At 51.7% G+C, this 287,013-nt stretch overlaps 2 protein-coding genes across 3 annotated transcripts; both read right to left on the reverse strand.

The window, feature by feature from the left end:
• Window positions 1-22,911: 22,911 nt before the first annotated feature.
• Window positions 22,912-218,200, reverse strand: LOC142818438 (protein FAM222A-like). Of its 2 annotated transcripts, none has more exons than XM_075897850.1 (3): window positions 217,317-218,200; window positions 108,153-108,284; window positions 22,912-30,437 (listed from the first exon to the last, which is right to left on the reverse strand). In XM_075897850.1, the coding sequence occupies exons 2-3, from the start codon at window positions 108,232-108,234 to the stop codon at window positions 29,194-29,196; spliced, it is 1,326 nt and encodes a 441-aa protein (XP_075753965.1). In that variant the 5' UTR covers window positions 108,235-108,284; window positions 217,317-218,200; the 3' UTR covers window positions 22,912-29,193. The 2 variants fall into 2 exon arrangements, with proteins under 2 accessions (XP_075753965.1, XP_075753966.1); XM_075897851.1 differs by lacking the exon at window positions 217,317-218,200 and adding an exon at window positions 109,001-109,402.
• LOC142818437 (uncharacterized) lies at window positions 146,827-169,068 on the reverse strand. The gene is made up of 2 exons (XM_075897849.1): window positions 153,246-169,068; window positions 146,827-152,932 (listed from the first exon to the last, which is right to left on the reverse strand). Exon 1 carries the CDS (start codon window positions 156,761-156,763, stop codon window positions 153,638-153,640), a length of 3,126 nt encoding a protein of 1,041 aa, XP_075753964.1. The 5' UTR covers window positions 156,764-169,068; the 3' UTR covers window positions 146,827-152,932; window positions 153,246-153,637.
• Window positions 218,201-287,013: the final 68,813 nt, after the last annotated feature.

Genomic DNA, 287,013 nt, shown 5'->3' on the forward strand with positions numbered 1-287,013 from the left:
AGGAGAGGCAGCAGGGGCTGCCCTCTTCCTTCTCCCCCCCGCTGATTCCTGCTCCTGCACCAGCCGGAGCTGGCCCCACCACCGCCAGCCCCCCTGGTAGTCTGGCCTCCGCGGCCGCCCCTCCTCCAACCGACGGCCCTGCTCGGGAGCCGGAGGCGCCCCCTCCGACGTGCCCGAGCGGGCAGGCGGGCCCCGCCTCTACACGATCTGTCTCTGCGGGGCCCGAGGAGGAGAGGGTGGCGCGGCTGCCGCCGGGCAAGGGAGAGGGCCCTCCCCAGGTGGAGGTATCCCCCTCCTTCCCTCCTTTGCCACAACGCCCTCCCCGAAAATCAAACGTGCCCCCCGGCCTTGCCCCTGCTGACCAGCCCTCCACCTCCACCTTGGAGGACTGGACGCTCGTCCGGGGGAAGCGCAAAGCCCGCCGTCCGCGGGCTTCCTCTCCCCCCTCCGATACGGAGGGCGGGAAGGCCCCCCGAAAGATCCCGAGGGGGGCCAGCGCTGTCATGATCCCCCCCGGCGAGCGTCAGCAGGAGGCGCCGGCCGAGGAAGCCGTGGCAGCGAGGGGGGACGATGGAGTCCCCCCTGAGGAGCCTATTCACGAGGAGGCCTCTGATGGAGCCCCCCCGGCCCTGGGTTCAACTGAGACCCCCTCCGTCCCCGCCGAGGTAATTGGTGCCTTGGCGGCCGGAGGGGAAGGCTCCGGGGCCGAGGGGATGGAGCTTAGCTCCATCTTCGAGGAGATCGAGGCCCTGGGTCTGACCCTGCTCACCCAGGGGGAGGACGACCCTCCGCCAGCGGGCCTCGGTCTGGGCGGCGACTCTATGGCGCCGCCCCCTCCTCTCCCCGATCCCATGTCCCAGGTGGCTGACCCCGTCCTCACGCTCGGGGCGCCCCGATATTACCCACTGGCCCGGCCGACTCGAGCGCCGGAACGGATGCCGCCGAGCGGCCGGGTCCCGGGGTTGGGGGTGCCCCCTCTCCAGCTACCGAGGCGGGGCAGTCATCCCCCTTTCCCGTTGGGGGCCCAGCAGAAAATGCCATCCAGGCCGACGCCGAGGCATTAACACCTGCCTCTCCACTTGAGCCCGGCGTCGGCGCGGGCCCCCTTCCTGTTCCCGACCCCCAACTTCCCATTCGGGAGGCGCCGCAGCCCGGTGGGATTGCCACAGGGGACCCTTTCCCAGACCCCGTCCAGGATCCCAATTCCCTCCCACGTCCCGATCCTCCCCCTACTCCCGCTTCCGCCCTTTACGAACCCATCTCCAGCCCCGAGTCCTCCCCTGTTCCCGATCCCTTCCCTACCCCTACCTCTGCCCCATTCCCTGTCCCCGACCCACTGTCCGGCCCTGAACCTACCCCTCCCCCCGGCTCTGCCGTGGAGGTAACCCCTCCCTTGCCGTCCCCCCCCTTCTTTTCCCATCCTGGTCCCCGTCATGTTGCCCCCCCAAACATCCGCCAGTGCCACCCCCGCGAGGGCCGTCTCGTTCCCGCTAGCTGCGGGCGGCCCTTCAGGGGTCGTTTTTGTATCCCCGGTCCCCAACCCGTTGGGGGCTGCCTTGTTCCCTCCGCCGCCTCCTTCCCTGCCGGGGTCGGGGGCGGGAAGCGCGGCGCCAGCAGCAACGGCGCCGCGTCGGGGATCGGATCCCTGTTTGTCCGTCTCCGTGGCCCATGAGCTTCATCCGGGGGCCCGGACGGAGGAGAATCCTGGTTCCCCCTCGGTGCTGAAGGGCGAGCTGCGCCAATTCCTCGCGGATAACCGCGGGGCGAAAGGAAAGGTGCAGCTCGCCCTCCAGCGCTGGGGGGACTTCCACTCCATCCTCCAGGCCACTAGAGCCTTGTTGCAGGAGGGGAGAGGGACCAGTAGGCAGGACGACGCGGCCCACCGTCAGACCCGCAAGTTTCGGGACGCTCTCCTGACCTTCGGGTCGGGGAGCGGTCTGCTGCGGGGCCTGCGTGAGGCCGCCGACTCGCCTGTCCGCGAGGATCTACCCCAGCCCTCACTATGAATTGTACCATCTTTGCAACATTGAATGCTCGGGGCTGTAGGGCGGGTCTCCGCAGGAGCCGGGTGCTCTCCTTCCTTCGGGAGGGGGGGTACTCGGTGGTTTTCCTGCAGGAGACCCACACGACTCCAGCCGTCGAGGCTGGCTGGCGGCTGGAGTGGGGGGACGGGGTGTATTTTAGCCACCTCGGCGCCCACTCAGCCGGGGTGGCCACCCTGTTCTCCCCTGCCCTACGGCCCGAGGTGCTGGGGACCGCCGAGGCTGTCCCGGGCCGCCTGCTGCACGTCCGGGCCCGCGTGGAGGGGCGGACGTTGAACCTGGTCAACGTCTATGCCCCGAACGCGGGCCCGGACCAGGTCATCTTTTATCGGCAGGCGGCCACCTTCCTCGGCACTCTGGATCCTCGCGAGGGCCTGGTCCTGGGCGGGGACTTCAACACCATCCTCGATGACCGGGACTGTGTAGGACTCGCAAACTGCCAGGCCGAGGCGGACGTCCTCAGGGAGATCGTGGAACATCACTCCCTGGTGGACGTCTGGCGAGACCACCACCCGGACGACAGTACCACCTTCACTTACGTCCGGGTGGGGAAAACACGGTCGAGCCACTCCCGGTTGGATCGCATTTACCTATCACGATTCCATCTGGCACGAGCCCACTCCTCCAGCATCCGGCCGGCCCCGTTCACGGACCACCATTTGGTGTCCGTGAAGGCCTCTCTGACTTCGGAGAGGCTGGGGCCGGCCTATTGGCATTTTAACAATAGCTTGCTGGAGGACGTGGGCTTCGTGGCATCCTTCCGGGAGTTCTGGCAGGCCTGGCGGGGGCAGCGGCCCGCCTTTCCCTCGGCGCGGCGATGGTGGGACGTGGGGAAGGTGCGCGCCCGGCTCTTCTGCCGTGACTACTCCCGGGGCGCCAGCCGGCGGAGGGATGCGGCGATGGAGCAGTTGGAACGGGAGGTGTTGAAGCTGGAGGGGCGCCTGGCGTCCGCCCCCGAGGATCCACTCCTCTGCGAGGCGTGCCGGGAGAAGCGGGAGGAGCTCCGGGCCCTGGAAGATCACAGGGCCCGGGGCGCTTTTGTTCGATCTCGCATCCACCTCCTTCGGGAGATGGATCGCGGCTCCCGCTTCTTCTACGCCCTGGAGAAAAGGAGGGGGGCAAAAAAGTATGTCACCTGCCTTTTGGCGGAGGACGGCACCCCCCTCACGGATCCGGCGGAGATGCGTGGAAGGGCCAGGGCCTTCTACGCCAGTTTTTTCTCCCCGGATCCGACCGAAGCCGACGCCTGCAGGGCGCTCTGGACCGAGCTCCCGACGGTCAGCGCGGGCGACCGAGACCGGCTGGAGCTGCCTCTCACTCTGGCCGAGTTCTCGGAAGCCCTCCGTCTCATGCCCAACAACAAAACCCCGGGCATGGACGGGCTGACCGTGGAGTTCTACCGCGTGTTCTGGGACGTCCTCGGCCCGGACCTCGTCACCGTCTGGGCCGAGTCCCTGGAGAGCGGGGTCCTCCCTCTGTCGTGCAGGCGAGCGGTGCTTGCCTTACTGCCGAAGAAGGGGGACCTCCGCGACCTACGGAATTGGCGTCCCGTCTCGCTCCTCAGCACGGACTACAAGATCGTAGCGAAAACCATCGCGCTGCGACTGCGGTCCGTGCTGGCGGACGTGATCCATCCCGACCAGACCTACACCGTCCCGGGCCGTAGTATATTTGATAACTTGTATTTGGTCCGGGATCTCTTAGAGCTCGGGTGTAGGGACGGCTTGTCGCTCGCCCTCCTGTCCCTGGACCAGGAGAAGGCGTGCGACAGGATGGACCACGGGTATCTCCTGGGCACCCTGCAGGCCTTCGGCTTCGGGCCCCGGTTTGTGGGTTTTCTCCGGGTGCTGTACGCCCTCGCGGAGTGTTTGGTCAGGCTCAACTGGACCCTCACCGAGCCGGTCAGCTTCGGGAGGGGGGTACGTCAGGGGTGTCCGCTGTCGGGCCAGCTGTACGCTCTGGCGATCGAGCCCTTCCTCTGTCTCCTCCGTAGGAGGTTGACGGGGTTGGTGCTTCGGGAGCCGGAGCTGCGGCTGGTCCTGTCGGCGTACGCCGATGACGTGCTCCTCGTGGTCCAGGACCCGGGCGACCTGGCGCGGGTGGAGGCTTGCCGAGCCGTCTACTCGGCAGCCTCCTCCGCCCGGGTCAACTGGGTCAAGAGCTCTGGCCTGGTGGTCGGGGACGGGTGGCGGGCCGGCTCCCTCCCACCCGCGCTTCAGGCCATCAGGTGGAGCGCGGGTCCGCTGCTCTATCTGGGCGTTTATTTATCCGCCACGCATCCCTCTCCGCCGGAAAACTGGCAAGGTTTGGAGGCCAGGGTGGGTGAGCGGCTGCGGAGATGGACGGGACTGCTCCGGTGTCTCTCCCTTCGCGGGAGAGCGCTGGTACTCAATCAGCTGGTCCTGTCCATGCTCTGGCACCGGCTCAACACCCTGCGCCCGGCCCCGGAGGTCCTGGCCAAGCTCCAGAGGGCAGCTTTGGGGTTCTTTTGGCCAGGACTGCACTGGGTCTCTGCAGGGGTCCTGTCCCTCCCCCTGGAGGAGGGGGGTCAGGGCCTGGTCTGCATACGCAGCCAGGTCCGGACCTTCCGCCTCCAGGCCCTGCAGAGACTCCTCTTCAGTGCAGGTAGTCTGGCATGGGGCACCTTGGCGCGCGCTTTCCTCCGCCGCCTCCGAGGGCTCCGATACGACCGGCAGCTCTTTTTCATCCACCCGAGGGGTCTTCCGCGAGACCTCTCAGAGCTGCCGGAATTCTACCAGGACCTCCTCCAGACCTGGAAGCTGTTCTCGGCGACCAGGTCCGTTGTGGCCTCCGAGGGGGCAGACCTCCTCGCGGAGCCCCTGCTCCACAATCCAGCCTTGTGCGTGCAGGTGGCGGAGTCTCCCTCGGTGCGCCGGAGGCTGATCCTGGCAGAAACCACCACGGTCGGAGACCTCCTGGACTACGACAGGGGGGACTGGGTGGATCCCTGAGCGCTCGCTCGGTGCATGGGGCTCTCCACCCCCCGAACTCCCCTGCGCCTACTCCAGGAGGTGAAGGCGGCTTTGCCGCGGCCCGCTCTCGACTTCCTGCAGCGGTCCTTGCGAGAAGGTACACCCCGCCCCTCCCCTCCTGCAAAGCCTCCGTCCCTTATTATTGGGCCCCTGTTCCACGGGCCCCCCCGGCCTCCCCACCCCTGGACCCCCAGCCGGCTGCAAAATCTGCAGCCGGTCTGTTTCCAAGCCGCGCCAAGACAACATCTGTACACGCTCGTGCTCCACACCCTGCATTTCCCCACCCTCGTGTCCCGCCCTGATACCAAATGGCGGGACTATCTAAGACCCGTAGAGGGTGGGGAACCCCGATGGGCCAGCGTCTATTCCGATCTAATTCCGCGGCCCATCGGGGACATCAGTTGGCGGCTCCTTCATGGAGCCGTGAGCAGGGGCGTGTACTTGGCGCGGTTTACCCTCATTCCAGACACCTGCCCCTTCTGCGGCGTGAGGGAGAACCTGGCGCACGCCTACCTCGAATGCGCCAGGTTGCAGCCCCTATTCCGGCTCCTCCAGAACCTCTTATTGAGGTTCTGGCTGCACTTTTCCCCCCACCTATTCATCTACGCACACCCTATCCGTGGCCCCACAAAGTCGCGAGACCTCCTCGTCAACCTCCTCCTGGCCCTAGCTAAGAGCACCATCTACAATACCAGGAGGAGGATGCTAGACGAGGGGGTTCTCTGCGACTGTGGGGCCTACTTCCGCTCCTCCCTTGTGTCACGAATCCGAGCAGAGTTCCTCTGGGCGGCGTCCACTGGCTCCATCGACAGCTTTGAGGAGCAGTGGGCGCTGTCCGGGGTTCTCTGCTTGGTGTCCCCATCCGGCTCCCTTATTTTGAACCTCTAACCCGCACTCCTTGATCCTTTATTCATTATTTGTCCCAAGCAATTAGTTGGACATGGGTCCAGTGTCCCTCCCATAAGGCTGGGGAGGGGCTTTTAGAAAGTGGGCGGGCTTTGCCCCCCCCCCACTCTCCCGTGCTTCAAATAGGCCCCACTACACAGCAACCAATACATTTGTATCACCTTTTTGCAGTGATTTGCTGACAGCATTAATTCTTTGAAGTAAATGGCTCCACAAAATAGTAAAAACAGCAATAGCATACTTTTCAAACTTTTCTGCTACGGATTTTGCTTCAGTTATCGTACATGGTTTTTCAGAATTTGATGTCGCTATGTCTAACTAAGGTTATCTTTGAAAATGAGCTATGATGTTATAATACCAAAACAGCATCTGCACGAGCAGGCCACCTGGTGTCACAAATTCTTTTCACTGTCAAATGTTTTCCATGTGCCTGCTCCAACTACGATTGTAGCATACTCCACCGCTGTGCAGAAACCAAAAAAAGGCATGCGTGTTTTGAACAAAGTAAAAAAAAGTGTAGCTCCTTCACAAGATGCACCTACAACGTTGCAGATTAAATTTAAGGAATGGCTGCACCGTGATATGACTAAAACAGAGGGATTTGCATTGTTCAGTCTTGCCTGTGGACCTGAATATTTTCCTGCCATATCTGCGGCATTACCAAAGCTCTGCCCACGACAGTTTTTGATGTCCAAACCTAAATTTACAACGATTTCCAAACTGCTGTCTCTAGACATTCAGATGTGCGGGATTTTACTGGGACAAAACAACGAAATCGCTCTACAACTTCACCATTGCTGGTCACATATCTTAAAATGAATGTTAATTGGTCTGCGTGCCTCACATCTGGTGTTGAATCGACTATTATGGAATAGTACTTGGCACCCTTTACTTCATCAGTGAATTGGTTTCTGAGCTGCTCTTCCCTTATAGTAATGAATTCATTGTAGGTTTGGGGCGTTAAAACGTTGGTCTTCCTTGACCCACAATACTGATAATTTTTCAAATGTTCATTGAGAAAATTGTCAAATTCACTGAGATATTCAAGGCCAATTAAAAAATGACCTTTTCCATTTGTCACTGGTGACTCCACATGTCCTCTTGAGGTGTGTCTAGACTACAGGGTTTTGTCGACAAAAGAACTAGGCAGTTTTGTCGACGGCGGTAAACCTCATTCTACGAGGAATAACGCCTTTTGTCAACAGAGTTCTGTCGACAAAGCGTTATTGCATCGACACTGTCCTTTGTGTCTACACTCTCATGTCGACAAAGCGCCTTGCTTTGTCGACAGAACTGGATGCAGTCTAGATGCTCTTTGTCGACGGAAGCTTTGTCGACAGTATATGTTGACAAAGCCTCTGTCGACAAAAGCCTGTCGTCTAGACGTACCCTTGGAGTTAGTCCCAAAGGAGACAGCAGTTTCACCGTGGCAACAACACGTCTCGGCACTTTCCTCCAATAAGAACACTCCTTCTCAAACTGAGACAATAACGCAGAATCAATTCTTCCGGATAATTTACATCTTTGAGCAAACTTGCACATAGTATCAATATGAGCTTTGCAAGTTTCATGATTAGCAATATCTCTTGCAACATTTCTCCACTTAGGGTGTGTCTAAACTACATGGCTCCGTCGATGGAGCCATGTAGATTAGGCTGATTGGCAGAGGGAAATGAAGCGGCGATTTAAATAATCGCGGCTTCATTTAAATTTAAATGGCTGCCGCGCTGAGCTGACAAACAGCTGATCAGCTGTTTGTTGGCTCAGCACGCTAGTCTGCACGCTCCCGCGCCGACCTGAAAGCCCTTTATCGACCTCCCCGTTATACCTCGTAGGATGAGGTTTACCGGGGTGGTCAATAAAGGGCTCTCATGTCGACAGGGGAGCATCTAGACTGCCCCGATCTGCCGACAAACAGCTGATCGGCAGAGTGGGGCAGCCATTTAAATTTAAATGAAGCCGTGATTATTTAAATCGCAGCTTCATTTCCCTTTGCCGAACAAACAAATCTACATGGCTCTGTCAACGGAGCCATGTAGTCTAGACGTACCCTTAGAGTGCCCGTCAACAAATGTTTGTTGTCCTTTACGGTGGTTGGGGAATAATTTGCAAACATAACAGTAGACTGCCTTGGAGGTTTCTGAAAAAATCAATCAATTTCTCACTTCTGTGGTCTTCATGCTCAGACAATGGGACTCATGAACACCTCTAAATTGCTTTTGTCCTCCAACCTGGTACTCTTTTCTCAAATTTTCCATATTACCTATGGTTTTTGGTTTATTTACTAAAAAATATTCTACCCTATCCAATTAAATAGATTCTGGCCATAATGCAATGCCTTCAGGGTAGGTTTCTGTTAGAGAAGAAACAGGCGACCCAGGAACGGATGAGGTAAACGGAACTGCTTTATGGCCTACACATGTTAACCTTGGATCCCCAACACATCGTTCTGAGTGGCACCTATTTGGCACCAATTATGCCCTTTAATCTATTTTAGCATGTTAACTCATATGTCTATAACTACTTTCCCTAAAACCTTATTTAGTAATGTTAACTCCCATACAAATGAATATTAATAAGCAGGTGATGAATACAATTATACCCACCCCTGTTCGTTGTTTACTGGTTTTTAGTTGAATCAGCAGCTTATAGGGAGGGGGAAAGTACTTTGACCCTGACAATGTTTTTACAGACAAGTGTAAAGACAAAACAAGACACTGTTCAGTGCAACCATCTTTCAAGTGTGCCAGGACAAAGGGGAAAAACATGTTTAAAGGGCAATGTCAATTTGAACTCCTTAACCACTAATGTAGAGTCATCCCAGAGCCCTATTCATTTTACATATCCCAACACTCCCCCACTCTCTTTCAAGGAAGGGCCCAGGCGCCCCCCTCCTTCCCGCACACTGGACCGCAGGGTACCCGGGCTAGAGGCCCTGGCTCTAATTGCCCAGTACCTTGTACCACCCATCATGCTACGGGGAAGATAGGAAAGGCAGGTCACACATGCGGTTGGTTACTGGACTACAGGTATGGCCTCTGGGGAGCAGCCAGGGCAGTGTACAGCCTTAAACCTGCCATCAGCAAAATGAACAATACAATCAGTAGGAGCTCAGTACAATTAACAGTACAATCAGTAGGAGCAAAGTTTCAACAGTATAAACAATTTGACTGAGGAGTGAATGAGTGTCTGTTAGGCCTGTCCCAAGGCACAGGCTCTACCAGTTCAAGCACAATCTGCAGGCGGTTCAGTTGCCAATTGGAATGCATTAGTCCCTTGGGTGGCCTGGGCTTCCAGGACTTGAGCTTGATGTCAGTCAACCTGGAGCTGCTTTACCAGGTGTATCAAAGTGTCCCAGTTTATCCAGGTAGGCTGAGGTACTGCTTTAGTCCAATTAGTTGGCACCATTAGGTGTCCGGTCAGGTTAAGTTGTTGCACAGCTGGTATAAAAATCCGGTAGGTGGAGTGTCCAAATTGCAGGGACATTAAATTTATTTCAGGGTTAAACAGTAACATTAGCATGTACAAGTGGATGCTTATCAGGCCTTTTATTAGACAATTTATCTTTGAGGCCAGTGTGTTCAATACCTTCCTGAAATCTTTGAACACTTTTTTCATTGTATCCCTTTGGTATACAGGCAGTCCCCGGGTTACGTACAAGATAGGGACTGTAGGTTTGTTCTTAAGTTGAATCTGTATGTAAGTCGGAACTGGCCAGTTCTGACTTACATACAGAATCAACTTAAGAACCCCAGGCGTCCCCAAGTCAGCTGCTGCTGAAACTGATCAGCAGCTGATTCCAGGAAGCCCGGGGCAGAGCAACTCTGCCTGGGGCTTCCTGTAGTCAGCGCTGGTCAGTTTCAGCAGAAGCTGACTTGGGGACGCCTGGGGCAGAGCAGCTGGGGTGCTACTGGACCAACCCAGCAGCACCCCATCTGCTCTGCCCCAGACGTCCTGATTCAGCCGCTGCTGAAACTGACCAGCAGCGGCTGAATCAGGACCTGGGGCAGAGCAGCTGGGGTGCTGCCGGGTTGGTCCAGTAGTGCCCACGGGTGCTGCAGGACCAATCGGCAGCGCCCCAGCTGCTCTGCCCCAGAGTCCAAAACAAAAGCCTGGTCTGCTGGGGGGGGGAGCACACTAGCTGCGCCCCCTCCCCCCAGCAGACCAGGGACATGGGGAGCAGAGCCGCAGCGGCAGCGGGGTGCCGCGCCTCTGAGGCTTTGCTCTGGCAAAGCCTCTGAGGCGCGGGACCCCCCGCGGCTGCGACTTCAGTCAGGGTGCCTGTGGTCTGCTGGGGACCGTCCCCAGCAGACCACAGGCACCGGGACCCAAGCGGCAGCAGCGGGCGGGTTCCTGCGCTTCTGAGGCTTTGCCAGAGCAAAGCCTCAGAAGCGCGGGAACCCCCGCTGCTGCCGCATGAGACCCGGTGCCTGTGGTCTGCTGGGGACGGTCCCCAGCAGACCACAGGCACCCTGACTGAAGCCGCAGCCGTGGGGGGTCCCGCGCCTCAGAGGCTTTAGATATCTATACAAGCGAATATAGATATAGTTAGATATCTATACAAGCGAATTCATCACTGGAGCCAACAACATAAGCTACCAAATCAAAGGATCATTCAACTGCACATCCACTAATTTGGTCCATGCCATCAAATGCCAACAATGCCTCACTGCTATATATAGTGGACAAACTGGACAGTCCCTACGAGAAGGAATCAATGGACACAAATCAGATATACATAAAGGGAACATACAGAAACCTGTTGGACAGCACTTCAATCTACCTAATCACTCTTTAAAAGATCTCCAGGTGGCTGGAGTATTTGACTTGTAGAATTGATTTGTGACAAGACAGACACCTGGAGATCTTTTAAAGAGTGATTAGGTATAGTAATTTGATCTCCAGTAAAGATCTCCAGGTGGCTGTCTTGTCACAAACCAATTCTACAAGTCAAATACACAGAGAGGTGTTGGAATTACAATTCATCTGCAAGTTCAATTCTCACACTGATGACCTCCTCAATCGAGATAACGGATGGCCGGCACATTATCAACCTAACATTCAATGAAGGTGCCAACAGCTCTTTGTCTGTAGGTTCTTGCGTTAGTACCCTTCCTATCTAATTGCTATCCTATGATCCTTATCTGCTTCTTTTAACTATCCAATCTTTAGGTGCTTATAGGTTACCAGTTCTGCCTACTTGTTTTTCCCTTTGATATTTTCATATCCCCTGCTCCTTGTTTCCCGCCCCCTTCCCTCCTCTTCCTTCTCCCCTATTTATTTTGGGTCTGCACATCCTAAACTCAAAACTCTGGTCATCTGAAGAAGTGAGCTGTGCCCACGAAAGCTCATGATACCATCTATGTGTTTTGTTAGTCTATAAAGTGCTACCAGACCATTTGTTGGTTTTTAAGTTTGTACTGAGTTGGACAGACAAGACACTTTGCCTCCCCTTCCTGCACAGCGATGCCCCCACATGATCTGCAGCTGGTCCGTTGGCGCCAACTGGAGACATGGGATTTGTCTTTCCTGGACACCCAGTACTGGCTGCCCTGCAGGTCTAATTGGATAGCTCTGGGGTTTAAATTGCAGGTGGGGGGTGGGGGGCAGGGGAGTTGAAAACAGTTTCATAAACTTGAACTGCTTTAGCCAAGCCCTAAATTTCAGGGAAACTCCATGAGGCTCACCCTGCCTGTGCTATTGTTAATACTGTTTGGGCCAAAAGTCAGAGGGCCTCAGGCAAGTTTTCCTCCGGCCAACTGGAAGCTGTTTCCCTTTGATTTCACTGCGAGTCTGCTCCCTTCAGATGCTGGACAGCCCTTATGCAGACAAAGCTCCTAACTGAAACCCATGGAGACTTTGTATTGTTTGTTGGTGCAAGCTGGGCCGGCCTAGACTTTGGCTCCAAACTGGAGGAAGTCAGTGCATGGATTTTCCCCTTCGCTAGGCTGCCGCTGGGCCAGAGACATGTGTTTGAAGAATGCAGGACTCTGGTTGAGGTGGTAGGAAGGAGAGAGTCCTACAGGACTGCCCTTGAGACTCTAAGGTGGGATTGCTTAGCACACTTGCTGTTGTCAGGCAAGCACTAATTATGTTTCTAGAGAACAAGTGAGGTGAAAGGCAGGTGCCTACAGCTACTCCTTAGCGTCCAGGGAGCTGCGGTTTGTAGTTCTTTGCTCCCGCTATGATTCCTTTGCATCTGGTGTGTGTGGTCTCTCTTCCCTTTGAGATGGATCATTGCGCACTGTGCAAACCCAAACACTTTAGTAATAGAGAGGTAGCCATGTTAGTCTGATCTTGCTAAAACAAAAGGAAAAACTGTGTAGCACTTTAAAGACTAACAAGATGGTTTATTAGGTGATGAGCTTTCGTGGGCCAGTCCCACGTCCTCAGATCAAATTCTGGAAGAGAATTGGCATGGCCATATATACCAAAGGGATACAATGAAAAAAGTGAACACACTATTAAACTTATTAATGGATGGATGCCAGGAGGGTGGGTTTGTGTGTATGAACCCAAACAAATTTCCGGTTTAACTGTGTGGGTTTCCCTCCCAAAGAACCCGGCCCTCAGTTTCACAATGGCGTCAGACCACCAGCTGCCAGCCTCCAAGCAACAGCAAGCCAGCCCGAAGGTCAGTGTGTGCTTCTCTGCACAGCTGTGCAGTGGCTGGGTTTGCCCAGCGACAAGGTCCCAAGAAGCCTACACGCATGGAGGCATGTGTGTGTATCCACTGCCCCACTTCAGTGCAGCCAAGAGCTGCTCTCCTCCTGGGAGGCAGGAGGCAGGAATATGAATGGCTGAGCTGCTGAGAACCTCCCCTCCCCGAATCAGCAGCAGTTTGCCCTAAACCCTCCTCTGCTTTTCATTCAGCAGCTCGGACTGTTGGAGGCTAGACAGTGGTCTCGGCGCGCCAGTGCCAGCCCCAAAGCAGCTGCTTAGTGTGCACAACAGCATCAAATGCCATTGCGCCCGCCCCATCCCGAGACTCGCCTCCAGGGTGCAGGGATGCAGGGTCTGTGGGACAAAAGGAAGAGGCTTCCCCACACCGGCAGCTCTCCAAGCCTCCCCGCATGGTTGAGGTCTCATAGGAAAGCCGGAGAGCAAGTGGCATATTTAACAGCCATTCATCAGGGGGGCCCACAAGGGACACTAGATAAATCCTGCCAATTGCCCTAGAATCAGCCAAAGCTGCAGCATGGGCAGCAGTGCTGTGCAAAAAGTCTTCCCTGAACCCACCCATGCGTAATGCAATGAGGCAGCAGCCCAGCATTCTCTCTCAAGTTGCTGAGCCACTTGCGGGCCAGCCATTTCCTTTGGCCTCAGCCCTGATGCATCGGACACATCAGCCCCGGGAGAAACCCCAGCAGTAATTGGTGTTGATCTTTAAGGCCCCAGCTCCTGGACCCTGGGGTCCCACCAGGCAGGGGCCTAGAGACCGGGTGCCTGCCTGAGACAAATGTCTTTGCACCCATTATACAGCTCCTTAGCCCGGGTCAGCTGGCACTGGCCAGCCACCAGTGTCACTGCAGAGTGGCTAGACTCTGCTGGATGTGGGTGGGGGAAAACCCTCATCACGCATCACCCTCATCTTGGGACCACCTTTGGGAACTCTGACTTTGGGGTGACAATCCTGTTCAACAAATAGTCTAGCAGCACTTTATACGGTAACAAAACACATAGATGGTATCATGAGCTTTCGTGGGCACAGCCCACTTCTTCAGATGACTGGAGTATTGGATGTCCAGAGCCAAAATAAATGAGGGAGAAAGGGGGGGGGGAGGAAAAAATGGGACGGGGGGGATAGAAAGAAGTCAGGGTTGCCTTCCTCCCATGGGGGGCCTGATCCACCCCCCACAGAAGTGGCTGGAAAGTCTGCCAGTTTGACTTCAGTGGTGCTGGCTCAGCCCAGCCCTCCTGTTTTGTGTGCAGGGACAACAGATTTTCCTCTCTCAGCTCCACTGCCCCACAAACCCACCAGAACCTGGCTTGCTGGATGATGTGTTAATACGTAACACCCGTCCCGAAGACTGTATGTTTAGCCGGGGCTCAAATTGCACTGGGAAGAAAAGGTCACTGCACTTGGAGTGACCTAGATCTGGGACTGGAAAGCAAATTGCTGAGGCAGCTGGGCCAAGTGTTAAAACCCCACTATGATCGATAACATCATTGTGAAATGCCGGCTTGGCACTAGGCACCTAAGTGCAGGGACAACATGGGTGAGCGGGGAATTCAGAGAAGAGCTACAAATGACTGAGGTCCCTGGTTAAATGCGCTAAGTGATGTCTGCTCTGGGTTCGCTAAAGATAGCAGGGTTACATCAGGGCTGACTTTGGCCCAACTTTTACAGTTTGGGGTAAATAATGACCAAGGAGACATAAAACACTCTGCAGGATGTGGAGACTTTCTTGGGTGGAAAGACGCTCAATACATTCTGAGACAATTAAGACCGAAGAGAGGGTTCTTTGGGGTAGTTTGTAACTCAGAGAAATGGAAGAAACCAAAGTAGAGCATGGGTAGCCAGAGACCTCCCCCAGGGCCATGCCAGGAGTCACTTAGGACTTCTAAAGCACCCTGAGCAAAACACTTGAATACACCAGAAAGAATGGCTGAGGGAGGAGGGCTGAAAATGGACTGGTGTTAATACTGCTTTTCCAGCTCTACGCTCCACCATTCTGGGACTTAAAAAACAACATATAGTCTGGTAGCACTTTATACTTCTTGGTACAAGTGCTGAAGGATCTGACCAGGGGCCGTGCGCAGCTTGACCACCTGCTCACAAACAGGGAGGAACTAATAGGGGAAGTAGAGGCGGGTGACAGCCTGGGAAGCAGTGATCATGAGATGGTAGATTTCAGGATCCTGACCAAAGGAAGAAAGGAGAGTAGCAAACTACACACCCTGGACTTCAGAAGAGCAGACTTTGACTCCCTCAGAGAACTGATGGGCAGGGTTCCCTGGGATGCTCACATGAAGGGGAAAGGAGTCCAGGACAGCTGGCAGCATTTTAAAGAAGCCTTATTGAAGGCACAGGAAGAAACCATCCCGACGCGCAGTAAGAAAAGCAAATATGGTAGGAGACCAGATTGGCTTACCGGGGACATCCTTGGTGAGCTTAAACACAAAAAGGAAGCTGACAAGAAGTGGAAACTTGGACAGATGACGAGGGAGGAGTATAAATATATTGCTCGAGAATGCAAGGGAGTTATCAGGAAGGCGAAAGCGCAACTGGAAGTGCAGCTGGCAAGGGATGTGAAGGGTAACAAGAAAGGTTTCTACAGGCATGTTAGCAAGAAGAGGGTGATCAGAGAGGGTGTGCGGCCCCTACCGGATGAGGGCGGTACCCTAGTGACAGATGATGTGGGAAAAGCTGACGTACTCAATGCGTTCTTTGCCTCTGTCTTCACGGACAAGGTCAGCTCCCAGACTAGTGCACTAGGCAACGCAGCGTGGGAAGGAGGTGGGCAGCCCTTGGTGGGGAAAGAACAAGTTAGGAACTATTAAGTAAAGCTAAACATAGGCCCAGATTTAACGCATCCGAGGGTATTGAGGGAGTTGGCAAATGTCATTGCGGAGCCTTTGGCCATTATCTTTGAAAACTCGTGGAGATCAGGACAGATCCCGGACGACTGGAAAAAGGCAAATGTAGTGCCCATCTTTAAAAAAGGGAACTAGGACGATCCAGGGAACTACAGACCAGTCAGCCTTACCTCAGTCCCCAGAAAAATCATGGAGGGGAGCCTCAAGGAATCCATTTTGAAGCACTTGGAAGAGGAGAAAGTGATCAGGAATAGTCAACATGGAGTCACGAAGGGCAAGTCGTGCCTGACCAATCTGATTAGCTTCTATGATGAGGTAACTGGCTCTGTGGACACGGGGAAGTCAGTGGATGTGATAGACCTGGACTTTAGCAAGGCTTTTGATACGGTCTCCCACAATATTCTTGCCAGCAAGTTAAGGGGGTATGGATTGGATAAATGGATGGTAAGATGGATAGAAAGATGGCTAGACTGTCAGGCCCAACAGGTAGTGATCAACGGCTCCATGTCAGGTTGGCGGTCGCTTTCTAGCGGAGTGCCCTAAGGATCAGTTCTAGGACTGGTTTTGTTCAACATCTTTGATACAAAAGGAGCACTGAAAGACAATAAAGTCATTGCGGGGAAATTAAATGAATTCTTTGCTTCAGTCTTCACAGCTGAGGATGTTGGGGAATTTCCCAAACCTGACCCGTCCTTTGTAGGTGACAAATCTGAGGACTTGTCACAGATTGAAGTGTCATTAGAGCAGGTTTTGGAATTAATTGATGAACTTAACAGTAACAAGTCCCTGGGACCAGATGGCATTCACCCAAGAGTTCTGAAAGGACTCAAATGGGAAATTGCGGAACTATTAACTATGGTTTCTAACCTAGCCTTTAAAAAGTAAGGGGTAAACAGTGAGGTGGCAAAGTTTGAGTTCTTCCTTGTCCTATTCAACTTATTCATAAATCATCTGGAGAAAGGGGTAAACAGTGAGGTGGCAAAGTTTGCAGACGACAGCTGTCTCCTCCACTGCCATTCCTCCAGTCCTCACCCCAAATCCGAAGGGGCCAAACAGCCCAGGCATGCAGCTGGGGAAGCCAAAGCCCGTGTCAGCCAAAACTTGCACACAGATGTGAAAGTAAGCACAATCGTGCACAGCTGCAGCAAGAGCTCACTGAGCTACGGCAAAAGCCAGCAGGGAGCTATTTGAAGAGCGGGGAGGGACCCAGATTGCAATAGGACAATACCCGTAAGAAATGTTAAGTTACTTTCATCGCTGCTTGCGCATGAAATTCAAGCCTCCAGGAGAGCGCTTTACTTTTGATGGAGCATAGCCCCAGGCCATGCCCACTTCCTCCCTCCTGCATAGCTTGGGATGTGAAGCGCAGGCCCCCTTCCACATGTCCCCCATTAAGCTGGTCTCAGAGCACACCCTGTTTCAACCTCTTGCTAAGGGCACATGCTTGCTGAGAGCCAGAAGTCTGGCAGCAAGCGCTGGTAAAAGCATTAGGTGCAATATACATTCATGGGTGTGCGTGTGTCACTTGGTTTTGTTTAATGGGCTGGTTTGAGTGAGAGACAGATGCTGGAGCCAGGGCTGGATTAATGGCTATCAAGCATTAGAAGTTAATTTCAGATGCTCAAATGCTCTGAAAATTGGAGCGACTGACATGGAAGAGACCGGCTGGCCTCACACCCACGAAAGGACACAATGTAGTGCTCCTGTCTGTGGGCACAGACCAGAAAGAGCTCAGAACCTCTCTAGTCTGGCACACTCTGGTCTGGCAACATCGGTGGTCCAGCAGGATTTCAGGGTATGTCTACACTGCAGCATTTTCCCGGAAAAACAATACTTGCGTCCACACTGCAACAGCATTATTTCGACAAAAAGTCGAAAGAACGGAGGGGTTTTTCCAACAGCAGTAAACTTCATTCTACGGGGAATAACACTTTTTCTGAAAAAGGTTTTTTGGAAGAGGGGGTGTGTGGACGTGGAAGAGGGAGTTCTGTCGAATAAAGAGGCCTCCAGTAAATAACACAGATGCCCTGCTGGCCACTCCATCCACACTCATCACAACTCTATAGTTCCTGTCTCCTGCCAGCTCTTAAAGCCGCAGCCACCTGGGACAAGGCTTGTGGCAGGAAGCCGGCCCTGGGAGCTGCACCCCACCATGCAGCTGCCAGTGCCTGACATGTGGGCACCAATGTCCCCCAGCCACAAGCCCTGCAAGAGCCCACTGGCCCTCCCAAGAAGCATGCAGAGGGCTTCCAAGAGCCTGACAGGGGCAGGAAAAGATGTGAGCCATCCTGGTCTGGGGCGGAGATCCCGGCCCTCCTGGAGGTATGGGGCGAGGAGGAGACCCTCCAGGATCTTGGCTCCAGACGCAGAAACGCCAACATATATGGCCAGATGGCTGAGACCCTGGCCATGAGGGGCCACCACCACAGGACTCTGGAGCAAGTGAGGAGCAAAGTGAAGGAGCTGTAGCAGGGGTACTCCAGGGCCAGGGAGCACAGCTCGCGCTCCGGGGCAGGACCCCACTTCTGCCCCTACTACACAGAGCTCCACTGCATCCTGGAGGGTGGTTCAGCCCCTTCCCCACACCTGGTCGTTGACTCAGAGCTGGAGACACCTGTCATCGCCCACCCGGTGCTCACAGGCCAGGAGAAGGAGGATGACAAACTGGCGGAGGAAGAAGAGATGGCCAGCACAGTGACCATCACCCTGGAGCCAGTACCCCAGGGCCTGGATGTCTCCCAAGCATCCTCCGAGGCAGGGGAGGGATTACCAGGTGAGTGCTCTTAGTTTTTCACACACAGGGTGGGGGAGGCAGGTGCTGAGGGTCTGGAATGTGATCGTCGCTCGGCCTGGCCCTCGCACTGCGGTCCATGCACGTGGATGCACATGCAGTGCCAGACTGTGCCAGGCAGCCCCAGACCCCGCCAGGCTCCTGCTCACAGGCTCTGGGGAGGCTGGCCACAATTCTGAGCCCCAGTGGCAGGACGCGGGGACGCCCTCCCACCACCAGCCACCACTGGAAGGAGGCTGTGGATAAGGGCACACGCAGGCCCACACACAGACTCTGGAGTGCCACACACGGCCAGGCGCAGGTGTGTGCGCGGTCCTGATGGAAGGCCAGGCTGCTCCAGACGTCTCTCCTGCCCATGGGATCCCAGTGTGGCCGGACACTTCCCTTGCCTGCTTGTCTGCGGGATGTGGGGGGAGGGGTGGGAAGCATCTTCTCCTGGGTACCTCTGGGCCCCTGTGAGGCAGGGCCCGCTGTCCAGGCCACACGTGGCCTTGCTCCCAGGACATCACCATCCTCTGGCCCGATGACTGTTGCTTGCAGCTCACAGAGGAGGGCACAGCCTCAGGGACAGTGTCTTCAGGGATGACTAACCCCTCGCCCTCTTTATTCTCCCCAGCCGGACCAGCCATGACTGTGGGGCGATCACCACCAGGCGAACCAGCTGCCCGACCCCAGGGGAGACGCAGGCGTTGGAGGGTCCACAAGGACCTCATGAGGGAGCATGTGGCCGTCCTTAGGGACACGCAGCAGACCCTGGCCCAGAAGGTCCGGGATGACGATCAATGGCGGGCCCAGATGTGACCCAGATGGGTCACATCTGGGTTTCCTGTCGTCGGAGGGCAGGGGTGAGCTAGGCAACAGCTCCATGAAGGTGGCCTTCCTCATGTGGAAGTTGTGGAGCCACTGCTGGTCGTCCCACTGCTCCATGGCCAGCCAGTCCCACCAGTTGGAACTGGTGTCCGGCCTCCAGAAGCGTTGCTCCACTGTGGGGTGCAGTTGCAAGGGCCTCACTCCCGCACACAGGGAGAGGGTCTCAATGATGAGCTTGGGGTCGAGCTCATGCAGGACCATGAAGGCAGCCTGCACAAAGTGCTGCGCAAGCTGCAGCATGGCCGTGTGGGGCCATCGCATGCCCAGGGGCAGCTCCGGCTCCATGTCAAGGAGTGTGCTGTGGTGTCCAAAAGCTGGGCAACCAGAGCATACACTGCAAATACTTTGCTGTCCCTCGCAGAGGTAGCAAGCAGAGAACTGTCTGTCCAGGGGGGTCTCTTTAAGCACGTGTCTCAGATAGCCTTAGGCAACAGCACCAGGAAGCAACTGGTGACCTAATGCCCTTCCTGAACTGGTTCCGGGTGGCCTTAAATGTGAGAGAGAGAGCGTCTACACGAATTGGAGACTTTCAAAATAAGCTTTTCTGGAAGATCTCTTCTGGAAAATCTTATTCCAAAAAAAGCCTGCAGTCTAGACGTAGCTTCAATTAGCCAGATAGGTGCGGCCAAGTTTCCTGCAGTCCCATAAAGTTTGTTTACAGCCACCAGTCCTGGCTTTCAGTGTTCTGTGCTGTTATTTAGCTCTAATTTACCCCTCAATGTCCTCTAACAGCACAGCAAGCCGTGGCAGTGTTGGTGATGCTGCTAGACAACACTGACCTCCCATGGTCCAGCAAATTCTCTGTTCGACACCGATCCGGTCCCAAGGGTGCCTGCCTAGAGAGGTTCAACCTCTATAGTCAAAGGACAAGCAGCCATGGACACTATTCTGAGGCAGCTGAGTCTGCTCCTGATGCCTGGGCAACTTGGCAGGACCAAGGACAAACTCTCTTAACCCAGCCACCAGCCCATTCCACTCCTCCAGCTACACCTGCAACCACTCGGTGGAGATGCAGGTGGCTAATAGCTGGCCAAGGCATGGCACTATTTATCCTGGCACCCCCTAGCTCCTTTGCTTTTCTTTTCTTCGACTTTTCTTCTCAAAGCTGTAGCACTCCACACCACCCTCTTGGCTCTGGGCTTACATCTGGGTTCCAGGGGTTTTCCTAGGGCGAGTTGTCATGATTGATAGTGACCCAGGTGGCACCATATCTAATTTGGCATCCTGCAAGGGGGTGGTGGGTATGAGCAAGATACATCATGATCTGAAAATTCCAATAAAGCAAAGCAAGAGTGCTCGCCTGCTCTGCTTACTGCTGGGGGAGCAGGCAGCGGCAGCTGAGGCCTTATGCATTTCAGGGGCACAGACATGCCCAGAGGGAGGCATCACCTCTGCTGACCCAATGGGAGAAGTGACATGAATGGGGTGTGAATTAAGGACATCTGTCTGAAGACTTGTTTGCCTAGTGGCTCAGTGGTACTGACAAGGCCCCGGAGGGAATATGGGAACGGGCCCAGGAGCTACGTTCCAGCCAGGTGTCCTAACTTTGGAAAGATCCAGGGTTAGCATGACTCCCTTAGGTATGTGGAACCAGTTAGGACACGGTAATTAGACCCAATGTAATTGCATGGCCAAGGCTGCTGGGGCTGGTAAAAAGCTAGTTTCTCACTGCCCACAACCAGTGTCCTTCTAAGGTGCGGGGCAGCCCAGCTTCACAGGTGATTACTCAGCCCCGCCTAGAGAGAACACTGCCCAGGACCCACCTTTGATGCTGGGAATTACCTGCTGCGCTAGAAGTGCTAGTACTTGGGTTGCAGACTGTGATCATGCCCACTCCCTGCACCCCCGAATCAGGAAATCACTTCTCTTACTTGCCGGGAGTGCCAAAGTCCTGAGATAGAAATGTAGCCGTGTTAGTCTGGTGTAGCTGAAACAAAATACAGGACTATGTAGCACTTTAAAGACTAACAAGATGGTTTATTAGGTGATGAGCTTTCGTGGGCCAGACCCACTTCCTCAGATCAAATAGTGGAAGAAAATTGGCATGACCATATATACCAAAGGATACAACTTAAAAAAAATGAACACACATGAAAAGGACAAATCACATTTCAGAACAGAAGGGGGATGGGGGGGTAAATGTCTGTGAGCTAATGATATTAGAGGTGATAATTGGGGAAGCTATCTTTGTAATGGGTAAGATAATTAGAGTCTTTATTCAAACTTAGGTGTAAAGTGTCGAATTTAAGCATGAATGATAGTTCAGAGGATTCTCTTTCAAGTGTAGTCTTAAAAGGCCTTTGAAGTGGTTGAGACAATGTCCTTTCTGGTTCAAATGGAAAGCAACTGTTTTTTCTTTGTGATCTTGTCTGATATCTGTTTTGTGGGCATTGATCCTTTGGCAAAGTGTCTGAGACGTTTGTCCAACATACATAGCAGACGGACACTTTCGGCACATGATAGCATAGATTATATTTCTGGATGCGCAGGAATATGTGTTCTTGATCTTATAACTCACTTGGTTAGGTCCAATAATGGTATCAGCAGAGTGAATATGTGGACAAAGCTGGCAACGGGGTTTGTTGCAAGGGAAGGTACCAGGGTTGGTATTAGTGTGGTATGTCCTGTGGCTGTTGGTAAGAATCATCTTGAGGTTAGGTGGTTGTCTATAGGAGACTATGGGTCTGTCTCCCAGAGCCTCTCGGAGTTTAGTATCCTGTCCAGTATAGGCTGTAGTTTATTGATAATGTGTTGGACAGGTTTAAGTTGGGGGCTGTAGGTGATGACAAGTGGTGTTCTATTGTTGGTTTTCTTGGGTCTGTCTTGAAGTAGATGGTTTCTAGGTATTTGTCTGGCTCTTTCAATTTGCTTTTTTATTTCTCCGGGTGGGTAGTTGAGGTTTATAAATGCTTGGTAGAGATCCTGAAGTTTCTGGTCTCTGTCAGTGGGATTAGAGCAGATGCGGTTGTATCGAAGGGCTTGGCTATAGACGATGGATCGTGTGGTGTGTGCTGGATGGGAGCTGGAAGCATGTAGGTAACTGTATGAGTCAGTGGGTTTTCTGTAGAGTGGTGTCTAATTTTCCCTTGTTGATTTGTACTGTGGTGTCCAGGAAGTGGATCTCTCGTGTAGAATGGTCCAGGCTGAGGTTGATGGTGGGGTGCAGGTTGTTGAAATCTCTGTGGAATATCTCCAGTGTTTCTTGGTCATGCGTCCAGATCAGAAAGATGTCATTGATGTAGCATAAGTAGAGAAGGGGTAAAAGGGGACGGGAGTTGAGGAAACGTTGTTCTAGGTCAGCCATAAAGATATTAGCATACTGTGGGGCCATGCGTGTACCCATGGCTGTGCCGCTGATCTGGAGGTATAAGTTGTTCTCAAACTGGAAATAATTGTGGGTGAGAACAAAGTTACATAGGTCTGCTATCAGATTGGCAGTGGTGTCCTCTGGGATAGTGTTTCTAATAGCTTGTAATCTGTCTTCATGTACACCACAGTACACATTTTCTTCCACTATTTGATCTGAGGAAGTGGGTCTGGCCCACGAAAGCTCATCCCCTAATAAACCATCTTGTTAGTCTTTAAAGTGCTACATAGTCCTGTTTTTTGTTTCAGAAAGTCCTGAGAGTGCAGCCTGTGTTTAGCCCAGTGGGACAGGGCCTCGGGAACCTTTTCCAACGCTCCCCACCATTCCTGTCCCCCATCCCTGCACAAGGGCTGAAATGATCCAGGAGAGGCTGTGGCCAGCAAACAAAATCCAGAGCACACAGACGATGACATCCTGATTTTACTTTGGGAAAACAACATTCGGAGACAGCTTGTGGGTTTTGTTTTTGGGTTTTTTTCCCCCCGTTTTCTCTCATTTTTAAAACAATATAGTGCAGAGAGCACTTCTCACAGTAGAATATAATGGTCAATTTTAGTATAAAAAAAAATTCTCAGAGCTTTGTAAATGCACTTAGTGCTTGAACAGGCCTTTAAGGGTACAGTACCTCTTTTCCGAGCACAATCACGTTGGGTTTTGTTGGGTTATTTTCCTTTCAACATCAAAAAACTTTGTATTTTTCTGTAATGTAGAACCGCTTTTTAAATGAATAGATCTATTAAACACATAATTACATATACTGAATAACAGACTGTAATGGACATTTCTGAATGGTTTAAAAAAAGAAAATGAAGTATGCAAATTACAACCTGGTACAAAGGCTAGATGCATTACATGTGATTCTACTTCTCTTCACCTGCAAGTTGCCTCTACAACAGAACAAAGGTATAATTGACAGTAAAAAAAATCTTGGAAATCTTAGAATTCATTATGTTCCTGTGATGAGACCTAAGTACACGGTGGGATGAGGAGTGGGGGTGACAGACCACTCCCCTGAGCAGGCTTTCCAGAGCCTGGAGACACCATAATGGCTCCCTATTCATCTGGTAATAAATTCCTTGCCGGGTGCTCAGCTAGATTTACATTTGTGCACAGCTGGATCAGCGAATGATCAGTTGGTTTGAGCATGATGGAGGGAGATCACAAGCCCTTTAATTTGGAATGGGGCTGCAGGGGGGCTGTTAAATGGGTGTGGATTCTTTTACAAAACAGAACAGAGGCCCTGTCATTTTGCTTCTGCTCTCTTAGACTCTCTGCCGTGGGGGCAGGGGAAACGCTTGGAAAACTGCAATGAGAAGGGTAAAATATCCTTAACCTTTGTGCCCTTTTTGCTCACACAGGTCCCTGGCTCTTTAGCTTAATGTTGCTCTCCCCCCAGCCTGAGGATAACTGAGCAATGAAACCTTTTCACAGAGAAAAAAGCATAAAAACTGTGTGATATAATTAAAGTAATGCACTAGGCACAAGCAATGGGGGCAGGCAGGGGAGGGAATGAAGGAGGGGACACTGTAGCAGCCAATACATAAATGTATATTTAACTAAAAAAAAAAATCTGTTTAAGAAAAAGAAAAACACTTGAAAACTTGAATAGCCTCCAGACTGTCCCCAATTATTAGCTTTACTCAAAGCAGTGCAAGTGCAAGACTGTAATTGGATGCAGACTGACTAACCTAGTGAGGAGGCTTTAAACTAGGTTCGATGGGGGCAGGTGAGCAAAGCCCACAGGTAAGTGGAGAACATGGAGACCTGGGAGACAGGTCAGAAATGGGAGGGAGCATGGGCTATAATGGCAGAGAAACATGAGGGACAAGGCAGAATTGGGAGGCAAGAGCAAATCAGTATCTTAGATGCCTATACACAAATACAAGAAGTATGTGAAATAAGCAGGAAGAACTTGAAGTGCTAATAAATAAACACAACTATGACGTAGTTGGTATCACAGAGTCTTGGTGGGTAATACACACAATTTGAATATTGGTATAGAAGGGTACAGCTTGCTCAGGAAGGATAGGCAAGGTAAACAGGGAGGAGGTGTTGTCATATATATTAAAAATGTACACACTTGGACTGAGGTGGGGATGGATGTAGGAGACAGACATGTTGAGAGTCTCTGGGTTAAGCTAAAAGGGGTAAAAAACAAGAGTGATGTCATGCTAGAGGTCTACTACAGACCACATACCCAGGCAGAAGAGGTGGATGAGGATTTTTTTAAACAACTAACAAAATCATTCAACACACTGGATTTGGTGCTGATGGGGGATTTCAACTATCCAGACATATGTTGGGAAACTAACACAGCAGGGCACAAACTATCCAATAAGTTCTTGGACTGCATTGGAGACAACTTTTTATTTCAGAAGGTTGAAAAAGCTACTAGGGGGAAGCTGGTCTCGCGGAAGACCTCTCAAATAAAGGAGCTGCCGGTCATATCGGAGCCCTCGGAAGCGGCGAAGGAAAACGTGCGCCAGCGTGCTCCACACGGCACTACCTACATCATATAGGAGCCTCTGCAGGGCCTGGAGGTGGAGGACACGAACCCGTGTGCGCAAATATGTCAGGCCCTGCCCTCCCTCTTCCAGGGGCAGATGGAGAACCCCTGCAGAGACTCCAGAGCTGCTGGATCTGATCCAGGAAACCCGGGGTCGGGATCAGGGTGTTGAGATGGTGCCAGAGCATGGACAGGACCAGTTGGTTCAGCACCAGGGCCCTCCCAAGTAGGCAGAGGCACCGGAGCAGTCCTGTCCATCTCCACAACCACTCAGCCACCCTGGACTCTAAACCTTACCAGTTCTCCGGCGGAGAGGGATGCATAGCAGAGAGAAAAACGCCGAGATAGAGCAGCGGACCCACGCTCGACCTGATGGCCTGAAGCGCGGGTGGGAGGGAGCCGGCCCGCCACCCATCCCCGACCACCAGGCCAGAGCTCTTGACCCAGTTGATCCGCCCGCGCCAGGTCTCCCGGGTCCTGGACCACGAGGAGCACGTCGTCGGCATACGACGACAGGACCAGCCGCAGCTCCGGCTCATGGAGCACCAACCCCGTTAACCTCTTGCGAAGGAGACGGAGGAAGGGCTCGATGGCCAGAGTATAGAGCTGGCCCGACAGCGGACACCCGACGTACCCCCTGCCCGAAGCGGATCGGTGCAGTCAGGGTCCAGTTGAGCCTGACCAAACACTCCGGGGAAGCGTACAGCACCTGGAGAAAACCCACAAACCGGGGCCCGAAGCCGAAGGCCTGCAGGGTGCCCAGGAGATACCCGTGGTCCATCCTGTCGAACGCCTTCTCCTGATCCAAGGACAGGAGGGCGAATGACAGACCATCCCTACACCCGAGCTCTAAGAGATCCCGGACCAAATAAAGGTTGTCAAAGATGGTACGGCCCGGGATGGTGTAGGTCTGGTCTGGATGGACCACGTCCGCCAGTACGGACTTGAGTCTCAAGGAGATGGCTTTGGCGATGATTTTATAGTCCGTGCTGAGGAGCGAGACGGGACGCCAGTTCCTCAGATCGCAGAGGTCCCCCTTCTTCGGCAGTAGGGTGAGCACCGTTCGCCTGCACGATAAAGGAAGGACCCCGCTCTCCAAGGACTCGGCCCAGATGCTGGCAAGGTCCAGGCTAAGAACGTCTCAGAACACGCGGTAGAACTCCACGGTCAGCCCGTCCATGCCCGGGGATTTGTTCGTGGGCATGAGACGGAGGGCTTCCAAGAACTCAGCCAGAGAGAGAGGCAGCTCTAGCCGGTCCCAGTTGCCTGCGCTGACTGTCGGGAGTTCGTTCCAGAGAACTCTGCGGGCGTCGGCGTCGGTTGGATCCGGCGAGAAAAGGGAGGCGTAGAAGGCACGAGCCCTCTCGCGCATCTCCACCGGATCCGTGAGGGGGGTGCCATCCTCCGCCAGAAGGCAGACAATGGGCTTTTTCACCCCCCTCTTTTTCTCCAGGGCGTAAAAGAAGCGGGAACCGCGATCCATCTCCCTGAGGAGGTGGATGTGGGAACGAACAAAGGCACCCTGGGCCTGAAGGTCGTTGAGGGCCTGAAGTTCCTCCCGTTTCTCCTGGTACGTTCCGCAGAGGGGTGGATCTCTGGGGCCAGTGGCCAGCCGCCTCTCTAGCTCTAAAACCTCCCGTTCCAACTGCTCTATCACTGCATCCCTCCGCTGGCTGGCCCTCCGGGTGTAGTCGCAGCAGAAGAGCTGCGTATGCACCTTCCCCACATCCCACCACTGCCGCGCCTAGGGAAAGGTGCGCTGCCGCCCACGCCAGGCCAGCCAGAACTCCCGGAAGGATGCTACAAAGCCCACGTCCTCCAGCAGGCTGTTGTTAAAATGCCAAGTGGTGGTCCGAGAACGGGGCTGGCTGAATGCTGGAGGAGTGGGCTCGAAAGAGATGATGACGTGAGAGATAAATGCGGTCCAATCGGGAGCAAAACGACCGTTGACCCTCCACCCGGACGAAGGTAAACGCTGCATCCTCACCCGGGTGGAGGTCATGCCAGTTGTCCACCAGGGAGTGTGGGTCTATTATCTCCCTGAGGACGTCCGTGGCGGCCGGGCACCGCTCGGTCGCCGTGCAGTCTCGTTCCTCGAGGGTGTAACTGAAATCCCCGCCCAGGATGAGGCACTCGCGAGGATCCAAAGAGCCGAGGAAGGCGGACACCCACTGGTAGAAGCGGAGCCTCTCTGGGCCATATGTCGGGGCGTAGCTGTTAATGAGATTTAATGTTAGCCCCTCTACCTGGACCCGGAGGTGCAGCAGGCGGCCTTGCACGACCTCGGCAGTCTCCAGCACCTAAGGCTGCAGGTTCAGAGAGAACAGGGTCACCACCCCGGCTCGATTGGCCGACAGGTGGCTGAAGTAGACCCTGTCTCCCCGCTCCAGCTGCCAGCTCGCTTCGGCGGCCGACACGTTATGGGTCTCCTGTAGGAAGATGACAGAGTACGCCCCCCCTCCCAAAGGAAGGAGAGTACCCTACACCTGCAGAGTCCCGACCCACAGCCCCGGGTGTTCAGAATGGCAATAACTCTAGGGGCCCAGATGGCAAGAGGCCCCTCACAAACACTCACCCCCGCAAACTTGTGGAGGGGAATTAAGAACCCCAGGAGTTGCTGTAAAGCAGCCCCCTTACCTCCTCCACTCCAGAGGGAGTAGCAGTCACTGGAATGGCGAGATCCAGGCCTGCAGCAGTGAAGAAAGGGGCCAGGCAGTCCCCAAAAAGATGGAAAATAGGGGTCCTCCCCCACCCAGGGTGAGGGCAGCAGAGACCCCCCATCCACCACCACACCCCCAGCAGCTCCTGCAGCCAGCTGAGAGGGAAGGCAGGTGTGTGGAAGGAAGCTGCCTGCAGATAGAGCAGGCAGAGAGAAAAGGGGACCTGGCCCAGAATGCAGCCTGGGCCCACCTGCCACAACCCCAGTAGCACCCCCCCCTCCCAAAAAAGGGGAGGGGAGGGGTGCAGGGGAGGAAAAAGCACAACAAGCCCAGACCAGCAGCCTGTTGTGCTTACTGGAAGAGGAGTTCCTCTCTCCTCCTCAAGGTCACGAGAGAGAGCAGGTGAAAGGGCTTGGTGGCAGGGGAGAGAGGCAGCTCTTGCAGAGAGAGTCAGCAATCCTGGCTAATTAGAGGCAGCTGAGACAGGGCAGCTGCAAATCAATTAAGGTTCAGGTGAAGCTGATTGGGGCTACCATGAGGCCTCTTTAAACACCCTCCCTGCAGGTGGAGGGGGGAGAGTTGAGAAGGAGTTTAAAGCATGGATGAGGAGTTTGGAGAGTGAAGGAGAGGTTTGGAGTGTGGTGAAAGACAACTGATAAGGAGACTGGAGGAGCCAAGTAGAGCAGTAGCAGCCCTGATAAAGGCTGCAGGGAGATGCCAAACACCAAAACAAGGTGAGTGAATCTTATACTGTGACTCCTAAACTGGGGGACAGTGGCCTGGCCAGGGACCCAGGAGTGGGATTGACTCTGCTACACTACCACCTTTGAAAAGTCATGGAAGTTGGGAGAGATTCTGGAAGACTGGAAAAGGGCAAATGTAGTGCCCATCTATAAAAAGAGGAATAAGAACAACCCAAGGGTATGTCTAGACTGCATCCCTCTGTCAGCAGAGGGATACAGGTTAGGCAGGTTGACATTGCAAATGAGGCAGGGATTTAAATATCCCATGCCTAATTTGCATATAAATGGCTGCCGCATTTTGCCAACTCAGCGCTTTCTGGTCTCAACCAAGCTGGATTGGCATGGAATTGTTGGGGCTCCTCGTTTACTTAAACCTCTCCTCAGGACTGAGCACAGGATGGAATTGGGGGGGGGGGTCTCCCACATGCAGAACGGCCTGGTACACGCGCACACATGCACAGCGAAACCTTCTCTCCCTGGATAGCAGCAACTTGTAGCAATTCCCTGTTCACATTCGTGGAAATGAAACGACTGCTTTGGAGCTCGAGAAACAAGCATCTCTTCAGCCATGGCTTCCAGGTGTATCCAGTTCAATGACTCCAATTCATTCCAGAGTCTTTGGGGGCCCCCAGCCCCTTTCATGAACCACCCTGTCCCCGTGCCCCTGCCCAGCCCTCGCTTCATTTCGCCACAGACCCTGGCGGTGCCGGAGAGGAGAATGGATGCCAGCTAAGTTCCCACCATGGCCTTTTGTTTGGAAAGCAGCATCAGGCTCTTATCTGTAGACGGGCAGGCGGATGTGGGCGTGTTGATGGTCCAAGAGTCTTGGCACAGACACAGTCTCATAGCCCTTGCCCAACATCTGCTCTTTGATGCATGGCGGATGGATGTCGTTGATGAGATACTCCAGCGACTGGAGGCTGTTGCTCAGGATGGAGGTATTGCAGAGCGTTTTGCTGGGCAGTCCATCAGGGGGGACCACACCGAGCTCACGGTGCCCGTTGGCGACCTCCTGGGGGTTGTAACAGTCGCTGTTGGGGGTGACCAAGATGCTGTTCCAAGTCGGGGCAAAGTACTGGCCCACCGAGAAGTTGCCATGCATGCCCACACCGTTCAAAGGGGAGGAGCTCACCTTCTCCACCGCCCCCGTCAGGGTGTAGGGGCGTGAGACCCCCGCACATGTCTCTGGGGACTTGCTGACGGCCCCCCCCCCGCCACTGCCCCCACTGTACATTCGCAGCTGCTGCTGTTTCTGCTGCCAGAGAAGGTAGTCCATGCTGTCCGGGTAGATGCCAGCCTTGGGAGCGACGGGCATGGCCAGGTTGGTGCTAAGGGTGAGCTCGGCCCCTTTGCGGCAGTCGGGCAGGATGGCACCGGCATAGGCCACAGCAGCGCCTGCCGTTGCCATGGTAGCGAAGCCACTGGCCGCGCCGTGCTTGGCTGGGCTGGGGTTGGTCACCACCACCCCTTGGCAGGCCTGCTGGGCGCCCTGGGCCTGGCACTGCTGATTGATCTGGTAAATGATGCTCTGGATGGAGGGCAGGTTGGACTGCGGCAGGCTCAGGTTCCGGCCCGCGAGCGGGATCACGGACGTAGCCACCATCACATTTGGGGGCACTGGAGCCTCGAGCTGCTTCTGAGAACTGTGGTAATTCAACTGCCCGGCGCACGAAGGACCTGGAGCTAAAGTGCTTGACACTGGGTAGGGGGCGACAGCCACCTGCGCTGGGGACATCTTAGTCCGCTTGCCCTCAGAGTTCTTCATGATGCTTTTGCTGGAGGCCTTCACGATGGCCAGGAGGCCCTGGTAGCTGCTGGCATGCCCGGGGTAGGGGCTGTAGCGCTGCCCGGTCGTGTCGTACCCATTGACCGTGCGGTTAAGGTGCTTGTGCTGGGGGACCCTGATGTTGGTGGGAAAGATCTTGATCGTTAGGGGGCTGTTGGCAACTTTCTGTGCATAGGCGTCCAGTTCGGCGGGGCTGGGGTAGCGTGGCGAATGCATGGAGGTCACCGTTTCACCTAGGAGACACAAACCAGGCAGGGCATTAGACCCAGCAAGGAACACCACCAGCATGCACATGACGAGAGGCACTGGCAGCAGGGGATGGTGCAATTGCTGTTTAGAAAACGGTTTGGGACATGTGGCAAAGGGAGCTAGAGAGCACGCAGAAATAGGGAATCCTTCATCTCAGCATCCTGCTGTTAAACATCCTGACACCCATGGGACTCATTCTGCCATTGGTACCTCTGGGGAAAACACCACACCAGCCTCCTGTGGGCATTGCCCTTGGCAATGAAGCCTGCCCCAACAGCAAGCTTGCCTCCTCACCACACCCAGCAAGTGTCAGCTGCTGTCACCAGGCTCAACCCTCCAGCCCCCTGCAGTTACTCCATGTCACATCAACAAGGGTGGCCACCCATCCTGTTTACCATGCTCCCAGTCCACGGGTGAGCAGCACATAATCCGTTTAATATGGCTGGCCTAGCATTGCCACCATCCATCCCCACAGAGAACATTTATGAGAAATACATCACTTGCAGTGGTGGATTTAGAGTTAGTGGGACCCTGTTCTCAGCTTAATTTTGGGGCCCCCTGGGGACCCAGCCAAGAAAAAGATCAGTCAGTCCTCCTGCTGCCCTCCCATTTTCATTCTTTTTTCTTCAGCCGCCTCCTATATTATAGCTAATAAGATGTAAATGAAAATAAAGTGAGGTACCTTAATTTGTTTTGTAGTCTGACTTCTTTTTCACAGACCACTTGAAAATTGCTGAGGGTCTCGGTGGGCCACTTAATGATCTTTCCAAATATTCAGAAGCTTCAGGGGGTAGCCAAGTTAGTCTGTACAGGCTAACGTAAAAAACAACAAATGGTCTGGTAGCACTTTAGAGACTAACAAAACATGTGGATGGTATCATGAGCTTCTGTGGGCACAGCCCACTTCCGGTCATCTGAAGAAGTGGGTTGTGCCCACGAAAGCTCATGCTACCATCCACATGTTTTGTTAGTCTGGTAGCACTTTATAGACTATTTGTTGTTTTTTACATTTTTCCAAATATTGTTTGTACCATGAGCTAACTATTGTAAAGTGCTTTGGATAAGAGCGCTTTATAAAAAAAATTATAATAACCTTTCTTCAGCCCACCTGAATGGAGTTCTCGAAGCACAGTTTGAGAACCTCTGGTCTAGATGGACGCTTGTATTTGCATTAAGCTAATGTGAAAAATGTGTAAAAACAAAATGTATTGATGACGCATGAATGGAAAAATAAAAGTTAACTTCCTCTGAAGAAACTTATTCAATTTGAAAAAAAAATGTATTCAGATTGTTTTCTTTCTACACTTTTTGTTTACAAAATCATGTGTCATTGTAAGTAATGTTTTGTAAAGAGGCACTTTCAATTGTCAATATTGCCGAACTTGTCAAATGTTCCTGACTCGTTGTATTTTGCAAATAAGTGTAACTCATTTCAATACAGAAAAAGAATGTTCACCAGAAACATTTGTGACAGGGACTGTTAAAATATTTTCAGAATGGTTTCTACATTTGGGAAGGTTGCCTGCAAACCGTCATGTACAAGTCTATAGAAAACAGGTGAGCTCGAAGCACAGACCTCATCATTTTCGATAAAATGAATTAAATGTTTCACTTCATCATCAAAAGATTTGTGTCTATGTCCTCTCGGTAAATTGTCTTAATTTCTTACTGTAGTGGTTTTTAGCATCTTCATCCATACTTCTGTTTAAAAAACATGCAAAATAAATCAACAGTTTTCTTTAGAGATTCACCTCTACTCCGCAATTGAACTATTATTGTGTCACAAATAACATTGACGGTCTCAATGATGATCTTCCCTTTTAAATTGATTTCATTGTCTCTAGTTTAATTGAAAAATAGCTTCCTGGGATTTTTATGCTTTTCGTCAGCTGTATCAGCGGAACCTATATTTTCAGCATCTGCTTCCACGGACCTATAGTCATTTCGAACTTCAGTGATAAAACCTGTAACGGCAGCTAACAATTGTGCAGCGTTCAATAAATTTGTATCAACTTCTTGCAGTGATTTTCTGATGCCATTAATTCTTTGAAGTAAATGGCTCCACAAAATAGTAAAAACAGCAATAACATACTTTTCTGCTATGGGTTTTGCTTCAGGTTTTTGCATGTGGTTTTTCAGAATTTAATGTAGCTATGTCTAATAAGATTCTCTTTAAAACATCATAGCTCATTTTCAAAGCCAAAACAGCATCTGCACAAGCAGGCCACCTGGTGTCACAAATTCTTTTCACTGTCAAATGTTTTCCATGTGCCTGCTCCAACTACGATTGTAGCATACTCCACCACTGTGCAGAAACCAAAAAAAGGCATGCGTGTTTTGAACAAAGTAAAAAAAAGTGTAGCTCCTTCACAAGATGCACCTACAACGTTGCAGATTAAATTTAAGGAATGGCTGCACCGTGATATGACTAAAACAGAGGGATTTGCATTGTTCAGTCTTGCCTGTGGACCTGAATATTTTCCTGCCATATCTGCGGCATTACCAAAGCTCTGCCCACGACAGTTTTTGATGTCCAAACCTAAATTTACAACGATTTCCAAACTGCTGTCTCTAGACATTCAGATGTGCGGGATTTTACTGGGACAAAACAACGAAATCGCTCTACAACTTCACCATTGCTGGTCACATATCTTAAAATGAATGTTAATTGGTCTGCGTGCCTCACATCTGGTGTTGAATCGACTATTGTGGAATAGTACTTGGCACCCTTTACTTCATCAGTGAATTGGTTTCTGAGCTGCTCTTCCCTTATAGTAATGAATTCATTGTAGGTTTGGGGCGTTAAAACGTTGGTCTTCCTTGACCCACAATACTGATAATTTTTCAAATGTTCATTGAGAAAATTGTCAAATTCACTGAGATATTCAAGGCCAATTAAAAAATGACCTTTTCCATTTGTCACTGGTGACTCCACATGTCCTCTTGAGGTGTGTCTAGACTACAGGGTTTTGTCGACAAAAGAACTAGGCAGTTTTGTCGACGGCGGTAAACCTCATTCTACGAGGAATAACGCCTTTTGTCAACAGAGTTCTGTCGACAAAGCGTTATTGCATCGACACTGTCCTTTGTGTCTACACTCTCATGTCGACAAAGCGCCTTGCTTTGTCGACAGAACTGGATGCAGTCTAGATGCTCTTTGTCGACGGAAGCTTTGTCGACAGTATCTGTTGACAAAGCCTCTGTCGACAAAAGCCTGTCGTCTAGACGTACCCTTGGAGTTAGTCCCAAAGGAGACAGCAGTTTCACCGTGGCAACAACACGTCTCGGCACTTTCCTCCAATAAGAACACTCCTTCTCAAACTGAGACAATAACGCAGAATCAATTCTTCCGGATAATTTACATCTTTGAGCAAACTTGCACATAGTATCAATATGAGCTTTGCAAGTTTCATGATTAGCAATATCTCTTGCAACATTTCTCCACTTAGGGTGCCCGTCAACAAATGTTTGTTTTCTTTTACGGTGGTCAGGGAGTAATTTGCAAACATAACAGTAGACTGCCTTGGAGGTTTCTGAAAAAATCAATCAATTTCTCACTTCTGTGGTCTTCATGCTCAGACAATGGGACTCATGAACACCTCTAAATTGCTTTTGTCCTCCAACCTGGTACTCTTTTCTCAAATTTTCCATATTACCTATGGTTTTTGGTTTATTTACTAAAAAATATTGTACCCTATCCAATTAAATAGATTCTGTCCATAATGCAATGCCTTCAGGGTAGGTTTCTGCCCTTACTCCAAGATCTCCATGGCCGTGGAGGACAGCTTCAAGTATTAGTATCTTAGATGCCTATATACAAATGCGAGAAGTATGGGTAATAAGCAGGAAGAACTGGAATTGCTTACCAATAAATACAACTATGATATCATTGGTATTACAGAAACCTGTTGGGATGGGATGCATGATTGGAATGTTGGTATGGAAGGGTACGGCTTGCTCAGGAAGGACAGACAGGGAAAAAAGGGAGGAGGGGTTGCCTTGTATATTAAAAATTTACACACTTGGACTGAAGTGGAGATGAACGTAGGAGATAGCTGTGTAGAGAGTCTCTGGGTTAAGCTAAAAGGTGTAAAAAATGAGGGTGATGTCATGCTAGGAGTCTACTACAGGCCACCTAGCCAGGTGGAAGAGGTGGATGAGGCCTTTTTTAAACAATTAACAAAACTATCCAAAGCCCAAGATTTGGTGGTGATGGGGGACTTCAACTATCCAGACATATGTTGGGAAACTAACACAGCGGGGCACAGACTATCCAATAAGTTTCTGGACTGCATTGGAGACAACTTTCTGTTTCAGAAGGTTGAAAAAGCTACCAGAGGAGAAGCTGTTCTGGATTTGATTTTAACAAATAGGGAGGAACTAGTTGAGAACTTGAAAGTGGAAGACAGTATGGGGGACAGTGATCATGAAATAATAGAGCTGATGATCTTAAGGAAAGGTAGAAGGGAGACCAGCACAATTGAGGTTATGGATTTCAGGAAGGCAGATTTTGATAAGCTCAGAGAACTTGTAGGTAAGGTCCCATGGGAAGCAAGACTGAAGGGAAAAACAACTGAGGAGAGTTGGAAGTATTTCAAAAGGACGTTGTTAAGGGCCCAAAAGCAAACAATTCCGCTGTGTAGGAAAGATAGAAAATATGGCAAAAGACCAGCTTGGCTTAACAAGGAGATCTTGTATGATCTCAAAATAAAAAAGGAGTCATATAAAAAATGGAAACTAGGACAACTAACAAAGGATGAATATAGGCAAGCAACACGGGAATGCAGGGGCAAGATTAGAAAGGCAAAGGCACAAAATGAGATCAAACTAGCTACAGGCATAAAGGGAAACAAGAAGACCTTTTATAAATACATTAAAAGCAAGAGGAAGACCAAGGACAGGGTCGGCCCACTGCTTAGTGAGGAGGGAGAAGCAGTAACAGGAAACTTGGAAATGGCGGAGATGCTCAATGACTTCTTTGTTTCGGTCTTCACCGAGAAGTCTGGAGGTGTGCCTAACGTAGTGAATACAAGCAGAGAGAGGGTAAGTTTAGAAGATAGGATACACAAAGAACAAGTTAAAAATCACTTAGGAAAGTTAGATGTCAGCAAGTCACCAGGTCCTGATGAAATGCATCCCAGGATACTCAAGGAGCTGATAGAGGAGGTATCTGAGCCTTTAGCTATGATCTTTGAAAAATCATGGCAGACAGGGGAGATTCCAGAAGACTGGAAAAGGGCAAATATTGTGCCCATCTATAAAAAGGGGAATAAGAACAACCCAGGAAACTACAGACCGGTCAGTTTAACGTCTGTCCCAGGGAAGATAATGGAGCAGGTAATTAAGGAAATCATATGCAAACACTTGGAAGGTAATAAAGTGATAGGGAATAGCCAGCATGGGTTTGTGAAGAACAAGTCATGCCAAACTAATCTGATAGCTTTCTTTGATAGGATAACGAGCCTTGTGGATAAGGGAGAAGCGGTGGATGTCATATACCTAGACTTTAGTAAGGCATTTGATACGGTCTCGCATGATATTCTTATTGATAAACTAGGCAAATATAACTTAGATAGGGCCACGATAAGGTGGGTGCATAATTGGCTGGATAACCGTAGTCAGAGGGTTGTTGTTAACGGTGCTAAATCCTGCTGGAAAGGGATAACAAGTGGAGTTCCGCAAGGGTCTGTTTTGGGACTCGTACTGTTCAATATCTTCATCAATGATGTAGATATTGGGATAGAGAGTACACTTATTAAGTTTGCAGATGATACCAAACTGGGTGGGGTTGCAATTTCTTTGGAGGATAGGGACATAATTCAAAATGACCTTAGCAAGTTAGAGAAATGGTCAGAGGTAAACAGGATGAGGTTTAATAAAGAGAAATGCAAAGTGCTCCACTTAGGAAGGAACAATCAGTTCCATACATACAAGATGGGAAGCGACTGTCTAGGAAGGAGCATGGCGCAAAGGGATCTAGGGGTCATAGTGGACCACAAGTTGAATATGAGTCAACAGTGTGATGCTGCTGCAAAAAAAGCAAATATGATTCTAGGTTGTATCAACAGGTGTGTTGTAAGCAAAACTCGTGAAGTCATTCTGCCGCTCTACTCTGCACTAGTTAGGCCTCAGCTGGAGTACTGTGTCCAGTTCTGGGCGCCACATTTCAAGAAAGATGTGGAGAAATTGGAAAGGGTACAGAGAAGAGCGACAAGAATGATGAAAGGTCTAGAGAACATGACCTATGAAGCCAGGCTTCATGAACTGGGCTTCTTTAGTTTGGAAAAAAGAAGATTAAGGGGGGACATGATAGCGGTTTTCAAATATCTAAAAGGGTGTCACAAGGAGGAAGGAGAAAATTTGTTCCTCTTGGTTTCTGAGGACAGGACAAGGAGTAATGGGCTTAAAGTGCAGCAGGGGAGGTTTAGATTGGACATTAGGAAAAAATTCCTAACTGTCAGGGTGGTCAAATATTGTAATCAATTGCCAAGGGAGGTGGTGGAATCTCCCTCTCTGGAGATATTTAAGAACAGGTTGGCTAGACATCTGTCAGGGATGGTGTAGATGGAGCTTGGTCCTGCCTTGAGGGCGGGGGGCTGGACTCGATGACCTCTCGAGGTCCCTTCCAGTCCTATTATTCTATGATTAAGTGGCCCTGCGCTAGCTGGACCAGAGAAGTGGGCAGAGACCCACGTGTGCTCCACCTGAAGTTGGGGGGGCACAGTTCCATCAGCCACCTGAGCACCCTCCCCACCCCTGGATCTCCATCCCCTGGCCACTTTCCCCTTCACCCGTGGACAGCAGCCCCTCCCCAGGTGGCAGCCAACAGCAGTGCAACGTTACAGGGGCTGGAGGACTCAGGAGGAGGGGGCAGTGCAGCCACACAGCCAGCTGCTGGAAAGGAAGCACTGCCTTTCCCACGTCAAAGTGCGGCTTTCTCCGGCCACCTCTGCAGCTCGTGGGCTCTCCATCCCCTGTCACGCCCCGTGCCAAGGGCAGCCACGGCCACCCCGCCCCACCCCGCCGCCGCTTTCCTGCTTCAAAGCGTCGCTTTTTTCTGGCCAGCGGGGCAGCAGCCCCGTGCTCCTCTGAATCCTTCCAGCCCGTGTTCGCACTGCTCGCCACCTCCTGCCGGCTCTCCTGAGGATGGAGCCTGCACATGAGCCTCCTTGCTCTCCTGCCTCTGCACCCAGCCCTCTCTGCAGGCCCTCTCAGAGAATGACAGAGGCCTGAGGCACTGAGTTTAGAAGCCCCCGACGTGTCTAACTTCTCATCCACAGAGTCATACTAAAACCAAAAGAATATATGACAATGAACACTTGAGACATTTATTTCTCAACAATTAAGTCATTATACCAATAACATGTATATTTAAAATGTAACTTTAATTGTGAGGTGCCACTGCAAGCAAAACTCTTCACTTGGAATGCTTGTCTGGCTTTGTTGTATGCAAACTCATCTATAATTGAGGAAAAATCTAATTTATGTGCAACTTCACTGTTAATGTTAAGCATTGCGAGCCTATTCAAATGAGCTTGTCACATTGTAGAACGATGATAGTTCTTTACTTGTTTTAGCACGTTGACTGTGCATTCACCTGAAGCCATTGATGCTGAGAGACTGACAAAAATACACAATGCAACTGTGATATTAATTGACCATTCACTATCAGTGGGAATAGGCCAATGGAGGGATGATAGGAGTTACTATAGAGAACTTTCTGGGTGTCTGGCTGGTGAGTCTTGCCCACATGCTCAGGGTTCAGCTGATCGCCATATTTGGGGTCGGGAAGGAATTTTCCTCCAGGGTAGATTGGCAGAGGCCCTGGAGGTTTTTCGCCTTCCTCTGTAGCATGGGGTACAGATCACAGCTGGAGGATTCTCTGCATCTCGGGGCCTTCAAAGTATTTGAAGGCTTCAATATCTGAGATCTAGGTGAGAGGATTATTTTAGGAGGGGTGGGTGAGATTTTGTGGCCTGCACTGTGCAGGGGGTCAGACTAGATGATCATAATGGTCCCTTCTGACCTTAAAGTCTATGATATTAAAAAACACAGCTGACAGGCCAAGATCAAATATTTCTTGAAGCAGTTCTTTTGGCTTGCAGTTCCATTTAAAGTTGGTGGGATGTATACGTTTCAGGAAGATGATCTCGTCACAGAGATCTCTTGAAATTTCATTGTACCTTTGTTGAAACTGTTCAGCTATTGAATATAGATCTTCATCACTTAGTTCTCTGAACTCCCAAAGGAATCCAAAAGGGTACAAATTTGTCTCAGTGACTCAAATCAACATGATTTGATGGACTCAATAATAACAAAAAAATTGACTCGATGGTGCCTTTCTGCATCAGATTGAGATGTTAGGCTGTGATTAGTGGAAACCTCAGATGAAATGTCAATACTCTGTGCTACTGATTTGGAGTCCGAAAGGATTGCATCCTACTGATTATGATTAGTTTCGTGGATCATTTTTAGCAGCTTCATCAATATGGATGACATTAAAATGCATTCAGATTTGGTTGTATACTTCTGAATTTACTTTGTGGGTACAAAGTTTTCATCATCAGAACTGGAAGTGTCACTGTCAGTATGGTCACCGTCTAATGGCTGAGGCGCCTTTTCTACAAGAAATGCTATTATTGGCTTTAAATGCTTAACTGCTGCTTCACACTGTTGCTTTTGCCATCTCTTACTTGCACCACTTTCAAATCTTTGCTTCATTTTTATAAAGTTATTTTATAACACAGTCACACACAATAAATTAATTCGCTAAAGGCTATTGTTATACAAAATTTTAATTGTATATACTTTACAATGAATGTTATATAATAAGGGTTTGGGGGTGTTATTTACTACGGCCCTTTTAGCCCTATTTCAAAGTATTGAAATTTCATCTGCTAACATATTCCCATTATTAAATTCCTCTAATAACTGGTGTGTTATTATGAATATGAACACAGGGCGATTGCCAGACTAGATATAAAGTTTATTAAACAACTAGAATTAAAAGTTTATCACAAAAAAAGCCTTTAGCGGTGAATCTAAAACTGGAAGAAGAGGTAGCTTACAGCTGAGCCTGATATGAGTATTGTATAAGAAAAAACAGGAATATGAAAATCTCCTATGCAAAGATAAACATCTAATTTAAAGGTTAAATGCACCCTCAGACCGAGCAAAATCACTTTACAGTAACAGAATGAATTACAACTTTCAAAACCTCTAAACTATGCAAAGACTGTAAACAGCATTTCATAACACAGAATCACTAATCACATTAGTTTCTCCAGTCTTGCAGATGAAAACTCGGCTGTGACAGAAAAATTGGCAACAGCCCGAGTTCCCACAATGATTGAAATCAATTTTTGCAGGTCTATAGAGCTTCTTTTATTGTCTGTTATAACTCCAAGGCGTACAATAAATGGAAACGACTTGGTAGAAAAATGGCCAAATTTGAGGCCCCTTTGTCTCCTGAGGCCTGGGCCAAATGGCCCTCCTGGCCTCCTCTCTGATAGAGCCTGCCTGCAAGTTTGGAGTGCCAGTGCCAGCTTCCTGCTGGGGGGTGGGGTGAAGAAAGCCCTGCGCCTCCCCACCAGATCTAGCTCATGGGCGGGGGGGGGGGGGGGGGAGGTGAAGAAAGCCCTGACCCTCCCTGCCAGATCTGGCTCTCAGGGAAGAAACAGAGCCAGAAGCAGCTCCATGTGCTGCCAGTCCCCCTCCCCTAGCTGGGGGAACAGCAGTGCAGGGACATGCTGCCTGGAGGCTTTCCTCACTGCTCCCATTGGCCAGAATACAGCCGGGGTGGGCAAGATACCTCTCGTGTGCCACCGGACCCGGCCCACGGACGCCCCTGCCGGGACCCTCAGGCACGCAGCAGCCGCTGTTTTAAACTCAGGGCTGCTCCCTGTGACTCTCTACTCCGAAGGGAGGGGGAGGCTTCAAGTGATCTCCCTGCCCCAGCCCAATCCTCAACTCCTATTGGCCGGCAACAGCCAGCCAATGGCCAGAAATAGCCAGATTGGCCTGGGGGATGGGGGTAGCGTAAGCCTCTCCCCTCTCCCAGAGCTGAGAGTCACATGGAGGGAGCAGGCTGCATTTTCAATGGTTTGGGGCTGCAGCAGACAGGGAGCCCAGCCTGCCTTGGGGGTGCTGCAGGCCGGGAGATGCTTAGGTAAGCGCCTCCCAGCCAGAGCCTGCCTCTGGCACCCCTGCCCCTCCCCCAAGTCACCTTCCAAACCCTCTGCACCCCCCCACCCCAGGTCACAACTCCCTCCCAGACCCTGCACCCCCTCCTACACCCCTCCCCCAGGCCAGAATCCTCTCCTGCACCCCAACTCCCACCCTGACCTTGCACCCCAAACCCCTGACCCAGCTCACAACCCCCTTCTTCACCCAAACTCCCTCTCAGACTTCACACTGTCTCCTGCACCCCAGTCCCCTACCCCGTGCACCCTTCTGTACCCAGCCTCCCTCCTAGACCCCGCACCCCCTCCACAGAAAAGTGCAGCTCTTGACCACTTTCCAAAATCTTGGAGTGGCCCCCCACCAAAAATTATTGCCCACCCCTGGTTTAACCACCTTGACAGGTAGGAAGTTTTTCCTAATGTCCAGCCTAAACCTCCCTTGCTGCAGTTTAAGCCCATTGCTGCTTGTCCTATCCCCAGAGGCCAAGATGAACAAGTTTTCTCCCTCCTCCTTATGCCACCCTTTTAGATACCTGAAAATGGCTCCCATGTCCCCCCTCAGTCTTCTCTTTTCTAAACTAAACAAACCCAATTCTTTCAGTCTTCCCTCATAGCTCATAGCACTGTTGACTCATATTCAGCTCGTGGGCCACTATAACCCCTAGATCCCTTTCTGCCGTACTCCTTCCCAGACAGTCGCTTCCCATTCTGTATGTATGAAACTGATTGTTCCTTCCTAAGTGGAGCACTTTGCATTTGTCTTTATTAAACTTCATCCTGTTTACCTCAGACCATTTCTCCAATTTGTCCAGGTCATTTTGAATTATGACCATGTCCTCCAACGCACTAACAACCCCTCCCAGCTTGGTATCATCTGCAAACTTAATAAGTGTACTCTCTATGCCAATATCTAAATCGTTGATGAAGATATTGAACAGAGCCGGTCCCAAAACAGACCCCTGCGGAACCCCACTTGTTATACCTTTCCAGCAGGATTGTGAACCATTAATAACTACTCTGAGTACGGTTATCCAGCTAGTTATGCACCTGCCTTATAGTAGCCTCATCTAGGCTGTATTTCCCTAGTTTATTGATAAGAAGGTTGTGTGAGACTGTATCAAATGCCTTACTAAAGTCCACCGCTTCTCCCTTATCCACAAGTCTTGATATCCTATCAAAGAAAGCTATCAGATTGGTTTGACATGATTTGTTCTTTACAAATCCATGCTGGCTGTTCCCTATCACCTTATTATCTTCCAGATGTTTGCAGATGATTTCCTTAATTACTTGCTCCATTATCTTCCCTGGCACAGAAGTTAAACTGACTGGTCTGTAGTTTCCTGGGTTGTTCTTGTTTCCCTTTTATAGATGGGCACTAGATTTGCCCTTTTCCAGTTTTCTGGAATCTCTCCTGTCTCCCATGATTTTCCAAAGATGATAGCTAAAGGCTCAGATACCTCCTCTATCAGCTCCTTGAGTATTCTAGGATGCATTTCATCAGGACCTGGTGACTTGCAGGCATCTCACTTTTCTAAGTCATTTTTAACTTGTTCTTTTTTTTAATTTTATCTTCTAAACCTACCCCATTCCCACTAGCATTCACTATGTTAGGCATTCCTTCATCAGACTTCTTGGTGAAGACCAAAACAAAGATGTCATTGAGCATTTCTACCATTTCCAAGTTTCCTGTTACTGTTTCTCTTGCTTCTAATATATTTATAGAAAGTCGTCTTGTTTCCCTTATGTCTGTAGCTAGATTGAGCTCGTTTGTGCCTTTACCTTTCTAATCTTGCCCCTGAATACCTGTATTGTTTGCTTATATTCATCCTTTATCATTTGTCCTAGTTCCCACTTTGTATATGACTCCTTTTTGATTTTTAGATCATGTAAAATCTCCTGGTTAAGCCAAGGCGGTCTTTTGCCGTACTTTCTATCTTTCCTACTGTGGCAGCCCGAGAGCCAGGGGCTGAAGAAGCCTGGTCCTATTTGAGTCCGGGGAGGTGGGCAGGCTAACACCCTCCCACATCTAAAGGACCTCCCCAGAGCCTACATGGAAGGTCCATTGAGCCTAGAAAACCAACTGATTACTTGGGACAAATAAAGAGAAAACAGGGTCAGGCGTCAGGGTCAAAGGCAGGGTGGGCAATAATTTTTTGCCAGGGGCCAGAAGGGGCGGGGCATCGAGCTGAAGGGGTGGGCCAAAATATTTCTGGGTTCACGAGGAGTAACGGTAGTTCGAACTAGGAAGCCTAGTTCGAACTACCTAGTTCGTGCCGCGTGTAGCCGCGCGGCACAGGGTTCGAACGAGCGGGGATTTAAAAATGGCGGAGCCCCGCTTATACAAATGAAGCCCGGGAAATTCAAATCCCGGGCTTCACTTGCAAGTGCGGTATGCCTACATTACTCCGCTAGTTCGAACTAGCGGGGTAGTGTAGACATACCCTTAGAGTTCTTTGAAGGGGTCAACAAACATGTGGACAAGGGGAATCCAGTGGATATAGTGTACTTAGACTGACAGAAAGCCTCACCAAAGGCTCTTAAGTAAAGTAAGTTGCACTGGGATAAGAGGGAATGTCCTGTCGTGGATTGATAACTGGTTAAAAGACAGGAAACAAAGGGTAGGAATAAATGGTAAGTTTTCCGAGTGGAGAGGGGTAACTAGTGGTGTCCCCCAAGGGTCAGTCCTAGGACCAATCCTATTGAACTTATTCATAAACGATCTGGAGAAAGCGGTAAATAGTGAGGTGGCAAAGTTTGCAGACGACACTAAACTGCTCAAGGTAGTTAAGACCAAAGCAGACTGTGCAGCACTTCAAAAAGATCTCACCAAACTAAGTGACTGGGCAACAAAATGGCAAATGAAATTTAATGTTGATAAATGTAAAGAAATGCACATTGGGAAAAATAACCCTAACTATTTATACACAATGGCTGTGTCTACACTGGCATCCCTTCCGGAAAGGGATGCCAGTGTAGACACAGCCAATATGATGGGGGCTAATTTAGCTACAACTACTCAAGAGAGAGATCTTGGAGTCTTCATGGATAGTTCTCTGAAAACATCCACTCAGGAGGCTACGTGTACATTGCAGGCTTCTTGCGCAAGAAGCTTTTTGCGGAAGAGATCTTCCATAAAAACTTCTTGCCCAAGAGCGCGTCCACCTACAAAACTGCATCACTTTTGCGCAAGACAGTGTTCACGCTGCATGGATGCTCTCGTGAAAGAAAGCTCTGATTGGTATTCACTGGCTCTTTTTGCGCAAAAACCCCGTTGCCCGTCCACACAAAACTTTTTGCGCAAGAACTCTTGCACAAAAAGGAGTTATTCCTCATAGAAAGAGAAATAGCTACACCACAAAAACCCCTCTCTCCTTTTGATTTACTGTAAATTTATTTGCGCAAAAATGCACTTGAGGTGTGGATGCTCCGCAAGTTTTTGCGCAAAACCCCTGTAGTGTAGACGCAGAGAAGCAGTCAAAAAAGCCAATAGAATGTTAGGAGTCATTAAAAAAGAGATAGAGAATAAGAGAGAAAATATTCTATTGCCTCTATATAAAACCATGGGATGCCCACTTCTTGAATACTGTGTACAGATGTGGTCGCCTCATCTCAAAAAAGATATTTTGGCATTGGAAAAGATTCAGAGAAGGGCAACAGAACTGATTAGGGGTTTGGAACGGGTCCTATATGAAGAGACGGGGACTTTTCAGCTTGGAAAAGAGGAGACTAAGGGGGGGGGGATGCGATAGAGGTCTATAAAATCATGACTGGTATGGAAAATGTGAAAAAGGAAAAGTTAGGGTCTGTCTACACTACAGCACTAATTCGAACTAACTCAATTTGAATTAGTTAATTCGAACTAAGCTAATTCAAACTAGTGCATCTAGACCTAAAAACTAGTTCGAATTAGCGTTTTGCTAATTCAAACTAGCATGTCCACATTGAGTGGACCCTGAACCGAGGTTAAGGCTGGCCGGAAGCAGTGCCGGCAGGGCATCAGGTTAGTACTTAGAGCGCGGAGCTGCTGTCTCAGGTTAGCCGAGGGCTGTGCTTAAAGGGACCCGACCCCCACCCCGGACAGACAGTTCTCAGGGGTTGCCCGCTTGCTTGTCTAACTCGATGAGGGACAGCAAAGCAGTCCTGGCTTGGAGTGCCCTGAGTGCCCGCACTCGGCACATCACAGCACTCGGCCATCAGCCCGGCTGCACTTGCCGCAGGCTGCCATCTGGGGGGGGTCAATCGGGGGGCTGTCAGGATCCAGGAGACCCTGCAGGAGAGCTTCCACCCCGAGGAGCCCGCAGAGCCACCCCAGTCCTCCCCATCGGGGGCTCGTACCCCATTCCTCCCTGTGACAGGGTGGACAGGCCCCGCACTGACGAACAGGGGATAGCCCAGGCCCAGCTGGCGGAGGAAGCCCCGCCCCTCCGACCCTGCTGGGCATGGTCCCAGCAGCGGCCGGGTATAAAGGCAGAAGGAGCCCTGCAGTCAAGGAGGCTGCAGGGTGAGGGAGGAGCCCAGGCCGGGCCAGGCCAGTGTTCCTGCAGCAGCTGGGACCAGAGTCGCCGCCCATGCCGGACCCTGACACGGAGAAAGCAGCCGCCGACCCAGGGCGGCAGGAGCGCGCCCACAACCCTGGTGGGTACGGCCTCGGAGGCGACTGGGCCCCAGGGGAACCAGGGCGTGGTAGTGATGTGTAAAAGGGAAGTCAAATCCCCCGGAGCCATTGATTCCCCTATGAGGGGCACGTACAATATACATACATTGCTAATGCTTAGATATATTTGCTATTTGTATAGGAGTAAGACATGACAAAGGTTAGGGCCTGTCACAGATAATAACTTATAATAAGGAGACGAGGGGAAGTGAAACCAGTCTTCTGTTAAGTAGAGATATGGATAGATTCCACATCCTTTAAACTTGTGACCGGCTCAAGCAGGAAAGGAAAAAGGGAAGTATGGCTCGCCCATTGTTCAGCAAAAGTGAATGACTGTAAGACAGCTGTAACTGCAAAGTCAGCAAGTAGGCACTGTATTTAACCTCATTGGGAAAATTAACCTGACCTATAGGAATGCTAAACGTCAAAAATGAAGTAACCTATCATGTTAAGGCACCTAAACCAGGAAGGATGTGAACCCTATAAAACCCCTGCATATGAGATGTTGGGGGTCGGCTCTGATTTGAACATTGAGTTCCTTAGCCTACCGTGGTTGCAACCAATAAACTTGAGTTGGACCCAGCCTGAAAGTGTGACTCTCTTCTTGGGGTAAATCAGACTAGCCTCCAAGGGGACGAAACCTTGCAATTTATGCAACAAATTGGCGACCCAGATGGGACATCCCTTGGACTACTCCGGAGTCGGACGACAAGATTCGCCGTAGGTGACCGTGAAGTGCGCACCGGACTGTTTGAGTCCGTCACGGCACCGAAAGCGTGAGTCGGGACATCCGGAAAGTTAAAGGAGTCTCTATTGAATGAGTCAACTAGGCTGTAAGGTCCGAAGAGAAGGCGCCGGGGCAGAGGCAGAGTGAGTATACCGATAATTCCCTGTGTTTTGGGTAGTGTTGGTAATTCGAGAACTGTCCTTCGAGGACAGTAGGAACTTCGAATAAACACGGTGTATCCGGTAGGAAAACACGTATAGGGTAGGCGGGTCGCACCCGAATGGTAAAAGCCTCTGTAAGCCCCAGAAGGAACACCATGAACCCGTGGGTTGCGTGGGGAAGTTATAAGGAGTTAGGAAAACTCCAGTGGATTGCTTTTGTTTTTAGTAGGAGTACTCTTGTTCTTTGTTTTAATGATTTGTTGGAAACCTAAATTGTGAAACCACAGGTTTGTGTGTAAGCATGACTGTCGCTGACCAGGTCTGAGACTTAAGCTGACTCCAGCCGCCCCAAGAATCCTGCAAGGGGAAACCCGATGACCAGGATTTCTTGATTGCAAGGGGGGTCAGCCGAACCTCGTGACCCAGCGAGTCTCTAAGCCCCCTGTTTGTCTATATTTGTTACTGTTTGATAGGCCCGTCTTAAGTGTCACGGCTCCATAAGGGCACACCGGTGTCTCTAGTGAGACAGCCAAGCGCTGGACCCTCTGAGTTCGGACGCTAAAAGCTGGTGTGGTGTCATTCCATCGACACACGGAGCCGTGGTGAAAGCTTGTTGCCTGCATGTGTGTGTATAATAAATGTATAGACATGGGTTCGGGAAGTTCCCGGATAGAAAACTCCGCAACCCCATTGGGATGCATGTTACAGAATTTTAGTAATTTTAAAAGTGACTATAGAGTAAAAATGGCAAAAGATGAGTTAATTAAATTTTGTCAACTTGAGTGGCCTACTTTTGGTGTCGGATGGCCAGATACGGGCTCCTTTGATGTAAACCTGGTATCCCTAACACATAGCGTTGTGACGCGGGACGGACAGTGGGATCACTTCCCATATATTGATTGTTGGTTATTCCACGTCCAGATCGACCAAAATGGATATTAAAATGTAGTATGGGTGTGTGTAAGGTCATGGCTGCAAAAGCAAAGACCTTGAGAGGTAAAAGCCCTGGAATACTGGCTCCCTCTAGTGATGAGGAATTTGAGCCCTATGGAAAGAAGAGGAAACCCCCTTCTTCTTCAGGAGGGTCTAGCCCTATTAGAGAGAATGAGAATTGTTCCTCTCCTGCCACTTCAGGAGGAAACAGTAACTCTGAAATCATAAGTGAACTTACATCTGAAAAGTTACCCCCCCCCTTATCAGACTCCTGCTGGTCCTGGATTCACTTCAGCCCCCCCTGCAGAGGCTGAAGTGAGGGGGGCTGAGCCAACAGGGTAGACTACTCAATTCGGGCAAAAAATACTTCTTGCGAAAAGGCCCATCAGATCTGGGATCATCATACCATCAGTACCCCCTTAGAGAAGTAATAGAGGAGGGAAGATAAGAGAGCGCAGAAGCAGATGGCAGTGCTGGCTGCAGCACTCTCCAGCAATCAGAGGCCGGACCATAAGGGGCCCCCTCAGAAAGGAAAGGGATGGGTAGCAGTTGATGGATGTGTGCACTGACGGGAAAAAGGACATTGGAAGAGAGACTGCCCAAAAATAGAAGGCAAAGGGAAAGAAAAGACAACCGGAGAACCGCCAGATGCGGGCAGAATCCTCCGGAGAAGAATCTAGTTGAAGGGGACGGGAATCTAAGGCCACTACCCTACGAGCTAAAGCTCGAAAGGATCCCATGGTAAAAATAAGGGTGGGTGGCAGGGACTATGAGGCTCTGGTGGATATTGGAGCCACGTTCTCTATGATCCCCATAAAACCCCCTTCAGCTAAAGAAAGTGGAAAGCATGTGACGATAGAAGGAATTGAGGGAAAGAGAAGCAGGCTACCCGTATGTAGACCCCTCCTCACGAAGATTAGAAAAAAATTATGTTAGAGCATGCTAGAGCATGCCTTTGTTGTTTCATCTGCATGCCCAGTTGCCCTGCTAGAGCGAGATATGCTAATTAAGCTGCAAGCTAAAATTTTCTTCCGTAGTGATCAGAATGTAGTGCAGCTGCCGGTGAAACAGGGCTCAAATTACCAGATGGCTCTCTGTGCAGCTGAAATGCTGTTAGAGACAAAAGGGACTGAGGTCTTAGAAGGAGTCAATCCATGTGTATGGGCAGATGAGACCCCTGCCCGAGCAAAGTTTGTGACTCCAGTAAGAATTCCTCTCATTGAAGGAGAAGGCTCTGTGGGTGTAAAGCCATATCCCCTGAGAGAGAAAAAAAAGCCACCTGGATAGGCTTAAAGCCATTAATCGAACAATTCAAAAGATATGGCTAGGTAGTAGAAAGTTCCTCTCCCTTCAACACCCCTATTTTAAGGATGCCAAAACTGGATAGCGTCTCTCATAGACTCGTGCAAGACTTACGGGCAATAAATAAGAAAGTTCTTGTAGACCATCCTATGGTCCCCAACCCACACACTATCTTAACACAAATTCCAGCAGACACAACAGTGTTTATGGTATTAGACTTGAAAGGTGCTTTCTTTTCTATACCTTTACACAAAGATAGTTGAAATTATTTGCTTTTGAATGGGAAGACCCGGACACCCATCACAAAACCCAGCTGTTGTGGACTGTGTTGCCCCAGGGTTTTGTGTCATCCCCCCATATTTTTGGGACGACATTGCAAAAAGACTTAGAAGACTGGAGGGGGCAGCACCCTGAGGTAGCTCTCCTCCAGTATATTGATGATTTGTTGATTACCAGTCCTGATATGCAAAAGGGAAAAAGGGCAACGGAGCCCCTGTTGAATGCCCTAGGGAAGAAGGGATATAAAGTTTCACAAGGGAAGGCCCAAATATGCACCTTCCTAAGCTATGAGATTGAAAAGGGAATGCGGGCTTTGAGCAAGGATCGAATCCAAGCAACTTCAGGAAATTCTCAAGCCCTTCTTAGCAAATAGATAATGACAGCCTCTACGGCTAGAAACGCAGGCAACCCAAAGATGTTTCACAACATATGAGTGGGGGCCACATCCAGAGGAAAAAACATAACAAACAGTTAAAACCTTTCCCTCACACGCCGTTATAATTGGCTTGAGGGCGTGGGGGAAGGTAACTTAAAAGCCACCCAAATGTCAACCAGTAGAAATTGAATGTGAAGATGTAATCACTAAAAACTAAATCTGCCCTAACAAGGAGACACATTCTGCAACATAAATCTCCTTACAGAACATGAGCAAGTGATTCACCCCAGAGCCAGCAGCATAACTCAACTGCTGCAGCCTGGATGTTATGAAAATCATATACTGAAAAGAATTAGGAAGTGTGGGGGCTAATTAGAAAGCCCACTCTCCTTACCAAATTAATGCTAGACAAATCTGTGTAATTAAGAAAAGTAATTTAGCAGGATCAAGACAGATCATAAGAGGAAAAAAAAAGAGCCCGGTCTGCAATACGAGAGGGAAACTGAACCATGCCTCTGTTGGGGAGGGCTAGCAACTCTAAGGTAATTCAAGGGAGTGGAAGGTCACGAGTACCGATGAAGCGCTCTTGTTCTCAGAAAATTGCAGCTCACTTGCACATGAAAATGGTAAGGAACTAGCTGTAACCCGGTCCCCTAACAGATCTTAGGCAGTATTTTAAGTTATAATAGGCCACCCCGATGGGGGGGGAGAAATGTTTTCTTGTCTTTCAGATCATCAGAAAGCGCTGGCGCCAGTTGAAGAAAAACAACAACAAAATGCCATGGTTCTGTGTCATGACATGTGTTTGTGTTCTGTCCAAGTTTGTCTTGTGTGTCTTAATTGTAATACGTATTGCAAATGTTGTGAATAGAAAATTGTTTAGGCTAGGAGAATGTTAACAATGTCTCCACAGGTGAACAAAAAGAACTGGAAGGAAGCAAGGAGTACATCACGTCAACAGAAGGATGGGAGACAGTACTAGCTCCTTCCCACCAGACTAGTTTTGTTTTAATGACCATTGCTAACTTGCCCTCATTTGGATATCATCAACCAGGACTTTAAGGACAAAATGGAGCCTCCCAGTTGTGCACCATGCCCTGAACAGGCCCCTGTTCCAGAACAAGGACAACTGTCACTGGTCCTTACCTTGATGATGTTCCACACTGGTACAGACCAGTTGTGTGCTAGATTGGTTAATCAAATTGGCAAATGCCTGATTAGGCAATGACAAGGCTTAGCAGATACCATCGCAGATTGGTTTGAGCCTGGTAACCCTATCAGCAACACTTATGTCATAGCCCAGAAATTGTATGAGAATCCAGACTTGTAAATGCAGTAATATCCAGTGCCCGTAAAGGCCTACACACCAGCCAAGCTAATCAATTGATCCTAAATAGTTTGAAGGATCTGTCCAGCTCTGTAGACCTAACCTGATGTTTGGACCAGAAGCTAATTGGATTGGAAGTAAAATAAAGAAATTAGAAGGCCAGTATTGAAGAATAAGGTAAGCTTTAGCCACTACCACTTAGTTCTTATGGTGGTGAGTCCCCAATCTCCCCTGTGCCTACCCATGGGAGTAGGGAAAGAGAGAATCCATGAGGACCCAAAGGCCCACCTGGACAGGGCATAGTACAACCATTTGTTTTTGGTCCCTCTGAGGATTCCTCACTCAGATCAGATCAGAATGGTAACCTCCCTGTTTGTACCAAAGCAAGGGCATATAGATAGAATAGAAGGCATTGCTTATTCTGAAGGTGTGGGAGCCTCCCTATACCCAGGGATTGTTGCACCCACTTTGATAAGGAAATTTTATGTACCTGCCCATTTAACATCATGACGAATCTGCCTAGGCTTGATGTGGTTGTCATAGAAAAACAAATGAACATCGAGCTGGTCCAAATGAACGGTACCTACTGGTGTTTGACTACCCAGACAGATCACTCCATCCTGCCCCTCTGTATATCCGTCTGTGTGCATAACAGTCCCTCATCAAGCGGCCTAACCGTCAATAGAATGTGGATATATCGCACTTTGGTAGTGGAGGTAACCACACATGAGATGCTGAGTGGCACGGCGGAAGTAAGTACCAAGAGGAGGGTTTACTGGCCCTGCAGGCAAAGATCAAGAAGTTGGTGGCCAATGCCCAAAGATATATCGGGGCTGGCCGTCTGAGGTACACACAGATAGGGAAACACCGTGGACCATGCCAAACACCTATCTCTGCAGCACTCAACCAGGCAGTAGAGGTCAAACCTATAATCATGGGCAGTGCCAGTAAGGCGACGAAATATCTTGGGGATGGATTTGAATAGTGTTTGCCAAATTATGTAGAGAGTTTACATTTTAACATTTATAATAATGATAGTGCTGTACCAGCATTTCCAGAGTAAATTAAAATCCCTTAAATTGTTGTATTTAACCTAGTAGATTAAGAAGAACCCCAAAGTCAAGAGAAAAGAACTATAGGAGTAAACTGAGGCAGTCCATGGTATCTTGCTAAGGACTAACAAACTCAAATCATTAAGTCAGCCTGAGAAGCGTATGCTACAGCAGTAACTGCGACCCTGGTTCCCCTGGCAACCACATGCCAAAAAGGCCTCACTTTGATAAGGCCGGTATCAAGCAACCACGTGGGATTGTTTTTATGGTTTGCTTTATTCCTAGGAAATAACCTTGGTTCCAAAAGAGCTAGCTGGCTTTTGGCTCAGAGAATAAAGACTCTTATGTCCATCAGCGCTGTGAAGTGCCAAGAACTGACTGTTGGCCAATGCTTCCCATTGCAAAATGATCCTACCCCGACTGCTGATAAGCCTCTCTCTTCTGGTCCTGCTTTCCCACCTGTTGGACACCAGAAGAATCGAAATATTACAGGGTGATGTGCTAGTAACCTCTCCCCTGCATGATGCTGAACCACGACTGTTTCAAAGAAAAAGAGGAAAACTCTTGTTGTGCTATGTTGGTACACATTCCTGTTTAGTTTTGTTTTGTTGTGATTAGATTATGCTTAATGCCCTGTTTTATACCTTGTATAATTGCCTCTATATGTCGCACTGTATTGACTACTGTCAACCGTGAAATGCTTGTACATTACCAAAGATTAGCTAAAGAAGAAACTGATGAGGTATAAGAAAGAGAAAGCCTCTTGAGGGGGGAATTGATGTGTAAAAGGGAAGTCAAATCCCCCGGAGCCATTGATTCCCCTATGAGGGGCACGTACAATATACATACATTGCTAATGCTTAGATATATTTGCTATTTGTATAGGAGTAAGACATGACAAAGGTTAGGGCCTGTCACAGATAATAACTTATAATAAGGAGACGAGGGGAAGTGAAACCAGTCTTCTGTTAAGTAGAGATATGGATAGATTCCACATCCTTTAAACTTGTGACCGGCTCAAGCAGGAAAGGAAAAAGGGAAGTATGGCTTGCCCATTGTTCAGCAAAAGTGAATGAATGTAAACACAGCGGTAACTGCAAAATCAGCAAGTAGGCACTGTATTTAACCTCATTGGGAAAATTAACCTGACCTATAGGAATGCTAAACGTCAAAAATGAAGTAACCTATCATGTTAAGGCACCTAAACCAGGAAGGATGTGAACCCTATAAAAACCCCTGCCTATGAGATGTTGGGGGTCGGCTCTGATTTGAACATTGAGTTCCTTAGCCGTACCTTGGTTGCAACCAATAAACTTGAGTTGGACCCAGCCTGAAAGTGTGACTCTCTTCTTGGGGTAAATCAGACTAGCCTCCAAGGGGACGAAACCAGCAATTTATGCAACAGTAGGAAGCAGCCCAGGGCAAAGGATATAAAGTTTGGCTCGGCGTGTATCGGCCGGATTCCCTGCCGAGCGGGCAGGAGCCATAGGCCCTGCCTAAAGGGCCCTGAGCTGGGACCCGGTGGAGAGGGAGGGCCTGGGTCCCCCTACCACCCATTTTCCCTTCCCTGTATAAGCAAATCCCGGGCCAGGGGAGGCTTCTCAGAGCGGCTAGGCCTCTAGTACCGTATATGCCCTGATAGAGGGGCCTGGACTTTTACGTTGGGACTTTGGTTACCATATATGCCCTGATAGAGGGGCCTGGACTTTTACGGGACTTTGGGTACTGTATAGGCCCCGTAGGAGGGGGCCGAAACCCCAGACAGGGGCGTACCCCCTGACACTCCCTCACCTCCTTCCACTTACCCCTCCCTAACCCCCCTTCCTGATGTAAAAAATAAAGGACACGTGTTCAAAAATAGAAACTCTCTTTATTTAACAAAACTGGGTGTGTGTGTGGGGGGGGGGGGAATTAACCTCTGGGGAGACTGGGAAAAGGAGGTGGGAGAGGGTGGGAGAGTGGAGGGGGAAACCTGGGAGGAGGGAGCTGGAAGGGGGAAGCCAGGGGAAGAAGGAGGAGGGGAAGTATCAAACTACGGTACGCCATATCTTCAGTACTGTGTACAGATGTGGTCTCCTCACCCCAGAAAAGATATTTTGGCCTTAGAAAGGGTTCAGAAAAGGGCAACTAAAATGATCAGGGGTTTGGAACAGGTCCCATATGAGGAGAGGCTGAAGTGACTGGGACTTTTCAGTTTGGAAAAGAGGAGACTGAGGGGGAATATGATAGAGGTCTGTACAATCACGAGTGGGGTGGAGAGGGTGCAGAAAGAAAAGTTCTTCATTAGTTCCCATAATAGAAGGACTAAAGGACACCAAATGAAATGAATGGGGAGCAGGTTTAAAACTAATAACAGAAAGTTGTTCTTCACAAAGCAAAGAGTCAACCTGTGGAACTCCTTGCCACAGAACTATAACAGAGTTTAAAGAGAAGTGAGATCAAGTCATAGAGGTTGGGTCCATGGAGTGGTATTAGCCAGGGGGTAGAAATGGTGTCCCTGGCCTCTGTTTGTGGAAGGCTGGAGAGGGATGGCAGGAGACAAATGGCTTGGTCACTGTCTTCGGTCCACCCTCTCTGGGGTAGCTGCTGTTGGCCGCTGTTGACAGACAGGCTACCGGGCTAGATGGACCTTTGGTCTGACCCAATACGACTGTTCTTATGAGAAAATCCTCGGTGTTCTGGACTGTGGCAGCAAGCGAGTTGGGGTTGTGCCAGTGTACCCATGTTTAAAATTGCTGTTGGCAGAATCTAAGTATTGCTGCAACACTATCGAATCCATGATCTCAGAGGCTGTGCCAATGCCTGGGTCGTAGCCAATGGGAGGCCCAGTCCTTGAAGCGTTGGGCCACCTCTGGGGGCCAAGCTCTGGCCAGAAAAGGTTCTGCATGGAACCGTTGTCGATACGTCTCAGGGCATACTCCAAGACGATCTAGGATGGCAGCTTTCACTGTCCCATAGTTGGCTGCGGCCCCCTCATCCCGAGTTTGGTAAGCTGCCTGGGCTTGCCCGGAGAGGACTGGGGCCAGGCCAAGTAGTTGTTTCCCAGCTGACAGTTGTGTCCACCCACTCAAAGGTGATGAAGTAGGCCTCTGGATCATCATGTGGCCCAAGATTGGCCAGCAGGATCCCAAGTCCTGAACTCACTGGATTAGAGGGAACTGGGGCTACCAGTCGCTGGTGCACGGCCTCCTGAAACTGCTGTGCCTGCTGTTGCCTCAGCTGCTGTAGCTGAAGTACCTCCAGGAGTACTGTCTGCTGCTGTTGAGCCACTTGCCAAGCCTCCTGCTGTGCTTCCAGCAGGGCCTTCTGTGCCTCAGTAGTGCTACGCTGCTGCTGAGCCAGCAGCCACACCAAGTCCTCCATTACCCCTTGTATGCAGGGGTGGCTTGTAGGACCCCACTCCTGGTACCAGTGTAACGGGATGCACCCTTTGTGCAAGTGCCCCTTGGTGGCTGAGGGGAATCTTACAGTCTCTATTTGCCTGTCTGCGGGTGAGGCAGTGTCCAGCAAGCGGCCAGAGATCAGGCCTCTTCTCTACCCCCCCCCCCGGGTGCAGTTTGCAGGGGGGTTGGGGGGGGACCCAGGCCCACCCACTCTTCTGGGTCATAGCCCAGGGACCCTACAGGTAGCAGTTACCTGCTGAGTTTCAAGTAATTAGTTGCTGTCACATCCCTGGGACACTTCCCCGGGATGCTGTTCCATCAGCCATTCTCTAGGGCCTTGTGGCTGTGCTCCCCTTGTCCGGGGTTCTGCAGGGCTGCCTTTGGCTTTTTGGCTAGCCTTCAGCCACAGGACCTGGCTCCCACCAGGTATGATGCTCAGCTCCCACTCGGAGCTGTCCAGAGTTCTGGTATTCCCCAATCAGCCCTGAGATCTGCCTGGGTCAAACTCCAGGAAGGGGCTGACAAGCCCTGGCCTAGCAGCTCCTGTTATATCTGCCTGCTGCCGTCTGATTGGCTGCAGCAGGGGCTGCCACTCTGTTCTGCTCGGAGGACCTCTCCACTGCTCCTGTTGCTGTGCAGGGTGCTGAAAGGCCTCCAGCAGGGATGTCGGGCTTTGTCCACCCCATCACACTTCCCCTTTATCCCTTCAAGTGAGGTCAGTTCGATATGCAAGATCTGCTATCTTCCTTTGTCCAAGGCAGCACCTGCTTGGAATATTTGATGCAATCCCTCCATCACTTCCTTAGCTTTCTTTGGAGTCCCTCTCCTACCACCTGCTCCTGCCATGCTGTCTGCCAACTGTGGTACCGTCTAATACCCTGACAACAGCCTCTCTCTGTAAGTGCCAAGACAGAGCCCTGGGATCAGACACACTGGTAACTGCTCCCACTGCCCTTTACTGACTGCCTGTCCTAGAGCTCCGTTGCTTCAGTTATTGCCATTACAAGTGTCATAACCATGAGAGCTGGCCAGCACCTGGGGACTAAGGGGTTAACTATGTCTCTTGTCCCTAGCCAGGTATCTGGTCAGCCAATCGTAATTCAGGTAGGGATTTCAAACTGGGACAAAGGAATTTTTATCTTTCCCCTCCTTTTTCTGAGTCAGAGCGGTTTCTTCCAAGACTGAAGGAGATGGGAGGCCCGTCTCACTGCAAGAAAAAACCTCTTACAATGTGTAAGCAGGGCAAAGTTTAGATAGTCCATCAGGGTTTATTGTTTTTCCTGGTTTGAGAATTTGGAAATGATGTCTGAGCTGTTAAAAGTGTTTTTTTTTTCTCTCTCTTTTGTAATGAAAGCTTTCTAACCCAGGGACTTTTTCCCTGAGTATCTATATCAATTGGTGGCTCTTTTTCATCTAGCCACTTTATTATGCTCGCAACTGTAGTTTTGTTCTGATAATAAAGTGTTTCTTTTTCTAATGAACTGGTATTGGTTCATTTTGGTGTCCTAGTTTTACCTTAGGGATGAGATTTCCCAAGTGATCTCTTCCCTGATTTTTTGTGGAATTACTTGGGTGGTGGCAGCGGATATTCTCCAAAATCTGGGTATTAGGACTTTGGGGGGAAGTTTTTGTACCAGAGCCTGTAGAGATAAGGTTTTGGGGTGCTCTTGCGGGCCACCACTTCTGCATTTGTCATGCCAGAGTGGGGAGCAGCCTTGACAAGGGAACTAGCTCATTGCTCTGTGAGAAGGAACCCTCCAAGGTCCACACTCTGGCTTCTCCTACCTGCACTGCTGGGTCCCAATTCTGCCTTCAGTGGCATGGTGAAATGGGTTTGAGTGCTCTGTGTGGGTCCCTGGAGAGTGTGCATGCATCAAACTAAACCAGTGCCTAGTGCAGTACAACTGAAAGTGGGGCAGGACTGGGACAGCGAGGGCTGCTGCATGGCCTTGTCTCTAGGGGTATGTCTACACTACCCTCCTAGTTCAAACTAGGAGGGTAATGTAGGCATACCGCATTTGCAAATGAAGCCTGGGATTTGAATTTCCCGGGCTTCATTTGCATAAGCGGGAAGCCACCGTTTTTAAAACCCCGCTGGTTCGAACCCCGTGCAGCGCGGCTACACGGGGCACGAACTAGGTAGTTCGAACTAGGCTTCCTAGTTCGAACTACCGTTACTCCTCATTTCACGAGGAGTAACGGTAGTTCGAACTAGGAAGCCTAGTTCAAACTACCTAGTTCGTGCCGCGTGTAGCCGCGCTGCACGGGGTTCGAACCAGCGGGGTTTTAAAAATGGCGGCGCCCCGCTTATGCAAATGAAGCCCGGGAAATTCAAATCCCAGGCTTCATTAGCAAGTGCGGTATGCCTACATTACCCCGCTAGTTCGAACTAGCGGGGTAGTGTAGACATACCCTGGGTTATCCAAGTCTTAGCCCCACCACACAGCCAAGGTACCATGACTGGGGGAGAGTGGTGCAGGGTGGGCTGTGGGTCAGCGTCAAGGGACAGCAGCAGAGCAGTAGAGGGAAGGGCAGGACCAGAACCATGCCAGCTGGAAGGTTAGGCAGAACCATCGGTCCAATGCTTTTATGGGTGCTCCATTTGCAGAGAGGGGTCGAATGAAGGAGTTAACACCTGAGAATTCAAACAAGGCTGCATAGAACCAGCATGCAGGTCTTAAAAGGGCAATGAGGTGCTGTAGAGCCCTATGAGTCTTGGAGGTGCTACCCCTACCAAAGTTCTCTGGTACCCAGGGAGAGGGTATATTGTACCCACCTTTGGAAGGGAGTAGCCTGCACACCCCCTGCCAGGCTGAAAGGTGTGTGGGGAGGAGAAGGGTGGGGCAGACAGGATTTCAGATCCCCCTAATCCCACCTCTCCCCCTTTGGGGTGGCTAGCACCCCTGGGCAATGTTCCTCCTAATTGTTTCTATCTATGTGCAGAATAATTTTTGTTCTGTGCACCAAGGCATGTGCCATGTGCACCACCAATAGAAAACATACTGCCAGCTGTGGGAGCTCTGCTAATCTCTCCTGGGTGGCTGCCCAAGTGCTCATCTTACAGGGAACACTGCCCCTTGGGGGTAACTAGCAGGGAGCAGACTCAGTGCTCCAAGAATTCTCATTGTGCCCCCATTGCACAAAGTGGCCCTGTACCTTTAACTGACTCGTGGTATTTTACTGCAAGTGGGGGCAGGGGAGGAGACTAATACTGATCTTGGACAAGGGATGTAAAATCCCGTTTAATTAGTTAACCGGTTAAACAGGGTGGGGGGAGGCACAGCATCCCTTGCCTGTGGCTGCTGGGGTAAAGCAACCCTTCCACTGTGGATCAGCACTGCTTCAGCTGGGCTGGAACACTCTCTGCCTGTGATGGGCCCCATGGAGCTGGAGCAGACCCCTGCCTGCAGTAGGTGAGGGGTTGCTCCAGCCCCCAATAGTTAACCATAACCAGTGATCTGTTAAGGGTGAGGTTAAGTGGTTAACCATTCACATCCCTCTCTGGTACTAGGCCAGAATTTCCACAGGGGCACTGAGCACCTGTCAGTGGGAGCAGGCCCATCTTCCTTTCCTACATGTTTTTATAGGACTTGGCCCAGTCCTATTTGGAACCTCTGGGCACAACAACAATATTGATCCTAATCTACAACAACCCTGGAGGTCTAGCTACGCAGTGGGATATTCCCAACGTTCCCTGGGCTCCCTTGGCACACAACAATGGCTTCCCCCTTACGGCACTGTCTGGGAGCAATCTCTCCCCCCCCCCCCCCCCCCAGCTTGTTTGTGAGTGGATGATAACACACTGGAACCAGTTCTGGATTTCTCCCCTCCTCCCCTGACCTGTTCCAATTTTCTAGGCCACTCTCAATATCAGCAAAATAATTGAGTCTGCTCAGCAGCCAAAGATTTGCTCTGAGTTTTATTGGAATTTTAAATTTAGTTTCTTCAGTATTTTATTACTGTAAATGGAAAATGCAGTGCCCACAGTAATAATCCTATGGCTTTTTATATTACTGCAAGCTTCTGCTCAAAGCATTATTGCAAAGTGAGGCAGAAATGAGAACCCATTCTAATGGGCTGCATAGGCTTATAAGATTACGCCTCCAGCTAAACAACTTTTTACTTTAGCAAACTGGCCACCAAACTCTGTCCAAGATACAGATTTAACTGTAGACCCAAGAATATTGCAACATAAAATGAATCTTAGTTTATGGATTGGGGGCTGTCATAACCATGAGGGCTGGCCAGGACCTGGGTACTAAGGGGTTAACTATGTCTCCTGTCCTTAGCCAGGTATCTGGTCAGCCAATAGTAATGCAGGTAGGAATTTCAAACTGGGACAAAGGAATTTTTAACTTTCCCTCCTTTGTCAGAGGCAGAGCAGTTTTCTTCCAGGTAACAGGGAGATGGGAGGCCGTCTCTCTCTCCAAGAAAAGTCTTCTCACAGTGTGTAAGTAGGGCAAAGTTTAGTTTGGGAATGTGGAACTGAGGTCTGTGCTGTTAAGTGTTTTTTCTTTCTTTAAACATGTTTTTTTTCCTCTCTTTTGTAATGAAGCTTTCTAACCCAGGGAATTTTCTCTGAGTATATCAGTGGGTGGCCCTTACCATCTAGCCACCTCAGCTATGCTTGCAACACTAGTTTTGCTTTGATAATAAAAGTTTTTTTTCTTATTAACCAGTATTGGTTCATCTTTGTGTCCTGGGAGGTCTGTCTGTCTAAGGAGTCAGCTACCACAGACTGCAGCTTGTTTTTCTCTTTTCTTTTCCAAGCTCTTTGGGGGAAAAGAGCTTGGGGTGCCCTGGGGTAGGTTTCAAGTGTCCACCCCTGTCTGTGGGTTCAAAAGCCACTTGATGGTGGCAGTGGGTTCCACAAAGTCTGGGTATTAGGATTTTTGGGGGAAGTTTTTGTACCAGAGCCTGTGGAGACAAGGGTTTGGAGTGCTCTTGCGGGCCCCCAACTCCTGCATTCATTGTGCCAGAGTGGAGAACAGCCTTGACAGGGGCACTTCAAGCTGATTCTGTTCTGAGCTGTGTAGTCATTTAAAAATATTTGGCTCTGATGGCAAGTAACGTTTGGTAGACAGAGGTCAGAGAGATGTGCATGTGACTGATTCTGCCCTGCAAATACTAGGGATGGAAAATCCTGGTTAACCAGTTAAATGTTAGGTTGACCTAAGTGGGATCCGGGCTGGGGACCACTCCAGCCCACGGGGCTCCTGCCCCCCATCCCTGCACTGGGACTGTCTGCTGGCTCCCAGCCCCTGCCAGAGCAGTCCCTGCCTACGGGGCACCTGGGCTCCCTGTGGACACAGGCTGCTTCGGACGAGAGCAGCCCTGTCTGCAGCGGGCCCCCTGTGGGGTTGGAGTAGCCCTCTGCCTTAGCAGGCGGGGAGCTGCTCCAGTTCCCACCTGGAACCGGTAAGCATTATCCATTTAGAGTGATGCTTAGTGGGTAACTGGTTAACCTTTCACATCCCTAGCAAATACTGAACCCAGAAATGCAATGAGGGCTATTCAGACACACTCCCCTGGAGTGTAGAGTTATCCCAGCCTCCTGCTGAAAGCTGGATCCCTACAGAGGGAGGGCACATATCTGAGGGGACAAAAGGGCCCTGAACATTGTGCAGGGAGCCCTGAGCCTCTGACTGGTCGGGGCTGAGTAATCACCTGTGAAGCTGGGCTGCCCTGCACCTTAGAAGGACACTGCAGGAGACTGTTCAGAACCCAGTTCTTTGATCCAAGACTGAAAGGCAAAAGCTTTCTTAAAAAGCCCAGATGGTTTGTAGACTGTGAAAACCACCCAAGGTTATTAAATAAAGTTTTTAAAGTTACCCATAACCACTCAGTGTTCTCCCCCAGCTCCTGCCCCTGGACAGGTTCTTGAGGTGCACTGAGCTGGTATCTGTGCAAACTGTAAAGACAAATTATACAAGCTAGTGTTGGGCACGTTCTTTTAATGCTTTGGGCTTCAGTATGCCTTCTTACACTGGCACACAGTAGTATTTCCAACCCTGAGCATTAAAAAATCATGCGGGGGGGGGCTTAAAAATCAGGAGATTTTAATAAAAACATGAGGTGGGGTGCATTATCACAGGGATGGGCAATAATTTTTGATGTAAGTGATCAAAGGCTGCACTTTTCTACGCAGGAGGTGCAGAGTCTGAGATAGAGGTTGGGTGCAGAAGAGAGCTTGGGGCAGGTGACTGGGGTGCAGGAGAGGATTCTGGCCTGGGGGAGGGGTGCAGGGTCTGGGAGGGAGATGTGATCTAGGGGAGAGTGAGTGTAGAGGGTTTGGGTGGTGACCTGGGGAGGAGGGGGGGCAGTGATGTGCCAGGTACAGGCTCTGGCCGGGAGGTGCTTACCTAGGTGGATCCTGGCCAGCAGCCCAGCAGGTCCCTCAGGCAGGGTCCCTGCCTGCCACAGCCCCAGGCTGCTCAAAATAAGTGGCTACTGGGGCCATGTGCCTTCTGAGCCACATGCTGGGGCAGGGGGAGACTTTGTGTGCTGCCCCTGCCTCCAGCACAATCATCACAGCTTGCCAAAGACACACACACAAAGTCTCTCCTCTCCCACAGCAAGGGGTGTGCAGCACCTAGAGGCATATTGCCCCAGCAGCTGGCTGCTTTGAGTGGCTTGGGGCTGTGGCAGGCAGGGAGCCTGCCTGAGGGTCCCAGCAGGCTGCAAGATGGATCCAAAGGCTTGGTGGACAGCATTCAGCCCATGGGCTGCATTTTACCTGCCCCTGCCTGCATGATCACCTTTTAGGGGAAGGGTTTTGGGGGAGCTTTTGGTTCACTAAGAAACTATATAAAGAGCATTGGGGCAACATCCCCCCCCCCCCCCTCAAATCCACACCACCACCTTCCCCTGAAAGCAAGCCCTCAAATCTGAGGGCTGATTAAATGAAAAATTAACACGCTTGTTCCACTGCCAGATTTGCCAGATTCTGGCTACAGCACTAACCCAGATGAGCCATAGCTCCTAGAGGAGAGGTGCATTTGAGGCCTACCATTCCCAGTCCTTAGCAGAGAGGTTTGTAATAATCTATTGCATGTGGGGTGGGGAGGAGCATAATGGGCTAAACAAAAACACCCCTATTGAGGGGAAGACAAACCCAGCACTGATTAGAAGCTGACAATACCTGAGCTTGTATTATGCAGGAGCCAGCCAGCCCAAACTCACAACAGTTACCAATTAAACCCGGCAGCACAGCAAACACAGTTCTGGTTACGCTCAGAGACACAATAGGCCCGGGAAGGGCCCAGCTGCCAGGCCCCTAATTAACCCTGATTTTCACTGTACACTTTGAAATGCAGGAAGGCAGTTACAAAGTGGAGAACAAGGCAGGGTTAATAACAGAGACCTAAATTGCAGGCCCACAGGGCCTAGGCCTCAATTGAAATAACAGATCTGTCCAGGCTGCTCAGCTGTCAGTCAGTCAAACAATTCAACACCCAAGTTGTTTAGTGACAGGAGAGGAACCGCAGCATCTGGGACCTGACTGTCAGTCTCTGCTCATTTCAAACAGATGCAGGATCAAGTGAGCATTTGTAATGAGGGGTAGGGTTGCCAGGTGGTTTCAACAAAAATACCGGACGCATTTGACATGACATCACAATCGACATCACAGCTGATTTAGAAAATACCCGACAGTTCTATGTTCTCAATTTGTTTCCCAAACAGAAAGCTCAAAAACTGGACTGTCCGGGTCAAAACCGGACACCTGGCAACCCTAATGAGGGGAGACAGCAGCAGACTCCCGCCTGGGATCATCTCTGCTTGCCTCCCAGAAAAGGGGAGCATGTCAAGAGGGTGTCTGACCACATGTTGGGAGGAAGATCCCCAGCATTCAGGCGAGAGCCCAGAGCTCATGTATGGCTTCACAGGTGGGACATTGTCACAAACGCTGTACACCATATGGATGCTGGGCTTTCTGGCTTTGTACATAGAAAAGATAGGCCAAGCCACAAGCCTCTGTGAGCTGGTTACCATCCTGGCTGAGTGAGATGGAAAAGATAACACAGCTCCTCTAGGGCTGAGCTGTTGGGGAGCTCAGGCAGGCACAAGTGGGTGTCGGTGCTGCAGGTGCAGAACCACTTATAGAACAAAGGGAGGTATTACCAGATGTGCACAATACTCTGGGGTAGGCTCATTTCTTAGGGTTACTCTTATGGGACTGGGGGGAGGTTAACAATTCTATCCGTGTGCTGCTTGTGCTCCCCTATGGAGCTGAATTCCCCCTCCCACTGGAGCTCTCCTGCAGGAACTAGGTTCCCCAGGACGGGGCTCTTCCCACCTTAGCAACACACCCAGACACTCACCCCCACTACCAGAGCACGTCTGAGAGGACTGGGTACTCAGCACTCCCAAGCTGCCCCCTCATATGTCCCTGGACTCAGCAGGCTGGTTTAACAGCCATGCCACACTGCACCCTCATGTGCCTTTGGACTCCGTGGGCTGGATTAAACAGCACTTTAAGCTGCCATCCTCCTATGCCCCCAGGTACAGCACCCCCATCCCCACTTTCCCACCACAGTCATTCACTGGGAAACCACACGATGCGCAAACCCCACAGGACTTTGGACACTCCAGGGATCTTTCGCTTGGGTACAAGAAGTGTTGCAGAGCGAATGGGGAAGCCAAAACAACAGCCCTTGTGAAAAAGAGAGAGAAGCAACCAGCTTAACCATGAAAGTGATTTATTTCTGGGTAGTGATAGGAAGCCAAACACACAGAACAGTTACAATATTAAATCTAAATTGAAACTGATTACAAATGCGAGGGCTAGCAAACCATCAGGGTCAGGGTCAGGAGGCTATGCTTAGAGAGAGGTAGTTGGGGAGAGAGAGAGACCTCACCACTCCGTGCAGCTTGCACTGATCGGGGTTCCCAGACGGTGATGGTAGCCGGGGGTCCGGAGGGCAGGAGACAAGCAGAGCAGAGCCCCCAGCACGATCAGACAGGAGATGAAGACGTCTCAGTGGAACTGATGCAGTTTAAATCCAGGTATCAGATCAGTTTTTCTTGGGCAAGGGGAGGAGTTTTTATAGGGACAGGACAATAGTTTGAAGAGAACACTGGAATTGTTTATGGGTAAACAGAGGCGAGACAATAGAGACTGGTCACACCTGGCTGTGGGTGATGTTCCTTGAATGAGCTCATTAGGCAGTTTCTGTATTTTGGCTGTCAATAGGATCCATTACTAGAATTGGTCTGATATAATGACTAATTTGGGTGTGAGCAGGCCTGGGTTCATTAGCATCTGGAGCAGAGATTTCCCATCAGGCAGGGCTACTCTGCTTTCGGTATCCCCTAGTTCAGTGCGGTTCCTGCTTTGGAAGAGCTGGTCTCCATTCTGTATGCTAATGGACATGTCTCTCTGTGCTATCTTTCATGCAGATGAGGTGGGGTGTTTCCTTAATTCTATCACCCTTGTCTGGAGCAGTTTAGGTGGGTCTGAGAGGGATCCTATGCTGAAGAGAGACCACTCAGCCTGATGCACTAGGCAACTGTGGCAAAAATGAGCCAAGAGCCATGGCAGGGCCCTAGGAGCCAGAGAATACAGCACTCCCCAGGCAGCACCTATGGGGGGAGGGAAAGTCAAAGGTTTTATCATTCTCTCTGAATGCTAGAGTCCAGAGTGGCCATACCCACAGGCTACCCAGGGAACATCCCTCTCAGAGCACCATTTCCCCATCACCAGGGATAAGCAGGCATGGATTTCAGTGGGACGTCAGAACACACCTGAAAATTCAGGTGCACAACAGGTAGGCATTCCAGCACTAATCTAGTGGGCTGCTGCATATGTGGGGTACACCCAACATGTACGCTCTGCTGGGGGGGGGGGGACACGACACGGGACCGAGCTTTCAGCAGCACAGCAGGGGTGTTCTGGGCAGACAAGCAACACAGCAGATACATTTTTGCTACACAGGTGTGTCCTGGTAGAATGTATCTTTTAGTATCAGTTCTAAGACTACAAGTATAATGCATAATGATTTGATGTCTAATGAATTCCTTAAGTTCTGTAGGCTTCTATATCATCCTGTTTCTAGTGACTTCTGACCTTCTTTAAAACATAACTCTTAGAATAATCTATATTCCAGAGGTTTAAAAAGAAGCCCAGTTTACACTTAAACTTATTCATTAGAAAAATGGAGACAGAAGCCCAGCAGCAGAGTGGGGGCTATCCTGTTTATTGCGTCGAGTGTAACATGTATGGTTTCCTGCCCTGTGCAACGGGTGCACACATACGCCACCCACCCAAGGAGCTCCTGACCCTCAGAGACCGAGTTCGGGCTTTGGAGGCCAGGGTGGCTGAACTGGAGGAGCTAAGGGAGGTAGAGAGCTATGTTGATGAGACTTTCCGGGACACTGTAGTACTGTCCCACCTCCAGTCTGAGAGCCCCAGTGCTCTTAAGGAGGATGAAAGTCTCAAGGGAACAGAGCATTCAATGGGAGCAGAGGGGAACCATCCCGTAATTGGGACCCTCCTCCCAGAGGATGTTGCGGTATCCTCTCGCACTGAGGATACCTCTGAGGGGGAGGGAATGCCAGTTAGGAAGAGGCAGGTGTTAGTAGTGGGTGAGTCGATCGTTAGAAACATAGATAGTTGGGTTTGTGATGACCAGGAGAACCACATGGTCACTTGCCTGCCTGGTGCGAAGGTTGCGGATCTCTCGAGGCATCTAGATAGACTTATGTGCAGTGCTGGGGAGGAGCCGGTGGTCGTGGTACATGTAGGGACCAATGACGTAGGAAAGGGTAGCAGAAACGTCCTGGAGGCCAAATTTAGGTTGCTAGGAAAGAGACTGAAATCCAGGACCTCTATGGTGGCATTCTCGGAAATGCTTCCAGTTCCACGCGCAGGGCCAGGTAGGCAGGCAGAGCTTCAGAGTCTCAATGCGTGGATGAGACGATTGTGTAGGGAAGAGGGGTTTAGATTTATTAGGAACTGGGGACACTTTTGGGGGAGGGGCAGCCTATACAGGAAGGATGGGCTCCACCTAAACCAGGGTGGAGCCAGACTGCTGGCATTAAACATTAAAAAGGCCGTAGAGCAGTTTTTAAACTAGGAGATGGGGGAAAGCCGATTGGTGCAGAGATGCACGTAAATCAGAGGGAGACTTCTCTTAGAGGAGAATCCATTGATAGAGATTCTCTAAGCTGTAGTCAGAAAGGGTACGTCTACACTACAGCGCTAATTCGAACAAACTTAGTTCGAATTAGTTAATTCAAACTAAGCTAATTCGAACTAACGTGTCTAGAACTAAAAACTAGTTCGAATTAGCATTTTGCTAATTCGAACTAGCATGTCCACATTAAGTGGACCCTGAACAGGGCTTAAGGATGGCCGGAAGCAGTGCCGGCAGGGCATCAGAGGAGGACTTAGAGCGTGGAGATGCTGTCTCAGGCTAGCCGAGGGCTGCGCTTAAAGGGTCCCGACCCCCACCCCGGACAGACAGTTCTCAGGGGTGCCCCACTTGCAAAGCAGTCCTGGCTTGGAGTGCCCGGAGTACCCACACTGGGCACATCACAGCACTCGGCCATCAGACCGGTTGCACTTGCCGCAGGCTGCCATCTGGGGAGAGGGGGCAATTGGGGGGCTGCAGGAGAGCTTCCACCCACAGAAGCCCGCAGAGCCAGCCCAGTCCTCCCCATCGGGGGCTCGTACCCCATTCCTCCCTCACCTCCTTCCACTTACCCTTCCCTAGCCCCTCTTCCTGATGTACAAAATAAAGGACAATTGTGTTCAAAAATGGAATCTGTCTTTATTGAACAAAACTGGGGGAGACTGGGAAAAGGAGGTGGGAGAGGAGAAGAGAGAGGCTGGGAGAGGGGAGGGCAACTACAATGATCAGGGGTTGGGAACAGGTCCCATATGAAGAGAGGCTAAAGAGACTGGGACTTTTCAGCTTAGAAAAGAGGAGATGGAGGGGGGATAGGATAGAGGTCTATAAAAGAATGAGTTGGGTGGAGAGGGTGCATACAGAAAAGTTCTTCATTAGTTCCCATAAAGAAGGGCCAGAGGACACCAAAGGAAAGGAATGGGTAGCAGGCTTCAAACTAGTAAGAGAAAGTTGTTCTTCACAAAGCAAAGAGTCAACCTGTGGAACTCCTTGCTGCAGGAGGCTGTGAAGGCTGGAACAGAGTTTAAAGGGAAGTGAGATCAAGTCATGGAGGTTGGGTCCATGGAGTGGTATTAGCCAGGGGGTAGGAGTGGTGTCCCTGCCCAAGGTTTGTGGAAGGCTGGAGAGGGATGGCACGAGACAAATGGCTTGGTCACTGTCTTCGGTCCATCCCCTCCAGGGTCCCTAGGGTTGGCCGCTGTCGGCAGACAGGCTACTGGGCTAGATGGACCTTTGGTCTGACCCAGGACGGCCATTGTAAGCTCAGGGCTCAGGGTCAGGGGTCTCACTGGACCCCCTTGATTTTCATGCACACCTGCTCCTGGGTGGCCAGGCTGGCAGCTCTCCTGCCCTAGCTGGCCACTTTCCTGTGCCTAGTGTGGAGATCGTGGACAAGGTCCACGATGTCCGCACTAGACCAGATGGGTGCCCGCCTCTTGCGGTCCTGGGCAAGCTCCCAGGAGCCGCCAGCCTGGTCCCGGGAAGAGGGGGAGGGCTGGGGGGCATCGGGTGGGTGGCTCGATCCGTGCCAGGTGCAGGGTCTGCTGGGTGGGTGCTGGCAGGCTTGCACCTGGCACGGACACCGTAGCCAGCCCGTGCCCCTTTAAGGGGTCCGGGGCCGGGAGGGGGCAGACGAGTTTCCCTGGTGATGGCAAGAGTGGCCACCAGGGAAACCTGGGGAGGGCTAGCCTCCCACTAGTTCGAATTAAGGGGCTACACACCCCTTAATTCGAACTAGTAAGTTCGAACTAGGCTTAATCCTTGTGGAATGAGGTTTACCTAGTTCGAACTAAGCGCTCCGTTAGTTCGAATTAAATTCAAACTAGCGGAGCGCTAGTGTAGCGCCTATGAAAGTTAGTTCGAACTAACGTCCGTTAGTTCGAACTAACATTGTAGTGTAGACATACCCAAAGAGAGGAGGGGAGAGGACAAACCATGGGCCAGAGCAGACAAACAACCGCATACAAAGGAATCCAATGCATCAGGGAAGGGCAGACAAATAACCAGTGGCAAATTTTTAAAGTGCTTGTACACAAATGCTAGAAGTCTGACTAATAAGATGGGTGAACTAGAGTACCTCGTATTAAAGGAGGACATTGACGTAATAGGCATCACTGAAACCTGGTGGAATGAGGAAAATCTGTGGGACACAATCATACCGGGCTATAAAATATATCGAAAGGATAGAGCAGGCCGGGTGGGTGGCGGAGTGGCACTGTATGTGAAAGATAATGTAGAATCAAATGAAATAAAACTCTTAAATGAATCAACATGTTCCATAGAATCGCTATGGATAGTAATTCCATGCTCCAATAATAAGAAATTAGCAGTAGGGATATATTAGCCAACGTGACACCAATATTTAAAAAGGGCTCTAGAGGCGATCCTGGCAATTATAGACCGGTAAGTCTAACTTCAGTACCGGGCAAATTAGTCGAAACAATAGTAAAGAATAAAATTGTGAAGCATGTAGAAAAACATAATTTGTTGGACAAAAGTCAACATGGTTTCTGTAAAGGGAAATCCTGTCTTACTAATCTGTTAGGGTATGTCTACACTACAGCGCTAATTCGAACTAACTGAGTTCGAATTAGTTAATTCGAACTAAGCTAATTCGAACTAACGCGTCTAGAACTAAAAACTAGTTCGAATTAGCGTTTTGCTAATTCGAACTAGCGCATCCACACTGATTGGACGCAGGGGGGCATTTAAGGGCAGCTGAAACCGGTTCTGGCAGGGCATCAGGTCAGTAGTTGCTTTGTGTGGCTGCTGTCTGAGGCTATCTGAGGCTCGAGCTTAAAGGGACCCCCCTGGACAGCCGGTTCTCAGCTTTTCCTGCTTGCTTGCCAACCTCGCCGAGGGACAGCAAAGCGTTGGTCTCTGTGCCCGTCTGTGTCGGTGCTTCCCTTCGGGGGGGCCGCCGCAGGTGGCAACATGGAGCCACAGCTCGCCCTGCACCTTCTGGTGCACGTTCTGGACTTGCTGCTGCAAGCCTGCCAGCAATGGCTCGAGGCTGCCTGGCACCACCTGGGGAACGTCAGCCCCCTGCCTCTCCGCCTGGCCGCCCTGGGGGCCGTGGAGGAGCCGCGGCGGCGCCCCGGCACCGGCGTGCCCCGCCGCGTCTGGCGTCTGGACACCAGCACCGACTGGTGGGACCGCATCGTCCTGGAGCGCTGGGAGGACCGACAGTGGACCCAGAACTTTAGGATGAGGAGGGACACCTTCCTGGAGCTCTGCGAGTGGCTCGCCCCTGCCCTGCGCAGAAGGGACACTCGCATGAGGCCCGCCATCCCCCTCCAGAAGCAGGTGGCCATTGCCCTATGGAATCTCTCCACGCCGGACAGCTACCGATCCGTCGGGAACCAGTTCGGCGTGAGGAGATCCACCGTCGGAGCGGTGCTCATGCAGGTATGGCACTCGTCGGCCACCAAGCCGGGGGGGAGGGGGGCTGCGAGGAGGGGATGGGCCGCCCCAGGGACAAAGGGGGGGCGGGAGGAGGCGAAAGCGCCCCGCACCGGAGGGGTCGGGCTGTCCCGGCCGTACTACACGCTGCCAGGGGGGGTGCTACCGGGAGTGGGGCGCGGGGCACTGCCAGGGCACGCACGCTCCCAGCCACCCGGGCGCCCCACTGATTGGCGCTTTGCTGTGTCTCTCTCCGCAGGTGGTCAAGGCCATCAACCGGGTGCTGCTACGCAGGGTGGTCCGCCTCGCCGACCCGGACGCCATCATCCGGGGATTCGGCGCCCTCAGCTTCCCCAACTGCAGGGGGGCCATCGACGGGACGCACATCCCCATCCGTGCCCCGGAACACCAGGCGTCCCGGTACGTCAACAGAAAGGGGTACTTCTCCGTCATCCTGCAGGCCGTGTGTGACCACCGGGGACAGTTCACGGACATTAATGTGGGCTGGTCCGGCAAAGCACACGACGCACGGGTGTACCGGAACTCCTCCGTGTGCCAGCGGCTGCAGGCCGGGACCTTCTTCCCCGACCGCCACATCAGGGTCGGGGACGTGGACATGCCCGTGTGCCTGGTGGGGGATGCCGCCTACCCACTGCAGCCCTGGCTCATGAAGCCCTACACGGGGCACCTCAATCCCTCCCGCCAGGCCTTCAATGCCAGGCTGACCAGGGCCCGCATCGTGGTGGAGGGGGCCTTCGGGCGACTGAAAGCCCGCTTTCGATGCCTCCTCACCCGTCTGGACCTGGCCGAGCACAACATCCCTCCCGTGGTGGCAGCATGTTGTGTGCTCCACAATTTGTGTGAGTGAAAGGGGGAGGCTTTCCTGCCAGCCTGGATGGCTGAGGCTGACCGCATGGCTGGACACTACGGTCAGCCCCGCACCGCCGCCATCCGGGAAGCCCAGCGGGGGGCCGTCCGGATCCGGGAAGCCCTGCGGGAGAGCTTCCTGGTGGAGGAGGAGGAGGACTGACCTCTCCCTGCATGCCCCACTGGGGCCTTCTTCCACCCTACCCCCCTCCTTCCCCTTTCCCCTCCCTACCTACTGTCAAATAAAGACACCTGTTTTTGAAACAAAAATGTCTGTTTATTTAACATAACTGGGTGCGGGAAGGGAGGAATGAGGGTTGGAGAGGGGAGGGGGAAACCTGGGACGAGGGAGCTGGAAGGGGAGGGGAGGGAAGGGAGGAAGGGAAAGGAAAGCTCAGGGGTGGGAGTCTGGGTGCCTCTCCCGTCTCGCCACACTGCGGGTCCGGGGGCGTCGGTGGGGAATGGTTGTGGAGGGGGGGCAGGAGGGACAGGGGGTGTGGAGGAAGCAGGAGCGGAAGCAGGAGGGGGAGCAGGAGGGGGAGCAGGAGCAGGAGGGGGAGCAGGAGGAGCACGGGGAGCAAGAGGGGGAGCAGGGGGAGGAGGAAATGGGAAGCGGTCCAGCAGGCTCTGGAGGTGGCCTCTGAGGGCACGGCCCTGCTCCTCCAGGGCCTCCAGACTCCTCTGGCGCAGCCTGAGGTCCTCCTGGGCCCAGTGGTCCTGGAGACGGAGCTGTTGATCCAGGAACCGGAGGTGCCGCCTCTGGTAGTCCTCCTGGTTCCTGGCTGTCCTGCTTGCCCGGGCGCGGGCGGCTGCTGCAGGAGGGGTGGTGCGCCCTGCAGTCCCAGGTGCTGCAGCTGTGGTGCAAGAAGACCAGCGGTCAATTTCCCCAGGGGCCCAGGTGTGTGAAACCCAGCTCCCCTCTGCAAGGCCGGGGCCCCTGCAGGAACCCCAGCTGCTGCTCCGTGGTGGGCAAGGCCCAGGCGCACGGTCCCGGGCTCCCTCTCACCCCAGCCCCCCGTACACATAAGGGGAACACGAGGGTACTCACAGGTGGACGCCTCCCCGGCCTCAGACGACGCAGGCGAGCGGCTCTGTGGGGTGCCTCGGGGGTCCCGGGCAGGCTGGCGGCAGGCTCCTGGCTCTCAGAGCCCTCTTCCTCCTCCTCCGTCTCCAGGAGCGGTCCCTCTGCCCCGGGGTCAATCACGTCCCGGGGGGCAGGGACGGCATGAGCCCCCAGGATGCGGTCCAGGGCATGGAAGTGGGGGCAGGCCTCTGGGTCGGCCCCTGGCAGGCAGGCCCGGGAGTAGGACTGCCGCAAGTCCTTAATTTTGCAGCGCACCTGCTCCCGGCTGCGCTGGTGGCCCCTGGCGGCCAGGCTGGCAGCCATGCGGCCGTAGACGGCCGCGTTCCGGTGGCTAGTGCGGAGATCGTGGACATTGGAGGCTTCCCCCAAACCTCGATGAGGTCCACGATCTTCGCACTTGACCAGGCGGGCGCCCACCTTTTGCGCCCCCGGGCAGGCTCCTGGGAGCCGCCAGGCTGGTCCTGGGGAGCAGTGGAGGGCTGGGTGTCCTCGGGTGGCTGGCTCATGGTGTGGCAGGTACAGGCTGTGCAGGCACGGGTGCTGGCAGCCTTGCAACTGGCACAAACTGTGTAGCCAGCCCGTGGCCCTTTAAGGGCTCCGGGGCCGGGAGGGGGGCAGACGAGTTTCCCTGGTGTTGGCCAGAGTGGCCACCAGGGAAACCTGGGAAGCCTTAGCCTCCCACTAGTTCGAATTAAGGGTCTACACAGCCCTTAATTCGAACTAGCTAGTTCGAACTAGGCTTAATCCTTGTAAAACGTCCGTTAGTTCGAACTAGCGGGGTAGTGTAGACATACCCTTAGAGTTCTTTGAAGGGGTTAACAAACATGCGGACAAGGGGGATCCAGTAGATATAGTATACTTGGATTTTCAGAAAGCTTTTGACAAGGTCCCTCACCAAAGGCTCTTGTGTAAATTACATGGCCATGGGATAAGAGGGAAGGTCCTTTCATGGATTGAGAACTGGTTAAAAGACAGGAAACAAAGGGTAGGAATAAATGGTAAATTTTCAGATTGGAGAGGGGTAACTAGTCGTGTACCCCAAGGGTCAGTCCTGGGACCAATCCTATTCAACATATTCATAAATGATCTAGGGAAAGGGGTAAGCAGTGAGGTAGTAAAGTTTGCAGATGATACCAAACTGTTTAGGATAGTCAAGACAGAAGCAGACTGTGAGGGACTCCAAGAAGATCTCACCAAACTGAGTGATTGGGCAACAAAATGGCAAATGAAATTTAATGTGGATAAGTGTAAAGTAATGCACATCGGAAAAAATAACCCCAACTATACGTACAGTATGATGGGGGCTAATCTGGCTACGACAAATCAGGAAAGAGATCTTGGAGTTATCGTGGACAGTTCTCGGAAAACTTCCACACAGTGTGCAGTGGTGGTCAAAAAGGCAAATAGGATGCTAGGAATTATTAGGAAAGGGATAGAAAATAAGACCCAGAATATCTTACTGCCCCTGTATAAAACTATGGTACGTCCACATCTTGAATACTGTGTACAGATGTGGTCTCCTCACCTCAAAAAAGATATTTTGGCCTTGGAAAGGGTTCAGAAAAGGGCAACTAAAATGATCAGGGGTTTGGAACGGGTCCCATATGAGGAGAGGTTAAAGCGACTGGGACTTTTCAGTTTAGAAAAGAGGAGACTGAGGGGGGATAGGATAGAGGTCTATAAAATCATGAGTGGTGTGGAGAGGGCGAATAAAGAAAAGTTATTTATTAGTTCCCATAATAGAAGAACTAGAGGACACCAAAGGAAATGAATGGGGAGCAGGTTTAAAACTAATAAAAGAAAGTTCTTCTTCACACAGCGTGTAGTCAACCTGTGGAACTCCTCGCCAGAGGAGGCTGTGAAGGCTAGGACTATAACAGAGTTTAAAGCGAAGCTAGATAATTTCATGGAGGTTAGGTCCATAAAAGGCTATTAGCCAGGGGATAAAATGGTGTCCTTGGCCTCTGTCTGTCAGAGGCTGGAGAGGGATGGCAGGAGACGAATCGCTTGATCATTGTCTTTGGTCCACCCTCTCTGGGGCACCTGGTGTTGGCCACTGTCGGCAGACAGGCTACTGGGCTAGATGGACCTTTGGTCTGACCCAGTATGGCCGTTCTTATGTAAGGCCTTGCTTCCCGTTTATTTGTAAAGCTAAGTTGTACCCCTTGTCTACATCACACACTAAGTTGTGTCTTTGTAAAGGGTCCTCAGCCAGCGGGATGGGGCACTGCTGACTCCCTAGGATGCCCACGAGTCTGAGAGGCATGCCTCGGCCTAGCCGTTGGCCGAGCGACAGCCCCCTGTGACCCAGCCCAGGATCAGGGCACCAGGCAAGGGGGAACACCAATAGCTCAAGGGTTATAGTCGTTTAAAGCTCCAGCTGGGTTTCAGCCAGGCAGGGGTCGGGTCTCCTCACTCCTGGAGAGCCGACAAGCGCAGGGGGTTTGGCCCCACAGGGGGAAACCTGCCACCCAAAGGTACGGGTGGCGGGGGGACACAAGCCCACCCACTCCACTGCGTCCCGGCCCAGGGCCCTGATAGTGGCAGCCTTGCAGCCACTAGGTCGGCGGGGATCCAGGCTGTTACGCACCGACTAGGTCGAGGGTCAGTGGGGATCCAGGCCGTAACTTGCTGTCCACCTGACCTCCATGTCCTCAGCCGCCCCGAGGTTGGCTATCCCTGGGCCACTTCCCCATTCCCCCTGCAGGCCTACCAGACTCTGGCACTGCTCCGGGGGGTCCACGGGCCACAGAGGGGCTGGCAGGGTGTCCATGGGCTCCGGCTCCTGCAGGGGTCCAGGTGGGCTGCCCCAGCCGTCTGTGCTCAGCAAGGGTCCTGGAGGGTTCAGGTGGTGGCTGGTGTCTTAGCATCCCATGGGGCCTGGGGGAGGGTTTTTTTTTACTCACCGGAGGCTGGTGGTACCCGCGGCTACGCAGGAATGGGGGGTGAGCGCTCCCCCGCCCGGAGGATAGTGGTTCCTGCTCCCCCTCCCCTTCCTGTGGCTGTGGAGGAACCAGGGGGATAATCGCTCCCCTGCCTGGAGGCTGGCGGTGAGTGACTGGCTAATCCCACTCTGTGGGTGGTGCCCGGGGAGTAAGGGTGATGGACCTGGGTGAGTAGTCTTTAAGGGCTTGAAACCTGATCCATAGGGCAGGTGGTAGCATGGTGGGGCACATGGGTCCCCTCAGGGCCCAGGTAGCTTATAACTATCTATAGCTTTGTCTTCATTAGTATATAAAGATTCACCCCAAACATTGCCATTTAATTTGTCACAAACTATTTTAGCACGTGAGATATATGAAAGTAAGATTTGTCCCATCTTCCTGCAGAGGAACAAATACATGCATTTGCAGGGGAGCATGTTTTCATAGGCCAGAAGCTAATCCCTCTGTAGCAGGCAACACACATTTTGCTTGCCTTGTGTTAACTGTTTGAATGCTGTGTGTTCCAGGTGTTATGCTTATAGGAAGCACACAGGATCTTTTTCAGGGGAAAAGACAATACACTGTATTTATTGAGAATACAGAATGAAAAGCAGTTAGCATCTGCTTATAAAGACATGCACACTCACTCTCTACATAGTTACCAGTTTGTCATGGTTCAAGTCAGTCTTGCTGGCCAGGCAAGGTTGACTGAGTGAGGAGTCAGGGTCCCTCTGAGGCTTGGCTTGCAGGACCAAACCCAGAGTCCCATGGCAAAACTTCTGTCGACAAAGAGCGTCTAGGCTACATCCAGTTCTGTCGACAAAGCAAGCCGCTTTGTCGACATGGCAGTGTAGATGCAAAGGACAGTGTAGATGCAATAACGCCTTCTGTTGACAGAACTCTGTCGACAAAAGGCGTTACTCCTTGTAGAATGAGGTTTACCGCCGTCGACAAAACTGCCGAGTTCTGTCAACGTTATGTCAACAGAACTCAGCGGCAGTGTAGACACAGGTATAGTTTTGTCGATGAAAGTCCATTTTTATCGACAAAACCCTGTAGTCTAGACACACCCATATTGTCAACAAAGCTTCTGTCAACAAAGAGTGTCTAGACTACATCCAGTCATCCAGTTCTGTCGACAAAGCAAGCCACTTTGTCGACATGATAGTGTAGACGCAAAGGACAGTGTAGATGCAATAACGCCTTCTGTCAACAGAACTCTGTCGACAAACGGCGTTATTCCTCATAGAATGAATTTTACAGCCGTTGACAAAACTGCTGAGTTCTGTTGACGTTATGTCTACTTAGGAAGGAACAATCAGTTTCACACATACAGAATGGGAAGCGACTGTCTGGGAAGGAGTCCGGCAGAAAGGGATCTAGGGGTTATAGTGGACCACAAGCTGAATATGAGTCAGCAGTGTGATGTTGTTGCAAAGAAAGCAAACATGATTCTGGGCTGCATTAACAGGTGTGTTGTGAGCAAGACACAAGGAGTCATTCTTCTGCTCTACTCTGCGCTGGTTAGGCCTCAGTTGGAGTATTGTGTCTAGTTCTGGGCACCGCATTTCAAGAAAGATGTGGAGAAATTGGAGAAGGAGCAGAGAAGAGCAATGAGAATGATGAAAGGTCTAGAGAACATGACCTATGAAGAAAGGCTGAAGGAATTGGGTTTGTTTAGTTTAGAAAAGAGAAGATTGAGGGGGAAACATGATAGCAGTGTTCAGGTATCTAAAAGGGTGTCATCAGGAGGAGGGAGAAAACTTGTTCTCCTTGGCCTGTGCAGATAGGACAAGAAGCAATGGGCTTAAACTGCAGCGAGGGAGGTTTAGGTTGGACATTAGGAAAAACTTCCTAACTGTCAGGGTGGTCAAACACTGGAATAAATTGCCCAGGGAGGTTGTGGAATCCCCATCTCTGGAGATATTTAAGAGTAGGTTAGAGAAATGTCTATCAGGGATGCTCTAGACAGTGCTGGGTCCTGCCATGAGGGCAGGGGACTGGACTCGATGATCTCTCGAGGTCCCTTCCGGTCCTAGTATTCTATGATTCTAATAGCAACCTAGCTGCCTCTCTCTACCACCAGCTCAGGCCTCCAAAGCAGCACGATAGGAGCTATGATGTGATAGAGCGAGCAGCTCCCATTGCCTGGCTACTATCTCTCTGATCTGCATCTCCACGCACGTATGATTGTGTTGCTAAGGGCATCTCAGGCAGGGAAACAGAGGACCAGCCTGGAGGTTCAGGGCCAAACCCCTAGCCTGTCCAGTCTCCAGGGCTAAGCAGCTGTGCGGCTTGGGACATTTGGATCAGATACTTACAAACCTGTAAGGAGTCCCGTGCCTGGTGAGCCTCACCAGGGACCTAGAGCTCGGAGGGTGCCCTGGATTCCCCCAGCTGGAGTCACGTCCACTGCACCCCTGGTGCGAGGTGACAGGAACGAGACTCCCTTCAGACTGAAGGGATGTTAGCATTTCTAAGTGCCTGTTACTTTTATGCATTGCTCTGTCTGTGCTTATTGATGTCACTTTGCAGTAGCTGTGTAAACATCTGGCAGTATTAACCCTGTAATAGTAGTGATGTAGTGAGATTAATAAAAGCAATTATCCCTAATTGACTCTGTTGTGAAGCGAATCCATAATCCTGTTTGGCCATGGCCCTGTGAGTTGACATCCCCCACCCCTGCCAGCCAGCCAGCACCCCTTCTACCCGCCCCCTCACCAGCCAGGGCCCCTTCTCCCTTCTACCCCCCCCCCCCGGCCCCTCCCCCCGCCAACCAGGGCCCGTTCTCCCTTCTCCTCCTGCCACCACCCAGCCAGGCCCCTTCTCCCCCGCCCACCCGCCAGCCAGCAAGGGCCCCTTCTCCCTCGTCCCTCCCCCACCAGCCAGGGCCTCTGCTCCCTTCTCCCCCCCGCCAGCCAGCCAGGGTCCTTTCTCTCTGCTTGCCCTTCCGCACCATCACAGGCCCCTTCTGCCTCCAACCCCCTGGCATGCCATGCCAGGACTCTTTCTCTACCTTCTCTCCCCCACCACAGTGTAACTCTAACCCCCGTGGTTGGGGACAGGCCACGTTGCAAGCCAGGCAGGGGCTGGGGCTGAGCTGCACTGGGCCTGGTTTTCCCCCAGCTGCTGGGGAAGGGATGGCTGGGGCCATAGGCAGCCCTAACACTCTATGTGGGCCCTGGAAAGGTGTAGGCTGGCCGTGGGTGGGGCTTGTTCTTGTGGGATTCAGAGTCATGTGATGATGTCACTCTATTGTCCCACAGGATAGTTTTTTTTATAGAGAGATATGCAATTAAACAGTTTTATCACTCATAGGAGAGTTTCCACTGGTGAGCAGCAGAGCAAATGCTGTAGCGTCCAGGAATTGAGGAGACAACACAGTCTAAGTTTCTAGGTTTTAAAGAATTTTCATGCTTTCATTACCCCTGCACAAACCCCTGGACCACTCCTGCTGACTTCTAGACTTCCTCTGTTCTATGCTCACAGAGTTCTCTGTTTTTGCCAGAAGTTACTTGTATCATGCATAGTGAATTAGGAACTGAAGCAAGATGACTGGATAATTAGTAATACAGCATTGTTCTCCTTTTCTCTGCTTTACACAGAGCCTTTTCTCTAGACAAGCAGCTTTTTACCTAGAAGCCACCACTGCCCCAGATACAACTACCTAACTCCACAACAATGCTATGCAACAGCAGAGTTATCACTGCTTCATGGTTCTATTTGATTTTTTTCTTAAGACCCCTGCTCCTAGAATCCTGTGATTATTTGAGAATTTCCACTTGCATTTCTTAAACTAACTTTTTTAGCACACAGTCATGGAGAAAAAAAATTCCAAGTTTTGAAGATTAGAAGGGATGACTGTTATTGTCTAGTTTGCCTTCCTGCACAGCACAGGCCCTAGGACTTCTCTAACTTTATCTCTGTTTCACAACCAATAGCTCTGGTGGAACTAGGGCCTCTCTTTTAGAAAACCATCCATCCTGACTTAAAAAGGTTCTGTGATGGAAAATCCACCACAATTGTTCCAACAGTGAAAAATCTGTACTGTATTTCTAGTCTGCATTTGTCTAGCTTCAATGTCCAATCATTGGATCTTGTCTGATAGCTGAAAGAGCCCTGTTCTGAATCAATTTTCTGTTCCCCGCACAGGTAAACACAGACTGTGATCATCCCCTTACCTTTCTCTAAGTAGACTGAGCTCCTTCTGTAGTTCCTCTGGCTCTCCACTGGACCCTCTCCAAGTTTTCAACACGCTTCCTGAGTTGCAGACCCCAGAACTGGATGTAGATTTCCAGCAGCAGTCAGATCAGACGACCTTCTTACTCTTACTTCAGATTCCCATTTATGCCCCTGTCATGAACTGGAGGAGTGCTGGTTAGCACCTGGTGGCTAAGGGGTTAACTCAGGTATCCAGCAAAGGTGTCAGCCATGCGGGGGGGGGGGGGGGGGTTGGGCAGTCAGCCAATAAAAATGCAGATAGGAATTTCAAACCGGGACAGAGGGGCTATGTCTATACTGGCATGATTTTCCGCAAATGCTTTTAACGGAAAAGTTTTCCGTTAAAAGCATTTTCGGAAAAGCGCGTCTGGATTGGCAGGATGCTTTTCCGCAAAAGCACTTTTTGTGGAAAAGCGTCCGTGCCAATCTAGACGCGCTTTTCCGCAAAAAAGCCCCAATCGCCATTTTCGCGATTGGGGCTTTTTTGCGGAAAACAAATCTGAGCTGTCTACACTGGCCCTTTTGCGCAAAAGTTTTTCGGAAAAATATTTTTGCCCGAACGGGAGCAGCATAGTATTTCCTCAAAAGCACTGACAATCTTACATGAGATCGTCAGTGCTTTTGCAGAAATTCAAGTGGCCAGTGTAGACACCTGGCAAGTTTTTCCGCAAAAGCAGATGATTTTGCGGAAAAACTTGCCAGTCTAGACACAGCCAGGGGTTTTTTTCTCTCTCTTCTTTGTTTGAGACCAGAGCAGTTTCTCCCAGGTATTGAGGGAGATGGGAGACGCTTCTCTCTCCAAGAACGGACTTCTTAAAATGTGTAAGCAGGGACAAGTTTAGCTAGTCTGTCAGGGTATGTCTACACTACAGCGCTAATTCGAACTAACTTAGTTCGAATTAGTTAATTCGAACTAAGCTAATTCGAACTAACGCATCTAGAACTAAAAACTAGTTCGAATTAGCGTTTTGCTAATTCGAACTAGCATGGCCACATTAAGTGGACCCTGAAGCGGGGTTAAGGATGGCTGGAAGCAGTGCCGGCAGGGCATCAGAGGAGGACTTAGAGCGTGGAGCTGCTGTCTCAGGCTAGCCGAGGGCTGCGCTTAAAGGGTCCCGACCCCCACCCCGGACAGACAGTTCTCAGGGGTGCCCCGCTTGCAAAGCAGTCCTGGCTTGGAGTGCCCTGAGTACCCACACTGGGCACATCACACCACTCGGCCATCAGCCCAGCTGCACTTGCCGCAGGCTGCCATCTGGGGAGAGGGGGCAATTGGGGGGCTGCAGGAGAGCTTCCACCCCCAGAAGCCCGCAGAGCCAGCCCAGTCCTCCCCATCGGGGGCTCGTGCCCCATTCCTCCCTCACCTCCTTCCACTTACCCTTCCCTAGCCCCTCTTCTTGATGTACAAAATAAAGGACAATTGTGTTCAAAAATGGAATCTGTCTTTATTGAACAAAACGGGGGGAGACTGGGAAAAGGAGGGGGGAGAGGGGAAGAGAGAGGCTGGGAGAGGGGAGGGCAACTACAATGATCAGGGGTTGGGAACAGGTCCCATATGAAGAGAGGCTAAAGAGACTGGGACTTCTCAGCTTAGAAAAGAGGAGACGGAGGGGGGATATGAGAGAGGTCTCTAAAAGCATGAGTGGTGTGGAGAGGGTGCATAAAGAAAAGTTCTTCATTAGTTCCCATAAAGAAGGACTAGAGGACACCAAAGGAAAGGAATGGGTAGCAGGCTTCAAACTAGTAACAGAAAGTTGTTCTTCACAAAGCAAAGAGTCAACCTGTGGAACTCCTTGCTGCAGGAGGCTGTGAAGGCTACAACTAGAACAGAGTTTAAAGGGAAGTGAGATCAAGTCATGGAGGTTGGGTCCATGGAGTGGTATTAGCCAGGGGGTAGGAGTGGTGTCCCTGCCCAAGGTTTGTGGAAGGCTGGAGAGGGATGGCACGAGACAAATGGCTTGGTCACTGTCTTCGGTCCATCCCCTCCAGGGTCCCTAGGGTTGGCCGCTGTCGGCAGACAGGCTACTGGGCTAGATGGACCTTTGGTCTGACCCAGTACGGCCATTGTAAGCTTAGGGCTCAGGGTCGGGGGTCTCAGTGGACCCCCTTGATTTTCATGCACACCTGCTCCTGGGTGGCCAGGCTGGCAGCTCTCCTGCCCAAGCCGGCCACTTTCCTGTGCCTAGTGCGGAGATCGTGGACAAGGTCCACAATGTCCGCACTAGCCCAGGTGGGTGCCCGCCTCTTGCGGTCCCGGGCAAGCTCCCGGGAGCCGCCAGCCTGGTCCCGGGAAGAGGGGGAGGGCTGGGGGGCATCGGGTGGCTGGCTCGATCTGTGCCAGGTGCAGGGTCTGCTGGCTGGGTGCTGGCAGGCTTGCACCTGGCACGGGCACCGTAGCCAGCCCGTGCCCCTTTAAGGCGTCCAGGGCCGGGAGGGGGGCATAGAGTTTCCCTGGTGTTGGCCAGAGTGGCCACCAGGCAAACCTGGGGAGGGCTAGCCTCCCACTAGTTTGAATTAAGTGGCTACACAGCCCTTAATTCGAACTAGCTAGTTCGAACTAGGCTTAATCCTCGTGGAATGAGGTTTACCTAGTTCGAACTAAGCGCTCCGCTAGTTCGAATTAAATTCGAACTAGCAGAGCGCTAGTGTAGCGCCTATTAAAATTAGTTTGAACTAACGTCCGTTAGTTCGAACTAACTTTGTAGTGTAGACATACCCTCAGGTTTTATTGTTTTCCTTGTTTGGGGATTTGGCAATCATGTCTGAGCTGGCTAATTGTTTTTGTCTTTTGTAAGTAAGGATTACAGCCCAGGGACTTTCCCTGAGTGTATATATCAAACTGTGGCTATTTTCCACCTAGCCAATTTACTATGCTTGCAACAGTAGTTTTGTTTTGATAATAACAGTTTTCTTTTTATTTTGATTAACTGGTATTGGTTGATTGTTGTGTCCTTAGGGTTACGTACCTTGTTACCTGGGCAGAGTCCCATTGTTCTCTGTGGATTCCCTCTGTTTGTTTTCCCAACTCCAAGAAAAACGGAGGTTGGGGCAGGGGGAGAGCTTTGCCTTAGGGAGGGGATTCCAAGTGGTCTCTCCCTGGAAAATGGGTTATTTTATATTTTCTTGTAATCACTTGGGTGGTGGCAGCAAGGAACCAGTCTTGTCCTCTTTGGATCTCACGGGGAATGAGATTGAATAACTTTGTCTCTGGGAATCACAGAGACAGGTTTTGCAGTGTTTATTCTGCTAGCCGGCCCCCCTCCTTCTGCATTCATAATGCCAGAGTGGGGAACAATTGTGACAGCCTCCAAGGTGGGCCCTGCCCTTTGTGGCTACAAGTATTGCAGTGGCAGCTGATTATCCATTAAACTCCCCAAGCTTTTTTCACTGCTTCCCACAATAGAGGTCCTCTTCCCCCATCCTATAAGTACGGCCTACAATCTTTGTTCCTAGACCTATATAGTTACTTTGACTGTATTAAAATACAGACTGCTTGCTTGCGCCCAAACTTACCAAGTGATGCAATTTATGCTGTATCTGTGACCTGTCCTCTGCATTACTCACCACACCCCCAATCTTTGTATCATCCACAAATATGAGCAGGGATGACTATTTTCTTTTGGAGTTGTCAGGGCTGTTCCCAACTCTTGCACTCTGAGTGCAGCAGGTGAGGGCCCGCAAAGCTAAAAAAAACCCTTTGCCTCTTGTCATGGAGTGCATGGGAGTCCCCGGGCCCTGTACTCCCATCCGCAGCCAGACGTGACTCTCAACCGGCAGGCAGAACAGAAAGTTTATTGCTTCACAGAAACACAGTGTAGCACAGACTTCTTGCTACAGGAACCAGGAGCCATCAGTAAAACCCATCTTGGGGACAGGGCGGGCCCAGAGCTCTGGGCCCCTGCCCCAGCCCAGCTAGGCTCCCTTCTCCCACAGCCAGCCAAAAACTAACTTAGCCACCGCTCACAGGCCCCAGTTAGCCCCACCTCCTGCTTTGTCCTGCGTCCAGGCCCCAGGTGTTATTTGCTGTCACCTGGTCCTCAGGACATGAGAGACTGAACATACTTCCGCAGTGAGTCCTGCCCAGCCTTCCCCTCCTCATGCAGGTAGTGCTGCAGTGCCCAGGGAAACTGAGGCACACACAGAGTCACTGCAGAGCAGCACAGGACCACATAAAGCACAACAAAGCAACCAGTGAATGTAACAACAGAATGAACATAGGATTCCAAGAGTGGACAAAATCCCCACGCCGTCACACCTCTACAGACACTGGTTATCAAAAACTTGCCCCCAGAATCACAACACACAGATTTTGGGGGATTTGCTGCCACTGTCAAGTGCTATTCATCCCTAAAACCAGGGGTGATCACTTGAAAGCACCCCCGGGGTACCCCAAGCTTGTTTGCCCCAAAAGAGCTTGAAAAAGAGAAGAGAAAAACAAGCTATAGTCTCTGGTAGCTGACCCCTCAGTCAGAGGCCTGCAGATACACACAGACAGACCCTCCAGGACACAAGAATCAAATCATCGCCTTAAAAGAAGTGATTTGTATTACAAAACAAAAGATAAACTTGAGAAAGCATACTTGGCTGCTAGATGGTACAGAGCAAATGAGGAAACCAAATTAAAACAGAGAAAAGTCTCTGTGCACAGTGCTCGATGGGAAATGAGGCATAGAATCACACAGAGCACTTCAAACCAAACCACCAAATAAAGAAAATACCCTGAATGCAACTGCATTCACTTGTCCCTTTATTTACTCACAAACCCTTCGTGGTTCAGTCCATGGGGGCATGGTAGTCCTGCCTGGGTTTAAATATATATATATATATATATATATATATATATATATATCTCTCTCTCTCTCTTTCTCACTCACTCACTCACTCACTCACACACACACACAAAGAAAGCAGGCAAGGTCCTTTATACATTTCACATTTCAGCACTGTATGCCCATTGGTTCTTCTGGCTCCCTGCCAACACCCTTGCTAGCTACCTGAGTTAACCTCTTAGTCACTGGGTGCTGGCCAGCACTCCTATCCATCACAGGAGTATTGTAGCCTATTAATCATTATTTGCCTTATTTTGGCCTATGAATTTGATATTCATTTTAGTTAAGTAATAGTTTTATGTTATTCTTATATCTTTTAGTATAGATTTGAATTATGCTGGTAACACAAGGGGCCTACAGAATCCAAATTCTGTAAGAAGGCTGATAGCAATAAGATATAAGTGGGGAACAATATGCTTTGTGCTTGTAATTTTCCATAAAGGGGCAAAGCAAGAGTCTGCAGTCAGGGCAAGTTTTATTTTTTGAGCCTTACCTGGAATTTATGGTATAAATCTGCTAACATGGCAGTTATGGGTGTTTCATCTCTTGGCGCAATCCGAACAGATGGAACCTTGTTAACCACAGCTTCCGTATAGCTGCCCGCCTTTTGTGTGTGGTATAGGGACAGCATCCAAGAAAGCCATCTGGCACCTATAATGAATATTCATTAGATACCGAGGGTATGTCTACACTACCCCGCTAGTTCGAACTAGGAGGGTAATGTATGCATACCGCACTTGCAAATGAAGCCCGGGATTTGAATTTCCCCAGCTTCATTTGCATAAGCGGGGAGCCACCATTTTTAAATCCCCGCTGGTTCGAACCCCGTGCAGCGCGGCTACACGGGGCACGAACTAGGTAGTTCGGACTAGGATTCCTATTCCGAACTACCATTACTCCTCATTCCACGAGGAGTAACGATAGTTTGAACTAGGAAGCCTAGTTCGAACTACCTAGTTCGTGCCCCGTGTAGCCACGCTGCACAGGGTTCGAACCAGCGGGGATTTAAAAATGGCGGCACCCCGCTTATGCAAATGAAGCCCGGGAAATTCAAATCCCGGGCTTCATTTGCAAGTGCGGTATGCCTACATTACCCTCCTAATTCGAATTAGGAGGGTAGTGTAGACATACCCCCAGAGATTTCTTCCAATTAAAGGTGGTACCCTCAGAAATCTTGGGGTGTTAAGCCCAGTTATGGAAAAGGGGTGGTATATCTGGTATGCTTTAGCGCCCAAAAGGGGTATTTAGGCCTAGGGATTAGAGCGATCGGGGCTGCAATCTAATGCCTCGCGGAAAGAGATCAGTCTGTCCCGGGTCACGTGAGTACAAGGTTAGAGAAACTTAGGACTTCTCTCTATTCCTCTCTTTTCTAACGGCTTCTTTTCTTTTTCTTGTTTAAGTCTGCTTTTAGGAATCTTACTAACACTTGCTCCCAGGTCTCCAGGGGAAGGGAAGCCACCCTTCTCCATCCAACCTTGGGACACTTGTGTGTGTAGGAATTATTATTATTACTATTATTATCATTACTTTCTGTATACTTAGATAAGTTTGGGATTAATTGTGTTAATGACATCTTGGGAAGGAATTCAAGTGATGTGTTCTTACTGTAGTGTTTGCTGTGGTGATCATAATCATTATTCCATTAGCAATAAAACTGTTTTCTATTTAATTCCCTGAGTTGAGGTCTTGTTGTTGTCTGTCACCTGTTGACCCTCAAGAGGAGGAGCTTTGTGCTTCCACAGAATTGTAATCTGGGATAGAGGACGAATTTAGATCTACTCTGATCAGATTGGCGAGCCTTAGCCATCCATACATTTCACAAAACTCTTTCCCAGGCTACAGTATTGACCAAAAAGTTCAACTGCACAGGGCCAAGTAGTAATCTTGCAGGATCCACTTGAAATTCAGGTTCTCGATGATAGTTTCCTGTTTACAGATACATTTTGAGACCTTACAGTCAACCAGTTTTTAACAACTTAATGGTGTGTCATGTTGACTTTGTGTGGCTCTTTCTTAATTAAAATGTACAGTACCAAGATACACGTCTTATAGAAGTTTATTACATCAATATGATTACCTTTATCAACCAAATTTCTAATCTCATAAAAAATGATATTGAGCAAGACACCTATTTTGCATAAATCCATGCTGACTGGCATTAACTAACTTTTAATTCTTTCTTAATTAAGTCCATCCTCAGCCTTTCCATTATTTTGTCTGAGTTTGATGTCAAGCTGACAGGCCTATAATTAGCTGGGATATTCCAATTCCCTTTTTAGAAATACTGGAACAACAGCATTCTTCCAGGCCTCTGGAACTTCCCTGGGCTGTGTCTACATTGGCAAGATTTTGCGCAAAAGCAATTGCTTTTGCTCAAAATCTTGCCGCCTGTCTACACTGGCCGTGAGTATTTGCACAAGAACACTGACGTTCTAATGTACAAAATCAGTGGTTCTTTTGCGCAAATATTCTGATGTTCCCGCTCAGGGATAAGCCCTCTTGTGCAAGTATTCTTGCGCAAAAGGCCAGTGCAGACAGGCAAGTTAATTTCTTGCGCAAGAAAGCCCGATGGCTAAAATGGCCAGCAGAGCTTTCTTGTGCAAGAGAGCGTCTACACTGGCATGGATGCTTTTGCGCAAAGGCAAAAGCACATGCCAGTGTAGATGCTCTCTTGCGCAAATACTTTTAACGGAAAAACTCTTCCGTTAAAAGTATTCACGCAAAATCATGCCAGTGTAGATGCAGCCCCAGTGTTCCAACACTTGTTAAAAAAAATCAGCATTAATGGTCAGCCAGTTCTTATAAAACTCCTGGTTGCAAGTTATCTGAGTCTGCTAATTTAAAGAGGTCTAACTTTAGGAGCTGCTGTTTAACATCCTCCTTATTTATGGTGGGAATAGTAACTGTTTCTTAATCATATGATTCCACTTTTCTGCAAATATAAAACAAATATGTATTGAACCTCTACTCAATACTCTACCTCTTCTGCATTATGATTGACAATTCTACCATTTACATTAAATAATGGACTAATAGATGGAGTTTAGATGCAAGGGTTCATCCTGATTATGTAGTCTGACCTCTTGCACACTGTAAGTCACAGAACTCCCCCCCCCCCCCCCCCCCCCCCATACTCCTAACCTCTGGCTGAATTACTGATGAAATCCCTTCTTATTGCCCTTAACTCTGCTAGCCAAAGAATTTTCCTTCTGTTCTTTTGCTTCCCTTATAAGATAGAAATTGTAGAAAATTGATAATTTTATATTCATCAGTGATCACCATCAACTTTTTTCCATTTTTATGCATTTTTTTCAAAAAAATCTTATACTTGCTTTCACACTCTAACTCAGGGTATTTGTTTTTTAAACCAGTGCAGCCTTTTCTCTCAATTGTGGCATTGTGGGCATCCAGTAAAATGCTCCAATGAAATTACTAATCATCTTTCACGTTTTCTGGATCTTATTTTCTCTCCTAGCTAATTTTGCTCTTAATTGTGTTCAGCTTTGTAAAATGGACTCTGAAAGCTAGAAACATGACTCCAAAGGCTCAAAAAGTAAACAAAAAAAATGGGGGTTGTATTAAGTCTCATTTTTTGGGGCTCTGAATCAGGGTTTTTGTTTGGTTGGGGATGCCAATACTGCAATAGCTTCAGAGGGGTAGCCGAGTAAGTCTAACAGGAAAAACTCAAAAAACAACAAATAGTCTATTAGCACCTTAAAGCCTAAATAGTTACAAGAAACTGATAAGAGCCATTAGTTTGCACTTGGAAAGGAAGATATACTGCAACAGTTTGGGACAGGAAGTGAAGCAGCAGCTGCATCCTACTAGTTTAATCTGCACCTTCCATTTTGACCTACACTCCCTTTCAAGGTCCTCATCCTGTACTGTGCTTGGTGGAAAGTTTAACAGAGAAACTGAGAGTCTACAGGTGGAAACCCACCTTATGCAAGAGCCTACGCACTGCTATGTATACCGTAAACTGAGAACCATGCAAGCTCTCTCGGATGGGACGCATTCCCCTATTGAATAACACTGAGCATAACCTTGGTAGAAGACAGATAGCTGCAGACAGGAGCAAAACACATCTGCCTCCTTTTGTTACTGTTTTGGGGGATTCACATGTAGCTCCCCCCCTCCAAAAAAAAAAAGCTATTTCCTGCAAATTAAAGTTAGTATCAACTCCCTTCAAAAGATCCCAAGATGCTCGTGTTAGCATTTTAATAAAGCACTCAGAGTCTTTACACCCTCCCCAGCAAACTAGCACACAGCATCCTTCATAAGGTAGTGAAATGCAAAGTCTCCCCACCCCACCGCACCGGATTAATGATGCACAGGCTAGTCTCTCAAAGGGGAGCAGGCTCAGTGGGCTGGTGTGAAATCCAATCATGCTAACACAGTGTTTACTGTAAAAAGACAAAAGCGGCGAGGAGTCCTGTGGCACCTTATAGACTAACCGAAGTGTAGGAGCATAACCTTTCGTGGGCAAAGACCCACTTCGTCAGATGCATGTAGTGGAAATTTCCAGAGGCAGGTATAAATATGCAGGCCAGGATCAGGCTGGAGATGACGAGGTGGATCCAATCAAAGAGGATGAGGCCCACTTCTAGCAGCTGATCTGAAGGTGTGAATTCCAAGGGAACAGAAGCTGCTTTTGTAGTTAGGGAGCCATTCACAGTCTTTGTTTAATCCAGAGTTGATTGTGTCAAACTTGAAGATGAACTGTAGCTCAGCACCTTTCACCCCTTCTCTACCTACGGTACATCGATGACATCTTTCTGATCTGGACGCATGGCCAAGAAACACTGGAGATATTCCACAGAGATTTCAACAACCTGCACCCCACCATCAACCTCAGCCTGGACCATTCCACATGAGAGATCCACTTCCTGGACACCACAGTACAAATCAACAATGGAAAATTAGACACCACTCTCTACAGAAAACCCACCGACTCATACAGTTACCTACATGCTTCCAGCTCCCATCCAGAACACACCATACGATCCATCATCTATAGCCAAGCCCTTCGATACAACCGCATCTGCTCTAATCCCACTGACAGAGACCAGAAACTTCAGGATCTCTACCAAGCATTTATAAACCTCAACTACCCACCTGGAGAAATAAAAAAGCAAATTGAAAGAGCCAGACAAATACCTAGAAACCATCTACTTCAAGACAGACCCAAGAAAACCAACAATAGAACACCACTTGTCATCACCTACAGCCCCCAACTTAAACCTGTCCAACACATTATCAATAAACTACAGCCTATACTGGAACAGGATACTAAACTCCAAGAGGCTCTGGGAGACAGACCCATAGTCTCCTATAGACAACCACCTAACCTCAAGATGACTCTTACCAACAACCACAGGACATACCACACTAATACCAACCCTGGTACCTTCCCTTGCAACAAACCCCGTTGCCAGCTTTGTCCACATATTCATTCTGCTGACACCATTATTGGACCTAACCAAAGGGTATGTCTACACTACCCCGCTAGTTCGAACTAGCGGGGTAATGTATGCATACCGCACTTGCTAATGAAGCCCGGGATTTGAATTTCCCGGGCTTCATTAGCATAAGCGGGGAGCCGCCATTTTTAAATCCCCGCTGCTTCGAACCCCGTGTAGCGCGGCTACACGGGGCTCGAACTAGGTAGTTCGGACTAGGGTCCTATTCCGAACTACCGGTACTCCTCGTGAAACGAGGTGTACCGGTAGTTCGGAATAGGCACCCTAGTCCGAACTACCTAGTTCGAGCCCCGTGTAGCCGCGCTACACGGGGTTCGAAGCAGCGGGGATTTAAAAATGGCGGCTCCCCGCTTATGCTAATGAAGCCCGGGAAATTCAAATCCCGGGCTTCATTAGCAAGTGCGGTATGCATACATTACCCTCCTAGTTCGAACTAGGAGGGTAGTGTAGACATACCCCAAGTGAGTTATAAGATCAAGAACACATATTCCTGCGCCTCCAGAAATATAATCTATGCTATCATATGCCGAAAGTGTCCGTCAGCTATGTACATTGGACAAACGTCTCAGACACTTCGCCAAAGGATCAATGCCCACAAAACAGATATCAGACAAGATCACAAAGAAAAAACAGTTTCTTGCCATTTTAACCAGAAAGGACACTCTCTCAATGACTTGACCACCTGCATTCTGCTACAAAGACCTTTTACATCTGCACTTGAAAGGGAATCCTCTGAACTGTCATTCATGTTAAAATTCGACACTCTCCGAGAAGGAATGAACAAACACTTGAACTATCTTACCCATTACCAAGATAGCTTCCCCAATTATCACCTCTAATACCATTAACTCACAGACATCCCACTCTCCCCACCTCTAATATCATCAATTCACAGACACTTACCTTCCTTCCTCCCCCCCCTGCATCCCCCTCCTGTTCTGAAATGTGATTTGTCCTTTTCATATTTGTTCATTTTTTTTAATTGTATCCTTTGGTATATATGGTTGTGACTACTTTCTTCCACTATTTGATCTGAGGAAGTGGGTCTGGCCCACGAAAGCTCATCACCTAATAAACCTTCTTGTTAGTCTTTAAAGTGCTACATAGTCCTGCATTTTGCTGTAGCTCAGCAGTTTCTCTTTGAAGTCTGGTCCTGAAGTTTTTTTGCTGCAGGATGGCTACCTTTAGATCTGCAATTGTGTGTCCAGGAAGATTGAAGTGTTCCCCTACAGGTTTTTGTATGTTGCCATTCCTAATATCAGATTTGTGTCCATTGATTCTTTTACGTAGGGACTGTCCTGTTTGGCCAATGTATATAGCAGTGGGGCATTGTTGGCACATGATGGCATATATAATGTTGGTAGATGTGCAGGAGAACGTACCAGTGACAGTATGGCTGATCTGGTTAGGTCCTGTGATGGTGTTGCTGGTGTATATATGTGGGCAGAGTTGGCACCGAGGTTTGTTGCAAGGATTGGTTCCTGAGTTAGAGTTATTGTGGTGCGGTGTGTAGTTGCTGGTGAGAATATGCTTCAGGTTGGCGGGTTGTCTGTGGGCAAGGACTGGCCTGCCTCCCAAGGCCTGTGAAAGCGAGGGATCATCGTCCAGGATGGGTTGTAGATCGCTGATGATGCCTTGGAGAGGTTTTAGCTGGGGAAGCCAGAAGCCTCCTGCTACGGGACAAGCCCAAGAAAGAAACCAACAGAACACCACTGGCCATCACCTACAGTCCCCAGCAGATTCAGACTAACACGGTTACCCCTCTGATACTTGTAAAAAGACAGTGTTTGATGTTAGCACGGCAAACCCCTTTGTTCCTGAGCAGGCTTTGGTAAACAAACCACACTTTTTATCTCATCTTTCTAAAAAGCACCTGGGGGCGGGGAAGTGGGGGGAGATAAAACATAGCTCAGCAAAGCACTTGATGTGCTGGGAACAGGTGGCTTTATTCCACAAACCTTTCATGCAATTTGTTGAAAGCAAGGACATGGAGCATCACACTCTGAAAACTTCTCTGCTGTGTCAATGCTTCCAGCTATGTGCTTGTTTTTGGCTTTTGCTTTGCTTGCCCTTCCTCCCCACTTTCCAAGCAGCAGCACATGCCACAGAACCTGCTAGCCATGAACCTGACAAGACTTAGCACTTATCTAGGGTTTTACAACTTCAGAGCACTTTGCACACCATTGACTAATTAACCCATATAGCACCTCTGGGAGCAGAGCTTTTATAGACTCCTTTTACAGACTGGGGGAAACCAAGGCAGCTGGTTAAACAAGTTCCCCTACCAGGACACCTGGTTTCTTTCCCCTCCAGGTGGAGGAGCTGAAAGTCCTGAGAGTGTGTTTCAAATGCAGCCGACAAGTTGCAATTGCAGCTTCAATTCAGCAGCTGCTGAGAGCAGAGAGGTCGTGTGATTAAAACCATGAGGTGAAGCTCTTTGGGCTGATAAGAAAGAATGTGAGTTCTCTCATTCAATTAAAAATACCCAAAGCTGTGAACCACTCTAACTGTTCACCATTTGGGGGAAAAAAACCTCAACTGCGTGCATCTACACTGACATGATTTTTCGCAAATGCTTTTAACGGAAAAGTTTTTCCATTAAAAGTATTTGCGGAAAAGAGCGTCTAGACTGGCACGGAGTTATTGTTATAACAATGCGCTTTTGTGCAAAAGCGCGTCTACATTGGTGGGATGCTTTTGTGCAAAAGCAGAAGCCCAGAACCATTTTGCAGAGGGCAAAAGGCCACCAGCCCTTTCCGGGGGCGGGGCTGGAGCTCCGTTCAGACACGTGCTTAAAGGGATCTCTCTGGACAGCCGTTTGTCTCCTGCTGCGTGTGTTAGGACCTCTGGCAGGGACTGACAGCCCTAGCAGTTTTGGTGGTTGCCCTGTGCCTTTTGGACACCACTGCCTTTTGCCCCCTAGTGCTTTTGCCTGGTTTTTTTTTCTTGTGCCTTGTTTTGTCGGCCATGGAGCCAGGGGTGGCCATGTGCCTGCTCTGGCCCCTGTCGGCCATTTTCGAGTGCCTGCAGCTGCTGCTCCAGGCTGGTGCCCTCGTGTTCCAGGACCTTGAGGCGCAGGTCGCTTTGGACTCCCTCACCAGGGAGGCCATGGCGTCCCTGTGGCATCCCCACCCCAGCGTGGAGAGGCCACTGTGGAGACTGGACACCAGCACCGACTGGTGGGACCGGCTGGTCCTGGGGCAATGGGACGACCAGCAATGGCTCCGGAATTTCCTCATGCGAAAGCGGACGTTCCTGGAGCTGTGTGCCTGGCTCACCCCTGCGCTCCAGAGAGCCACCACCCGACTGCGGGCACCCATCCCCGTCGACAAGAGGGTCGCCATCGCAGTCTGGAAGCTGGCCACCCCGGACAGCTACCGATCGGTGGCACAACAGATCCCACTGTCGGTGTCGTCATGATGGAGGTAAGTCCCCGAGGGGAGTGGGGTGCGGGGAGGGTGCTGCACTCCATGCCCAGGGGCAGCCAAGACTCCAGGCTGGGTCACCCAGGGGTTTGGGCCGTCCCTCCCTTGCACAGGCCTGCTGGTGGGGGGGGGGGGGGGGGGGCGAGGGGGCCCTGGTGTGTGTGCGCGTGAGGACAGAGGGAATCACGGGGGGGGGGGGGGGGCAAGGGAGCGCACACTCACCCTGCCTTATGTGATGTGTTCCCCTGTGTTTCTCTGCACCCTTCTGCAGGTCGTCCACGCCAGCAACAACATCCTGCTACCGAGAGTCATCCACCTGTGCGACGTGGACACTACGCTGGCCGGCTTTGCTGCCCTCGGGTTCCCCAACTGCGGGGGAGCCCTGGATGCAACCCACATCCCCGTTCGGGCCCCGGAGCATCGAGCAGCCCATTTCACAAACAGGAAGGGGTACTGCTCTATTGTTCTCCAGGCCCTCGTGGACCACCGGGGCCGCTTCCTGGACGTCTATGTGGGCTGGTCCGGCAGGGCACATGACGCCCGCATCCTCCGCAACTCCGGACTGTTTCCGCCAGCAGGAGTTGACTGTCGGGGATGTGCCGATGCCCATCTGCGTCATCAGGGACGCGGCCTACCCCCTGCTGCCCTGGCTAATGCAGCCCTACACGGGGCAGCCGGACCAGAACCGGGCCCGGTTCAACGACCGCCTCAACCGGGCCCGAAATCAGGTGGAGCTCACCTTCGGCTGCTTAAAAGTCTAGACGCAGCCCTCCTGTTTAACACTCTCAGACTATGTCTACACTCGCGGCTTCTTGCGCGAGTAATATGCAAATGAGGCTAAATGTGGAATATCACCGAGCCTCATTTGCATACCTAATGAGCCACCATTTTTTTCAGAAGAGGCTCTTGCGCAAGAAGGAGCGTTTACACGGCCCCTTTTTGTGCAAGAAAAACTCTCTTGCGCAACGCCGTTACACCTATTACTTTTCAGGAAGAACAGCATTGCACAAGAGGGTGTAGACGCTCCTTCTTGCGCAAGAGCCTCTTCTGAAAAAAATGGTGGCTCATTAGGTATGCAAATGAGGCTCAGTGATATTCAATGCTTAGCCTCATTTGCATATTACTTGCGCAAGAAGCTGCAAATGTAGACATAGCCTCAGCGTCAGGGCAGCCACAGGCTCAGTTCTGCTCTTGGAGGTGCATGTAGGCCCCATATTACCTGTGGGTAACAATACAGTAGGCCCTCCATGTTTGTCCCCTCTCCCCAAATCAACAGCCTAGGCTGCTTCTTTTTGCCCTCAGCATCTTATCAAGCTGCAAGCTCTGGGGTTCTGAATGCAGCTGACTTGATTGGAAACAAAACATGACCTGGCAAGGGGTCCCTCTGGTTAATCCATAATCAATAGTTTCCATGATGCAGCTTTATTTTTAGACAGCCATGAAGAAACTAAAAGTATTATCAGCCAATAAAAGGGGCAATTCAAATGGGCCCAATAATCTCTTCCCCATAGTGGCTCTCCATCTCCAATGCTATCTGGCGAGTCTTCCCCCAGGAGGCTGGTCTAAGTTGTACAATGTTCTGCATGAAACAGGCAGCACAAGAGGTGGGCGGAGGGGGAGGGCGGAAGAGCTAATAGAATGGCCGCCCCTCCCCCCCCCCCGAGCCCTTCCAATGTGTACCTAATTTGCAGTGCCCAATCTCTGCTGCCACTGAAGAAAATGACCTGACCAATGTCACTCAGACCTTCACCTCCCTACAGTAACAGTGTAAGTGGGAAATACTCACTGAGCTGTCACAGCCCCTACAAACAAGCCAACTGAGAAAAGCTCTAGTGGAACAAATCCTGGCAGAAACAGGTTCTTTGATTCCCTCCCTCGGTGTCTCTTAAGCTGGTGTTCCTGAAAACACCCACTCCACGAGCCTTGTGCCCGTTTGGAACATGTCACCCTCCCTCCCTCCCTCCCTGGAGGTTCTGCTCTTTGGGCTAACGCCAGGACAAGAGATCCAAATATCGGGGTTCTTGGCTTTGTACCATGGGCAGTCACCACAAAACCCTTCGAAGTGGCATTGAACACTGAGCTCACGACTTCCCAAGGCAGACTGAGAACCCAGGCCTGATAAGCAACTAAAACCCTCCAGTAGCTACACAAAAACAAGGGTGTGCTGTTGGAACAGTTTTATCAACACAGGCCCTATCTCTGTGCACTCTGTGCACACTTAGGGTATGTCTACACTACAGCGCTAATTCAAACTAACTTAATTCGAATTAGTTAATTCGAACTAAGCGAATTCAAACTAACGCATCTAGAACTAAAAACTAGTTTGAATTAGCATTTTGCTAATTCGAACTAGCATGGCCACATTAAGTGGACCCTGAACCAGGCTTAAGGATGGCCGGAAGCAGTGCCGGCAGGGCATCAGAGGAGGACTTAGAGCGTGGAGATGCTGTCTCAGGCTAGCCGAGGGCTGCGCTTAAAGGGACCCGACCCCCACCCCGGACAGACAGTTCTCAGGGGTGCCCCACTTGCAAAGCAGTCCTGGCTTGGAGTGCCCTGAGTGCCCACACTGGGCACATCACAGCACTCGGCCATCAGTGCAGCTGCACTTGCCGCAGGCTGCCATCTGGGGGGGGGGGGGTGTCAATCAGGGGGCTGCAGAGGAGGACGTGGGTGAAGAGCCTCTGGAGATGTTTTGTGATCAACTCAGCCCAGGCCTATTGTGATATATTCCATGAACAGCATGTGAGTGAGGGCAGGGAGATGGGGGAGGCCCCCATTTGGACTGGAGCACACAGAGCACTCTGTGCATCCAGAGCCACCGGCGCAGCACATGCATGACCCTGCAGTAGTGTCCATTGTTGAAATGTCCTGCATCACCTGTTCAGAGCCAAGGGCAGGCTCCACCCAAGAAACAAATCCACGGAGGAGTTGGGCAGAGCTCAGATCACAATGTTTGCTCTGGCAAACCAGCCGCAAACAGAGCCCAGAGGAAGGAAGCAGGTGGGCCTCTCTTTTAGGTTTATTCCTCAATCTATTTCAGCAGGGCAATGCTTCATCTCTTCTCAGCTGCACGGAGACACCAATCCTCCCTGGCCTGGCCCCTGGTGTGGTCAAGACCTTCAGTGCCCAAGGCACTCAGAGGGAGTAACTGTAGCCAGACAGGAACCCCCCTGTAACATCCATCTTTGCTTGCCTGGGAGCATACAGGGCACACAGAGCAGTGAGGGTATGTCTACACTACAAAGTTACTTCGAACTAATGGACGTTAGTTCGAATTAACTTTGACAGGCGCTACACTAGCGCTCCGCTAGTTCGAACTTAATTGGAACTAGCGGAGCGCTTAGTTCGAACTAGGTAAACCTCATTCAATGAGGATTAAGCCTAGTTCGAACTTACTAGTTCGAATTAAGGGCTGTGTAGCCCCTTAATTCGAACTAGTGGGAGGCTAACCCTTCCCAGCTTTCCCTGGTGGCCTCTCTGGGCACCACCAGGGAAACTCCTCTCCTCTCCCCCAGCCCCGGGCCCTTAAAGGGGTAGACTCTGGCCAGACAGCACTTGACACAGCCAGCCCTGCCAGCAGTCTCTGGCCCAAACCAGTGGCCCCAGGATGAGCCAGGGAGCCAGTGCCAGCGAGCCGTCCCCCGCCCAGTCCCCCAGCACCCAGGGGCCAGCCAGGGGCCGTAGATGGTGCGCACCCTCCTGGTCTAGTGCGGAGGTCATGGACCTCATTGAGGTTTGGGGGCAGGCCCCCAGCGTCCATGATCTCTGTACTAGGTGGAGGAACACGGCCGTCTATGGGCGCATAGCGGCCGCCATGGCCCGAAAGGGACACAGGCGCACCCAGGAGCAGGTGCACCTGAAAGTTAAGCAGCTGCGTCAGGCGTACGCCAGGGCCACCAGGGGCGGTGCCGCAGGAGGGGCTGCCACCTGCCCCTACTTCCCCGCCCTCGACCAACTCTTGGGGGGCAGGGCGGTCCGTGCCAGCCCGGGGGACAGCGAGCTGGGACCAGAGGGCCCTCACCTGGGCGCACCGGAGGGGCCACCACCAGCTGTTCCAGCAGGGTCGTCCAGGGAGACCGTACCGGGTAAGTAGTTTGAATTAAGTAGTTCGGGGAGGGAGGTGGGAGGGAGACCAGAGACCGCGCGCGTGGGCCATGCCTCCCACGGATCACGCAGACACCTGTGCATGTGCAAGCATGTGCCATGCCACCCTTGGGCAGGTGGCTCCAGCTGCGTGACACCCAGGGGCCATGGCCCAATAGGCACATGCGTGTGCAAAGAGACGTGACATGCTCCCGACCCCGGGGCAGGACCCAGCAGGATGATTGCCCTTCACATGTCCCCTCTACATGGAGGCAGGGGACATCTCCCCCTCCCCCCCACCGCCGCGGCCACACTATACATGGCACAGGGACATGGGTGTGGTCTTGGGGCAGCTCCCTGTCCCGGGGAGAGCCAGACATCCTGACCATGGCCTCTGTACAAGCACAGCGGCTGTGACGGTGCAGGACATGGTCACCCTCACGTTGCGGAGTGGGGGAGGGGGCTGGGCATCATCCTCTGCGTCCCCAGGGAGAACTGACCCCTTCTCTTCTTTCTCTACAGCTGCACCAGCTGCTCGTGCAGGGCGCACCCCCCCGCCCGGGACATGCTCCCGCACCCGCGGCCTGCTCCGGACCGCCAGCACGGAGCAGGAGTGCTGGGACCAGCACCTGGGGGCCCTGCGAGCCCTGCACAGCACTGTCCAGGCCTGGGTGTGGGCAGACCTGCAGCTCCGCCAGGAGCAGCTGGCTGAGGTCCGAGGGCTGAACTCAAACCTGCAGGCCCTGCTGCAGAGCATGGTGCCCCGTGCTGGTCCTGCGCCTGCTGCCCCCCCAACTGCTGTCCCTCCTCCCACTCCTGCCCCCCTCCCACCTCTCCCTCCTCAACCCCCACAACCTCTTCCTCAATGTCCACACCCCCCACCTCAACCTCCGCACCCTCCACCCCATCCCCCCGGGGACACCGAGGCCCCCTCCCTCGCCGTGCTGGGAGGCGGTTGGCCCGGCGAGACCCCCACCCCAATCCCTGAGTTTCCCCTCCCCCTCCTTTCCCTTGCTTCCCCCTTCCAGCTCCCTCCTCCCAGTTTTCCCCCTCCCCTCTCCCACCCTCTCTCCTGCCCTTTCCCGCCTCCTCTCCCCCGTCTCCCCACAGTTTTATTCCCCCCCCCCCAGTTTTGTGAAATAAAGAGAGTTTCTATTTTTGAACACGTGTCCTTTATTTTGTACATCAGGAAGGGGGGCTAGGGAAGGGTAAGTGGAAGGAGGTGAGGGAGGAATGGGGTACGAGCCCCCGATGGGGAGGACTGGGCTGGCTCTGCGGGCTCCTCGGGGTGGAAACTCTCCTGAAGCCCCTTGATTGACCCCCCCTCAGGATAGCAGCCTGCGGCAAGTGCAGCCGGTCTGATGGCTGAGTGGTGTGATGTGCCCAGTGTGGGTACTCAGGGCACTCCAAGCCAGGACTGCTTTGCAAGCGGGGCACCCCTGAGAACTGTCTGTCCGGGGTGGGGGTCGGGACCCTTTAAGCACAGCCCTCGGCTAGCCTGAGACAGCAGCTCCACGCTCTAAGTCCTCCTCTGATGCCCTGCCGGCACTGCTTCCGGCCAGCCTTAACCCCGGTTCAGGGTCCACTCAATGTGGACATGCTAGTTTGAATTAGCAAAACGCTAATTCGAACTAGTTTTGAAGTCTAGATGCGCTAGTTCGAAATTAGCTTAGTTCGAATTAACTAATTCAAATTGAGTTAGTTCGAATTAGTGCTGTAGTGTAGACATACCCTAAGATCCTTGACAGAAGGCCCAGATATGCAGGCTGTTGTGACCCTGGATGGCTGTAAACAGAGATATGCCAATTGCTGACCAAGAGGCTGCAGAGGAGTGCCCTTGACTGAAACCTATAGGCTGTGTCTAGACTGGCCACTTTTTCTGGAAAATCAGCCGCTTTTCTGGAAAAACTTGCCAGCTGTCTACACTGGCTGCTTGAATTTCCGCAAAAGCACTGACGATCTCATGTAAGATTTGTTTTCCGCAAAAAATCCCCGATCGCGAAAATTGGGGCTTTTTTGCGGAAAAGCGCGTCTAGATTGGCATGGACGCTTTTCCGCAAAAGCACTTTTTGCGGAAAAGCATCCATGCCAATCTAGACGCGCTTTTCCGAAAATGCTTTTAACGGAAAACTTTTCCGTTAAAAGCATTTCTGGAAAATCATGCCAGTCTAGACGTAGCCATATTGATATGAAAACACAGCCTTCCGCGGGGGGAGGAATCTCCCGCCCAGTAAAGAATGTCTAGTACTCACAATTTAGTTCTCTCTCTTGCAAGTGTAAATTAAGTTGAAACTCTCTTGTAAGAACTGGCGTCACAAAGACGGACCAACACAATTTGGCATCTTAGATAAGAAAGAGGATACGGGCCCCCAGGGGTATAAAGATGAGTCCAGCAGCACATTTTCTCTGAGTGTCAATCTACCATCTATCTGCTGGTCGGGTTAGGTGTTTGATCTCCCGAGGTTCCAAGGGAGGTTCCACCTCGTATTCGTCTTTCCTAGGAATTGAGGGACCGGCCCTGGCCTGACACGCTGGAGTCGAGAGGCACAGAAAGGGGTAAAAATTGTACCTGGATGTGGTCCTTTGTCGTAAGTGTACACATAGACTTAGAGCTCTTTAAAGATTAAGCTGTCACTTGGTACCATTATTTCTATTTTCTATCTTTACCTTCTTTGTAACCATTTTTAAGATCTATATTTGCTAGCAGTTAAGAAATAGAGCAATAGCCATTGTAACCATATGATTTATAAGCTTCTTTAATAAACCTGTAACTGGTTAAGTTTTTAACCTGACTCCTTCAGTTCCTGTAACAGAACCAAGCACAATTTAAAAGAACTTCAGCCGGTCATAAGGGACAGGTATAGGAGGAGCTTGGGCGTTTGCATCGTGTCGCTTCCAGAGGACAGATCTGTGGGGCATCTCTCAGTCTTCCCTAGACTGCCCGCTGCAAAGGGATCATGTATCCTAGCAGTCAAAGTCTGAGATGTAATAAGCTCTCCCTGTAAACTCTGGGGCGTCTGTTGGCCTGTTGGCTGCCTGCCGCGAAGGGATCCCGATCCTAGCGGACAAAGACACGGACGTTAAACTCCTCGGGGTGCCCGTCAGTCTCTCCTAGACTGCCCACTGTGATGGGGCCTTGTGTCCCAGCAGTTGAAAACTCGGGTGTAACACACACACACTGCCCTGACCATCAGCTGACAGAGGCAGTCATGGTAGGCAGGGGCAGCAGGTCCACACCCCTTTGCCAGTGATGGGTGGCCATTACAGATGGCAGTCTGCCCCTGGAAGCAGTGGCTAGATGAAGACTGGCAGTGGGTCGCTGAGGCAAGGTGGATGCAGGGGAACTGGGGGTCCCTGGGAGAAGGGAGGACCCTGGAGTGTGCAGTGGAGTAAACAACACCCCCCCCCCCCCGCCGCCCCGGAAGGGGGTGAAGAGAGATTGGAGTGGGCACTGCTGGAGGGCAGTGTCCTGAAGAGGACGCTGTGGTTAAAGAAGAGCACAGAGACATACCAGCTGGAGGAAGGCGTCCAATGAAACAACAAGCTAATTCCCCAAGGCGACCAGCTGAAGGCGCCGTGCTGGTGAGTCTACTCCGTGACAGGGGGATCTAGCTGGTCAGCTCTATGTTCATTGGTGACTTGGAAGTAACCCCGGACAGGCGTGCCCATTGCCAATTAATGTTAGAGGATGACAAGTGATCCCCAGCTCACCAGGCCCAGCCCCAGTGCTGATTCCCACAGCAGGGAACCTCTGAAGCCCTGTGCACACATTATCCTCAGCCTGGCCCTGGGCTCTTGACCAGTGCAGCAGAAATGGGGCTTGTTCTTAAGGCGTAGAGACCTACAACACTAGGACTGGAAGGGACCTCAAGAGGTCATCGAGTCCAGTCCCCTGCCCTCATGGCCGGACCAAATACTGTCTAGAGCATCCCTGATAGACATTTATCTAACCTGCTCTTAAATATCTCCAGAGATGGGGATTCCACAACCTCCCTGGGCAATTTATTCCAGTGTTTCACCACCCTGACAGTTAGGAACTTTTTCCTAATGTCCAACCGAAACCTCCCTTGCTGCAGTTTAAGCCCATTGCTTCTCGTCCGTCCTCAGAGGCCAGGAAGAACAAGTTTTCTCCTTCCTTCTTGTGACACCCTTTTAGATACCTGAAAACTGCTCTCATGTCCCCCCTCAATCTTCTCTTTTCTAAACTAAACAAACCCAATTCCTTCAGTCTTCCCTCATAGGTCATGTTCTCTAGACCTTTCATCATTCTTGTTGCTCTTCTCTGGACCCTCTCCAATTTCTCTTCATCTTTCTTGAAATGCGGTGCCCAGAACTGGACACAATACTCCAACTGAGGCCTAACCAGCGCAGAGTAGAGCGGAAGAATGACTTCTTGTGTCTTGCTCACAACTCACCTGTTAATGCAGCCCAGAATCATGTTTGCTTTCTTTGAAACAGCATCACACTGCTGACTCAGCTTGTGGTCCACTATAACCCCTAGATCCCTTTCTGCCGTACTCCTTCCCAGACAGTCGCTTCCCATTCTGTGTGTGTGACACAGATTGTTCCTTCCTGTCACAGGGCAGACTCACCACCATGGTGTCTCCAGCTGGTTGCTCTGGGAATTAGGTTGTTGACTCGCTGGACGCCTCCCTCTAGCTGGTATCACCCCATGTTCCTCTTTGACCACGGCGTCCTCTTCAGGACACTGCCCTCCAGCAGTGCCCACTCCAGTGTCTCTGCGCCCCCTTCTGGAGGGGGGTGTTTTTTACCCAGTTGCACACTCCAGGGTCCTCCCCTCCTAAGGGGCACCCAGTTCTTCTCCCAGGGAATACCCAGTTCCCCTGTCCCCACCTTGCCTCAGTGACCCGCTGCCAGTCTTCATCTAGCCCCTGCCTCAGGGGCAAACTGCAGTCTGTAAGAGTCACTCAGCACTGGCAAAGGGGTGTAGCCCTACTGCCTTTGCCTAACCTGTCTGCTTCAGGCCCTGCAGCCTGGGGGCTTGCTTGGTCAGAGCTTCCCCAGTCCTGCCTTCCTTCCCCAGCCCTGTTCTACCTCCAGGAAGCCTCCCACTTCCCTGGCAGTCAGGTCCCTACTGCTCTCTCTCCAGATGTGTGCACATGTGACACAACAACCACTCCCGCAGACAGTGCTGCCACGTGCAGGCATATGGGGGGGGCAGGGAGGGCCAGGCTGCTCCAGGCCCCTCTCCTACACCTTGGAACCTGCTGTGGCTGGACACTTCCCTGGGCTGCTTGGCCGGGGGGGGGGGGGGGGGTGTAGGATGTTGCCCTGGACACCTTGGGGCCCCTGTGAGGCCGGGGTTGCTCTGGCCAGGCCACACGTGGGCTTGCTGTCAGAACACTGGCATCCCTTGTTCCAAGGACAGTTACTCACTGCTCACAAGCAGGGACAGTGTGTGCATGCATGACTGACCACTTCTCCCTCTTGTCCTCCACAGTCCCTGACTGTTGAGCAACACCTGTCCCACCACCCAGCCGGGCCCATGGAAGCTGCAGGCACTGGCGCATGTATCAAGACCTCATGCACCAGCACATTCGGGTCCTCAAAATACTGCAGGAGAGCATAGCCGAGAGGACATGGGCAGAGGCTGTGTGGCATGACCGCTTGCTGGACGAGCTCATCCAGCAGCAGACAACAAGCTGTGCTACAATCCAGGAGGTCACAGCCTTCCCAGATCCTGTCCCCGTTGCCACTCCTCCTGCTCAATCTGCTACTGCCCCTCACCCCCTGGTCCCCCTCACCCCCTGTCAACCCAGACCCAGCTGCAGCTCCCACTCCTGCCCAGCCCCCTACTGTCCCAGGCCCCACCCAACCCCAATCACGTCTAGGTCCACGGAACCAAGGCGGCAGGACTTTGTGGTCCAGGCAACACCCTGTGCCTCCCCCTCCCCCCTCCAGGTTTACAGCCCCCCTCCTCAGCAGTTAAAGACACATTTTTAAATTTAAAACAAAGTTTATTTTTGAAAACAGCACTGTTCTTTTGTTATGGCCTGTTAATTATATTTACAGTTTTCTTGTTCTTTAATATACAGTCTATTTTTCAAACTAAAACCTGGTGTCTGTGTTTACTCTCTGGAAAGTGGGGTGGGGAAGGTATTGGGAGGGCCAGGCCCAAGCCCCCATTGGGGAGACATTGGGGAGGCCCTGGGGAGAGTCATTGGGCTCCTTCTGAGAATCTCTCCCTCAGGGCCTCCCAGATGTGCATGCTGGCCTGGCAGATGGCAGCTGTCCGGGGCTGCTCGAACTGCCTCCCCTTGACATCAGCCCATGTCCCCTACCCTGGGAGGAAGGCCTCCCTTTTCCTCTCCACCAGGAAGTACAGCACACAACAGGCAGCAACCACCTCGGGGATGTTGCGTTCCCCCATGTCCAGGCGAGTGAGTAGGCATCTAAACCTGCCCTTCAGACGCCCGAAGGCGCATTCTACCTGCAAGCGAGCCCGGTTCAGGTGGGAGTTAAACAGTTCCCTGCTCGCCTCCAGGTGTCCAGTGAACGGCTTCATGAGCCAGGGCATACGGGGGTACACCGCGTCGGCCACGATGCACATAGGCATCTGCACATCCCCGACTGCAAAGTTATGCTGCGGGAAGAATGTCCCAACCTGCAGCCTGTGGTACAGGCTGGAGTTACCGACGATGTGGACATCATGTGCTCCACTGCAGTTTGGGAATCCTAGCCCCACAAATCCAGCCACGATAGTGTCCAGGTCTCCGAGGCGGACAGTCCTGTGCAGCAGCTCCGAAGTGATGGCCATCACCACCTGCAGAAAGGGACAAATACAAACACACAGAACAGGACATTAGAGAGGGTGCCTGAGCCCTTGAAGTGCCCCCCCCTCACACCCAAGATTCCAGGAGCCCCTCCCCATGTGGCCCCCCCAGCAGCAGGGCAGGGTGAGGCCAGGAGGCCCCCACACCCACTCCATCCCCTACTCCCTCTGCCCTTTCCTGACAATCCCCCTTTTCTGGCACCCCAACCCTGCAGGGACTCTCCCCCGAGAGTGACTTACCTCCATCAAGATGGCCCCGACAGTAGACCTCCTGACGGCAAACTGGTGTCCCACCAAGCGGTAGTTGTTGGGGGTGGCCAGCTTCCACAGGGCAATAGCCCTGCAAGCTTCTCCAGGGGGATGGTGGGCTGCAAGTGGGTGTCCTGGCATTGCAGGGCAGGAGTGAGCCAGGCACAGAGCTCCTGGAAGGTGGCCTTCCGCATCCAGACGTTTCGGAGCCAATGCCGGTCATCCCACAGCTCCAGGACAAGCTGGTCCCACCAGTTGGAACTGGTGTCCAGCCTCCAAAAGCGCCTCTCCACAAGGAAGTTCGGTGGGAAGGCCATTGGTCCTGCACCCTGGACGAGGGGCTCAAGGCTGGGTTCTGAGTCCAGATGGCGCAGGAGCATCATGACAGTGTCATGGAGGTGCAGCAGAATTTGCAGCATGGCTGTGTAGGGCCATCACCTGCCCAAGGGCAGCTCTAGCTCCAAGGCAAAAAAAAGATTCAAAACCAGTAAAACCAAACACGAAACCAAATTGCTGTGGCGTCTCAGAAAGCAGGGCAATCACAGCACACACTGCAGCAGCTTTGCTGTCCCTCTGAGAGGTAGGCAAACCAGCTGCAGCAGCAGATAAATGGCTGTTCAGGGGGGTCCCTTTAAGCACGGTGCAAAGGGCATGTAGCAGCACCTGGAAGTAAATGCTGCCCCTGTGCCCTGCCAGAAGTGGTTCCGGGTGCCCTTTTTTTGACAGAGCATCTGGGCAATCTGGATGTTCTCTTTCAAAAAAGCAGATCGCTTTTTTGATCCACTTTATGTAGTTTGGACACTCTTTTTCAAAAGCAGCTTTTTCAAAATAATCTTTCAAAAGACGTACCCCAGGAGTCCTTCTTTATATCGTCCCCAGCTGGGCCCTAATTAGCAAGAACTGCCTCAGCTGGGACTTCAGTCTCAGCCCTCACTCAGGGCTGGGATTTTGCCCTTAAAGGGCCAGTGCAGGGCAAACACCCTGTCACACTTCCTCAGTGGAGCACTTTGCGTTTGTCTTTATTAAACTTCATCCTGTTGTCCTCAGACCATTTCTCCAATTTGTCCAGATCAGTTTGAATTGTGACCCTATCCTCCAGATTAGTCGCAACCCCTCCCAGCTTGGTATCATCTGCAAACTTAATAAGCGTACTTTCTATACCAATATCTAAATCGTTGATGAAGATATTGAACAGAGCCGGTCCCAAAACAGACCCCTGCGGAACCCCACTTGTTATGCCTTTCCAGAAGGATTGTGAACCATTAATAACTACTCCCTGAGTACGGTTATCCAGCTAGTTATACACCCGCCTTAGGGTGTGTCTAGACTACAGGGTTTTTTCAAAAAAACTTCCCCTGCATCTAGACTGCTGCCGCGTTCTTTTGTAGTTAAATCAAAAGAACACGGCGGTTTTCTCAGCCATGGTAAACCTCATTTTATGAGGAAGAACGCCTTTTTTCAAAAGTGCTCTTTCAAAAAAAGGTGTTCTTAAATGCAAACAGGGGTTTATTGAAAGAGAGCATCCAGACTGCCTGGGTGCTCTCTTTCAAAAAAGTGGCTCGCTTTTTCGAAAGAAGTGGTTGCAGTCTACACGCTCTCTTTCAAAAGAGGCTTATAGTCTAGACATAGCCTTAGAGTAGCCCCATCTAAGTTGTATTTCCCTAGTTTATCAATAAGAATATCATGCGAGACCGTATCAAATGCCTTACTAAAGTCTAGGTATACCACATCCACCGCTTCTCCCTTATCCACAAGGCTCGTTATCCTATTAAAGAAAGCTATCAGATTGGTTTGACATGATTTGTTCTTTACAAATCCATGCTGGCTGTTCCCTATCACCTTGCCACTTTCCAAGTGTTTACAGATGATTTCCTTAATTACTTGCTCCATTATCTTCCCTGGCACAGAAGTTAAACTGACTGGTCTGTAGTTTCCTGGGTTGTTCTTATTTCCCTTTTTATAGATGGGCACTAGATTTGCCCTTTTCCAGTCCTCTGGAATCTCTCCCAACTTCCATGACTTTCCAAAGATGATATTAATGGGCCTACCCTGCCCTTGGTCTTCCTCTTGCTTCTAATATATTTATAGAAAGTCATCTTGTTTCCCTTATGTCTGTAGCTAGATTGAGCTCGTTTGTGCCTTTACCTTTCTAATCTTGCCCCTGAATACCTGTATTGTTTGCTTATATTCATCCTTTGTCATTTGTCCTAGTTTCCACTTTTGATATGACTCCTTTTTGATTTTTAGATCATGCAAGATCTCCTGGTTAAGCCAAGGTGGTCTTTTGCTGTACTTTCTCTTTCCTACACAGCAGAATGGCTTGCTTTTGGGTGCTTAATAATGTCCCTTTGAAAAACTGCCAGCTCTCTTCAGTTGTTTTTCCCCTTAGTCTTGCTTCCCATGGGACCTTACCTACCAGCTCTCTGAGCTTACCAAAATCTGCCTTCCTGAAATCCATTGTCTCTATTTTGCTGTTCTCCCTCCTACCATTCCTTAGGATCATGAACTCTGTGATTTCATGATCACTTTCACCCAAGCTGCCTTCCACTTTCAAATTCTCAACCAGTTCCTCCCTATTTGTTAGGATCAAATCTAGACAAATAGGGAGGAACTGGTTGAGAATTTGAAAGTGGAAGGCAGCTTGGGTGAAAGTGATCATGAAATCACAGAGTTCATGATCCTAAGGAAGGGTAGAAGGGAGAACAGCAAAATAGAGACAATGGATGAGCGAATAGGAACACATTTTACAACAGTAAGGCTCAATGTCTTTCCAGACACAAATGAGAGACCTGAGCCATGCAGTAAACTCTGAGCAAGCGTCCACACACACACACACACACACACACATGCAGCACATCGCCCCTGCACAGACTGCAAGGCAGAGCCCTGGGAGAGAGGAGAGGTTCCCATGCTTCTGGGGACTGCAACCTTCCCCTTGGGGCAGTGGGAGCAGCTGAACACTCAGTGGGGAGAGCCTCTGGGCCCCTTCTCCACTGGACTAGGGATGTTAACTAAGGGGTATTTGTGCAAACGTGTAACTGCTAGATTTTTTTTGTGGTTAGAGGTTTACATGGGGGGGGGGGGCTGGTGCTCGCAGGGAGCAGGCTTAAAAGCTGGTTCCCCACAAGCACTGGCTACTGCCTGCCCCCTCCTCCCACTGCCTCTGATAAAGAGGCAGTAGCATGGTGGTGGGGGGAGGCAGCTCCATGGGAGCTGAGCCAGTACATGCAGGCTTCCTGTGTGTACTGGATCCCGCCTGCCCACCTCGCCCCTCACGCTGTTGCCTCTCTATCAGAGGCAGCAGTGCGGGGCGGGGGAGGGGAGGTCAGGTGGCTCCCACGTGCCCCCCTGCACTGCTGCCTCTGTGAGAGGCAGCAGAGGTGGGGCAGGCAGCTCTGTGGGGGCACCAGCTCCTGCCTCCCTGATACAGAGGTGGTGGGGGTGGGGGTGGGGGAGAGGGAGGAGAAGATGCATGTAGTCATTAGCATTAAGTCTGGGTTTACTGGTTAACCGTGTAAATGACTACATGCTAACATCCCTATACTGGAGACTAAGTGAAACATGAGGGTACTTCCCCTGGGGCATAAGATGAACTCAAAGACCAACATGAACTGAAAAGTGAAGGTGCCTCAGAAATACAAACAAAAGTTTGCAGCTTTTTAAGGGCACATGGACCCCCTGTGATCATCTCATCTTACCAGCCAAGTTCCTGAGAACTAATTCCCACTTCAAGGCCAAGAGCTTAAACTTGACTGCCTGTTTTAAAAAGGCCATCTGATCAGTTAAAGCCTACTCTCCTCTACTTAAAAAGACAGCAGAGAAAGAGAGAAGGGCCTGCATTTCGTCCAGCATCTATTTGTAGAGGCAGACTGGTTTGATTGCACTGGGGCATGCAAGTAGGGGGAAGCGTGTCTCCAAGGAAAATACAGATCATTATCCAAATACCTCGTGGCTGTCACATGCTAAAAAGCAGAGCTTTAGCAGTTGATTTGTCTTCTGCCCAGAACATTTAAAAAATCCAACCAAGATAGTAGAAAAAATATCCACTCCCCTCTTTAAAACACACATTCATCACTAGAGAATCTTAATGTGTCTTTCCCAGCCAGAGAGGTCAAACCCGTCTGCCTAAAGCAGCCTCATTAAATATACATTTAATCATGGCTTGGATTGAGAGACAAAGGCTGCTGGAGACAGGTGCTTTACTGGAGTGACCTTTTGGAACCCATTTTAATGTAACTAGTTTACAGCTTATCTGAAAGGCCAGCTCATCAGGAACAGTAGAGCTATGGCAAAACTGGGAAAAGTAATTATTGGGGATGGGGATGGGGTGGGGGAGGGAGGACATAGATAGGAGGCTTCAGAGAAGGTGTCTACAAAGCACCAGGACAAACATCGGTGCAAAATTTTCTGAAGTTCAACCCAGCAACCAAAGAAGTCCAATTTAATTTGCTTATCACATTGCCTTCCTTTCCCCCCAGCTCCCCTCTGCTTTTCCTGTCCTTTTTAATGACCAGTTAACTATGCGTCTTTTCCCCGGAGAAAAGCAGCATCAAAGCAGCAAGCAAGCTATCAGGAAGAAAGGGAACTGGAGTCAGGCTGCCTTCTGCCTCCCAGAGCAGGAGATGGAGAGGGGCCTCAGGGCTAGTCTGCCGCAGGACACACCATGTGACACGGCACTGGGAAGGGGCAACCAGTCCTATTCCCAAGCACAAAGTCTGATAGAGCAGAGAGAGGCTGGAAGGTCAATGAACAACCTGGTGCCAGGCAATGTATGGGGAGTGCAGAAAACCTCCTCTCAGTCCCAGCCAACCCTGTCACCCCAGCAAAGCGGCACTTACACTTCCGCGGCTCCAGGGTCTTGTTTGGACACGTGAGGTGCTGGGCTGGTGGGTTCTGGGTTCTCTGGAGACAGGCCAACATGGTCCAAGCGTCGGAGAGCCCTGCTGGAGTCACCACTGCAGAGCCTCACGCTGCAGACAGACAGAGGGAGGAGGCGTCAGTAAGCAAACAGGCCTAGTGAGGGCAGCTGAACCTCACACGGCCCCTCTCTTGCCCGCGGATGCCACATACAGCCATGAAATGCGACCTGCGAGTCAGAAAGAGAGCGGGGTGGGTGGGTCACAGTGGGTCTGTGCCCACTCGAAGCAACGTTCATCAGGAGCCCAGAGACTGTGGCTGCTTTGAACGCTCCCTGGTCACGCTGGAGGAAAGGCCACCTTGCTACAGGCTCCGTGTTCTCCAGCTGAAAATCAAATCCTGAACAATGTCGGTTTTTTAAGCCTGCAAACATTTGTGGTGTTCATCCCCTCCTCTCCCAAAATCCTCCCTATCCCCCCAACAAATCTTTGCTTCTTTCCAGCTGTTTTCACTCCCGCTCTGCACAGCCAGCAGGGCAGCACAAGACACAGCCATGGGAGTGGCACACTTGCAGAGCTTTTAGTCTAACTCTCACCTCTGGTTTCAAGCAGAGTATTTGCAATGGCAGCTCCAGGGAGCTCTGCAGGTGGCACCAGGCTCCTCAGCTGCTTCACAGCAAAACAGGTGTGATTTTATCTTTAATAAAATCTAGCGTGAGGTAACTAGCTACATGCAAGGCCCTAGTGGAGACAAAGCTCTGTAGTTTTTAGGGGAGATTGGTCCCCGACGGGGACACAGTGTTGACCTTGAAGATAAAAGCTACATGCACCTTATCTGCTCTAGGTCTTCACAGCCTGGTAGTTCTTCCAGGTGAACCACCTTGATGTTAGCACACCCCTCCTTTGCAGGGACACCCACGGCCTGGGGATGGCAGACTGAACTCAGGGACACCTGTCAGCGGGGGACACCCCAGTCTGCAGAGAGACACACTGATGTGAGACAGAGGGGGTGAAGGGCAATGGGAGTGGGCTGCGTCCTCACATCTCTAACCTGTCCTGCCCATTAATCCTCCACCCCCCTGAACTGATTCCTCACAGCCATGCCCAGGAGCATGCATGGCCATGAACTTATCAGCCTCTGTCTCCATGCAGCTCACTGGGGCTTCAAATGCAGCCCATGGACCCCCTGGCTGCTCCTCTTCCTCATGCACCTCTCGCACACTGGAGCCCCACACTTCTTGCTCCTCCCCCTCCCTCCCAGAACTTTTAGAGGAGCTGTGAATCACTTGATTTGTGCCAGAGTTGGAATACCACAAACAGCTGTTTGTGATGTTCCCGCTCTGGGAGGGAGAGGGGAGGAACAGGGATGGAACGTGAGTCACATGATTCGCACACTCTGAAAGTACTGGGAGGGAAGGAAAGGGGCAGGCAAGTATAGGGCTCCAGTGCCCCAGTGCATGACAGGCATGTGGGGGTGGGGGCACAGGGCTGCCGGTGGACTCCAGTGGACTGGGGGGGCCCACCGAGGTGAAGGAGAGCCACTCATGTGGTTGTGGAAGAAAACATGGTCCACCCACTATTTTTTGTTGCCCATCCCTGCTCTATCTGTATTAGCATGGCACTGTCCACCCTTCCATGTATAAATCCCATCCATAGCATTTCAATCTGGGTATTTTCTGTTTACACAAAGCAAGGATCCAGAACCAGGACCCAAACCTGCTCTCCCTGCACATCAGTGCTGAGCACTAACTGGTCAATACACACTATCCCAGACCACTGCTCCATAGCCTCATTCATAGAGCATCCAAAGCAGATGCTGCTGCACAGACACATGCAATCTACACCCGGATATGCTTAAAAAGGTAGCATGTAATAAAGTACAATTATTAACCCCTTCCCCCCCCACACCTCCTCTTGTCTCTGGTGCCTTCCACCCATGCAAATCCCAGTGCTGCACAAGCAGTAGTTGACCCCCAGTGCTCTGTGGGGAAGGTGAGTGCAATGGGGTGCAACACAATACAATTTACAGATGAGGAAGTGGGGTGCAGAGAGGGAGAAGTGGACACAGCGAGTCTGTGCTGGGACTACAGTCTAGGAGATGCCTCCAATGGTCACTGTCTCTCAATAAGGCAGCTTGAGAATTCCCTTCCCTTGGGCACAGATCTCCCAGGCTGGGGAATGTTTCAATGGCCCAGGCCTGGGGCGCTGAGCAATGGTGTTTACTGCTAGGGCTGCTGGCAGTGACCCTCTCTGCAGGCTCAGAACCCATGTCCCCAAGGGATCTCCTGGGATCATTAGGTGGGAAGCAGATGCCCAGTCTCACCATCTAGGCTGACCATGCTGGCAGGCTGTAGGAGGCACTGGACACTCCTGCAGAGCTAATCCTGGCACACACTGCCCCCTTCACCACCTTGTGGGTGCTTGCAACACGGCATTAGGGATGTAAAGGGTTAACCAGTTAACCACAGCCTGGGCTGGCTGGAGCAGCACCCCTCCCCCGCCCCGCCCCGCCCCGCCCCCACCTGTGGCATGCCAGCTGGGCCCACCGTGCCATGGGTGTGACATCTCCAGCCTTGCCAGGTCCACCGTGCCACACTGCAGGCAGAGGGCTGCTCCAGCCAGCCTGCCCCACCCGCAGCGTGACTCAGTGGGCTGGTTAGCCAGTTAAACACGTCGTTTAACCAGTGAACATTTTAAACAGGATTTTACATCCCTGCTCCACACCGCAGCAAACATTTGCCAACAGACACTCAAAATGGCCTGTAACTCGCTTTGGGCACTTCTAGAGCCGGAAGAAGAACAAGTCCCTTTTTTATCATTTCCAAAGCAGCGACTAATCACACAGGGGCAGGGAAGGCCCCTCAGAGCTTGGACACTCCTCCATTGCACAACAAGAGCAGCAGGATAACAAGCCGAGATGAAGGAGGACAACACTCCATTAGCTAGATCAGAAGGGATAAGAACCACCACTACGAGCAACTTCCAGCTGCCTCCTCCTCCTCCCCTTACAGGCCCCAAGAACAGAGGGCAGACAAGTGTAACCCCTCCTTTTCACTAGCCCAGTGTGAGATTATTCAGAGTAGGGGAAGCCTTGTGAATTCTTACACCACTGAGGGAGGCTAGGCCTGAGGCTGCTTGGTGTGCTCTGCGTTGTGTATGTGAGTGTGTGTGTGTGAGCACCTCAGACAGACCCACTCAGACAAACCATCAGGAACAGGCTTTATTCTGTAAAAACATAGAACAGGAAAACAGTTCAGCAGCCCCTCCTCTCAGCATGCAGCCTGGGTGCTGCTTCCAGCACAGTCCTTGCTGAGACGTACTCCTCCACCTCTAACCCCTCATTTCCTCGGTGCGGGAGACCCAAAGCTAGATCTATCTTCAGCTTTGGGTGCCGGCCAAACATTAAGAAGAATGGGGAAAACCCAGTGGACTCATGACGAGTGCAGTTGTAGGCATGAGTCATGGACTCAACATAGTCCTTCCAATTTGCTTTTTGCTCTGGACACAGGGTTCCCAGCATATTCATGAGTGTCCGGTTGAACCGCTCAGTAGTCCCGTTCCCCTGGGGGTGATAGGGCGTGGTTCTGCTTTTTGAGATCCCCAACAGTTTCCAAAGCTGGACAAGGAGATTACTTTCAAAATTCCTCCCCTGGTCTGTATGTATCCTTTCAGGGATGCCATAGTTGCAGATGAAGTGTTTCCACATCACCTTGGCCACAGTAGATGCCCGTTGGTCACGAGTAGGGTATGCCTGAGCATAGCGACTAAAGTGGTCAGTAACCACAAGGATATTCTCGATGCCCCCTCGGGATGGTTCCAGGGTGAGACAGTCAATACATACTAGCTCCAGGGGCCTACTGGTATGGATGGAGATAAGTGGAACTCTGTTTCCAGAGATGCCTCTCTTCCTTAGGCAGCACCTTTTGCAGGAAAGGCACCACTTCTGGATGGTGGACTGCATGCCTGGCCAATAACAGCGAGTGCGGATGAGGTCCACTGTACGGTCAATGCCCACGTGTCCCATGTCTGTGTGCAGAGCTTCAAACACTTCTCTCTGGAGTTTCTCTGGTAGCACAACTTGTTGGATCTGTCCCTCTCCTGGGATTGTTGTTCTCCTGTAAAGGATCCCTTCTACCAGCTGCAATCGTTTCCATTGGTTCAGTAATATCTTCACTGGTGTTATTTCCTTCCGCCTCTCCCGGGCACTGGGTGTCCGCTGTCTGGGCAGGTAGGATCTTACTCGAGAGATTACTGCATCCTTTTCCTGCAGCCTCCTCAGTTCTTCCTTAGGCAGGCCTGGGATTAACTCTATGCCTGGCCAATGGAGTGGCTCAGCTCCACCTGTTGCTCTCCCTTGGCCATCACCCTGGGTTGCTATGGAAGACACATTGCATCCGGCATTCAGAACAGTAGCCACCTCCTCCCAGGGTAGTCGAGACAGGCCATCAGCATTGGCATTGCTTCTCCCAGGCCGGTACTTTATGTCAAAGTTAAACTCTGCCAGCTTTGCCATCCACCTTTGACTAGTTGCATCCAACCTAGCAGAAGTAGTGACATAGGTCAGTGGATTGTTGTCAGTTAGCACTGGGAATTGGTGTCCTAGAAGATAGTCCCTAAATTTATCTGCAGCTGCCCATTTTAATGCCAAAAACTCCAGTTTATGGGCAGGATAATTTTTTTCTGAGGCAGTTAAGCGCCTGCTGGCATAAGCTATGACTCTCTCCTTTCCTAACTGAACCTGTGCCAGTACAGCTCCTAGACCCTCCGTAGATGCATCTGTCTGGAGAATGAATGGTGAACTGTAGTCAGCATAACCTAATATTGGTGCAGTTGTCAGCTTTGTCTTCAGCTCTGTAAAAGCCTGGTCACATTCCTTTGTCCAAACAAAACTTGGTATCTTAATAGGACCCCTCTTATTCCTCCTTCTAGTCTGGGTGCCCCCTCCAGTTAGTCTGAATAACGGGGCTGCCAATTTGGAGTAGCCTTTGATGTATCTTCTGTAGTAGCCAGTGAACCCAAGAAACTGTAACACTTCCTTCCTGTTAGCAGGGATCCTCCAGTCTCTCACCTGCTGAACTTTATCTGGATCTGTTGCAATGCCTTGGGCAGATACTATGTGCCCAAGATATCGTACCTTTTCTCGTAGCAGATGACATTTTCTGGGCGTTAGCTTGAGCTTGTGTTGGCGGAGTCTGTCAAAAACCATCTCCAAGCGCTGCAGATGCTCCTCAAAAGTACTGGAGAACACTATGACATCATCGAGATGAATCAATACTGCTGAGAAGTTCAGATCCCCCAAAACATGTGTCATCAACCTCTGGAAGGTAGCTGGTGCGTTCTGTAGACCGAAGGGCATCCGATTACATTCAAACAGTCCCATGGGGGTGATATTTGGGTTTATCTTCTTCTGCCATTTCTACCTGCCAATATCCTGAAGTAAGATCTAGTGTAGAGTAATATCTGGCTCCTCCTAAGGCATCCAGAGCTTCTTCCATACGGGGCAGAGGAAATGCATCCCGAGTGGTTTTAGCATTCAGCTGTCTGTAGTCAATGCACACTCTCATAGAGCCATCTTTCTTCCTTGCCACCACCATTGGTGAAGCATATGGGCTTTGACTTGGTCTTATTGCGCCCACCTCTGCCATACCCTGCAAGTGCTTGCGGACCTCCTGGTACTGTGCTGGAGGTATCCTCCGGTAGGGTTGTCTAACAGGAGTAGTGTCGATCAGGGGTATCCCATGCTTGACTGTGGAAGTACACCCCAAGTCAAGATCATTTTTAGAGAATACATCTGTGTTCCGCTTCAACAGTTCTTCCAACATCGTCAGTTGAGCGGGGTCCTGCACAGCTACCTGACTCAGGTCTACTTCTGGCACCTCGGCATTGGCTTGTGCCTCTTCTCTCGGTGCTTGCCCTGGAGAGTATTTTAAGCTGCTGCTCACGCTAGCCATGCTGTAGGCTACTGATGCTGTAGCTAGATGCTGGTTCCTCCCTATTATTGCTGTTGTTTGGCCTACATTCTGCAGATAAACATAAGCCTTCCCGTGTTCAACATCTACTATACCTTCCTCCACCCTCAAATTCCCGGGCAGGTGACTCTTAGCTTCAGGTTCAACCAGAACAGTGTATGGCTCCCATCCTGCACCCCAAGGGGCCTTCACAGGTACAGTTTTTCCTTCTCCAGCTCTCAACAAGATGGGTTGCTTGCCAGTGTATCTCAAGGATGGTCTCTCTTGGCCAGAGATTACTTGCTTATAGGCTGCATGACAGACTGGTGACTTCTCTTTCAGGCAATCTGGGAATTGGTTGCCCAATTGGTTGGCTAAATCCTGCCAGCTGGAACGTATGACATTTGTCCCCAACAACACAGGGACTCCCTGTCGGTACTTCGTTCCAGGCACCAGAAGGGCAGGGACTCCCTTGTAGGTTTGCCCAAGGAAAGATAAATCTAATTTGATAGCTCCTAGATGAGAGACTGCTTGGCCACCAGCACCCTCTATCAGGAGATCTACAGGTGTGGGATGTGACTTGCCCAGGGTAGGGTGATTTCTCCAGAAATCCTCTGTGATGGTTGTGACCTGCGACCCTGAATCAATTAGAGCCTTGTACAGAATACCATTCACTTCCACAATTTCCTCGGTCAAGGGCCCCACCAGGCTGGGAGGCCAGCTGGCAGATGGTCGGGTACACTGGGACGTTGTGCACACTGATGCTATTGGGGAACTTCTCACCAACTCTGTGCCCTTCACTTGCCCCTCAGTGTCAGGCTTTAGCAGTTTAAAGAGGAGGGAGCCTGAGAGAGTTGACGGCAGCCACGGGCTATGTGGCCTTCTTGTCCACAACGGTGGCATACAAAACGGCCTCTGGTGACACGGGCACTGTTGTCAGGGGTACTTCCCCCACTTTCCCATCTAGAATTTTGAGGTGCTGCCCTCATTGCTACACCTTGCTGCAATACCTGTGCCTCCAGCTGCCCCATTCTCACATGGCTCTGTTTCTGGAGGGCAGTCAGTTCCTGGATTAGTCCAGTTAGGCCCTTCATTGTCTCCAGCATTGCCTGATGCGGGGTAGTGCTGGGTGGAGGTACCTCAGGAGCAGCCTGCACAGCATCATCTGACGGGGCAGCTTGTTGCAGGCTATTTATCCTCTGGGCTGGCCCATGGATTCTACCCTCTACATTCCTCTCCCGGGCCAGCTGACACAGTTCTTCTTGCAACTGTCGGAATGTCATGTAGCGAGGCTGCATAGGTGCCAACCTGTTCCGCACTTCTCGGTCCCGGATGCCCCGCATGAACTGTTGTGTCAGTTTATAGTCCCGATCAGGGAAGGATCGGCCCTGTTGGAGCGTCTCCTCTACTACCCGCAGTAAGGCTTCTAACTCGATGGCATAGGCTGAGGCTGTTTCTCTAGGGCGTTGGCATCGCTCATAAAAGTCTGCCAAGGGGTCCAATGATAAATGACAGTCACTGTATTCTGCTCTAAGCTCTTCAACAGCTCGGGCTGGAAACTGCTCCTGAGGAGGCAGATTAAGGACTAATTTACGGGCCCCCCCACTTAGGTATCTGACAAGGGTGGGGAACTTCAGAGGCTCAGGAATGCCAGTGGCTGCTAGCAGATACTCTATATCTTTTATCCAGTCCTCAATGTCTACTCTGCAATCTGTACCACCACTGAAAACAGGCACCCCACGGATTTGGTGCTGTGCAGGGAGATATGGCACTGCCATGCTCTTCCCTAAGGTTTCCCCTCCAACAGCTATATCCTTAGCCACAGGGATCTCTAGGCCACGACACCCATTAGGGGTCTCTACTTTCACTGACACCAACCCCGGGTCATACCAATCCCCCTGGGCTCTAAACTGTGAGTTCATGCTGTCCTGGTGTGGCAGATTCCTAACTCTCTGCAAACTAATCAAGCTTCCCCTATCCGAGTCACGGCACCAGTAACTAAAAAATGTAACCCCTCCTGTTGGCTAGCCCAGTGGGAGGTTATTCAGCATAGGGGAAGCTTGTGACTCCTTACACCACTGTGGGGGGAGGGCTAGGCCTGAGGTTGCTTGGTGTGCTCTGCGTTGTGTGTGTGTGAGTGCACCTCAGACAGACCCACTCAGACAAACCATCAGGAACAGGCTTTATTCTGTAAAAACATAGAACAGGAAAACAGTTCAGCAGCCCCTCCTCTCAGCATGCAGCCTGGGTGCTGCTTCCAGCACAGTCCTTGCTGAGACCCTGCTGGGGGCAGAGGGCACGTCCTGGAAGGAACCAGGAAGTTCTCCCAACGTGCCGCAGTTTGTAGTCCACAACTTGTAGTTCCCAGGGCTGCTGCTGAAACACACTGGACCTTGGGCTACACAAGGAAGAGGCGGATGCCTGAGACACGATGTGAGTTCCCCATGAATCCTAGACTGGGACTCCTGCAATATGCACTTAGTGAGGGAGGGAACCCTGCACTGCAGCCCTCAGCTGCTCCCTGCCATTCTAACGCAGGGCTCAGACACTCTAGAAAGATCTAGAACAGACTCCCACATAACCAACTGTCCCCTCCCCGCAAATGCGCTCAGTGTTCTGCACTTCCCTTAACTCTCTGCCTACATCACTTCTGAAGACCACAGCCACCCATCCAGTAGAGTTCTTTTTCACAGTGGCTGTGCAATACAAATTTAATAACCAATACCAAATTACTCTCTTATCCCTCTCCTTTTCTTGCCATGGCCAGTACCAACTGTTCTCTGTGTCATGTTCTCAAAGCTTTGCCTGGGCTAGTTTTATGGCAAGTTTCTCCATACTCCTTTTAACATACAGCTTGGAGCACACAGTGGACTCCAGGCATGAATCTTGCACAGAACTTCCTGCCTATTCAGTGCTCAGACCCGAGCACCGCTTGGGGAGACCTACCAGCTGGACAAGAACAGAGCACAAGCCCACACTGCTCCCAGGCACAGCTTGTATGTGGAACACACCTATGGAGGGCTCCACTGGTGCCACTAAGGCAAATCTGTTCCATTGCTCAGGGCCTACTGAGCTGACATGATTTGGCATTTCTAAACACCTGGGGCATTGGTGCCCTGCAATGCTAGCCACAGAGAGTGGGCCAGGTCCCAAACTCCAGGCCTCCTGTAATGGGGTGGACAAAGCCCTGAGCCCAGAAAAGGCCACAGAGAAGTCCTCCAGGAGGCTAGAGTGGTAACAGAAGAAACTGGCCAATTAGGAGCCAGGGAGGCTGTCAAGGCTGTTCTCCGCTCTGGCACAATGAATGCAGGAGTTGGGGGCCCGCAAGAGCACTCCAAACCCTTGTCTCCACAGGCTCTGGTACAAAAACTTCCCCCAAAAATCCTAATACCCAGACTTTGTGGAACCCACTGCCACCATCAAGTGGCTTTTGAACCCACAGACAGGGGTGGACACTTGAAACCTACCCCAGGGCACCCCAAGCTCTTTCCCCCAAAGAGCTTGGAAAACAAAAGAGAAAAACAAGCTGCAGTCTGTGGTAGCTGACCCCTCAGTCAGACATGTGGATACACACAGACAGACCTTTCCAGGACACACACACAAAAAATCAACCAATCCTGGTTAATTAGAAAAAAGAAACAATTATTTTATTATGAAAACAAAGCTACAGTTGCAAGCATAGTAAAGTGGCTAGATGGAAAGAACCACCAATTGATATAGATACTCAGGGAAAGTCCCTGGGCTAAAAGCCTTAGTTACAAAAGAGAAAAACAAAACAACTAACAGCTCAGACATTATTTCCATATCCCCAAACCAGGAAAACAACAAACCCTGACAAACTTTGCCCTGTTTGCACCTTGTAAGAAGTCCGTTTTTGGAAATAGATGGCCTCCCATCTCCCTCAGTCTTAGAAGAAACTGCTCTGCCTCTCAAACAAAGAAACATAGAGAGAAAACCCCTCTCTTCCAGTTTGAAATTCCTACCTGCATTGTTATTGGCTGACCACCTGATACCTGGCTAGGTACAGGAGACATTAGTTAACCCCTTAGTCACCGGGTGCTGGTCAGCACTCCTGATTATGAGGCCTACGAAAGGAACTGCAAAGCTCAGCAGCCATTCAGTTGCAGTGGAGCCTTGAAGGAGAGAACACCAGGGGTGGAATGGCAGCACAATGGACAGCTCCCAGTGGAGAGCTGCTGAGAGACTGTGGACTGGGAGATAAAGCCCTGAGGTAAAGGCAAAGGAGAGGTCTCCAGGAGGGGAAGCCCTGGAGGGACCATTTTCATCCTGAGTGGGGCAATAGACTGAGTTAGAGAGACACTCTACAGAGGGCACTGGGTTGTTAGAGGTGTACCCTGGAAGGGGTTGAGAATCATTAAGTGTGACTTGGCCAGAGGGCTGAGATGCTGAAGAGGGTTTTGGAATCAAACAGAGTGCAGACACATGTATTCAGTCAGTCAGGGACACTCATGGGAAGTGAGTGCCGATCCTGTTACACCTCCCCAGTGTAGCCTGCCGAGCTATAACTTTTCCTATCCTATCCCTTGTTCTGTATTCTAACAGTAATGCCAGTAATGCAAGGCCTGTAGGATCTACCCTGCATGAAGTTGGCTTCAGCAGTAGTATAGTGTGAGTAAGGGTTAATATCTTTTAGAAGATAAATTAAAATCTTTTAATATCGTTTTTAGAAGTTGTGAAAGGCTTGTGGTGAAATCTTCAGTTGCGTCATAACACATATAGCGGCCAGATAAGGGTGGTGGTATGTGACTCAACACCTTGTGAGAGCTAAAGTAGGTCCTAAAATGCAAAACCCAGCAAAACTGCCATTCTGATCAAGGAAACAAAAACCTTTCAATTAACTACAAGTTCCCACTTTTCCCACAACTGGGAATGAGTCCCAGAAGGATGTCAGATGTTTTTATTTATGAATATTCAAAAGATGCCCCAATATCACCATATAATCAAGTAGGTGTACCCACAAAATCTCAGGGTGTGGAAACCTGGTTTTTGCTTATTGGAGGCTGGGTATTATAATGCAAAAAGAGGTATAAAAGCTGTGGGAATAAGGAAGCCCTGGGCTCAAGCACAAGCCCTATCTTCTTCCTCATCAAGTATTTTTTTCTTTCAGTTAAGCTCTTTGCTTCACTTTACTTATTCTTTCTAAGTCTTTGCTTCTGAGTTCTCCATACTTCACCTTGCACCAAAGTCCCACAGGTGGAGGGAGGCTGGTCCTTCCATGCTGGGCCTTTGGGGAGAAGGGGATGTGAGTATGGTATTACACTGCTCTACAGCCAAAATGCTTCTGAAATAAATATAGTCAAACTTTACTCATTCTGGGTCACTGAGAACGAAAATGATGCTTAAAATTGTTGATTGGCTCTAGTTTTCAAGATTGCTATTGGGTCAGTATATACGACCCTTGACTTGCGAATGGCGGAGGATAAGTGAGTTATGAAGGGAAGGGATCTCAATTTAAACCAGAAATGACTAAAATACATCTTTGACTGGATCTATGAATAAATCTATGACTGGGTTTGGACAGTACTTGCTTTTTAGGCAAAACAATGAATGATACAATCTGAAGCTGGTATTGCGTCATACATGATATGAATTGCATCATGTTATTCCTAGAAGTCATGGATGTTTTGCTGCATAATGGCAATGTTTGCCATCAATTCCGGTTGGTCATGCAGTCCATATGAAGGAAACCTATGACAACATGAAACAACTTTTGAGGTGCATAAACTATGACCAACATCAGTGGCAGCTTTGTGGCGATTTGAAGGTTGTTGCTCTCTTGCTTGGTCTGCAGACTGGATACACAAAGTACTGCTGTTTTCTCTGTGAATGGGATAGTCGTGTAAGAGATTCCCACTACATCAAGATAGATTGGCCACTCCGACAGTCATTGGAGCCTGGGAGGAAAAGTGTTCAGCATCCACCACTTGTTGAATCAAGGAAGATTTTGTTACCACCCTTACACATCACACTGGGTCTGATGAAGAACTTTGTCAAGGCCATGGACAAAACACAAGCAGCTTTCAAGTACCTCCGTGGAAAATTTCCAAGGTTAAGTGAAGCTAAGATAAAGGAAGGTGTCTTTGTTGGTCCTCAGATTCGTGAACTTCTTCGAGATGATGCATTTGACCATGCACTGCGTGGCAAGGAAAAGACGGCATGGAAAGCCTTCCAGTTAGTGGCAATAAATTTTCTCGGAAACAACAAGGCAGACAACTACTGGTTGTTGGTGGAAAACCTCCTCAAGGCGTACAAAAGCCTTGGTTGCAACATGTCACTAAAGATACATTTTTTGCACTCTCATCTAGATTTTTTTCTACCGAACTGCGGAGCAGTGAGTGACAAGCATGACGAGTGATTTCACCGGGACATTGCAACAATGGAGAAACGCTATCAGGGCAAATGGAGCCCATCAATGCTTGCAGACTATTGCTGGACAGTGACAAGAGATGCTCCATTTAATGAATACAAGAGACAAGCCAAGAAGCGCCGAGTAGACACTGAATAGGACTAAACTATGTACATAATAGTTTTTTGCCTTTTGTTTCATAATAAATTTTATTTATATAACCCTTTTGCTGATTTTTAAAGTGTTACATAAACAGGACAGGTGAAATATTATCATGTAAAGCAACCATAAAGACATGAAAAGACCTAGGTTTACAATTTATGATTAAAACTCTACTATCTACACAATATACATAGACGTAAAATGTAAAAACTTAAGTATCTTGGAAACAGTAGCCAATCAGTTGTTTTAATTGTCATATTTGAATTCAGCACATCAAAATACATAATAAATAGCACATTTTATCTCTGAAGCAGACAACTTCTAAAAAATTGTAGACCAGTGTTATATTAGGTAACTAGCCAATTAGTCCGTCATAAGACGGGATTTTCAGGTCTCTCCTCCACATTGGTTTTCTCTCTTGACCCTCCGGTCTCTTGCTCTGTGTCTGTGTGTCTCTCTCTCTCTCCTCCTCCTCCTACTGACTCCCCCCCCTTCTCCTCCTACTGACTCCCCCCTCTCTCTCTCAGCTCTCCTCCGCCTCCTGCCTCTCTCTCTCTCTGTGTCTCTCTCTTTCTCTTCTCCTCCCCTTCCTGCCTTTCACTCAGGGTACCGTGGAGCCCAAACAGCCCGTGCTGCATGGGGAGCGCGGAGCCCAAACAGTCACTTGTGCCACTTGCTTGCCGCAAGTCACCACCCCACCCCCCTTCGCCTCCCGCCGTGGCGCTCGGCTGACTTCTGTGCCGCTCAGCCGGGCCGCAGCGGGGGAGCAAGAGGCGCAAGCGGCCGTTTGGGCCCCGCACTCCCCATGCAGCACGGACCGCCCAGAGGGAACAGCCAGCATTTCAGGCAACAGCACCTCCCAGAGGGAACAGCCAGCATTTCAGCGTTACAGACTCTCAGAGATTGGGCTACTATATATATGACTAGCCAATTAGTCCGTCATAAGACGGGATTTTCAGGTCTCTCCTTCACGTCAGTTTTCTCTCTTGAGCCTCTGGTCTCTAGCTCTGTGTGTCTCTCTCTCTCCTCCTCCTCCTACTGACTCCCCCCCCTTCTCCTCCCCCTCCTGCCTCTCCCTCGGGGGACTGCGGAGCCCAAACGGCCATTTGGACTCTGCACTCCCCGTGCTGCATGGGGAGCGTGGAGCCCAAACAGTCGCTTGCGCCACTTGTTTGCTGGCTGTTCCCTCCGGGTGGAGGATTGGGTCAAAGGAAATCTGATGCGGTTCAAGAAGGACAAGTGTAGAGTCCTGCACTTGGGAGGGAAGAATCCCAAGTATTGGTACAGGCTGGGGACTGACTGGCTAAGTAGCAGTTCGCGAGGCGTTCAGGGCCCCCCCAATTCCCCCCACCCCCAAGAAGCCCCACTACCTCCCTCCGAAAATGGAGGTAGTGCTGGCTTCCTGCAGAGTGGAGGGAACTCCAGCACCTGCGTGCCACTTCCGGGGGTTCCAGAGGTGTGCTGCCTGCTCCCCTCCTCCAGGTCTGTGGCGCACCGGGAGGCAGTAGGAGTCCCGGAGGAAGGCGCATGCTGGGGCTTCCGGGGGGGGTGGGGGGAAGAGAGGGGAAGGGAGGCGCACACTGGGGCTCCCCTCCTCTGCTGTGGAGGAGGTAGGAGTCCCAGGGGGAAGCGCGCGCCGGGGAGGGGGGAGGAGTCCCGGAGGGGAAATGCACGCCAGGGCTTTCCTTCTTTGTGGGGGAGAGGGGAGAAGTCCCGGGAGGAGGCTCTTGCCGGAGCTTCCCTCCTCTGGCGGGGGGGAAGGCGCGTGCCGAGGATTCCCTGCCCCAGCCAACACCCTGCCCCCTGCTCCCACTGGCATCCTGGCCCCTGCCCCCCCCCAGCACCCTGTCTCCACCCCAGCACTCTGTCCCTTGCCTCCACTGACATCCTGTCCTCTGCCCCAGGCCCTTGTCCTGGAACCCACTGGCCCTCTGTCCCTTGCCCCAGCACCCACTGGCACTCTGCCCCAGCACCCTGCTCTGGCACCCAGTCTCCTGCCCCAGCACCTACAAGCACCCTGTCCCCTGCCCTGGCACCCTGTCCCCTGTCCCGGTACCCCCTGGCACCCTTCCCCAGTATCCTGTCCCCTGCTCCCACCAGCACAGTTGGGGCCACATTAGTGAGGCTTGTGGGGATTTTGGAGGAGTTTTTATTTTGCATCTCCCTTGTGTGGCCCCAACTGACTTTTCTTGGGTCAGTGACCCCTGACTCAGAACAGGTTCCCTGCCCTTCTCATAAATAAAGACAATGCAGAAACTTTTTGTGTTTGACACAGTCTTTTATTTAAAAATGAAGCCTGACCAACAAACCCCCAATTGGGGCCAAGCCCCCATCTGGCCACAGCATCATAACACTCCTGTGCTCCCCCTTCCCCCAGACCTTCGATCTGAACCTATCATACACTGGAACCCCCTGACCTGAGCCCCTCACATACCCCAACCCAAATTCCTGAACCCTCACATCCACAAGCCTGTGGCTTGCTTAGAACCCTAACCCTCCATCTGACCCCAACACTGCCCAGCCTGGAGCCCCCTCCCCGAGCCAGCATCCCCTTCTCCACCTCCTCCTGCATCCAGATTTCCTCCCAGAGCTTGCACTTCTCACACCTTCCCACACCCAAATCCCTCATTCCCACCCCAGAGCCCACACCTCCTGTCTCAACCCAGTGAGGGTACAGTTAGACTGCAGGAGTTTTTCAGGATTTGGGAGATATCCCAGAAAAACTCTTCTGCATCCAGGGATGCATTTGTTCTTCCACTTCTTTTAGTGGAAGAGCAAACATGCTCTTTTGGTCACCCCTGTATTCCTCTTTCCATGAGGAATAAGGGGTCTTCCAAAAGAAGGGGTTTTTCTGACATTTGGTCCAGTCTAGACAGGCCAAATATTGGAAAAACCTCTTCCTACAGAAGAATTGGGGAAAAAAGCAGCAGTATAAGGGTTGGGGATAGCAAGTGATGGAGAGGAGGAGAATACAGAGGGCGGGGCTTCAAGGAAGAGGTGGGGCGGTAGATCATGGCTTGTTCTGTCATTTAAAAAGTGATCTTGGATGTAAAAAGGTTGGAGACCACTGACCTATGTAATTCCAAGAAAACCAGGGAAGAGATCACTTGGGAAACCTCCTCCCTAAGGTAAAACTCTCCCCTGCCCCAACGTCCGTTTTGTTTGGAGTTAGGAAAAACAGAGGGGACCCACAGACAAACCTTCCAGGACACAAAAATCAACCAGTACTGGTTAATTAAAAAACAAAACAAACTTTTATTATCAAAACAAAACTACAGTTGCAAGCATAGTAAAGTGGCTAGATGGAAATAGCCACTAATTGATAACGATTCTCAGGGAACCCCCTGGGTTAAAACTTAGTTACAAAGAAAGACCAAACACTTAACCAGCTCAGACATCATTTCCAAATTCCCAAACCAGGAAAACAACAAATCCTGACGGACTAGCAAAACTTGTCCCTGCTTACACGTTATAAGAAGTCCGTTCTTGGAGAGAGAAGTGTCTTCCATCTCCCTTGACACCTGGAAGAAACCGCTCTGCTTTTCAGACAAAGGAGGGAAAGATAAAGACTCCTTTGTCCCAGTTTGAAATTCCTACCTGCACTGTTATTGGCTGACCAGATACCTGGCTAGGGACAGAGTTAACCCCTTAGTCACCAGGTGCTGGTCAGCACTCCTGATTATGACAGTCCTGGCTTGACCAAGCCCTGGCTGGGTTGATTTAGTTGGAGTTGGTCCTGCTTTGGGCAGGACTCGATGACTCCTGAGGTCTCTTCCAGCTCTAGGATTCTGTGATTCTATTATTCTAATTGTGAGTGTGGCTGCTGCTGTGGGCCCCCAGACTGTGGGCCCCCAGATCCACCTCCAGAAATAGCTTTATAGCTTTCAACTTTTGTGACCTGGGGGAAGGAGGGAAAACCTGGAACCTTATAGTCAGATTGGTGAGCCTTACCCACATAAATGCTATTATACTTCTCCCCCTGTCCCCCAGGCAACACCAGCACCTGTGGAAAATAATGGCCCACATTTCTGAAATGAGCCACACAAAAATGGATCCAACCAAAATTAGAAGGGCAGTTTTGAGAAATTAGCATATACACAACGATAAATGTGGAAGGGTGTGTGTGGGAGCTGTGTGTGAGATCTGCATGAGGGCAGGTGTGCACAGGAGCTGCATGAAATTCACGTGTGTGCATGGGCGTGCAAGAAGTAGTGTGGCAGAGTCACACTAGGATTTCTCTGCTGCAAAAATGGCTTTTTTAAAAGAAAGCACAGTTGCCAGAACCTGACACAGAGGGCAATGCTCATACAAATGCATGGATATCAGATTTCTCTAATGTCCCCCCAAATCAGGACATAGCAGACAAAGAGCTGATTCCTCTATGCAGCCTGGATCCAACACTGCATTCAGTAGCCAGGAAAGAAGTAGAAACAGAGCAATGCTCAGCGAAGTATTCCACACACAACTTGACCCACTGAGTGGCTGGGGATCAAAGGGAAAGAAATGCCTGACAGACTGGCAGATCTCCTCTACCTGACAGAACATGCAGGAGCAAATTAGGGAAGATTGGGAGGTTACTCTCATTGTCTTAGCATTTTTTCCCTTTATTTCATCAGCTGCTCTTGGGATTCTGCTGCAGCATGAGGAATAAACAGACAAAATACATGGGAGTTACATACATGCCACATACATGCTATTTGTATTGCACACGCCCTGCTAGCCACTCTTGTCTATACATGTGGTTTGCATAATTACACAATTTCACAGGCATGGCCCTGTGTCCTGCTACACCACAGAACACGTCAAGCCAGTAGGTCAGTGTCTTTTCAGGACACCACCCTGCAGGCCACGACCCTGGTACTGTGACCTGGCTGCATTCACATCACACCAGACACGACTGGCCTGCGCCTCTTGCTCCCCCGCTGCGGCCCGGCTGAGCGGCACAGAAGTCAGCCGAGCGCCACGGCGGGAGGCGAAGGGGGGTGGGGTGGTGACTTGCGGCAAGCAAGTGGCACAAGTGACTGTTTGGGCTCCGCGCTCCCCATGCAGCACGGGCTGTTTGGGCTCCACGGTACCCTGAGTGAAAGGCAGGAAGGGGAGGAGAAGAGAAAGAGAGAGACACAGAGAGAGAGAGAGGCAGGAGGCGGAGGAGAGCTGAGAGAGAGAGGGGGGAGTCAGTAGGAGGAGAAGGGGGGGGAGTCAGTAGGAGGAGGAGGAGAGAGAGAGAGACACACAGACACAGAGCAAGAGACCGGAGGGTCAAGAGAGAAAACCAATGTGGAGGAGAGACCTGAAAATCCCGTCTTATGACGGACTAATTGGCTAGTTACCTAATATAACACTGGTCTACAATTTTTTAGAAGTTGTCTGCTTCAGAGATAAAATGTGCTATTTATTATGTATTTTGATGTGCTGAATTCAAATATGACAATTAAAACAACTGATTGGCTACTGTTTCCAAGATACTTAAGTTTTTACATTTTACGTCTATGTATATTGTGTAGATAGTAGAGTTTTAATCATAAATTGTAAACCTAGGTCTTTTCATGTCTTTATGGTTGCTTTACATGATAATATTTCACCTGTCCTGTTTATGTAACACTTTAAAAATCAGCAAAAGGGTTATATAAATAAAATTTATTATGAAACAAAAGGCAAAAAACTATTATGTACATAGTTTAGTCCTATTCAGTGTCTACTCGGCGCTTCTTGGCTTGTCTCTTGTATTCATTAAATGGAGCATCTCTTGTCACTGTCCAGCAATAGTCTGCAAGCATTGATGGGCTCCATTTGCCCTGATAGCGTTTCTCCATTGTTGCAATGTCCCGGTGAAATCACTCGTCATGCTTGTCACTCACTGCTCCGCAGTTCGGTAGAAAAAAATCTAGATGAGAGTGCAAAAAATGTATCTTTAGTGACATGTTGCAACCAAGGCTTTTGTACGCCTTGAGGAGGTTTTCCACCAACAACCAGTAGTTGTCTGCCTTGTTGTTTCCGAGAAAATTTATTGCCACTAACTGGAAGGCTTTCCATGCCGTCTTTTCCTTGCCACGCAGTGCATGGTCAAATGCATCATCTCGAAGAAGTTCACGAATCTGAGGACCAACAAAGACACCTTCCTTTATCTTAGCTTCACTTAACCTTGGAAATTTTCCACGGAGGTACTTGAAAGCTGCTTGTGTTTTGTCCATGGCCTTGACAAAGTTCTTCATCAGACCCAGTGTGATGTGTAAGGGTGGTAACAAAATCTTCCTTGATTCAACAAGTGGTGGATGCTGAACACTTTTCCTCCCAGGCTCCAATGACTGTCGGAGTGGCCAATCTATCTTGATGTAGTGGGAATCTCTTACACGACTATCCCATTCACAGAGAAAACAGCAGTACTTTGTGTATCCAGTCTGCAGACCAAGCAAGAGAGCAACAACCTTCAAATCGCCACAAAGCTGCCACTGATGTTGGTCATAGTTTATGCACCTCAAAAGTTGTTTCATGTTGTCATAGGTTTCCTTCATATGGACTGCATGACCAACCGGAATTGATGGCAAACATTGCCATTATGCAGCAAAACATCCATGACTTCTAGGAATAACATGATGCAATTCATATCATGTATGACGCAATACCAGCTTCAGATTGTATCATTCATTGTTTTGCCTAAAAAGCAAGTACTGTCCAAACCCAGTCATAGATTTATTCATAGATCCAGTCAAAGATGTATTTTAGTCATTTCTGGTTTAAATTGAGATCCCTTCCCTTCATAACTCACTTATCCTCCGCCATTCGCAAGTCAAGGGTCGTATATACTGACCCAATAGCAATCTTGAAAACTAGAGCCAATCAACAATTTTAAGCATCATTTTCGTTCTCAGTGACCCAGAATGAGTAAAGTTTGACTATATTTATTTCAGAAGCATTTTGGCTGTAGAGCAGTGTAATACCATACTCACATCCCCTTCTCCCCAAAGGCCCAGCATGGAAGGACCAGCCTCCCTCCACCTGTGGGACTTTGGTGCAAGGTGAAGTATGGAGAACTCAGAAGCAAAGACTTAGAAAGAATAAGTAAAGTGAAGCAAAGAGCTTAACTGAAAGAAAAAAATACTTGATGAGGAAGAAGATAGGGCTTGTGCTTGAGCCCAGGGCTTCCTTATTCCCACAGCTTTTATACCTCTTTTTGCATTATAATACCCAGCCTCCAATAAGCAAAAACCAGGTTTCCACACCCTGAGATTTTGTGGGTACACCTACTTGATTATATGGTGATATTGGGGCATCTTTTGAATATTCATAAATAAAAACATCTGACATCCTTCTGGGACTCATTCCCAGTTGTGGGAAAAGTGGGAACTTGTAGTTAATTGAAAGGTTTTTGTTTCCTTGATCAGAATGGCAGTTTTGCTGGGTTTTGCATTTTAGGACCTACTTTAGCTCTCACAAGGTGTTGAGTCACATACCACCACCCTTATCTGGCCGCTATATGTGTTATGACGCAACTGAAGATTTCACCACAAGCCTTTCACAACTTCTAAAAACGATATTAAAAGATTTTAATTTATCTTCTAAAAGATATTAACCCTTACTCACACTATACTACTGATCTGAGGAAGTGGGTCTGGCCCACGAAAGCTCATCATCTAATAAACCATCTTGTTAGTCTTTAAAGTGCTACATTGTCCTGCATTTTGCTTCAACTACCCCAGACTAACACGGCTACATTTCTATCACTATACTACTGCTGAAGCCAACTTCATGCAGGGTAGATCCTACAGGCCTTGCATTACTGGCATTACTGTTAGAATACAGAACAAGGGATAGGATAGGAAAAGTTATAGCTCGGCAGGCTACACTGGGGAGGTGTAACAGGATCGGCACTCACTTCCCATGAGTGTCCCTGACTGACTGAATACATGTGTCTGCACTCTGTTTGATTCCAAAACCCTCTTCAGCATCTCAGCCCTCTGGCCAAGTCACACTTAATGATTCTCAACCCCTTCCAGGGTACACCTCTAACAACCCAGTGCCCTCTGTAGAGTGTCTCTCTAACTCAGTCTATTGCCCCACTCAGGATGAAAATGGTCCCTCCAGGGCTTCCCCTCCTGGAGACCTCTCCTTTGCCTTTACCTCAGGGCTTTATCTCCCAGTCCACAGTCTCTCAGCAGCTCTCCACTGGGAGCTGTCCATTGTGCTGCCATTCCACCCCTGGTGTTCTCTCCTTCAAGGCTCCACTGCAACTGAATGGCTGCTGAGCTTTGCAGTTCCTTTCGTAGGCCTCATAATCAGGAGTGCTGACCAGCACCCGGTGACTAAGGGGTTAACTAATGTCTCCTGTACCTAGCCAGGTATCAGGTGGTCAGCCAATAACAATGCAGGTAGGAATTTCAAACTGGAAGAGAGGGGTTTTCTCTCTATGTTTCTTTGTTTGAGAGGCAGAGCAGTTTCTTCTAAGACTGAGGGAGATGGGAGGCCATCTATTTCCAAAAACGGACTTCTTACAAGGTGCAAACAGGGCAAAGTTTGTCAGGGTTTGTTGTTTTCCTGGTTTGGGGATATGGAAATAATGTCTGAGCTGTTAGTTGTTTTGTTTTTCTCTTTTGTAACTAAGGCTTTTAGCCCAGGGACTTTCCCTGAGTATCTATATCAATTGGTGGTTCTTTCCATCTAGCCACTTTACTATGCTTGCAACTGTAGCTTTGTTTTCATAATAAAATAATTGTTTCTTTTTTCTAATTAACCAGGATTGGTTGATTTTTTGTGTGTGTGTCCTGGAAAGGTCTGTCTGTGTGTATCCACATGTCTGACTGAGGGGTCAGCTACCACAGACTGCAGCTTGTTTTTCTCTTTTGTTTTCCAAGCTCTTTGGGGGAAAGAGCTTGGGGTGCCCTGGGGTAGGTTTCAAGTGTCCACCCCTGTCTGTGGGTTCAAAAGCCACTTGATGGTGGCAGTGGGTTCCACAAAGTCTGGGTATTAGGATTTTGGGGGGAAGTTTTTGTACCAGAGCCTGTGGAGACAAGGGTTTGGAGTGCTCTTGCGGGCCCCCAACTCCTGCATTCATTGTGCCAGAGCGGAGAACAGCCTTGACAGCCTCCCTGGCTCCTAATTGGCCAGTTTCTTCTGTTACCACTCTAGCCTCCTGGAGGACTTCTCTGTGGCCTTTTCTGGGCTCAGGGCTTTGTCCACCCCATTACAGGAGGCCTGGAGTTTGGGACCTGGCCCACTCTCTGTGGCTAGCATTGCAGGGCACCAATGCCCCAGGTGTTTAGAAATGCCAAATCATGTCAGCTCAGTAGGCCCTGAGCAATGGAACAGATTTGCCTTAGTGGCACCAGTGGAGCCCTCCATAGGTGTGTTCCACATACAAGCTGTGCCTGGGAGCAGTGTGGGCTTGTGCTCTGTTCTTGTCCAGCTGGTAGGTCTCCCCAAGCGGTGCTCGGGTCTGAGCACTGAATAGGCAGGAAGTTCTGTGCAAGATTCATGCCTGGAGTCCACTGTGTGCTCCAAGCTGTATGTTAAAAGGAGTATGGAGAAACTTGCCATAAAACTAGCCCAGGCAAAGCTTTGAGAACATGACACAGAGAACAGTTGGTACTGGCCATGGCAAGAAAAGGAGAGGGATAAGAGAGTAATTTGGTATTGGTTATTAAATTTGTATTGCACAGCCACTGTGAAAAAGAACTCTACTGGATGGGTGGCTGTGGTCTTCAGAAGTGATGTAGGCAGAGAGTTAAGGGAAGTGCAGAACACTGAGCGCATTTGCGGGGAGGGGACAGTTGGTTATGTGGGAGTCTGTTCTAGATCTTTCTAGAGTGTCTGAGCCCTGCGTTAGAATGGCAGGGAGCAGCTGAGGGCTGCAGTGCAGGGTTCCCTCCCTCACTAAGTGCATATTGCAGGAGTCCCAGTCTAGGATTCATGGGGAACTCACATCGTGTCTCAGGCATCCGCCTCTTCCTTGTGTAGCCCAAGGTCCAGTGTGTTTCAGCAGCAGCCCTGGGAACTACAAGTTGTGGACTACAAACTGCGGCACGTTGGGAGAACTTCCTGGTTCCTTCCAGGACGTGCCCTCTGCCCCCAGCAGGGTCTCAGCAAGGACTGTGCTGGAAGCAGCACCCAGGCTGCATGCTGAGAGGAGGGGCTGCTGAACTGTTTTCCTGTTCTATGTTTTTACAGAATAAAGCCTGTTCCTGATGGTTTGTCTGAGTGGGTCTGTCTGAGGTGCACTCACACACACACAACGCAGAGCACACCAAGCAACCTCAGGCCTAGCCCTCCCCCCACAGTGGTGTAAGGAGTCACAAGCTTCCCCTATGCTGAATAACCTCCCACTGGGCTAGCCAACAGGAGGGGTTACATAGGCAACTGGAGTTGCAAATGAAGCCTGGGATTTGAATTTCCCGGGCTTCATTTGCATCTTGCCGGGCGCCGCCATTTTTAAATGTCCGCTAGTGCAGACTCCGTGCCGCGTGGCTACACGCGGCACGGACTAGGTAGTTCGGACTAGGCTTCCTAGGGTGGTAGTGTAGACATACCCTCACTGAAATAGCTCTGCAGTAATAAGTGATAAAGTAATAACTAAGCCCCCAGGATTTTCCAACCTGCCTATTTTATTCCTGGGGTGTCTGCTCACGGGGCTACCCAAGAGCCATACAGAGATTCAACATGGAGCCTGCTGACTCAAGAAATGGCTCTTGTACACCTGCTATTGTACACCACTGTCTCCCAGGTCACCACTGAGCTAACCCTGCCAGTCTGTCTAGGGAAGCACCTGCCCACCATGGATCCAAAGGGCAGGCCCTCCTTGGCTGGGACTTAAGAACATAAGAACGGCCGTACTGCGTCAGACCAAAGGTCCATCTAGCCCAGTATCCTGTCTGCCGACAGTGGCCAGCACCAGGTGCCCCAGAGAGGGTGGACCAAAGACAATGATCAAGCAATTTGTCTCCTGCCATCCCTCTCCAGCCTCTGACAAACAGAGGCCAAGGACACCATTTTATCCCCTGGCTAATAGCCTTTTATGGACCTAACCTCCATGAATTTATCCAGCTTCTCTTTAAACTCTATTATAGTCCTAGCCTTCACAGCCTCCTCCGGCGAGGAGTTCCACAGGTTGACCACGCGCTGTGTGAAGAAGAACTTTCTTTTATTAGTTTTAAACCTGCTCCCCATTTATTTCCTTTGGTGTCCTCTAGTTCTTCTATTTAGTGAACTAATAAATAACTTTTCTTTATGCACCCTCTCCACACCACTCATGATTTTATAGACCTCTATCCTATCCCCCCTCAGTCTCCTCTTTTCTAAACTGAAAAGTCCCAGTCGCTTTAACCTCTCCTCATATGGGACCCGTTCCAAACCCCAAATCATTTTAGTTGCCCTTTTCTGAACCCTTTCCAAGGCCAAAATATCTTGAGGTGAGGAGACCACATCTGTACACAGTATTCAAGATGTGGGCGTACCATAGTTTTATACAGGGGCAGGGAGATATTCTGGGTCTTATTTTCTATCCCTTTCCTAATAATTCCTAGCATCCTATTTGCCTTTTTGACCGCCGCTGCACACTGGCAGATCACTGCGGGCTATGCTGTTCCTGCTGCAGCAGGATTTCCTTCCTCCCACGGAGATACTTAGCCAGGAGCTACTGCTGCAGCCAGAAGATCCATTCCATCTACTCTGACTGCCACGCCCCGGCTAATGGTTGTGTCGGAGCAATTACAGAAATCTCTCTCTCCTGAGCACAATGGACAGACACTCTTGGAAATCACCCCTTTCGTCTCTGTGCCAACAAATGGTCCTAGACACAGGTGGATTGCTCACTCCCCGCCTCCTCCGCCCGACCCAGGAGCGAGGTCTCCCCCGCTGCAGAGCAGCGTCAGTGCAACTCCCGGTCCCCAAGCAGAGGGCCGATGCAAACGTGGCCAATGACAAAGTGGGAACTGGTTCTTGGCAACACACCTGCAGATTCATCCTTCAGAACCTGCCCCACTCTGGAGCCAGGCAGTGATGCAGAGAAGGGAAACCGCCACCTGTTACCTGTTGTGTCACTAACGCAAAACCTTCAAGTGCAGCCCGGCTCTGCCCAAGGCCAGCTGGTCCAGGCAGGGAAGGAGTCAGACGGTCCAGGCAGAGGTGCTGGTTGCTTAGTCCCGCAGGCTGCGACGGGACACTTGGCACTTCTGCCAAGGGGTCCCAGGTGTGTCAGAGGACAGCACTGCTGTACCTCCTTGGCCCATCCTCTCCCAGGCAGAGCAATGATGCCTGAGATGGAACTCTGTACAGCTCGTCACAGCCAACCTGCTGCCTCGGGGAAGCGCCACAGGTGACATGGACCAAAGTGCACAAAAGCAGCAGGCCTAAGGGGTCAGATTTCCAAAGGCCAGCCATGGCCACCCCCTCCCCACCCCACCACTGCTTTTCTGCTTCAAAGCACCACTTTTCTCTGGCCAGCTGTGTAGCTCATGGGCTCTCCATCCCCTGCCATGCCTCAGGCCAAGGGCAGCCACGGCCACCCCCTCCCCACCCCACCGCCGCTTATCCACCTCAAAGCACCGCTTTTCTCCGGATGGCAGTGTGGCTGCCCTGTGCTCCTCTGAATCCTTCCAGCCCATGTTCACACTGCTCGCCACCTCCTGCCAGCTCTCCTGAGGCTGCAGGTGAGCCTCCCTGCTCTCTTGTCCTCCCCACAGCTCTCTCTGAAGAAGGAGTGGCTCCCACAGAGCGGCCACCCCCTGCACAGGGTGGGGTTGTGCCTGTCCCAGTTCTGGACTGCCTGGCTCAGGGGGCCCCATGTCATTGGTGGTGGGCGTGTACTTGGCGAGAGTATGTTTAACTCTGGGGGACCTTAATCACCCTGACATCTGCTGGGAGACCAATACGGCAGTACACAGGCAATCCAGGAAGTTTTTGGAGAATGTTGGGGATAACTTCTTGACACAGGTGCTGATGGATCTGACCAGGGGCCGTGCGCAGCTTGACCACCTGCTCACAAACAGGGAGGAACTAATAGGGGAAGTAGAGGCGGGTGACAGCCTGGGAAGCAGTGATCATGAGATGGTAGATTTCAGGATCCTGACCAAAGGAAGAAAGGAGAGTAGCAAACTACACACCCTGGACTTCAGAAGAGCAGACTTTGACTCCCTCAGAGAACTGATGGGCAGGGTTCCCTGGGATGCTCACATGAAGGGGAAAGGAGTCCAGGACAGCTGGCAGCATTTTAAAGAAGCCTTATTGAAGGCACAGGAAGAAACCATCCCGACGCGCAGTAAGAAAAGCAAATATGGTAGGAGACCAGATTGGCTTACCGGGGACATCCTTGGTGAGCTTAAACACAAAAAGGAAGCTGACAAGAAGTGGAAACTTGGACAGATGACGAGGGAGGAGTATAAATATATTGCTCGAGAATGCAAGGGAGTTATCAGGAAGGCGAAAGCGCAACTGGAAGTGCAGCTAGCCAGGGATGTGAAGGGTAACAAGAAAGGTTTCTACAGGCATGTTAGCAAGAAGAGGGTGATCAGAGAGGGTGTGCGGCCCCTACTGGATGAGGGCGGTACCCTAGTGACAGATGATGTGGGAAAAGCTGACGTACTCAATGCGTTCTTTGCCTCTGTCTTCACGGACAAGGTCAGCTCCCAGACTAGTGCACTAGGCAACGCAGCGTGGGAAGGAGGTGGGCAGCCCTTGGTGGGGAAAGAACAAGTTAGGAACTATTAAGTAAAGCTAAACATAGGCCCAGATTTAACGCATCCGAGGGTACTGAGGGAGTTGGCAAATGTCATTGCGGAGCCTTTGGCCATTATCTTTGAAAACTCGTGGGCTGTGTCTAGACTGGCAAGGTTTTCCGCAAAAGCAGCTGCTTTTGTGGAAAAACTTGCCAGCTGTCTACACTGGACGCTTGAATTTCCGCAAGAACACTGACGATCTCATGTAAGATTGTCAGTGCTTTTGCGGAAATACTATGCTGCTCCCATTCGGGCAAAAGTCCTTTTGCGCAAAAGGGCCAGTGTAGACAGCTCAGATTTGTTTTGTGCAAAAAAGCCCCGATCACGAAAATGGCGATCGGGGCTTTCTTGTGCAAAAGCGCGTCTAGATTGGCACGGATGCTTTTCCACAAAAAGTGCTTTTGCAGAAAAGCGTCCTGCCAATCTAGATGCTCTTTTCTGCAAATGCTTTTAACGGAAAACTCTTCCGTTAAAAGCAATTGTGGAAAATCATGTCAGTGTAGACGTAGTCGTGAAGATCGGGAGAAATCCCGGATGATTGGAAAAAGGCAAATGTAGTGCCCATCTTCAAAAAAGGGAAGAAGGACGATCCAGGGAACTACAGACCAGTCAGCCTTACCTCAGTCCCCAGAAAAATCATGGAGGGGAGCCTGGCTCTGTGGACATGGGAAAGTCAGTGGATGTGATATACCTTGACTTTAGCAAGGCTTTTGATACCGTCTCCCACAGTAATTGTGGCTGGGGCCCACCTCAGGTAGAGACTGCTTTGTGGCAGCCTCCCCCTCTCCCTGCGCCAGCAGCCTCTGTCTGTGTGGAGCTCAGACTCACAGACAGGGGCTGCTTCTGCTCCACATTGCCCTGTGCTGTTGCCTCTGATATAGAGTCAGCAACAGGCAGCCAGTCTGTGAGGGGAGCTGGTTTTTAAACTGGCTCCCCTAACGGAATGACTACAGAGGCAGCAGCGCGGAGTGTCAGGGGACTCCTTGGGAGTGGGGTGCACTGGCTGCCAGCCCCACCCCCAGGGACTATAGAATAGTGGAATAACCGATAAGAATAACTGATAAGAATTCATGAGGTTACTCAACTATTCAATTAACCGATATTGAACATCCCTATTTGGGACCTTCCCAGAACCCCAGGCTGTCCCACTGGCTGACTGTGGGATTTGCTTCTCAGGGAGAGAGATACCTTCCCGCCCCCCCCCATGATTCCATGGGCCTTGCCCCTCTCAGTCCATCCTTGAAGCACAACTGAAATGTCGGCTCTGCTGCTGAGGCTGAGTGGTCAGGGAGTGAAGCCAATGGGCCAGGCACTTCCATAGGCACACAGCTCCAGCACTCGGACACCCTCTGCAGACAAGCAAATGCACACTGATCCTGGGACGAGGCATCTTGAGGTTTGCCTGTGGAGATCCAACCATGAGAGGATGGAGGCCAGGACATCACACCTGGTGTGAGGAAAATGGACAGGACACCAACCACCCTCATCTTCAGCAGCAGCAAGGCCATTCCAGGTGCCTGTGTGCAACCTAGCCCAGCCTCTCCAAGCAGGATGAGGCATCATGGCCCCATGCTGAAGAGCCAAGAGTCGCACAGAGAGGGGGGGGGAGCCAGGCCTGCTCCCTTCCCCCATGGCATGTGCCCCGTGGGCTGAACAGCTGCCATGTCCTCACCTCACAGGACACGAATATGACAGATTTGTAGAGCCCTGTATAATAATTTTGCTGGGAGCCAGGCCCACATAATGCACCCTGTATGTGAGAGGGCAGAGATGGCCCCACTGCACAATAGGCATCTGTCTACTCCATGGCATTCTGTTAATGCCTTTCAGAAAAGCCCTCGCATCAGCTGACGGGACTTGGACACGGTGCGGTTCTAATGCTTGCCACTAGCTTAGCTAGCTCCAGCTGCATCTGAACTAATTCCAGTCAGCAGGTCCGATTGAGTGCAAGCCGCTCTCTGGCCCTTACGCCACAAGGAAGAGGCTACTCAACACTTCTGCAGACCTGCCCTGAGTTTGCGCGTCCTCTACTGAGCACACTGTGAGGAGCTGGGGTGGGAGAGGGAGATCTGCAGGGTTAGATCCCCTTCCTCAGCCTGAACCAAGGGCAGGCATTTCATGCACGTTGGGAACAGGGAGCCAGGGAGGTACAGAAAAGTTCTCAGTGCTTCGAAGCCACTGGCCATTGACAGAGGGGAACCTTTCCCTGGTGAGGGAAGGGAAGGGACTACACTCTTTCCTTTCAGCCTGCACTAAATGGTCTAGTCCTTACCCCTGCCAAGAGAACTTTCCAGTGGGACTCCTTTCTGGTCCGGTCTCGTAGCCTGCAGCAATCTGCTCCAGACCTCACAGGTTTTGTCACCAGGAGCTGCAGCATGAAACTGACCAGATGCAGGTCAGTTTCATCCTTCCTCCCCCTCATTCACATGGGGCAGCAGAAAATTGGAGCACTTCTGGCAGGGTCATCCTGCTTCTGCTTTGGAAAGCTCTGCTGAGGGTGGTCCTGGCATGGCAGCTCCTAGACTGCTGTGACGGGGTGCTCCAGCCCTGCACTGTAGATCAGCCTGTGGGCAGGGCCCAGCTGGCTGAGAGCGCCCCTCCCCCACGGCCTTGCCAGGGAAGCTCACTGGCGAGCAGCACTATAAAAGGCCCTAAGACAGCTCACTCTGGGCTGACTGCTGAAGGGGAAGGACCTGCAGAGGGTGCTCTGAAGTCAGAGGATCTCACACAGCCTGAACTAACACCCCAGCAGCAACTGGCCACAGCAACAGCCCTGGCCCTGGAGATGGGAGAGGTACGGCAGCAGAGAGACACAAGGAGGTAGGAAGCAGCCCAGGGTGGGCAATTGCAGCCTCTGAGTTCTCAGCAGGTTGAGGGGAGGAACCCTTTGCTGAGCAAGCAGTGGATGGAGCCACTGCTAATAGGGCCCTGGGCTAGGACCCCATGGAGTGGGAGGGCCTGGGTCCCCCTACCCCTCTGTCTGCAGTGCTCCAAAGCGGAGGAAGGCCCAGAAGCCTATGGACTAGGCTGCAGGGCTGTAGTTACCCCAAGAGGGGAGCCTGACATGGACTGTCCCTAGTCTTTTGTATTTACCTGGCCCTGGGAGAGGCAGGTGTAGCCCTCATGGTAACAGGTGTCTAATTCTTGCCCTGTGGACCAAATGCAGGACATCTTGGCAAAAGCAAAATCCCATCGAGCCTCTGAGCAGCATCACCCTCTGGGCTGGCTTTGGTGCCTGCCATTCACTGCTGTTCTCTCTACCCTGTGCTGGGGGGTGCCATGCAGTGGATATGCTTCTCCTTCCCACAGCAGGGCCCACAAGCCCCACCCCACCCTGCCCTGCATCTGGAGAAGCAGGGCTTGCCCCAGCAAAGGAGGACAGGCTGAGCTGAGGCTGCAGTAGCAGGTGCTGTCAATGCAGATCCCTGCCCTCAGACTGGACAAAGCCAAACAGTTTCTTCCCCAAACCATACCTGGGAGGGTGGCTGGGCTGCCCCTGGAGATTTTAAGCCTCTCTAGTCTGCAACCCTCTCTCCACCAGGAGCCAAGGGACAGGCTGACAGGGAAGGACCCACGCAAGATGAAGGTCTGGTCTACACTAACGGTTTCAGCCACTTGCACATACCAACCTGGCACCCACAAGCTGGGATTGACACTGGGGCTGCTTCTAAGCTGGTACAAAAAGCCTGTGCGCACAAGGGGATTGCATGGATGGAGCTGCCGCTGGTGGGAAAAGGGGCAAATCTCTTTTGGCTAAGGGGCCCGTGGAGGTGGCTGAGCAGGGGAAAACCAGCTTGCTGCACTGACTGCAGGCTGGCAGAGTTGGGAGCTGAGGGGTTTCTGGGTGGGGTACTCTGTTTTGGAGGCTGTCGGGCTACCTGCTACGGCAGGGGGCTGTTCTGGGGTAACCAGAAGTGGTCCCCTTTCCCCATGACTCGAATCACTCCTGTGATGGGGTGGAGCAACCCCGTCACCAGCTGCGGGCGGAAGGACCGTCCGCGGTTGTGGGAGACACAGGTTCAGCCCCGGCAACCCAGGGGAACCCACCTCCGGACAGCCCCCGGGGAAGGCGGGGGCTGGGGAAGGCTGCAGCCGGCTGGCCCGAAAGCGGGGAGGACGGCATGCAGCGTCACCTGGTGATGTCACTGGTGCGCCGGCAAAGAGGGATACTGGGCACCTGGAAGCAAGGGAAAGCGGCCAGAGAGGGAGGATAAAATGGGCTGGACGAACAAGGGAAGGGGGGAGGAAGGCACGGAAGGGAAGGAGGAGCAAGTATCTGAGGGCGCGGGGGAGCCAGGGGGTGGAGAACCTGGGCTGCTCATGTGGGGGGGAGTTGAGCCCATCGTCGGCAGGGTTTACAGGCCCAGGGAGGGTTGCGGAGCCTGTGAGCAGGCGAGTTTAGGGGCAAGCCCCCACCTGCTTTCACTGGGAGTCAAGCTCCTAGTGTTAGGGCCCTGGGCCGGGGTCCGGTAGTGAGGGAGGGCCTGGACCCCACTCTGCCGGCAGCGGCTGGTGTATCACCCCAAATCATTTTGAGCAACACGGTCTTGACCCACGTGGGTGAGGTGTGACAACTCCTGTTGGGCTTTACTTAGGCCAGGGTCCCGCCTAGGTCTCTTACATCATGGAGACAACTTAAAGAGCATGAACAGCCATTGCCCATGGGAACAGGGATCCATCACTGCTCGTATCCTGCCTCTGAGGGGGAACCACAGCTGAGGTTTCAGCAGAAAGCAGAGAACCCCTCTGACTGGCTCCTGGGCAGTGCCACATGGCTAATTCCTGCAGAGGTCAGGAAGGGACAAGACCCTGGAGTATGAGGTTGGATCACCCCTGCCCCATCCAAAATACAGCACCAGCCTGCTTTGGAGGGAGGGAAGGGATGAGGAGTGGGCATCAAAGCACGGTGCTACACAGCTCACCCCAATTCCCCTAACAGGAGCCTGGCTTTTTCTGTATCTTTCTCCTGGGCCCAGGCTACTAGAGGGCAAACCCAAAGCCCTCTGAAATCAGGGAATCCTTTCTATACTAACTGCTCTGGAAAGCTGCCCTGGATGTGTGGCTGGAGCACTCCCTCTATTAACTTCATTGCACAGACTTTGCCTAGAACAGGGGTGGGCAATAATTTTTGATGGGGGGCCACTCCAAGATTTGGGAAAGAGGTCAAGGGCTGCACTCTTCCATGGTGTTAATGAAGGAGATGTGGGGTCTGGGATGAAGGTTGGGTGCAGAGGGCAGCTTGGGGGTAAGGGATTGGGCTGTGACATCTGGGACAGGCTGCAGGATTTGGAATGGGAGTGTGACCTGGGGCAGGGGACTGGGAGGGGAGTGTGACCCAGTGTGACATAGTGGGAGTGGTGTTACATTCAGTCTTTGTTGTATTGGGCTGTGTGTGAGGCTGAGCATGACCCACTGCCGATGTGTATTGGGCCCAGACACTTGAGGGCCAGACATAGGAGAACTCCTGGCTGGGAGGGGAGACAAAGGAGAGGTGGGGCTGCCCCAGGCTGGGGGGTAGGGCCTGTGAGGAGTCAGTCTCCGCTGGGCTAGGATGAGTGAGGAGGCTGGGAGCAGGAAAAGGGGGTGAGGGGCCCAGGAGCCCCTTCTTCCCCCCCCCCCCCCCAAGAGGAAGAAGGTGTCTGCTCTCGGTGTCTGAGCTAACATCAACCCTATGCTGCACTGTCCCTGTGAACCACTAACCCTTCTACTCTACTGGCTGTCTGAGAGTCACGTCTGGCTGTGGATGGGGGTGCAGGGTTGGGGGCTCCCTGACATGCTGTCACAGGGGTGTCGGGTGGGATGGACTGCACCCATGGATGGAGTGTCTGGCAGGAAGTGACTGGGGTGCAGTAGAGCCAGGCATGCTGGAAGTGATTCCGGGAAGCTGCCTGACCCTCCACTTATCCCGAGCATGGCTGCAGAGTAGGAGTGTTCCCCAAGATGGGCAGTGGTGCTCAAGGAGGCTGGCACACTGAAGGGCTCTTCCTGGGAATAGTGAGGCGCTGCAGCATCGGCCTGTGAGTCTGCACCCCTGGGAATAGCGGGGAGATGCCTACACACAACACCTCAAGGCAGGCATTGTGGAACTGTGCAAGGAGAGAGGCCTGCCTGTGGGGAAATTGACCATGGCCCAGCTAGTTGATCAGTTGGAAGAGAATGATTGTTCAGGGGGCTGCATCCTGTCCCGGCTGGGAGCATTTCAGGCTCTGAGACAGGAGGGAGCACTGGACACAGCCAGACAGATGCAGTACTCAGCCAGCAATGGTTCGTCCCAGGTGGGGTCCCCCTCGGCAGAGCTCCAACAGCTGCAGATAGAGCTGGGGCTAAAGGAATTGGAGGCACAAGACCAGGAGCATGAGGACTGTAGGGAACAGTGGCAGCATGAGTGGCCCATGGTGAAGCTGAGAAGCCAAGAGGCCCTGGCTGCAGTGAGCAGGGACAGGCCCGGGACTGCACGTTGCTGAGAGGTTCGTGCTGTCCCAGTGTAAGAATGATGGGGACCTCAATGGATTCCTTAACTCCTTCCTGCAAGCTGCACCAGGTCCCCCCAGCTGACTGGCTCCGGCAGCTCATACCCTTACTGGATCAGAAGGCCACAGGGGTGCTTGGCCAGCTAGAGGAGCTGCCGCAGGGGGACTACAAACGGGGATTTCATGCACCTGTCCATGGATTTGTGTATGTTTAGCTTTTCTAAATAGTTCCTAACTCAGTGGTCCCCAACCTTTTGAGGTTGTCGGGCGCCGGGGGCATGGCTGTTCGGGCGCCAGGGGGTGGGGACACTTGCGCGCCCGGGGCCACGGTCCTAACTTGTTCTTTCCCCACCAAGGGCTGCCCACCTCCTTCCCACGCTGCGTTGCCTAGTGCACTAGTCTGGGAGCCGACCTTGTCCGTGAAGACAGAGGCAAAGAACGCATTGAGTACGTCAGCTTTTCCCACATCATCTGTCACTAGGGTACCGCCCTCATCCAGTAGGGGCCGCACACCCTCTCTGATCACCCTCTTCTTGCTAACATGCCTGTAGAAACCTTTCTTGTTACCTTTCACATCCCTTGCCAGCTGCACTTCCAGTTGCGCTTTCGCCTTCCTGATAACTCCCTTGCATTCTCGAGCAATATATTTATACTCCTCCCTCGTCATCTGTCCAAGTTTCCACTTCTTGTCAGCTTCCTTTTTGTGTTTAAGCTCACCAAGGATGTCCCCGGTAAGCCAATCTGGTCTCCTACCATATTTGCTTTTCTTACTGCGCGTCGGGATGGTTTCTTCCTGTGCCTTCAATAAGGCTTCTTTAAAATGCTGCCAGCTGTCCTGGACTCCTTTCCCCTTCATGTGAGCATCCCAGGGAACCCTGCCCATCAGTTCTCTGAGGGAGTCAAAGTCTGCTCTTCTGAAGTCCAGGGTGTGTAGTTTGCTACTCTCCTTTCTTCCTTTGGTCAGGATCCTGAAATCTACCATCTCATGATCACTGCTTCCCAGGCTGTCACCCGCCTCTACTTCCCCTATTAGTTCCTCCCTGTTTGTGAGCAGGTGGTCAAGCTGCGCACGGCCCCTGGTCAGATCCTTCAGCACTTGTACCAAGTGCTTGCCCGGGACCGCAAGAGGTGGGCACCCACCTGGGCTAGTGCGGACATTGTGGACCTCGTCCACGATCTCCGCACTAGCCACAGGAAAGTGGCCGTCTAGGACAGGAGAGCTGCCAGCCTGGCCACCCAGGAGCAGGTGTGCATGAAAATCAAGGGGGTCCACTGAGACCCCCGACCCTGAGCCCTGAGCTTACAATGGCCGTACTGGGTCAGACCAAAGGTCCATCTAGCCCAGTAGCCTGTCTGCCGCCAGCGGCCAACCCTAGGGACCCTGGAGGGGATGGACCGAAGACAGTGACCAAGCCATTTGTCTCGTGCCATCCCTCTCCAGCCTTCCACAAACCTTGGCCAGGGACACCACTCCTACCCCCTGGCTAATACCACTCCATGGACCCAGCCTCCATGACTTGATCTCACTTCCCTTTAAACTCTGTTCTAGTTCTAGCCTTCACAGCCTCCTGCAGCAAGGAGTTCCACAGGTTGACTATTTGCTTTGTGAAGAACAACTTTCTCTTACTAGTTTGAAGCCTGCTACCCATTCCTTTCCTTTGGTGTCCTCTGGCCCTTCTTTATGGGAACTCATGAAGAACTTTTCTGAATGCACCCTCTCCACCCAACTCCTGCTTTTAGAGACCTCTATCCTGTCCCCCCTCCGTCTCCTCTTTTCTAAGCTGAGAAGTCCCAGTCTCTTTAGCCTCTCTTCATATGGGACCTGTTCCCAACCCCTGATCATTTTAGTTGCCCTCCCCTCTCCCACCCTCTCTCTTCCCCTCTCCCCCCTCCTTTTCCCAGTCTCCCCCAGTTTTGTTCAATAAAGACAGATTCCATTTTTGAACACAATTGTCCTTTATTTTGCCCATCAAGAAAAGGGGCTAGGGAGGGGTAAGTGGAAGGAGGTGAGGGAGGAATGGGGCATGAGCCCCCGAGGGGGAGGACTGGGCTGGCTCTGCGGGCTTTTGGGGTGGAACCTCTCCTGCAGCCCCCCAATTGCCCCCTCTCCCTAGATGGCAGCCTGCGGCAAGTGCAGCCGGGCTGATGTCCGAGTGCTGTGATGTGCCCAGTGTGGGCACTCAGGGCACTCCAAGCCAGGACTGCTTTGCAAGTGGGGCACCCCTGAGAACTGTCTGTCCAGGGTGGGGGTTGGGACCCTTTAAGTGCAGCCCTCGGCTAGCCTGAGACAGCAGCTCCACGCTCTAAGTCCTCCTCTGATGCCCTGCCGGCACTGCTTCCGGCCATCCTTAAGCCCGGTTCAGGGTCCACTTAATGTGGACATGCTAGTTCAAATTAGCAAAACGCTAATTTGTACTAGTTTTTTAGCCTAGATCCGTTAATTCGAATTAGCTTAGTTCGAATTAACGTTGTAGTGTAGACGTACCCTCAGTTTGAGATCTTCTTGGAGTCCCTCAGTCTGCTTCTCTCGACTATCTTAAACAGTTTGGTATCATCCGCAAACTTTACTACCTCACTGCTTACCCCTTTCTCCAGATCGTTTATGAATAAGTTGAACAGGATTGGTCCCAGGACTGACCCTTGGGGGACACCACTAGTTACCCCTCTCCAATCTGAAAATTTACTATTTATTCCTACCCTTTGTTTCCTGTCTTCTAACCCGTTCTCAGTCCATGAAAGGACCTTCCCTCTTATCCCATGGCCATGTAATTGACACAAGAGCCTTTGGTGAGGGACCTTGTCAAAGGCTTTCTGAAAATCCAAGTATACTATATCTACTGGATCCCCCTTGTCTGCATGTTTGTTAACCCCTTCAAAGAACTCTAACAGATTATAAAACAGGATTTCCCTTTACAGAAACCATGTTGACTTTTGTCCAACAAATTATGTTTTTCTACATGCTTCACAATTTTATTCTTTACTATTGTTTTGACTAATTTGCCCGGTACTGAAGTTAGACTTACCAGTCTGTAATTGCCAGGATTGCCTCTAGAGCCCTTTTTAAATATTGGTGTCACGTTGGCCACCTTCCAGTCATTGGGTACAGAAGCCGATTTAAAGGATAGGTTACAAACCACAGATAATAGCTCAGCAAGTTCCCATTCGAGTTCTTTTAGAACCCTTGGATGAATGCCATCCAGTCCCGGAGATTTGTTAACATTCAGTTTTTCTATTTGTTCCAAAACCTCCTCTAATGACACTTCAGTCCGGGACAGTTCCTCAGATTCATCACCCACAAAGGATGGTGCAGATTCAGGAATCTCCCGAATGTCCTCAGCCGTGAAGACTGATGCAAAGAAATCATTTAGTTTCTCCGCAATGGCTTTATCGTCCTTGATTGCTCCTTTTATAGCTCGATCATCTAGGGGACCCACAGGCTTTTTTAGCAGGCTTCCTGCTTCTAATGTACTTAAACATTTTGTTTCTTTTTGAGATTTTTGGCTAGCTGTTCCTCAATCTTTTTTGCTTTTCTTATTACATGTTTACACTTGATTTGACAGTGTTTATGTTCTTTTCTATTTATCTCACTAGGATTGGACTTCCACTTCTTAAAAGATGCCTTTTTGTCCCTCACTGCTTCTTTTACATGGTGGTTAAGCCACGGTGACTCTTTTTTTAGGTCTCTTACTATGTTTTTTAATTTGGGGTATACATTTAAGTTGGGCCTCTATTATGGTGTCTTTAAAAAGCTTCCATGCAGCTTTCAGGGATTTGGCTCTAGTCACTGTGCCTTTTAATTTCTGTTTAACTAACCTCCTCATTTTTGTGTAATTCCCCTTTTTGAAGTTAAATGCCAGGGTGCTGGACTGCTGAGGTGTTCTTCCCTCCACAGGAATGTTGAATGTTATTATATTATGGTCACTATTCCCAAGCAGTCCTGTAACAGTTATCTCCTGGACCTGATCCTGCGCTCCACTCAGGACTAAATCGAGAATTGCCTCTCCCCGTGTGGGTTCCTGCACCAGCTGCTCCAAGAAGCAGTAATTGAAGCCATTGAGAAATTTTATCTCCGCTTCTCTTCCTGAGGTGACATGTATCCAGTCAATATGGGGGTAATTAAAATCCCCCATTATTATAGAGTTCTTTATTTTGGTAGCCTCTCTACTCTCCCTCAGCATTTCAATGTCAGTATCGCTGTCCTGGTCAGGTGGTCGGTAATATATCCCTACTGCTAACTTCTTATTATTGGAGCATGGAATTTCTATCCATAGCGATTCTATGGAACATGTTGATTCATTTAAGAGTTTTATTTCATTTGATTCTACATTATCTTTCACATACAGTGCCACTCCGCCACCCACCTGGCCTGCTCTATCCTTTCGATATATTTTATAGCCCGGTATGATTGTGTCCCACAGATTTTCCTCATTCCACCAGGTTTCAGTGATGCCTATTACGTCAATGTCCTCCTTTAATACGAGGTACTCTAGTTCACCCATCTTATTAGTCAGACTGCTAGCACTTGTGTACAAGCACTTTAAAAATTTGCCACTGCTTATTTGTCTGCCCTTCCCTGATGCATTGGATTCCTTTGTATGCGGTTGTTTGTCTGCTCTGGCCCATGGTTTGCCCTCTCCCCTCCTCTTTGACTACAGCTTAGAGAGTCTCTATCAATGGATTCTCTGCTAAGAGAAGTCTCTCCTCCGATTTACGTGCATCTCCGCACCAATCGGCTTTCCCCATCTCCTAGTTTAAAAACTGCTCTACGGCCTTTTTACTGTTTAATGCCAGCAGTCTGGTTCCACCCTGGTTTAGGTGGAGCCCATCCTTCCTGTATAGGCTGCCCCTCCCCCAGAAGTGTCCCCAGTTCCTAATAAATCTAAACCCCTCTTCCCTACACCATCGTCTCATCCACACATTGAGACTCTGAAGCTCTGCCTGCCTACCTGGCCCTGCGCGTGGAACTGGAAGCATTTCCGAGAATGCCACCATAGAGGTCCTGGATTTCAGTCTCTTTCCTAGCAGCCTAAATTTGGCCTCCAGGACGTCTCTCCTACCCTTCCCTACGTCATTGGTACCTACATGTACCACGACCACCGGCTCCTCCCCAGCACTGCACATAAGTCTATCTAGATGCCTCGAGAAATCCGCAACCTTCGCACCAGGCAGGCAAGTGACCATACGGTTCTCCCGGTCATCACAAACCCAGCTATCTATGTTTCTAACGATCGACTCACCCACTACTAACACCTGCCTCTTCCTAACTGGCATTCCCTCCCCCTCAGAGGTATCCTCAGTGCGAGAGGATACCGCAACATCCTCTGGGAGGAGGGTCCCAATTACGGGATGGTTCCCCTCTGCTCCCATTGAATGCTCTGTTCCCTTGAGACTTTCATCCTCCTTAAGAGCTCTGGGGCTCTCAGACTGGAGGTGGGACAGTACTACAGTGTCCCGGAAAGTCTCATCAGCATAGCTCTCTGCCTCCCTTAGCTCCTCCAGTTCAGCCACCCTGGCCTCCAAAGCCTGAACTCGGTCTCTGAGGGTCAGGAGCTCCTTGGGTGGGTGGCGTATGTGTGCACCCGTTGCACAGGGCAGGAAACCATACATGTTACACTCGACGCAATAAACAGGATAGCCCCCACTCTGCTGCTGGGCTTCTGTCTCCATTTTTCTAATGAATAAGTTTAAGTGTAAACTGGGCTTCTTTTTAAACCTCTGGAATATAGATTATTCTAAGAGTTATGTTTTAAAGAAGGTCAGAAGTCACTAGAAACAGGATGATATAGAAGCCTACAGAACTTAAGGAATTCATTAGACATCAAATCATTATGCATTATACTTGTAGTCTTAGAACTGATACTAAAAGATACATTCTACCAGGACACACCTGTGTAGCAAAAATGTATCTGCTGTGTTGCTTGTCTGCCCAGAACACCCCTGCTGTGCTGCTGAAAGCTCGGTCCCGTGTCGTGTCCCCCCCCCCCCCCCCCCAGCAGAGCGTACATGTTGGGTGTACCCCACATATGCAGCAGCCCACTAGATTAGTGCTGGAATGCCTACCTGTTGTGCACCTGAATTTTCAGGTGTGTTCTGACGTCCCACTGAAATCCATGCCTGCTTATCCCTGGTGATGGGGAAATGGTGCTCTGAGAGGGATGTTCCCTGGGTAGCCTGTGGGTATGGCCACTCTGGACTCTAGCATTCAGAGAGAATGATAAAACCTTTGACTTTCCCTCCCCCCATAGGTGCTGCCTGGGGAGTGCTGTATTCTCTGGCTCCTAGGGCCCTGCCATGGCTCTTGGCTCATTTTTGCCACAGTTGCCTAGTGCATCAGGCTGAGTGGTCTCTCTTCAGCATAGGATCCCTCTCAGACCCACCTAAACTGCTCCAGACAAGGGTGATAGAATTAAGGAAACACCCCACCTCATCTGCATGAAAGATAGCACAGAGAGACATGTCCATTAGCATACAGAATGGAGACCAGCTCTTCCAAAGCAGGAACCGCACTGAACTAGGGGATACCGAAAGCAGAGTAGCCCTGCCTGATGGGAAATCTCTGCTCCAGATGCTAATGAACCCAGGCCTGCTCACACCCAAATTAGTCATTATATCAGACCAATTCTAGTAATGGATCCTATTGACAGCCAAAATACAGAAACTGCCTAATGAGCTCATTCAAGGAACATCACCCACAGCCAGGTGTGACCAGTCTCTATTGTCTCGCCTCTGTTTACCCATAAACAATTCCAGTGTTCTCTTCAAACTATTGTCCTGTCCCTATAAAAACTCCTCCCCTTGCCCAAGAAAAACTGATCTGATACCTGGATTTAAACTGCATCAGTTCCACTGAGACGTCTTCATCTCCTGTCTGATCGTGCTGGGGGCTCTGCTCTGCTTGTCTCCTGCCCTCCGGACCCCCGGCTACCATCACCGTCTGGGAACCCCGATCAGTGCAAGCTGCACGGAGTGGTGAGGTCTCTCTCTCTCCCCAACTACCTCTCTCTAAGCATAGCCTCCTGACCCTGACCCTGATGGTTTGCTAGCCCTCGCATTTGTAATCAGTTTCAATTTAGATTTAATATTGTAACTGTTCTGTGTGTTTGGCTTCCTATCACTACCCAGAAATAAATCACTTTCATGGTTAAGCTGGTTGCTTCTCTCTCTTTTTCACAAGGGCTGTTGTTTTGGCTTCCCCATTCGCTCTGCAACACTTCTTGTACCCAAGCGAAAGATCCCTGGAGTGTCCAAAGTCCTGTGGGGTTTGCGCATCGTGTGGTTTCCCAGTGAATGACTGTGGTGGGAAAGTGGGGATGGGGGTGCTGTACCTGGGGGCATAGGAGGATGGCAGCTTAAAGTGCTGTTTAATCCAGCCCACGGAGTCCAAAGGCACATGAGGGTGCAGTGTGGCATGGCTGTTAAACCAGCCTGCTGAGTCCAGGGACATATGAGGGGGCAGCTTGGGAGTGCTGAGTACCCAGTCCTCTCAGACGTGCTCTGGTAGTGGGGGTGAGTGTCTGGGTGTGTTGCCAAGGTGGGAAGAGCCCCGTCCTGGGGAACCTAGTTCCTGCAGGAGAGCTCCAGTGGGAGGGGGAATTCAGCTCCATAGGGGAGCACAAGCAGCACACGGATAGAATTGTTAACCTCCCCCCAGTCCCATAAGAGTAACCTTAAGAAATGAGCCTACCCCAACTGCTCTGGGGGATGGAGAGCTTTGCCCTGGCTTACATCGATGATATTTGCATCTTCAGCCAGACCTGCGAGGGCCACGTGTCCCAGGTCAGTCAGGTGCTGGACCAGCTGCAGGGGGCTGGGCTGACTGTAGAGTCCGGGAAGTGCAAGGTCGAGAAGGCAGAGGTGTCTTACCTGGGCCATAAGGTGGGGAGCGGCTGCTTAAAGCGAGAACCAGCCAAGGTGGAGGCCATCAGAGACTGGCCGGCCCCCCAGACCAAGAAACAGGTCCAGGATTTCATTGGGATGGTGGGTATGGCTGGAGGTTTGTGCTCCACTTTAGCTCCATCACCACCCCAATCGCGGAGCTGTGTAAGAAGGGGAGGCCAGACAAGGTGGCCTGGACCAAGCGGTGCCAGAGGGCTCTGTGTGCTGAAGGACCCCTGGTCAAAGCCCCGGTGCTGGTAAATCCAGACTTTGACAAGCCCTTCCTGATGTTCACCGATGCCTTGGACAGTGGGCTGGGGCCGGTGCTGATGCAGGTGGATGAGAAGGGGGAGGGACACCCCACTGTGTACCTGAGCAGGAAGCTGCTGCCTTGGGAGTAGAGCTACGCTGCCAGAGAGCCTGGCGATGGTGTGGGCCCTTTGATAGCTGCAGGTGTACCTGTTTGGCCGGTGTTTCACGGTGTAACCGACCCCTCCCCTGACCTGGCTGCACCGGATGAAGGGGACCAACACCAAGCCCTGAGGTGGAGCCTGCTCCTGCAGGACTACGACATGGAAGTGATCCGCGTCAAGGGGAGCGCCAATGTCATAGCTGACGTTCTATCCCGGGGCAGGGGGGTCTGAACTGCCCCAGGCCACTGTTGGAGTGACCCTGCTCAGTTCGGTCTGAAAGGGGGGAGAGATGTGATGTAATAGCAGTGGATGTAACAGCACCCCTGTATTGTGGGTGTACCTCAGTCCCTCCCCAGCTCTCTCTGCATGAGGTGACAACAGCCATTGGGTCCGAGAGCAGGACAATGCAGGAGGCGGGGCTGCCTGGGGCCGGAGTGACCAGTTGCTGGGAGGGTGAGTTAGTCTCGGCTGGGCTCAGTTGAATGAGAATGTTTTTAGACCAAGGAAGGGGGGTTCAGGGCCCGTGAGCCCTTCTTCCCCCCCCAAGAGGAATAAGGCGGCCTACCCTGGCTCCAGTGTTAACATTGATCCTAAGCTAGGCTGTGTCTCTGGGAACCAATAAACTCTACTGGCTGGCTGAGAGTCACATCTGGCTGTGGATTGGGGGGGGGGTGCAGGGTTGGGGGCTTGCTGATGTGCCGTCACAGTGGGAGAGGAGTGTGACCTGGGGCAGAGGACTAGGGTGCAGGAGGGGGTGTAGGGACTGGGTGTGATGTAGTGGGGGTGCTGTCTACTTTTGTAATCCTGTGTTTGCTCTGGAGTTGCATTCACTATTTGTCTTGTGGGGTTATATGTGATCCTACTGTCCTATGCTGCTCTGTAGTGACACTGGGGGGGGGGGGGGGGGTGCCTCAGTTTCCCCAGGCCCTGCAGCACTAGCTGCATCAGGAGTGGGAGACTGGGTGTGACTCACTGGGGAAGTATGTACAGTCTCTCCCCTCCTGAGGCCTAGGTGACAGCACATAGCACCTTGGGCCTGGAAGGAGGAGAATGGAGGAGGTGGGGCTGCCTGGGGCAAGTGAGCGGTGGGGGTGGGGTGAAGGAGACACTCTCGGCTGGGCTATGATGTGGAAGGATGGTTTAGACCAAGGAAGGGGGTGAAGCCCCTTCCCCCAAGAGGAAGAAGGCTGTCTGAGCTGTCTCCTATGCTACACTGTGTCCCTGAAAACCAATAAACCTTCTACTCTACTGGCCAGTGGAGAGTCACATCTGGCTGCAGATGGGGGGTGCAGGGTTGGGGGCTCCCCAACACTCTATCACAATTGTTAAGCCACGGTGGCACTTTTTTTTTTTTTTTTTGTTCCCTTACTGTGTTTTTTAATTTGGGGTAGATATTTAAGCCCAGGCTGGCCACCTGCTCTCTAAGCCCTTTCCTTGTTAGAAATGTGCACGGTCACGGGTTAATTAGCTGGTGTTGGTATAACACTTTGCTAATAGAAGTGTGTTATGCAGTGTGGGAGCAGAGGAAGGACGGGATGAGTCATCTGACCTCAAGCAATGTCTACGTTTTAGCAAACAGCCTACCTGGGATTCAGGGCGCTCACACTGCGGCCTTTACACTTTTCCAAGGTCCACTTGGATCAGTCTTGCCCCTTGTTATCCCCCGGATGCCAGGCAGATGTTGCTGCACATTCGTCCCAGCACACACACGGCATGTAGGAAAGCGGCAACACTGGTTGCTAATGTTTGCAGAAGTGACCTTGTCTCTCTCCTAACCTGTCACACAAGTGTCCCTGACTCTGGTCATCTGCCACTAACCTTAACTCCTTGACTTAAAGTCAGTCTGGGGAGCAGATGGAGTGAACAGTTCAATAGTGCACATGTGTGAACAGGGCACTCCATGTGTAAATGACCCCATCCAGTCACACACCCCTATGTGTGTGTGATCACTCGAGTCATTGCCAATGCAGACACACTTATGGGAAATGGTACAATGAAAAAATATAGAGTGTGGGTCTCTGCCAAGGAGTCTGTATTTTATAATTAACTAGCAGAAATACCCAACATCGCCCAGGGAAAATATAGTAAGAGGTGTAATGAATGAACTATGTCAATGACATTAACATGACATATTTTATTGGAAATACTTTTCTCATATATTACTTGAAGAAATTAACATAGCTAGTGATGTGCTTACAAAATGACAAATCCCATAGGGTCTCTGTCACAGATCCTTCCCCTTCCCCGCCCCCAAACTCGTGTGGGAATGGGTCCTTGCGTTTACTGCACGGAGGCCCCACTCCCTAGCTTTGCTCTAGGCTTGCGCTCTGAGGGGGGTTTAGGTCGTGGTCTACGCCAACTTATTTGGGAGAGACCAACCTACCGCCCAGCAAGCCGTCCGCTTTCCCACGGTTGGGGAAGAGTCCCCGTAATCGGGGATGGGGAGGACCCGGCGCCCGTCGGGGGGGGTTACTCACGGCCCCTCCGGGTCTGTCGGAAGTGCCGCTCAAGGGGCCGGCGTCTTGGGCCATCTCGCCTTTGGGTCCAGTGCACGTCCTGGGGTCTGGACCGCTCTTCCCCTGGCGTCCCAGTCCTTCGCCTCCTAGCGACCTCCCTGGCCGCCTCTGCCGACTCGGCACCCCGGGTCGCCCTGCCGCGGCGCCTGCCGCTCGTCTCCGCGCTCTCGGCATTGGGGGCCGCTCTGCCCGCCGCCCGGCTTCTTGTTGGGGCGCCCGGACCTGCTCCGTGCTCCCAGCTGCTTCCACCGCCGCTGCCCAGGTCCTCTACCGGCTTCCTCTTTCGGCTGGCGTCCGCGGTCATCCGCGGGGACGCTCTGGCTGACTCCCTGCTCCCAGCCACCCCCGCCGGGGTCCTCCCTTGGCCGGCGTCTGCGGTCGCTCCCCGGGACGCCCCGGCCGGCCCCACACTCTCCGCTGCTTCCACCCCCGATCAGCTGGTCCGGCTGCTTTTTTAATGCGGCAGGCGGACCTGGGTGCATGCACCGCACTGCTGGGGGAGCGAGCCGGTCTCCACTCTCTTCCCCCGGCTCTCGGGGTTGTCTGCGGGCGCACTCAGGCTGTGTCCAGACTCAGGGGTTTTTTCGGGAAAAGTAGCCTTTTTCCGAAAAAACTTCACCTGCGTCTAGACTGCAGCTGCGTTCTTTCGAAATTAAATCGAAAGAACGCGGCTTTTCTTTCGACGGCGGTAAACCTCATTTCACGAGGAAGAACGCCTTTTTTCGAAAGTGCTCTTTCGAAAAAAGGAGTTCTTGAATGCAAGCAGGGGTTTTTCAAAAGAGAGCATCCAGACTGCCTTTCGAAAAAGCGGCTTGCTTTTTCGAAAGTTCCGCTTGCAGTCTAGACGCTCTCTTTCGAAAGAGGCTTGCAGTCTAGACATAGCCCCAGGGACGGGGGCACCCCGTCACACACCCTCTCCTTTAGTTTCGGGTCCCCTATTTCTTTAGCCTGTCCTTCGTTTGTTCTGGAAAAAAAGTCGGCGTTGTTGTGCTTCTTCCTGGGCCTGTGTGTGACCTCAAATTCATACAGCTGTAATGCCAAATACCAGCGCATTATTCGTGGGTTTGTCTCTTTCATGGAGTTTAGCCACCTTAGCGGGGCGTGATCCGTCACCAGTAAAAATGGAGCTCCTAACAGATAATAACGTAGGGCTTCGACCGCCCATCTTACTGCCAGGGCCTCTTTTTCAATCGTTGAATATTGTTGTTCCCTGGGGAATAGCTTGCGACTTAAAAATAGTACGGGCTGTTCTGCCCCTCTTTTCTCTTGGGATAATACTGCCCCAAGTCCCACTTCCGAGGCATCCGTCTGTAAGATAAAAGGTTGTATTAGTACCGGTTCTCGGGATAGCCGTTGCTTAAGGGTTTGAAATGCCGTCTCGCAAGGTTCGGACCATTTAATTTTCTGAGGGAGGTTATTTTTCGTTAGTTCCGTTAATGGTGCTGCTATCGTCGCGAAGTCCAGTACGAATCGCCTATAGTAGCTTGCCAGTCCGAGGAACTGCCTCACCTGTTTCTTTGTTGTTGGGGCTCGGTATTCTTGCAGGGCTTGTATCTTCCTTATCAGGGGCTTCAGTCCCCCCCCCACCCCCCACCCCCACGGTGTATCCTAAGTACGTTACCTCACTTTGTCCGATGTAACACTTGTTTGGATTGGCAGTCCGGCCGGCCTTCCCTAATTCGGTTAGGACGGCTTCCACATGTTGTAGGTGTTCCGTCCACGATTGGCTGTAAATGATGATATCATCAATATACGCTGCTGCATACGCAAGGTGTTTTCGCAGCACTTTATCCATCAGTCTTTGAAATGTGGCGGCTGCCCCATGCAGGCCGAAGGGCATTGTCGTGAATTGGAAAAGCCCAAAGGGGGTGGGGAAAGCTGTTTTTTCTTGGGAAGCCGGGGTTAGGGGGATTTGCCAATACCCTTTCATAAGGTCTAGGGTAGACAAATATTGGGCCTGCCCCAACCGTTCTAGTAACTCGTCCACCCTCGGCATTGGGTATACATCGAATCTCAATCACGTTGATCTTCCGAAAATCTATGCAAAAGTGAACGCCCCCCCCCAAGCTTAGGCACTAACACTATAGGACTGCGCCATTCGCTCTTAGACTCCTCGACTACTCCCAACCGTAGCATGTTCTGGAGCTCCTGTTGCACTGGCGCCCACATCTTCCGAGGCAAGGGTCTGATGGCATCTCGGACCTTCTGTCCTGGTTTCGTGACTATGTGATGGCTGGTTAATGTGGTGCGTCCTGGTAGTGTTGACAGGATGAGGGCGAACTTTTGTACCAACTGTTGAACCTCCATCTTTTGTCTCTGACTTAGGTTTTCCCCTACTGTGACTTCGTCGGCCTCCTTGGTTCCTTCTAAACAAGGCCCCAGCTCCACTTGTGGGGATGGCGGCATGATAAACATCGCTTCCCGTGGATGCCATTTTTTCAATAGGTTTACGTGATATACCTTGGTCTCGCGTCTCCCCCCTTTCATTTTAAGCTCATAATCTACCGGGCCTATCCGCCGGACTACCTCATAGGGGCCTTGCCACCGCGCCAACAATTTGGATTCTCGAATTGGTAAAAGGAGGAGTACTCGGTCCCCGGGGTTAAACTCCCAGAACCTAGCCCTCTGGTCGTAATATTGTGTTTGCCTAACCTGTGCTTCCCATAGGTTGGCCTTGGCGAATTCTCCCAACTGACGCAATTTTTCTCTTAAGTGGATGATATAGAGGACAGATCCCCTTGCTCGGGATTCTTGCTCCTCCCAGGTTTCTTTGAGGAGGTTCAGGATCCCCCTTGGCTGTCGGCCATACAATAGCTCGAATGGCGAAAAGCCGGTAGAGGCTTGTGGTACCTGGCAAATTGCGAATAACAAAGGTGGCAGCAACCTATCCCACTCTCGGGGCTCTTCTATCACAAAACGCCTGAGCATGGCTTTTAGTGTCTGATTGAAACGTTCTACTAAGCCATCCGTCTGGGGGTGGTAGATGGCTGTTCGCAAGGTTTTTACTTCTAATAATTTACATAATTCTTCCCTTAGTTTAGAGGTGACATTCGTCCCCTGGTCAGTAAGGATTTCTTGGGGGATCCCTACTCTTGAAAATATTTTTATTAGCTCAGTGGCTAATGTGGGGGCTAAGGTGTTCCGTAAAGGGACCGCCTCGGGGTAGCGGGTCGCATAATCCACGACTACCATGATATATTGGGAGCCTGCCTTGGATTTCTCCAATGGTCCTACTAGGTCTAGCCCAATGCGTTCAAAGGGCACTCCTACTATTGGTAAGGGTACTAGAGGAGCCTTCGGACCCAATTTCAAATTAGCCCTCTGACACTCCGGACAGGACTCACAAAAGTTTCGAATTTCACGATAAATTCCAGGCCAAAAAAACCACTGTATGATCCTCTGTTCCGTTTTCTCCTGTCCCAGGTGTCCCACCCAGGGGTTGGCGTAGGCTAACTCCAGTACCTGCCGCCTATATCGGCTGGGGACCACTAATTGTCGGCACCACCTTTCCTCCCTGGGCTCTTTAACTACTCGGTATAGGCGGTCATTCCGTACCTCGAAATAAGGGCCTCGCGGGGTCTCGGATTTGGGATCTTCCTCCCCCGTCACCACTCGCGCTTGCTCCCAGGCTCGGCTCAGCGTGGGGTCGTTGCGTTGCTCCTGTAAGAAGTCTCCATCTTCCCAGTTTCCCGTTTCCAGGACTGGGTCTCCGGCCTCCTCTCCCCGGGCTCCCAACTCATCCGAGACTTCTTCTTGTTCCTCTCTCCTGTCCTGTGGTTCTAACTGACTCCACTCTTGGAGCAATTGCCGGAATCCCGGCCAGTCTCGCCCCAGAATGGTGGGGTACACCAGTTTCAGGACAAGGGCTACTCTACACTGACTACTTCCATCCGGCCTCCTCACGTTGACCCAAATCGTGGGGTAAGTCCAGACATCCCCGTGGATGCAATGCATCTGCACGGGTGGGCCGAATCCCCGGGGATTTGACACCAGCTCTGCCCGCAGGAGGGTCTGACTACACCCTGAGTCTACCAACGCCATCACCTCTTCTCCATTGACTACAATCTCTGTTGTGATCCGGCTTGGTAGTGGGGGTCCTTCCTGGGGCCCTTCGGTGAGTACTATGAATGGGCAATCCCTCCTGAAGTGACCCTCCTGGCTGCACTCGAAACACACATTCGGTGGTGGCGTGGCTGGCTTGTTACTCCCTTCTGTGCTTTCTACTCTTCTTCCTTCTCCTCCCCCTAGACGGGGGTTCACTCCTCTTCCGAGGCTGGTCCGACGGACCGGTATGTTCCTGGAGGGCGAAGCTGGTCTTCTTTCACCCCTGCTTTGGGGTTGAGGGGTCCTGGCCTCTCTCTCCGTTCGGCCTCGGGCTTGCCTTCCCCAGGTCTCCTTCTCTCCTGGGATTTCAGCGGCTAAGTAGTCCTCCATCAAGGAGACCGCATCCGCGAGAGCTTCTCGCCGATGTCGCCTCACCCACCGTTGGGCCCCTGCTGGGAGGATTTGAATAAATTGTTCCAGGACTATTGTCTCGGCCACGTGGGTCCCGGATCGTTTCTCGGGCTCAAGCCACCGCCATCCTAGGTCCCGCAACTTCTGGGCTACGGCTCTGGGTCGGGCCCCTGGGGGAAAGGCTTCAGTACGGAACCGCTGGCGGTACGTTTCTGGATTGATCCCCGTCTGATCCAAAATAGCCTCTTTAACTTTGTAGTAATTAAGGGCCTCTCTATCTGGGAGACTTCTATACACGGCCTGAGCCGCTCCGGTTAAATAGGGGGCTACCAAGGTGGCCCAATGCTCCTCGGGCCAGCGGGCGGCCGTGGCCACCCGTTCAAAGGTAATTAAAGCTTCGGGGTCATCCCCTGGCCCCATTTTTGCTAGACGGACTGGTAGTTGGGCGAGGTCTGCCTCCTCGCCTGACCCGCCTGCAATGGCTGCCATTCCCACTGGGTCTTTTGAGGCCCACCGTTGGAACCACCGGTCCTGTTGGGCCTGGTGTTGGTCGGCCAGCTCCTGGATCAATTGTCTCTGCTGCTCTTGTTGCTGAGTGGCCAACTGCTGTATCAACTGCGTTTGCTGTTGGTGGTTCTGGCGCTGTTGCTCAGTCAGCCAGTCTAACAGCTGAGCCGCATCCATTTTTTTTGTTTTTTAAAACCCCCTCTCCCCAGGCCTTATTATACTCCCCGAGCTGAAATCCCCTTAATGCAGGGGTGTGGGTCTGCTACCCACGTTCTCCACCATCTGTCACAGATCCTCCCCCTTCCCCGCCCCCAAACTCATGTGGGAATGGGTCCTTGCGTTTACTGCACGGAGGCCCCACTCCCTAGCTTTGCTCTAGGCTTGCGCTCTGAGGGGGGTTTAGGTCGTGGTCTACGCCAACTTATTTGGGAGAGACCAACCTACCGCCCAGCAAGCCGTCCGCTTTCCCACGGTTGGGGAAGAGTCCCCGTAATCGGGGATGGGGAGGACCCGGCGCCCGTCGGGGGGGGTTACTCACGGCCCCTCCGGGTCTGTCGGAAGTGCCGCTCAAGGGGCCGGCGTCTTGGGCCATCTCGCCTTTGGGTCCAGTGCACGTCCTGGGGTCTGGACCGCTCTTCCCCTGGCGTCCCAGTCCTTCGCCTCCTAGCGACCTCCCTGGCCGCCTCTGCCGACTCGGCACCCCGGGTCGCCCTGCCGCGGCGCCTGCCACTCGTCTCCGCGCTCTCGGCATTGGGGGCCGCTCTGCCCGCCGCCCGGCTTCTTGTTGGGGCGCCCGGACCTGCTCCGTGCTCCCAGCTGCTTCCGCCGCCGCTGCCCAGGTCCTCTACCGGCTTCCTCTTTCGGCTGGCGTCCGCGGTCATCCGCGGGGACGCTCTGGCTGACTCCCTGCTCCCAGCCACCCCCGCCGGGGTCCTCCCTTGGCCGGCGTCTGCGGTCGCTCCCCGGGACGCCCCGGCCGGCCCCACACTCTCCGCTGCTTCCGCCCCCGATCAGCTGGTCCGGCTGCTTTTTAAATGCGGCGGGCGGACCTGGGTGCATGCGCCGCACTGCTGGGGGAGCGAGCCGGTCTCCACTCTCTTCCCCCGGCTCTCGGGGTTGTCTGCGGGCGCACCCAGGGACGGGGGCACCCCGTCACACTCTCTTTCCCCAATCCCCACAAATCAGGTTCAGTTAGTGATACCTAGATGATCAGAACATGCAGCACCTGAAGGTACCTGTTCTCATGAGAACAGGCTGTTCTTAATGTATCATGTTCTCCTCAGACTCCACAGTGCTCAAAACCTTGCTCCTACCCACCTCCTCTTTGTACTGTGAGCTGAATCCTGCAAAGTGCATAATACCTGTGGCTCTTGCTGATAACGCACACAGCCCTGCCAGGAGAACGCAGGCAGCCCAAAGGAGGGCGAGTGGTGAGATGGCTCGTTTGGGTGTGGGGGTAGGGAAGAAACTTTAATTTCCAGAACGGGTTCAGTCAGAGCCTGGCTGCATGAAGATGTTGAGAGGCTGTGACAGCTGGAGGCTTCTCCCAGCCACAATTAGCAAATCTAGACCCTAGCCAGCATCAGTCACATTTGTCTGTCCTGGAGACCTCTGGTGCCCTAGTATAGGGGAGGTTGCTGATTCTCTGCCCCCGCTGCAGCCTTTCCCCCATGGGCTTTCCCTTGATGGTGCTGTAGGTGCCCACGTGCTTTATCCTCTAGGATCTCATAGTTGCAGTTTGTGACACGCTTAACAGAAGAGTCCAGCAAATGCCTATGATCAGGTGCTACTAAAAGCTAATTATCAGTGGGCCCAATTGGGGCTCTGGGGGAACTGATTTCGAGATATAACCAATCCAGTTATTGAAGTTAGGAAATCAGTAGTATCTGTGCAAAATTTAGTGTTTCTAGCTCTTACCATTTCGGGACAAACAAACTTTCAGAAATATTTATAAGATTACATAGCCATTGAAAAGAACTTAACTGAACACTTTTTAAATATTCGTTACATTAGGACCTGGCTACTGAAAATTTTGAAGTATTAATTTTATTTATTTGCTGTCATATTATTTAGTCATGCACCTTGTTAATTATCCCTTGTTTTAGTATTCTTTCTTCCATAATATTTAAAAAACATATAAAAGGTATTTGTTAGCAACTGGTGGGTGCCATGGTGGCACACATCCAGACAAGCACACATGAGCTTGATATTGGTGCACAAGAGAACTCTCGCCACTCACAGATGGAAAATCTTAGAGGGAACACTGGTGCCAGAGGCAGGATCTGTCTGGGAGATGCTTACCTAAGCACCTCCCAGCCAGCAGCCCAGCAGGTTCCTTAGCCAGGGTTCCTGCCTTCCATGCCCCTGAACGTGCTCAGAGCAGCTGCAGGGGCCATGTGTGCTGCTCTGAATTCAGTGCTGTGAGGCAGGGGGGGATGAGGGGGGAGGGACACTTCACATGCTGTCTGTCTTGTAAACAGGCAGCTGCTATTGGCCAGAAGCCAGCCATTGGAAGCTACTGGGGGCGGGAGCAGTGTGAGAACCCTCTGCTCCCTCCCCTGGGCTCTCAGCATTCAGAGATGCACACGTGGACCTGCAGCCAGCTTTTCTGAGTGCCAAGTGGGGCTGGAGCAGGCAGGGAGCCAGATGAGGCTCCCATGGGCCAGACCTGGTGGCTTGGCGAGCCAAACCCGGCCTGCAGACCACATTTTACCCAGCCCTGGCCTACAGCCTGCTAATTTTGAAACCCTATCTCTAAATCAGACTATTCATTGGTCCATTGCTCAGTGAGGAGGGAGAAACAAGGCCGTGTCTAGACTGCATCCCTTTTCCGTAAAAGGGATGCAAATTAGACGTATCGCAATTGCAAATGCAGTGGGGATTTAAATCTCCCCTGCTTCATTTGCATAAACATGGCTGCCACTTTTTTCCAGCTCGGAGCTTTGCCGGAAAAAAGCGCCAGTCTAGACACGGATCTTTCGGAAAAATAAAGCCTTTTCCAAAAGATCCCTTATTCCTCTTAAAATAACCCCCAGCCAGGCAAGCAGTCCTTCCAGACTGTCGTCCAGGTGTGGTCCTGGTGGCCCAGGCCAGTCCTCAGCTTCTCCCAGGCCCAGCTCCCTGCTTGGGTGTGTGGGGAAGGCTTCTGGATCCTCTGGCCACTTGGCCCTGACTGGCCTCTCTGGCAGGCCTTTTATATCCCCAGAAGCAAAGGGGCAGGGCTGGTCAGGTGGGTTGCTGGGGCCAGGTGCTGCCCACCACGGCTCAGGGAGGGGTGCCTCCCCTTCAGGGTCAGTGGGTGGCCACTCTGCCCCACTACAACCCCCGCCCTCAACTCCAGCTCCCGGTTATTGAGACTGGACTCTTGACCTTCCTCTATGCGTGACAAGGAGTCTGCATTGGCATTCTCTTTCCCTGGGCAGTGTTGGATAGTAAATGCATATTGCTGTAAAGTGAAGTACCACCTCATTCGGGCATTAGTATCCCTCATGGTATGCAACCACTTAAGTGGTGCATGGTCTGTCACCAACACAAAAGGGCTGCCTAAAAGGGTCTTAAGGGCCAGGGCCTCCTTTTCAATCACTGAATAGTTACATTCCCTTGGGAAAAGCTTCCTACTGATATAGAGGATTGGATGCTCCTCTCTATCTTTTGGGACAGTATGGCTTCTAGCCCCACTTCTGATGCGTCTGTCTGTACCACAAAGGGTTGGTTGAAGTTAGGACTAAACAGCACCAGTTCTCAGCACAGGCAATCTTTGAGATTCCGGAATGCCGCTTCACACTCCGGTGTCCAGCATACCCATTGGGGACTGTCTTTGGTTAAGAAGGAGGTGAAGGGGGCAGCAATGGCTGCAAATTGGGAACAAAGCAGTGATAATATCCAGCTAGGCCCAGGAACTGACATACCTTTCTCTTTGTCGTGGGTGTGGGGTAGCTTTGTATGGCCTGGACTTTATCTATGTGGGGACGCACCAGACCACGTCCCAACTGGTATCCAAGGTAGGTGGTTTTTTGCCAGCTGATCCGGCATTTCTTTGGATTGGCCGTAAGTCCCATGTCTCGCAAAGTCCGAAGAACAGCTGCCACTTGGAGGAAGTGTTCTTTCCAGCGTTGGCTATAAATGACGTCATCTAGGTATGTGGCGGCGTACTCCATGTGGGGTCTCAGCAGGCAGTCCATCATGTGCTGGAACATCGCAGGAGCACCATGAAGGCCAAAGGGCATCTGAACAAAGTGGAACAGTCCAGACGGGGTGGTGAAGGCCGTCTTCTCCTGGGAATCCGGATCCAATGGAATTTGCCAATACCCCTTTGTCAAATTGAGGGTTGTGATGTAGTTAGCTGTTCCCAGGTGGTCCAGAAGTTCTTTGGTTTGCGGCATCGGGTAGGCAGCAAACTTTGAGATGGCATTTTCCTTCCTGAAATTGATGCATAATTGTACACTTCCGTCAGGTTTCAGCACGAGCACTATGGGACATCAGCACTATGGGACATCACCACTCACTTCAACTGTTCGATCACCCTGCGTTCTAGTATCGCTTGGACTTCTTTTTCTACCACCTCCCTCATCTGTTGGGGCAGGGGGTGGTTAAGACTACTTGGCCTGGGGTTGTCTGAATTGTATTAAACACCACCATGGTTTGTCTGGGAAGCGTGGTAAAGGTCTTCCGAAAGGCCTCCAGCAGTTGGTGCGCTTACTTTTGATGAACCTCAGTCTGTATCTCCCAGTCGTGGTTTTTCTTCCCACTCTGGGTCAGGCAACTGGGGCCCTAGAACAGGTTCCAGTGGGTATGGGGTAATTATTAGTGATTACACCGAAGTCTGGAGCTTGTGAATGCCCAGGAGTGCACAGACCTGCCAGAGTAACTGGGAGATAAAATTAGTTCCTTGGTCCGTGAGCAACTCCCAGGGGAGGCCCACCCTGGCAAAGACCTGCACTAATTCGGCAGCAATAGTACGGGCCATAGTACTCTGCAGTGGGATGGCCTCCGGGAAGCAGGTTGCATAGTCAACCAAGACCAAGATGTATTTGAACCCTGCTTTGCTCCTCTGGAGCGGACCTACCAGTTCCAAAGCAATGCATTCAATCGGGGTACCAACTACTGGCACGGGTACCGGGGGGGAACCTGTGTAACCCCATGGCTAGCTGCTAACTGGCACTCAAAGGACTACTTCCAGTCATGTCCTACCTCCTGGTAAATACCTGGCCAGAAAAAAACCAGGACAAGACCCGTGCCAGGGTCTTGTCTTGGCCCAGGTGTTCAGTGGCAGGGAGGTTGTGTGAGTCTCAGGACGGCTCTCTGGTGGCAGCGAGGGACTACTAATTGGGACCGGACTTCTTGGGTCTGTGGGTCCCAGTCCACTTGATACAGGCAGTCAGATACCATCTTGAAATGGGGCCACTGCTCGACTGCCTGTGGGTCGGTGACAACCCCATTGATGCGGGCTACTCGGTTGTTGTGGTTTGCCTACAATGGATCCTCTTGCTGATCTTGGGGGAAGTCCACCAGGCGGGTAGGCACCAAGTCCTTCCCAGAGGAGCAACGAAGTTGGCTTGATCCCTCAGGTCCTTCTGTTCCCTCTGTTTCTTCTTCCCCTTCTGCGGTGAGCCCTATGCCCTGGACAGTAGATGGTCTCCAGCTGGCCAGACTTTCTGCAAGAGCGTCCTGCATGGCTGGGGACCGGAGACTGGTTCCGCGGAGGAGGTCTGTAAACCCCGGCCAGTCTCGCCCAAGGATGATTGGGTAGTCTAGAGTGGGACCCACCACCATTTCCTCAGTTAAACTATTTATGGTCCAGGCCACTCGGGTCCGTGGATAGGCTTTGACATCCCCGTGAATGCACTGGAGCTGGAGCTCCCCATCAGTCACTACTGGGCGAGGGATAACGTCCTTGCAGACAAGGGTTTGTCCACAGCTGGAGTCTAAAAGGGCAACCACTTCCTGTGGCCCCACTTTCACGGTCAGCTTGGGTGGCCCTGGTCGGTGGGCCCGAGATTCCATGGTGCACACCCGTCCAAAGTTGCAGTCCATAGCAAGACAATCTCGCTGCACATGTCCCAAGTGACCACAGGAAAAGCAGGGTCCGAGATCCGAGCAGGCTCTCTGGGTAGGGGCATCTGGAGGTTGGTTCTGCAGTCCATCCCCATTTCCCAGTCGGGGCGTCTCCTGAGCTCCCTGTTCCCGGGGGCTGGCCAGCCGTGCCCCCCCCCTTGATCTTGGACCCGGGACTCCTGGGTGCCTGAACAATGGTCAGGCTTCCCCCAAGGCCTCTGGGGGGTTGCGGAGGCTGCTGGCAGAAGGTGGGGCAGACACCCCTATTCCAGAGGGGCCTTCTGCTACCAGGTAGCCCTCCATGAGGATGACAGCGGCCCAGAGGGTCGCCGAGCAATGCCGAAGGACCCACGCCCGACCCCACAACAGGAGGGCCTCCCTCTCTCTTTTTTTTTCCCCCCCAATGGGTAGTGGCTAAACCCCTTTTTGTCAGGGGTTGGCTCGTGCCCACATTCTCCACCACGTGTAACGTTGTAGGGCTCAGGGAGGGGCGCCTCCCCTTTGGGGTCAGTGGGCAGCCACTCCACCTCACTACAGGAGGAGTACGGCAGAAAGGGATCTAGGGGTCAAAGTGGACCACAAGCTAAATAGGAGTCAGTGTGATGCTGTTGCAAAAAAAGCAAACATGATTTTGGGATGCATTAACAGGAGTGTTGTGAGCAAGACACGAGAAGTCATTCTTCCACTCTGCTCTGCGCTGGTTAGGCCTCAGTTGGAGTATTGTGTCCAGTTCTGGGCACCGCATTTCAAGAAAGATGTGGAGAAATTGGAGAGGGTCCAGAGAAAGGCAACAAAAATGATGAAAGGTCGAGAGAACATGAGCTATGAAGGAAGGCTGCAAGAATTGGGTTTGTTTAGTTTGGAAAGGAGAAGACAGAGAGGGGACATGATAGCAGTTTTCAAGTACCTAAAAGGGTGTCACAAGGAGGAGGGAGAAAAATTGTTCTCCTTGGCCTCTGATGCTAGGGCAAGCAGCAATGGGCTTAAACTGCAGCAAGGGAGGCTGAGGTTGGACATTAGGAAAAACTTCCTACCTGTCCGGGTGGTCAAACACTGGAATAAATTGCCCAGGGAGGTTGTGGAATCTCCATCTCTGGAGATATTGAAGAGCAGGTTGGACAGACACCTGTCAGGGATGGGCTAGACCAGGGCTACTCAGCACGCGGCCCGTGGGTGGGATCCTTTGCACGTGGCCTCCACTGGGAACACGGTCCATGACGGCAAGGCGTCTCTCAGGTGGGGTGAGCATCGAAAGACGCAAGCGGACGGGCTGGCTGGAACAGACAGGTACAGGGTGTCGGTGTTTCTAGCCCTCGGGGAGGAGTTGCTGGGAGTGCTGGGGCATTGTGGGAAGTGCTGGCTGCTTAGCCTTGTGGGCAGAGCCTGAGAGGTGCTGACTGGCTCACACTGGCCACGTTTGGGTCCGGTGCCGCAGCCGGGACTCCCATGTGGGGATGTCAGCCCTGTTGGGAGTCCAGGACAGGGCTCCCGGGCACCTGGTTTTTTTTTTTTTTTTTGCCTCCTGTGTCTGGCCTGACTTGCCCAGCTCCCCACCCACCACAAGTTGGAGCACTCTGGCTTGGAAACTTTTCTTTTTACAGTAAAATCACTCCAAGAAACACACAACCCGAAGCTTCAAGCTAAACACCCAAAACACTACATGCATCTGATGAAGTGGGTCTTTGCCCACGAAAGCTCATGCTCCAACACTTCGGTTAGTCTATAAGGTGCCCCAGGGCTCCTCGCCACCCAAAACACTGGTATACAACATTCTTTTTGATAAGAAGCATTAAAAATGGCAACAAAGAGGAGATGCTTGTTGGATGAACACAGGGTTTTTAACCCTGTTTGGGAGATGGAATTCCTTTTTGCAGAGATAAATGGAAAACCAATGTGTCTTCTTTGTCAAAAAGACTATCACTATGTTAAAGAAAAGAAACCTGCAGTGGTACCATGAATCTTGCCCCTGAGTTCAAAGACTTGTATCCACCCGACAGCAATTTAAGAAAAATGTTCCTTACTGGAAGGTTAGTAGTTAAATTCCTGGACTGTCATTGCTCATTCAAAGTGCTGTTAGATGGGTAGAAATCGGGGAAATGTTGCATTTTATTAATATCAGCAGAACTGACTTAAAATGGGGCCTACGTGTTGTGTAGCCTGGCCTTAATCTTTGTATTCATGCCCTCATGCAATCACACTTAAGTTGCAGCCCTCGGCATGTTCTGTGAGTATCATTGTGGCCCCTTGGGGCTTCCAAAGTTGAGTTGCCCTGCTCTAGATGGTGCTTGGTCCTGTCGTGAGGGCAGGGGACTGGACTTGATGACCTTTGTGAGGTCCATTCCAGTTCTAGTGTTCTAGGATTCTATGCCCTAGGTCTTTGTGACTTTAATTTAAAAAAAAACAACCAACCACACACACACAGACACACACAGCACTGCACACCTGATTACAGAGCTGTGTGACTTTGTCCTCACCCACAGCTACTTCCAATTCGGAGACAATTTGTATCTTTAAGTCAGTGGCACAGCCATGGGCACTCACATGGCTCCACAATACACCAACGTTTTTATGGCTGACCTTGAACATTTCCTCAGCTCTTGCCCCTTAGCACCCTTATTCTACATCGATGACATCTTCATCAGAGGGAGTCACGGGAAAGAGACCCTTGAAGAATTTGACAGGGACTTCAACAACTTCCACCCCACCACCAACCTCAGCCTGGATCAGTCCACACGGGAGATCCACTTCCTTGACACTACAGTACAATTGCACGACGGACACATTTCCACCACCTTATGGTTGGTAGATTTCTGGTATTTTACTTGCTTACATGCCTCTAGCTTCCATCCCAGACACATTTCTCAATCTATTGTTTACAGCCAAGCCCCAGGCTACAACTGGATTTGCTCCAGTCCCACAGACAGAGACAAACACCTACTGGATATAGAGAGAGTATTCTTAAAACTGAAATACCCACCTGGAGAAGAGAAATAACAGATCAACAGAGCCAGAAGAGTACCTGGACACAAACTACTTCAAGACAGGCCAAGAAGAGAAAACAGGATTCCAGTTGTCATCATCTACAGTCCACAACTCAAACCCCTCCAACACATTATCTACAACCTCTCCTGAAAAAAGACCCCTCATTCTCTCAGGCCTTGGGGAAAAGGCCAGACCTTGCCTACAGACAAACGCCTAACCTCAAACAAATTATTTCCAGTACCCATGCAACACACCTCCATCGTAATCATCCAGGAACCCACCCCTGAAATCAGCCCTGGTCTAAAGCTCCAATGACAGAATGCTTTGGCACCTTCTCTGACATGAGAGGCTGATAAGACCTTCTTATCTCCAGGAGCCTCAGCAAAGGTCCCTCTTGTGTGAGAAGGCTGTGCAACTGTAGATAGGGACTTTCATAGGCAAGGTTTTAGATTAGTGGTTCTCAAGCCTTTTGGCCCGTGGCCCACTAAGTTCAATGCAAACCTTTCCACAGACCTCTAGCTGCTAATGGAAACTCACCACTAATTACATAACTACACCCCAGCCATTTTGCTAATGCTGCAGCCAGGGAGAAGCCAGGGGCTGCAGCCTTCCTCCCAGCCATCACACCCCTGCCTGGCTACTGGCAGGGAGCCTACCAGCACATCACTGCCAAGCCGCTTGCTGCATCCAGGGAGGAACCTGCCTGGCACTAAAGGCAGTGCCAATCCCAGGCCAAAGAGGATCCATGTCCCCATCAGCAGGCTCAGATGCTCCATGAGGCCAGGTCTGTGCTTAGGGGAGGAGGCTGCCTATCCCACCAAGCAGACCCAGCAGAGCCCTTACTGTATGGTTGCAATGATCCAAGGTGGTAGAGACCCACAGCTTGTCTTCAGGGGCTGGACTTCATCCCAGTGGCTGAGATGCCAGTTGGTGACCTTGGCACATTGCATTGGTGTCCCAGATCCTACAGTCTGCAAGCCGTTCTGCAATGTACATGGGGCAGCCAGTGATGGCAGGCTCCAAACAACACTCCACCTGGCTCCAACAGCCCTATGTGCAACAGAAGGCACTGCTGAAACGCCAGGGTGCTCTGGAGGTCCCACTCTCTAGGCAATGGGTCAGAGAAGGGGAGGCCAGGCGGGGTCCAGAGACCTTAGTGTCATCAGGTGGAAGAACCACTTTAGAGGAATGGGAAAGTGGCACTTCTCCAGATGCACCACTTCCAAGCAGAGCTCCTTCCACCTTCCCCTTGGAGGTGCAGGAAATTGCATTTGTGCACACCTAATGCAATGGGGTTTCCGGGCGTTACAGCAATACAAACCCACACATTGTCTACAGATGGGGAAACTGAGCCACAGAGCGGTTGAGTGTCTGACCTGAAGCACCCCCCCAGAGTCACTGAGTCCAGGCACCCAGGCCTGCGCTCAGCTCACTGCCTTGTCTCTGCTCACAGCAGCTCCACTCTATGGGCAGACGGAGGCAGTGGAGAAAGCCTGACTTGCCCAGCAGCTGCTCACGCACAGACTCCGTGCTGGAACTTACCAGGTAATTTATGCTCAACCTGGCAGGGAAGGGGAGTGAGAGAAGGGCAGGCTAGTCAATTAGCAAAGCTGACAGTTTGGTCCTGGAACGAGTTAACATGGGAAAGGTCACCCTGCGGTAAATTATGGGAAATAGAAAATAAAAATCAAAAAGAAAGTTTGACGACACCTTGCTGAGGGCTGCAATAAAGCACGGCGCATTACCATCGGCTGCACCATGACCTTCCCCTCTCCAGCTTGCAAATGTCTCCATCAGCCCTGCCTCACATCCCGCGCCGCCAGCCCCCTATACTCCCCCTCTCACGCGCACAAGCCCCAGGCCTTGCACAGAGCCCTGTTAATAATTAAATGTTAATCTAAAAAGCAGTTTTAGCTGCAGTACTGAAGATCTGGCTAGAGATTACATTAGCATGTAAGAGTCAAGGGTAACTTTCTCTAACCCCTCGTGATCTTTAAAACCCATAGCTCTTAAAGCAACACAGGCACCTCTGATTAAAACAGGAGGCTGGGGGTCGTAATGGAGAAGGATGCTAGGAGTGATTATTTTCCTGCTCAGTATTGAGCTGGTTTCTTTAAGTTTTGGGGCCTGCTGGTGAGGCGTCCTGCTCTTCAGCCAGCTTGCCCTCCCCATCCCATGGCCACAAGAATGGGAAATGAAAGTGCCTGGCAGTGGCTAGATGGATTTGCATACTGGCCGGTTCTGCTGCAAGTCCCCTCTTGCTTGGTCTTCCAAAGTTGATCTTTGTACATAAGAGAAGCAGGCACAGCTAGTCCACCAGAGGCCGGAATGCCTGGTTAAAGGTCCTGAGGAAAAGGCAGCAAGTGCTTCACAAGGACAATTCATTTTCCCAGGTTCATGCAGCCCAAGTTGGTGGTCTTTGTAGCTGGCCTCTCCGGAAGGAGCCCAGCTCCCTGGCCCATACTGCTATTGCAGCTGGGGTAGTCTGGATGGACACCAAAGCTGTTCCTTCAAAGGGAGCCAAAGGATCCAGCCAGCTGCCCCACCGGCTGAACCCTTGGCCCGGGAGAGTGAATGCCCATGCTGCAGAGTGGGTTACTGACCTGCCCCCAGGCTGCCTATTTGAAGGGGGAGGTTGTCATGGCTCCTTCCCCACTCTGGCATGATAAATGCAGAAGTGGGGGCCAGCAAGTGTACCCCAAAGCCTTATCTACCAGGCTTTGGTATAAAACTTCCCCCAAGATCTTAAAAACCTAGATCTTGGGAATAAAACTTCCGCTGCCACCACCCAAATGTTGCTAAAGAAACCAGGGGAAAGATCATTTGGGAAATCTTCCCCCTAAAACAAAAATCAGGGCACACCCTTAACCACTGCCAGGTTAATAAAAGAAAAGAAAGAACTTTTATTATTACAACAATATTCCTGTTGCAAGTATAATGACTAGATAGGGAGGTGGTAAAATATACTCATGGAGAAATTCCATGGGCCTAGAACTTAGTTACAAAGAAAAGCCAACACATCTTGTAAGCAGTGCCAGATCTCAGGTCCCATACCCCATCCTTAAAACAATAAAGCCTAACGAAACTGCCTAAACTTTACCCTACTTACAGAAAATGAGGAATGGTGTCTTGGGGAGAGAGAGAGAGACATGCTTGTCCCTCTCTGTAGCTGCAGAGAACTCTCTGAGACAAAAGGGAGAAAAGAAAAAAACCCAAATTCCTTTGTCCCAGTTTGAAAGTCCCACCTACATTCCTATTGGTCACTCCACCTGGCTAGGTGTAGTTAACCCCTTAATCCCCAGGCTGCTGGCTAACCCTCATAATCATGACATGCCCACCAAATCACAGACGGTGCTGGACAGCCTCTGGCCACACTGGCTGTGATTTCTTCCTGTAGGTCTAAGATAAAACATAGTAAATACATTATGCACACTTGACTAAACACTTGAAGACATAAAAAGTAAGCAAAGGCTTCCATATCCATAGAGTACTGTTGCATAAATTGCAAGGTTTCGTCCCCTTGGAGGCTAGTCTGATTTACCCCAAGAAGAGAGTCACACTTTCAGGCTGGGTCCAACTCAAGTTTATTGGTTGCAACCACGGTACGGCTAAGGAACTCAATGTTCAAATCAGAGCCGACGACCAACATCTCATAGGTAGGGGTTTTTATAGGGTTCACATCTTTCCTGGTTTAGGTGCCTTAACATGATAGGTTACTTCATCTTTGACATTTAGCATTCCTATAGGTCAGGTTAATTTTCCCAATGAGGTTAAATACAATGCCTACTTGCTGATTTTGCAGTTACCGCTGTGTTTACATTCATTCACTTTTGCTGAACAATGGGCAAGCCATACTTCCCTTTTTCCTTTCCTGCTCGAGCCGGTCACAAGTTTAAAGGATGTGGAATCTATCCATCTCTCTACTTAACAGAAGACTGGTTTCACTTCCCCTCGTCTCCTTATTATAAGTTATTACCTGTGACAGGCCTTGACCTTTGTCATGTCTTACTCCTATACAAATAGCAAATATATCTAAGCATTAGCAATGTATGTATATTGTACGTGCCCCTCATAGGGGAATCAATGGCTCCGGGGGATTTGACTTCCCTTTTACACATCAGTACCATTACGCTATACAGAGAATATTAAGTAGTTGAGTCCAGAAATGCCTCATTAACCAATCAAGCTCTCAGTCTCAAAATCAAATTTAGAATAGCGTGGGGTCTTGATCTAAAGTTCAATTGACCAGGTTCTGTGCCTCTTGCAAAATACACCACTATCATACACCAGGCCAGGTCTTGGCACCACTGAGGGTGTCAGTCAGGGCGAATTGCTTAAAACCAGGGCTACTTACCGCCCTCAACTGGGGTCCTTTCCCAGGCACCCCTCAAATTACACCGAGCACAAAACCAGGGCTATTTACCGCCCTCAACTGGGGTCCTTTCCCAGGCACCCCTCAAATTACACCGAGCACAAAACCAGGGCTATTTACCGCCCTCAACTGGGGTCCTTTCCCAGGCACCCCTCAAATTACACCGAGCACAAAACCAGGGCTATTTACCGCCCTCAACTGGGGTCCTTTCCCATACAGCATATCGATTTTGGAATGTCCCTTCTCAGGTGAGAAGCTTCAACACTAATTACAAGTATTAACAGTGAAATACCAGGGTCCCAAAGCTTTTGAACATGCAGTGTGTCCTTGGGTACATCTCATAACAGTTTCCAGGGTTTTGGTACAAAATCATGCATAGTGGGCATAGTTACCATTCTTAGTAACAGCAGTACAGTGGTTATGCAAGTTAACATAAGCAGTAGGAACACATCCACCCCAAGTGTACATTGACAATTCTGGTTTTTTACATTTAAAAAGTTGCAACCTTCTTGGGCAAACACAAGTCTTGCCCCTCCCCCATGCCCTGTGGGGTTACATTCAAAACTCCCTCTTCCAAAGACATAGGCCTGGCTGGGTGTGGCTCCCCTGCTCACAATGGCTATGGAATTCCTTTGCTCCTCACAGGATCTTTCTATCCCCAAGTCACTTTTACCCCCCTCAGGCACAGCAACCTGCTGGCCCGCCTCACCATAAGGATCCTCTTCCTTATGGCTTTCTGCAAGCAAAAGCTCATCTTCCCCTGGCTCTACAGCAGCATCACCCTGCTGAGCCACCACCAACTCCTCCTGCGATCCCTCTATCCCCTGAACAGGCAGGTTTTCACACAACCCCCCTTCAGGAAAACACACAGACTCCTCTGGGGAAAGATCAGAGACCTCCCCCTCTCCTTTCTGGGCTTCAGCTGTTCCCAGACCTAAATCTGGGCCCACAGCACTCTCCTCAGCCAATCCAGGCTGACAGGCACCTCCTGTAGACAAGGAACTGGGAATAAACCCTTCCCCCGCATGCATACCCCCCTCCTCAGCAACCAAACTGCCAGGCTCCACACACAGAGGCGGCTCACACTGAACACCCTCCAGAATTTGATCTTTTTCCCCAACTAAACTTTCACTCTGGCCAGCCACTCCAGACTGCACCAGAGAGACACTTTCCTGAAATAGGGCAGGGAGAGCCCCAAAATCTGCCCAAAAATCTGACTCCAGCCTCTCCTCTGAGGCTCCAGGCAGACGTGTAGAGGCCTCACTCACAGACACACAACTATCTCCCTCAGGCAAACACTCAGAGAAACTTTTACCTTGCTCCCAGGACAGACTAGTCACAGACAACTTCCCAGATTCACACTCACCCCCTCCCCAAACCTCATGCATGTTCTGGGGCTGGGTTAAGGTATCCGCCTGATTATACATACTATTCATGCCATAATCACACCCCATCCCCACATGGTTCTCCACCGAACCCCCCTGAGGATACAGTCTCTGTTGTTCTTCCACTCCCTGGACCTGGAGTTTCCTGGGATATTGAACAGGGACTGGAACATTCATGGGAGCAAGATGGTCAGTTGATAGGGCCTTCGCTTTAGCAATCCTCTCCTGTGTTTTCACTTCTATTCGCCTGGTCTCAGTCTTTGTTTCCGCTAGTCTCGCCTGTGCTGCTGCTAGCCTCGCCTGGTATTCTCGTTCGTTGCGCTCCTCCTCGGCCTCAAGTTGTGCACGCTTTGTCTTTGTTTCTGCTTTTATTGCTGCTAGCCTCTCCAGATGTTCTTGCTGGGCACGCTTCTCCTCGGCCTCTCGTGCACACCTGTTTTCGGCCTCTCGTGCACGCCTGTCCTCCAGCTGTAGGAAAAACTCCATCTCCTTGTCAGTTAGAGGCCTGCCGGTCTTACAGGCAACTTCCCATGTAGAAGGCATTGGTGAGGGGGGAGAAGCGCTGCTATACATTGCTCCTGCTCTCTCCTTGGGGAATGAATCTGTCCTGGAGTTGGACATCCTGTCTTAACTAGCCTAGCTATCCAGTTGTCCCGAAAGCTAGAAAAAAACAAACTGTTTGGGTAGGTCTGTGTCTGGCTAAAGGTCTGCCCCTCCCTGAGGCAGCCCAGCAACAAAAGAAAAAACAAAAGGAAAACTGCAAAGCTTGCAACTCAAAAGAAACTTGTGCCCTTTTAAAAATCCTGGGTTCTCCAAATAATCCCACCGCTATGCCACCATGTCATGGCTCCTTCCCCACTCTGGCATGATAAATGCAGAAGTGGGGGCCAGCAAGTGTACCCCAAAGCCTTATCTACCAGGCTTTGGTATAAAACTTCCCCCAAGATCTTAAAAACCCTAGATCTTGGGAATAAAACTTCCGCTGCCACCACCCAAATGTTGCTAAAGAAACCAGGGGAAAGATCATTTGGGAAATCTTCCCCCTAAAACAAAAATCAGGGCACACCATTAACCACTGCCAGGTTAATAAAAGAAAAGAAAGAACTTTTATTATTACAACAATATTCTGGTTGCAAGTATAATGATTAGAGAGGAAGGTAACAAAATATACTCCTGGAGAAATTCCATGGGCCTAGAACTTAGTTACAAAGAAAAGCCAAAACATCTTTTAGGCAGTGCCAGATCTCAGATCCCATACCCAATCCTTAAAACAATAAAGCCTAACGAAACTGCCTAAACTTTACCCTACTTACAGAAAATGAAGAATGATGTCTTGGGGAGAGAGAGAGAGACATGCTTGTCCCTCTCTGTAGCTGCAGAGAACTCTCTGAGAGACAAAAGGGAGAAAAGAAAAAAAACCAAATTCCTTTGTCCCAGTTTGAAAAGTCCCACCTACATTCCTATTGGTCACTCCACCTGGCTAGGTGTAGTTAACCTCTTAATCCCCAGGCTGCTGGCTAACCCTCATAATCATGACAGAGGTCACTCATCCAAATGGGGCGGGAGTCATTAGAAAGCAGAGGGGGTGATGTGACCTTGTGGGGAGTCCTGGACTGGGACAGGGGGTGCTGGGTTTCATTCCTGGCTGATGGAGAGCACTGGACAGTGGAAGGAATTGGTGGAGTCCCTACATCCCTGCTTGGTGCTCTGGGAGAAGCTGACACAGACTGTTGTTATACACCAGGTCCCTCTTGCAGGGGCAACACCACACCCTGGGAAGCAGGCCCTCTGGTCGACATCAAACCTACTACTTCTCCAGCTTTCCCAGTGGCCCTTTATTTAGTGAGCTCACATTTTGCTGCCCATCCCCTTTTCTTAGTACCCTGGTGTTAAAGCACAAGGAAAAGACCAAGCCAGGCATCTGACAGCTATAAACCCAGGGGCTACGTCTACACTGGCCCCTTTTCCGAAAGGGGCATGTTAATTTCACAGGTCGTAATAGGGAAATCTGCAGGGGATTTAAATATCCCCCGCGGCATTTAAATAAAAATGTCCGCCGCTTTTTTCCGGCTTTTAGAAAAGCCGGAAAAGAACGTCTACACTGGCCCTGATCCTCTGGAAAAAAGCCCTTTTCCGGAGGATCTCTTATTCCTACTTTGAACTAGGTAAACCTCATTCCACGAGGATTAAGCCTAGTTCGAACTAGCTAGTTCGAATTAAGGGCTGTGTAGCCCCTTAATTCGAACTAGTGGGAGGCTAGCCCTCCCCAGGTTTCCCTGGTGGCCACTCTGGCCAACACCAGGGAAACTCATCTGCCCCCCTCCCGGCCCCGGACCCCTTAAAGGGGCACAGGCTGGCTACGGTGCCCGTGCCAGGTGCAAGCCTGCCAGCACACAGCCAGCAGACCCTGCACCTGGCACGGCACAGAGCCACCCACCCGATGCCCCCCAACCCTCCCCCTCTTCCCGGGACCAGGCTGGCGGCTCCCGGGAGCTTGCCCAGGACCGCAAGAGGCGGGCACCCGCCTGGTCTAGTGCGGACATCGTGGACCTCGTCCACGATCTCCGCACTAGGCACAGGAAAGTGGCCGGCTTGGGCAGGAGAGCTGCCAGCCTGGCCACCCAGGAGCAGGTGTGCAAGAGAATCAAGGGGGTCCACTGAGACCCCCGACCCTGAGCCCTGAGCTTACAATGGCCGTCCTGAGTCAGACCAAAGGTCCATCTAGCCCAGTAGCCTGTCTGCCGACAGCGGCCAACCCTAGGGACCCTGGAGGGGATGGACCGAAGACAGTGACCAAGCCATTTGTCTCGTGCCATCCCTCTCCAGCCTTCCACAAACCTTGGGCAGGGACACCACTCCTACCCCCTGGCTAATACCACTCCATGGACCCAACGTCCATGACTTGATCTCACTTCCCTTTAAACTCTGTTCTAGTTCTAGCCTTCACAGCCTCCTGCAGCAAGGAGTTCCACAGGTTGACTCTTTGCTTTGTGAAGAACAACTTTCTGTTACTAGTTTGAAGCCTGCTACCCATTCCTTTCCTTTGGTGTCCTCTAGTCCTTCTTTATGGAAACTAATGAAGAACTTTTCTGTATGCACCCTCTCCACCCAACTCCTGCTTTTAGAGACCTCTATCCTGTCCCCCCTCCGTCTCCTCTTTTCTAAGCTGAAAAGTCCCAGTCTCTGTAGCCTCTCTTCATATGGGACCTGTTCCAAACCCCTCATCATTGTAGTTGCCCTCCCCTCTCCCACCCTCTCTCTTCCCCTCTCCCACCTCCTTTTCCCAGTCTCCCCCAGTTTTGTTCAATAAAGAGAGATTCTATTTTTGAACACAATTGTCCTTTATTTTGTACATCAGGAAGGGGGGCTAGGGAAGGGTAAGTGGAAGGAGGTGAGGGAGGAATGGGGTACGAGCCCCCGATGGGGAGGACTGGGCTGGCTCTGCGGGCTGCTCGGGGTGGAAGTTCTCCTGCAGCCCCCCGATTGTCCCCTCCCCCCAGATGGCAGCCTGCGGCAAGTGCAGCCAGGCTGATGGCCGAGTGCTGTGATGTGCCCAGTGTGGGTACTCCGGGCAATCCAAGCCAGGACTGCTTTGCAAGCGGGGCACCCCTGAGAACTGTCTGTCCAGGGTGGGGGTCGGGTCCCTTTAAGCGCAGCCCTCGGCTAGCCTGAGGCAGCAGCTCCACGCTCTAAGTCCTCTTCTGATGCCCTGCCGGCACTGCTTCCGGCCATCCTTAACCCCGCTTCAGGGTCCACTTAATGTGGACATGCTAGTTCGAATTAGCAAAACGCTAATTCGAACTAGTTTTTTAGTCTGGATGCGTTAGTTCGAATTAGCGCTGTAGTGTAGACATACCCCTAGAATCCAGTCCCCTGCCAGGACCCAGACCATCACTGCTAGACATTTCTCTAACCTACTCTTAAATATCTCCAGAGATGGGGATTCCACAACCTCCCTGGGCAATTTATTCCAGTGTTTCACCACCCTGACAGTTAGGAAGTTTTTCCTAATGTCCAACCTCAACCTCCCTTGCTGCAGTTTAAGCCCATGGCTTCTTGTTCTATCCTCAGAGGCCAAGATGAACAAGTTTTCTCCCTCCTCCTTGTGACACCCTTTTAGATACCTGAAAATGGCTACATGTCCCCTCTCAGTCTTCTCTTTTCTAAACTAAACAAACCCAATTCCTTCAGGCTTCCCTCATAGGTCATGTTCTCTAGACCTTTCATCATTCTCGTTGCTCTTCTCTGGACCCTCTCCAATTTCTCCACATCTTTCTTGAAATGCGGTGCCCAGAACTGGACACAATACTCCAACTGAGGCCTAACCAGCGCAGAGTAGAGCGGAAGAATGACTTCTCGTGTCTTGCTCACAGCACACCTGTTAATACATCCCAGAATCATGTTTGCTTTTTTTGCAACAGCATCACACTGCTGACTCAGCTTGTGGTCCACTATAACCCCTAGATCCCTTTCTGCCGGACTCCTTCCCAGACCATCGCTTCCCATTCTGTGTGTGTGACACAGATTGTTCCTTCCTAAGTGGAGCACTTTGCATTTCTCTTTATTAAACCTCATCCTGTTTACCTCTGACCATTTCTTCAGTTTGTCCAGATCATTTTGAATTGTGACCCTATCCTGCAGAGCAGTGGAGGGATGCTGGCCAGAGCCTGCTTCTGGCACCTCTTCCCCTCCCTCCCCCCAGTCCTCTGCCCCCCATAACCCAAACCTTCTGCCCCCCTCCTGAGTCCATACCCCCTCCCAGACCATGCACCCCAATCCCCTGGCCCAGATCACAATCCCCTCCTACCGTGGGTTACATCCCCAAAGCCCTGCACTCCAGCCCCCTGCCTCAGGTCACAATCTCCTGCTTCATCCAAACTCAGTGGCCTCCGACCCAAAAGAGTTCCCCAATCCTGCCATAAGTAAAGACAGTGATGAAACCTTTTGTGTTGGACATATTTTTCTTTATTTAAAATGAAGCCTGGCCAACAAGCCCCCAACTGAGGTCCAGCCCCCATCTGGCTGCAGCATCATAACACTCCTGCACCCTCCCCCACACCAAACCTGAGCCCATCATACACCTGAACCCCATGCCTTGAGCTCTTTATACCCCCATCATCTCCAAACCTTTGCACCCCCACATCTTTAGTCCTTGCCATAATATACTTCCACTCCCCAACCTTTTGCCCTAATTCCATCATGCACCCAAACCCTTTGCCCTGAGCCTCTCACACACCCCAATCCAGACTCCTGTACCCCTACATCACCAGCCACCTGCTATAAGATTCCTGCACCCTACCACAGCCTAACAATGAGCCCATCATACAACTGAACCCCATTCCCTGAGCCCCTCATACCCCCACACCCCAAACTCCTGTACCCCTACATCCCCTGCCATGACACTCCTGTCCCCCCACACACACACCTCAACCTTGTGCCCTGAGTCCACCACACACCCAAACCCCCTGCCCTGAGCCCCTCATACACCCCAACCCAGAGTCCTGCACCCCCACATCACCAGCCCCGCCATAAGATTAACCGAAGACAGCCTGAATGCTTACATGAAGCTGGCTTTGACCAGTTATGATGTAAACTTGAAAGAACTGTGCAAAAAGATGCAGCAGCAGAAGCAACAGAAGCTTAAATAAAGTCTGTGAGCACAATGTTTCAGTTGTGCTATTATTAATCATTATGTCAATTAACAGTAATATTAGATTGCATCTTTTCAGTCATGCAAATGGGCATTCTTATATGGCTCTTTGTGGATGGATCACTTGTTCTGAATTTTGATGTAGTTTGGCTCTTTGGTTTGAAAAGGTTGCCGACCTCTGGGTTATTGGGAGGAGCAAAGGGTTCCTGGAATGTCACCTCCATCCCCTGGCCACTTCCCAGCCTCAAACACCCTGGCTGTGTCTAGACTGGCAAGGTTTTCCGCAAAAGCAGCTGCTTTATGTGGAAAAACTTGCCAGCTGTCTACACTGGCCGCTTGAATTTCCGCAAGAACATTGACAATCTCATGTAAGAAATCAGTGCTTTTTACGGAAATACTATGCTGCTGCCGTTCGGGCAAAAGTCCTTTTGCACAAAAGGCCAGTGTAGACAGCTCAGATTTGTTTTCCGCAAAAAAGCCCCAATGGCGAAAATGGCAATCGGGGCTTTTTTGCGCAAAAGTGCGTCTAGATTGGTACGGACGCTTTTCCACAAAAACTGCTTTTGCTGAAAAGCATTGGTGCCAATCTAGATGCTCTTTTCCAAAAATGCTTTTAATGGAAAACTTTTCCATTAAAAGCATTTGCAGAAAATCATGCCAGTGTAGACGTAGCCAGAGAGACTAACAAAACATGTAGGTAGGTATCAAGAGCTTTTGTGGGCACAGCCCACCTCTTGTTCCAGTCATCTGAAGAAGTGGGCTGTGCCCACAGAAGCTCATGATACCATCCACATGTTTTGTTAGTCTCTAAAGTGCTGCCAGACCACTTTAAAAACAAGGGTTTTTTTAAGCACCTGTGAAATGGAGCCAGCACCATCTCTGTGGAGAAAGGCAACAGCCAATAGGCACAATGGGGCCAGAAGAGAAAGGACAGTGACCAACCTTCACTCACCAAACAGGGACTCTAAAGGGCATGTGGCAGACACCAGATTTGACCATTGTTAGGGTGGAGCAAAGCACAATCAGCAAATTGTGTTTAGTGTGAAAAAGTTGAGCCCAAAGGCAGAGCAGGTGGGTAGTGGGAAGGGACAAATCATACCTGCTGGCTCCAGGAGAGCTTGATATTCTAACCAGGGAGCTCAGCCCCTGACACTATTTGCTGGCACCAGGCATTATAAGAGACCAAACCCTGGCCTTGGTGATACTCTGGTCTGCTCCAGTGTAACCAGGCCTACCATAACATAGAGACCCTGGCTCAGGTACCATAGCGATGGGAACAACATCAAACCCTGAGTATAGGGCCATTCCATGTAGGCTCCTGCACTTAGGGGGCACAGCAAAGTCCCTAACCTAGCTTGCCATAACCCCAAGGGTTGTGCAGTTTTCATTCCCGACAGGAGCAGGAGACCTCAGGAGTCTGATGCCCAGCTGGGGGGTTGTGCCCTCGAGAATGGCAAGGGTAGACGCATCAGACACTAGCGAGCATATCTCTCTCCAGTCAAGCTGAGTAGAGGAGGGTTCAGAGCTGGGTGAGGTCCCTAGTGCAGGGCCAAGGTTCAGGAACTGGCTGCTGTATACAGGCAGTCCCCGGGTTACGTACAAGATAGGGACTGTAGGTTTGTTCTTAAGTTGAATCTGTATGTAAGTCGGAACTGGCGTCCAGATTCAGCCGCTGCTGAAACTGATCAGTTTCAACAGTGGCTGAATCTGGACGCCAGTTCTGACTTACATACAGATTCAACTTAAGAACCCCAGGCATCCCCAAGTCAGCTGCTGCTGAAACTGATCAGCGGCTGATTCCAGGAAGCCCGGGGCAGGGGCTTCCTGTAGTCAGCCACTGGTCATTTTCAGCAGCTGCTGACTAGGGGACACCTGGGGCAGAGCAGCTGGGGTGCTGCTGGGTTGGTCCAGTGGCACCCAGAGTGGCGCTACGGGACCAACCGGCAGCGCCCCAGCTGCTGTACCACAGGCGTCCGGAGCAAAGCCGCGGAGCACGGGGGCAGCGGGACAGCCCAGACGCGCCGTGGCTATCCTGCTGCCCTCGGGCTCCGCGGCTTTGCTCTGCTTTGCTCCCCGTCCCCCTGGTCTGCAGACCAGGGGGACGGGGAGCAAAGCGGCGGAACACGCGGGCAGCGGGACAGCCCAGACGCGCCGTGGCTGTCCTGCTGCCCTCGGGCTCCGCGGCTTTGCTCTGCTCTGCTCCCCGTCCCCCAGGTCTGCAGACCAGGGGGAGGGGGAGCAGAGTAGAGCAGAGCGGCGGAACGCGCGGCCAGCTGACAGCCCAGACGCGTCTGAGCTGTCAGCTGGCCGCGTGCTCCGCTCTGCTTCCCCCCCCGCCCCCATGGTTTGCAGACCAGGGGGAGGGGGAGCAGAGCGGAGCAGAGCAGAGCGGCAGAACGCGCGGCCAGCTGACAGCCCAGACGCATCTGGGCTGTCAGCTGGCCGCGTGCTCCGCTCTGCTCCCCCTCCCCCTCCCCCTGGTCTGCAGACCAGGGGGAGGGGGAGCAGAGCGGAGCGGAGCGGAGCAGAGCAGAGCGGCAGAACGCGCGGCCAGCTGACAGCCCAGACGCGTCTGGGCTGTCAGCTGGCTGCACGTTCCGCCGCTCTGCTGTGCTCCGCTCTGCTCCCCCTCCCCCTGGTCTGCAGAGGGGGGGGGGAGCAGAGCGGAGCGCGCGGCCAGCTGACAGCCCAGACGCGTCTGGGCTGTCAGCTGGCCGCGCGTTCCGCCGCCGCTTTGCTTCCTCTCCCTGGTCTGCTCGAGACCAGGGAGAGGAAGTGCCCCGTTCGTAACTGCGGATCCGACATAAGTCGGATCCGCGTAACTCGGGGACTGCCTGTAGTGAGGGAGCTGGGTGGGATAGGTCAGAACCATTTTAGCAGCAGTGTTTGCAACAACATGGTGGGGGAGGGAGGCAGGGTGGAGAGGAGGTAGGGGGTCCTAGAAGTGGGGAGAAGTGGAGGGCCTGGACAGGAAGAGGATGCAGCCTAGTGGTGCAGAGTGAGGTGGGGAGACAGGTAGTGGTGCAGAGTGAGGTGGGGAGACAGGTGTCTGCTTGGCTTTCCTCGCCACCGCGCCAGGGCCAGACACTGAGAATGCAAAGGGGCTGGCACCCACAACCTTCCTGGGCACTCCCCAGGGATGCTCACTTCTATCCCTGCAGGCCCATGCGTGCTGCAAGCTGGCACCTCCCTGCGGCATGCCCAGCTCAGGAAACTTGGCCCTTGCTGTCGCCCGCCAAGAGCTGGCTGCGAGTTTTAAAGGAACCGGCAGCACTGCTGGGTTACCTTGCCACCCACAATGGATTGCAGAGACAGGCCAAGCCCAGAACACCTTAGCAGGACAGAAAAGCTCCTTGGCAGCACCCTGCCGCCAGCTTACTTCTGGCTCCTGCCCTGATGGCCCAGCGCTCAGACACAGCTCTCCTTGTCCAGAGATCACTGGAGGGAAGCGCTAGCATGCTGCAGCTCTGCCACGTAGCCCTATCCACCTCCACAGGACAAGCCACTGCAGCACCAACCCCTTGTCCACCTTGCTGCCTCTTCTGGGACCCATTTGGAAGCGGCTGCTTGTCACGGACAGGTCTGGGAGCAGCTCGTTAGGGGCTCTCCACTTAAACTGGCACATGAAGGGGATAAACATGGGGCCCAAGATAACACCATGAGCAGCCACGTGCTGCCAGGGGCTAGATTAGGAGGAGGGCTTATCTCTTGCCAGCTCATAAGGAGACAAACTGCGGGGCTCAGGTCTGCTTTGATTTACAGTCAGCTGCAAGGGGGAGGGACAGGGTGCAGCACAGCAGTGAGAGGGAGACAGGTGAAGAGAGGCTGAAAGAGACTGACTGGGGTTTCGGTAATTGGCACATGCACACACATCTCCCCAGAGAAGGTCCTTAGGTGGGACTAAAATGAAATGTCAGAGCACAGCCAAGGGAGCAGACAGGCCAGGCGTGACAGCCAAAATACAGAAACTGCCTAATGAGCTCATTCAAGGAACATCACCCACAGCCAGGTGTGACCAGTCTCTATTGTCTCGCCTCTGTTTACCCATAAACAATTCCAGTGTTCTCTTCAAACGATTGTCCTGTCCCTATAAAAACTCCTCCCCTTGCCCAAGAAAAACTGATCTGATACCTGGATTTAAACTGCATCAGTTCCACTGAGACGTCTTCATCTCCTGTCTGATCGTGCTGGGGGCTCTGCTCTGCTTGTCTCCTGCCCTCCGGACCCCCGGCTACCATCACCGTCTGGGAACCCCGATCAGTGCAAGCTGCACGGAGTGGTGAGGTCTCTCTCTCTCCCCAACTACCTCTCTCTAAGCATAGCCTCCTGACCCTGACCCTGATGGTTTGCTAGCCCTCGCATTTGTAATCAGTTTCAATTTAGATTTAATATTGTAACTGTTCTGTGTGTTTGGCTTCCTATCACTACCCAGAAATAAATCACTTTCATGGTTAAGCTGGTTGCTTCTCTCTCTTTTTCACAAGGGCTGTTGTTTTGGCTTCCCCATTCGCTCTGCAACACTTCTTGTACCCAAGCGAAAGATCCCTGGAGTGTCCAAAGTCCTGTGGGGTTTGCGCATCGTGTGGTTTCCCAGTGAATGACTGTGGTGGGAAAGTGGGGATGGGGGTGCTGTACCTGGGGGCATAGGAGGATGGCAGCTTAAAGTGCTGTTTAATCCAGCCCACGGAGTCCAAAGGCACATGAGGGTGCAGTGTGGCATGGCTGTTAAACCAGCCTGCTGAGTCCAGGGACATATGAGGGGGCAGCTTGGGAGTGCTGAGTACCCAGTCCTCTCAGACGTGCTCTGGTAGTGGGGGTGAGTGTCTGGGTGTGTTGCTAAGGTGGGAAGAGCCCCGTCCTGGGGAACCTAGTTCCTGCAGGAGAGCTCCAGTGGGAGGGGGAATTCAGCTCCATAGGGGAGCACAAGCAGCACACGGATAGAATTGTTAACCTCCCCCCAGTCCCATAAGAGTAACCCTAAGAAATGAGCCTACCCCAGAGTATTGCGCACATCTGGTAACATGTGGGGGGTGGGGGGTGTTGCCTCACTGCATTGTAACCCCGACACTGCCACACAGGAGCAAAAGCTGGGACCAGGAGCTGCAAACATGGGCATTTTTCAGAGCTGCCAGGAAGGGTCAGAGCACCAAGGGGTCCTATTTGCCAGCCTGCACACTGAGGTTCAAGTGCACACAGCCAGCCAGCCAACCATCAGAATGTGCTAACTGCTCCAGCTAGGGTTGCAGGCCTGAAAGTCCTGACCCTGGGAGATGCTCACCCAATTACACACATATGCCCACCAGCATTGCACAACCCTCCTGTACGGGTGCAGCCCACAGTGGGATGCACGGGACTTTGCCCCAAGGTTTGTTTCAGTACCACACATCCCCTTCACCCCTCGGCTCCTATCTACCCCACCAAAGCCCATCGAAAGTGGCTCCACTAGCAACAGGGGCACAGCTCCTGGAACACAAGGCAACATGGACCAAAGCGTGCTGCTCTGCTAAATCACTGGGGGTATGTCTACACTACAGCACTAGTTCGAACTAACTTAGTTTGAATTAGTTAATTCGAACTAAGCTAATTTGAACTAACGCATCTAGAACTAAAAACTAGTTCAAATTAGCGTTTTGCTAATTCGAACTAGCATGTCCACATTAAGTGGACCCTGAAGCGGGGTTAAGGATGGCTGGAAGCAGTGCCGGCAGGGCATCAGAAGAGGACTTAGAGCGTGGAGCTGCTGTCTCAGGCTAGCCGAGGGCTGTGCTTAAAGGGACCCCACCCCCACCCCGGACAGACAGTTCTCAGGGGTGCCCCGCTTGCAAAGCAGTCCTGGCTTGGATTGCCTGGAGTACCCACACTGGGCACATCACAGCACTCGGCCATCAGCCCGGCTGCACTTGCCACAGGCTGCCATCTGGGGAGAGGGGGCAATTGGGGGTCTGCAGGAGAGCTTCCACCCCCAGAAGCCCGCAGAGCCAGCCCAGTCCTCCCCATCGGGGGCTCGTACCCCATTCCTCCCTCACCTCCTTCCACTTACCCTTCCCTAGCCCCCCTTCCTGATGTACAAAATAAAGGACAATTGTGTTCAAAAATAGAATCTCTCTTTATTGAACAAAACTGGGGAAGACTGGGAAAAGGAGGTGGGAGAGGGGAAGAGAGAGGGTGGGAGAGGGGAGGGCAACTACAATGATGAGGGGTTTGGAACAGGTCCCATATGAAGAGAGGCTACAGAGACTGGGACTTTTCAGCTTAGAAAAGAGGAGACGGAGGGGGGACAGGATAGAGGTCTCTAAAAGCAGGAGTTGGGTAGAGACGGTGCATACAGAAAAGTTCTTCATTAGTTCCCATAAAGAAGGACTAGAGGACACCAAAGGAAAGGAATGGGTAGCAGGCTTCAAACTAGTAACAGAAAGTTGTTCTTCACAAAGCAAATAGTCAACCTGTGGAACTCCTTGCTGCAGGAGGCTGTGAAGGCTAGAACTAGAACAGAGTTGAAAGGGAAGTGAGATCAAGTGATGGAGGTTGGGTCCATGGAGTGGTATTAGCCAGGGGGTAGGAGTGGTGTCCCTGCCCAAAGTTTGTGGAAGGCTGGAGAGGGATGGCACGAGACAAATGGCTTGGTCACTGTCTTCGGTCCATCCCCTCCAGGGTCCCTAGGGTTGGTCACTGTCGGCAGACAGGCTACTGGGCTAGATGGACCTTTGGTCTGACCCAGGATGGCCATTGTAAGCTCAGGGCTCAGGGTCGGGGGTCTCAGTGGACCCCCTTGATTTTCATGCACACCTGCTCCTGGGTGGCCAGGCTGGCAGCTCTCCTGCCCTAGACGGCCACTTTCCTGTGCCTAGTGCGGAGATCGTGGACGAGGTCCACGATGTCCGCACTAGCCCAGGAAGGTGCCCGCCTCTTGCGGTCCAGGGCAAGCTCCCGGGAGCCGCCAGCCTGATCCCGGCAAGAGGGGGAGGGCTGGGGGGCATCGGGTGGGTGGCTCTGTGCCGTGCCAGGTGCAGGGTCTGCTAGCTGGGTGCTGGCAGGCTTGTACCTGGCTTGGGCACCGTAGCCAGCTCCTTTAAGGGGTCCGGGGCCGGGAGGGGGGCATAGAGTTTCCCTGGTGTTGGCCAGAGTGGCCACCAGGGAAACCTGGGGAGGGCTAGCCTCCCACTAGTTCGAATTAAGGGGCTACACACCCCTTAATTCGAACTAGCTAGTTCGAACTAGGCTTAATCCTTGTAAAATGAGGTTTACCTAGTTCGAACTAAGCGCACTGCTAGTTCGATTCAAATTCGAACTAGCGGAGTGCTAGTGTAGCGCCTATTAAAGTTAGTTCGAACTAACGTCCGTTAGTTCGAACTAACTTTGTAGTGTAGACATACCCTGGGTTGCTACAGAGAGGCCTAGTTGGGCCTGGCTTTGCTAAGTCTGCACTCCCTGCATCTGACTCACTGGCTACGTCTACACTGGCATGATTTTCCGCAAATGCTTTTAACGGAAAAGTTTTCCATTAAAAGCATTTGTGGAAAAGAGCATCTAGATTGGCACGGACGGAACAAAAAAGCACTTTTTGTGGAAAAGTGTCCGTGCCAATCTAGATGCACTTTTCCGCAAAAAAGCCCCGATCGCCATTTTCGCCATCAGGGCTTTTTTGTGGAAAACAAATCTGAGCTGTCTACACTGGCCCTTTTGCGCAAAAGTGTTGTGCAAAAGGACTTTTGCCCGAACGGGAGCAGCCTAGTATTTCTGGAAAAGCACTGACAATCTGTGTGTCAGATCTTACATGAGATCGTCAGTGCTTTTGCGGAAATTCAAGCAGCCAGTGTAGACAGCTGGCAAGTTTTGCGGAAAAACTTGCCAGTCTAGATGCAGCCCCCGTGTTTCCAAGAGCCCCTCACTCCACACAGCCCACATACTCCTGAGGCCTCACACCACAGACACACTGCTCACCTGCCCAGGCCATAGGGCAGCAATCCCAGGTCTTGTCCAGTGACGCTGCAAACCCAGACAGAGCTGCAGTGGCTTATGCAATTACAGACCCCAAGTGTCTGAACTGTGAAAGAATCTAAGGAAGGAATCCAGGGTAGATCACACTGCTGAAATTACTATAATCAAAGGCTTTCATAAAGACTTCAAATGCAACCAATTATCCTGAAAGGCAAGGGAAGAAAGAAAACAAATTAACATGATTGCATAGAGCCTTTGCAGCAACACACACACACACACACCCTACCCAATTAACACAGACCACAGATTCACTCCCCACCCCCTGCCTGCCAGCACACCTGCACTGAACCACACCCCAGAAGAGGCAACACACAAATCATGCTTGAGTTATTCTTCATGAGTATCACTTGCTGTCCTTCTCTTACCCCCATGTACATCCGTCTGTATGCGGTAGCACAGTCTTCATCAGAACTAGCCAACACTGCAGGACCCTCCAGGTCCAGCCTAGATCTGAACATCAGACCCTTGTCTCCAATGCTGCCCCTGCTCTAGAAGCTCTAGTCTTTACAGGTTGTACTGGGGCACTATTTAAAACCCCAGGGGTGGGAGGGCGTCAGCCCATCCATTTCTAAAAGCTCTTCCCCCAGCCTTGCAAGAGTAATTACATGGGGATTGGGTGGGAGGGGTGTGGATACCCCCTACAGCGGAGCAAGAAACCGAGGTCGTTAATGTTACCAATGTCACCTTTGTCACTGACCTCCCACCGCTTTGCTTTTCTACCCTTCATGACTCAAGTTGCATGCCCGTGCAGCCACAGTTGCACCTAGTGGCGTGGGAGCATGACGGAAGGGTTAACTATACCTTACTGAGCATTCCCGGGATGCACGGAAGCGGCAATGACTCTTGGGAGCCGTACGCTCCTGATTTGCCCCGCTGCATGATAAAGAGGATATCAGCGGATGCGGCACCAGTTTGGCAGGCATGTCGTGGACGCAGCCCCCTGGTACCCCGGGGCGAATTCGGCACGGTTGTGGATTGGGGCCCTCACAGTATGCTGTGGGATGAAGTGGACAATCGCACCGTCCCCTTCGGCCGGTATAATCACAGCCTTTCGTGGCATGGGGGAGGCCCTGCCGGTCTGGTGTTACAATTTATTACTAATGGGGATAATGCCACGGCCTCCATGTTACATAAGGGGGTGTGGCGGATAGGGTTAGCATTTATGGGTTGTAGTTTAGGGAGTTTGATTTTAGAGAATTATACATCTAACTATATTAAGCAGCAAGATAATAGTGTTATGGTTTGTACTTCGCATCCATATGTTTTTGCCTTGGCACAAAACGCAAGTTTTAAGAGATGTAAATTTTCCCATTCTTGTTATTCTGTTATGTTGTCTGAGGTGCGATATAAGACCTGCATTTCCATGAGTGAGAATGTAACCTTTGTGTTCCCTCTTCGACGACGCCCTGAGTTATGGATTCCTGTTAATCTCACACGAGACTGGGAAGGAGATAGTGGTTTTGGCCATCTTACAAGGTTGCTGCAGGAGGAGATTACTAACACTCATAGCGATTTTTGGGGTGGCTGATTTTTGCTCTCGTGTCGGCAATTATTATTCTTGCTTCTGCCACTGCTGCTATTGCCTCTTTAACTCAGTCGGTTAAGACTGCAAAAATGGTAGGGGAAACTCTAATAAACGTTACACGGGAGTTCCAAACGCAGGAGACCATTGATGAAGAGATATTGGTGCGGCTTGAGGCCCTAGAAGCCGCAGTCATTTGGCTTGGTGATATGCACGCAGCCTTAAAGACTAGGTTGTCTCTGCATTGTGATTGGGAGCACACTGCGGGAGGTCTCTGTGTGACATCCCTCCCCTGGAATTCATCAGTTCATGATTGGAACCTTGTTAAACACCATTTACAGGGTGCTTTTGATGTTTCTTTACATTCTCATGTTAATTCTTTGCATGTTCAATTAAAGAACCAAATTCAGCAAATGCAAGAATTAACCACACAAAAGGCTTTTGCTACTTTGCAATCTGACTTATCTTGGCTTAATCCTACTACGTGGTTTTCTGGATTAAATTTGCGCATGTGGGTGTTTATTGGACTTGCAAGTGGGCTTCTTATTGTGCTTTTTATAATTCTGTCTTTACTTTTTTCTTGTATTCGTTCTGCTCGGAAAGTTGAGGCTCGTGTAATGACAATGTTACTTATTAATGGTATTGCTTTGTATAAAAGAGGGGGAGATGTAGAGAATCAACAAATATAATGCTTTGGCCGCGTGACAGGGCATCCCAAGGACGAAACCAAGCAAGAGTCCTGAGCCAACAATAACAACATCTGCCTGAGTCAACAACCTTCGAGAATGCTGTGTTTGGGACTGTGAAAAAGCACAGTTTGTGAAAAGCAGGATATGGACTTTTGGGAAGTTGAGAGGGTATAAAGATAGTTGTAATCTTGCAATAAAAGGATTTCGTGCTTGCACCGGCCAGAGTCCGTGCCTTCATACACCACACATGGGACAAATGATAAAAAAAAAAAAAAAAAAAAAAAAAAAAAAAAGTCAAGGGGGTGGGTCAAAAGTTTAAAACAAGGGAACCGGATGGGGACACCGAGCAGAGAACCCCGGACAGCGCCCACTGCTCCTCAAAGCTGTCGAGGGAGCCAGTGGACGCCGCCCAGAGGAACTCTGCCCGGATACGTGATACAAGGGAGGAGCGGAAATAGACCCCACAGTCGCAGAGAACCCCCTCGTCCAGCATCCTCCTCCTGCTATTGTATATGGTGGTCTTTGCCAGGGCCAGGAGCAGGTTGACGAGGAGGTCTCGCAACGTTGTGGGGTCACGGATAGGGTGTGCGTATAGGAAAAGGTGAGGGGAGAAGTGCAGCCAGAACCTCAGTAAGAGGTTCTGGAAGAGCCGGAACAGGGGCTGCAACCTGGCGCATTCCAGATATGCGTGCGCCAGGTTTTTCCCTCACGCCGCAAAAGGGGCAGGTGGCCGGGATGGGGGTGAACCGCGCCAAGTACACGCCCCTGCTCACGGCCCCGTGGAGGAGCCGCCAACTGATGTCCCCGATGGGCCGCGGAATCAGGGTGGAGTACACACTGGCCCATCGGGGTTCCCCACCCGCCACAGGTTTTAAGTAGTCCCACCACTTGGTGATGGGGCGGTAAACAAGGGTGAGGAAATGTGCTTAAAGGGACCCAAGGGCTGTGCTTAAAGGGACCCGACCCCCACCCTGGACAGACAGTTCTCAGGGGTGCCCCGCTTGCAAAGCAGTCCTGGCTTGGAGTGCCCTGAGTGCCCACACTCAGCACATCACAGCACTCGGCCATCAGACCGGCTGCACTTGCCGCAGGCTGCCATCTGGGGAGAGGGGGCAATCGGGGGGCTGCAGGAGAACTTCCACCCCGAGCAGCCCGCAGAGCCAGCCCAGTCCTCCCCATCGGGGGCTTGTACCCCATTCCTCCCTCACCTCCTTCCACTTACCCTTCCCTAGCCCCTCTTCTTCATGTACAAAATAAAGGACAATTGTGTTCAAAAATGGAATCTGTCTTTATTGAACAAAACTGGGGGAGACTGGGAAAAGGAGGTGGGAGAGGGGAGGGCAACTAAAATGATCAGGGGTCGGGCACCCCTGAGAACTGTCTGTCCGTGGTGGGGGTCGGGTCCCTTTAAGCACAGCCCTCGGCTAGCCTGAGACAGCATCTCCACGCTTTAAGTCCTCCTCTGATGCCCTGCCGGCACTGCTTCCGGCCATCCTTAACCCCGCTTCAGGGTCCACTTAATGTGGACGTGCTAGTTCGAATTAGTGCTGTAGTGTAGAAATACCCACAGAGTTTAAAGAGAAGTGAGATAAAGTCATGGAGGTTGGGTCCATGGAGTACTATTAGCCGGGGGGTAGGAATGGTGTCCCTGCCCAAAGTTTGTGGAAGGCTGGAGAGGGATGGCACGCGACAAATGGCTTGGTCACTGTCTTCGGTCCATCCCCTCCAGGGTCCCTAGGGTTGGCCGCTGTCGACAGACAGGCTACTGGGCTAGATGGACCTTTGGTCTGACCCAGGACGGCCATTGTAAGCTCAGGGCTTAGGGTCGGGGGTCTCAGTGGACCCCTTGATTTTCATGCACACCTGCTCCTGGGTAGCCAGGCTGGCAGCTCTCCTGCCCTAGCCGCCCACTTTCCTGTGCCTAGTGCGGAGGTCGTGGACGAGGTCCACGATGTCCACACTAGCCCAGGCGGGTGCCCGCCTCTTGCAGTCCTGGGCAGGCTCCTGGGAGCCGCCAGCCTGGTCCCGGGAAGAGGGGGAGGGCTGGGGGGCATCGGGTGGCTGGCTCGATCCGTGCCAGGTGCAGGGTCTGCTGGCTGGGTGCTGGCAGGCTTGCACCTGGCACGGGCACCGTAGCCAGCCCGTGCCCCTTTAAGGGGTCTGGGGCCGGGAGGGGGGCATAGAGTTTCCCTGGTGGTGCCCAGAGTGGCCACCAGGGAAAGCTGGGGAGGGCTAGCCTCCCACTAGTTCGAATTAAGGGGCTACACAGCCCTTAATTTGAACTAGTCAATTCGAACTAGGCTTAATCCTCGTAGAATGAGGATTACCTAGTTCGAACTAAGCGCTCCGTTAGTTCCAATTCAGTTTGAACTAGCGGAGCGCTAGTGTAGCGGCTATCAAAGTTAATTCGAACTAACGTCCGTTTGTTCGAATTAACTTTGTAGTGTAGACATACCCTTGGAGCAGAGAGGCTGGGGCCGGCCTACTGGCATTTTAACAACAGCTTGCTGGAGGACGTGGGCTTCGTGGCGTCCTTCCGGGAGTTTTGCGTGGCCTGGCGGGGGCAGCGGCCCGCCTTTCCCTCGGCGCGGCGATGGTGGGACGTGGGGAAGGTGCGCGCCGAGGGAAAGGCGGGCCGCTGCCCCTGCCAGGCCACGCAAAACTCCCGGAAGGATGCCACGAAGCCCACGTCCTCCAGCAAGCTGTGGGACTCTTCTGCTGTGAGTACTCCCGGGGGGCCAGCCGGCGGAGGGATGCGGTGATGGAGCAGTTGGAACGGGAGGTTTTGAAGCTTGAGGGGAGCCTGGCGTCCGCCCCTGAGGATCCACTCCTCTGCGAGGCGTACCGGGAGAAGTGGGAGGAGCTCCGGGCCCTGGAAGATCACAGGGCCCGGGGCGCCTTCGTTCGATCTCGCATCCAGCTCCTGCAGGAGATGGATCGCGGCTCCCACTTCTTCTATGCCCTGGAGAAAAGGAGGGGGGCTAAAAAGCACGTCACCTGCCTCTTGGCGGAGGACGGCGCCCCCCTCACGGATCCGGCGGAGATGCGTGGAAGGGCCAGGGCCTTCTACGCCAGTTTGTTCTCCCCGGATCCGACCGAAGCCGATGCCTGCAGGGCGCTCTGGACCGACCTCCCGACGGTCAGCGCGGGCAACTGAGACCGGCTGGAGCTGCCTCTCACTCTGGCCGAGTTCTCGGAAGCCCTCCGTCTCATGACCACCAACAAAACCTCGGGCATGGACGGGCTGACCGTGGAGTTCTACCGCGTGTTCTGGGACGTCCTCGGCCCAGACCTCGTCACCGTCTGGGCCGAGTCCTTGGAGAGCGGGCTCCTCCCTCTGTCGTGCAGGCGAAGAAGGGGGACATCCACGACCTACAGAACTGGCGTCCCGTCTCGCTGCTCCTCAGCACGGACTACAAGCTCGTAGCAAAAGCCATCTCGCTGCGACTGCGGTCCGTGCTGGCGGACGTGACCTACATCATACCGGGCCGTAGCATTTTTGATAACCTGTATTTGGTCCGGGATCTCAGAGCTCGGGTGTAGGGACGGCTTGTCGCTCGCCCTCCTGTCCCTGGACCAGGAGAAGGCGTTCGACAGGATGGACCACGGGTATCTCCTGGGCACCCTGCAGGCCTTCGGCTTCGGGCCCTAGTTTGTGGGTTTTCTCCGGGTGCTGTACGCCCTCGCGGAGTGTTTGGTCAGGCTCAACTGGACCCTGACCGAGCCGGTCAGCTTCGGGAGGGGGGTACGTCAGGGGTGTCCGCTGTCGGGCCAGCTGTACGCTCTGGCGATCGAGCCCTTCCTCTGTCTCCTCCGTAGGAGGTTGACGGGGTTGGTGCTTCGGGAGCCGGAGCTGCGGCTGGTCCTGTCAGCGTACGCCGATGACGTGCTCCTCATGGTCCAGGACCCGGGCGACCTGGCGCGGGTGGAGGCTTGCCAAGCCGTCTACTCGGCAGCCTCCTCCGCCCGGGTCAACTGGGTCAAGAGATCTGGCCTGGTGGTCGGGGACGGGTGGCGGGCCGGCTCCCTCCCACCCGCGCTTCAGGCCATCAGGCGGAGCGCGGGTCTGCTGCTCTATCTGGGCGTCTATTTATCCACCACGCATCCTTCTCTGCCGGAAAACTGGCAGGGTGTGGAGGCCAGGGTGGGTGAGCGGCTGCGGAGATGGACAGGGCTGCTCCGGTGTCTCTCCCTTCGCGGGAGAGGGCTGGTACTCAATCAGCTGGTCCTGTCCATGTTCTGGCACCGGCTCAACACCCTGCGCCTGGCCCCGGAAGTCCTGGCCAAGCTCCAGAGGGCAGCTTTGGGGTTCTTTTGGCCAGGACTGCACTGGGTCTCTGCAGGGGTCCTGTCTCTCCCCCTGGAGGAGGGGGGCCAGGGCCTGGTCTGCATGCGCAGCCAGGTCCGGACCTTCCGCCTCCAGGCCCTGCAGAGACTCCTCTTCAGTGCAGGTAGTCCGGCATGGGGCACCTTGGCGCGCGCTTTCCTCCGCCGCCTCCGAGGGCTCCGATACGACCGGCAGCTCTTTTTTATCCACCCGAGGGGTCTTCCGCGAGACCTCTCAGAGCTGCCGGAATTCTACCAGGACCTCCTCCAGACCTGGAAGCTCTTCTCGGCGACCAGGTCCGTTGTGGCCTCCGAGGGGGCAGACCTCCTCGCGGAGCCCCTGCTCCACAATCCAGCCTTGTGCATGCAGGTGGCGGAGTCTCCCTCGGTGCGCCGGAGGCTGATCCTGGCAGAAACCACCAAGGTTCTGGACTACGACACAGGGACTCCCCTGTGCTTACTGCAGGAGGTGAAGAAGGCTTTGCCATGGCCCGCTCTCGATTTCCTGCAGCGAGTCCTGCAAGAGGGTACACCCCGCCCCTCCCTTCCTGCAACCCTCCATCTCTGGTTATTGGGCCCCTGTGCCACAGGTGCCCCCCCGACCTTCCCATCCCTGGACCTCCAGCTGGCTACAAGATCTGCAGCCAGTCTGATTTCCAACCACACCAAGAGAACACCTGTACACGCTCGTGCTCCACACCCTGCATTTCCTCACCCTTGTGTCCTGCCCCAACACCAAGTGGCGGGACTACTTAATACCTGTGGAGTGTGGGGAATCCTGATGGGCCAGCGTCTATTCTGACCTAATTCCGTGGCCCATCGGGGACATCAGTTGGCGGTTCCTCCACAGGGCCGTGAGCAGGGGCGTGTACTTGGCGCGGTTCACCCCCATCCCAGACACCTGCCCCTTTTGCGGCGTGAGGGAGAACCTGGCGCTCGCCTACCTTGAATGCGCCAGGTTGCAGCCCCTGTTCCGGCTCCTTCAGAACCTCTTGCTGAGGTTCTGGCTGCACTTCTCCCCTCACCTTTTCCTATACGCACACCCTATCCGTGACCCCACAAAGTCGCGAGACCTCCTCGTCAACCTGCTCCTGGCCCTGGCAAAGACCAGCATATACAATACCAGGAGGAGCATGCTGGACGAGGGGGCTCCCTGCGACTGTGGGGTCTATTTCCGTTCCTCCCTTGTATCACGTATCTGGGCAGAGTTCCTCTGGGCGGCGTCCACTGGCTCCTTCGACAGCTTTGAGGAGCAGTGGGCGCTGTCTGGGGTTCTCTGCTCGGTGTCCCCATCCGGTTCCCTAGTTATACACCTTTAGCCCGCACTCCCTGACCCTTTTGTCATTATTTGTCCCCAGTCATTAGTTGGACCCTGGGTTTAGTCGTCCCTCCTGCAAGGCTGGGGGAGGGACTTCGAGAAGTGAGCAGGCTGTGTCCACTCACTCCTCCCATGAGGCCCCACTACAGAGCCAGATGGGTCCTTCTGATTTTGCTAAGCACAAGGAGCGAAAAGCAGCAAGAAAATCCCTTACATGAACAGAGACTCTGAGGCTTTAAGACCAGAAGGGACCTTTAGTCTGGCCTCCTGCATTTTGCAGGCCACAGAGTCTCCCCCACAGACTCCTGTCAGAGCCCTCACCTCAGGGTGCATTTGGGGGCAGAGTCTAAGCAGGGACACAAGCATGGGGAGGTTGAGGACTCCAACTAGGCAACAGAAGAAAAACTCCTCTCCTTTAGTTACAGTCTGAGAAGGGTTAATGTTCTCTCTGTTCAGGGAAGAACCCCTTAGCAGTCTGGCCCACTTCAGGTTTACACAGGAGAAAAATCTATTGCCAGTAGTCAGGAATATGAAGTGGGGACAGCGCTATCAGATGGCAGACATCTGGTTATCTAGCCCAGCAGTGCACAACCCGTGGCTGTCTTCCTTTTGGGGGGGGGGGGGGGGGGGGTGTCGCAGCACTGGGCTGACCACCATTTTGTTTTCCTGGCTCAGTGCTTGATGTATGTGTACATGTGGTGGGGGGGGAGTGGCAGGGGAGTGGATCAGCGCTTTAAATTAAAGGGGCCGCAACAAAATGTTCCTGGCATTTTTTTTGCTCAACAAAAATTTTCCCAGACCTGGGGGTTGTGAATTAAAAAAGGTTGAGCACCACTGATCTAGCCAATGCTGGGCAGGGGACAAGGCTGTAGGTCACAGAGTAGCATTTAACAGCCACCTGCCAACCAACCAAAACAAACAGCCTGTGCTGCTTTGAGTGACCCCTGGCTCATGACCTCCTGTGATTGTAGTTCCCCCTCTAGGGTGCATGCCCACACAAGCATGCAAAGAATTTAAGTCCCACCCACCTCATTAGCAGAGCTGTGCAGCAGCATGCCTGTAGTCCTGCACCACTTAGGCCCTACGTGGGAAAAAAGTAACCTGGTGGTGCAGGAGTGGGGGTTGAGCTGGGAAACTGATGGTCCCTGCCCCACACTGCTCCTGCTCCCAGCCAGATGGAGCTATGGCTGTGGGGGCATTGCATGCCCTGCATCACAGCCCAGCTCCAGCAGCCAGCACGCAGCTCTGCCCCAGGAGCAGCTGAGCAGCCGCTATGCTGCTTCGTGTGGGTATGTCTACACTTGCACCCTAGTTCGAACTAGGGATGCAAATGTAGGCGTTCAAAATAGTCAATGAAGTGGGGATTTAAATAGCCCGATTAGCAGCATGATCTCGCCGGCGCATTACTCTGATCAACAGCTGTTTCGAAAGTGTACACCGGGACGCATTAGTTCAAACCAAACCCCTCATTTTTTGAGGAGTAACATTAGTTTGAACCAAGGGGTTTGGTTCGAACTAACGCATCCCAGTGCACACATCTGAACAAGCGCACGTGACCTCAATATTGGTGCACAAGACAAAACTCACTCCCCTCTAAGATTTTCCATCTGTGAGACAACACTGCCTGTAATGGATTCATGTCTACACCAACCTAGGGGGGAGCGAATAGCCCTGGTACTCAGCCATCTGTTCAACCCACGCACTACACTACCTGAATGGGGTGCACTACCTGAAAGGGCAAGGGCACCATGGTACTTTGCTCCTGGTGCTGGCCCATCAGTGAATGTCCAGCCACATCCTGCCTGCCCCAAGACAGAGTGCTGGCCCTGGGAACCTCCCCCTCCCAGGCAATGGAGCTGCTGTTCCAGGCAGCAAGTAAAGGGAGAATGGCAGAAATGCAGAATCCCCTCTGAGCCCAGCTCTGCACAGTACTGTGTACCAGCAACACGCTGCTGCTCACAGAGGTCCAGAGCTTTCCTTCAGCCAACACCGACACCACTTGAACTCATCTGCCCCAGGAGGAGACAGGAGCTGTGCCTTGGAATAAGAGCAGCACAGGCACTGAAACAGGCACTCAGGAATGCTGCCTTCCCTGCCATGCAGCCAGAGATGAGGCCTCAAAAGCAGCTGCCTGATATGAACCAAGAGGGGCAAGGGGCTGTGCTTAGGAGCCAAACCCTTCTCCCATGTCTAGAGGAACTCAAGGCAGTGCATTCAGCAGACAGCAGAACTCGGTAACCCTCCAGCCAACAACCCAGGGCGATTTGCCAGTGAATGGGACATAAATCCTTATCCTAGCAGATGAGAAATATTCCCTGCACACGTAACCCACACACCTAGGCTATGTCTACACTGGCGGGTTATTGCACAAGCATATCTTGCACAAGAGAGCGTCCACACCAACCAGAACACAGTGCAAGAATACTGAGCTCTTGCGCAAGAAAGCGTGCACCCTGGCGGGATGCTGTTATGCAATAACTTGGCCCCGGAACCACTTCTGCCATGTCAAAAGGTCACCAGTGGCATCTGTGGGCATGCACTGGACCCCTGCTGGGTAACGCACTTAAAGGGACCCCTGGACAGCCATTTTCCTGCGGCTGCATGCAGAGGCACCTCACTGAGGCATCCAGACACACAGCCATGTCCTCCAACTCAGCCTCTGAGCAAGTGCCCCTGGGCACCATCGCTGCCTTGCTCACAGACATGGAGCCAGAGGAGGACCCCACCCAGCAATATCCCATCACGTCCATAATTGAGGCTGTGGAGGTCCTTCTGCAAGGACCCACACTGCTCCAGCAGGAACTGGAGACTGGGCAACACATGCTCAATCAGATGCATGCAACAGCTGCACTCGGGCACCCCCACCCCACCACCGACAGGCGCCTCTGGAGCTACGACACCAGTGGGGATTGGTGGGAGCGCCTGGTGCTGGGACAATGGGGCGACCAGCACTGGGTGCAGAACTTTCGGATGCTCAGGGGGACATTCCATGAGCTCTGCACCTGGCTCACCCCTGCACTCCAGAAGCAGGACACCCGCCTGCGCCCCGCCATCACCATGGAGAAGAGGGTTGCAATTGCCCTCTGGAAACTGGCCACCCCAGACAGCTAACGCTCTGTGGCGAGCCAGTTCGGGGTGGGCAGGTCCACCGTCGGCACGGTTGTCTGGCAGGTAAGGCCCTCCGTGGACCATGGGCTCATCCTGTGGGAGGGAAGGAGCCAGACTGGGTGGGGGGAGGCTGTAGGGGCAGGGGGAAGCCCCGCACCCAGGGGGTCATGCTGTCCCTCCTGCACACAGCCCCGCTGGTGGTGGGGGGGGGGAGATCCCGGGGGGCAGAGGGCCCTGGCCTGTGTGGGGGGAGGGGCCATCAAAGGGAGGGTGAGCCCACCCCAGGGGCCCATGTACGCACTGTCTCATTCCATGCATCCCCTGTGCTCCCATGGGCCCCTCTGCAGGTCGTCCACGCCATCAATGACGTGCTGCTCCAAAGGGTGATCCGGCCCTGGGACATGGACACCACCATTGCCAGCTTCACCAGCCTCGGGTTCCCGAACTGTGGGGGAGCCGTAGATGGGACCCACATCCCCATCCGGGCGCCAGAGCACTGAACAGCCCGGTTCATAAACCGGAAGGGCTACTGCTCAGTGGTGCTCCAGGCTCTAGTGGACCACCAGGGCTGGTTCCAGGACATTTATGTGGGGTGGTCCGGCTGGGCCCACGACTCTTACATCTTCAGGCACTCAGGCCTGTGCCACAGGCAGGAGGCAGGCACCTACTTCCCCCTGCAGGAATTCACCATTGGGGATGTCAGGATGCCGGTCTGCATCTTGGGGGATGCAGCCTACCCTGACGGCCTGGCTGATGCGGCCATACACTGGCCAGCTGGACCACAGCCAGGCCACCTTCAACAGCCACCTGGACTGGGCCCGCAACCCCGTGGAGTGCGCCTTTGGGTGTCTGAAGGCACGGTTCAGGTGCCTCCTGACCCACCTGGACATGGGTGTGCACCACATCCCGGAGGTCATCTCGGCATGCTGCATAATGTTATTGAGGGGAAGGGGGAGGCCTTCCTCCCGGGGTGGATGGCAGGTGAGGGCCAGGCCTACCACCAGCCCCAAACGGCTGCCACCCGGCAGACCAACTGCCACGGGGTGCGGGTCCAGGAAGCCCTCTGGGTGTGCCACTTGGTCTGGCTGCACAGGGTTGCACATGCTGCATGCTGCTATGCAGCATCCAGCTGGGCTGTGCCATGTGCTGCGCCCTCTCCCCCACCCCATGTCCCCCTGCACACTTGTGAGTGGCAGCTTGGACACTCACCAGATGATCCCTCACCAATCTCTGAGGAGGCCTGGGACACATGGTGGCTGCTGTGCTGGGCTGGTGGGCTCTGGCTACCGTCCTCCTCCTCCTCCTCGGTGGACCAGTTGCCCTCCTCCTCCTCCTCCGCATCTGTTGGCCAGACCACTGGGGTGGCCAGGGCTAAGTCCACCATGGCCTCCAGGGTCTCGGCCCCCTTGTCGGCCAGGATACTGTGCAGGCGGTGGTAGTGGGGGTAAGCAGTGGCTCCACTGCCCCCACTCTTGCTGGCCCGCACGTAGCTGAGTCACAGGTCTTTCACCTTGGCCCGGACCTGTTCCAGGGTCCGGGCTGGGTGTCCCTGTGCAGTCAGCGCCTGGGCCATGCGGGCAAATATGTCTGCATTTCGCATCCTGGATTTGGGATTATGGAGGGCCTCCTCCTCCCAGAGGTCCAGGAGGGCCTGGACCTTGGTGTTGCCCCAGCATGGAGCCTGCCACTTGGCACCCCTGTGGACACGCTGGGTGGGACCTGATGGACCTGGCTGTTGCTCAGCAGCAGCCATTGCTCCCTCTGGCAGCTCCAAGGGCTGCACATGGCACACGGCTCTGCTGGCTGCCTGTGCCTTTAAGGGGAGGCTGGCTACAGGGAACCAGTGAGTGGTGATTGGGTGTACAGAGTGTCGGAGAGGCCACCTGTGTTTTTTCCCCCGGAGGCCAATTCTTGCGCAAGAAACCCCTGCCATGCATCCACACTGCCCTCTTGTGCAAGAGCGCCTGCACAAGAGAGCTTACACCGGATAGAAAACCTTGTGCAAGGAGCTGTCTCATACCACGCCATACTGTACATTTCCTTGCACAAGAGCGGGTGGACAGTGTAGATGCTCTGCGGATTCTTGCGCAAGAACGGCTGTACTTGCGCAAGAAGCCGCCAGTGTAGACATAGCCCTAGTGTGGTTACTGAGCAATGCAAGTGGTACCTACACCACAGCAACAGCTAAGACCAAGAGACCTCTACAGCATGAGCTGGGAGCCAGCTGGCTTTTAGCTCAGAGGGTAGAGGCTCCTATGCTCCACTTCAGAAGTCCCAGATTCAAATCCGCCTGGTGTCAGTTACACACACACACACACACACCCCATTTTATTGGACACCATCTCATAAAACTTATTGCCCACATGACTAACTACAATTGTTTTTAATGTAACATTAATAGCACTGCAACAAAACCACACACACACACACACACACACACACACCTGGCAACGGCACCTTCCAAAGCCACCTTCCACCAATCAACCCAAACGACACACGGAGCTGCATTGAAAGCCAGACATGGCTATGGAGCCAGGGTCCACACTGCACCCCCTGCAGAGTGGAGATGTGGTTAGCAAAGGCAGACAGAAAGAAGTTGAGAGAGTGCTCACTAGCTACTGATTTGAAGCCTCTGCCTGCATTTCTTTCCAAGTGGATTGGTTGGGGTGGGAAAAGTTCAAGGGTGATTTGGTTTTGTTTTGTGTTTTTGCATATGGCAGCACAGATGTGAGCACAACCCATAAAAACTGTTTGCAGTTAAACGCCCACTTTGCAGGACTTGATTTGTCAGTTATTTGAAATTACATTGGACTGTTCAGGCTGCTAGCAAGGGAAGATGAAAAAGCGAAGGCAGATTCCATACACACCCAGCAGGAAACCAAGTCCTGGTTACCAATACAGCCAAAGGGGAGGAGAGCCCATTTTGTACCCAAAAGCCTGAGGCATGGGTTGAAAATAGGGATGTTCAATATCGGTTAATTGAATAGTTGAGTAACCTCATGAATTCTTATCAGTTATTCTTATCGGTTATTCCACTATTCTATAGTCCCTGGGGGTGGGGCTGGCAGCCAGTGCACCCCACTCCCAAGGAGTCCCCTGACACTCCGCGCTGCTGCCTCTGTATTGGAGGCAGCAGTGCAGGGTGCCAGGTGGGAGCTGATCCACAAGGGGAGCCAGTTTAAAAACCAACTCCCCTCATGGACCGGCTGCCTGTCGCCCTGCACTGCTGCCTCTGATACAGGAAATGTATGTAGTCTATAGCATTAACCTATAAGCTTTTGCTTATCAGTTAATCAACTACACTGTTACATCCCTAATTGAACATGGAAAAATAATTTGGGATCACCACTCAGCATGAGGGCTGAACTAAATCTGTAACTACCACAGTTGCCAGCTATAGCACCCAGCTGCTATGAGGAAACAGCACACTGGGCCTTTGCTTCACGGACCAGGACCTGGCCTGCTCCCCTGCAGCTAAAGGAGTACTGTAGCTTATGCAGATCCTATTAGACCTTATAATTCCCTAAGCACATGCATCCTCACCCAGTCTAACACTGCTGCCTAGCAGAGGGCAGTGACCACCCCCATCCCACCCGCACAACTGAAGTCAGTTGTTCACTGTGTTATTTTAGGTACTGGGTAGCAGGAGAACACAGTCTGGGAGGTAATCCAGACATAACTTGAAAAAGTCAAATAAGGAAGCAGGATTTCCTAGGGCAGTGGTCCCCAGCCATTTGGGGTTGCAGGGCGCCAGGGGGCATGGCCGTTCACCCACCGGGCGCCGGGGGGGGCAGGGCCCCCCCATAGCCGCATTCCGGGGCCAGCGCTCTCCCCCCCCCTTCCCCTCTTCCCCAAGCGCCGCGCGCCTGGGGCCGGCGCTCTCTCCCCAGCGCCGCGTGCCCGGGGCCAGCACTCTCTCCCCTCCCCCTCCTCCCCCAAGCGCCGCGCGCCTGGGGCCGGCGCTCTCTCCCCAGCGCCGCGTGCCCGGGGCCAGCACTCTCTCCCCTCCCCCTCCTCCCCCAAGCGCCGCGCGCCTGGGGCCGGCGCTCTCTCCCCAGCGCCGCGTGCCCGGGGCCAGCACTCTCTCCCCTCCCCCTCCTCCCCCAAGCGCCGCGCGCCCGGGGCCGGCGCTCTCTCCCCTCCCCCTCCTCCCCCAAGCGCCGCGTGCCCGGGGCCAGCGCTCTCTCCCCTCCCCCTCCTCCCCCAAGCACCGCGCGCCCGGCGCTAGCACTTTCTCCCCCCCCACGCGCCACGGGGCGTGAATCCGTGGCGCCCCTGGGGCCGGCGCTCTCCGTGCGCCATGCGCCTGGGGCCGGCTTCGGCATCACGGATGCGCCACGTGCCCGGGGCCAGGCCAGCCCTGAGCACTTGGCGGGCGCCGAGAAATGCCCCCGCGGGCGCCATGGCGCCCGCGGGCACCGTGTTGGGGACCACGGTCCTAGGGGATAAATCAGTTCAACTTCATCTTGGAGACCTGGGTTCTATTCTTGGCTTGGCTACTGCCCTAGTGCAAATCACTTTCCTTCTCACTATGCCTCCGTTTCTCCATCTGTAAAATAGGGAAGACAATGCTGACCTCCTTCATAAAGGGGTTTGAGCCCTGCAAACATGCTAGGAGGCATTGCTATTCTATTGTGCAAGGTGTAAGGATGGAACACAGCCAGCCAAGATGGGAGGCACCAGATAGGCATGAGCCAGGGAGTCAGATCTAGGCAAGTCCATGCAGACATCTGACAGTGGATTGGGAAGAGAGCAGAGATGCCTTCCCCATTCTCTGCTCCCTCAATGAGTTCTCTCTGCCTATGTACAAAGGACCTGGCACAGGTTAGTAAGCAAGGAGGCCATACAGCAGGGAAGAGCAGCAGTGACAACAGGAAGGGGCAAAGCCGCAGTGAAGGGAACAAGCAACGGCAGCATCAAGGTTGGGGCGAATCCCAGCAGCGTCACGAAGAGGTGACAGGCAGAGTTACTTACCAGGGACTCAGGACAAAAGCAGAAGCTCAGGAACCAGGCTGCCTGCCTGCCACTGTCCAGAGCACACCACATCTTACCATCGCTCCACACCTCCCTTTTCATACACAGCAGCCTTGACTCAGCACTAGCTGTAACAAGCCCTGGACTGGCTCTGCCCCAGTCCGCACTGGAAAAGCCACACTGCATAGTCAACTAGTTCTTAACATCCCTAATCAGCAAATGCTTATCAGATAGTCAGTTGACTAGTCAATTCCCCCCCCCCTTTTGCTGCCTTTATCAGAGGCACCAAGGGGGGGGGGGGGGAGTAGAGGGGGTACTTGAATGCAGCAGCACTGCACAGCTGATCCCCAGCTCAGCTGTGCAGTGCTGCTCCTTTGAAACGCCGCCTCGGCATTTCAAAGTGGCAGTGCTGGGCAGAGCCTGTGGTCAGCTGGGGTCAGGCATTGCTGTGGAATCTGGGATCAGCTGGGGAGCCCCCAGCTGACCCTGGGGTTCTGGGGAAATGCTGCATGGAACCTGCAGTCAGCTACGGAGTCCGCAGCTGATCCTGAGTTCTGCTGAAATGCCACATGGAGCCCAGGATCAGCTGGGGAGTCCCCAGCTGACCCCGGCTCCTCATGGCATTTCAAATCCACAGCGCAGCATGGAGCCCCAGGGTCAGCGGGTCTCCCACTGACCCCAGGCTCCATGCAGGCACTTCCACTTTGAAATGCCCAAGAGCCCCCACTGGGGACTCTTGTACATTTCAAAGCTGGCCCATGTTCAGCCCAGAGTCAGTGGGACTCCCTCCAGTAGGGGCTCTTGTACATTTCAAAGGAGGAATGTGGAAGTGCCTATTGACTAGTCGAGTCATCGATGGAAATTCCATCCACTACTTGACTAGTAAATTAACCGCTAGTTAACATCCTTAAGCCACACCACTGTTTCCACAGACCTGCATCACTCGAACACCACTCAGATCCTTAACAGTCGCTAACTCTGCACAGGGCAGGTCATCCAGCTTGGTGGCACATTGTGCGTGTCCAGGGGCTCTACAGGGGCACCAGCAGGGTGGTGATGGAAGTCAGGAGGAAAACACAACAGAACCAAGAGGATGATGTGCATGAGTCACCCCGCGCTCGGGGCCTACGGTGAGTGCTGCTCGACCTACAGGGTCGCTGCTTACAGCACACCCTGTGGCCCCAGCTTTAAGCAGAGAACCAGCATCTCAAACATCCCAGGGCACCTGCCACACAAATGCTGGACCACTGTCACTTAGCAAGACCCCTCCCCAAAGAACATGAGTCCTTAGTTGCCATGATAGCCGTACAATGTGCAGGCAGGACAGATCCTCCTCCTCTAGTAAATGCATCTATAGTTACCAAGAGATACTGGTTCCCTCTAGCAGTTATAGGTAATTCTCTGGTGTTGTTCACCTGTATTCCTTCCCCACAGCACCATCAGTTTGCAACCACAACCCCACACTCCCAGCAGCAGCCAGGACTCAAGATCAAAAGAAGAAGGCAGCAGTTCTCCTATAGCACCTAGCTAGCACCTAGCTAGCACTGTACTGTCTGCAGTTAAGAGTTATTCCCTGCAGGTGTCTGGCTGACACCCTAATGCAGGAGTCCTTGGAAAAATACCCCCTGGGGGCACAATTCTAATAGAAAGCAAAGGTTTCTCCTATGGCAGAGCACCTCAGAGTCATGGAATACAGTTTACACGTGTCCCGGGGGGAAAGGCCAGTACGCAGAGCTGCCCCGAGTGACACATCTTAGGGGAACTGGAAGGCCTGCCTTAGCAGGAGCATCTTGCAGCTCCATCCCCAGGCTGCCAACGGCTGTGTTTTAACCATTAGCCTCCTCATTGTTTTTGTTAACAAATGTATCATTTGGCTTTGAAAACTCCTAGATCACTAATAATTGTTCCCTGGGGAAAAAGACATAAAGACTTGATACCCCCTTGTTTTGTAAAGTCTGTGAAGAAAAAGTCGTAAAAATAGCTTGTTATCTCACCTATTCAAGCTCCAACTGTATGTTATTGCTAATTGGGTATAACATCCTTGTCTTGTTCTGCTCTCCACAGCTAAATCAAGAAAGCGCCACTGCTGCGAACTAATTATATCTCTGGACTGCAGACTCCAGCTTGTCGTTCCCTTTATTGAGTTAAAAAATGGTCACCAACCTTAATCTTTCATATCCCCAAGCATCAGGGCTGCTGAAAAACTACTGCTTCCATCTGTGTTCCTGTCAGATGCAGAGGAAGACTGAGCATGTGGCTGGGAGAGCTCAGGTCTCTGGCCCAGGCTTTGCCCCCGGAGGAAGCAGGGACACACTGGCCCGGGTGACCAGCAATGGGAGCAGGAGCCTTTTGCCAGTTTGCATTTAGCCAGCAGCACCCTTCCTTGCCACATGGAGCCGTGGGAAGGAGGGGCACACTGGCTTAGCTGAAAACACCGGCTCACCAGGAACTCAGAGCTGTGTTCCAGGCTCCCTTTGCAACGCCCCGGCTCAGTCAATGAGCACCAATATCAAACTACTTCTCACCATCAGTGATTGCAAGAGGGCAGTCTACAGCTCAGGGTGAAGGCACCTGCGTACGGGAAAACTTGCATTGTCGTTGCACTTTGTGCCCACCATTCATGGCTTCAGGTGCAGGAAGGGACACAAAAGCCCTTGAAATGCTGCAGGGCAGGACGGAGCTCGGGCAACAGACATTAACCAAATGCCCAGTGGCAGGGAAACAAAAATGGAGCAGGCAGAGCACATGCCATCCTGGCCACGATGCCATCCACCCGTACCCTCTTTACCTAGCATTTCATCCATTCTCAGCATCATTCTTTTACCCAGCCCAGGGCAGGGCCCATCACCGTAGGGCTTCTGCATGGAAGAGACCCGCTAAGGGTTACATTGCCACTGGGTCGGCCCCTGCTCTCTGCTCACTGCCCAGGACAAGAGACAGTTCGACAGGCGGTCTGGCTGAGGGAAGCAATCCCTGCTGTGATGTCCCAGCCAGGCAGGGAGCGCCAGGTCTCAGGGGTGAGAGACAACTGACCTCTGCTGTGCTGTTATCCGGAAAAACCTGACTGAATCTTTCATGCTTTTCCAGAGCACCCAGGAAGGTTCGAGGCTCATCCTGCCGGCCGCCACGGAGCTGTTTGCTTGGACAGAGCTCCAACCACACTGCAGCTGCCACACAGCAGCCTCTCACTAATGCAAAATCCAAGAGCACTTTCTCCCCACTGGGCTCCCTCCAGACATGGCAGCCCAAGAACCTCACTGAGATTCACCCTACAAGCCTTCACCTCTTTTCAAAGCCACGGTGAAAAACAGCCCCTCAACAGGGGCAGACCGAAGAGTTCTGCTGCGGAATCCATCACTTTTTCAAAAGCATTTTCTTTATTAATGTCTTTCCAGCAGTTGCTTTCATACCCCTCTCATCGGGCGGCGTTAATATACAGCCATGTCTTTCCAGGGCTGGGACCAGACAAAAGCTTATTGGATAGTTGACACTAGTCAACTAGTCACTCCCCCCCACCAGGCTTCTATCAGAAAGAGGCAGCAAGGGGGGCGTTGCTGGTGGGAGCCAGCTTAAAAGCCAGTTTCCCTCCAGCTACATGGGAGGGGGCAGGGATGGTGTGCCACCTTGGAAATGTACAAGAGTCCTCCGCTGGCCCCAGGCTCCATGCATCATTTCAATCTTTGAAATGCACAGGAGCCCCTGCTGGGGCTATTGCTACATTTCAAAGCAGAAGCACCCTTATTGACTAATTAATAGTCGATGGAAATCCCATCCACTAATAGATTAGTTGATTAATCTAATTAACATCCCTAGTCTACATCATACTAACAGCCTTCTAATTTAGTAGCATTAATGGGAATATTTCTACCATGCAGTTAGCACCAGTGCCAGAGTCTAATAATGATGGCCAAACCCCACAAGGTGGCGCTCACCTATAGAAACAGCAGCCTACAGCAGGCTAGCAGCATTACCAACATTAAAAACCACCTGGCAGTATTTCCCTCTTTCCTCTCCATGCCCTCCCACCCACCCACCTACCTTGTTGCGGAGCTGAATTAGAGATAAATATTCATATTGCTTTCTAACAGCCAAATCCCTTAACTGCCAAGTATTAAGGCTTTATTAGTGTCTGGCTACCACTGACAAACCAGCTTCAGTTCTAGCCCAGTGGTTTTCAAACTGGGGTTCACAGATGCCTTTCAGGTGAGCTGCAGCTGGAGCTCAGCCCCCCCCCCCCCATCCCCCCACAGCAGGGAGCCCGCACTGGTGCTCCAGCCTCGTCACTCTCCCCCCCGCAAGGTTGGAGAAAGAAAGCAAGTCTCCAGCCTCCCCACCAGATCCAGCTCACAGGGAAGAAACAGAGCCAGAAGCAGCTCCATGTGCTGCCAGTCCCCCTCCCCAGGCTGGGGGAACAGCAGTGCAGGGACATGCTGCCTGGAGGCTTTCCTCACTGCTCCCATTGGCCAGAATCCAGCCAATAGGAGCAGCAGGAGGCCATGCCTGGGACACAGTGCTGGGAGCAGTGCGGGGCACGAAGGCAAGTAAGTGCCCCCTTCCCCTCATGCCCAGACACTGCACCCCAACCCCCCTCATGCACTCCTCACCGAGACCCTGCACCCCCAGCTTGCTCCTGCCCCCTCCCTCTTGGCCCAACTCTGCCCCCTCCCTCCTGGCCAGATACCCCACCTCCCACCCAGGGATGGGGGGTACAGGATCTATCCCCCTTGCTGGCAGCCCTGTCCCACACACTGCACCCCAACCCAAAAAAGGTTGCCCACCCCTGCCATAAATAAGAAAAACATGGGAACCTTTTGTGTTGGACATAAATTAATATTTTACTTTATTTAAAATGAAGTTTGATAAACTAACATGAGGAAGTTAAAACACTCAGTCTGTTTAATAATTTTGATTACTATTTCCTTTCTTACTGGTGAAATCGAACCCTTCTCCCTGGCTGCAGCATTAGCAAAATGGCTGGGGTGTAGTTATGTAATTAGTGGTGAGTTTCCATTAGCAGCTAGAGGTCTGTGGAAAGGTTTGCATTGAACTTAGTGGGCCACGGGCCAAAAAGTTTGAGAACCACTGGGCTAGAGGGACACAAAGTGTTTTCCTTCCCCCAGTCCCAAGCCACCTGACTGGTACCAAAAGCCCCTAGTGTCTCTGTAACATAGTGGGGATTTTGTCCACTCTTGTAGTCCACTGTGTTTACTCTGTTACATTCACTCTTTGCTTTGTGGTGCTGTATGCAAGTCCTACTGCTCTGTAGTACGTTTGCATGTCCGTGTGTGTGTGTGTAGTGCCCAGCGGGGGATGAGGTCTCTGGGGGAGAAGTCCTGAGGGAAGGCACATAGGGAATGGTCCAGGCTGAGCTGACACCTGAACTAGGTGGAGGATTCAGTCAGGTGACACCTTGGGTCCAGGAAAGTGAACAAAGTGGGAGCTAAAACAGGACATGAGGGAGTCCCTGGGCCCTGGCTGCGGATGGGGGCACAGACGGGAGACTCAACCAGCAGGCAGAACAGAAAGTTTATTGCTTCACAGGGACACAGCGTAGCACAGACTTCTTGCTACAGGAACCAGGAGCCATCAGGACCATTTCTCTTGGGGAGAAGGGACCCCAGGTAAGGATATTAAGTATCAGGTAATTGACCAATCGAATAGTCAATGCATTTTGCATCGACTATTTGATTAGTCGATAGGGTGCCTCTGCCTTTGAAGTTTAGTGATAGCCCTAGGGCTGTTGCTACACTTCAAAGGCCAACATTCTGTGTGGAGCCTGGGATCAGCTGGGGACTCCCCAACTGACTCCGGGCTCCCTGTGGCGTTTCAAAGTGGCAGCACCACACTGAGCCCGGAGTCAGCTGGGGAGTCCCCAGTGGGCCCCAGGCTGCACGCAGTGTTTCAAAGCAACAGCACCACATGGAGTCCGGGGTCTGGCCCCAGACTCCACGCAGCACTGTTGCTTTGAAGTACCGCCCCCCCCTTGCTGCCTTTTTCCTGATACAGGCAGCAAGGGGGGGGGGGGGGGGAAGAGAGCAACAAAGTTGACTACCCTGTGAATTATCTGATAAGCATTTGCTTATCAGATAGTTGACTAGTCATTCACATCCCTAACCCCAGGCCCTGTTCCCCCCTTCCTGCTCTAAGCCTCCTCTCATACCCTAACCTAAACCAAGGAGATTGATCCTTCCCCCAGGCCCAAGTCCCCAAGGTACCAGCTGACTCATCCTCCACCTAGTTCAGGTGTCAGGATGGCCTAGACCATTCTCTACATGTCTTCCCTCAGGAGTCTTCACCCAGAACTCCCATCACTACAGACCAGCACAGGACAGTAGGAATCACATACATCACAATAAAGCAACCAGTGAATGTAACAACAGAGTGAACACAGCAAACTACCAGAATGGACAAAATCCCCACTTCATCACAGTCTCCAACTCAGCTTACCTCTGGGCCCCCACCCCTCCAATGCAGATGCGCTATCACTGACACTTGCAGTCCTAGTGATAGAAATGTAGCCGTGTTAGTCTGGGGTAGTTGAAGCAAAATGCAGGACAATGTAGCACTTTAAAGACTAACAAGATGGTTTATTAGATGATGAGCTTTCGTGGGCCAGACCCACTTCCTCAGATCAAATAGTGGAAGAAAGTAGTCACAACCATATATACCAAAGGATACAATTAAAAAAATGAACAAATATGAAAAGGACAAATCACATTGCAGAACAGAAGGGGGATGCGGGGGGGTGGGAAGGGGGAGGAAGGAAGGTAAGTGTCTGTGAATTGCTGATATTAAAGGTAGGGAGAGTGGGATGTTTGTGAGTTAATGGTATTACAGGTGATGATTGGGGAAACTGCCTTGGTAATGGGTGAGAAAGTTCAAAGTCTTGTTAAGTCCTTGTTGGCAAGTGTCGAATTTTAACATGAATGACAGTTCAGAGGATTCCCTTTCAAGTGCAGATGTAAAAGGTCTTTGTAGCAGAATGCAGGTGGTTAAGTCATTGAGAGAGTGTCCTTTCTGGTTAAAGTGGCAAGAAACTGTTTTCTCTTTGTGATCTTGTCTGATATCTGTTTTGTGGGCATTAATCCTTTGGTGAAGCGTCTGAGATGTTTGTCCAATGTACATAGCAGACGGACACTTTCGGCACATGATAGCATAGATTATATTTCTGGAGGCGCAGGAATATGTGTTCTTGATCTTATAACTCACTTGGTTAGGTCCAATAATGGTATCAGCAGAATGAATATGTGGACAAAGCTGGCAACGGGGTTTGTTGCAAGGGAAGGTACCAGGGTTGGTATTAGTGTGGTATGTCCTGTGGTGGTTGGTAAGAATCATCTTGAGGTTAGGTGGTTGTCTATAGGAGACTATGGGTCTGTCTCCCAGAGCCTCTTTGAGTATGGTATCCTGTTCCAGTATAGGCTGTAGTTTATTGATAATGTGTTGGACAGGTTTAAGTTGGGGGTTGTAGGTGATGACAAGTGGTGTTCTATTGTTGGTTTTCTTGGGTCTGTCTTGAAGTAGATGGTTTCTAGGTATTCGTCTGGCTCTTTCAATTTGCTTTTTTATTTCTCTGGGTGGGTAGTTGAGGTTTATAAATGCTTGGTAGAGATCCTGAAGCTTCTGGTCTCTGTCAGTGGGGTTAGAGCAGATGCGGTTGTATCGAAGGGCTTGGCTATAGACGATGGATCGTGTGGTGTGTTCTGGATGGGAGCAGATCCCTTATTCCTTTTTTTAAGAGGAAAAAGCTTTATTTTCCGAAAGATCCCCGTCTAGACTGGCGCTTTTTTCCGGCAAAGCTCTGAGCCAGAAAAAAGTGGCAGCCATGTTTATGCAAATGAAGCAGGGGGGGATTTAAATCCCCGCTTCATTTGCAATTGCGATGTGTCTAATTTGCATCCCATTTACAGAAAAGGGATGCAGTCTAGACACAGCCGGTCAGACCAAAGGTCCATGTAGCCCAGTATCCTGTCTGCCAACAGCGGCCAGCACCAGGTGCCCCAGAGAGGGTGGACCAAAGACAATGATCAAGAGATTTGTCTCCTGCCATCTCTCTCCAGCCTCTGACAAACAGAGGCCAAGGACACCATTTCTATCCCCTGGCTAATAGCCTTTTATGGACCTAACCTCCATGAAATTATCTAGCTTCTCTTTAAACTCTATTATAGTCCTAGCCTTCACAGCCTCCTGTGGCAAGGAGTTCCAGAGGTTGACTACACGCTGTGTGAAGAAGAACTTTCATTTATTAGTTTTAAACCTGCTCCCCATTAATTTCATTTGGTGTCCTCTAGTTCTTCTATTTAGGGAACTAATAAATAACTTTTCTTTATCTGCCCTCTCCACACCACTCATGATTTTATAGACCTCTATCCTATCCCCCCTCAGTCTCCTCTTTTCTAAACTGAAAAGTCCCAGTCGCTTTAACCTCTCCTCATATGGGACCCGTTCCAAACCCCTGATCATTTTAGTTGCCCTTTTCTGAACCCTTTCCAAGGCCAAAATATCTTGAGGTGAGGAGACCACATCTGTACACAGTATTCAAGATGTGGGCGTACCATAGTTTTATACAGGGGCAGTAAGATATTCTGGGTCTTATTTTCTATCCCTTTCTTAACAATTCCTAGCATCCTATTTGCCTTTTTGACCGCCGCTGCACACTGCGTGGAAGTTTTCCGAGAACTGTCCACGATAACTCCAAGATCTCTTTCCTGATTTGTTGTAGCCAAATTAGCCCCCATCATACTGTACGTATAGTTGGGGTTATTTTTCCCAATGTGCATTACTTTACACTTATCCACATTAAATTTCATTTGCCATTTTGTTGCCCAATCACTCAGTTTGGTGAGATCTTCTTGGAGTCCCTCACAGTCTGCTTCTGTCTTGACTATCCTAAACAGTTTGGTATCATCTGCAAACTTTACTACCTCACTGCTTACCCCTTTCTCCAGATCGTTTATGAATAAGTTGAAAAGGATTGGTCCCAGGACTGACCCTTGGGGGACACCACTCGTTACCCCTCTCCAATCTGAAAATTTACCATTAATTCCTACCCTTTGTTTCCTGTCTTTTAACCAGTTCTCAATCCAAGAAAGGACCTTCCCTCTTATCCCATGGCCATGTAATTTACACAAGAGCCTTTGGTGAGGGACCTTGTCAAAGGCTTTCTGAAAATCCAAGTATACTATATCTACTGGATCCCCCTTGTCCGCATGTTTGTTAACCCCTTCAAAGAACTCTGAGGGTATGTCTACACTACCCCGCTAGTTCGAACTAGCGGGGTAATGTATGCATACCGAACTTGCTAATGAAGCCCGGGATTTGAATTTCCCGGGCTTCATTAGCATAAGCGGGGAGCCGCCATTTTTAAATCCCCGCTGCTTCGAACCCCGTGCAGCGCGGCTACACGGGGCTCGAACTAGGTAGTTCGGACTAGGTTCCTATTCCGAACTACCGGTACTCCTCGTAATAAATATTTTTTTAGCAGGCTTCCTGCTTCCAATGTACTTAAAAACATTTTGTTATTTCTTTTTGAGTTTTTGGCTAGCTGTTCCTCAAAATCTTTTTTTGCTTTTCTTATTACATGTTTACACTTGATTTGACAGTGTTTATGTTCCTTTCTATTTATCTCACTAGGATTGGACTTCCACTTCTTAAAAGATGCCTTTTTGTCCCTCACTGCTTCTTTGACATGGTGGTTAAGCCACGGTGAGACTTTTTTAGGTCTCTTGCTATGTTTTTTAATTAGGGGTATACATTTAAGTTGGGCCTCTATTATGGTGTCTTTAAAAAGTTTCCATGCAGCTTGCAGGGATTTGGCTCTAGTCACTGTGCCTTTTAATTTCTGTTTAACTAACCTCCTCATTTTTGTGTAATTCCCTTTTTTGAAATTAAATGCCAGGGTGCTGGACTGCTGAGGTGTTCTTCCCTCCACAGGAATGTTGAATGTTATTATATTATGGTCACTATTCCCAAGCGGTCCTGTAACGGTTATCTCCTGGACCTGATCCTGCACGCCACTCAGGACTAAATCGAGAATTGCCTCTCCCCTTGTGGGTTCCTGTACCAGCTGTTCCAAGAAGCAGTCATTTAAGCCATTGAGAAATTTTATCTTCGCTTCTCTTCCTGAGGTGACATGTATCCAGTCAATATGGGGGTAATTAAAATCCCCCATTATTATAGAGTTCTTTATTTTGGTAGCCTCTCTACTCTCCCTCAGCATTTCAATGTCAGTATCGCTGTCCTGGTCAGGTGGTCGGTAATATATCCCTACTGCTAACTTCTTATTATTGGAGCATGGAATTTCTATCCATAGCGATTCTATGGAACATGTTGATTCATTTAAGAGTTTTATTTCATTTGATTCTACATTATCTTTCACATACAGTGCCACTCCGCCACCCACCCGGCCTGCTCTATCCTTTCGATATATTTTATATCCCGGTATGATTGTGTCCCACAGATTTTCCTCATTCCACCAGGTTTCAGTGATGCCTATTACGTCAATGTCCTCCTTTAATACGAGGTACTCTAGTTCACCCATCTTATTAGACTGCTAGCATTTGTGTAGAAGCACTTTAAAAATTTGCCACTGGAAGGGAGAGCATAGAGGGCAGAGTTAGACACTGACCACATTACCTAAACCAACACCAGGCAGCTCTCTCACAGGACAACAGCCAATCCATTGGTCTGCGTTTAGGGTTGCCAGGTGGTTTCAACAAAAATACCGGACGCATTTGACATGACATCACAATCGACATCACAGCTGATTTAGAAAATACCCGACAGTTCTATGTTCTCAATTTGTTTCCTGAACAGAAAGCTCAAAAACTGGACTGTCCGGGTCAAAACCGGACACCTGGCAACCCTATCTGCATTCCAAGGAGGAGCTTATCTGGCTAGCGCAGCTGTGGGTAGAGCCAGGCTATATGTGCAACTAATTAGCCATGTGAGTTTGCCTCCTGTTGCTGTGTTTGATGTTTCAGCTCCAGCTAGCCAAAACTGAGTTCTTGCCTCACAGGGCAAATCTTCTCTCTGCACACTGAGCTGCTCAACAGGCTAGGAATCTACACTCCCTCTCCCACCAGGGCAGCAACGGGGGGGGGCAGGGGAGGGAAGGAATATAGAAAAGGGTGTGGCATGCACACTGCTCAGGACAAGTGAAGATCTCTCAGAATGGCACTGCTACAGGCCTGCTGCCTTGGTATAGTTATAAAGAGACACTCCTGGAGTGGAGTGGTCCTAACACCGAGTTTCAATTTGTGAACACTGAAAGCACAAGCCTTCCCCTGCCCTAGGGAAAAAAAGAGCATGGAAAGTGACTAACATCAGTGAGGGGATTCAAGGCCAAGCCGGGCAATCAGCCATTACCAGGACTCCCTGAACAGGACACAGAACCAGCCACGGTTTCACTACAGGCAGAGGTTCCCTGAGGGCACAACATGCCCAGAGGCCTGTTACCTTTGGGGCTCATTCTGCTTCTCCACAGGACAGTCCCTTGCCAGTCCAAAATTCACAGGGAGCTCTTTCGAACATGGAAAATAATTTTTTAGAACTCCATACCCACGCACCCTGTAGTCAGAGCAACGCAAATAGCCCCTTCTCCCTGTGTAAATTAAAACACCCATTAGGCAGATTTCAAAAGATGTCAGTAGGCTTATAATTATCCACCACATCCTTTGGAGATAAAAGCGATTACCAGGGATGCAAATCACTTAGCAACCAATCAGTGCCCCCAGAGTGCAAAGCACTGACCAGCCATCCATTTTCGCCTCGTCCTTTTCTTCCCTGCACTGAGCAAATACAAACACGGATAAAAAGAGGCACAATAGCTCTTGACACGCAAATAGGTTAACATAATAAAGCCAGCTTTAGCCGGCTCACTCGAGGGAGAAAAGCAATTCTGAGGCAAGCAGGAGGTAATAAAACAAGGCTTTTGTGTTCCCGGCTTCCATTCTCACAGCTCTGCCGCATTAGCGGCTAGGAATCGCTGTTTGATTGAATTACCTTTCATGAATATTAGGTTTTTGAGGAATGTGCAGGCAGCAGAGAAAGTCGAAATGTCTTATTTTCGCATGCACGTGTGCTTCAGAGGCCCACATGGTTGCCACAATTCCTTGTGGGAGGATGGGCTGCCTCTCTGGGAGCATAGCTTCCGCTCTGGACTTGTTTCTGTGGGTGCAAATCCATGTACCCACAATCAGGCAGCTGGGTGGCACAAGTAAGGAGGCCAGTCCAGTACAGGCCAAGCTGCAAATCCACCCTGCAGATACACCCATACTGTAAGCACAGGAGAGGTACAGGAGACTAGGCAGCATGCATTCTATTCAGTGTCAAGCTCTGACCAGACTTTACTCAATAAACTCCTCTTGCCCGCTCGCCAGTGCTCTCAGAAACCCAATTCTAGCTAAGAGCAGGAGGGGAGAGCCCACTGGCTTTAACATAAACAACTGCCAAACCAACCCCAGTACCTGGCACCATGACCAAGGAATGAAGGAAACAGAATATGCAGGCACTTGCATTTTCCCTCAGAATGGCCTTTATGAAAATAGAAACACCCCTCCATCCTCACCTCCAGCCAGAGCTCTGACACAGACACACCAAGGTGGGGATAAGAGCTGAGTATTATTATTCATTACCCGGGAGATTTGGCCACTGGGTTTTAGAAGAGGCCAACGTTTCACTCACAGCTGGGTGAGACGTGGCTGCCTCCACATCTGAGGTTCTGCAGTGTTTCTCCACTCAGTGCCCCATGAGCCATCCAGTGCACCTTGCTCTCCAGAGCCTCTCAAGCCACCCCTCCTGACCGGCTCCAGCAGGTGGGGGAAGAGAATGAGCCGGGCAAGTGTGTGTTGGCCCCTACTGGACGCTGATCCCAATTACCCAAGTTTGCTGTGCCTTTGGCCAGGACTCTCTAGCACAGGCACCCCTGTAGGTCCATCTCTGTATTAATCATTCTCTCTGAAGTTTTTAGCTTTGTATTAAGTCCTTTACATAGAAACTTTGTACCTTTTCATATAGAACATAGGGACTATTCTATCAAGACTCGATACAAAGTTTCTAAGAATGAGTAAGGTAAAGAGAATGTCCCTGTTGAATGAATGAGGTGGGAATGGATAAGGCGGAAGGTGAGCACCTCCAGGCAGCTGCAAAGTTGGGGAAGGGATGGAAGCCAGATCCAAAAACAATGAGACCTGATAAGTGGGCTCATTGAAAGAAGAATGGCCCTATGGACTCCTTGGGAGTCAGCAGCAAGTGCCTGCTTTTGGAAGCTCCCTCTTTGAAGGGAAAGGTGGCAGCATTGAGACACCACCCAGAAGAAGGTGCCACAGATGACTAACTGCATATGCAGATGATAACACAGTTTGCATTTGCATAAGATGGGAGCTACTATAAATCAAAGGTATCTTGCAGGAGGACCCCAGGTTTCATCTTGTCAACATGGGAGCACCAATCCAGATCGCTACCCCCTCCCCCATCTAACTCACCTGGACAGTGCAGGTAGGGGGAGCAACTACTGGTAACAACAACAAAAGAGTTAATGAGTGAGAGATCTATCATATGCATATGATAAGGATTGATTGCTATATGTGCTTGTGTGACAGGGTGTGCCAACCCCGCACTGGCAGTGGAGGGGTTAACCAGGCTTGCTGGGCTGAGAAGGCCCCTCCCCCAAAGCCCTGCTGGGCATGCATCACCTGCAGGCTCAGTATAAAGGCCGGTGGAGCAGCTCAGTCAGGACTGACCACGGAAGGGGAAGGAGCTCCTGCTAGAGCGGAGGAGCAGCCACCCCTGAGGGATCAGCCAGAGCGGCTACGCCAGCTGAAGCCACCGCTGCTACAGCCACCATGCCTGTCATGAGCTACCACGCTAGCTATGACACCAACCGCTATGCCGCCAGCCACTGCCATTGCCGCCACCACTGCCGGGCCAAGTGCAGCCACTAGTGTGTTCACCAGCCTAGGTGGGGATGGGGCCAGCCAGCAGGCGAGGGTGGGAAGCAGCTCAGGGCAGGGGCAGGAGATAACCCAGAGAACTTGGCATGCTTCAGGGACAACTCCCTGCCGAGCCAGTGGGGGGAAAAATCACCCACCACTGATAGGGCCCTGGACTGGGGCCTGGTGGAGAAGGAGGGCCTGGGCCCCCCTACCCTGACACCCTGGAGACGGGTGCCATTTGGAACTAGTACAGACTTGGCTTCTGGGCCATATTGACCCCACAGACAGGGGGCAGTACAGACTCGGCTGCTGGGCCATATTTTCCCCTCCCAAAGTAGCACGCAACCCCATGACAGCTACCAATACATGAAGATCACCAATGAGGAATTCTATAAGGAACATACAGCCGAAAGAGAACCTACTGCAGAAGGTTATACAATGGAAGTTACAGCTATTCGGGCATATCTGCAGAATGAATGACCCTGGTATTCGGCATAACGGATGGCCTGAATAGGAGAGGCAGACCCCACAGAGAATAGGTAGATGATCTAGACCAGGGGTGTCCAAACTTTTTTCAAAGAGGGCCAGATTTGATGAAGTGAACATGCGTGAGGGCCGACCATTTTGCCTGACATTCTTTGAACCATTAAAATTAAATGCAAATTAACTATTTTATGCAAAGTTTATTGCAAACGGCATACTTTTCATTTCGTCACATGGATGACAAATCTAAACAGGTGTTAAATCACTCTGCCTTTCATATCTGAAGGCCAGATGAAAAAAAAATCCAGGAAGCTGAAATATATGTCAGGAACATTGTAAAGTACATTACATATTATTGGTAATAGAGGTTGTCTGTCAACTTTTAAGTTAAAAAAATATGAACAGGAACATAACACCAAGTCTACATGTTGTGTCCAAATATATTTATAACTGATTTAGACCAACTGACATTAACTGAGATTTTACAATGTATTCATCTCAATACATATGGATTCGTTGGGGGCCATAAAAGATAGATATTGCCAAATTACCCGTGGGGCCGTATTAAACCGGAACACGGGCCGCAATTGGCCCGCGGGCCAGACTTTGGACATGCCTGATCTAGTAGATTGGTGCGGAGCTAGTCTACAGAAACTAAGCCACTCAGCACTGGACAGGGAAAGATGGAAGGAAATAGTGAGGGAGGCACTGGACACCAACAGGCATTGAGCCCATGGTTGATGATGATGAGGGGGCCAGTGATGAAACTAGAAGGATATCTATTTGATGCAAACCACTCTCCTTAGAAGTCCATGTCTCTGAGTTTCCCCCGACACAGAAATGGATTGTTTGTTACCATCAGCCATTCAGCCAACCACCCCAAAAGGGGAAAAAGTGGTTTGGGTTTCATCTCAGAACTGGTAGATGAAAAGAAGAAGGCAGAAATAAGCCACCCCAGTATGCCAGCCCTCTCCTTCGAACACTAAGCAGGTAAATCTGCCAGGTCCATCTCCGTTTGTGTATCTTACGATGTCATTGGGGCTTAGCAGCACTGGAGAGAACCTTTCATCTGCTCCTCATTAAGCTGAGATGCCCTTTTCAGAGCTAAAAATACCAGAGGGCCATCGGGGGCTCAGCTCCCAGCAGGAGGGGGGCTTAGCCGGTGTGAACAGGCAGAGCTGCCCTGCTCAAGCACACAAAAGAATTTCGCAGGGAGAGAGATAACATCGGTGGGACCACATGTGCCATGTGGAAAGGGGCTCCGCCCCCCCCCAGATCCAAGCCAGTGACACGTAGTTAGAAGACACCTGGCCCCGAGACACACACACACAGATCCAGCACCTAGTCAGCCGACCCCCGGACATTTCCGGCTCTGCACAGTCCCTGTCACTCGGCTGGGGCAGTTCCCAGCTGCGTGGGAAGTCGCCGGGGCAGGGCCCAGCTGCAGAGTCCTGGGGAGAAGGGGCAACCCTAGCAACTGAATGACCGGGCCATTGCATACACCTTGGGGGAGGCCTCTGCAGGAAGGCAAAAGGGCGCGGGTGCCTGCGGGGCTCTGGCTGCTGGCACCCCGAAGCCACACGCGATGGAGAGGAGCCTCCCCCAGACCACGGGCCCTGCACCACCGCCCGCTAGGGCTCCTACTTGGCCGAAGTTAGGTCTCGGGTCGGGGGCCCGGCCCTCCCGTGCCTGCGGGCCACTAGCCCACACCCCAGGAGCCGGGAGCAGCTCTGCGCTGTCCGGCAGGCGAGGCCCTGCCTAACAGCGGGTGCCTCAGCCAAGCCGGGCTCCGGAGCGACCCTGTGCGTCGCCCGCTGGCAGAGAGCCCGGGGAGCTAGAGCAGCGAGTTCCCTAGTGGAGGACCCCGGGCGGTGGGGGTGCAGCCCAGCGGGGCTCGGAGTCCCCCCCCACCCCCACCCCCACCCCGCTACTCACCCTCCGCGCTGCGCCGAGCGGCTGCCTCTCCGGGACGCTGCAGGCCGGAGCGAGCCCCACGGCCATGAACCGGGTGCAGTGGAACCCTGACTACAGCCCCAAAATTCCGCCCGGGCGAGAGGCGAATCCTGCCCCGGGCAACGGGGCTGGGAAGGAGCCAAGGGCAGCGCAAAGACGGAATGTCTCCGGGCTCACAAGGAAAGAAGCGGGGTTCGATCACATCTCGCGGCTGACCGCAGGAGCAGAGCGCGGCCGCGCCTGCTGGTCCTCGCTCGGGAGATGTCGGGTCCCTCTGTGTAGCGCGGGGATCCGGTATCTCCTTCCCTCGCGTCTCTGCACAGCCGGCTCCGGCTGGACCCCTTCAACTCGCGGTGCAGACCTGCTGAGCCGCCGGCTCTAGGCCCGCTCAGCCGTTGCCGGGCGGCGCGGAGGAGGCAACTCTGGCTCACTCAGGCCTTCCTGGAGACACCCCAGCTGCAACGCCGCCTGCCGAGGCCGTCGCGGCTCCCGAGTCTCCCGGCGCACACTCCGGCTCCCCCTTACAAAGACTGCTCCGAGCTGGTGGGGGGGAGCGTGCACCAAGTCCGTCGGCGGCCCCTTCGTACACCGGGATAAGCGCACGTACCGGTGGCGGCTCCCCTGCTGCCCGGCGCAGGACGCCAGCTATTGGGCCCAGGCCTAGCGACCACACGGATCAGCCACGCCCCCTTCCCACCCCGTTACCAAGGTGACGCCCTGTAGCGTCCTGCGGAGGCAGGACCGCAACCACGCGTTCTTTTTGCGGCAAAATTCAAAGGGAGCCGAGCTGCGCGCGGTCCCTCTCTAGGGCTACGGGCCGCAACTGCATGGGCGTCCGGGGGCTTAGGCAAGGGAAGGCTCCACCCCTAGAGCGCCTACTGTAGGCGTTCTGGGGGCGGAGTGTTGCTGCCCTTGGCGCCTGCCCTCACCGTGCTCCTAGCTGGGGAGGCTGGAACCACCTCCTGCCTTCCCCTCCCCCGATGCTCCAGGAGCTACGCTGTGCGCAGGCTCCCCTTCCCTCTCTTCCTCTCCTTGGTGCTCTAGGGACACTGTGGAGTGCCTGGCATGCTGCCTTGCTTCTTCGCCCCTCCTCAGGGGGCCAGGCCTTCAGCAGAGGGGCAGGGGTGTAGGTGGGGCTGGGGGCCTGCCTTCCCCAACCCCAGCTGCACCAACCACCCATGCCTAGCTGTGAAGAAAAGTGACAAGGGCAGTCAGCCCAGGAAACACTGTATGAAGCCTAGCCCTAATCTGAGCTGACACACTGGCTGAGAAGCTGGATATGAGTCAACAGGGCGCCCTTGTAGCCAAGAAAGCTAATGGCATATTAGGTTGCATTAGGAGGAGCATTGCCAGCAGATCCAGAGATGTCATCAGTCCCCTTTATTCGGCTCTGGTGAGGCCACATGTGGAGTATTGTGTCCAGTTCTGGGCCCCCCACTACAAAAGGGATGTGGACGCATTGGAGAGGGTCCAGCGGAGGGCGACCAAAATGATTTGGGGGCTGAAGCACATGACCGATGAGGAGAGGCTGAGGGACTTGGGTCTGTTCAGTCTGCAGAAGAGAAGAGTGAGGGGGGATTTGAGAGCAGCCTTCAACTTCCTGAAGGGGGGTTCCAAAGAGGATGGAGAGAGGCTGTTCACAGTAGTGACAGATGCAGAACAAGGAGCAATGGGCGCAAGTTGCAGTGGGGGAGTGTGGAGGCAGGGAAAAGGGAATTTGTGTGCAGCCATCTTGGTCTTGTTAACAAGAGAGCAAGAGTCAGGCTAAGTCTGTGGCCTGACAACGCGAGAGCTGTAATTAGACGCTGCCTTCGCCTCTCGCCTCCATACGGAGATAAGGGTCGAACGCTGACTCTGGCAGGGACCTTGAGATAAGGAGCATCTGGCTGGAACTAAATAACTGTTAGCCATTGGTGTTTGGAATGGGAAGGAGACTAATTGTTATTGTTATTATATCTAATGGACAGTATAGAAACTGCTTCATAATTGCTTGTATTCGAAGATCTGCCTGGGGGGGGCTTCCCCCCCCCCCCCCGTCCGAACCAGTTTTTCCCTTGCTGCAGCTCTTAATAAAACTGCCTCTGGCTACTTGTTGCTTACAAACTCAGAGTGAGGACAATGTTTTCTTCCACAATTTGGTGCCATGACTCGGATGGCAACGCCCGATTGAAGACAGCGACAGCGGCTGCGGACCGTCCCCCTTCACCCCCAGGGTTCCAAACAAGAGGTAAGAGACCTTTTGAAATCTCTACTGGGGTGTGGAGGAGGACTGCCTGTGGGGTCGTCTGCTTCTCGTGGGCTCACGCCATCCGAACTTCTTGAATCTGCAAAAAGGTCACACGCAAAACGGTTCCGGGGAGGTTGTTTTGTTATCCCCGGGTAGGCCTAAGTTTACGCAGTGTTGGGAACTGCTGTGGTATTGGTGGTGCCGCCCTGGATACGGGAAGAAGGTTGTATTGCGTCCGGACATAAGGCACCTAGGTTTATGCAGTGCTGGGAACTGCTGTGGTATTGGTGGTGCCGCCCCGGGTACGGGAAGAAGGTTGTATTGCGTCCGGACATAAGGCACCTAGGTTTATGCAGTGCTGGGAACTGCTGTGGTTCTGGGGGGAAACGTGTTGTTTGCCGCCCCTGGGGGGAACAGTGTTGTTTGCCGCCCCAAATATGGACGAGGTCCATAATGAGAGATGCATCTAAAAGTGGGAACATTTCTGTGTGAAAAGCATGCTGTGTGTGAATGTAACGAGTGGAGTGTGAATGCCGCTGCCCAGGTCTCTGAAAAGTAAGCTGATTCTAGCCGCACCAGGGCTCTCCCACAAGGGAGTTCTGAACGCAAGGGGGGGGTCAGCTGAACCTCGAGACCGAGCGGATATGTGAGGGAGTGACGACTCCCCTTATTTCATGAACTGCTGCTAAGGTCTGACACTCTAGATCCAGCAGACCCCTTCTTCGGAGTGTGTAGATTTAGCTTTCTATAAGCCACTGAACAGACGGGGAGTGGACAGGATGCTCCCCTTAATGACTAAAATGGATGGGGATCAGTCTAAGCATACCCCCCCAGACTGCTGAAAGGCACCCCTGCGTACTACATGTACGTGCATCATGGTCCAAGGACCTGTAAGCATTTGACAGATTGACAGAGAAAGAAATTAAAGCCCTGAGGGATGAGATTGAAGCTCGGAAAAGCAAAAATCCGCCCTGCAGTGAGAAATGTAACTTACACACAAGTGCACAGCCTCTCCCAAGCTTGGGGGGAATTTGGCCCAACATTACCCCCTCTACTCCTTTCTATGCCCAGCCCTATATGGGCCCTTACCACACATTACTGAAGATAGAGAGGAGGCACAGAAGATAATTGAAAGGTATCAGATCTTCCCTTTGGAAGAACGGGCTCTAGTTACAAATCTGTCCGATCCAAAGCAAAACACTGAGTTTTGGAATAGACTTAACAGCTTGTGGGAAGTATTCCTCCAAATTCTCAAGGAAGGAATGCCTGCCGACCATCAAGCCATATTGGCCCTAGGCATTTTGGTTGGAAACATATACACGGAACACAACACAGGAGTAGGAAAGGGCTGCCAAGCAACTTTAGGAGATTCTCAAGCCCTTGTTAGCGAATAGATAACTACAGCCTCTCTGGCTGGAATCGCAGGCTACCCAAGGATGTTTCTCAACGCACGAGTGGGGGCCAGCCAGAAAAAAAATAATCAGTTAAAACCTTTCCCTCACACACTGTTATAATTAGCTTGAGGGCGTGGGAGGACGTAACCTAAAAGCCACCCTAAAAGCCAACTAGTGGGAATTGAATTTGAAGATGTAATCACTAGAAGCTAAATCTGCCCTAACAAGGAGACACATTCTGCAAAATAAATCTCCTTACAGAGCATGGTCGAGTGATCCACCCCAGAGTCAGCAGCATAGATCAACTGCTGCAGCATGGATGTTATGAAAACCCTATACTGAGAAGTTTAAAATTAGTAATAGCTGACTGCAATAATACACATTTGGATTTACCTATTGAAAAGAATTAGGAGGTGAGGGGGCTAATGGGAAAGCCACCCTCCTTACCAAATTAATACTGGACAAACATGTGTCATTGGGAAGGGTCATTTAGCAGGAATCAGGACAGATCATAAGAAGGAATTAAGTGATTGTTGTAATATATGAAGGGAAACCTGCTTTAAAAAGTGACTCCTTGTTTCTTGCAGCCTTTTTCAATAATCTAGGCAAAGAAACAATCAAATTTAACTATTTGGCTACAGACTCTTTTGTTAAATCTGCAAAAGGAAAATAAGGAATTCTATTGACACTTAACTGGTTAACTGTATAAAAGAATGAAATCTATACATTCAATCCTTAAGGTTAAATTTACTCTTTAAGAAAACAAATCTTTGTTTTAAGAATCCAAGCCCTGAAACTTCACTGTGTCTCTGTTCAAGGCTGAGTTGATAACACTTTTGGCTTGCTTTCAAATCCAACATTATATGTGAATACAGGCTGCCTGGCTATTTCAAAGGAATATAAAACACCTGTCCCCTCAAGTAAATTGTCCAAATACAAACAAAATATTTATAAGCGCCCATTTAACAAAATTTAATGTCAATATTATTATTACTATAGTCTTAATAAGTAACAATGTATATGATTCTTTTCAGGAAAAGAAAAGCTTTTTGCTTGCTGGAACAATAACTGACCAACACCTTGTGCTAAGGAAAAGCATTATAGCTTCACACATTAAGCCTGATCTGTGGTACAAGAGGGAAACTAAGGCATGCCACTGTTGGGGAGGGCTAGCAACTCTAGAGGTAATTCGAGGGAGTGGAAGGTCACGAGTACCGATGAAGCACCCTTGTTCTCGTAAAGTTATAGCTCACTCGCCCATGGAAGTGGTAAGGAACTACCTGTAACAGGTTCCCCTAGCAGATCTTAGGCAGTATTTTAAGTTATAATGGGCCACCCCGATGGGGGTAGAAATATTTTCTTGTCTTTCAGATCATCAGAAAGTGCTGGTGCCAGCTGAAGAAAAACCACCAACAACAAAAAACCATGGTTCTGTGTCATGACACAATAAGTTTGTGTTCTGTCCAAGTTTGTCTTGTGTGTCTTAATTGTAATACGTATTGCAAATATTGTTGTGTGTAGGATATTGTTTTAATGAAAGGATAATTTGAGTAAAGCAGAAGCATTAATTTAAACCATCAAAATTAATAATTGGGCCCAATCAATTGGCAACTTTAAAATTCTGTGAAAAGATAATAGTTTAGAAATTGTTTAGGCTAGGAGAATGTTAACAATGTCTCCACAGGTGAACAAAAACGGAACTGGAAGGAAGCAAGGAGTGCATCACGTGAACAGAAGGACTGGGAGTGGGGTACCAGCCCTCTCCCCCACCGGATTGGTTTTGCTTTAATGGCTACACAAATGAAATATTTAGCTTCTGTAGATTTGCACACCAACCATAAAAGTGGTTTGGCCAGAGATAATAAGAAATCTGTAAGAAACAACACGGGCAAGTGGGACATCAGCATATTTAAGTAAAGATGCCCACAACAACGAGGAAACTAGTAACCTCACCATTGCAATAACAGCTACTTGCCCTGCTACTCACTGGTGCCTGATGCCTTAAAAGGCCTCAAGAATTATAGAATTGCATGGGTTAACAATCAAACATCTGTGAACCATGCTTGGTCCTATAAGAGAAACAGCGACTCTAGTCAACGTAACCTCCTTCAAGTCACACACATAGAACAAATACACACTAATAGCGATGGGGAATACACGGCCTTGGGCCGCCCCTCATTCACACAGAATTATTTTGTTTATTGTAACAACATGAACACTATGAGGACAAAGAATACACAGTCCTCTGAGTTAAAGTTTGTATGGAATATTGTGGGGAAGAAGCTAAACACTAACATCAGGCCACTGAAGTTGGACCTACTGACTCCCACTGGGGCTTACCACTTAAAGCCCAGACAAAGGTAACCCCTGAGGCATGGCTGTCATTTGTTAAACAATGGCCATTGCTAACTTGCCGTATTATTAACCAGGTCCTTAAGGACAAAATAGAGCCTCCCAATTGTGCATCATGCCCTGAACAGAGCCCTGTCCCAGAACCAGGACAACTGTCCCTGGTCCTTACCTTCATGATGTTCCACACTGGTATAGACCAGCTGTGTGCTAGACTGGCTAATCAAATTGGCAAGTGCCTGATTAGGCAGCAACGGGGCTTAGCAGATACCATCACAGATTGGTTTGGACCTGGAAACTGTCAGCAACACTTATGTCATAGCCCAGAAATTGTATGAGAATCCAGGCTGGTAAATGCAGTAATATCCAGTGCCCGTAAAGGCCTAGACACCAGCCAAGCCAACCGAGTGTTCCTGGATAGTTTGAAGGATCTGTCCAGCTCTGTGTCCACTTCCAGAGACTAATTGGATTGTTAATTAATGAAACTAAATTAAAGGAATTAGAAGGCCAGTATTGAAGAATAGGATAGCTTTGACCACCCAGCCCTTATGGGGGTGAGTCCCCATCTCCCCCGTGCCTACCCATGGGAGTGGGGAAGTAGAGAATCCATGAGGACCCAAAGGCCCACCTGGACAGGGCATAGTATAACAGTTTCTTTTTGGCCCCTCTGGGGATTCCTCACTTAGATCAGATCAGAATGGTAACCTCCCTGCCTGTACCAAAGCAGGAGCATATAGAGTCGAGGGCATTGCTTATTCTGAAGGTGTGGGAGCCTTCCTATACCCAGGGATTGTTGCACCCACTTGGATAAGGAAATTTTATGTACCTGCCCATTTAACATCATGACGAATCTGCCTAGGTTTGATGTGGTTGTCTCAGAGAAACAAGAACATCGAGCTGGTCCAAATAAACGGTACCTACTGGTGTTTGACTACCCAGACAGATCACTCCATCCTGCCCCTCTACATATCCATCTGTGTGTATAACAGCCCCTCGCCGGATGATCCTGACCGTTGATGGAATGCGGCTCTATCGCACGTCTGCAGTAATGGGTAACCCAACATGAGATCCTGAGTGGCACGGCGGAAGTAAGTACCTAGAGGAGGGTTTACTGGCCCTGCAGGCAAAGATCGAGGAGTTGGTGGCCAATGCCCAAAGATATATCGGGGCTGGCTGTCTGAGGTACACACAGATAGGGAAACACCGTGGACCATGCCAAACACCTACCTCTGCAGCACTCAACCAGGCAGGAGAGGTCAAACCTATAATCATGGGCAGTGCCAGTAAGGCGACGAAATATCTTGGGGATGGATTTGAATAGTGTTTGCCAAATTATGTGGGAAGTTTGATTTTAACAGTTATAATAATGCTGGTGCTGTACCGGCGCTTCCAGAGTAAATTAAATTAAAACCCCTTAAATTGTTGTATTTAACTTGGTAGGTTAAAGAGAACCCCAAAGTCAAGAGAAAGGAACTATAGGAGTAAACTGAGGCAGTCCATGGTATCTTGCTGAGAACTGACAAACTCAAATCATTAGGTCAGCCTGAGAAGCATACAGTGACCCTGGTTCCCCTGGCAACCACATTCCAAAAGGGCCTCACTTTGATAAGGCCGGTCCCAAACAACCGCGCGGGATTGTTTTTAGGTTGGCTTTATTCCTAGGAAATAACCTTGGTTCCAAAGGAGCCAGCTGGCTTTTAGCTCAGAGAATAGAGACTCGTATGTCCATCAGCGAAAGACCACTCTAGAAAGACCTTTACCAAGTCTTGCTAACCACCAACACCGCTGTGAAGTGCCAAGAACTGACTGTTGGCCAATGCTTCTCACTGCAAAAAGATCCCTCCATCTCGAAATGATCCTACCCCGACTGCTGACCTCTCTCTCCTTCTGGTCCTGCTTTCCCACCTGCTGGACACCAGAACCACCAAAATATTACAGGGTGATGTGCTGGTAACCTCTCCCCTGCATGATGCTGAACCACGACTGTTTCAGGAAAGAAGAAGAAATGTCTGCTCCGCTGACACCGCCAAAGCCCAAAGATTTCTGACTACAAAAGGACATTAAGAACTGACCTTGGTGAAAGAAGGGAAGTATTGTATATAGCCAAGGAGAAACTTGTGGGCGTGGTTTGGGTTTCTCCCTTTGATCTGGACTCTGTGCTTACGGACGGGTACCATCAGCATGTACCTGCCCTCCCTAATTTGGTTACTAATTATGATATGTTGTGTTATGTTACTAAAATTATAGAACAGCCCCATCACAGAATTATATTGGGGATATTAATGATTATATTGCTTTTGCTTATTAAAGGTTTCATATTTGATTGTTGTGTAAAAGTAATAGAAATAGCTTTTATGTTTGTACTAATTGTGTAATGTTTAATGAAAATAAAGGTTTAGAAAGGTAGTTGTGCTGTAAGCACAAAAGGGGGGAGTGTGGAGGCAGGAAAAGGGAATAAGGGAATTTGTGTGCAGCCATCTTGGTCTTGTTAACAAGAGAGCAAGTCAGGCTAAGTCTGTGGCCTGACAACGCGAGAGCTGTAATTAGACGCTGCCTTCGCCTCTCGCCTCCATACGGAGATAAGGGTCGAACGCTGACTCTGGCAGGGACCTTGAGATAAGGAGCATCTGGGTGGAACTAAATAACTGTTAGCCATTGGTGTTTGGAATGGGAAGGAGACTAATTGTTATTGTTATTATATCTAATGGACAGTATAGAAACTGCTTCATAATTGCTTGTATTCGAAGATCTGCCTGGGGGGGGCTTCCCCCCCCCCCCGTCCGAACCAGTTTTTCCCTTGCTGCAGCTCGTAATAAAACTGCCTCTGGCTACTTGTTGCTTACAAACTCAGAGTGAGGACAATGTTTTCTTCCACAGAGGTCTAGGTTGGATATTAGGAAAAACTATTTCCCTAGGAGGATAGTGAAGCACTGGGATGGGTTACCTAGGCAGGGGGTGGAATCTCCATCCCTAGAGGTTTTGAAGTCCCAGCTTGACCAAGCCCTGGCTGGGTTGATTGAGTTGGGGGTGGCCCTGCTTTGGGCAGGGGGTTGCACTCGATGACTCCTGAGGTCTCTGCCAACCCTGGGATTCTATGACACTGAAGGTCTTGGTTCACACAATGGTGATGTGCTTTGAGCAAGGCCATCTGTTGCCTAGATAGCGGGCACTTTCAGCAGGGGCATGGACATTCCACAGGAGCACACAGCCCAGGGACAATCAGGCATGGGAAGACATCGGCCAGGCCAGGAGCCTGCAAGCGGGAGGGGGGGGGGAGGGGCTGCTCAGCTTCCTACTGTGTCCTGCCTGTGCCGGGTTGTAGCCAGACAGGAACCCCCCTGTAACATCCATTTTTGCTTGCCTGGAGCATACAGGGCACACAGAGCAGAAGGCCCAGGCTGTGTGACCGTGAATGGCTGTAAACAGAGATATGCCAATTGCTGACCAAGAGGCTGCCGAGGAGTGTCCTTGACTGAAACCCATATTGATACGGACACACATCCATCCGCGGGGGGAGGAATCTCTCGCCCAGTAAAAAAATGTCTAGTGCTCACAATTTAGTTCTCTCTCTTGCAAGTGTAAATTAACTTAAAACTTGCTTGTAAGAACTGGCGCCACAAAACGGACCAGTACAATTCGGCATCTTAGATAAGAAAGAGAATACGGGCCCCCAGGGGTATAAAGATGGGTCCAGCAGCGCATTTTCTCTGAGTGTCAATCTACCATCTACCTGCTGGTCGGGTTTGGTGTTTGATCTCCTGAGGTTCCAAGGGGACGCCCTCCTCATATTCGTCTTTCCTAGGAATTGAGAGACCGGCCCTGGCCTGACACGCTGGAGTCGAGAGGCACAGAAAGGGGTAAAAATTGTACCTGGATGTGGTCCTTTGCTTAAGTATATATATACATAAACTTAGAGCTCTTTAAAGATTAAGCTGTCACTTGGTACCATTATTTCTATTTTCTATCTTTATTTTCTTTGTAACCATTTTTAAAATCTGTATTTGTTAGCATTTAAGAAATAGAGCAATAGCCATTGTAACCATATGCTTTTATGAGTCTTTTAATAAACCTGTAACTGTTTAAGGTTTAACCTGACTCCTTCAGTTGCTGTAATAGAACCAAGCACAATTTAAAAGAACTTCAGCCGGTCATAAAGGGACAGACATAGGGAGAGCTTGGGCGTTTGGATCTGTGTCACTCCCAGGTGACAAGATCCGTTGGGGCACCTTTTCAGCCTTTCCTAGGCTGCCCGCTGCGAAGGAACTTTGTGTTCTAGCAGTTAAAATCTAAGGTGTAATAAGCTCTTCCTATATAACGGGGCGTCTGTTGGCCTGCTGGCCACCCTCTGCGACGGGACCCCGGTCCTAGCAGTAAAGACACGGACGTTAAACCTTTTCTCGGAAGCATACACACACACACTGCCCTGACCGTCGGCTGACAGAATTGGCGTAGTCGGCAGGATTGTGCTATTGGTTCAAATACAGCAGCATGAAGCCAGTCACGATTGACATGGATTTTAGCTGTATAGAAAAGGAGTTTGCCCGAGAGGGATGGGGCAACCCTAAGTGAGATAAAGAGATGTTAGGGAAAGGCGCTTGCATCTGGCTGTTAAAGGGTGTGTGGCAAGCAGCCTGCTCTAGCTACTGGAACTTAGAAACAGAGCGGATAAGGGTGCAGAGAGAGAGATACGAACTCTGGGAGCAATGCCAGAACCTGGATACCCGGGTGCGAACCCTAAATAAGGACATGGAGCACCTACAGGAACGGCTCCTCCCGAGGCTAGAGAGGGGAAGGAGAAAGTAATTAATGGAGAAAAATGAGCTTTTGGAGCTTTCTGGCTTTAGAACGTTGCTGGCTCAAACCCCCGCTCTCCCGCCTTCCACTGTAACCAAGATAAAACAGTACAGCATTCCAGCCGAAGCTATGGCTCCGGTCTGTGAACTAATTAAAGATCTGGAAAAACGGGGAATCTTAATTTGTACCTACTCCCCGTATAATTTGCTCAGGAAGCATGCTCGATGGGAATGAGCCCCCACCCACGAGGAAGCTCTGAGACAGCTGATAACGAAATACACACTTATTAGTGTATGGGTCCGATTCGCCCTAATGCCCCATTTCATTTGTACTTCACTGTGGGAAACACAGGGATGTCCTATGCCTTATGGCAAAGAAGGAGAAACTGTACCCTGCCGCCCCACACAGTTTGGCTCGAAGTTATGGAAAGGGTCACAGTTAAATTACTTGCCTTATGAAAAGTGCTTCTGGCAGCCTACACAGCACTAAGGGAAACAGAGGCGCTAACCCAAGCTCAAGCCATAACACTTCACACTCCTCTCCCAATCATTAAGCCCATATTGGAGGGAAAGGAGTTGCCACCGGGAATAGCCCAAAAGAAAATGACTGTCCAAAGATGAGCACTCTATTCACACCACAGACTTTCCTGCAGCATGGATGTTATGAAAACCCTATACTGAGAAGTTTAAAATTAGTAATAGCTGACTGCAATAATGAACAGTCAGATTTACCTACTGAAAGGAATCAGGAGGTGTATGTGGGGCTAATTGGAAAGCCCACCCTCCTTACCAAATTGATACTGAACAAACCTGTGTCATGACACAATAAGTTTGTGTTCTGTCCAAGTTTGTCTTGTGTGTCTTAATTGTAATACGTATTGCAAATATTGCTGTGTGTAGGATATTGTTTTAATGAAAGGATACTCTGAGTAAAGCAGAAGCATGAATTTAAACCAACAAAATTAATAATTGGGCCCAATCAATTGGCAACTGTAAACTTAGTCAATTGGCAACTTTAAAATTCTGTGAAAGGATAATAGTTTAGAAATTGTTTAGGCTAGGAGAATGTTAACAATGTCTCCACAGGTGAACAAAAACGGAACTGGAAGGAAGCAAGGAGTGCATCACGTGAACAGAAGGACTGGGAGTGGGGTACCAGCCCTCTCCCCCACCTGATTGGTTTTGCTTTAATGGCTACGCAAATGAAATATTTAGCTTCTGTAAATTTGTACACCAACCATAAAGTGGTTTGGCAAGATATAATAAGAAATCTGTAAGAAACAACACGGGCAAGTGAAACATCAGCATATTTAAGTAAAGATGCCCACAACAACGAGGAAACTAGTAACCTCACCATTGCAATAACAGCTACTTGCCCTGCTACTCATTGGTGCCTGATGCCTTAAAAGGCCTCAAGAATTATAGAATTGCATGGGTTAACAATCAAACATCTGTGAACCATGCTTGGTCCTATAAGAGAAACAGCGACTCTAGTCAACGTAACCTCCTTCAAGTCACACACACAGAACAAATACACACTAATAGCGATGGGGAATACACGGCCTTGGGCCGCCCCTCATTCACACAGAATTATTTTGTTTATTGTAACAACATGAACACTACCAGGACAAAGAATACACAGTCCTCTGAGTTAGTTTGTATGGAATATTGTGGGGAAGAAGCTAAACACTGACATTAGGCCACTGAAGTTGGACCTACTGACTCCCACTGGGGCTTACCACTTAAAGCCCAGACAAAGGTAACCCCTGAGGCATGGCTGTCATTTGTTAACCAATGGCCATTGCTAACTTGCCGTATTATTAACCAGGTCCTTGAGGACAAAATAAAGCCTCCCAATTGTGCATCATGCCCTGAACAGAGCCCTGTCCCAGAACCAGGACAACTGTCCCTGGTCCTTACCTTCATGATGTTCCACACTGGTATAGACCAGCTGTGTGCTAGACTGGCTAATCAAATTGGTAAGAGCCTAATTAGGCAACGACAGGGCTTAGCAGATACCATTGCAGATTGGTTTGGGCCTGGAAACTCTGTCAGCAACACTTATGTCATAGGCCAGAAATTGTATAGAATCCAGGCTGGTAAATGCAGTAATATCCACTGCCCGTAAAGGCCTAGACACCAGCCAAGCTAACCGACTGATCCTGAATAGTTTGAAGGATCTGTCCAGCTCTGTATCCACTTCACTAGACCTAACCAGATATTTGGACCAGAGACTAATTAGATTGTTAATTAATAGAACTAAATTAAATTAGAAGGCCAGTATTGAAGAATAGGATAGCTTTGACCACCCAGCCCTTATGGTGGTGAGTCCCCATCTCCCCCGTGCCTACCCATGGGAGTGGGGGAGTAAAGAATCCATGAAGACCCAGAGGCCCACAGATGGCAAATAGGAAAAAACAGATTAAATACTGTGATGCAAAGATTAACTAATCGGCAGACCCCTACGGGCAGTCCGATCAGTAAGGAATTTTTCCCTACAGGGAGAACCTCTCCTAGCCACACTGTACCACTCAAAGATTCTAAATATGCACCTAGAGACACTGTGGTAATCAAACACCCCAGTTTGGGAATGCAAACCCGCGTACTGCACTCCTACAAGGGAAAAGGAGTCTGGACCACTGCAGACGCTGGGCTAACACCAATAGCCATTACTGAGGCTTGGATTGTATCCAAGACCGGCGAACTTTTTGTTTTATTACAGGAAACTGAGGCAATGGCCCCGAACAGTGCTCCAGTGGGATGGATCCCTCCCAGTGCTGGTGTGGATCCGGGAAACCACCATGAACTTTTTGTATATATACCGCTTGCTGTTGCAGCGCTTGCAATCACTGTTGTTATAAACTGAACTATAGAAAAAGAAACCTAAGCTGAAGCAAGACATGGTACTCCAACTCGCCATGGTCTTCTTCCTCATCCCAACTGCTACTGCTGTACCAGAACACCTTACTTGACTCCTCTACTGGACTGGGAATCGAGTTTGTCCCTCTCAGCACAAAACAACTAGTGGAACAAGAGCTACATCTTTCAATGAGGGCCGGTATGGTTCGATGACAGCGACCACCGCAATCCTCATAATAACTTTGGGGGGAGGCAAAGGAAGTGGCAATGGATGGTATGAGGTAAGACATGTTGTAACTAAGAATGTAAACATCTCATGGCTAAATTGGTTAGCCCAAGAAATAGATTTTCCCTAACTCCTTTCCTACACTTTATTTTTAACCACTGCTCTAACCACTGTAATTTTTATAATCATTTTCTGCATAACCCTATGTATTGTGCAATGCCTAGTTAATGCAGCTATCTTTTCTGTGCACATTCAATACACAGCACTAGGAAAAAACCCTAGCCAATTCCTAGATCCTAAACCTTCTATTCCAGCCATTGGGCACTTCTAGATTCCCCCAAGGTGGGCAAGAGGTGCTGGTATCACCGCCATCTTGTATCCTGGGACGTGGTGTGTCGTATCAGGGGGTGGAATGTAGCCAGACAGGAACCCCCCTTGTAACATCCATTTTTGCTTGCCTGGAGCATACAGGGCACACAGAGCAGAAGGCCCAGGCTGTGTGACCGTGAATGGCTGTAAACAGAGATATGCCAATTGCTGACCAAGAGGCTGCCAAGGAGTGCCCTTGACTTAACCCATATTGATACGAACACACATCCATCCGCGGGGGGAGGAATCTCTCGCCCAGTAAAAAAATGTCCAGTACTTACAATTTAGTTATCTCTCTTGCAAGTGTAAATTAATTTGAAACTTGCTTGTAAGAACTGGCGCCACAAAACGGACCAGTACAATTCGGCATCTTAGATAAGAAAGAGGATACGGGCCCCCAGGGGTATAAAGATGGGTCCAGCAGCACATTTTCTCTGAGTGTCAATCTACCATCTACCTGCTGGTCGGGTTAGGTGTTTGATCTCCCGAGGTTCCAAGGGGACGCCCACCTCGTATTCGTCTTTCCTAGGAGTTGAGGGACCGGCCCTGGCCTGACACGCTGGAGTCGAGAGGCACAGAAAGGGGTAAAAATTGTACCTGGATGTGTCCTTTGTCTTAAGTGTACACATAGACTTAGAGCTCTTTAAAGATTAAGCTGTCACTTGGTATCATTATTTCTATTTTCTATCTTTATTTTCTTTGTAACCATTTTTAAAATCTGTATTTGTTAGCATTTAAGAAATAGAGCAATAGCCATTGTAACCATATGCTTTTATAAGTCTTTTAATAAACCTGTAACTGTTTAAGCTTTAACCTGACTCCTTCAGTTGCTGTAACAGAACCAAGCACAATTTAAAAGAACTTCAGCCTGTCATAAAAGGGACAGACAAAGGGAGAGCTTGGGCGTTTGGATCTGTGTCACTCCCAGGTGACAAGATCCGTTGGGGCACCTTTCCAGCCTTTCCCAGGCTGCCCGCTGTGAAGGAACTTTGTGTTCTAGCAGTTAAAATCTGAGGTGTAATAAGCTCTTCCTATATAACGGGGCGTCTGTTGGCCTGCTGGCCACCCTCTGCGAAGGGACCCCGGTCCTAGCAGTAAAGACACGGACGTTAAACCTTTTCTCGGAAGCATACACACACACACACTGCCCTGACCGTCGGCTGACACGGGTCCAGCATTGGTGGTGTCCCCCAGAGACAGAACTTCTATTCCTGCCAGTGTGAGGGGGGCATGCTGGGGGAGGTGTGTGAGTAGCAGAGGCTGCTTCCTGGAGAGAGTGCTACTGGATTTCCCTCCTTTTCCTCTTCCCGGCAGTTTCCTGTGCACGGGATCAGTCTCCTCCGCATCACCGCACTTGACCGGGAGCAAATGCTGCCTGAGTGCAGGCATGACCCTGTGCCATGTGCAGCACTGCTGTGTGTTTCCATGACCCCAGCCCCCTTAGTGGTGGCTTGTTGTGGGAAGGTGTCCCACCATGGAGGCCGGAGTAAGGCAGACCTCTCCAGGAACCTTGTGAGAAGGAGCGAGGGGTTCCTGTGTGAGAGCATCATGGGGCTGAGTGCTCCAGAGTGGTGCTTCATGTGCACCCATGTGCACCCACATGCACAGGCTGTTTTGCGACCCTCAGGCTGAGTAGGCTGAGCAAGGAGTGTGCAGCCCCTTGCAGACCATCGTCTGCCCCCACATGTAGATAGGGAAAGTTATAGAATTCACCTGAAGTGCCTTCGCTAGGATTGTCCAAAGCTTGGGAGACATCCTGGGAGTGGGGACCGGCTCCAGGGTGAGGGGCACCTGGATGGCCTCCTGCTCCTTGTCCGCCACCCCACCTTTCTGGAGGCTGACACCAGGTATGTCCTTGCCAGACTCCATGACGACGGTGGGGGAGGTGACTGGCCCCCCTCCCAGGATGGCATCCAGCTGGTCATAATAGTGGCAGCTGTGTGGTGCCTCAGAGAGGTGTCTGCTCTGCTCCCTGGCCTCGTGGTAGGCCTGCCAGAGCTCTTTTATTTTCATCTGGCACTTGTCGAGTGTCCAGGTGTGACCTTTGTCGGCCAAGCTGGTGGCAATCCGGCCGTAGACCTCTGTATTTCTCTTTCTAGTGCAGAGATCCTGGAGGTTGGTCTCCTCCCCCCTAAACCTTGATGAGGTCCAGGATCTTCACACCAGTCCAGGCTGGAGCTCTCCTGCATCCCTGGCCAGTGGCGGCCGAGGGAACAGCAGGAGTACTGGCAACCATGGCACGCTCTGAGGGAGTGTTGGGGTTGCTCATGGCTCCTTCACTTGCTGCTGTATTGCACGTGCCTTTCGTAACTCGCCACATGGCACAAGCCCTTCTGTTGCCGGGTGTTTTAAGTTCCGCAGGAGGAGGGGAGCAGTGGAGATGGCAGGTGTGGCCAGAGCAGTCAGAGCTGCAGCTGTGAGAGGCCTCCGGAGGCCAATTATTTCGAATTAGCAGCACTGGAGCATCCACACTGACACTCTTTTGAAATAACTATTTTGAAATAAGCATTATTCCCCAAGGAAAGCAGGGGTGCAGATTTCAAAATAACCAGCCCCTTATTTCAAAATAATGGGCTTGGTAGTGGGGACACTCTCCTTATAAATTCTACCTAAGGAGGGTTATGTCTAAATAATGCCTTAGTGTAGGCCAGGGCTTAGAGCAGTGGTCCCCAATCTTTTGAGGTTGTCGGGCGCCAGGGGACGTGGCTGTTTGCCCACCGGGCGCCAGGGGGCGGGGACACTTGCGCGCCCGGGGGCGGGCCCCCCCCCAGCTGCGCGCCCGGGGGCGGGGCCCCCCCATAGCTGCGTGCCCGGGGGCAGGGCCCCCTCCAAGGGCCGCACGCCCAGGGCCGGCGCTCCCCCCCCCCCCCGCCGAGTGCCGCGCGTCCAGGGCCGGGGCCGGCGCTCCCCCCCTCCCACCGAGTGCCGCGCGCCCGGGGCCAGCGCTCCCCCCCGCCGAGCGCCGCGCATCCAGGGCCAGCGCTCCCCCCCGCCGAGCGCCGCGCGTCCAGGGCCAGCGCTCCCCCCCGCCGAGCGCCGCGCGTCCAGGGCCAGCGCTCCCCCCCGCCGAGCGCCGCACGTCCAGGGCCAGTGCTCCCCCCCGCCGCGCGCCCGGGGCCGGCGCTCCCCCCCCGCCCCCTCCCGCCGAGTGCCGGGTGCCCGGCGCTCCCCCCGCCAAGCGCGCTCCCCCCGCAAGCGCCTGTGCGCCATGTGCCCGGGGCCAGGTCAGCCCCGAGCACCTGGCGGGCTCATTGAAATGCCCCCACGGGCACCATGGCGCCCGCGGGCACCGTGTTGGGGACCACGGGCTTAGAGTGTATCATTTAGAAAAACATGGAGTCTTGATTTAAGGCCTGATCCTAAAGCTCATTGAAGTCGGTGGATAAGTTGCCATTGGGATTTGGACCATATTTTTAAAGAAGGCACCAAGAGATGGAGGCTTTAACACATCCATTATACATTGGAGGCATTCTGCAGGCGCAGGCAAACAGATACAGTAAGTTATCCCCACCCCAGACAGTCACCCAAATTACTGGTGCACCTTGATGGAGTTGCTAAATAGTTAAGGTGACTTTCTCAGTTTTACCATTATTTTTTGTTTTCACTGGAACTTTGAGTTTTCTGTTATAGGTCAGAACAGGAAGTAAAAGTTTCAAAATACCTTGGCTTATCCTCTAAGTTTTTCTAACTCCATTTTCTGTGAGAAACCCTGTTCATCTTTGCAGATTTCAGGTAATTAGGGTAGTTTAGGTACTGAAATTTGGTATACTAGTTCCCATCCAGGGAACATTAAGGTTGAAAAATAATAAAATAATAGCTAGACATGCTTTCTGGAGAGTGATTCCTCGGTGTAATTATAACACATATTATCCTCCCTATGAAAATACATTATACTAAATAAATTCTCTCTTTGAGCAGGGCTATTCATACTATACATTTGTTTTCTTTCTTTCTTCTTGCATAGTCACTATGTTCTTGTACAATTTTATAAATCTGCTGTTGCTTATTTATCTCCTTTCTATGTTGTAGTCTAGGAGGCTACAGATTAGAATAAAACTATACATTTGTGAATAGCAAATACAATGTTCAAAGATAATTTAATCAGACTATTCATAAGTCAGCTAGAAAGAGCTTTTTATATTCAGTACAAAAAAGGAAACCTCAATTTTCCACAAAAAATGTCTTAACTACATGGAGTCATTCACTGGAACTTGGCAGTGCTACAGTATGTTTGCTGGGGAAGAAGTCCCTTTTCAATCAGGTGAACATTTTAACTCCATATTAATCTTGAACAAGATACTATTAAACAGTTTCAACCTAAAATTTAGATGGGCTACATAAATGTTTACAGGATTAAACATTTGAATAATGGTTCCATGATTCAAAAAGAAAATAAATGGATAAACTATTTTTTTACATAAATATTTCCCAACAATATTGTGAGCCCACACACAATATTACCCTGCTAAGGAATGAGACCCACACAAAGTGAAATTGACTACAATTGTTAAGTGAAACTGACCAGTTTAATTTCAATATTCAAGATGAGCAAATTACCAGAAACAAGCAAGCAGCATCCATCAATGGTGAAATATAAAGATTTTTAAAAGCCCTTCAGCTTTAGTGTAAATAATATATGGGCTACATCTTCTGGCATAACCTGCATTGCCCTGGAAATCTAGCCCAAAAGTTTTAAACACGTGGTCAGATTCTGATCATGATTACACTGGGGAAGTGGAGTTACTCTGGATTTAATTGAGAGCAAAATCTGGTCAGTGATCTGTAAGATGACAGCATCCCTTTAATTTAATATAATTATGTTTTGACTGGCACAGGAAATCAAAACTGCTGAGCATTTTCATCTCTCTGTGACAAACGTGTGCGGTCATTCTTTGATGAAAATGTCAGTTGGCTCTGAAAATGACTGGCCCTGGAATGAGAGAGATTGCCAAGGGACATGGGCAGTCAGTGAAGGCATGGCTGGGGGAGGTAAGCCCCCAGCCCCGCCCCTTCCCTGGGAGTCAGTGTGGTGTGCCATGTGTGTGCTCCCCCCCTTCCAACCATGGGGAGGGGAGGGGAGCGGGCATGTACTTGCCACAGCCTCCTCAGTCCTGGTGGAGGGCACGCCGTGTGGCCCAGCTGAGCCCAGACCACCCCCTTGAGCACCAGGGGAAGGAGGAGGCTGGGCCGGGCTGCATAGTGCAGCACGCCCTGCCTTCTCCCTCCTCTGATACTCCGTGGCTGGAGAGGTTGGATTGGGCAAGGCTGCACGGAGGACCGAGAAGGGAGGAGGCAGGGAGTGCTGCGCTGCCCAGCCCTGGCGTCTCCAGCCCTGGAACACCGGTGTTACCTATACAAATTTCTTTATCCCTTCCACACTGTAGGGACACCCACCCTTACCCAGTTCCTAGGGCTCAAGGTGCAACCCTGTTAATTTACACACCCACCCTCACCCCATGCCTAGGGCTCGGGGCACATCTTCCTGAGGGTTTTGCAGGATCTTTAGCCACTCGAAAGAGCCTCACACAGTAATGTTCTTATCCTCTATTGATTGACAGTTCCCAAACAAGCAGAATGCACATGCTAAGCACACAGTGTCATGCTCACCAATCCTGATAAAGGCAGGCAGACTTCCCCTGTTGGCCAGGCCAGATCAGTCTCTCTGGTCTTAGGCTGTCTCTCGTTGGTGAGTTCTTCTTTCCAGGTCTTCCCCCTTCTCTCAGTGTTCCTGGTCTTCTTCCAGCCTTTTCTTCTTTCCTTATACTTCTGTTACTTCTGATCTTCTTCCTCCTGGTCTCCTTCTTGGACCCCAGTTTATATAATGAAACCTGAGGCCTGCTTAGCTAGGCCGTAACCAATTACTTTAGTATAATTTTACTAACCAATCATAACAAAATTACCTAATCAATCATAGAACACTAGGACTGGAAGGGACCTTGAGAGGTCATTGAGTCCAGTCCCCTGCCCTCATGGCCAGACCCAGTACTGTCTAGACCATCCCTGATAGACATTTCTCTAACCTACTCTTAAATATCTCCAGAGATGGGGATTCCACAACCTCCCTGGGCAATTTATTCCAGTGTTTAACCACCCTGACAGTTAGGAAGTTTTTCCTAATGTCCAACCTCAACCTCCCTTGTTGTAGTTTAAGCCCATTGCTTCTTGTCCTGTCCTCAGAGGCCAAGATGAACAAGTTTCCTCCCTCCTCCTTATGACACCCTTTTAGGGTACATCTAGACTACATGCCTCTGACGACAGAGGCATGTAGATTAGACTACCCGGCATAGGAAAATGAAGCGGCGATTTAAATAATCGCCGCTTCATTTAAATTTACATGGCTGCCGCGCTGAGCCGATCAGCTGTTTGTCGGCTCAGCGCGGTAGTCTGGACGCGCGGGGGTCGACATCAAAGGCATTTGTCGACCTCCCAGGTATGCCTCATCCCAGGAAGCATACCTGGGAGGTCGACAAATGCCTTTGATGTCGACCCCCGCGCGTCCAGACTACAGCGCTGAGCCGACAAACAGCTGATCGGCTCAGCGCGGCAGCCATGTAAATTTAAATGAAGCGGCGATTATTTAAATCGCCGCTTCATTTTCCTATGCCGGGTAGTCTAATCTACATGCCTCTGTCGCCAGAGGCATGTAGTCTAGATGTACCCTTAGATACCTGAAAACTGCTATTATGTCCCCCCTCAATCTTCTCTTTTCTAAACTAAACAAACCCAATTCTTGCAGCCTTTCTTCATAGCTCATGTTCTTTAGACCTTTCATCATTCCTGTTGCTCTTCTCTGGACCCTCTCCAATTTCTCCTCATCCTTCTTGAAATGCGGTGCCCAGAACTGGACACAATACTCCAACGGAGGCCTAACCAGCGCAGAGTAGAGCGGAAGAATGACTTCTCGTGTCTTGCTCACAACACACCTGTTAATGCATCCCAGAATCACGTTTGCTTTTTTTGCAACAGCATCACACTGCTGACTCATATTCAGCTTGTGGTCCACTATAACCCCTAGATCCCTTTCTGCCGGACTCCTTCCTAGACAGTCGCTTCCCGTTCTGTGTGTGTGAAACGGATTGTTCCTTCCGAAGTGGAGAACTTTGCATTTGTCCTTATTAAACTTCATCCTATTTACCTCAGACCATTTCTCCAATTTGTCCAGGTCATTTTGAATTATGACCCTTCCTCCAGAGCAGTCGCAACCCCTCCCAGCTTGGTGTCATCTGCAAACTTAATAAGTGTACTTTCTATGCCAATATCTAAGTTGTTGATGAAGATATTGAAGAGAGCTGGTCCCAAAACAGAGCCTTGCGGAACCCCACTTGTTATACCTTTCCAGCAGGATTGTGAACTGTTAATAACTACTCTCTGAGTACGGTTATCCAGCCAGTTATGCACCCACCTTATAATAGCCCCATCTAAGTTGTATTTGCCTAGTTTATTGATAAGAATATCATGTGAGACCGTATCAAAAGCCTTACTAAAGTCTAGGTATACCACATCCACCGCTTCTCCCTTATCCACAAGGCTCGTTATCCTATCAAAGAAAGCTATCAGATTGGTTTGACATGATTTGTTCTTTACAAATCCATGCTGGCTGTTCCCTATCACCTTGCCACCTTCCAAGTGTTTGCAGACGATTTCCTTAATTACTTGCTCCATTATCTTCCCTGGCACAGAAGTTAAACTGACTGGTCTGTAGTTTCCTGGGTTGTTCTTATTTCCCTTTTTATAGCTGGGCTCTATATTTGCCCTTTTCCAGTCTTCTGGAATCTCTCCTGTCTCCCATGATTTTCCAAAGATGATAGCTAGAGGCTCAGATACCTCCTCTATCAGCTCCTCGAGTATTCTAGGATGCATTTCATCAGGACCTGGTGACTTGCAGGCATCTAACTTTTCTAGGTGATTTTTAACTTGTTCTTTTTTAATTTTATCTTCTAAACCTACTCCCTTCCCACCAGCATTCACTATGTTAGGCATTCCTTCAGACTTCTCGGTGAAGACCAAAACAAAGAAGTCATAGAATCATAGAATCATAGGACTGGAAGGGACCTCGAGAGGTCATCGAGTCCAGCCCCCCGCCATCAAGGCAGGACCAACCTCCGTCTACACCATCCCTGACAGATGTCTATCTAACCTGTTCTTAAATATCTCCAGAGAGGGAGATTCCACCACCTCCCTTGGCAATTTATTCCAATATTTGACCACCCTGACAGTTAGGAATTTTTTCCTAATGTCCAATCTAAACCTCCCCTGCTGCACTTGAAGCCCATTACTCCTTGTCCTGTCCTCAGAAACCAAGAGGAACAAATTTTCTCCTTCCTCCTTGTGACACCCTTTTAGATATTTGAAAACCGCTATCATGTCCCCCCTTAATCTTCTTTTTTCCAAACTAAACAAGCCCAGTTCATGAAGCCTGGCTTCATAGGTCATGTTCTCTAAACCTTTAATCATTCTTGTTGCTCTTCTCTGTACCCTTTCCAATTTCTCCACATCTTTCTTGAAATGTGGCGCCCAGAACTGGACACAGTACTCCAGCTGAGGCCTAACTAGTGCAGAGTAGAGCGGCAGAATGACTTCACGAGTTTTGCTTACAACACACCTGTTGATACAACCTCGAATCATATTTGCTTTTTTTGCAACAGCATCACACTGTTGACTCATATTCAACTTGTGGTCCACTATGACCCCTAGATCCCTTTCCGCCATGCTCCTTCCTAGACAGTCGCTTCCCATCTTGTATGTATGGAACTGATTGTTCCTTCCTAAGTGGAGCACTTTGCATTTCTCTTTATTAAACCTCATCCTGTTTACCTCTGACCATTTCTCTAACTTGCTAAGGTCATTTTGAATTATGTCCCTATCCTCCAAAGAAGTCGCAACCCCACCCAGTTTGGTATCATCTGCAAACTTAATAAGCGTACTCTCTATCCCAATATCTACATCGTTGATGAAGATATTGAACAGTACGGGTCCCAAAACAGACCCTTGAGGAACTCCACTTGTTATCCCTTTCCAGCAGGATTTAGAACCGTTAACAACAACTCTCTGACTACGGTTATCCAGCCAATTATGCACCCACCTTATCGTGGCCCTATCTAAGTTATATTTGCCTAGTTTATCAATAAGAATATCATGCGAGACCGTATCAAATGCCTTACTAAAGTCTAGGTATATGACATCCACCGCTTCTCCCTTATCCACAAGGCTCGTTATCCTATCAAAGAAAGCTATCAGATTAGTTTGGCATGACTTGTTCTTCACAAACCCATGCTGGCTATTCCCTATCACTTTATTACCTTCCAAGTGTTTGCATATGATTTCCTTAATTACCTGCTCCATTATCTTACCTGGGACAGACGTTAAACTGACCGGTCTGTAGTTTCCTGGGTTGTTCTTATTCCCCTTTTTATAGATGGGCACAATATTTGCCCTTTTCCAGTCTTCTGGAATCTCCCCTGTCTGCCATGATTTTTCAAAGATCATAGCTAAAGGCTCAGATACCTCCTCTATCAACTCCTTGAGTATCCTGGGATGCATTTCATCAGGACCTGGTGACTTGCTGACATCTAACTTTCCTAAGTGATTTTTAACTTGTTCTTTGTGTATCCTATCTTCTAAACTTACCCTCTCTCTGCTTGTATTCACTACGTTAGGCACACCTCCAGACTTCTCGGTGAAGACCGAAACAAAGAAGTCATTGAGCATCTCCGCCATTTCCAAGTTTCCTGTTACTGCTTCTCCCTCCTCACTGAGCAGTGGGCCTACCCTGTCCTTGGTCTTCCTCTTGCTTTTAATGTTTTATAAAAGGTCTTCTTGTTTCCCTTTATGCCTGTAGCTAGTTTGATCTCATTTTGTGCCTTTGCCTTTCTAATCTTGCCCCTGCATTCCCGTGTTGCTTGCCTATATTCATCCTTTGTTAGTTGTCCTAGTTTCCATTTTTTATATGACTCCTTTTTTATTTTGAGATCATGCAAGATCTCCTTGTTAAGCCAAGCTGGTCTTTTGCCATATTTTCTATCTTTCCTACACAGCGGAATTGTTTGCTTTTGGGCCCTTAACAACGTCCCTTTGAAATACTTCCAACTCTCCTCAGTTGTTTTTCCCTTCAGTCTTGCTTCCCATGGGACCTTACCTACAAGTTCTCTGAGCTTATCAAAATCTGCCTTCCTGAAATCCATAACCTCAATTGTGCTGGTCTCCCTTCTACCTTTCCTTAAGATCATGAACTCTATTATTTCGTGATCACTGTCCCCTATACTGTCTTCCACTTTCAAGTTCATTTTCAATGTCTTCCACTTTCAAGTCATTAAGCATCTCTGCCATTTCCGAGTTTCCTGTTACTGCTTCTCCCTCCTCACTAAGCAGTGGGCCTACCCTGTCCTTGGTCTTCCTCTTGCTTCTAATGTATTTATAAAAAGTCTTCTTGTTTCCCTTTATGTCTGTAGCTGGTTTGATCTCATTTTGTGCCTTTGCCTTTCTAATCTTGCCCCTGCATTCCTGTGCTGTTTGCCTATATTCATCCTTTGTAATTTGTCCTACTTTCCATATTTTATATGACTCCTTTTTTATTTTTAGATCATGCAAGATCTCGTGGTTAAGCCAAGGTGGTCTTTTGCCATATTTTCTATCTTTCCCCACCACCTTTCTATACCCCACCACCTTAATTGATTTACACCCAGCAAAATTAATTATACAGCAGACAGAAACAGTTACAAACCAGACAGAGATCACACAGACAAACAATAGGAAAGTGTAGTGACAATGCTCATAGGGTGAGGATTCCACAACATCCTCTATGGATAAGCAGTTCCTTGCCAGAGAGAATGGTGCTACGCACATTTTTCTTTACCCATCTTGAGATCTGTTTCTTTATCTGGTGACAGTGGGGGAGCGATCAGGGCAACGTCCCTCCTCACAGCCCGGTGTGACACTTTGTAATACAATTTAGATGGAACAGTGAGTATGTGACTCCAGGCCTTACAGTCATGGCTGCTACTCTTCAGTCTGGCTGCAGAAGGCGGCTTTGGTTCAGGCCTAGCACAGGCCTTCCAACATGGCTACAGAAAAGCCAGATGGTTACACTGGGGGAGGGAGGAGGACGCACTATGCAGCCAGGCCTGGCTTCCCCAGTCCTGGAGCACGAGGAGGGAGGGCTCTGGGGGCAGCAACACTCCGCCCCTAGTTGACCTACAGCAGGTGTTCTGGAGGAGGAGGATGGCAGGGCCTTACATACCCAAAGACCATGTCAAGGGATTAAAACCAAGCCATTACTCTCCAGTTTAAATGCATTCATGCCTCTGAAAGCCTATCTGCTTTGGCTCCTTTTGTACAAAAAGTTATTGTCTTATCAAGGTTAAAATACATTGAGGCTGTGTCTACACTGGCGCATTCTTGCATGAAAACGGTCGCTCTTGTGCAAAAACTTGCTGCCTGTCTACACTGGCTGTGCATTCTTGCACAAGTAAACTGACATTGTACTGTATAAAATCAGGGCTTCTTGCACAAGAACTCTGATGCTCCCGCTCAGGAATAAGCCCTTTTGTGCAAGAGCTCTTCCAGAAGAGGCCAGTGTAGACAGGTAACATGAATTTCTTGCTCAAGAAGCCCTTATGGCTAAAATGGCCATCGGCGCTTTCTTGCGCAAGAGAGCGTCTACACTGGCACGAATGCTTTTGCACAAAAGCACATCTCTTGCGCAAAAGGCACATGCCAGTGTAGACCCTCTCTTGCGGAAAAGCTTTTGCACAAGAACTCTTCCACAAAAGAGTTCTTGCACAAGATCATGCCAGTGAAGACGTAGCCTCAGAGTGTTCCAATAAAACAGGGATATCTCAGCATTCTTCTTCGGGTAGTCCCCATGGGTGCTCCATGTCTGGTGTCGGGCTCTCCCCGGCACCGCAAATCGGAGGCTTCCCAAACCTGTGTTTGGCTGGACTGCGCCTGCACGAGCGCTCGAGGCCATGCGCGCCTTTCCTCTCTGAGCATGGTCCAGCCCCCGCCTCAGTTCCTCTCAGCCGTCTCTGGCCACGGACGGAGCTCTCTCCTCTCCTCTCCTCTCCTCTCCTCTCCTCTCCTCTCCTCAGAGTACCTCAGCATCCTGTTAATAGTTAATTTACTCTTCCGTCTTATCTGCCTTCCTTTCCTTATCTCCGTTAAAGTTAAAAAAAAGTAGAAATAGAGACGTTTCAGTAGTTCCTCCCTGTCCCTGCCATTCCTGTTGTTCAGTTGGCGCTTAGCCGCTTTTCTCTCTCTCAAAAAAAAAAAAACCCCACAAAGAGTAAGAGAGCAGGATAAGTAAAGTAAGGCAATTCAGAAAATAAATATATCTACAGACTGAAGGTGGCACATATACCACGAACTGAGTGGTGTGCGGGCAAGAGCACTCAAGCGGCAAAATGCCGGGTTCTCCGGGTTTTAAAAAGTGCTCCCTCTGCCAAGAGGCTGTGCCGGTTTCTGACGGCCATGCCTCCTGTATCAGGTGCCTTGGAGAGGCACACTTGCCACAGCAGTGCACTCACTGTGCCAGCCTGACCTCGAGAGCCCGCAAGGACCGCGAGAGATGCCTGAAAATGATCCTGTTTGACAAGGCACTCACGCCTCAGGATGCCGGCACCGCTAACCCCACTGCTGATGCAGGGAGGAGACGGGCTCCCTCCCCTGAGACTACCCCTCCTGCGAGGGAGAAACCTTCACCGGCCAGGTCCCTGCCTGTTGTTCCGCAGAAGCGGATAAGCGCAGGAGACAAGCCAGGCACCTCCAGCTCCTCTACGGGCTCTGCACCGGTCTCGGGCTCAAAGAAGCCGGCCGGCACCGCATCCCCACCTGATGACCTTAAGGAATTCCAGGACCTTTTTAAGCAGGTGGCACAAAGTCAGGAGGTTCAGCTGTCTGAAGCACAGGTGAAGCAGCATAAGCTACTGAAAAATCTGCATCCCCAGCAACGACGCAAGATCGCACTCCCAATTGATGAGGCAATTTTGGATGTGGCACACGAGATCTGGCAGACTCCCACAACGATCTCCCCTACTCGCAAAAGGGCAGATAAGAGATATTTTGTCCCATCTAAAGACATGGATTTTCTCTTCAATCATCCTCAGCCCAACTCCTTAAGGGTATGTCTACACTGAAAAGTTAGTTCGAACTAACGGATGTTAGTTCGAACTAACTTTCCTAGGCGCTACACTAGCGCTCCGCTAGTTCGAATTTGAATCGAACTAGCGGAGCGCTTAGTTCGAACTAGGAAAACCTCATTTTACGAGGATTAAGCCTAGTTCGAACTAGCTAGTTCGAATTAAGGGGTGTGTAGCCCCTTAATACGAACTAGTGGGAGGCTAGCCCTCCCCAGGTTTCCCTGGTGGCCACTCTGGCCAACACCAGGGAAACTCTATGCCCCCCTCCCGGCCCCGGACCCCTTAAAGGGGCACGGGCTGGCTACGGTGCCCATGCCAGGTGCAAGCCTGCCAGCACCCACCCAGCAGACCCTGCACCTGGCACGGCACAGAGCCACCCACCCGATGTCCCCCAGCCCACCCCCTCTTCCCGGGACCAGGCTGGCGGCTCCCGGGAGCTTGCCCTGGACCGCAAGAGGCGGGCACATTCCTGGGCTAGTGCGGACATTGTGGACCTCGTCCACGATCTCCGCACTAGGCACAGGAAAGTGGCCGTCTAGGGCAGGAGAGCTGCCAGCCTGGCCACCCAGGAGCAGGTGTGCATGAAAATCAAGGGGGTCCACTGAGACCCCCGACCCTGAGCCCTGAGCCTCTCCAGCCTTCCACAAACCTTGGGCAGGGACACCACTCCTACCCCCTGGCTAATACCACTCCATGGACCCAACCTCCATGACTTGATCTCACTTCCCTTTAAACTCTGTTCTAGTTGTAGCCTTCACAGCCTCCTGCAGCAAGGAGTTCTGCAGGTTAACTATTTGCTTTGGGAAGAACAACTTTCTGTTACTAGTTTGAAGCCTGCTACCCATTCCTTTCCTTTGGTGTCCTCTAGTCCTTCTTTATGGGAACTCATGAAGAACTTTTCTGAATGCACCGTCTCCACCCAACCCCTGCTTTTAGAGACCTCTATCCTGTCCCCCCTCCGTCTCCTCTTTTCTAAGCTGAACAGTCCCAGTCTCTGTAGCCTCTCTTCATCTGGGACCTGTTCCCAACCCCTGATCATGTTAGTTGCCCTCCCCTCTCCCAGCCTTTCTCTTCCCCTCTCCCACCTCCTTTTCCCAGTCTCCCCCAGTTTTGTTCAATAAAGACAGAGTCAATGTTGGAAGAAACGTTATCTTTATTTTGTACATCAATAAGAAGGGGGGCTAGGGAAGGGTAAGTGGAAGGAGGTGAGGGAGGAATGGGGTACGAGCCCCCGATGGGGAGGACTGGGCTGGCTCTGCGGGCTTCTGGGGGTGGAAGCTCTCCTGCAGCCCCCCGATTGCCCCCTCTCCCCAGATGGCAGCCTGCGGCAAGTGCAGCCGGGCTGATGGCCGAGTGGTGTGATGTGCCCAGTGTGGGTACTCCGGGCACTCCAAGCCAGAACTTCTTTGCAAGCGGGGCACCCCTGAGAACTGTCTGTCCGGGGTGGGGGTCGGGTCCCTTTAAGCGCAGCCCTCGGCTAGCCTGAGACAGCATCTCCACGCTCTAAATCCTCCTCTGATGCCCTGCCGGCACTGCTTCCAGCCATCCTTAAGCCTGGTTCAGGGTCCACTTAATGTGGACATGCTAGTTTGAATTAGCAAAACGCTAATTCGAACTAGTTTTTAGTTCTAGACGCGTTAGTTCGAATTAGCTTAGTTCGAATTAACTAATTCAAACTAAGTTAGTTCGAACTAGCGCTGTAGTGTAGACATACCCTAATAGTGGATGCAGTCCACCATAAGAGCAAGGCTTCTCACTTCAAAACCGCACTCCCGGATAAGGACACAAGAAAGCTTGACTTCTTTGGACGCAAGATTTATTCATCATCGACCCTAGTGCTCAGGATTGCAAATTATGCTGCCCTTCTCTCGAATCACAATTTCAACAATTATGCCAAATTACCTGACCTAATGCAGCATCTTCCAGATACTAAGAGACCTCTGCTGAAGGCGATTGTCCAGGAGGGATATTCTGCATGTAGGACATCGCTCTAAATTGCCCTCGATGTCGCGGATACGGCAGCTCGAGCCATGGCAACAGGCATCGCCATGCGCAGAGCCTCTTGGTTAATGGCAGCAGGAGCACCAAAGGCGCTCCAGAACAAAGTCGAAGATCTCCCATTTGATCGTAAGAGATTATTTGCTACTTCAACTGACGACGTCCTGCATTCGGGTAAGGACTCACACACCACTCTGCGGACTCTGGGGATGTATACCCCCCCCCCCCCCTTTAAGCATAGGTGCTACTATCCATTTCAAAGGAGATATGACTATCCATTCCAGAAACATCAGCAGCATGCTCCCGAGCAGTCTCGATTCCGACAGCACCCGCAGTGCAAGCGCCAGCAGGCCAATCATGCGCCAGCCCGGGCTAACGCCAAACAGCAAATTTGACTCATGTGTCGAGGACACAAACACATCTTCAGTGCTCACAGTAGAAAAACCCACCACCACCCTTCTCTTTCACCACCGCCTCAAGCCATATTATCACCGGTGGCGCGACATCACCTCGGACCGCTGGGTCTTGGAAGTAATAAAGTCAGGTTTCATGATACCTTTCATCTCCATACCTCCCACTACTCCACCCACCCCGTCCCTCTTCAGGGACCCATCACACGAGACTCAGCTCCAGCAAGAGGTACGTCATCTTCTTGCTATAGGAGCCATAGAACTAGTTCCCTCAAGATTCAGGAACAGAGGGTTTTACTCCTGATATTTCCTCGTTCCCAAAAAATCCGGGGGTGGAGACCTATTCTCGATCTGAGGCATTTAAACCGATACATCAAGAAGCAGCGTTTCAAAATTGTTATGTTAAGCAAAATTATACCATCATTGAGCAAGGAAGATTGGTTCAGGGTCCTTGATTTACAGGACACGTATTTTCACATCGCCATTCACATAGCATACAGGCGCTTCCTCCGTTTTGTAGTGGGGCAGGAACATTACCAATACAGAGTGCTGCCCTTTGGCCTCGTCTCAGCCCCCAGAGCTTTCTCCAAGACCCTTGCAGTAGTTGCTGCACATCTTCGCAAGATAGGGGTCTCCATTTTCCCCTACCTAGATGACTGCTTGCTCAAAGGCCGCACTCGCTTGGAAGCTTGCCACATGCTCACAGTAACGAGGAGTCTCTTCAGCTCCCTCGGTTTGATTATAAACATGGAGAAATCACGTCTAGAGCTGGCCCAGATGCTCACGTTTATAGGACCTCTCCTCGACTCACGGTCAGCTCGGGTCTACTTACCTGCAGACCGTTTCCAAATCATATGTGATCTAGTTCACACAGTATTGCTCTCCCCGACACTTCCCATACATACTCACCTTCAGCTGTTGGGTCATATGGCAGCCACCATGATGGTGGTCCGCCACACACAATTGCATTTCCGATGCCTCCAGCAGTGGCTGACCTTGGTATACAAACCCGCCAAACACAGCATCCAAAAGCGTGTGGCGTTGCCTATCCATGTTCAGAATTCCCTCCGATGGTGGACCGAGCCCAGCAACATGTTGGTGGGCATTCCCTTTCACCAACCTCAGCCTTCGAGGCAGATAACAACAGATGCCTCACTCACCGGCTGGGGTGCGCACATGGACATGTATACTATCCAGGGTCGATGGTCCAATACAGAAATGATGCTCCACATCAACTTACTGGAGCTCAGAGCAATCATTCATGCCTGCAGGCATTTCAAACCTCACATACAGGGTGCAGTTACCAGGGTCCTTACGGACAACATCGCTGCAATGTACTATGTCAACAGGCAGGGCGGTGCCAGATCCCGCTCCCTCTGTGCAGAGGCGGTTCGCCTGTGGTCCTGGTGCAATCGCAACGACATTACTATCATAGCATCATATCTGCCAGGAGTGAGCAATTCCATCGCGGACTCGCTGAGCAGATACTTCCCACACGACCATGAATGGGAGATCCGCACGGACGTGCTCCTATCTATCTTCTACCGCTGGGGTCGACCCGTCATAGACCTCTTCGCTACTTCTGCCAATGTGAAATGCAAAGTTTATTGTTCCAGAGCACGGATTGGCACCCACTCCCTGGGGGACGCATTCCTCTTACATTGGGGCACGGTACTACTGTATGCGTTTCCCCCTGTGGCTCTAATTCCAAGAGTACTGGAGAAAGTTGTCCTCGACAAAGCCCGAATCTTGCTGATATCACCGGCCTGGCCCCGGCAAGCCTGGTACTCCACGCTCCTACAGCTCTCAATTCGAACACCTTACCGGCTCTCTCTTCTCCCAGACCTCTTAATGCAGCAGAGCGGGTCCCTTCGCCATCCGAAATTGCTCACCCTCCATCTGACTGCATGGATGTTGGATGGTTCAACACGTCGGAGACCCTTTGTTCAGATCAAGTGAGATGTGTTCTGCTCAATAGCAGAAGAGATTCCACGAGAAAAACATATCTCGCAAAGTGGTCTCGCTTTACGCATTGGTGTGACACTAAAGGGTTATACCCCTCTGCCTCACCATTGCAGGCTGTTCTGGACTATGTTTTGCACCTTCACATGTCAGGTATCTCCATACCATCACTTAAAGTTCATCTAGCAGCGATTACGACGTTCCACCGCTCGATCGATGGCCGGCTGGTTTTTGCCCACCCCATTACGAAGAGGTTTCTCAAGGGCCTCCTTAATCTCAACCCTCCACGTAGACCTTCACCTCCTGTGTGGAACCTCGACCTCGTGCTAGATGCGTGGACACGGCCACCATTTGAGCCGCTTGCAACTACATCTCTTCAACTACTTACGACCAAGGTTGTTTTTCTTATTGCTATAATGTCCGCACGCAGGGTGAGTGAGATAGCGGCTCTTACAGCATCTCCCCCATATACGATCTTTCATAAGGACTCGGTGATTCTGAGGTCGCACCCGACCTTTCTCCCAAAAGTCTGCTCGGACTTCCACATTAACGAACCAGTGGTCTTGCCTTCTTTCTGTCCTAAACCTCACACTTCTCTTCAAGAGGCTCTTTTGCACACGCTGGATGCTCGCCGAGCCCTAGCATTTTATATTGATAGAACTCGTGATATTCGAAAGACAGATCATCTTTTTATATCTGTTGCAGATCAATTTAGAGGTCGTCCACTCTCTGCGCAGCACATCTTGAAGTTGATTGTCGCTTGCATTACCACCTGTTATAATCTGTGCAACAAGTCCCTCCCATCACAACCTAGAGCACACTCCACCCGTGCAATGGCTACCTCGACGGCCTTCCTGAAAGGAGTCCCTATGCGCGACATCTGCCGGGCAGCTACTTGGTCATCAAACGTCACTTTCATGAAACATTACGCAATTCTGCAACACTCCACCTCAGACTCCGCTGTAGCCTCGGCAGTGCTCCAACGCTGCCGTAACATGGATCCCGTAGCGCAACCTTAGCTCAGACCACTGCTCCGGAGTCACCAGACGTGGAGCACCCACGGGGACTACCCGAAGAAGAAGTTACTCACCTTCGTGCAGTAACGATGGTTCTTAGAGGTGTGTCCCCGTGGGTGCTCCACGACCCGCCCTCCTCCCCGCTACGAAATCTCGTTTGTTTCTCTCGTTTCAGATGAGGCGGTGAGAGGAACTGAGGTGGGGGCTGGACCGCGCTCGGAGAGGAAAGGCGCGAATGGCCTCGAGCCCTCGCGCATGCGTGGTCCAGCCAAACACAGCTTTGGGAAGCCTCCGATTCGCGGCGCCGGGGCGAGCCCGACACCAGACGTGGAGCACCCACAGGGACACACCTCGAAGAACCACCGTTACTGCACAAGGTGAGTAACTTCTTCTTCATGCTGTCATTTGGAGGTCTGTTTTCATGGCAACAGGGCTCTTTTCTGCACATTAAACAGTTCAGTTGCGCAAAGTTTAGACATTACATCAACAGAGAGGTAACAACAACAAAAGTCAATGAGCACATAGGCATGGAAAAAGGAGATAGCATTGGTTTGTCCCACCATCAATATTTGAGATCACTGCTTCTTGCCCTGTACAAAATCCTCATACACTGGCAATAGAGACACAAAACAAAGGCTGTAGAACACACAGGGAGAGAATGGGCCTTCACTTCACAGTCCACCATCTCCTTCCCCTTAATTAATATTGTCTTCGGTCACAGACCAGGAGCTACCAGCTGGGCTGCTGATTCCTGCATGTGCCAGGCACAGTGAGAAACAGATCCTTTCAGAAAAGAAATGGAGAGAGACCTTCTACTCTGATGATGTCTCATTATTAATGTTTCATGCTGCTACAACTTGGCATGCTGGAGGGCACCCAAGTGTCTCTGGACTCCAAAGGTGAAAGTAAGCCAGTGTACCCTGGTGTGGAGCAGCAGCAGGAGACTGACCAGCTGGGTGCAGTGCTCTGGGTAATGGTGGCACCCTGGGTGGCATGGCCACAGTGAATTCCAGCTCCAGTCCCGGGAATCCAGAAGCTGGGCAGTGTAGTCCCCACCCCTCCAACCAGCCCCGAGCGCCTCCACAACTCCCTGCCCTGATTCCTACATCCCTCTACCCCCCGTCTCACTGCCCCCACCCTCCACTCCATCTTACAGGTACTGTCCTATTGCAACTGTCCCAACAGCCTGCACTAACCCAACAGGATAGCTCCTGTAAGAAATTTAAGTTACTTTCACCCCACCAGCCACTAAGGCAACCTCACAGACCCCATTCCCTGTTATACAGCTTTGGGATCCAAGCCATAGCTTGGAGCTGGGCTTTCTCCTGCCACAGAAGCCAGATGAAGTGGAGGGCTCAGCACCTTATTGGTGGGGTCCAAGAGACATTGGAGTGATAGTCCTTGTGCTGTGGTCAAAACACCAGACCAGGCTACAGATCCAGGGTCAATTCAGCTCTGCTGCAGACATCTCCTTGGGTAACTCACTGGATTTCGATCACGTGAGGATTCCCTGTTCTGATCCCTCCCTCTGGGGCACCTGGTGCTGGCCACTGTCGGCAGACAGGATACTGGGCTGGATGGGCCTTTGGTCTGACCCAGTACGGCCGTTCTTATCTCTTTGGGCCCACTAGAGGTAGTAACCCTTCTTTCCCTCACCTTATTGGTCTTGTCTAGTTAGCGAGTTGGCTCTTCTATGGAACAGTGCAAAAGATGGTCTCTTACTAGGGCTATGTCTAGACTGCCTCCTCTTGCACAAGAGAATATGCAAATGAGGCAAAGCGTGGACTATCACCATGCTTCATTTGCATACTTAATGAGCCGCCATTTTTTCACAAGAGGCTTTTGCACACAAAGGAGCTGTGTAGATGGCTCCTTCTTGTGCAAAAACCCCCTCTTGCGCAAGAACTGTTCTTCCTGAAAAAAAGTGGCAGAACGGCTCTTGCGCAAGAGGGGGGTTTTGCGCAAAAGCCCCTTGCGCAAAAATGGTGGCTCATTAAGTATGCAAATGAGGCACAGTGATATTCACCGCTTCACCTCACTTGCATATTCTCTTGTGCAAGAAGGGGCAGTCTAGATGTAGTCTATGTGTCTAATCAGTGCCCAGTACACAGGGGGGCTGGAAGGGCAATCTCAGTTGAGACTTCTAGGTACTGCAGGAATAGCATTAGTCAGGCCCACCCAATGGGGGGGGGGGCAGCAAAGGGGGCAACTGCCCCAAGGCCAAGCAATTCAAAGGGGCTCAGGGCTCCCATCTGCCATTATGTGGCAGTGGCTAGAGCCCCAGGACCTTTAAATTGCTGGTGGAGCCCTGTGTGGAGCACTGCAAATCCCTGAGCTTTGTCAAGCCAGGACTGAAACACCTCTAGAGATGGAGATTCCACGCCCCCCCCCCCCAGGTAACCCATTCCAGCGCTTCCCCACCCGCCTAGTGAAATAGTTTTTCCTACTATCCAACCTAGACCTCCCCCACTGCAACTTGAGCCCATTGCTCCTTGTTCTGCATCCATCACCACTGAGAACAGCCTCTCTCCATCCTCTTTGGAACCTCCCTTCAGGAAGTTGAAGGCTGCTCTCAAATCCCCCCTCACTCTTCGCTTCTGCAGACTAAACAGACCCAAGTCCCTCAGGGTATGTCTACACTACCCCGCTAGTTCGAACTAGGAGGGTAATGTATGCATACCGAACGTGCAAATGAAGCCTGGGATTTGAATTTCCCGGGCTTCATTTGCATAAGCCGGCCGCCGCCATTTTTAAAACCCCGCTGGTTCGAACCCCGTGCAGCGCGGCTACACGCGGCACAAACTAGGTAGTTCGAACTACGTAGCCATTCCGAACTATCTGTACACCTCATTCCACGAGGCGTACAGATAGTTCGGAATGGCTTGCTAGTTCAAACTATCTAGCCCGTGCCGCGTGTAGGCGCGCGGCATGGGGTTCGAACAAGCCGGCATTTAAAAATGGCGGTGGCCGGCTTATGCAAATGAAGCCCGGGAAATTCAAATCCCGGGCTTCATTTGCACGTTCGGTATGCATACATTACCCTCCTAGTTCGAACTAGCGGGGTAGTGTAGACATACCCTCAGTCTCTCCTCATAGGTCATGTGCTCCAGCCCCCTAATCGTTTTGGTCGCCCTCCGCTGGACCCTCTCCAATGTGTCCACATCCCTTTTGTAGTGGGGGGCCCAGAACTGGACACAATACTCCAGATGTGACCTCACCAGAGCCGAATAAAGGGGAATAATGACATCTCTGGATCTGCTGGCAATGCTCCTCCTGTCATGGCTCTCAGGTTTGTGCCCACGCTCGGCTCATCCGTGTCATGATTATGAGGGTTAGCCAGCAGCCTGGGGATTAAGAGGTTAACTACACCTAGCCAGGTGGAGTGACCAGTAGGAATGTAGGTGGGACTTTCAAACTGGGACAAAGGAATTTGGTGGGTTTTTTTGTCTCTCTGTGGGAGTCCTCTGCAGCTACAGGGAGGGACAAGCATGTCTCTCTCTCTCCCCAAGACACCATTCCTCATTTTCTGTAAGTAGGGTAAAGTTTAGGCAGTTTCATTAGGCTTTATTGTTTTAAGGGTGGGGTCTGGGACCTGAGATCTGGCACTGCTTACAAGATGTGTTGGCTTTTCTTTGTAACTAAGTTCTAGGCCCATGGAATTTCTCAGAGTATATTTTGTTACCTCCCTATCTAGTCATTCTCCTTGCAACAGGAATATTGTTGTAATAATAAAAGAGGGGGAGACTGCCACCCAATATGTGGGGGGGGGGGGGGGGAGATGCGGGCCCTCTCTACTCCAGTGCGTGCCAGCCCAGGGCCCTAGCAGCAGCAGCCTTAGTGGCCACTGGGGTCAGCAGGGAATGCAATCCAAAGCACACTGATCCTAGTTACAGAGTTATTAGGTCCACTATTAGGGTCACTATTTCAGGGCCACTCCAGGTGGGGGCACGCCATTTGGTCCGCCTGAGGAGGTCCTGTGACACCTGGGTCTGCTACCTGGAAGGGCCAGGGGGGTCTCGTGGAGCTTGGCGGGAGACCATTTGTGGCTGAAGCAGAGCCGCACGGTGAAGGCACCTGCTCTGGGCAAACTTCCAGCCACAATGCTTGTGCAGGGTGCCTGTGGTTTTAAGGGTGGCCAGCAGACAGGAACTATAGAGTTGTGATTGCCTGCTACGGAGTGTCCAAAAGGCCACCTGTGTTTTTTCCCGGGAGGCCAATTCTTGCACAAAACCCCCTGCAGAGCGTCCACACATGCCTTTTTGTGCAAGAGCTGTAGCACAAAAAGGAGTTATTCCTCATGGGGAGAGGAATAACTCTACCGGCAAAAGGTCTCTGTCCTGCCGATTTACTGTATTTTTTTTGCACAAAAATGCACTTGAGGTGTGGACGGTCTGCCAATTTTTGCACAAAAATGGCCAGTTTTGCGCAAAAACCTTGTAGTGTAGACATAGCCATGATGTTTTAAAGAGAACCTTATTAGACGTAGCCACATAAAATTCTGAAAAACCACATGTGAAAACTGAAGCAAAATCCGTAGCAGAAAAGTTTGAAAAGTATGCTATTGATGTTTTTACACCTCATTCCAGAAGGAGGAACAGGTAATTCCAACTAAGGACTTAGTTCGAATTACCGTTTAACTGCCACGTGTAGCCACAGGCAGTTAGTCCGGACTAGTGGCATTTAAAAATGGCGACCGGACGGGAAGATGCAAATGAAGCCTGGGATATTTAAATCTCGGGCTTCATTTGCAAGTTCGAATGCCTACATTAGCCTCCCTAGTTCGAACTAGGGGGCTACTGTAGACATACCCTGAGACCTTAAGCAAGACACTGCCTCTGTGTGCTTCAGCTGCCCCACATATGGACGGGGACATGATGCTTGTAGAAGGTTCACTGAGGCTGTGGGTACCAGTTGCCAGAGAGCTGCTAAACACTGGCACTGCCAAGGTGCTGGGGCTGCGAGGCTGGCATGAGAGTGAGTGGTGCCCAGGGACTCTCCCCTGGTATCCCACAGGGGTGTGTGGCTGCCCCTCCCCACACTCCCTGCACTTCAGGGTGAATAATTCATCTGACAACCGGAGCCTCTCGCTCTCCCGGGGGAACAGCAGCGAGCCGCTGGTGACATCCCCAATGCGCTTGCTATTAGGGTTCATTCCATGAACATCTTGTGGAAGACTTTGCTCTGTGCTCTGGCTGTCGATATACAAAGAGTTGAACAGGGCTGGCTCCTTGCAACAGGTCAGGCACTGACATGTTCTTGCTGCTGCTCTCTTATAGGACAGATGAGGCCAGTGCTTAAGGACAAAGACTTGCCCTTGCAAATTTCAGATTCTATTTCTGCAAATATCTCAATGTGGGGCTTTCAAATTCGCATCCAGCAAACAGGCTGGCCAGTTACAAACCAAGAGCCCCAGTGTTTTATGGGCAGTGAATGGAGCGAAGCCAGTAACACAGTCATTCTTCCAGGGACTTGTCATGTGAATCTGTTCACACTATTCACTCAGCCCTGGGCTTGATGCTCATGCAGAATATTTTCAGCGAGGAGGTGGATAATTACATTGAGCTCTGATGATTCTGGGAGCCAGGGCTCTCAAGGTGTGTCAGAAATAGGAGCTGCTAAGGAGAGTCAGACTTACCTGGAGAGTGAGGAAAGGGTTAAGCAACTGGAGATGCACCTGAGGGAGGGGGCTTCGGGCAGTCAGCCAATGAAATGCAGCTAGGAATTTCAAACCGAGAGAGAGAGAGAGAGAGAGAGAGAGAGAGAGAGAGAGAGAGAGGGGGGGGGGGGTTTCTTCCTCTCTTCTTTTTTTTGAGATCAGAGCAGTTTTTTCCAGGTATGTAGGGAGATGGTCTTTCCCAGGAATGGACTTCTTGAAATGTGTAAGTAGGGAAAAGTTTAGATAGTCCATCAGGGTTTATTGTTTTCCTTGTTTGGGGGTTTGGCAATCATGTCTGAGCTGGCTAATTGTTTTTCTCTTTGTAACTAAAGATTTACCCTGAGTCGGAATTTACCCTGAGTCTATTTCACTCCATGGTTTTTTAACACCCAATCATTTACTATGCTTCCAACAGTAATTTTGTTTTGATAATAAAAGTGTTTTCCTTTTTGTTTTGATTAACCGGTATTGGTTGATTGTTGTGTCTTTAAGCCTACAGGAGCAGAATCCATTGTTCTCTGTGGATTCCCTCTGTTTCTCCAACTCCAAGCAAAATGGAGGTTGGGGCAGGGGGCAGGGGGCAGAGCTGTGACTTAGCAAGGGGATTCCAAGTGATCTTTCCCTGGAAAAGGGTTTCTTTTATATTTTCTTTTAGTCACTTGGGTGGTAGCAACCAAAAATCAGTCTTTGTATTTTTGGATCTCAGGGAGACTGAGACCGGACAAGTTTGTCTCTGTAAAACCTGTCACTGTGACTCCCAGAGTTTACTCTACTAGCCAGCTCCCCATCTCTGCACTCAGGAGTGTCACGTTGGGGAACTGATCCACAACAAGGTGATTCTGTCAAAGAGCCTTAATGCCTCTTGACAGTGAATTACCAAGCTAAGTAGCTCTGATACAGTCCACTTTAAGGGTATGTCTACACTACCACCCTAGTTCGAACTAGGGTGGTTAATGTAGTCATCCGAACTTGCAAATGAAGCCCGGGATTTAAATATCCCGGGCTTCATTTGCAACTTCGATTGACTACATTAACCACCCTAGTTCGAACTAGGGTGGTAGTGTAGACATACCCTAAGGCCGTGTCCAGACTCAGGGGGTTTTTCGGGAAAAGTAGCCTTTTCCCGAAAAAACTTCCCCTGCGTCCAGACTCAAGCCGCGTTCTTTCGAAATTATTTCGAAAGAACGCGGCTTTTCTTTCGATGGCGGTAAACCTCGTTTCACGAGGAAGAACGCCTTCTTTCGAAAGTTCCTCTTTCGAAAGAAGGCGTTCTACAATGTAAAGAGGCCGTCTTCGAAAGAGAGCATCCAGACTCGCTGGGTGCTCTCTTTCGAAAAAGCGGATTTCCTCTATCGAAAGATCCGCCTGCAGTCTAGACGCGATCTTTCGAAAGAGGCTCTTTCGAAAGATGCTTTCGAAAGAGCCTCTTTCGAAAGAAGCCTGCAGTCTAGACATAGCCTAAGATACTAAAGGGATTTAGTACATTTTTCAGTACTGATCTGCTAAAATATAGGACATATAGAACTAACTTGAGTCTCACAACAAAGGCTAACATAGAGCTGATGAGTTAAACTGATACAAAACCTCTTCCATAGGGTGTAAAATTAAGCCCTTCTCCTATCCCGCCACATCCAAGAGGCAACTTCAAAGCCACATATACGAACTTTTGGCTACTTGGTTTCTCTGCTTGGGAGACAGGTCTCATTGGTAGCAGTCACATGATAAGCACATCTATCTCTCTTTGTTCTAACTCTCTGAGATGTTGCGTAAGAGGGGGAGGAAAGGGGAGCAGCAAAAGGGCATTTTCATTCTTACTTTTTCAAAACCCACAGTTTGCAATCAGCCTCTAGGGGATTTTAAACAACAATCACTTGTGTGAGTGAAAAACCAGAAGCAGGGGTTGGAAATGCTTTGCTTTTAGGCTCAAAACTACTCTATGATTCTCCAACTGCCAGACCGGGGCAGGAGGGAATGAAGGCAGTACAGACATGAGAACACAAGGGCTATGTCTAGACTGGCATGATTTTCCGCAAATGCTTTTAACGGAAAAGTTTTTCCGTTAAAAGCATTTGCGGAAAAGAGCGTCTAGATTGGCAGGACGCTTTTCTGCAAAAGCACTTTTTACGGAAAAGCATCTGTGCCAATCTAGACGCGGTTTTGCGCAAGAAAGCCCCGATCACCATTTTCGCCATCGGGGCTTTTTTGTGCAAAACAATACCACATTGTCTACACTGGCCCTCTTGTGGAAAAGCATTTGCGCAAGAGGGCTTTTGCCCGAGCAGGAGCAGCATAGCATTTCCGCAAGACACACTGACAATCTTACATGAGATCGTCAGTGTCTTGCGGAAATTCAAGCGGCCAGTGTAGACAGCTGGCAAGTTTTTCCGCAAAAGCAACTGCTTTTGTGGAAAAACTTGCCAGTCTAGACACAGCCAAGGTGGCTTTTGAACAAAGACAGGGAGAAGGGAGTGATGGTTTTGTGAGTTTGGCTGATGAATCCAGTTTTACCCCAGTAACAATTTGCTTCTTTCTATCAACGTGCAACAGCTGTAGAAAATGTATGCAGAACCCCCCAGCCCTGAGCCCTGAAACTTGCCTTGAGTCTTAGCTCAGATTCTTCTAAGGTTTCCTGAACCTTTCAAGAGAATCAGTGTCCCTTTTTGAGAAAATTGGGGCTGGTTTATGGACTGGACTTACAAAATTCACAGTTTTTCAGTGTTTGCAGTGTGAATCCAGGTGGTTTGGCCTGAGATTGGCTTTGAGATTTTAACTTGGCTTAAACCGCAACACAAAGTTAAGCTGTGGTGTATGAATTCCATTAGGATCGGACCCAGAGGAGATGCTAGCACAAAGCCCTACAGAGAGAACACATGGAGTTTGGCCCAACTTGGCTAGTATTCCTGTCTGAACTGGTTTTTAGTTTTCTTCCAGAGATCCTATGTACTTTTCTCAGACCCTAAATGTACAAAATGTGCCTAGATCCAGCTGTTCTTAGACAATTTCAGTGACAACCAAACCAGAGATGGAAACACATACCGACGCACATCAGCGTCCCTGAGTCACTAGTATAGCTTTTTCCCCTTCTCCGTAGCCTCTCCAGACACTGGACTATGAATCCCAGGTGATCCTGGTTGCTTTTGCTAACTGTATTTTGAGAGTCTTTAAACACCACCCATTGACGACCTCTCCAAATATTGGTTTAAAAACCACTAAACTTTAATTTAACCAAATTGTACATAATAAGAACAGCCAAACTGGGTCAGACCAAAGGTCCATCCAGCCCAGTATCCTGTCTGCCCACAGTGGCCAATGCCAGGTGCCCCAGAGGAAGTGAATCGAACAGGGAATGATCAGGTGATCTCTCCCCTGCCATCCATTTCCACCCTCTGACAAACAGAGTCTCGGGACACCATTCCTACCCATACTGGCTAAAAGCCATTAATGGACTTAACCTCCATGAATGTATCTAGTTCTCTTTGAAACCCTGTTATAGTCCTAGCCTTCACAACCTCCTCCGGCGAGGAGTTCCACAGATTGCGTATGCGCTGTGTGAAGAAGAACGTCCTTTTATTTGTTTTCAACCTGCTGCCCATTAGTTGCATTTGGTGGCCCCTAGTTCTTCTATTATGGGAACAAGTAAATCACTTTTCCTTATTCACTTTCTCCACACCACTCATGATTGTCTAGACCTCTATCATATCCCCCCTTAGTCGCCTCTTTTCCAAGCGGAAAAGTCCTAGTCTCTAATCTCTCCTCATATGGGACCCGTTCCAAACCCTGAATCATTTTAGTTGCCCTTCTCTGAACCTTTTCTAATGCCAGTAGATCTTTTTTGAGATGAGGCCACATCTGTATGCAGTATTCCAGATGTGGGCGTACCATGGATTTATATAAGGGGAATAAGATATTCTCAGTCTTATTCTCTATGGCTGTGTCTACATTGGCACCCTTTTCCAGAAAAGGGATGCTAATGAGACCAGTCGGAATTGCAAATGCTGTGGGGGATTTAAATATCCCCCGCGGCATTTGCATGAACATGGCTGCTGCTTTTTTCTGGCTCGGGGTTTTGCCGGAGAAAAGGGCCAGTCTAGACGGGATCTTGCGGAAAATAAGCCCTTTTCCGGAAGATCCCTTATTCCTACTTGCAAGGCACCGATCTGGGAACGGAGGACTATGACCAGGGTGAGAAGGAGGAGCTGCCAGGCCGCCAGGACCCCCGAGCTGTCCCAGCAGCGGAGTCACCAGGGTCATCCAGGGAGGCCTCACCAGGTGAGTGCCATCACTGTCCCCTTCCTGGGGGTGGGGTGGGGTGGGGAGGGAGACCAGGGACTGCGCGTGTGGGCCTTGCTTACCACGCATCACACAGCAACCTGAGCACGTGCGGTGCCTCCCCTGGGCAGGTGGCTCCAGCTGCATGCCACACAGGGGCCGTGGCCCGATAGCCACACGCGTGTGAAGAGACCTGACATGCTCCTGACCCCAGCAGGACGCCCTCCCTTCACACGCCCCCTCTACACAGAGACAGGGGACATCTCCCCCCCGCCTCGGCCGCACTATACACAGCACAGGGGCATGGGTGCGGTCTTGGGGCAGCTCCCACTCCCGGGGAGAGCTGGACATCCCGACCATGGCCTCTGAGCAAGCACATTGGCTCTGACAATGCAGGGAACGGTCGCCCTCACCTCACAGAGGGGGCCTGGGCTTCACCCACTGTGTCCCCAGGGAGAACTGATCACTTGTCTTCTTTCTCCACAGCTGCACCAGCTGCACGTGCAGGGTGCACCACCCCGCCTGGGACATGCCCCCGCACCCGAGGGCTCCACAGGACGACCGCGACAGTGCAGGGATACCGAGAGCAGCAACTGGGAGCCCTGCGGGCCCTGCACCACACCATGGAGCAGTGGGTGCAGGACGATCTGGAGTTCCAGCTAGAGCTGCTTGCCAAGGGTCGTGCCATCTGCGAACACCTGCAGACCCTGGTGCAAAGTGTGCTGTCTCGTGCCGCTCCAGCACCTGTTGCCTCCCTAGCTACCGTTCCTCCTCCCACTTCTTCTCCCCCTCCCGCCTCACCCTCCACAACCTCCACATCCTCCTCAACCTCCACACCCTCCACCTCAACCTCCACACCCTCCTCCCCATCCCCCCGGGGACACCGAGGCCCCCTCACCCGCTGTGCTGGGAAACAGTTGGCCCGGCGAGACCCCCACCCCTGAGCCCTGAGCTTCCCCTCCCCCTTCTTCCCCTGGCTTCCCCCTTCCAGCTCCCTCCTCCCAGGTTTCCCCCTTCCCTCTCCCACCCTCTCTCCTCCTCTCTCCCGCCTCCTTTTCCCAGTCTCCCCAGAATTTCATTCCCCCCCCAGTTTTGTTAAATAAAGACAGTTTATATTTTTGAAAATACGTGTCTTTTATTTGACATCAAGAAGGGGGGTTGGGAGGGATAAGTGGCAGGACGTGAGGGAGGAATGAGGCACAAGCCCCCAGTGGGACAGACCAGGGAGGCTCTTAGTGCTCCTCAGGGTGGAACTCTTCCGCAGGGCCTCCTGGATCCTGACAGCCCCCCGATGGACCTCCCAGATGGCAGCCTGTAGAAAGTGCAGCCAGGCTGATAGCAACATGTCCACAAGATGCACCAGAGTGCCCAGGGGTAGCTCTGGCTCCATGTTGCAGAGCGCTGTGGTGCCCTGAGTGAGGGCAATCAGAGCACGCAGAGACAAAATGCTTTGCTATCCCTCATTGAAGCAGGCAAGCAAGCAGGGAAACCTGAGAACCGGCTGCCCAGGGGGTGTCCCTTTAAGCACAGGCCTCAGGCAGCAGCCCCACACAGACACTCCTGACCTGATGCCCTGCCTGACCTGGTTCTGGCCGGCCTTAAATCCAAATCACCAGGGCTCAACAAACTGTGACGAAATCCACTTGCCAGCCCTGCACCACGCATGCACCAGACCCGCAGTGCGCATGCGCGCACCGGATTTGTCGAGCCCTATGAATCAGTGTCCACTCAGTGTGGACGCGGTATTTCGAAATAATTTATTTTGAATTAACTATTTTGAAATAAGATATTTCGAGTTAATGCTGTAGTGTAGACATACCCTATCCCTTTTTAAATGACTCCTAACATTCTGTTTGCTTTTTTGAGTGCTGCTGAACACTGCATTGACGTCTTCAGAGAACTAACCACAATGACTCCAAGATCTCTCTCTTGAGTAGTTACAGCTGAATTAGCCCCCATCATACAGGCAGTCCCCGAGTTACGCGGATCCGACTTATGTCGGATCCACAGTTACGAACGGGGCCCTTCCTCTCCCTGGTCTCCAGCAGACCAGGGAGAGGAAGCAAAGCGGCGGAACACGCGGGCAGCGGACAGGGCTGTCAGCTGGCCGCTGCTCCGCAGCTTGGCTCTGCTTTGCCCCCCCCCGTCCCCTCCCCGTCCCCCTGGTCTGCAGACCAGGGGGACGGGGGGGCAAAGCAGAGCAAAGCAGAGCCAAGCCGCGGAGCGCGCGGTCAGCTGACAGCCCAGACGTGTCTGGGCTGTCAGCTGGCCGTGTGCTCCGCGGCTTGGCTCTGCTTTGCCGCCCCCCCCCCCCCCCCCCGTCCCCCTGGTCTGCAGACCAGGAGGACGGGGGCCAAAGCAGAGCAAAGCCGCGGAGCACGCGGGCAGCGGACAGCCCAGACACGTCTGGGCTGTCCACTGCCCGCGTGTTCCGCCGCTTTGCTCCCCGTCCCCCTGGTCTGCAGACCAGGGGGACGGGGAGCAAAGCAGAGCAAAGCCCTGGAGCCCGAGGGCAGCAGGACAGCCACGGCGCGTCTGGGCTGTCCCGCTGCCCGCGTGTTCCGCCGCTTTGCTCCCCGTCCCCCTGGTCTGCAGACCAGGGGGACGGGGAGCAAAGCAGAGCAAAGCCGCGGAGCCCGAGGGCAGCAGGATAGCCACGGCGCGTCTAGGCTGTCCCGCTGCCCCCGTGCTCCGTGGCTTTGCTCCAGACGCCTGTGGTACAGCAGCTGGGGCGCTGCCAGTTGGTCCCGTAGCGCCGCTCTGGGCGCCACTGGACCAACCCAGCAGCACCCCAGCTGCTCTGCCCCAGGCGTCCTGATTCAGCCACTGCTGGTCAGTTTCAGCAGCAGCTGACTTGGGGATGCCTGGGGTTCTTAAGTTGAATCTGTATGTAAGTCAGAACTGGCGTCCAAATTCAGCCGCTGTTGAAACTGATCAGTTTCAGCAGCGGCTGAATCTGGACGCCAGTTCCGACTTACATACAGATTCAACTTAAGAACAAACCTACAGTCCCTATCTTGTACGTAACCCGGGGACTGCCTGTATTGTACGTATAGTTGGGGTTATTTTTCCCGATGTGCATTCCTTTACATTTATCCACATTAAATTTCATTTGCCATTTTGTTGCCCAATCACTTAGTTTGGTGAATAGTGATAGAAATGTAGCCGTGTTAGTCTGGGGTAGTTGAAGCAAAATGCAGGACAATGTAGCACTTTAAAGACTAACAAGATGGTTTATTAGATGATGAGCTTTCGTGGGCCAGACCCACTTCCTCAGATCTGAGGAAGTGGGTCTGGCCCACGAAAGCTCATCATCTAATAAACCATCTTGTTAGTCTTTAAAGTGCTACATTGTCCTGCATTTTGCTTAGTTTGGTGAGATCTTTTTGAAGTGCTGCACAGTCTGCTTTGCTCTTAACTACCTTGAGCAGTTTAGTGTCGTCTGCAAACTTTGCCACCTCACGGTTTACCCCTTTCTCTAGATCAGTGGTTCCCAAACTTTTTGGCATCACATCCCCTTTTTGAATTTTGAGAAACCCTCAAAGCCCCCCGCCCCAAAATAGCAGCAAAACTTGGCGTGGGACTGATGGGGCGGGGGGGGGGGGGGGGTGTGGCTGGGTCACCTTGCGCCACCCCCCAGAGGGGCATGCCCCCCAGTTTGGGAACCCATTCAGTCTAGATCATTTATGAATAAGTTGAACAGGACTGGTCCCAGGACTGACCCTTGGGGGACACCACTAGTTACCCCTCTCCATTCTGAAAATTTACCACTTATTCCTACCCTTTGTTTCCTGTCTTTTAACCAGTTCTCAATCCATGAGGGTTAGTTTAGTGGGGCTCTATTTGAAAACCATGGGAGGGGTGGGTGGGCACAGCCTGCCCACTTCTCAAAGCCCCTCCCCCATCCTTGTGGGAGGGATGACTAAACCCAGGGTCCAACTAATTCCGGGTGTCATGGGGTGCAGCACAGTCCGCCGCCCCCCCCGGTCTAATAATCACCCAATCGTGCACAATGCACCGCTTACTTTCGGGCCTCCTTGGCGGAGTGGGGGGTCCGGGCCCGCCCTCACTCCGGACCCCGACCCAGGGCCCTGACACCGAGAGCGTACCTCTCGGTGGTAGCAGGGGGGCTAGCACCCCAAACGCACCTGCTCCCGGGATACACGACCCGCCCTGGGTCCTACTCCACTCCGCCGGCCGCTGCCCCGCTTACCGGGTTGCTCCGCTCTCCGCCTTCCCGTCCGGGGCCGCTCCTCTCGGGGCTCCTCTGCCCGTGGCTCGCCTCTCCTCCTCCTTGCTTCCCCCTTTGCCACTCTCGTTCCGGCCCTTTTCTGCTCCCCTGCACTTCCGGGTTCCCCCCTCCCCCCTCCGTTGTCGCGCCCGTGACGTCACCCGCCACGCTCCCGGGCGCGCCGTGATGACGCGCCACGGCCTCCCCGTCCCCGTTCCTCGCGTCCTCCGGCGCTGCGGCGTCTGCGCCCCTCTCTCCCGCGGTCCCAGCTACCGCTTGCGAGTGGCGGGGCGGTTCTGCCCCGTCACACACCTCCCCCCTTCCTACGGTCTGTCCGCCCCCCGGTTGCTCGTCACCCGGCAGCCGCGAAAGACAGTCCGCGTTCACATTATCTTTACCAGGTCTGTGTTTAATGTCAAAACGGAAAGGTTGCAAGCTCAGGTACCACCGCATTATCCGTGCGTTGTTATCCTTCATAGACTGCATCCATCTCAATGGCGCGTGGTCCGTTACCAGCGTGAAGGTGTTGCCTGTAAGAAAGTAACGTAAGGAGTCTATGGCCCATTTGATGGCCAACGCTTCCTTCTCTATCACGGCATAGTTCCTCTCCCTAGGGAACAGCTTCCGGCTTAGGTAGGCTACGGGGTACTCTGCGCCCTCCTCCTCCTGTGCGAGGACTGCCCCGAGCCCTACCTCGGAGGCGTCAGTCTGCAAGAGAAACGGCTTCTCGAAATCGGGGGACCGTAGCACTGGACCCGATACCAGGCATTGCCGGAGCGCCTCAAACGCCCGCACCCCTTGGGGCGTCCATACCACCCTCTGGGGTTTCTCTTTCTTTGTCAAGTCTGTTAAAGGGGCCGCCAAGGAGGCAAAATGCTTTATAAACCGTCTATAGTACCCCGCAAGGCCCAGGAACTGGCGTACTTGTCGTTTGGTGTGGGGCCGGGGGTAATCCCTAATGGCGCATACCTTGTCTAGTAGTGGTTTTAGCCGGCCCCTCCCCACCGTATACCCGAGGTAGGATACCTCCCTCTTCCCGAACTGGCACTTCTTGGGATTAGCTGTGAGCCCGGCCCGTTGGAGCGTTCGCAGGACGGCTCCCAGCTGCTGTAGATGCTCCTCCCACGTCCCACTGAAGACGACGATGTCGTCTATGTATGCCGTGGCGTAGTCGCGATGGTCCTCTAAGATCTCGTCCATCAGCCTCTGGAATGTAGCTGCTGCGCCGTGTAACCCAAACGGCATGGTGACGAATTGGAATAGTCCGAACGGGGTGGCGAACGCTGTCTTCTCTCTGGCCGCCGGCGCCAGGGGTATTTGCCAATACCCTTTCGTAAGGTCGATCGTTGATAAGTATTCCGCCCGCCCCAGGCGCTCCAGTAGCTCGTCCACCCTGGGCATGGGGTATGCATCGAAGTTTGATACCGCGTTTAACTTACGGAAGTCGATGCAGAACCGTACGGCTCCATCCTTCTTCGGGACCAGTACGATGGGGCTCTGCCACTCGCTCCGTGATTTTTCCACCACTCCCCACCGCAACATGTCCTGCAGCTCTTTTTGGACCGTGTCCCACAACTTCCGGGGAATGGGGCGTACCGGATCCCTCACTCGACTCCCCGGTTCTGTCGTGATCTCGTGGTACGCCCGGGTCGTCCTCCCTGGTCGGCTCGTCAGGCTGGCTGCCGCCTGTTGTAGTACCGCCCGAAGTTGTGCCTGTTGAGTATGGTTTAGTTCCCTCCCCATGGGGCTGGCCGCCCAAGTGACCTCTTCCTCACCCCAGGGTCTGAACTCGATCTCCGTACTAAGGGCTTCCGATGGGGGTTCCTCCCGGGGTACCCATCGTTTTAACAGATTGATATGGTACACTTGGCTCTGCCGGTGTTTTCCCCCTACCTGGACTTCATAGTCCACCTCCCCAATCCTCTTGGTCACCCGGTAAGGTCCCTGCCATTTGGCCAATAGTTTGGACTCCCCTGCCAGCAATAGGACCAGCACTGGGTCGCCCGGGTTGAAGACCCTTAGCCGCGTCCCTGCGTTGTAGTGGCGGGCCTGGGTTTCTTGGGCTTTTTTCAGATTTTCTTGCGCCCACCTGCCTATAGTTCGCATGCGGTCCCGCAACTTGATTACGTATTGGACTGCCCCCAGTGCAGTGGATGCCTGCTCTTCCCAACCCTCCCGCACCAGATCTAGTATGCCCCGCGGGCGTCGGCCGTACAATAGTTCGAACGGAGAGAACCCTACCGAGGACTGCGGTACCTCTCGTATTGCGAAGAGCAGGGGTGGCAGCAGCTTGTCCCAGTCTCGTGGGTCGTCTTGGACCAGCCTCCGCAACATGGCTTTTAGGGTTTTGTTGAAACGTTCTACCAGCCCGTCCGTCTGAGGGTGGTAGGCTGCGGTGCGAATCTTCTTTATCTGCAGCCATCTGCACAGTTCTTTCATTAGGCGCGATACCAAGTTCGTCCCCTGGTCCGTCAGGATCTCTTTCGGGAGCCCGACGCGGGCGAACATTTTCACCAGCTCATCGGCTATTGTGGCCGCGTTGGTCTTGCGTAGGGGGACAGCCTCCGGGTAGCGGGTGGCGTAATCAACCACCACTAATATATACTGGTGCCCTCTCCGAGTCCGCTCCAAGGGCCCCACGAGGTCCAAACCTATCCTCTCGAAGGGTTCGGACACTAGCGGCATGGGTACGAGGGCCGCCCGTGGGACCCGGGCCTCCGCTGTCCGTTGGCACTGGGGGCATGATCTACAAAAGTTCTTGACATCCTGGTATACCCCAGGCCAATAAAACCGTTGGATCACCCGTTGTTGCGTCTTCTCAATTCCCAAGTGCCCGGCCCAGGGATTGTCGTGGGCCATCTCCATCACCCGCCACCGGTACGCTTTTGGGACGAGTAGCTGGGTCTCCCCGCCTGCTGTCCCTGGGACCCGGTACAGCCGGTCCCCTTGGATCTCGAAGTGGGGTCCCTGTTCGCTTTGCTGTTGGGTCCCCTCGCCCTCCACCCGGGGCTCTAGCGCGTTTTCCCAGGCGTGCTGTAATGATGGGTCCTCCCGCTGCAAGGCTAAGAAGTCGCCGGTGTCGACCTCTAGGGTCATCCGCGCCTCCTCCCCACCTAGCCCTTGTGGGGGCATCGTCTCCTCCTCCTCCTCCTGGGTAGCCCACGCCTCCCGCGTGTCCCTTACGCCGGTAGGGCCCCGTTCGCCTAGCAGCCGCCGCAACCCGGGCCAATCCCGGCCTAGTAACACGGGGTAGGGTAGTCGGTGAGTCACTGCTACTCGTAACTCCCCGCCCTGGCTCCCGTCGTGTAGCCTCACCCGGGCCGTCGGGTACGGCCGGGTGTCCCCGTGTACGCACTTGATCCAAACTTGGGCCCCCGTGTGCCCTGATCTTCCTAACGCGTCTCTCCGCACTAGCGTTTGTCCACACCCCGAATCTAGAATGGCCTCTACTACCTCCCCGTTCAAGCGTATCCGCCTTATCATGCGGGCCCGGCTTACCTCCTGCCGCGGGCCCTTCCGGGGTCTAGGTTGGCCGTAGGTGCAGTCCATCATGGCGCAGTCCCGGCGGATGTGGCCTTCCTGGCCGCACTGGTAGCACGTCGGTTTTGGTTGGATCTTCTGTGTGTCCTCTGCCCTCTTCCCGACTTCGGCCCGGGGTTCCCCTTTTCCGTGGTCCTCGGTACCGCGCCATACTGGGGCCAATCGCCGCTCCGGTCCTCGGACTGGGGGGCTTCCAGCCCTAGACCCTGTGTTGTCCCGCCCTTCCTTCCCTTTGGGGCTAGGGCCTCCCCGACCCACCGGGTTGGTCGTTGTGCCTACCTTGCCAGGTCCTTCCAGCGTCTCGGCTGCCAGGAAGTGCTCCATGAGCGTGACCGCTTCCTCTAGGGTCCCGGGCAGGTGTCGCCGAACCCACTGTTGGCCCTCCGCGGGGAGCACTTGTAGGTACTGCTCGAGTACGACCAGGTTGGCCACCTGAGTCGCGGTCTTGGTGGACGGTTCCAGCCACCGAAACCCGGCTTCCCGGATCCGCTGCGCGACTGCCCGCGGCCGCTCCCCTGTTGCATATCTGGCCGCCCGGAACCTCTGCCTATACGTCTCGGGCGAAATACCAAGTTGGTCGAGGATTGCCTCCTTGACCTTGTAGTAGCACAGCGAGTCCCGGTCGGACAAACTCCGGTAGGCGAGCTGGGCCGGACCGGACAGGTAAGGGGCGAGTATAGTGGCCCAGTGCTTTTGGGGCCAACGAGCCGCCGTGGCCACCCGTTCGAAAGTTACCAAGAATGCCTCGGCGTCGTCCTCGGCCCCCAGTTTGGTGAGCCTGATGGGGAGTCGCGCTGGGCCCGCCGCCTCCTCCTCTTCTTCATTGGTGGGTCCGATCAGCCCTGTCCCATCCTTCAGCTCCCTCACCAGCTGCTTCTGCTGTTCTCTAAACTCGGAGGTTAGCTGTCCCAACGCCTCCGTTTGTTGCCTCTGGAGCTGGCGCTGGCTATCCACCAGCCATTCTACAATTTTGTCGGCATCCATGGTGCCGTGTCCTATTTGAGACGGCAGTTAGGATAGAGTGGCCACCCGCCAGTGAAAACGGAAGACAAAACAAACCACCACCCTCGCACCCTAGGCTTCAGGGGCGCAAAAATACCCACATTCTCCACCACGCGTCACGGGGTGCGGCACAGTCCGCCGCCCCCCCCGGTCTAATAATCACCCAATCGTGCACAATGCACCGCTTACTTTCGGGCCTCCTTGGCGGAGTGGGGGGTCCGGGCCCGCCCTCACTCCGGACCCCGACCCAGGGCCCTGACACCGAGAGCGTACCTCTCGGTGGTAGCAGGGGGGCTAGCACCCCAAACGCACCTGCTCCCGGGATACACGACCCGCCCTGGGTCCTACTCCACTCCGCCGGCCGCTGCCCCGCTTACCGGGTTGCTCCGCTCTCTGCCTTCCCGTCCGGGACCGCTCTTCTCAGGGCTCCTCTGCCCGTGGCTCGCCTCTCCTCCTCCTGGCTTCCCCCCTTGCCACTCTCGTTCCGGCCCTTTTCTGTTCCTCTGCACTTCCGGGTTCCCCCCTCCCCCCTCCGTTGTCGCGCCCGTGACGTCACCCGCCACGCTCCCGGGCGCGCCGTGATGACGCGCCACGGCCTCCCCGTCCCCGTTCCTCGCGTCCTCCGGCGCTGCGGCGTCTGCGCCCCTCTCTCCCGCGGTCCCAGCTACCGCTTGCGAGTGGCGGGGCGGTTCTGCCCCATCACACCGGGGCAAAAATAATGACAAAACAGGATCGGGGTGCAGGTCAAAGGTTTAAAATGAGGGAACCGGATGGGGACACCGAGCAGAGAACCCCGGACAGCGCCCACTGCTCCTCAAAGCTATGGATGGAGCCAGTGGACGCCGCCCAGAGGAACTCTGCCCGGATACGTGATGTAGTAAATTGAGGGTCAGTAACATGGAGTCAGCAGGCCTAAATAGAGGCCTGTAACATGAAAACAGCAACAGGCCTGCAATCTAGTGAGCAAGACTTTGGTTCAGTAACAGGAGCCAAGAAAGAGGCCCTATTGATAACTGTGCGATTGTGTAAGTTAGGTCGAGCATGGAAGGACACAGGGAGGCACTGGGTACAGACTGTAAGCCAAAGGGGAGTATTGGAACATCTTAATAAGAAATGTCTTGGTACAAAAACTCCCTAAAAACTAATGCACAGACCGACCTAGGTTCAGGACCAGGTCGAGATTGACAGCATGAAGGATAGTAAGTGAGCCCCCTTCCATAAGGTGAGGGGTGGTAACTAGGCAACAGAGGGTGGTAACCTGGTACGTAAAGAAATGATGTAAGGTGTTTGTACCTGTCTATAAAAGGACACCGCAGAGGGTGCTCTCCGGCCGACCTTGGGGGGGACGCACTAGGCGCCTGAACGGCAGGTGTCATTGCCTAAACTTACAGAGTGCACAGTAGCTTAACTTTGACTAACTGCTGTTAGTATCTGTTATATGGCAATAGGCCTGCCCGGTGTTGGTACCTTGTCAACGCGGGCCATAGTGCCCAGTGGTGTCACATTGTACCGATCTCTGTTACCAACTGGTAGAGCTTCGCCTTTGACAATAAACCTGCTCGATTGATTTCAAACCTTGCCTGCATCTGTTGTTTCCGGGGCCTCTCAGAGGGTCTGTCTACACTACAGAGTTAGTTCGAACTAACTTAGTTTGAATTAGTTAATTCGAACTAAGCTAATTTGAACTAACGCATCTAGAACTAAAAACTAGTTCAAATTAGCGTTTTGCTAATTCGAACTAGCGCGTCCACATTAAGTGGACCCTGAAGCGGGGTTAAGGATGGCCGGAAGCAGTGCCGGCAGGGCATCAGAGGAGGACTTAGAGCGTGGAGCTGCTGTCTCAGGCTAGCCCACGGCTGCGCTTAAAAGGACCCGACACCCACCCCGGACAGACAGTTCTCAGGGGTGCCCCACTTGCAAAGCAGTCCTGGCTTGGAGTGCCCGGAGTACCCACACTGGGCACATCACACCACTCGGCCATCAGCCCGGCTGCACTTGCCGCAGGCTGCCATCTGGGGAGAGGGGGAAATTGGGGGGCTGCAGGAGAGCTTCCACCCCCAGAAGCCCGCAGAGCCAGCCCAGTCCTCCCCATCGGGGGCTCGTACCCCATTCCTCCCTCACCTCCTTCCACTTACCCTTCCCTAGCCCCCCTTCCTGATGTACAAAATAAAGATAACGTTTCTTCCAACATTGACTCTGTCTTTATTGAACAAAACTGGGGGAGACTGGGAAAAGGAGGTGGGAGAGGGGAAGAGAGAGGCTGGGAGAGGGGAGGGCAACTACAATGATCAGGGGTTGGGAACAGGTCCCATATGAAGAGAGGCTACAGAGACTGGGACTGTTCAGCTTAGAAAAGAGGAGACGGAGGGGGGACAGGATAGAGGTCTCTAAAAGCAGGGGTTGGGTGGAGAGGGTGCATTCAGAAAAGTTCTTCATGAGTTCCCATAAAGAAGGGCCAGAGGACACCAAAGGAAAGGAATGGGTAGCAGGCTTCAAACTAGTAACAGAAAGTTGTTCTTCACAAAGCAAAGAGTCAACCTGTGGAACTCCTTGCTGCAGGAGGCTGTGAAGGCTAGAACTAGAACAGAGTTTAAAGGGAAGTGAGATCAAGTCATGGAGGTTGGGCCCATGGAATGCTATTAGCCAGGGGGTAGGAGTGGTGTCCCTGCCCAAGGTTTGTGGAAGGCTGGAGAGGGATGGCACGAGACAAATGGCTTGGTCACTGTCTTCGGTCCATCCCCTCCAGGGTCCCTAGGGTTGGCCGCTGTTGGCAGACAGGCTACTGGGCTAGATGGACTTTTGGTCTGACCCAGGACGGCCATTGTAAGCTCAGGGCTCAGGGTCAGGGGTCTCAGTGGACCCCCTTGATTTTCATGCAAACCTGCTCCTGGGTGGCCAGGCTGGCAGCTCTCCTGCCCTAGCCGGCCACTTTCCTGTGCCTAGTGCGGAGGTTGTGGACGAGGTCCACGATGTCCGCACTAGACCAGGAAGGTGCCCGCCTCTTGCGGTCCCGGGCAAGCTCCCGGGAGCCGCCAGCCTGGTCCCGGGAAGAGGGGGAGGGCTGGGGGGCATCGGGTGGCTGGCTCGATCCGTGCCAGGTGCAGGGTCTGCTGGCTGGGTGCTGGCAGGCTTGCACCTGGCACGGGCACCGTAGCCAGCCCGTGCCCCTTTACAGGGTCCGGGGCCGGGAGGGGGGCAGACGAGTTTCCCTGGTGTTGGCCAGAGTGGCCACCAGGGAAACCTGGGGAGGGCTAGCCTCCCACTAGTTCGAATTAAGGGGCTACACAGCCCTTAATTCGAACTAGTAAGTTCGAACTAGGCTTAATCCTCGTAAAATGAGGTTTTCCTAGTTCGAACTAAGCGCTCTGCTAGTTCGATTCAAATTCGAACTAGCGGAGCGCTAGTGTAGCACCTATGAATGTTAGTTCGAACTAACGTCCGTTAGTTCGAACTAACTTTGTAGTGTAGACATACCCAGAGATCTCTTGTGTTGACCCAAGTGCACGGGGTCTAACACTCTAGATAAAGGGAGTACCGATTGTTACGCACACAGCCAAACGTTTATCATCACCGACGGAGTAGAGGTCCTGTCAGGAGTGCACCAGGACGATCCGGACCAGACGACACTAACACTGACAGTTCAGACCACCGAAGGTACTGAGGTACAGAACACCGAGGTACAACACATGAGACCAGGCAGGAATGGAAATAGACCCCACAGTCGCAGAGAACCCCCTCGTCCAGCATCCTCCTCCTGCTATTGTAGATGGCAGCTTTTGCTAAAGCCAGGAGGCAGTTGACGAGGAGGTCTCGCGACTTTGTGGGGTCACGGATAGGGTGTGCGTATAGGAAAAGGTGAGGGGAGAAGTGCAGCCAGAACCTCAGTAAGAGGTTCTGGAAGAGCCGGAACAGGGGCTGCAACCTGGCGTATTCCAGATATGCGTGCGCCAGGTTTTTCCCTCACGCCGCAAAAGGGGCAGGTGGCCGGGATGGGGGTGAACCGCGCCAAGTACACGCCCCTGCTCACGGCCCCGTGGAGGAGCCGCCAACTGATGTCCCCGATGGGCTGTGGGATTAGGGCAGAATAGACGCTGGCCCATCGGGCTTCCTCACCCTCTACAGGTTTTAGATAGTCCCACCACTTGGTGTCGGGGTGGGACACGAGGGTGAGGAAATGCAGGGTGTGGAGCACGAGTGTGTACAGGTGTTCTCTTGGCGCGGTTCGAAAGCAGACTTGCTGCAAATCCTGCAGCCGGCTGGGGGTCCAGGGATGGGGAGGCCGGGGGGAGCCATGGAACAGGGGCCCGATAACAATAGATGGAGTGTTTGCAGGAAGGTAGGTGAATGTGGTGGTGTTGTCCGGGTGGTGGTCGAGCCATACGTCCACCAGGGAGTGATAGTCTATGATCTCCCTGAGGAACCCTGCTGCGGCCTGGCTGTTCGAGTCCTGAGCAGTCCCAGTCCTCGAGGGTGGTATTGAAATCCTCTCCTGGGACCAGACACTCGCAAGGATCCTGGGTACTGAGGAAGGTGGCTGCCTGCTGATAAAATGTGACCTGGTCCGGGCCTGCATTTGGTGCGTAGACGTTGACCAGGTTCAACGTCTGCCCCTCCACACGGGCCCGGACGTGCAGCAGGCGGCCCGGGATGACCTTGACGACCCCAAGCACCTCGGGCCGTAGGGCAGGGGAGAACAGGGTGGCCACCCCAGCTGAGCGAGCGCCGAGGTGGCTAAAGTATACCCCGTCCCCCCACTCCAGCCACCAGCCAGCCTCAACGGCTGGAGTCGTGTGGGTCTCCTGCAGGAAAGCCACCGAGTCTCCCCCCCCCCCCGCCCCCAAAGGAAGGAGAGCACCTGGCTCCTGCAGAGACCTGCCCTACAGCCCCGGGCGTTCAATGTCACAATGATGGTGTACTTCATGATGAGGGCTGGGGTGGATCCTTGCGGGCAGGGTAATCGTCGGCCTCCCGCAGGCCCCGCAACAGGCCACTCCCCAACCCAAAGGCGAGGAGAGCGTCACGGAACTTGCGGGTCCTGCGGTAGGGCGCGATGTCCCGCCTATTGGTCCCTCTCCCCTCCTGCTCTGAGGATGGAGTGGAAGTCCCACCAGCTCTGAAGTGCCAGCTCCGCCTTCCCCTTAGCCCCTCAGGTGTAGGCGAGGAACTGGCAGAGCTCAGCCCCCAGCACTGAGGGGGCACCAGGCTTTTGGTCTGTCTGGGCTCCTGAATTGACCTCACAAGCCATGGAGACGGGCAAACAGGGATCCAATCCCCTGCGTGGCACCAGGAGGGACAGCGCCACACTGCCCATCCCCGACCCTTGAGAGGGAGTGGGCGGCAGAGGGAAGAAGGCAGCCCCTAAGGGACTGGGAATGGGGTACACAAATACCACTCCCTGAGGGCCGCCTGCAGCTAGCGGGGGTGGCAATAACAGCAGGATGTGGGAATGCTGGAGAGGAACAGGCATCACAGTGGGGGCAGGAGGCGGGGTGGGATGGGGGGACGGTGACGAGAGAACGGGTATCTCAGTGGGGGCGGGAGGGGGGTGGGCGGCAGGTCAGGAGCGGAGGGCAGGATGAGGGTACTGGTAGAAAAGGAGGAGGACTCAGGGCTGGAGATGGGTTATTAAAGGGTAGGATCAGGACCAAGGGCATGAATGGGGACGAGGGGGCGGTCGGGACAGGGAAGGGGACCAGAGCTTTGGGCGGGGTCACAGGGAAGGTCCCCTGGGTCTGTGCCACCGGACTGCAGTGCCTCCCGAATGGGGACCTGGGGGGCAGGAGTAGGGAGGGGGCCAAGGCCGATGCTGGGCTCAGATAGTTGAGCAGAGTCTGCCACCACGGTGTCCACTGGCGGGATGTTGTCTGCTGGGCCCCCAACAGGGAGGGAAGGCGACCACCCCACCACAAGGGTGGAGGAGGGAGCGCCCTCAAGCCTGGGACCCAGCCGCTCAGTGCTGGCTGTTGCCCCTGAGGGCTTGGTGGCCTCAGACAAAGCACTCGAGACAGCTGGGCCGATGGGCAACACTAGGGGCGCCCCGAGGGTGAGGACAGAGGCGGCCACCTGGGACGTGGGGGAGGGGAGAGGAGGGGGGTGGTGTGGTAGGGTCTCTGCCCATACCGAGGTCCGCTGGCAGAGGGTCGTCCTCCCCCTGAGTGAGCGGGGTCAGACCCAGGACCCAGGACCCAGTCCCCACCGGCTGCTGAGACAATTACCTCAGTAGTGGCAACGGGGAACTCAACTGGTACCGGAGCTGGGGGAGCTCCACCCGAGGCCTCCTCAAGGATGGGCTCCTCAGGGGGGACGGCGTTGTCCCCCCTCCCTGCCATGGCTTCCTCGGCCGGCGCCTCCTGCTGGCGCTCGTCAGGGGCGTTCTCAGCAGTGTTGGCCCCCCTCGGTATTTTTGGAGGGGGGCCTTCCCACCCTCCCCATTGGAGGGGGGAGATTGAGCCTGTGAACTGCAGGTTCTGTGCTTCCCCCCGACAAGCGTCCAGCCCTCCAAGGTGGAGGTGGAGGGCTCATCAGCAGGGGCAAGGCCGGGGGGTGCAGATGTTTTTCTAGGGGGTTGGGGAGGCAAGGGAGGGAGAGGGGGGTAAGGAAACCTCCCCCTTGGGGGAGCCCTCTCCCTCTCCCTTACCCGGCAGCGACCACGCCACCCTCTCCTCCTTGGGCCCTGCGGAGACTGATTGAATGGAGGTGGGGGCCCGCCTGCTTGCCCGGACACACCAGAGGGAGTGCCTCTGGCTCCTGAGCCGAGCCGTCTGTTGGAGGAGGGGAAGCCGCGAAGGCCAGACTGCCGGGGGGCTGGTGGTGTTGGGTCCGGATGCTTCCTCCGACTGGGCCAAAGGACAGTCCCTCTGGATGTGCCCCATTGCCTGGCAGAGGAAATACCGGGCCTTGCCTGTGGAGTAGTGGACCTGGTAAAGGGCCCCCTGGTAGGGCACCAGGAAGGACCCCTCTAGTGCCACCCCGTCACACGCTGCCAGTGGCATCTGGAGCTGTACCTGCTGGCGGAAGGATAGGACGTGGCGGAGGGCGGGGTCCTTACAGCCCAGCGGGAGAGGGCTGATTGTTGATATAGGTTTCCCCAGAGTGGAGAGGGAAGGTAACAGGGCGGCATTAGGGAGGAAGGGCGGGACGGAGGTGAGGACCACCCGTACACCCAGGTCCTCCAGCGGTTCGAGGGGCACGTGCACGCCCCCCACCGCCAGGCCCCTCTCCACCGCCTCCTGGGCGGCGGCCTCCGAGGCAAGGAAGAACACCGCCTTGCCATACATCTTGGAGGCCGCCACCACGGCCGAGGCCCCCAGCACCCTCGCCATCGCCCGCACGTAGGTTTCCATGTGGGGCGAGGCGGCGACCAGGAGGCAGCGGACGCCGTGCCTCCTGGTCATGGCAGGAAAGGGGCCCCGGCCACCAGGGATGGAGCTGGAGGCGGCAGTCGGGGCTGATGACGGGGCGGGTGAGGGGGTGGCAGCGGCCACCTGGGCGTACGCTCTGGGGGCTGCAGGTGCATTGTCCTCAGAGCTGGTGGAGGGGAATGGCAGGGGAAAGAGGGGCTGCGATGGATGGGGGGGCTGCAGCAGGCAGGGCAGCCTCGGCCATGGGAGGTTTAACCCTCAGGGCCGGGCCTTTGCCTTTTTTCTTCCCCTGGCCTTTTTTTCCAGCTGAGGTGGAGGCTGCTCCCAAATCTGAGGGAGCATTGGCCATGTCAGCGATGGAGCCCGGGCTGGGGGTCAGGAGGTCAGCTGCAGCAATTTTTGAAGCTGGTGGCAATGGGGGGAACCATGGGGCCAACAGGGGTGGGGGCCTCCTCCATCATGGTGGGAGGGGTTAGAGGAACCACAGATAGCAAGGGAGGGGGACAAGGGTTGACCACTCCTCCACACCAAGCAGCAGGCAGGGGAGGAGGGCATCAATGGAGGGGAAGGGGGCAGATGGGAGGAGGGTACTAGATTCAAGGAGGGGCAACCAAGGACGGGGCACCAACCACTCCTCCCTTCTTAGCTGGTTGCAGAGGAGGAGGGTGCTAGCGAGAAGGGCAGGGGCACGTGGGGGGTGTGTGTAGAACCTGGAAAGTGGGGTTAGCAACCACTCCTCCCTGCAGAACAAAAGGCAGAGGAGGAGGGTGCTAAAGGGAAGGGTGGGGATGTGAGGGAAAGGAGGGAGGGTTGCAATGGGGGGAGGGAGGAAGGGTGGAGAAAAGCAACCACTTCCTCCTACCAAGTTGTTTGTAGGGAGGGAGGGTGTTAACAGGGAAAGGGCATGGGTGGGAAACTGAGGAAGGAAGGGCTAGCAGCCACTCCTCCCTGCAAGACTGAAGCAGAGGAGGAGGGTGCCAGAGGGAAGGGGGCGGAAGAGGAGGGGGTTTGCGATTGGGGAGGGAGGGGGAGGGGATTGAGGACAGCAACCACTCTCTCCCGCTGGGAGAGAGTGCGCTAGTGGAAGCTGGGCACAAAGGGAAACCCAAGGGGTCAGGAGCCAGCAACCACCCCTCCCTGCAAGACTGGAGACAGAGGAGGGCACTGTCAGGATGGGGCAGGGGACGTGGTAGTGGGTGCAGGATGGGGCCAGCTCCTCCGGCTGCACTGGGGTACGGGGAGGAAAACTATGGGGCCAAAGGGAGTGCAGTGTGCAGGGGGGACTAACTAAAAGGGGAGGGAAGGGACACAAGCACTCAGGGTGGGGACCAAGGTGTATAGGGCAGTGGCTGAGGGCTAGTGGGAGGCTGGGGGAAGGAATAAATGCTAGGTGAGTAGCAGGCAGGGTGAGACAAAACAACAGCTGAGGGGCAGGGCACACACTACAGCAGGCTGGCTGGGGCAGGGGTGGGACAGGCAACAAACCAACCCTGGGACTGGGTGGGGCAGGTGAGCAAACTCAGGGAGGGAGAAAACAAACTGGGCTAGCAGAGTGGAGCAGGCAGTAGGGAAGGAGGCAAGTGGCTGTGGTGGGGGGGCAAGGTGGGGTGAGCAAGGAGGAGGGCCCCCCCCCCCCAGCCAAATGCAGTAAGGGAGGGGGGTTGAGTCTGGGCAGGAGGAGCACTCCCACAAACACTTGTGGAGGCTCAGTCCTTGCCCACTGCTGCAGTGGAACAGTCCCAGGTGGAAAAAAAAGGGGATAGTAGCTAGCCCCACTGAGGGGCGAGTGCAGGTGGTGCAAGGGAGTTGGTGGAGGGGGTGGTACGGGGGGGCCATCTGGACTGGGTGGAGGGCTCTGTGCCTCTCCCCCAGCACCCCTCCTAACTGTTGCATAAAAAAGCCTCTGCCTGAGCTTATTTGATTTATATACATGGATTTTCTAAAGCTACACCAAACTGTAAGGTCTAAGGTTTTAAACTGCAAGGGTATATCTACACTACCCCGCTAGTTCGAACTAGCGGGGTAATGTATGCATACCGCACTTGCAAATGAAGCCCGGGATTTGAATTTCCCGGGCTTCATTTGCATAAGCGGGGAGCCGCCATTTTTAAATCCCCGCTGGTTCGAACCCCGTGCCGCGCAGCTACACGGGGCTCGAACTAGGTAGTTCGAACTAGGCTTCCTAGTCCGAACTACTGTTACTCCTCATTCCAATTTAAATATTCTGGGCTTTATTTGCATGTTACCAGGCGCCACCATTTTTAAATCCCCAGTAGTTCAAACTCCCTGCCTGCGGCTACACGTGGCACAGGCTAGGTAGTTCGAATTAAAGTTCCTAATTTGAACTACCATTATTCCTCCTGCAATAAAGAGTAACGGTAGTTTGAATTAGGAGCTTTAATTCAAACTACCTAGCCCGTGCCGCATGTAGCTGTGGGCAGCCACAGGCAGGGAGTTTGAACTACCGGGCATTTAAAAATGGTGGTGCCTGGGAACTTGCAAATAAAGCCGGGGATATTTTAATCCCAGGCTTCATTTGCAAGTTCAAATGCCTACATTAGCCTCCCTACTTTGAACTAGTGTGGTAGTGTAGACATACCCTCTGAGTGTGTTTGAAGAAGGCTTGGAACAATGAAGCATATTTCAATGAGTCATCACAGTCTGGGCATGCTCCTGGCTGGATAAAGGGAAGTCTGGGCATGCTCCCTGATGAGGAGGTGACTGAGTCCCAGGAGCCATTCAGACACTATATAAAAAGACGGAGCACATGTGAGACTCTCTCTTTTTCCTCCCACTGATCCTGAGAAGCTCCTCTCCAGTGTCTCTCCTCCTGACCAGCTTCCCCAACCATGATGAGCAGACAGACCCTCTAGGATCCATCCACATGCCTTGGCTCCTTCTGCAACCCATATGTCTGTGTAAGTGATTGCCTGAGGGCAGGAATGAATGGGTGTGAATGAGTGAGTGAATGGAGGGCTGTGTACGTGCGTGTGTGTGTGTGTGAGAGAGAGTTCTATCTTCTTTAGTTTAAACCTTTGGTGGCTGCTTACTCCTCTTTACTTTTACCTAGTGGAAATAAATCCATATTAGTGTAACCCTCGGTGGTCTCCAGTGAGAATATTTTTGGGGTAACATTAATAACTCAGTGCACCACCACCCCAGGAGCAGGTGAAAAGCTCATTTTCAATAAATAAACCCCCTCCACAATCCAAATGGTGGCCCTCTTCTCCTCGATGGGGCACAGGTGTTGTGGGAGCAGCAGCAGCGGGCAGGTGGCAGACAGCCAGAGAAGGCCTCTGCGTGGTGGGTGCTGGTGGGGTCCTCCTCACCTCTCCCTCGGGGGGGAGGAGGGGCAGGCCAGCAGCCCCCCCCCCCCCAACAGCAGCAAGCTGTGGGTGGTGGTGCTGGCAGCAGTCCAGGGAGGGAGAGGCTCAGCAGCAGCAGCAGACAGCTACAGGAGACGGCTGGTCAGGGAGGGCTCTCAGCAGCAGGAGCAGCGAGGCAGTCAGGACAGGGGAGAGAGGGAGGGAAGGGTGCTGCAGAGGAGAGGAGGAGCAGCAGCCACACCCTGCTCCTCCTCTGGAGAGGGATGCTGAAGTGGCTGCCCACTGACCTGGAGGTGGAGGAACCCCTCCAGGATGCCTACCTAGCTTACAAGGACCTTCCCTCTTACTTACTCCCCAACTTACTTTACTTAAGAGCCTATGGTGAGGGACCTTGTCAGAGGCTTTCTGGAAATCTAAGTATACTATATCCATTGGATCCCCTTGTCCACATGTTTGTTGACCCCCTCAAAGAACTCTAGCAGATCAGTAAGGCATGATTTCCCTTTACAGAAACCACGTTGACTTTTCCATAACAAATTATGTTCATCTATACGTGTCTGACAATTTTATTCTTTACTATTGTTTCAGCTAATTTGCCCGGTACTGCTGTGAGACTTACCGGTCTGTAATTGCCAGGATCGCCTCTAGAGCCCTTTTTAAATATTTGCGTTACATTAGTTATCTTCCAGTCATTGGGTACAGAAGCTGATTTAAAGGGTAGATTACAAACAATAGTTAATAGTTCTGCAATTTCCCATTTGAGTCCTTTCAGAACTCTTGGGTGAATGCCATGTGGTCCCAGTGACTTGTTACTGTTCACTTTCTCAGTTTGGTCCAAAACCTCCTCTAATGAAACCTCAATCTGGGACAATTTAATGCACAAATAGTACACAGCAACCCTTCTACTTCTTCCTCCCGGAGGGAAAAGCTAATATGAGCTGATCCCAGGAGTCTTTCCCTTCTGTAACAAGATGAGTGTGCACTGGGAGAAAGGCAGGTAGTGAGGATGGCTGGCCCCAGGATGAAGCAAGACAGGGGAATTCAGGCTGTGGCCTTGTTCATACCCACCATCTTGACTCTGAATCCTCTTCAGTCCCTAGAAACTGCTCCTGCTTTCACACTGGTGTGATGTTTCTAGGAAAGGGAGGACTAGAAAACAGTTTAAATAATTAGATGAAAAGGCAGCATGGATTGCTACAGGTGAAAAGGAGAGTAGGTTTCCAGCATTCCCTCCTTTCAGCCTGTGCTTAAGCTGATTATAGTAATTAGCTCTGTCCCTAATTTTCACCCTCTTTTATCCTTCAAAAAGAACAGAAAGAGGAAGCAACCCCCACCCCCTGCTTTAGTGTCCCCTTTTAAACCTCTAAGGAAAAATGAGCTCTGGGTATGTGTGCACATTTTGGCAAGAAAAATATGCATTGATCATTTCTGGGAATCAGCCTGTGTTTTTTATTCTGAAGCATCCATTATACACAGCTGCTTAATTGATAAATGCTGCCTAGTCACCTTGGATGCTGGAGTAAAAAAGGCTAAAAGCTCCAGCACAGAGGAAGTCAGTGCTTTATAAATTGATTCACTGGGAGGGGGGGAATTAATTACAGATGCTTCTGTGCACACTGTTTTATGGCAGAGGGAAAATGATGTGAGAAATTCTGCTAAATGCATTGATTAGGCTGCATTTTATGTCTCTGAGCATATCAAATGGATGCTGTAAAGCTATTAAAGATGCAGTGCTATAAAGAACTGTGCAGGTGCTGTAACAGAGCTAGGAGGGGCAGGCATTGGGACAGCTAGGAGGGGGCAGAGATACAGAGTTCATTCACTCATAGAACCCCAGGGCTGGAAGAGACCTCAGGAGTCATCCAGTCCAGCCCCTGGCCCAAGGCAGGGCCACCCCCAACTAAATCAACCCAGCCAGGGCTTGGTCAAGCCGAGACTTAAACACCTCTAGGGATGGAGAGTCTACCACCTGCCTAGGTAACCCATTCCAGTGCTTCCCCACCCTCCTAGGGAAATAGTTTTTCCTAATATCCAACCTGGACCTCTCCCACCGCAACTTGAGCCCATTGCTCCTTGTTCTGCATCTGTCACCACTGAGAACAGCCTCTCTCCATCCTCTTTGGAACCTCCCTTCAGGAAGTTGAAGGCTGCTCTCAAATCCCCCCTCACTCTTCGCTTCTCCAGACTAAACAGACCCAAATCCCTCAGCCTCTCCTCATAAGTCATATGCTCCAGCCCCCTAATCATTTTGGTCGCCCTCCGCTGGACCCTCTCCAATGCGTCCACATCCCTTTTGTAGTGGGGGGCTCAGAACTGGACACAATACTCCACATGTGGCCTCACCAGAGCCGAATAAAGGGGAATAATCACTTCTCTAGATCTGCTGGCAATGCTCCTCCTAATGCACCCTAATATGCCATTAGCCTTCTTGGCTACAAGGGCGCCCTGTTGACTCTCATCCAGCTTCTCATCCACTGTAACCCCCAGGTCCTTTTCTACAGAACTGCTACTTAGCCAGTCGGTCCCCAGCCTGTAACAATACTTGGGATTCTTCCATCCCAAGTGCAGGACTCTACACTTGTCCTTGTTGAACCTCATCAGATTTCTTGTGGCCCAATCCTCTAATCTGTCCAGGTCACTCTGGACCCTATCTCTGCCCTCCAGCGTATCTACCTCTCCCCCCAGCTTAGGGTATGTCTACACTAGCTCAGTAGTTCGAGCCAGGTAGGCAAATGAGGGCAACCGGAGTTGCAAATGAAGCCTGGGATTTAAATATCCCGGGCTTCATTTGCATCTTCCTGGGTGCCACCATTTTTAAATCCCCCTTAGTCCAAACTCCGTGCCCACGGCTACATGCGGCACAGAGTAGGTAGTTCGAATTAGAGATCCTAATTTTTGCACAAAAAGAGGCGGCCATCAGGAATTTGAAGTCAGGTGGGCAAAGATGCAGGAACGGAGCTGCTTGTATGCACGGATCCCCGCCCCCTCCCTGCCATTTTGCTTTGGAAGGCTCCCAGGCAATCGCCCCGTGACCGGGCCCTGTTTCCCATGTGTCTGGTGGTGGTTGTTGTTGGCAACGAAGAACAAAAATGTTTATTTTTCCTTAGCAACAGGGACCACGACCCATGGAGAACTGCAAATGTTTATGCCCTCAGAGCCAGGGAGAGGGCCCAAGCGGATGTACAGAGGGAGGGTGAACTAATGAAGACGTCAGGGTTATGGTCATTTGCAGCCCTTTTAGTCAGGTGATGATAATTGGCAGCTTTGGTCCTCACGTAGCCCCATTGCAGCCAAAGCCTGTGAACTACCAGAGGCAAGAGCGTGCCCAAGGGACAAGGAAACAGATCCCCAGAGATCCGGCTGGCCAAACATCTCAAGAGCCCCTAGTCTGATGAGACACAATTCCCTGGAAATCAAGGAACTCTCCCAGAGCATAGGTCAGTCCGGTCACAGGAGGCTTATTCTGTGTGCAAGGTCAAAGCTAAAATGAAGCACCAGCTGTCAGCCCGTGCCAGGGATGGGATCTGCTGGCCTATGGCGTCACCTGTGCGGGGCCCAGAGCTGTCCTTCCTCTGTGCAGCTGCGTTGGGCACCTGAAAATTTTGGGCCCCCCTGGGTCTTCGTATTCACCCGCCTGCCTCTTCCTATCCCTGGCTCTGCTTCTGCCTGCAGCGTGACAAGGCCTGCCAGACGGGTTAGGAGAGCATCGAACCTGTCCAAGAGCCATTGAGTGGCAGGGGAGCCCTCCCCCAGCTGCTCACCAGCCCCGGCTCTGTCTTGTCCTCTTCTCAATTTACTGTGTGCGTCGGCTGGGCCTTAGTGTAAAAATCTGCTTTCAGGCTATTTCATGAGCGTGTTGCTGAAGATTCTCAAAGGAAAAAAATCACATTTCTAACACACACCTGCACGGGCTGTTGTCAGGCGTAGGGACACCAGTTTAATAGTCCTGCATAGGCCCCATAAATCTGCCCCAGCAGGGACCCCCCCACACGAGGGGCCATGTGCCAGACACCGACACCCACCCAGCCTAAGGGGAGCAAGAACGAACTGGGCCAGGGAACAGCACCCTTGATCTAGGAGGATGTGCCTGCCCAGGCCAGGGACTGGGATCCCCCTTTCTATAGGAGCAGGATCCCCTGGGGGCAGGACCCCGAGCTGAGCATGTGCTGAGACACCCCCAGCTCGCTGGCCACCCGTGGAGACCCTCGGGCTACTGGGCGGACGGGCTGAAAACTGCTGGGTCGGGAAGGGCTCAGGTTTTCGATCACTATGCAGGGGATTCCAGAACCTCTCCCCGTTGTCACAACACTCTGTTTTACCCGGGTGTGGCCTTTCCAGGACGCACAGCAAGGACGCCCCACCAAGTGATTCTCAGTGGGGCACCGGCCCACACACCTAGACACTGCATCAGGGCACTGGCTGAAAATCTAAGTGCAGGCTGGACCTCCCTAAAGGAGGGATTTTGCTGGACCAGGTGAAGTTGGACTTCACGCTCACCCAGGGCTCCCCTCCTGGTCACTGGCCCCAGTGCCCTGCCAGTGGGGCACCGCTAGGGTTGTCGGATACTTGCACAAAAAACACCAGACATGGTTGGCTGAGGGGAAAAAAAGAGGGGGAGACAACTGGGGCTTTTCCCTGCAGGGTCAGCCCGGTCCCTACGAGGCATCTGGAAATATTGCGTTTTGCCGCTCACCTCACTTCCCCCCGGGACACTTGCCCCCAGGCAGGTAGCTATTTATCCCCCTGCTGCCATCCCTGTGCCTCCTGGACCCTCCCGTCATGCGTGACCTGTTACCCCTTGCGTTAGGCCGCAGCGGGGCTCTGCCCTAGAACGAGGGCTTGTAGGACCGAGGCGTTAGGCCGGCTGCACCTATTGAACTCCGTACATCTTCCCACGTCCAACCAGTCCCCCAGTCTCCCCAGGTCTCGAGCTCTGGGGTTGTTCCCCGCCTGTTGTTCCCCGCCTCCCCTCCAGGTAGCCGATGTTGTTCCCCACCTCGCCTCCAGGTAGTCGATGGTGTTCCCCGCCTGTTGTTCCCCGCCTCGCCTCCAGGTAGTCGATGGTGTTCCCCGCCTCGCCTCCAGGTAGCCGATGTTGTTCCCCGCCTCGCCTCCAGGTAGCCGATGTTGTTCCCCGCCTGTTGTTCCCCGCCTCGCCTCCAGGTAGCTGATGGTGTTCCCTGCCTCCCCTCCAGGTAGCCGATAGCCCTGTCAATAATTTACCTCACATGAATGCAGTATTCCAGGTACAGTCGCAGAAGGGTTGGTGAGATCCTGTGGTCTGAGTTCGACGGTTTTTTCGGCAGAGAAACTCTTTCCCTAGGGGTATGTCTAACCCAGTGTTTCTAAACCAGTGGTACCCTTAGGGGCACTTGAGAGAAGTCGGGGGGTTGCAGCAACAAAAAATCAGTTTTCTCCAAATTTCAGGTACGTTTTATGGCTTTTCATTATGTGTGGACTTTTTACACCGAAAACTGTGATGGCCCGCCTGACGACAATGAAGTTGTTGAAACAACTGTGTTGCAATGGTAGAAAACACATGTGGTGTGTAGTGTCAGTACTGGGAGTACATAAAACTTTTTTTTAAAGGGGTACTTTATAAAAAAAGGTTGAGAAACACTGGTTGGCTACGTCTACACTGGCGTGATTTTCCGAAAAAGTTTTCCGTTCAAAGTATTTTCGGAAAAGCGCGTCTAGATTGGCAGGATGCTTTTCCGCAAAAGCACTTTTTGCGGAAAAGAGTCCGTGGCCAATCTAGACGCGCTTTTCCGCAAAAAAGCCCTGATCGCCATTTTTGCCATCGGGGCTTTTTTGCGGTAAACAAATCTGAGCTGTCTACAATGGCCCTTTTGCGCAAAAGTCTTTCGGAAAAAGACTTTTGCCCGAACGGGAGCAGCATAGTATTCCCGCAAAAGCACTGATGATCTTACATGGGATCGTCAGTGCTTTTGGGGAAATTCAAGCGGTCAGTGTAAACAGCTGGCAAGTTCTTCCGCAAAAGCGGATGATTTTGCGGAAAAACTTACCAGTCTAGACGCAGCCTGGTTTAGAAACCTGTCCCCCCTCTGGCTGCATCATGCAATGTTTGCAGATAGTGCATAAAATTACCCCAGCCGTTTTAGCTGCCACGTCACACTGCCAAGTCACATCGAGTAGTCCCTCGGCTCATCTCGTCTCCAGCGTCCTGCCTCCTCCTGGGTATCTGATGGGGACCACCTTCTCTAGGGGCATTAGCTTGCGTTCTACCAAGGACAATCTTCCAGTGGTATTTTCTGTCCACGGCTGTAAACCAATGTGGCAGGCACAGGGTCTGCCTAGGCGTTGGATCAGGGCCATGAGAAAGGATCGGTCCCGATGTGGTGATGCTAGGACCAGCCTCTTTGACCGTTCCCCTCCCCATTTGTAGGCCTGCTGTAGACACCTCCGGGTTAGGGAGATATTTTTCCCCTGGCAGGGGGAGTGGGGAGCGTGGGAATTTAAAGGCGCAGTGTCTTTTTTTTTTCTTTGCTCAACAGAATTTTTTCCCGACGTGGGAGGGAAGGGGGAACAAGTGGGGAGGAGTTTGGTATTTTTTGTTAAACCACCTGGCAACCTAGTGAATGCCATCACCGAGGAGAAAAGGAGAAAACCGTTTTTTCTCAACAAGTTTGGTCTCCAGTTTTTTTTTTTTTTTGCTCAACCATTTTTTCCCACGCCACGTTCGCGACTTTTGTGCAACCTTACTCCTGCTCGCTTCCTCTAATTTCTCTCTCTCCATGGTGTATTGTGACGCCTCCCGATGTAGATTCATCCGTGAAGTTCACTAGCATGCTGTTTCCCCCTCTTCGAGGTAATCATAGAATCATAGAATAATAGGACTGGAAGGGACCTCAAGAGGTCATCGAGTCCAGCCCCCCACCCTCAAGGCAGGACCAACCTCCGTCTACACCATCCCTGACAGATGTCTATCCAACCTGTTCTTAAATATCTCCAGAGAGGGAGATTCCACCACCTCCCTTGGCAATTTATTCCAATATTTGACCACCCTGACAGTTAGGAATTTTTTCCTAATGTCCAATCTAAACCTCCCCTGCTGCACTTTAAGCCCATTAATCCTTGTCCTGTCCTCAGAAACCAAGAGGAACAAATTTTCTCCTTCCTCCTTGTGACACCCTTTTAGATATTTGAAAACCGCTATCATGTCCCCCCTTAATCTTCTTTTTTCCAAACTAAACAAGCCCAGTTCATGAAGCCTGGCTTCATAGGTCATGTTCTCTAAACCTTTAATCATTCTTGTCGCTCTTCTCTGCACCCTTTCCAATTTCTCCACATCTTTCTTGAAATGTGGCGCCCAGAACTGGACACAGTACTCCAGCTGAGGCCTAACTAGTGCAGAGTAGAGCGGCAGAATGACTTCACGAGTTTTGCTTCCAACACACCTGTTGATACAACCTCGAATCATATTTGCTTTTTTTGCAACAGCATCACACTGTTGACTCATATTCAACTTGTGGTCCACTATGACCCCTAGATCCCTTTCCGCCATGCTCCTTCCTAGACAGTCGCTTCCCATCTTGTA

This window comes from Pelodiscus sinensis, chromosome 15, assembly GCF_049634645.1.
Source record: "Pelodiscus sinensis isolate JC-2024 chromosome 15, ASM4963464v1, whole genome shotgun sequence".
NCBI classification, from domain to species: Eukaryota; Metazoa; Chordata; order Testudines; family Trionychidae; genus Pelodiscus; species Pelodiscus sinensis.

Bases quoted from the DNA above. Each gene is read 5' to 3' on its own strand.
- LOC142818438 (XM_075897850.1), bottom strand. From the start codon at position 108,234: ATGTTGGCCTGTCTCCAGAGAACCCAGAACCCACCAGCCCAGCACCTC. The intron at 30,438-108,152 runs GTAAGTGCCGCT...TGTGTCTCCTAG, and splicing joins GACCCTGGAGCCGCGGAAGT to GTGAAACGGTGACCTCCATG.
- LOC142818437 (XM_075897849.1), bottom strand. From the start codon at position 156,763: ATGGATGCGGCTCAGCTGTTAGACTGGCTGACTGAGCAACAGCGCCAG.